The following is a 288358-nucleotide window of genomic DNA, read 5'->3' on the forward strand; positions in this document are numbered from 1 at the left end:
AGGTCACCTCTAGATAAGAAAAAAGAAAACACTCTTTACAAGACCTGAACTCAGGACAAGGCATTCCAAATGTACTTCCACATCTGCTCATGTGGTTGCTGCACACACCAAGAACAGGTGGGTCTCCTGGGCAGCTCAGGACAAGGCAGGTGCAGCCAAGTCCATGCATATGCACTCCATGCATATGCCCACCCCAAAGGGTAGAGGCAGGTAGGTTGGCACAGTAAGTGCCTTTTGAAGAAGGTGCTATAAAAGACAAGCCCTGCCTAGGAAGAAACAATGCCTACTATCCTGGCATCTACCAGCATAAGTAGGCTTCAGAGGCACAGCCGTCCAAACTCAGAAGACATGGGTTCCAGTCATGGTCTAGTGGGGCCCAAGGTAGATCCTGTCCCTCTGCTGACACGAGATGCAACTGAGATTGACTACTCTGTGAGTACCAAGCTCATCAGACTGCTGCTACTGCTACCCTCAGAAATAGTTGACCAGGGCTGCTTAACACTCCGTAAATCTTACCCTTAAACTAAGGAAGAACCGGAAGTTTATAGCCACCTTCCTCCACAGATGACCTTAGGGCAATAACCCTGAAGAACCAGGAGAGGAAGCAGGGAAGATACGCACCAGCTGTTGGAGACATCATAAGCTGGAGCTTTGGGTCAAAACCATGCATTTGATTTGGTTGCAAGCAGCAGTGCATGTGGTTGTACCCCTGCACTGCAAACCCACTGAAAAGAGAAATGCCCCCTTTCAATGTGCTTAAGCACATTAACTAAAATATTCTCTGTAACAGACATAATTCCAAGACGTTAGGAGGGTTGAGCAAATTACAATCTGTGCATGTGATATAATAATATGCTTTAGCCCGGGCACGGTGGCTCGTGCCTGTAATCCCAGCACTTTGGAAGGCCAAGGGGAGTGGATCACCTGAGGTCAGGAGTTCGAGACTAGCCTGACCAACATGGAGAAACCCCGTCTCTACTAAAAATACAAAATTAGCTGGGTATGGTAGTGCATGCCTGTAATCCCAGCTACTAGGGAGGCTGAGGCAGGAGAATCGCTTGAACCTGGGAGGCAGAGGTCACAGTGAGCCGAGATCATGCCACTGCACTCCAGCCTGGAGAACAAGAGCGAAACTCCGTCTCAAAAAAAAAAAAAAAAGCCGGGCGCGGTGGCTCAAGCCTGTAATCCCAGCACTTTGGGAGGCCGAGACGGGCGGATCATGAGGTCAGGAGATCGAGACCATCCTGGCTAACCTGGTGAAACCCCGTCTCTACTAAAAAATACAAAAAACTAGCCGGGCGAGGTGGCGGGCACCTGTAGTCCCAGCTACTTGGGAGGCTGAGGCAGGAGAATGGCGTGAACCCGGGAGGCGGAGCTTGCAGTGAGCTGAGATCCGGTCACTGCACTCCAGCCTGGGCGGCAGAGCGAGACTCTGTCTCAAAAAAAAAAAAAAAAAGGGGGGGAGGGCTTAAAACAGTTTTGAAGGCTGCAGTATCATGAGAAAACAATAGCATGTCTAAGTTTAAAATAAGGATTTTCCCCTCTTTTAACACTTCCTTTAACACAAGGATATTAAAAGAGTTACTAAACCTCTCTGACCCTTAGTTTTCCTCATCACAGTGCCAATTCCTGTGCCTCAGGACTGTGACCACAACCTGAGCTCTAAGTGCTCAGCACAGTGCCTAGCAGGCAGTGACTGCTCTAATTGCTACTCACCCTGCCAAAGATTTGGCAGGCCACAACCTGACCTGACCTCAAGAACACTGCTGCAGCCGGGCGCGGTGGCTCACGCCTGTAATCCCAGCACTTTGGGAGGCCGAGGCGGGTGGATCACGAGGTCAGGAGATCGAGACCATCCTGGCTAACACGGTGAAACCCCGTCTCTACTAAAAATGCAAAAAATTAGCCGGGCGAGGCGGCGGGCGCCTGTAGTCCCAGCTACTTGGGAGGCTGAGGCAGGAGAATGGCGTGAACCCGGGAGGCGGAGCTTGCAGTGAGCCGAGATTGCGCCACTGCACTCCAGCCTGGGCGACTAAGCGAGACTCTGTCTCAAAAAAAAAACAAAAAAAAACACTGCTGCAGTGGGCAGAATAACCCTGGTGAGAAACAGGCGGGACCAATCTTTTTGCAAAGATGGGCCCCAGTCTGTCCTGAAGCCCCCTGTCTTTCTCACTGCCTAGATAACTGATCCAGCAAGTAGGAGAGAGGTCTCTCACGAAGCCCTGCATCTTCCTGGAAATGTTCACTATCATCATAACCTGTGTACTATACCTCTTTTATAGGGGTCCTATTCTGTCCTCTAGTGTCCAACCCCAGTGTTAGGGAGCACAGTTGGAAGCTAGGGAACCCAAACATCAAATGAGCATTTCAAACCATGTGTCGCAACACTTTGGGATTCAAAAGCAGGAGCATTACTTGAGGCCAGGAAGTCAGACCAGCTTGGGTAACACAGCAAGACCCTGCGTCTCTACAAAAAAATTTTTTTAAATATTAGCTAGTAGTCCTAGCTACTCCAGAGGCTGAGGCAAGAAGATTGCTTGGGCCCAAGAGTTCAGGGATGCAATGAGCTATGATCACACCACTACACTCCAGCCTGGGCAACAGAGCGAGACCCTGTCTCTGCCCCCCAAAAAAGCATTCCAGTGGGCTTAGAAAAATCAAGTCCATGGGGGGAAAAGATTTCAATGCTTCTCTCCACCCAGGAGAAAGTATCAAGGGAAACGATAAATTTGCCTTTCTCTTGACTGATGATTAACCAAAATAAAGAAGCCTAGGGCCAAAGATGCCCTAGATGCTGCTTCTTTTGCTCTGGAATGCATGTGCAAATTGACCCAATGCCTGAGCAGTCATAAGATCCCAAGCCTACAAGTGTCAGTCACCTGGCAAACGTCTGCCTAAGTCAGAGTAGGACCTGTGGAGAATGAACAAGTCCTGTAATAAAATACAATCACAGGGATTAACCTTGGACTTCACACATCTAAGGCCACTATCTCTCCTTTTTCCAGTGATATCATTACACACAAATATGCTCAATTAACTTTTAGGGAACACACATGCCAATTTCTTTAATTGATTTTATTTTTTTACATAAAAAGTTCAGTAAAAATTGGATAAAGTAAAGTGATTTTAAGCAGTAAATCATTCTTATCAACATAGCACAAGGCTGGCCAAAACCACAAGGCAGCCTGCTTTGGAATATTTACATGATAACAAATTAAACCTTGCAGGAGAACTTAAACTGTCCTTACAAAGTCTTCCTGTGATCCTAGCATGTAGAGGCTAAAAGCAAAACGAAAACCAAACAAAAACCAGGAAAAAACAAATTATTTTCAATATATTCACATATACATTAAAATATAATACAGATCATCAGGGTAAAGGGTTGTGGGTGGGGATGCGCATGGGTCTGTGCGCTGACAGCACCGCCAAGGAGGAGACCCAGGTTTAAGAGTGGAGTCAGGTCTGGCCAGGGTCTTTTCTAAGCCCTTGCACCTCTGATGGCTTCTAACCACATGCCAACAGCTCACAACTAGGTAATCACTTGTAGATGGAGTTCATTTTTGTGGCCTTCAGTTGACATCTTCAGGGTTGAATTCCCCAGGGTGATGTGTCATCAGTAGCACAGTGCTGACAGGGGTGGGACAGAAAGGCCCACAGGATTTCCTCTCCCTAGAGTCTGTCTTACCTGACCACCCATCCTCCCACCCTGGCCCAACAGTCACTCTAACTCAGTGTCCTCTTTGGGTTTGTAAACAGCCCCAAACTTTTGCATGTACTTCTTAATGTACTCCTTGGTTTTGTGTTTCACATTCTCATTGCACTCCAGGTCCTCAGGATTCTTACAGTACTTCAGCTCCTTATTCATAACACCGTGAGTCAGCTGTCCAGGGCACAGGAAGAGAGACCACAGCCACCAATCAGAGCAGAAACGATTTGAGGGGGAGGACAGGGGTGGTAATCCAGCCTGCTGCTTCAGGGCCCTTCTCACCAAGACAGGAAGTTAATAAGGGGGTAGATGTTGGGGCAGACTGGTGCTAGGATCACCAGAAAGGATAAGCTGAGCTCTGAAAATTTCTTAGAGAACTACTGCTCTCATGTAAGGGTGTGCATCCCTCCCCAAACCTCCCCTCCCCGTTCCTGGGTCCCCAGCCCTGACATCTGACAAGAAAAAAAAAAAAAAACTTTCTATGATGAAAAGGGCTTCTTAGAAAGTACACAGTTTGCCCAGAACGTTGCCTGGTGGGCTACCAAAAGCAAGGGGAGTACCTTGCGAGCCAGATGTTTAAAGTCTTCAGTTGTGGTAATTCTTCCCACTTTACAGTCAGGTTTCCGGTAAGGGTTCAGGCACTGGACGATGAACTGGGACATCTGCAGGCAAAGAAAAAAGAACACATTGCTCAACAGTCCAGAGAGGGCGAGGAGTTGTACTGAGGAAATAACTAGAAAAGGTAGTGAGTAAAGCCAGCCAATCCTTTCTCCCTCAGGTTGGCTGGTTTGGACAGTGGAATACTAGTAAGCCAGTAAGATCTGAAAAAAGGATACGGGCTCAGTCTGAGAGGGAAAGAGCTCCCCTGGATGGACTAAGCAAGGCTTAAAGGAGGCTGGAGGGACTCAACAGCATGACTTCAATGTCGACTCCTTCAGCAGCCCCAGGTTTCAGCCAATGAATTTTGTGTCCTCAGCATAAAGACAGTAGCTAGGTTCTCTGGGCCCTAGAGGCAAGGCAGGGCACAGCAGGTGTTCCAGAGCTTCTGTGAGGCTTAGCAACCCCAGGAACCACAGGAATTTTGTCATTGAAGGGTACTCAGATTCTTTAAGTGGTCATACCACAGCATGTGAAGCAGATCAAGCATGATATGACAGCCAGCAAAGGAAAACCTGGGCAGAATCATTTTCATTCCACCACTTACTATGTCCTCCCTGGGCTGTCTAAGTATGGTCTGTCCTACCCAGGTGCTCCCAAACACTCTAGGAATAGGACCTTCAGAGGTATTTGTGGTGCTAAGATCACAGAGGACAAAGAGAATAAAGAGGCCAGTCACAGCTATTTCATCAGAGAGCACTCTGAACAAGGTCTACCCATGACTAAAATTCAGTGAGCCTTCAGGTGTTCAAAGAACAAGGCTATATATCACAAGGGTAGGCACTAAAGAAACAGCTGCTGGTTGAATGAGCTGAAATACCAATATGTTCACAAAGGGATCTTAAGAAACTGAACTTTATCCCTGGATAAGCCTTTTAACTCAAGGTTTTTCTGGGGTTTCCTGGCCTCCAAACTCTCTTCCTTCAGTCTATCCCCTCAAACACAGACAGGGATTTCATTACCCCCTGCTTAAAATCCAGCAATGGTTCCCGATAACCCACAGACACATAGTTCCTATAGGAAGAAGCACAATACCATTCCACCTCATTTTCAACAGCCCTCCCATACCTTGTGCTATAGCCCATCGGGCCACTTACAACTCCCTGGAAGGGAAGATGCTCTCTTGGCTCTCTACATTCTATTGACATAAGTTAGGTCCCCTGCTGATCCATCTGGCCAATTCCTACCCCTGATTCAAGCGCCCTTCCTGACAGCCTGGATTGTGACTCCCAGCCCTAATATGGCAAAATTTTCACACAGCTGCCGTTACTTATTTACAGGTCTGTTTCTTCCAAAACACTACAAGCCCCTTCAATGAATGAAGATTGGAGTTGAGAATCTAGATGCTATGAGGCAGACAAGTTTAGCGTCTTGAGGCTGGTAAGACACACTTCTGGTAGCATAAAGAGGAGCAGCATTCTCCCAAGCCCTGGAAAATTAGGCAGCTACCAAATGAGATATTACAGAAACAGAAGTGGACTTTGAGACAGAAGGCCTGAGTTCAAATCTTTTGTCTAGAACTTGCCTTCTCTGAACCTTGAGTTCTTTCACCTGAATAAGAGGAAAGGCAATCTGTCTTGCCTACCTCAAGGGCTGTTGTGGGGACAAAATAAGTCAATGGGTAACCAGTTGAAATGAGTCAATGCTTAACCAGTTGAAAAAGGCCACACCTCTTTCACATAACAACTAAGTCAAATCATAGAGGCAAGAGGAATACCCAAAGACAAGGCAGCCTACCACTACATACAGCTTTCTTTTGCCATAGATGCTACAGAAGGCCAACAGTCAAACAAGCAAATGTGGTCTGAGACTTGGCTCCTGTCAAGCCAAGAAAAGATGGCTGAGGAGTTTTCAGTGGGAAAAGCAGCACTTCAGCAAGGCACACACACACAAGGAACACCTTGTGTTCCTGCCTATCTTGGGGCAAGAGAGATATTTGACATACTTAGGACAAGAAAGGAAAGGGTTCAGATTTAAGCCTGAGGTGCTTAGTGCTTACATCCACCAAACCTTACCTCTTTTCTGAATACTTCTTTGCTTTTCTTTGCTAGTTCACTGGAGGTGTCTGCTTCTGCTGTCTTGGGCTTTTTCGAAGTCTAAAAATGGAGGAGAAAACACAGCAGTGCTGGTATGAGAAGTCAGTTTAGTGACGCCCTACTGTCCCAGAACCCTCCTTTCTTTCCCCTAGCAGGGATACCTGATTCTTGGTATTAGAATCCATTTAGAGGCCCTGACTCAGGTACAAGGCCTGGAGTCAACCTGGCTATTATGTTTCAAATCCTGTTATATGGTTTGGTTCTCCTTCTTATAAGTTAAGTTCCAATTCTCTACCCTAAGTCAAAGCTACAACTTTGATATAGCCACACATTTCAGAGTCACTCATGACCCTGTTCTGGGTTCAGCTCCCTGAACTATCAAGCGAGGCCTGCACAAAACAAGCTCCATCTCTCCCACCTCTGACATTCTAGGATTCCAGGATAGAGGCAAAACACTCTGTTCTGAAGACTCTTAAATACTCATCACCTTTCCTCCAAAGGTGAAGTTGGCTAGACTGTAGAAGACAGTCTGAGGATGCAAGAGAGGCTCCTTGCAGGTTGGTACCTTCAGTTTAGGAACAGAAAGATTAAGGAATTATCACAATATTAGGGGGCAGGTGATGAGGGTCATCAAAGCCAGTGAACAGATAAGTAGACAATGACACAGAAGATACTCTGTGTCCCCAGCTGGCAAGATAATGACAAACCCAGGAACATTCCTTCCAGCACTGCTAGAGGGAGGCTTCCAACTTCCCTCTAACTAGGTACTGCACCAGGAGGTGATGAGTTGGAAGCTCTGCTATTCAGAGTACCTGTCATGCAGGCCATCTCCCCAAACCTTTGCCCACCACTAGCCATCAGGCCCCTTCCCAGTAAATGTGCTTTTCCATTGAAAATAATAATTATGAGTATTCCCCTCCAAATATAAGTTACTTCATAATGGATCTAGAAGCTAGAGTTGATATTATAGGTACTTCACGCTTTTTTGTTAGGGGCACAGGGCAGAATAATTTTCCTGCTCCCCACCCATCTCCTGGTTCTGTTTCTTCCATTTCCATAAACAATATGAAGGCTCTGGTTCTAAAGCAGCTGGACTAGCTCCAGAGAAAGGTGGCACTCCCTTGGCTTTAGGTTGTTACAAATCAGCTTTCTCTGCTGTGTCATAAAAGCTTTACGTATTTTCCATTTTTCCAATTTCTTCATGTAGCTGTATGGGGAGATTAGGGGGTAGAGTAAAACGAACATAAAGATCCAATTTGTCTTTTTAAGAAAACAAAATTAAGCAAAAATAATACTATTAATATAAGTTAAGTCTATTTTCAAGTGTTTTGCTTTGGGATTTTATTTTTTTCCCAGTTGTACAGGGTATGAGTATGCTCCACAGTAAGACCTTAGGTAGTAAGGGATCAAGAATTATTTGAAACTTCAACACATCCCCAGCTGTTCTCTTGTAGCTCTCAGAGGTGAGCAGCAACAGAAATGAGTACAGAAAGCCCCTGCAGGTCTGACAGCTATCTCAAAGATCTGGGTCTTATGGAAGAAGCCAGGCTCTAAGTGAGGGTACTATGTAAATAGAAATGTCCTGTTTCACTCTGGATAGGGTATGCATTCACAAAGCTAAATGAACCCAAAGCATTGTTAATAGATTTATAATTTAACCCCTGACTTGGTGAGGTTGGCAGTGGGGTGGCCTTTAAAAACAGTTATAGAATACAATCCACTGAGCTCTGTCTAGGAGCTTTCTTGGTCCTCCTGAGTGCCTAGCAATTGGGATCAAGAAAGGAAATAAAATGAGGGGTCTCCAGACTTACATCATGGAAATCATGAACCAAAATGAAATACTCTTGAGAGTACTGAAATTTACTAAACCCTCTCTTCATGGTCTGTGGTTTGCAAATGGCATGGGAAATAATTTCAGAAACTGACTAACATTTACTCAAATCCAAGGCCAAGCAAAGTAACCAGAGTCAGAGTTGAGGACAGCACTTGTTATTGACATAAACAACCTTAGGACCCCCCACTCCAAAAAAGTCCCATTTAAAAATTTAGCAGGTAAGGCTGGGCGCGGTGGCTCACGCCTGTAATCCTAGCACTTTGGGAGGCCGAGGCAGGTGTATCACGAGGTCAAGAGATCAAGACCATCCTGGCCAAAATGGAGACAGAGCGTTTCTGTCTCCAAAAAAAGAAAAAAAAATTAGCAGGTGGGGCGCAGTGACTCATGCCTGTAATCCCAGCACTTTGGGAGGCCAAGATGGGGAGATCGCTTGAGCCCAGGAATTCAAGACCAGCGTCTCCATAAAAAAATTTAAAAATTAGCTGGGCATGGTGGCTGTGCCCGTGGTCCCAGTTACTTGGGAGGTTGAGGTTGGAGAATTGTGTCAGCCTAGGAGGTTGAGGCTGCAGTGAGCTGTGATCATGCTACTGCACTCCAGCCTGGGCAACAAAGCAAAACGCTGTCTCCAAAAAGAAAAAAAGCACTTTTAAGGAAACCACCAGAGAACAGGGTGGGGGCTTTGATACATAAAAAAGCGAAGTGCTTCCAGATCCTCAGCAATAAACAATAATCAGTTTGCTTTTTCTCTATTTTGGCTTATACAGAGTATCAGGCAAAGTTTCTGGTGGAAATCTATGTGAGGCAGTGGACAGTTACGAGTACACAATGAAATGAGCAGGCAAAGGGCCTGGTAGAAAGCCAGAGCTTACTGCCTTTAGAAGATGACCCTGCTGTCAGCCTTCATCTGTGGCACATCTGGATTCCTAGGAAATCTGTTCTGATTATGACAAGGCAGGCCTGAGTACCTTTATATTACCCAAGGTGAAGCTTGAGCCCTTCTGGATTAGTTGGCAATGGCCTTAAGCTTATTGGGCAGTTCTGGTAACCAACCATACACAGGCTGTGTAACACAATAGAATCATCCTTTATTATAAATATTGACATGACTATGTCACAAAGCCCATGTGACTTGGAACCAAGAGGGTATGGCTTGAGTTGCAGAAATGAGTCCTGACAAAGGCAGAGCAGGACATACTCAGCTAATGCTTCTCTCTCTCTGTATTTAATTACTGTTTAGAGGGCCGGGCGCAGTGGCTCATGCCTGTAATCCTAGCATTTTGGGAGGCTGAGGCGGGTGGATCATGAGGTCAGGAGTTCAAGACCAGCCTGGCCAAGATGATGAAACCCCATCTCTACTAAAAAATACAAAAGTTAGGCCGGGCGCGGTGGCTCAAGCCTGTAATCCCAGCACTTTGGGAGGCCGAGATGGGCGGATCACAAGGTCAGGAGATCGAGACCATCCTGGCTAACACGGCAAAACCCCGTCTCTACTAAAAACACAAAAAATTAGCCGGGCGAGGTGGCGGCGCCTGTGGTCCCAGCTACTCGGGAGGCTGAGGCAGGAGAATGGCGGGAACCCGGGAGGCGGAGCTTGCAGTGAGCTGAGATCTGGCCACTGCACTCCAGCCTGGGCGACAGAGCGAGACTCCATCTCAAAAAAAAGAAAAAAAAAAAATACAAAAGTTAGCCAGGTGCGGTGGTGGGCACCTGTAATCCCAGCTACTCAGGAGGCTGCGGCAGGAGAATCGCTTTAACCTGGGAGGCGGAGTCTGTAGTGAGCCGAGATCAGGCCACTGCACTCCAGCCTGGGTGACAGAGCGATACTCCGTCTCAAAAAAAAAAAAAAAAATCTGTTTAGAACATAAAACGTAAATCATCCACTAAGGAACTACATCTTTTGTGGCAGCATGAATCCAGAAGCAGGAGAAGAAGCTGAGTCATCATAAACACTACACACACAATTCAACCTAAGCTCTGCAGCACATGAACCTGTGCATGTTACTTTTTAAAAGGTTAAGATCTTTGAAAATAGTAAAAACTTAGTACAATTGATGTTCTGCATCCATAGGGCAGCCATGGATAGAAAATATTTTAAAAATACAATAAAAATAATACAAACAAGAACTGATTATAAAAAACCCCAATACAGTATAACCATTATTTACATAGCATTTACATTGTATTGGGTATTATACGCAACACAGAGGTGATTTACAGCATATGGGAGGACGTGTGTAGGTGACATACAAACACTATGCCCTTTTATAAGGGACTTGAGCATCCTTAGACTTTGGCATCCATGATGGGATGTCTTGAAATCAATCCCCTATGGATACAGTGTGACAACTGTAATGTGTCTCAAGGTATTCTTCTTTTGGTTGATTTTACTTGGGATCCTTTAGGCTTCAGGAATCTGGATGCCTATGTCCCTCTCTCAAGATGGGAAATTTTCAACATTATTTATTTCTTAAACAAATTTTATATAGGCTGGATGTGGTGGCTCAGGCCTATAATCCCAGCACTTTGGGAGGCCAAGGCGAGCAGATCACGTGAGATCAGGAGTTCGACATCAGCCTGGCCAAAAAAGCAAAACCCCATCTCTACTAAAAATACAAAAGGGCCAGGCGTGATGACTCACGCCTATAATCCCAGCACTTTGGGAGGCTGAGGTGCACGGATCACGAGGTCAGAAGACCAAGACCAGCCTGGCTAACACGGTGAAACTCTGTCTCTAATAAAAATACGAAAAATTAGCCAGGTATGGTGGCGGGTGCCTGTAATCCCAGCTACTTGGGAGGCTGAGGCAGCAGAATTGCTTGAACCTGGGAGGCAGAGGTTGCAGTGAGCCGAGATTGCGCCATGGCACTCCAGCCTGGGTGACAGAGTGAAACTCCTTCTCAAAACAAACAAACAAACAAATTAGCTGGGCCTGGTGGTGCACGCCTGTAATCCCAGCTAACTGGGAGGCTGAGGCATGCGAAATGCTTGAACCCAGGAGGCAAAGGCTGCATTGAGACGAGATCACACCACTGCACTCCAGCCTGGGCGACAGAGCAAGACCCTGTTTGAAAAATACATTGGCTCTTGATGCCACTTCTCTGCAACTCCCTCAATGCAACAAATACTCTAAAACTACTATTTTAACATAACATAGTTAGAGGAGATCTACTATACCTTATGACTGTTAATTAAAAGCCAGTTTATTTACTGCTGCCTCAATTGTGCAAGTAGTAATAATTCAGGTCAGAGGTGCTCAAAGGGAAGATTTGATTTTACACTTTACACTTACCACCACTTTACACTTATCTTGATGGTGAGTACAAGACAATGAAGGGAACAACAATGGACAGAAAAGAGAAAAGGAACAGTCTCACAATGTTTAGTCTCATTTTGAGATAGAGCGAGACTCCATCTCAAAAATAAAAAAAAAAAAAAAGGATTAGTGCCTGGGCTAGGAAGTAACTGCAAATGGGTATGAGAGGTCTTACTGGGAAGAGGAAAATGTTCTAAAACCAGATTATGGTAATGGCTGCATAATTTGGTAAATTTACTAAAAGCTATTAAATTGTAAATCTAAAGCAACTAGATTTTATACTAGGTTTATTGTGTCAATATTGCTGCTGCTGCTGCTGGTGTGTGTTTTTTTTTTTTTTTTTGAGACAGTATCGCTCTTGTTGCCCAGGCTGGAGTGCAATGGCGTGATCTTGGCTCACTGCAACCTCTGCCTCCCTGGTTCACCTCATTCTCCTGCCTCAGCCTTCCAAGTACCTGGAACTACAGGTGGCCATCGCCACGCCCAGATAATTTTTTTTTTTTTTTTTTTTTTTTTTGAGATGGAGTCTCACTCTGTCGCCCAGGCTAGAGTGCAGTGGCCGGTTCTCAGCTCACTGAAAGCTCCGCCTCCCGGGTTCATGCCATTCTCCTGCCTCAGCCTCCCAAGTAGCTGGGACTACAGGTGCCCGCCACCACGCCCGGCTAGTTTTTTGTATTTTTTTTTAGTAGAGACGGGGTTTCACCGTGTTAGCCAGGATGGTCTCGATCTCCTGACCTCGTGATCCACCCGTCTCGGCCTCCCAAAGTGCTGGGATTACAGGCTTGAGCCACTGCGCCCGGCCTGTATTTTTTTTTTTTTTTTGGTAGAGTCAGGGTTTCACCATGTTAGCCAGGATGCTTTAAAAAAAAAAAAAAAAAAAAAAAAAAAAAAAAAAAAAAGCTTGTCCAGACTTGTGCTTCTGGTCATGACAGATTAACTGTTAAATGAATTAGCCCTCTCAGAGTTAAAAATTGGAAAACTAGACAAAATACATGAAAAAGGCAGTTTGCACACACTGGACATTAAGCAGCACTAAACTATGATCCTAAGACAAGGGACAAAATGAGGTAAGCTAACAATTCGCAGAGCTCACAGAAGGCTGGGAAACATGTGAGCTTCCACCAGCTAAAGTGAAGAGATCTCCATTAGATAACCTGTGGCATTCAATGGAGATCTCAGACAGGCGATGACTTAGGAGATACCCTACAGAAAAAATTACTCTTCACTCAACCCAACAAAGATTAAGAACAGCCTCTAGGCCGGGCGCGGTGGCTCAAGCCTGTAATCCCAGCACTTTGGGAGGCCGAGACGGGTGGATCACGAGGTCAGGAGATCGAGACCATCCTGGCTAACATGGTGAAACCCCGTCTCTACTAAGAAATACAAAAAACTAGCCGGGCGAGGTGGCGGGCGCCTGTAGTCCCAGCTACTCAGGAGGCTGAGGCCGGAGAATGGCGTGAACCCGGGAGGCAGAGCTTGCAGTGAGCTGAGATCCGGCCACTGCACTCCAGCCTGGGCTACAGAGCGAGACTCCGTCTCAAAAAAAAAAAAAAAAAAAAAAAAAAAGAACAGCCTCTAAAAAATCAAGGTGATCCACAAGTAACTTGACTATCAGAACAAATTCAACATTCTTTAATGGAAAGTAACAAAATTTTGAAACTCAACAATGTAACAGTCACAATGTCCAGTGTTCAACTGAAAATAGCAGGCGATTATTTAAAAGTTATTATAAATCTTCACAGTTATGAAAGAAAACATGAACACAGTGAAGAAATTAAAACTACTGGGCCAAAGGGACAGACAAGCACAGGTGGCACCATGTTCCTGACTGCCCTCCCCAACCACAGTACCATTCCTGGTGGCAGTAGATTGGTCATCTGGAGCACCACTACTGGCTGAGCATGCCCTACCTGACCACGGGGCAGGAGTATGGCCACACTGCAGTGCACAGGGCAGAGGACTTTGGGGCCATGAAGACAGCCAACACTTCCAGTTTCCCCTCACATAGATTTGTTGTAGACCAGCTCGACCATCTCAGTGTCACCAAGAAATGGTTCTAACCCTGAGCTATCAAACTCCCCCAAACTTTTATTTGTATTTTTCTTTTGGAGACAATGTCTCACTCTGTCACCAGGCTGGAGTGCAGTGGCATGATCTTGGCTCACTGTAGCCTCAACCTCTGGGGCTTGGGTGATTCTCCCACCTCAGCCCCCCAAACAGCTGGGACTACGCATGTGCACCAAAATGCCTGGCTAATTTTTAAAAAAATTTTTATAATAGTTTTGCTTTGGCATCCCAAGGTGTTAGGATTATGGAGGTGTGAGCCACTGCGTCCAGCTACCCTTCAATCTTGTAGATCACAGGGCTGCCCTGTCTTTATCTGGTCGTGGAACTAAAACTGTAGCTTCTATAAAAATGTAAGCCTTTGGACCAGAAACTTATTAAAACATACAAATATAAAACAAAACAAAATAAAAAATAAAACACAAATATGAGTATAGTGGTCTGCATATAGAATACCTGGGACTCTAACCACTCTAATACTTAAAAATATAATCACTGTCCTATTGTGTTTCTTGTCTCTTTAACCTGACAGGAAGATACCAGGGATTTCCTGGGGGAACACATGGTATAAAATGTATTTTGAAAAAAGCTACAATAAAGCTACAAACTATGATTTGGAGGTACCTGCTTAAGTATGAGATACTTGATAGGGGCTTTATCATGCAAAGTTAGTTTGCTTAAATGCCTACACTTAAATGCAGTTTTTCAGTTAAACATATTCCTAAAAATAACATTTTATTCTGGGACTTGACTACAAAAAGCAGACATTTAAATTAAGTAAAAATGGCCGGGTGCAATGGCACACGCCTGTAATCCCAGCACTTTGGGAAGCCCAGATGGGCAGATCAATTGAGGTCAGGAGATTGAGACTAGCCTGGCCAACAGGGCAAAACCCCATAAAAATACAAAAATTAGCTGGGCTTGGTAGCAGGCGCCTGTAATCCCAGCTACTCGGGAGGCTGAGGCAGGAGAATCGCTTAAACCTGGGAAGCGGAGGTTGCAGTGAGCTGATATCGCACCACCGAACTCCAGCCTGGACAACACAGTGAGACCTGTCTCGAAAAAAGAATAAAATAAAATGAAAAATGAAAAATACAATGAAGTGAGAGCACTGTTTAAAATAAAAAAGTAATTAAAACTATTAAAAATAAGCAAATTAAAATTTGAGAGCAGAAAAATATAACTGAAATTTAAAAATGAATCAATGGATGAGCTTAGCTAATTCAATACAGAAGGTAAATCAGTGAACTTTAAAAAGAGGGCAACAGAAACCATGCAAACTGAAGCATAGGGAGAAAAGAGCTGAAAAAAGTTTGACAGAGATGTGGTGCTCTGTGAGACAGTATCAAGCGGTTTAACAACATGTATATAATTGGAGTCCCAGGAAAAGGGACAATGGTATAAAAAGATATATTTGAAAAAATTTCCATATTTGATGAAAACTACCAATCATGAATCTAAAATGTACAAGAATCAAAGCAGATTAAACACAAAGAAAACAAAACCAAAGTATATAATAAACCACTAAAAACTGTTTATAAAAGACAAAATCAAGATATATGGGGGAAAAAGATAATTATATTTTTATTATAAACTATTATTAAAAAATGGAAACATCTTTTAAGTGTTGAAAGGAAAAAAATATAAATTTAGAATTCCATATCCACTGAAAGTATCTGTCATAATAAACCTGCACATGGATGTTTTTAATAGCTTTATTTATAATTGCCAAAAGTTGGAAGCAACCAAGATGTCCTTCAGTAAGTGAATGATAAATAAACTGCGGTACACTCAGACATTCAGTGCTAAAAGGAAATGAGCTATCAGGCCATGAAAAGACATGGTAGAAGCCTCAATGCATATTGCTAAGTGAATGAAGCCAATCTGAAAAGGCTACCTACTGTAGCTAACTACTGGAAAAAGCAAAACTATGAAGACCGTAAAGAGATCAGTGGTTGCCAGGAACCGGGAAAGAGAGATGAGGAAAGAAGGCATGATGAATAGGAAGCAGTTCAAAAGGTTTTTAGGGCAGTGAAACTATTCTGTATGTTACTATGATGCTATATAGATGACACAATACCTTTGTTAAAACCCACAAATGTACAATACCAAGAATGAATCCTAATGTAAATTATGGACTTTGGGTGGTAATAATGTGTCATAGTAGATTCATCAATTGTAACAAATGTACCACTCTGGTGCTTTGATGTTGACAGAAAGGGAAGCTTGTGCATGTGCAGGGGGTATATGGAAACTCTCCGTACTTCCTGTTCAATTTTGCTATGCCAAAATAGAACTAAAATTGCTTTAAAAATAAAGACTATGGCCGGGCACGGTGGCTCACGCCTGTAATCCCAGCACTGGGAGGCCAAGGCGGGCAGATCACGAGGTCAGGAGATTGAGACCATCCTGGCTAACACACTGAAACCCCGTCTCTACTAAAAAATACAAAAAATTAGCCGGGTATAGTGGTGGGCGCCAGTAGTCCCAGCTACTTGGGAGGCTGAGGCAGGAGAATGGCGTGAACCCGGGAGGCGGAGCTTGCAGTGAGCCGAGATCATGCCACTGCAGTCCAGCCTGGGCAACAGAGCAAGACTCCATCTCAAAAAAAAAAAAACCCACTACTTTTTAAAAAGTGGTAAGATAAATACCTTTCTTCAGACAAAAGCTGACAAAATGCATCAACAGTAGATCTGAAATACTAGAAATGTTAAAGGAAATTCTTTAGGTTAAAGGAAAACGATTCCAGACGGAAATTCAAATCTACACGAGAGAATGAAGTGCTGGAAATGGTAAATATGTGGGTAAATACAGGACTTAATGGTAGATTGTGATAAGATAAATATGCATACTGTAAACCTTACAATACTGTTTTTCAAATGTGTAGGTCTCAAGATCCCTTTATACTTTTAAAACACTGAGGACTGCAAAGAGCTTTTATTCATATGGGTTATAGCTATCAAAATTTTTCATATTAGAAATTAAGTTAAACTGAGAAAAAAATCAAGCATTATTTTAAAATAACATTAGCAAATCTATTATATAACAATAATATAATTTTTTGTGAAAAATAACTGTTTTCCAAAACTAAAGCACTTCAGTTAAGAGTGGCAGTTTTACATTTTGGAAATCACTTTTAACAACTCACTTAGAATATAGCTGAAGTCTCACTGCCTTCTGCATTAAAATATGTCATGTGCTCCCTGGAAAATTCCATGGCATATTTGTGAATGTACCAAATGTGACAGAGGAATGTAATGTTTTCATATTATTATTAAAACAGCTTTGGCCGGGCGCGTTGGCTCAAGCCTGTAATCCCAGCACTTTGGGAGGCCGAGGCAGGTGGATCACGAGGTCAGGAGATCGAGACTATCCTGGCTAACATGGTGAAACCCCGTCTCTACTAAAAATACAAAAAACTAGCCGGGCGTGGTGGCGGGCGCCTGTAGTCTCAGCTACTTGGGAGGCTGAGGCCGGAGAATGGCGTGAACCCGGGAGGCGGAGCTTGCAGTGAGCCGAGATCATGCCACTGCACTCCAGCCTGGGAGACACAGCGAGACTCCGTCTCAAAACAAAAAAAAAACAAAAAAAAAAAACAAAAAAAAAACAGCTTTGACCTTGTGGCTCCCTTGAAAGGGTCTTAGGAACCCTAGGGGTCCCCATACCAAACATTTTGAGAACCACTGTCTTAAAACAACCACCAAGAAGTAAAGCAGGCCAGGTGTGAGCTTGGTAGCTCACACCTGTAATCCCAGCACTTTGGGAGGCCACAACAGGAAAATTGCTTGACACCAGAAGTTTGAGACCAGCCTGGTCACCAACACCACGAGACCCTGTCTCTACAAAAATGTACAAAAATTAGCTACTTGGGTGGCTAAGACGGGAGGATCATGTGGGCCTGGGAGGTGGAGACTACAGTGAGCCCTGATGGTGCCACCGCACTCCAGCCTGGGAAACAGAGTGAGACCATGGCTCAAAAAAATAAAAAATAAAATAAAATAAAGAGGTATGGCTAAGTCAGTAGGAAAAAAACAAAACAAAAAAACACAGAATACTGAAATAAATTCTAAATCAATCCAAAAGAAAGCAAAGACAAATAAAAATTTAAAAACAAATAATAAGGCTGGGCACGGTGGCTCACACCTATAATCCCGGCACTTTGGGAGGCTGAGGCAGGTGGATCGCCTGAGGTCAGGAGTTTGAGACCAGCCTGGGTAACATGAAACCCAGTCTCTACTAAAAATACAAAAATTAGCCGGGCGTGGTGGCGGGTGCCTGTAATCCCAGCTACTCAGGAGGCTGAGGCAGGAAAATTGCTTGAACCCAGGAGGCAGAGATTGCAGTGAGCCAAGATCATGCCACTGCACTCCAGCCCGGGTGACAGAGCAAGAATCTGTCTCCAAAAATAAATAAATAAATAAAAACAAATAACAAGAGGGTAGATCTTAAGTCCAAACCTACTGATATGTTTAACACACCAATTAAAAGGCAGAGGACTGTCAGAGTCATGAGTAGCAAAAAGGTGCTATAAAATAACCATCCTGGCCAGGCAGGGTGGCTCACACCTGTAATCCCAGCACTTTGGGAGGCCAAGACGAGTGGATCACCTGAAGTCAGGAGTTCAAGACCAGCCTGGCCAACATGGTGAAACCCCATCTCTACTTCAAAAACAAAAATCAGCCAGGTGTGGGGGCAGGTGCCTGTAATCCCAGTTACTCAGTAGGCTGAGGCATGAGAATTGTTTGAACCCGGGAGGCAGAGGTTGCAATGAGCCGAGATCGCACCACTGCACTCCAGCCTGGGTGACAGAATGAGACTGTCTCAGAGAGGGGGAGAAAAAAAAAAGCCATCCTTAAAGACTGAATTGCTTTGCACAAGTACTTGTCAATTCCTTTATTTACAGAATCATTTCTGAATTTTAGGGCCTACAGACATAAGCCTCGAGATAAATTTTACTAAAAAAAATTCAAAGGTTTCCTCCCACCATACAAAGGTTCGTATTCTTTTACATTTTCAAATTCCCAAGGTCTATCCCCAACAATGCCCTTCCAACCTCATGCTGGATTACAAGTTTTATGATGCCTATGTTCCTCCTACAAGTAAACAGAGCTATTCCCCAAACATATCCCAAACATTCCCCTCCTCCTTCCCTGCCTTTGCTCCAGCTTTCCTTTTAGCCTATCTTTGCTTACTGAAAAATTCCTCATCCTTTAAAGCTCAAATGCTTTAAAGGACTTTCTCACAAAGTCCTCATAACTTCCTCTGGTTGAGTTACTTCTATGTTCCCAGGATGAAAAAGCAAGACAGAGCTATAAGCAACCACTTGTACCATGCTGAGGAGGCAGGTGGTGCAGGACTGCCAGTGTAGGCAGGGACAGACTTGAAGGAGAAGTAATCTAGAAAGAGGCTGGTCTGAAGTCTAGGGGAATGTGCGTATCTCCTAAGAACTCAGCTCTTGGGTATAGAGAAATTAATCTGATTGATTCTATATGTGAATTTCTGACTGAAAACCAAGACCAAATCTTAACACTTGCACTCAAGTAACTAAAGTTATAAGCCCTGTCGTGGTTTGATCATATTCTCTCTTTTTATTTTTTTTGAGACAGAGTCTTGCTCATGTTGCCCAGGTTGGAGTGCAGTGGTGCAATCTCGGCTCACTGCAACCCCCGTCTCCGGGGTTCAAGCAATTCTCTTGCCTCAGCCTTTCGAGCAGCTGGGATTACTATGTGCTCAGGCATGTGCCACCATGCCCAGCTAATTTTTCTATTTTTAGTAGAGACAGGGTTTCACCATGTGGGCCAGGCTGGTCTCAAACTCCTGACCTCAGGTGATCCACCCGCCTGGGCCTCCCAAAGTGCTGGGAATACAGGCGTGAGCCACAAGGTTTCACCATGTTGGCTAGGCTAGTCTTGAACTCCTGGGCTCAAGTGATCGGGCCACCTTGGCCTCCCAAAGTGAGCTGCCGTGCCTAGCCTGTGATGATTCTTTTTGGGAGAGAAGATCTCTACCTTTATTTGTTCACAACAGGAAATACATTTGGCAGCTTAATTCTTTGTGCACTCTCATTATTATTATTTGAATCCCAGGAGGGATTTATTTATATATACATACAGTGGCAGAAAAGAATAAAAGGGCCTCTCCAATCTTCTCTAACAACTGTGTGAAGCTGACACCTTTGAATCTCCATTAGAAGTACTACTCTATAACCCCCCGAGGCAGTTAAGAGCTAGTATTAGGAGGAATGTTTTCTCTTTATAATCTCCCGTTCCCTTTCATTTTTATACATATACCTCCCCCAACAAACATGAACACATCAATATATCAGAATTAATTGTGAATTAAGTGTTAGATGTAGTTTAGTGCTCTTTTCCTTCCTAGGATAGACTATATTTTCTTTTGCAGGCCTCTAAAGTCCTTGTTTGTTGTCTACAAAAATTTTTAAAAATTAGCCAGGCATGGTGGCACGCATCTATAGTCCTGGCTACTCAGGAGGCTGAGACGAAAGGATTACTTGAGCCGGGGAGTTCGAGGTTACGGTAAGCTATACTTGCACCACTGTACTCCAGCCTGGGCTACAGAGTGAGGGAGACCCTGCCTCTAAAAACAAATCAAAGCAAACCAAACGACAAAATAAATAAATCCCTCAGTTTACCACTTAATCACATAATACTGTACATTTTCAAACCTTACCTTCCTATGACCCCTGGGAGCAATAACCTTGCCTTATACTCCTTTTGTATTCCCAGGTCTAGGCATGGCATTTGTGTGGAATAGGAACTCAAATGTCTGATAAATAACCAAAATGTAAAAGAGTGAGATTAAGTTCAGATCTGTGTGATTTAAAATGTGTATTTAGAGATCCAAAGTTCCAAGCTAGTGGATTGTAATTCAGGCATTGCCTTTTGGATATAATACTTCCAACAGCCTACTCTCCAGGCACACATGCACCTATGGTAACAGAGGAGTAAAGATCAAACATAACCTGACAAATACACTCACTCTGGGTGGTTGGATATAGTAAAGTTTTATGATCATACTTCTCTTACAGTCAATCACAAACAATATTGCCAATTATTTAGACTTGAATGTGTAATTACCTTGGGACCTTGTATCACTTCAGATTCTGATCTAGCAGGTCTGGGAAAGGGAGTGAGAGTCTGCGTTTTTAACAGGTGGTGCCTGGTGCCGTTGGGTGCTGAGTAGACCTAACTATTACAATAAGCTCATTGCAAAGGTGCCAGCTCTATAGTCAACCCCTCCAGTCCATCTCCAGCAGACAGCCTTGTAAAAGGCAAATGTCACTGCTCAAATCACTTTAAAGGTTTCCCTTTCTCACCAGCTAGCCAGAGAATGAAGGTCTAATTATGTAGCATGGCACATAAGCTGCCCTTTTACTTGGCTCCTACTTCTCAGCTCCTACTTTATGCTTGGCTAGTTTGACGACCTGGATTTCCTAATACAGGTCTTCATATAAGAAAGGCAATTCCTTGAGCATTAAATAAGCAGCAGTGAACTTCATGCCCATTCCTCATTTGTTTTGAAAGGCCTAATTTAATATGCATATACTAGACCAAAAGACTGCATCAAGATTAATAGTTACGGTGTCTATGAACTTGGGCTTACAAGAAGGGTAAGGCCTCCAACATGCTTTATAAACTTGGCCCCAGAACTCAGCTATATTGCTGCACCAGATCTTTTCTTAATCCCTTTGTTTATTTTTCAAAAGATGTAACTAACACAGTACAGAAGTCTGGAAATGGGAGTTGTGATTTTTGTTTGTATTTAAGCTTACATATAATTTAAATGGCAAGTGCTTAGCAGGCTTGGGCATATTCCTAAATGATTCAGGAAAACAAGACAGCACAACAGCTAGAGTGAAGTGGCTACGTGATTTATGTGATTCATTTGAAATTTAGCAGACTCCACATGGATTGAACTTAAGTGTGTATCTTTTGCAAATGCCAAACACATGTGAAAAGAGAAAAACATTTCCTCCAGAAGTGAATAAAATATAAACAGAAGAATGAATTCATTTCTACTTTAATCCCTTCTCACTCCAGCTCTTTGTCTTCCCTCTTCCTTCTTCCACCTATTCCCAATAATTTAACCAGTCAAGTACTTAATTATTTTCAAAATTAAAAAAATATTATTCAGGTTTTAGAACATAAAAATATGATATCTGATTTCATTCAAGACACTTCATATAGTCAGCTGTGGTGGCTCATGCCTATAATCCCAACACTTTGGGAGGCTGAAACAGCCAGATTGCTTGAGGTCAGGAGTACAAGGCCAGCCTGGGCAACATGACGAAATCTCATCTCTACTAAAAATACAAACGTTAGCCGGGCATGGAGTGCACATCCATAGTCCCAGCTACTCGGGAGGTTAAGGCAGGAGAATTGCTTGAACCCAGGAGGCAGAGGTTACAGTGAGCTGAGAGTGTGCCACTGCACTCCAGCCTGGGCAACAGAGTGAGACTCCGTCTCATTTAAAAAAAAGAAAAAAAAAGGCAGAGAGAGAGAGGCCCTGAAGCAATCATAGTAAGGGGTGTTCAAAACACCCCTTGGCCATATTTGGCCATATATCTCCCTCAAAAGAGTAAGTAGTTAGCATGCATTTGAGTCTCTGAATGTCTAAAAAAGACCATTCTTTCCCCCTGACTTCATCTCTACACCTTGATACATGCATGGTCACTCACTTATTTTTCAGAATAAGGAAAAAAGAATCCCAAGACCATGTGACTACTGGCCTTATAGAATGACAGAACAAAGACTCCCAAATGATCAGGAAATACATGTGTAAGCCACACTCACCTTCATGGGGTTTTCATCATATGTTGGAGTTCCCAGGTCCATCTCAGCTTCATGCTCAAGGCTGGCATCATCTCCTGGACTTTCCCAAGTAGGAGGATCCCACTGAGTCTGCCTAGAAAGAGAAAAAATAGCCATGCTGTCAGGGCTAGGAAACAGAATCCTGACATAAACATCACTGTTCATACATACATAAAACACAACATACAATAAGACATAGAATAAGTCAGCTCCATGAGTTAGAGACAAACTTTTTCTATCTTCCTAACAGCAATGACTTCAGCACAGAGACGTGCCCCTCCTCATTGTCCCTATTTCTGTGGGCAATGATGTGGCAACACTGACTGGATGTCAAAAAGAGCCGTAAATCCGAACATCCTGTCCCTCACCTGACTCTTAATGTCATGCAAATAAGACTCGGCAAAGCCTAAAATGTACAAGAAATAGGTCCCTGCCTATGTCACCCCTCTGTAGATGAAGAGGTAAACAGTGACTACCTAGCATATAATTGGAGCAAAATAAATCATGTAATACCTCTTGCAATCCTTGACCATGTGAGAAAATTATCCCTTGCTTCAGGAGTTTTCTTTTTAATAGTTCTGCCCCTTTGGTTTAATGACTGACAAGAAAAATACGTACAGGTTAAAAACTTGTACCCTTGGCCAGGCATGGTGGCTCATGCCTGTACTCCCAGCACTTTGGGAGGCTGAGGCAGGTGGATTACCTGAGGTCAGGAGTTTGAGACCAGCCTGGCCAACACGGTGAAACCCCATCTCTACTAAAAATACAAAAAATTAGCCAGTCGTGGTGGCAGGCGCCTGTAATCCCAGCTACTCAGGAGGCTGAGTCAGTAGAATATCTTCAACCTGGGAGGCAGAGGTTGCAGTGAGCCAAGATCGTGCCATTGCACTCCAGCCTGGGCAACAAGAGTGAAACTCCATCTTAAAAAACAAACAAAAACACAAAAACCTGTACTCTCTGCTAAAAATATTCTCAACCAACTGCAAAAAGAAGGTTTCAGCCATGTTAACTCATTAAATGTTTAGTCATTTTGAAAATAAGCAGGCAAAGATTTTTCTTTTTAAAAAAAGATCTGTAGGATAAAAAGTGGAAGTAAGGATATTCACGTTCAGGAGTCTGAAGCCAGCTGTAACAGAGAATGTTATGAGGACAGTGACTTAAAATGTCAAAAGCCTCAAAGGATCTAACAAATCTGGCAGGTCAATCTTGTCACTATAGTCTTCTGCTTTACCACCACATCAATCTTTAGTCAACAACATAACAACATTAAAGACACTTAAGATAAATCTGTGTGTGTGTGTGTGTGTGTGTGTGTGTGTGTATGTATATAGTTGTAAAAATAGGCTTACCTCTGACCTATGGAACTCATTTATTTTAAAAGGCTCAACATTTCTATCACAATAAAAGAACCACAAACAGCTAAGGGTGTTATCATAGAAATTGAACAAATATATGTATATATGTCTGTTCTTAGCTACCAGATAAAACCTAGAAAAGACAGGAAAGGTACACATATAAATAAGAAATACAAACTTTTTTTTTTTTTTTGATTCTGAGATAGAGTCTCACTCTGTCGCCCAGGCTGGAGTGCAATGGCATGATCTCAGCTCACTGCAACCTCTGCCTCCTGGGTTCAAGCGATTCTCCTGCATCAGCCTCCTGAGCAGCTAGGATTACAGGCGCATGCCACCACGCCTGGCTAGTTTTTGTATTTTTAGTAGAGGCAGGGTTTCACCATGTTGGTCAGGCTGATTTCGAACTCCTGACCTCATGATCTGCACGCCTCAGCCTCCCAAAGTGCTGGGATTACAGGCGTGAGCCACCATGTCCGGCCCAAACGATTTTTATTTTTGGAAGATTGATAGAATATTAAGAAGCTTGTTTTGGTGTTAAAAAACAAAGTTCTGGCCAGGCGTGGTGGCTCACACCTGTAATCCCAGCACTTTGGGAGGCTGAGGCGTGCAGATCATGAGGTCAGGAGTTCGAAACCAGCCTGACGAGGCGGGTGGATCACCTGAGGTCAGGAGTTTGAGACCAGCCTGGCCAACATGGTTAAACGCTGTCTCTACTGAAAATACCCAAAAAAAAAAAAAAAAAAAAAAATTAGTTGGGCATGGTGGCAGGCACCTATAATCCCTGCTACTCAGGAAGCTGAGAGGCAGGAGAATTACTTGAACCCTGGAGGCAGAGGTTGCAGCGAGCCTAGATCGTGCCACTGCACTCCAGTGTGGGCAACAAGAGTGAAAACTCTTTCTCAAAAAAAAAAAAAAGTTCTGGTTAAACCACACATAGTTTTAAAAATCATTACACATTCAATTAGCAACATAATGAGGGCTCATTTTATAAAAGCCTTTTTGTTTTTTGAGACAGAGTTTCACTCTGTCACCCAGGCTGGAGTACAGTGGTGCAATCTTGGCTCACTGCAACCTCTGCCTCTAGGGTTCAAGTAATTCTCCTGCCTCTCAGCTTCCCAAGTAGCAGGGATTTACAGGCACCTGCCACCACACCCAACTAATTTTTATATCTGGAGTAGAGACGGGGTTTCACCATGTTGGCCAGGTTGGTCTTGAACTCCTGAAATCAGGTGATCTGCACGTCCTGGCCTCCCAGAGTGCTGGGATTACAGGCGTGAGCCACTGCACCCAGCCTATAGAAGCATTTTAATGCAAATAAGGAAGGCCCTTCTAAGCAGAAAGCATATAGGGAAAATATATGAAAATTTTAAACTTCTTTATGTCACAAGACATCAGAAACAAAAACATCTGCAATACTCTTGATAAAGAAATCTAACACTGGACAGAAAATGGGTAGATGTCCCAAACAAATTAACTCACAAAAGATACAAATGACCAACAATCCAACGAAGACATCCCATCTCAATAGTAAAATAACTGAAAATAAAAATATTTCCCACCTGTAGGCTTGCAAGGTTAAAAGAGAGGACATGATGGAAAAGGATTTTTTTTTTTTTTTTTTGGAGACAAAGTCTTGCTCTGTCACCCAGCCCAGAATGCAGTGGCACAATCATGGCTCACTACAGATCTGACCTCCTGCCTCAAGTGATCCTCTTGCCTCAGTCTCCCAACTAGTTGTGACTACAGGTGCACACCACCATGCCCAGCTAATTTTGTATTTTTTGTAGAGATGGGGTTTCACTATGGTGCCCAAGCTGGTCTCAAACTCTTGGGCTCAAGCGATCCTCCTGCCCCAGCCTCCCAAAGCATCAGGATTACAGGCATGAGCTGCTGTACGTGACTAAAAGGAACTTATACACTTTTTTTTTGTGAGTCCAAATTGATACAAACTATTGTTTAACGGTAAGCTGACAATATTTCTCAATTTAAAACGTGTACCTGTTTTGCCCAACAATTCCACTTCTAGGTACCCTCTTGAAGAAGTAGTAAGATTAGTGTCCCTAAGGATGTCCAGGGTTATAGTTACATATAAAATAGTGAAGACCTATCAATCAGAGTGAGTTAAATACAATTTGATATAGCTATACAATAGAGCAGGGGTTGGCAAACTTTCTCTGTAAATGATTAGATGATAAATATTTTGACCTGTGAGCCATATGGTTTCTATCACAACTACTCTGTCATTGTAGTGTGAAAGCAACCGTAGACAATTTGTAAGCAAATGTGCATGGTTGTGTTCCAATAAAACTTTATTTGCCAAAACAAGTGGCCTGTGGGCATAGTTTGCCAGCCCTGCAACAAAGTATAAACAATTACTAAAACTAACAGTTGTAGCTGGGTGTGGTGCCTCACGCCTGTCATCCCAGCATTTTGGGAGGCTTAGGTGGGAGGATCGCTTGAAGCCACGAGTTCGTGAAGATCAGTCTGGGCAACAAAGCAAGACTCTGTCTCTACAAAAAAAAGAAAAAAAAATTTTTTAAAGAAAAAATTCCATAGTTCTATGTTAACTGATAAAGCTCTATAAAACAGATTAGTAAATAAAGCAGACTACAAAAACATGTATATTAACAATTTACATAAGAGTATAGAGATGAGTGTATATATACACACACACACACACACACAAAGTACATATACCTACATAAAGCTATCTGTCTAAAAGGTATTTTAAAAACATTAGTTATCTCTGAGTAGTGGCAGCTCCAGTAATTATACTTCCTTTTTAGTACTTTTCTACTATATTTGCTTTCTATAACAAGCGTAAATAATATGTGTCAAGGATAAACAATCTAGCTATTTAATCTGGAAATAGAAGAGTGCTGTCAGTAAAAAAAATTCAACAGCAGAGTTGAGTAGCTATGATACAGACTGCTTGGCTGGCAAAACCTAAAATATTTATTTTCTGGCCTTTTACAGAAAAGATGTCTGTGACCCCTGATACTTTACAATATCAGATGAAGAAACATTTAAAAAATCTCCTTAGCTTTCTCCAAGAGTCTTGTGGATTAAAAATACACCAAAACTGGCGGATGCGGTGGCTCAATCCCAACACTTTAGGAGGCCAAGGCAGGTGGATCACCTGAGGTCAGGAGTTCGAGACCAGCCTGACCAACAAGGTGAAATCCCATCTCCGCTAAGAACACAAAAATTAGCCAGGCATGGTGGTATATGCCTGAAATCCCAGCTACTGGGGGAGGCTGAGGTATGAGAATCACTTGACCACGGGAGACAGAGGTTGCAGTGAGTCGAGATCACACCACTGTACTCCAGCCTGCGTGACAAAATAAATAAAATAAAAATACACTAAAACAAATAAAAAAAGAACCAAAGTCTAAGGTCTAAAATACATTTAAGATGTAATTCTGGAAATCCAGCGCCTTCAAGTGCAGTGAACAGCTAATGACAAGAAGTTTACAACTGTAAAACTCCCCTTATAGTGGCAACTTCTTTGATCAAGTAAAAGCAGACATGGGAATGCCCATACAGCTCTTCTTACCTTGTGATCACATGGTAGTAATAAATCTTCCCTTCTGGATCTCGGGCTGTCTTCCAATTGGGAGGTAAGACAATGGTTTTTGGTTTGGGTGGAGAGGGGGGCGGCAGATCCAAGAGATTATTTGTCACAACCATTTCAGACTACAAAGAAAACACACACATTTTTGATCAGTGATATCTCTCTTAATCTGGCTGAATAGGACAAAATAGTCCACTTAAATATGCAAAAATGTACATCTACCTCCTCTTAAAAAAAGGATAAAGGAAAGGTACAATCTAGGAAATAAGGGACAGTATATATAAAGAGTTTTACAGAGTTATCAGAAAATTGACAGTTGGCTCTAAGTTTACCATCCAAAATACCATATTAAAAAACAGCCAGCAGTTTATCATATAGAGCAGCATTTTTCAGCTTTAAAACACCAATTCTAAGGCACATCAACTGCTGGATGCCAATTAACTAAATGGGCTCCAGAAATATCTTTATCTGAAAAAAAAAAAAAAAAAAAAGAAAAACCAAAAAAACCCCTGAGAAGCAAATATGACAGAATGTTAACATTTATCCATTATATTTTTTCTGTACTTGAAACCTCAAAACTATAAAATATTAGTGCCACATTCTGAAAAACATAAAAACCTCAAAATCACTTATGGACTGATTTTTGTTTCCCCAAAACATGTATGTTGAAGCCCTAATCCTGCTGTGACTGTTATTGGGACACAGGGCCTGTAAAGAGCTAATTAAGATTAATGAAGTCATAAGAGTGAGGACTTTATCTAATAGGATGGTGTCCTTATTAGAAGAGAAGTCGGCCGGGCGCGGTGGCTCACGCCTGTAATCCCAGCACTTTGGGAGGCCGAGGCGGGCGGATCACGAGGTCAGGAGATCGAGACCATCCTGGCTAACACGGTGAAACCCCGTCTCTACTAAAAATACAAAAAAAAATTAGCCGGGCGTGGTGGTGGGCGCCTGTAGTCCCAGCTACTCAGGAGGCTGAGGCAGGAGAATGGGGTGAACCCAGGAGGCGGAGCTTGCAGTGAGCAGAGATCGTGCCACTGCACTCCAGCCTGGGTGACAGAGCGAGACTCCATCTTAAAAAAAAAAAAAAAAAAAAGAAGAGAAGTGACACCAGAGGACACTCGCAGAGAAAAGCCATATACAGCAAGAAGGTAGCCATTTACAAGCCAAGGAGATAGGCCTCAGGAGAAACCAACACTGCTGACACCTTGATCTTGGACTTCCAGCCTCAAGAACTGTGAGAAAATTTCTGTTATTTAATCCACTCACTCTGTGGTATTTTGCTACAGCAGCCCTAGCAGACTAGCAATCACAAGAATATATACTCGTTCCTTCTTTCAAGCCTATTAATGAAGAATACTTTTTTCAGCTTCACCTTTACTTGCATAGTTAAAGAGGAACCTGAAGACCCCAGGCTCAGATAAAATGTGTTCACTTTTTTTTTTTTTTTTTTTTTTTTTGAGACGGAGTCTCAGTCTGTCACCCAGGCTGGAGTGCAGTGAACGGATCTCAGCTCACTGCAAGCTCCGCCTCCCGGGTTCACGCCATTCTCCTGCCTCAGCCTCCCGAGTAGCTGGGACTACAGGCGCCCGCCGCCTCGCCCGGCTGGTTTTTTGTATTTTTTAGTAGAGACGGGGTTTCACTGGGTTAGCCAGGATGGTCTCGATCTCCTGACCTCGTGATCCGCCGGTCTCGGCCTCCCAAAGTGCTGGGATTACAGGCTTGAGCCACCGCGCCCGGCCAAAATGTGTTCACTTTTTAAGCAAATATGGGTCTTTGAGCATTCTTGCTTTGTGTATACTCTTCTTTACTCTTATTTCACCTAGCTGGGGTTTTTTGGCCCAGCTTAAGTTTCAATTCCTCCATTACCCCATCCTTTAGCTTATAAAGTGACCTCTTTTCCCCAAGCTTCTGTGTCACTTAATATTCTAAACCATTTATATCTTAATAGTTTAAGGCAAAAAAGAAAAAAATATATATTCCAAACCATTTAGTACTTATTCCCAACACAAAACTCTATTTTTAGTGTAGTCATCATTTTCTCTTGTGACCATCATCTCTCTCTTATTTGAAAGATCAGCTTTAAGAATACAAATGGAAACTTATTTATGTTTGTATTAAAAATGCCTAGTCAGCCGAGCACAGTGGCTCATGCAGTCAGGAGTTTGAGACCATCCTGGCCAACATGGTGAAACCCTGTCTCTACTAAAAATACAAAAATATTAGCCGGGTGTGGTGGTGTGCACTTGTAATTCCAGCTATTCAGGAGGCTGAGGCAGGAGAATTGCCTGAACCTGGGAGGCGGAGGTTGCAGTGAGCTGAGATCAAACCACTGCACTTCCTCCTGGGCAACAAAGCAAGACTCCATCTCAAAAAAAAAAAAAAAAGCCTAGAAGGGCTCAACTCATAACAACTACTCAAACATCTGCTCTAAGTACGCATTATCTTATTGTCCTGTTGTTTCACATACAGTATTTTTAGTCCATCTTCACTAATCCTGTCTAAAGCCACCATCAATTGCTAGATTGCTATGAGAGCTTTCTCCAGAACTGTCAGTGTTCTAAAGTGCTGATTTGACCATGCTATTCTGTTTAGTTTTTCAATTGTTTCCCATGCCAACCTCTTATTTTCCACTTTATCCGAAAACAACACCACTTTGAGATTTCACCATATCCTCCTACATATGTTGCAGAATACCAAAAGCTTATCTTAATATTAAACATTGTATAACATTTTTTTAAAAAACATTGTACAACATGTATAGTGAAGTATATCACACAATTCTACATGCCTAGTCCATGGTGACTAGTACAGTATCATATTCTAGTACAGGTTAAGCAGCCCTAATACAAAAATACAAAACATCTTGAGTGCTGACATGACACTCAAAGGCCATGTTCAAAGGAAATGCTTATTGGAACATTTCAAGTTACAGATTTTCAAATTAGGGATGCTCAAGCGATAATTATAATGCAGATATTCCAGAATCCACAAAATTCTGAAATGTGAAATACTTCTGGTACCCTGAAGCTCAGATAAGGGATACTCAACCTGTAAGTGGTAAATACTAATAGATAGCTGGTCTAGAAAATTATTACTTCGGCCAGGTGCGATGGCTCACGCCTGTGATCCCAACACCTTTTGGGAGGCCTATGCGGGAGGATCATGAGGTCAGGAGTTTGAGACCAGCCCGGCCAACATGGTAAAACCCCGTATCTAAAAATACAAATATTAAGGTCGGGCGCAGTGACTCATGCCTGTAATCCCAGAACTTTGGGAGGCCAAGGTGGGCAGATCATGAGGTCAGGAGATTGAGACCATCCTGGCTAACACAGTGAAACCCCGTCTCTACTAAAAATACAAAAATTAGCCGGGCGTGGTGACAGGCACCTGTAGTCCCAGCTACTCGGGAGGCTGAGGCCGGAGAATGGTGTGAACCCAGGAGGCAGCGCTTGCAGTGAGCCGAGATCGTGCCACTCACTCCAGCCTGGGCGACAGAGCAAGACTCCGTCTATTAAAAAATAAAAATAAAAAATTAGCTGGGCGCAGTGATGCACACCTGTAGTTCCAGCTACTCAGGAGGCTGAGGCAGGAGACTCACTCAAACCCAGGAAGCGGAGGTTGCAGTGAGCCAAGATCGTGTCACTGCACTCCAGCCTAGGTGACAGAGTAAACAACAACAACAAAAAAAGAAAATTATTACTTCAAAAATTCATAGCAAAATATAAAAATACAAGGTCAGGGTAAACAACAAATAAAAAGGATCCTAGGAGCTTTTTTTTTTTTTTTTTTGAGACACAGTCTCTCTCTGTCGCCCAGGCTGGAGTACAGTGGTACGATCTCAGCTCACTGCAAGCTCCACCTCCCACGTTCACGCCATTCTCCTGTCTCAGCCTCCTGAGTAGCTGGGACTACAGGTGCGGAGCAAAATATATATTAACAGAACTATATATTCCACAGAATTAAAAATTTTTTTTTTTTTTTACAAAATGGTTGAGTTCATGCCCTCAGGGTGCTCAGGTGAATTTGGTGGCTATCCAAATTTAAAAACGGGCCAGGTGTGGTGGCTCATGCCTATAATCCCAGCACTTTGGGAAGCCGAGGCGGGTGGATCACCTGAGATCAGGAGTTCAAGACCAGCCTGGTCAACACTGGAAACTCTGTCTCTACCAAAAATACAAAATTAGCCGAGCGTGGTGGCGCGCACCTGTAATCCCAGCTACTCAAGTGGCTGAGGCAGGAGAAACGCTTTAACCCAGGAGGTGGAGGCTGCAGTGAGCCAAGATTGTGCCATTGAACTCCAGCCTGGGTGACAGAGCGAGACTCTGTCTCAAAATAAGTAAATAAACAAACAAAATAAAAAAAAATTTTATTTATAAATAAACAAACAAAGAACATGTGAAAAAGAACCCAAAAATAAAACCCGAAACCAAACCAAACCAAAAAGAAAACCTTCTAAAGACAAAGTAGACAGTCAATGAGTTTTAACAACTGGAAATATTTCTTACTGGCTGCAAGGGCTGAGGCTGTCCTGGTGCAACTATTGTAGTCACTGCTGCGGCTGGCTGTACCACTACTCCTTGTGGATGAGCTGTGAAAATCTGTTGCCCCTGGATATACTGAAGACTTGGCTGGGCATAACTCTAAAAGATAAAATGAAGAAATCAATAATTTAAACTTTTGTCACTTTAATAAACAGACTGACTTCCAAGATGGCACAATCTTAAAGATATACCCATAACATTTTTAAATTTTTTAAATATATATTTGGACATAAATGTGTCAAACAATTTTTTTGTTTCAAACACCAAGGTTTCTGTTTTGACTAATTCCCTATTCATTTACTTAGATTTTACTTTATCATAAGAAAATAAAAAACTTTTTTTTTCTTTTTATTGTTCATAGAAAGTCTCCAATTGTTTAGCTTTCAATGACATTGGAATGACATTGAAAATTAAACAGACATAGGCCGGGCGCGGTGGCTCACGCCTGTAATCCCAGCACTTTGGGAGGCTGAGGCGGGCGGATCACAAGGTCAGGAGATCGAGACCACGGTGAAACCCCGTCTCTACTAAAAATACAAAAAATTAGCCGGGCGCGGTTGTGGGCGCCTGTAGTCCCAGCTACTCGGGAGGCTGAGGCAGGAGAATGGCGTGAACGTGGGAGGTGGAGCTTGCAGTGAGCCGAGATCGCGCCACTGCACTCCAGCCTGGGCGACAGAGCCAGACTCCGTCTCAAAAAAAAAAAAAGAAAATTAAACAGACAGTTTCTATAAGCAAAAAACAATGAAGTGTTGCTCCTGGGACATACAAGAAACAATGCCACACTGCTCTGAAGGAAGTCTTTTGCTACCAACTTGTAATAACAGGTTGTTTGGACCAGAAAAGGTCAAAGGGTGTGAATCATTGTAAATAAGATGATCAAATTTTAAGCTACCTTTTGTGTTAGCTTTTTGTAGTCTTCTATAATAAAACTCCTTGGCAGAAAGACAGCAGAATCAATGCATCTGAAATTCTCACCACACACTAACTTATACAGTGTTCTATAATACAAGAAGCCCCTTAACATACATCATCTCATTTAGTGCTGACCACCATCAAAACCAAGTACTGCCTATACCTGGAGTTTCATAAGAAATAAGTACTATACTAGGGCTTATACCTACTCTGTAATTATTTCTCAAGCATAGAAAATCTGCTTAAAGAAGAAGAGGTGGCTAACCCGGTGAAACTTCATCTCTACTAAAAAATACAAAAAAAACTAGCCGGGTGAGGTGGCGGGCGCCTGTAGTCCCAGCTACTCGGGAGGCTGAGGCCGGAGAATGGCGTAAACCAGGAAGGCGGAGCTTGCAGTGAGCTGAGATCCGGCCACTGCACTCCAGCCTGGGACACAGAGCGAGACTCCATCTCAAAAAAAAAAGAAGAGGTGACAAGAAGACTGAAAAATAGCCTTGCTGTCCTAAGAGGTGGTGACTGCTAAGGAATTGAATAGACATGTATCCTGTACTTAAGGAGAGATTTTGCTCCTATGGACTGAGATTCTAGCAGGTAAAATGATTCTGAAACATTAAATGGTAAGTACTCAAAATATAAAATATAACTCCAAATGATACCAGTAAAAACTCAAGTAGTCTGAACAGGCAATGCAGCTACCTAGCAGGTTTCTGGATGAGTAATTACTGACAGGACACAGGAAAAAGGAAAAGAATACCTAATCTGGTATTCTGGATCAGCTTAATCTACTCAGATAATAAACCAGACTGAAAAACGTTAATTGTTAAGGCAGAATTATCATCAGAATAGTATCACAAAGCCTGAGAGGAAAATGTACAGTCATGTACTGCTTAACAAGGGGGTACTTTCTGAGAAATGCATTGTTAGGAGATTTCATTGTTGTGGTAACATCATAAAATGTACTTTCACAAACCTACTAAGTGTATGAGGTACTTACATATCATACAGTGTACTTCACAAATCTATTAGATACCTGGGCTTATATGGTATAGCCTGTTGTTCCTAGGCTACAAACCTGTACAGCATGTTTCTGTAATAAAGACTTGTAAGCAATTATAACGTAACAGTATCTATGTGTCTAAACACATTTAAACATGGAAAAGGTACAGTAAAAATACAGTATAAAAATTTTTTAGGCCGGGCACAGGGGCTTACGCCTGTAATCCCAGCACTTTGGGAGGCCAAGGTGGGCAGATCACGAGGTCAGGAGATCGAGACCAGCCTGGCTAACACGGTGAAATCCCATCTCTACCAAAAATACAAAAAATTAGCCAGGCATGGTGGCAGGTGCCTGTAGTCCCAGCTCCTCAGGAGGCTGAGGCAGAAGAATCACTTGAACCCGGGGGGCGGAGGTTGCAGTGAACCAAGATGGCGCCATTGCACTCCAGCCTGGATGACAAAGCGAGACTCCATCTCAAAAAAAAAAAAAAAAAAAAAATTTAAATGGTACACCTGTATAGGACACTAACCATAAACAAAGCTTGCAGGACTGGAAGTTGCTTTGAGTAAGTGAGTGGTGAGTGAGGGAATACGAAGGCCTAGGACATTACCGTACACTACTGTAGACTATAAACACTGGGCTATATAAAGTTAGGTTACACTAAGTTTATTTATAAAACGTTTTTCTTTCTTAATAAATTAACTGTAACTTATTATAACTATTTTACTTTATAAACTTAAATTTTTTCAACTTTTTAACTCTTTTGTAACACTTATCTTAAAATACAAACACATTCTACAGCTATATAAACAACCCTCTTCCCTGGTTCATGCAATTCTAGAAGGAATCTTGCTCTGTCACCCAGGCTGGAATGCAGTGGTGCAATCTTGGCTCACTGCAACCTCCACCTCCTGGGTTCAAGCGATTCTCCTGCCTCAGCCTCCCGAGTACCTGGGACTACAGGTGCATGCCACCACGCTCAACTAATTTTTTGTATTTTAATAGAGACGGGGTTTCACCATGTTGGCCAGGATGGTCTGGATCTCCTGACCTTGTGATCCGCCCACCTTGGCCTCCCAAAGTGCTGGGATTACAGGTGTGAGCCGCCACGCCCGGCCTATATATTTTTTTAAATAGAGTCTCGTTCTGTCACCCAGGCTGGAACGCAGTAGTGTGATCATAGCTTACTGTAGCCTTGAACTCCTGGACTGAAGCAATCCTCCCATCTCAGCCTCCCAAGTATGTGCTACCATGCCCAGCTAATTAAAAACAAATTTGTAGAAACAGGGTTTCATTATGTTGTCTAGGCTGGTCTTGAACTCTTGTGTTCGAGTGATTCTCCTGCCTTGGCCTCCCAGACTGTTGGGATTACAGATGTGAGACAACACACTGGGCCAAATATTTTCTTTACTTTTTTTTTTTTTTGAGACAGAGTCTTGCTTTGTCACCCAGGCTGGAGTGCAATGGCGTGATCTCGGCTCACTGCAATGCAAGCTCCACCATTCTCCTGCCTCAGTCTCCGAGTAGCTGGGACTATAGGCACGCACCACTACGCCCGGCTAATTTTTTGTATTTTTAGTAGAGACAGGGTTTCACCGTGTTAGCCAGGATGGTCTCAATCTCCTGACCTCGTGATCCGCCCGCCTCGGCCTCCTAAAGTGCTGGGATTATAGGCGTGAGCCACCACGCCCGGCCCAAATATTTTCTTTGTATCCTTATTTTTATTCTATAAGTTTTTTCTATATATATATATATATATATATATATACTTACATATATAAACTTATAAGTTTATATATTTTTACATCTATTTATAAGCTTTTCTTATATATATAAACTTACTCTATAAGTTTTTCCCATATATATATATGGGAAAAACATACAGTTTGATAGAGGAAACAGGACCAAGTATTTGATAGATCAATAAGGTATCTATACTTTACAATAATCTTTTTTTTTTTTTTGAGACAGAGTTTCGCTCTTTTTGCCCAGGCTGGAGTGCAATGGCGCAATCTCGGCTCACCACAACCTCCGCCTCCCGGGTTCAAGCGATTCTCCTGCCTCAGCCTCCTGAGTAGCTGGGATTACAGGCATGTGCCACCACCCCGGCTAATTTTGTATTTTTAGTAGAGACGGGGTTTCTCCATGTTGGTCAGGCTGGTCTTGAACTCCCGACCTCAGGTGATCCACCTGCCTCGGCCTCCCAAAGTGCTGGGATTACAAGCGTGAGCCACCGCGCCCGGCATATACTTTACAATAATCTTATTGTATATTTCAAAACAGCTAGAAGAGAATAATTGAATGTTTCTAGCATAAAGACAAATATTTATGGTGATGGATATCTCAATACACTGATTTTTACTAATTATATGATTATCACATGTACCCTGAAAATATGCACACCTATTTGTATCAACATAAAAAAACAAAAACTAAGACATAAACACACACATTACCCTACGCTTACACAAAGTCAGGATCATCAAGATGTCACAAGGCCAGAAGAATTTTTCACCTCCATAATAATTTTACGAGGATCACTGTCATAAATGCCATCTGTTGTTGTCCAAAATGCCATTGCCTGGTACATGATTGTATTTATGTACAGGTTGAGCATAGACATTTCTGATTTCCCTAATCAGAAATCCTAAATGCTATAAAATATGAAACTTTTTGAGTGTTCACATGGTGCTCAAAGGAAATACTCACTGGAATACTTTGGATTTTGGCTTAGGGATGCTCAATCACTAAGTATATATAATGTAAGTACTCCCAAATCTGAAAAAATCCAAAATACAAAACACTTCAGGTCCGAAGCATTACAGATAAGGGATACTCAACCTGTACACATTTTCTCTCTCTCTCTCTCTTTTTTTTTTTTTGAGACAGAGTCTCGCTCTGTCACCCAGGCTGAAGTGCAGTGGTGTGATCTCAACTCATTGTAACCTCTGCTGCCTGGGTTCAAGCAATTCTCCTGCCTCAGCCTCCTGAGTAGCTGGGATTACAGGCGTGCACCACCAAGCCCACCTAATTTTTTTGTATTTTTAGTAGAGACAAGGTTTCACCATGTTGGCCAGGCTGGTCTTGAACTCCTGACTTCAAGTGATCCCCACACCTCGGCTTCCCAAACTGCTGGGATTATAGATGTGAGCCACTGTACCTGGCCTATTTTCTTATCCCTCTACTCATACCATGTGCAAGTGACCATATTCTCTTGCCATGACCATTATTTGTCTCCCTACTTTTTTTTTTTTTTCTGTGACAAGGTCTCACTCTGTTACCGAGGCTGGAATGCAGTGTTGCCATCGAGGCTCACAACAGCCTTGACCTCGTGGGCTCAGATGATCCTCCTGCCTCAGCCTCCTGAGTAGCTGGGACTACAGGAGCATGCTACCACATCCAACTAATTTTTCTATTTTTTGTAAAGATGAGGTTTTGCCATGTTACCCAGGCTGATCTCAAACTACTAGGCTCAAGTAATCCTCCCACCTCGGCCTCCCAAAGTGCTTAGATTATAGGCATGAGCCACCATGCCTGGCCAGTCTCCTACTTTTGCCCTTGACTCCTGCAATCTCTTTTACCCAGAGCAGCCAGTAATCCTCTCAAAACATCTCAGATCATGCTTTATTCACTTCTAACTACTTCAGTGGATTTCCACATTACTCAGTCTAACAGCCAAAAATCCTCTTAAAGCTCCTCCTAAGACCCTATTGTAACTTCTTTGACTTCATTTCCTACTACTGGTACCTTCACTTACTTGGAATAGAATAGATTTCATAATTACCTCACATATTCCGAGTGTGAACATTTAATATTCTGATATTCTGATTTTATAAAACAAGAAAAAAGCTAGTTCAAACTCTAATTTTGGGGGAAAAAAAAAATTCACCACGATAAAACATGTTATTTCTAGAGTCACCAGGAAGTCAATCATCCAAATGTACAATAGAAAACTGCTAATATTTTGGAGGACAAAATTTCTTTGGCCATCATTGACAATATATTCATGAATAATTTTTCTGACAAGATCGGATGTTTAAGTAAGGCTCATTATGCAGACACTAGTATTTGATTCATATGGAATAAAGCTGTGGTTTAGAAGACCACTTCCAAATGCTGGCTGGGAGATAACAACAGCAGTATCTACTTATTTTTTAAAAAAAGACTTCTAGGCTTTTAACAGTATGAATTTGGTTTCTATAAACCAAGAAGGGAAGGCGATTTGCAGTATGACTGGAATAATGCAGAAGATATACACGTTTGTGAGACATGTACATATTATCATGTGACTTATCTATTTGCTAAGGAAAAACCTACATGAGATTTTTGTTTTATTTTTTCTGAATCACAGAAAAACATGAATGTTTGTTTTTCTGTACCCAGGCTGGAGTGCAATGGCACAATCTTGGCTTACTGCAGCCTCAACCTCCTGTATTTAAGCAATCTTTCCACCTCAGCCCTCCCAAATAGCTGGGACCACAGGCATGTGCCACCACACTCGGCTAATTTTGTTTACTTTTTGTAGAGACAGGGTCTCACTATGTTACCCAAGCTGGTTTCAAACTCCTGGGTTCAAGTGATCTTCCTGCTGCAGCCTCTCAAAGTGCTGGGATTACAGATGTGAGCCACCACGCCTCATACAGCTGAAAAACCTGTATGAGATTTGAAGAGCGCGCTCATTCAAATGACTTAAAATTACACAAATGAGGCCAGGCATGGTGGTTCAAGCCTGTAATCCCAGCACTTCGGGAGGCCGAGGCAGGAGGATCACCTGAGGTCAGGAATTCGAGACCAGCCTGACCAACATGGCAAAACCCTGTCTCTACTAAAAATACAAAAAATTAGCTGGGAGTGGTAGTGCACACCTGTAATCCCAGCTACCAGTGAGGCTCAGGCAGGAGAATCTCTTGAACCTGGGAGGCAGAGGTTGCAGTGAGCCGAGATTGCGCCACTGCACTCTAGCCTGGGTGATAGAGTCAGACACTATCTCCAAAAAAAAAAAAAAAAAAAGAAGAAGAAGAAAAAATTTTACAAAAATGCTAGTTTCTCAAATATATATCCGCTAGAAGTATCTTTCAACTGTGACTTTTTTGGGGGACGGAGTCTCGCTCTGTCTCCCAGGCTAGAGTTCAATGGTGCAATCTTGGTTCACTGCAACCTCTGCCTCCCAGGTTTCAAATGATTCTCCTGCCTCAGCCTCCCCAGTGGCTGGGATTACAGACACCCACCATCATGCCCAGCTAATTTTTGCAGAGATGGGGTTTCACCACATTGGCCAGGCTGGTCTTGAACTCCTGACCTCAGATGATCCGCCCACCTTGGCCTTCAAAAGTGCTGGGATTACAGAAGTGAGCCACCATGCCGGGCCTAAAATGTGCTTTTTTTTTTTTTTTTTTTGAGACAGAGTCTTGCTCTGTCGCCCAGCCTGGAGTGCAGTGGCGCGATCTCAGCACACACAAGCTCCACTTCCCGGGTTCTTGCCATTCTCCTGCCTCAGCCTCCTGAGTAGGTGGGACTACAGGGGCCCGCCATCACGCCCGGCTAATTTTTTTTGTATTTCTAGTAGAGATGGGGTTTCACCATGTTAGCCAGGATGGTCTCGATCTCCTGACCTCGTGATCCACCCGCTTTGGCCTCCCAAAGTGCTGGGATTACAGGCATGAGCCACTGCGCCCAGCTAAAATGTGATTTCTAATGGGAATTACAGAATAAATCTAAGAAGGTCCAATAGGTTTTAGAGGGAAAAATACAATTTTTCTGTCACCACTTCTAGAAGAATAAAAAATCATTAAATTACTTTATATCTGAATCACTTCACTTTACATTAGGTCAGTACAAAAGTAGTTTTCACCATTTTTCACAGTAAAAGCCATGACTATTTTTGAACCAACCTAAAATGAAAAATTACAGTCTAAGCACTCAAACTCTTGAGATGTAATTTAGAATAACTCTGTGAGAATAAGTCACTTATTAGTGTCACAAGACCACTACAAATTACATGACCTCTGTTAAAATTGAGCTTTTCTGTTTAGTATGCAGTTGTGTAAAAAAAATCAGTCACCTCTGATAACAAAATTGTTCCAAATATTAAAGATACCGAATATGTAGATACACAGACATAAATGTATATTATATCATGTTACATATTACTTCACCACCAAGGTTATCACAGCTTGTGAACTCTGAGTAGCCATGCTGTATGGTTAACACTGGGCTTCAACAACACAGACTTCAAGGCTCCTAGAGGTCAGATTTTTAGGGCCAGACACCAGAAGGATGAACATGACCATATGTTATTTCTTTTTTTTTTTTTTTGAGACGGAGTCTCGCTCTGTAGCCCAGGCTGGAGTGCAGTGGCCGGATCTCAGCTCACTGCAAGCTCCGCCTCCCGGGTTCACGCCATTCTCCTGCCTCAGCCTCCCGAGTAGCTGGGACTACAGGCGCTGCCACCTCGCCCGGCTATTTTTTGTATTTCTTAGTAGAGACGGGGTTTCACCGTGTTAGCCAGGATGGTCTCGATCTCCTGACCTCGTGATCCGCCCATCTCGGCCTCCCAAAGTGCTGGGATTACAGGCTTGAGCCACCGCGCCCGGCCGACCATATGTTATTTCATAGCCCATTACTGTCAATAATTTCCCCTCAATACTATTAAGGTAACTATGTGTATAACTGTAAGTAACCATCAAGGTATACGGTGCTTTGAATCTATCATTATTAATATCCCTTATCTTATGCAAATCAAAACCATCCTGAGGCATTCTGTTCATTTTATAGATGAGAAAACAAGGACTCAAGAATATTAATGCCTGTTTCTAGGATGCACAGTAAACGATAAACCAGGACTCGAAACACACACTAACAATACATTCTATGTTTCTCAATACCCCAAAGCCCAATATCATCTGATCAACTAATCTCACACAGTGAGGAATGGAAAGATAGTTGAACCATCACAGCCCATTTACCTACTACTTAAATACACACAAAGTAGATTAGGGAATCAGTAAGTACTTCTTGATAGGGACAGACTGAAAGACTAGAAGCGAGTAAATTGTGATGCTTGGCTCTTATGACTAACAAATAAACCCAAAATAATTTTTTTTTCTCATTGGGAAGGAATAAATGGATTTAATTTTATAATAAAAACCATATGACCAGTGAGCTCTTTACTGTCTTTAATGGATACCTTTCATTGCTGTTGCTTAGACTCTAGTGCTAAGATAGGACATATTTCAGGAATAGGAATAAGGAGAGACGTAAACCATTTTTACGGTATCCCTGACACATATTTTTAGGGAAAAACTCAAAACTAATGGCTTGGCCAAGAAAGAATATGGCTCATATCCAAGTCAAATTGACAGTAAAACAAAACCAAAACCCAAAACATTCTGTAGGAGGCAGAATTAAACATACCCTCTCCCTACACACACACACCCACAAAATTCATACCTGATGACCAATAATGCCCATATTTTCACTAGCCTTCTATAACAATGTAACAGTCATTTTAAACCAAACAACAAACAAAAAGCAGAAAAAAACTATAAGCATGTTTAATGGAATGCTATTTATAATTATGAAAAATAATTTTCCATTTAAATGACTACCCCCAGTGAAGTGGATGACTATATAATAGGGTATTATACCCATTAAAACATTTATGTATGTGTATATATATGTACACACACATATAGTACAATAGTAAATAATTTGAAAAAGTGGTTACGAATCATTTTAAGGAATTGAGTCAAATCTCTTTCCCCTACTCCAAGATCCCACCACAGTGGTCCCCATTTATCCCCTCTGGCTCCTCTTAAATAAAGTCTGACTTACTATCTTAAAAAAAAAAATCATTTTAAGTAGGAAAACGTGATATAAAAAACCTCAAGTCAAGACAAATATATAAAATATATAAAACGTGCTTTAAAGGATCATAAAAAATGAAAGTAGTTAATACAGTTAGGGTTTTAGTAATTAAAGCAGGATACCTTGTCATGGCCATTTTAACAAATTTTTAAATACAGCTTCATTATGAAAACATGAACAGAAGTAAAAATTATTGTTTAATACTACGTATTATGTGCCGGAAACATTGTTGGGAGTCTTTAACATCCACAATACTTCATTTTTAAGGGGTAACAAGGAGTGCTGGGAGAGAGACAGAAATGCGGTGATGATAATGCTTTGAACATTTTTGTGTCTACAGCTTTAAATGTACTGCTGGCCAGGCGCAGTGGCTCATGCCCGTAATCTCAACACTTTGGGAGGGCCAAGGTAGGAGAACTGCTCTAGGCCAGAAGTTCAAGACCAGCCTGGGCAACACAGTGAGACCCCATCTCTTTAAAAAAAATTAGCAGGGTACAGTGATGCACACGTGTAGTCCCAGCTATTCGGGAGGTGGGAAGATCACTTGAGCCCAGGAGTTTAAGGCTGTAGTCAGCTATGATCACATCACTGTACTCCAGCCTGGGTGGCAGAGCAAGACCTAATCTCTTAAAAAAAAATAAAAAATAAAAAAAAAAGTTCTGCCGGCCAGGCGCAGTGCCTCACGCCTGTAATCCCAACACTTTTGGGAGGCCGAGGTGGGTGGATCACGAGGTCAGGAGATGGAGACCATCCTGGCTAACACGGTGAAACCCCATCTCTACTAAAAATACAAAAAAATTAGCCAGGCATGGTGGCGGGCACCTGTAGTCCCAGCTACTCGGGAGGCTGAGGCAGGAGAATAACATGAACCCAGGAGGTGGAGCTTGCAGTGAGCGGAGATCACGCCACTGCACTCCAGCCTGGGCGACAGAGGAGACTCCATCTCAAAAAAAAAAAAAAAAAAAAAAAAGTTTTGCCTTGTATAATTAAAAAAAAAAAACAAAACTTGATTTTATTTATTTTTTGAGATGGCATCTCGCCCTGTTGTCTAGACTGGAGTACAGTGACACTATCTTGGTTCACTGCAACCTCTGCCTCCCGGGTTCAAGTGATTCTCCTGCCTCAGCCTACCAAGTAGCTGGGATTACAGGCATGAGCCACCATTGCCAGCTAATTTTTTGTATTTTTTAGTAGAGACGGGGTTTCACCATGTTGGCCTGGCTGATCTCAAACTCCTGACTTCAGGTGATCTGTCCACCTCGGCCTCCCAAAGTGCTGAGATTGCAGGTGTAAGCTACCACGGCCTGGCCTGACCATGATTTTAGAAAACACAAAAATATTACCATGATGAAGGGTTCTCCCTTGGCAGAAATAGAGGCCTGCTAACAACGGTGTAAGTTGGAAAGTGAATCCTCTATATCTAGTTCAGCCTTCAGATGATTGCAGCCATGGCTAACGGCTTGACTGTAATTTCATGGAAAACCCTGAGCCAGATCCACCCTGCTAAGCTGCTTCTGAGTTACTGACCCATGGTAACTGTGAGAAAATACTTACCTATTGTCTTAGCTGCCAAGTTTTGGCAATATTTCACACAACAGATAACCAATACATATAAAGTTCATCAACATATGCAAGTAGTCCATGGTAGGACTTCCTCCCCTGTACCAGATTTAACTAACATCCCATGAACAGACCATAAAGCAGAAAAGCGAAGTTTCAGAATTAGTTACCTGTACAATTGGTGGAGTTGTCTGTGAATAAGGTGATGTCACACCATAGACTGCTGGACATGTCTGTCCTTGATAATATATGGTTGCTTGAGACTGTGCAGGAGAGTACTGCTGCTGTACACTGACAGACTGCTGGTTTGAATCCCAGACACTGTAATTCTGTCCCTGAACTGGGCCGGGGGCCGGCACTGGCAAGACAGCAACGCTGGAGTCTTGGTGTACTACACCTTCACTTTGGGCCACATACTGGGAACTGGAAACTTCCACAGAAGCTGCCACATGTGGCACCACTGGTACTGGTGGTGGGGCAGAAAGGGGTTCTGTAGAATGTCCCACCATGGGCTGAGCATGATCATAAGGAGCTGGAGAACACACTGGGTCCATGCTGGGTGTGGGCAGGAGCACCTTTCCAGCATTAGGGTTGCTGGGATCCACATAGGCCTGCATGGGATAACCTGGTGGGTAACCAGCAAAGGGATGATGTGGGGCATTATAACCAAGAGAGTCATAGGGCAGTGGTGATGTCATTCCCAGGTTCTGCATCTGTTGCTGTTGTTTCTGAGCCTCCCGTTGAGCCACCTCTTGCTCAAACAACTTCCGGCGTTCCTCTGTAGAAAGTTTATTGCGGTCTTTAATTCGTACTTTCTTTTTAGAAGTTGGTGTATCATATCTAGAAAGAAAATAAGGACCACAAAAAGTTTCTCCCTAAATCATAGACATAATCAGAGCACTAGTAAGTATTATGTCACTCATAACTAAACCACTAACCACACCAAACCCTATTTGGCAGTAGTTTAAAACTATACTCAAAATTACTCAGCTTGTCTTGCAGACAGAACAGAATCTCAAGGAACTGATAATGAGATGAAAATAATTTCATCTTTTTCCTTAGGTTTCTAGAATTTTAAGATTATAGATAGATATAGCAACCTATTCTTTATAGCTGGGGACACTGCTATAATCACAAATTCTAAAATTAAAAAGCAGAATAAGTGTCATAAATCAAGAAATAATCCAATACTCAATCCAATTTATTGTCCCTAAATTCCACAGTATGGTCAAGCAGGAGATCAGATTTGAAGAGAAATACTTGAAAAGTAACCTTCAAATTCAAAAGTCTAATGAATTCCAACTAGGAAAAGAAAAAGAAATCCTCATAAAAACATACAGTAGAAAGCCATATACAAAGAGAACATCTTAAAAGTAGACCAAGAGAAAAGCCAGATTAGAGAAGGATGAAAATTAGACCAAGTCTCACAAAACCAGTTAAGGGAAGCCAGAAAACTGAAGAATAGAGTCAGAATGTTGAGAGAAACTATTTCCCCCAAAAAACTTTCTTTCAAATATGAGCGAGAGGCCAGGCATGATGAGGCGGACAGATCAACTGAGGTCAGGAGTTCAAGACCAGCCTGGCCAACATGGTGAAACCCTGTCTCTACTAAAAATACAAAAATTAGCTGGGCGTGGTGGCATGTGCCTGTAATCCCAGCTATGCAGGAGGCTGAGGCAGGAGAATCGCTTGAACCCGGGAGGCAGAGGTGGGAGTGATCTGAGATCGCGCCACTGCACTCCAGCCTGGGCAACAGGGCAAGACTCCGTCTCAAAAAGAAAAACGGAGAATATTCACATAAGACTTGTACATAGCAACAATATTCACAACAGTCAAATGTCTCTGAAATGATGAATTTATAAACTATGGTACATGAATACAATGGACTACTCAGCAATAAAAAAAAAAAAACCATTGAGACACATAATAACATAGATGAATGAATCTAAAATGCAATATGACAAGTGAAAGAAGGCAGATTCAAATGCTATATACTATATACCACTTTTTTGACATTATGGAGAAGACAAAACGAGAGGGTCAGAAAGCAGATCAGTGGTTGCCAGCAGTTAGGGATGTGGAAGGGACTGACTACAAAGGGGCACAAGGGAATTTTTTTTTTTTTTTTTTTTTTTTTTGAGACAGACTTGCTCTGTTGCCCAGGCTGGAGTGCAGTAACATGATTTCTGCTCACTGCAAGCTCCACCCCCAGGTTCACGCCATTCTCCTGCCTCAGCCTCCTGAGTAGCTGGGACTACAAGCGCCCACCACCACGCCCAGCAAAAATTTTTTTTTGTGTGTGTATTTTTAGTAGAGACAGGGTTTCACAGTGTTAGCCAGGTTGGTCTCAATCTCCTGACCTCGTGATCTGCCCGCTTGGCCTCCCAAAATTCTGGGATTACAGGCGTAAGCCACTGCGCCTGGCCTTTTTTTTTTTTTTTTTTTTTTCTGAGAAGGAGTCTCGTTCTTGTCACCCAGACTGGTGCACAATGGTGTGATATCGGCTCACTGCAACCTCCACCTCCCAGGTTCAAGTGCTTCACCTGCCTTAATCTCCCCAGTAACTGGGATTACAGGGGCGCATCACCATGCCTGGCTAATTTTTGCATTCTCAGTAGAGACAGGTTTCACCATGGTGGTCAGGCTGGTCTCGAACTCCTGACCTCAAGTTATCCACCTGCCTCAGTCTCTCAAAGTGCTGGGATTGCAGGCGTAAGTCACTGCGGTTGGCCAGGAATTTTTTTTTTTTTTTTTTTTTGAGATGGAGTCTTGCTCTGTCACCCAGGCTGGAGTGCAGCGGCGTAATCTCAGCTCACTGCAGCCTCCGCCTCTCGGGTTCAAATGATTCTCCTGCCTCAGACTCCTGAGTAGCTGGGACTACAGGCACGCGCCACCACACCTGGGTAAGTTTTGTATTTTTGGTAGAGATGGGGTTTCACCATATTGGCCAGGTTGGTCTCAAACTCCTGACCTCATGAGTCACCCACCTTGGCCTCCCAAAGTACTGGGATTAAGGCATGAGCCACCATGCCTGGCCGGGAATTTTTTAAGGTGATGGAAGTGCTCTGTATCATGCTTGTGGTGGTGGTTACAAAACTGTATGCATTTTATTTATTTTTTCAGACAGTCTTGCTCTGTCACCCAGGCTGGAGTGCATGGTGTGTTCTCAGCTCACTGCAACCTCCGCCTCCTGGGTTCAAGCGACTCTCATGCCTCAGCTTCTCAAGTAGCTGGGATTACAGGCGTGAGACACCACGCCCGGCTAATTTTTTGTATTTTTAATAGAGACAGGGTTTCACCATGTTGGCCAGACTGGTCTTGAACTCCTGACCTTAGGTGATCCAACACCTGACCTTAGGTGATCTGACAGCCTCGAGACCCAGTAATTCAAGACCAGCCTGGGCAAAATGGCAAAATTCCGTCTCTACAAAAAAACAAACAAAAAAATCGGGGGTCATGGCGCTTCCTTGTAGTCCCACCTACTGGATGGGGGCTGAAGTGGGAGGATTGCCTGAGCTGGTGCAGGTAAAGCAAGGCTGCAGTGAGCCATGATCATGCCACTGCACTCAAGCCTGGACAACAGAGTAAGACCCTGTCTCAAAAGAGACCTAATTAGACAGAGATAAGCATACCCAAAATTGTATCAATGTTAAGTCGCTACAGAATCATCTCTTTGGTGGGTAGGGTTCTAAGGAAGCAGATTCTAAAGAAGAATAAAAGTCTGAGAAAAGACAAGATTTCCCAGAGGAAAACCAAGAAAGGGGTAGTGTTTTGCTATGAAAACCTAATGGAAGCTACAGTCATCATGAGCCCCAGAAAAAGGTCTTCCCATATATGAAAATTTGTGGGAGAGAGGCAGCACTGCAGACAAGTGAAAAGGATGGGTTTTCAAGTAAATGGTGCTGGGACAACTGGGTATTAGAGAAAAATAAAACTGAATCCCTCCCTTATAATATATACAAAAATTAATTCCATATGGATTAAGGATTTAATTCTCTTAAAATACAAAAAAAATCTCCTCCTCAAGGGTAGGGAAGGATTTCTTAAGACACAATAAGCAAAAACCATAAAGAAAATATACCATATATGATACATTCAGCTAAATCATAAAATTCTATTTATCAAAAGGTACAAAAAGAGTCAAAATACAAGCAGAAAACTGGGAGAAGATATTTGCAACAATTATCACCAAGACAAAACTATATTTAGAATATAAAGGACGTATACAACTAGAAAAGACAAATAATTAAATGAATGAACAACACATATAAGATAGTTCACAGAACAGCCGAGTGCGGTGACTCATGCCTGTAATCCCAGCACTTTGGGAGGATAAGGCGGGCGGATCACAAGGTCAGGAGATTGAGACCATCCTGGTTAAAACAGTGAAACACCGTCTCTACTAAAAATACAACAAATTAGCCGGGCATGGTGGCGGGCGCCTGTAGTCCCAGCTACTCGGGAGGCTGAGGTAGGAGAATGGCGTGAACCCAGGAGGCAGAGCTTGCAGTGAGCCAAGATCGCGCCACTGCACTTCAGCCTGGGCAACAGAGCAAGTCTCCGTCTCATTAAAAAAAAAAAAAAAAAAAAAACTTCACAGAACAGGAAACAGAAATGGCCAATACAAAGTTATAGTAACCAAAACAACATGGTACTGGCATAAAAACAGACACATAGATCAACAGAACAGAACAGAGAATGCAGATATAAATCCATCCATTCCGGGCGCGGTGGCTCAAGCCTGTAATCCCAGCACTTTGGGAGGCCGAGGCAGGCGGATCACGAGGTCAGGAGATCGAGACCATCCTGGCTAACACGGTGAAACCCCGTCTCTACTAAAAAATACAAAAAACTAGCCGGGCGAGGTGGCGGGCGCCTGTAGTCCCAGCTACTCGGGAGGCTGAGGCAGGAGAATGGCGTAAACCCGGGAGGCGGAGCTTGCAGTGTGCTGAGATCTGGCCACTGCACTCCAGCCTGGGCGACAGAGTGAGACTCCGTCTCAAAAAAAAAATAAAAAGAAAAAGAAAAATAAATCCATCCATTTACAAACCAACTGATCTTCAACAAAGGCACCAAGAACTTATAGTGGGGAAAGGACAGACTTTTCAATAAATGGTGCTGAGAAAACTGGTTAACTACATGCAAAAGAAAGAAATGGACAATAAATATATGACAAGATGTTCAATCTATTTAGTAATCAGGGGAATGCAAATAAAAATCACATTACATACCCAGATAGTTTAAAACTAAAAAATTCTGCCAACTGCAGTGTATAAATGCTTTATCTCAATTTTTTAAAAAGCAAATTTAATTTAAAAGGAACTTCTCTGGGATAAATGTTTTCTAGCCTCCAGTAAATGATTACATAGTTTGTTTTTCTACCAGCATAACAAGAGAGCTTCTGACTAGATTTATTAAAAATCAGCATTTTAATTAGTATGGCACAAAACTCACAAGAAAACAAAGTTCTGGCCTTTAAAGAATCACCATTATCTCTGAATACTTATCTCCTACCAACCCCCATTGCACTTGAAAGAACAAATCTTTGGCTCCCAAAATGACATTTAAATATTATCAAATAGGAACCATTCAAGAACCAAAACCTATTAATCTTCACAGCTACTACTACTGTCAACAGAGAATCTATCTTAAGATTTACCAGTAAAGTTGTATACTCACTCATCAAAATGTAAATACTAATTCCAAAAGTCCTTGGTGTTCAAAATCAGCAGTATATGACTTGGGTACTTTTTAACTTGCTCAAAACAAAAACAAAAACAAAAAAACTCACACAGGCCATTTACCTGTCATCTGGCCTTTTTGTTCCCCGCTCATAGGCAGAAGGTGGTGGTGAGAGGGAGCCTCTTCGTTTCCTTTTCTCTTTATTTTGAGTTTGCTTCTCTGGGTCTCTCTCTCTTGACCTATTAGGAGTCTTTGGGGCAGGTGTTTGATCTCTGAAGCCAACAGCATCCCTTCCTCGTTCAGCTGCTAAGAGAAAAGGTTGTTTTTGTTGTTGTTTTTAAGTTTATTTGGTGGACTTTTCTCCATCATGACAATATATCAACTGTATAATAAAACTTCTATCCAACAAATGTATCTATGGACTCCTCCCTCATATACCCAGTCCTGAATTTGAATGAGATACAAGGTCTTATGTCTGTGTTTACTCTATTCACTAAAAGTCTCTTTCAGAAATGCCCTTTTTGTCTCTTTCCCACCAAAGACTGAGTCTAAGCTGTTAACATTTCTAAAAGTTCTGTGGGCACATGCATGCAAGATATTCCCATTACATTTAGCAAGGCAGTTTACTTGTCAGTTAAAAAATGTAAAAGCCTTCAACTACCCTATAACTCTTCATATTTATAATCTACAGAAAAGCAGCTCGATGTCCTAAGCATAAGAACCTCAATGAGAAAAGTCTAATTTTTTTTTTTTTTTTTTAAAGGTACGCATGGTGGCTGTAGTCCCAGCTACTTAGGAGACTGAGGTGGGAGGATCGCTTAAGCCCAGGAATTCAAGGCAGCAGTGAGCTATGATTGCACCACTGCAGTCAAGCCTGGGCAAACAAAGCAAGACCCCATTTCTTAAAATTAAAAAAGTGGATTACCAAGCAACATTTTAATGAACTACAGTTATCTCTCGGTATAAATTGGAGACTGGTTCCAGGAACCCCCTTCCCTCCACACCAGAATCTGTGTATACTCATGTCCCACAACCCACCTCACAGAACTCACATATACAAAAAGCTGCCCCTCCTTATAGGCTGGTTTCATATCTTATGAATACTATATTTTCTATGCAGATTTGGTTGACAAAAAAATCCACTGTATATGTGGACTTGTGTTGTTCAAGAGTCAAAGGTATAACTATAAAAGAAAAATATCTCAAACTCAGGTGATAACTTTGGAAGTCATCTAAAGCCAGAGAGCCACATCTTAAAAAAACATAATACCAGGCTGGGCATGGTGGCACACACCTGTAGTCCCAGCTACTTGCAAGAGGCTGAGGCAGGAAGACTGCTTCAGCCCAGGCATTCTAGGATGTAATGAACTCTGTTTACACCATGCACTTCAGCCTGGGCAACAGAGCAAGATCCTGTCTCTTAGAAAAACAAACCAACAAACCAAAAAATCAGATGCCAGCTTCCTATTCAAAGATGGTATTAATAACCTTCTTAATTTACAGTGTCTCTCTTTACCTAGAATGGTTCTTAATCTCACTGTTTTCACTTACCCAATTCCGTTCCGGTGCTCTCCAAAGCTGTCCTAAGTACTACTTTTCACTGATCACACCTCCTAGTTTCTCATCTCCTTAAGAAGTCTAAATCTTGGCCGGGTGCTGTGGCTCACACTTGTAATCCCAGCACTTTGGAAGGCCAAGGCGGGCAGATCATGAGATTAGGAGTTCGAGACCAGCCTGGCCAACACAGTAAAACCCCACCTCTACTAAAAATACAAAAATTAGCTGGGCATGGTGGCAGGTGCCTGTAATCCTAGCTATTTAGGAGGCTGAGCAGGAGAATGGCTTGAACCCAAGAGGCAGAGGTTGCAGTGAGCCAAGATGGTGCCACTGCACTCCAGCCTGGGTAACACAGCTAGACTCCATCTCAGGAGGAAAAAAAACCAACTAAATCTCACCACTAAACATTTCAGTATCAGTTGACTGGCATAATATGCTGTTGCTTTGTGTATGTTAGTATTGCTCTCTTATTGAGAATTTCTCTCATAGGACAAGGAAGAGTCTCAATAAACATTTACTGCTTTTTCTTTTTCTCATCTCATAAAAATGTGCTATGGGTTGTTTTACTCCCTCAGCAACTGAGTTAGGTTTCATAAGCCTTTCTCACAATTCTCCTTTGAGGTGGCCCAAAACCCCAAGTATTTGCAACATGGTTACTAATCTATAGCCAGGTATGAACATCTGTCAATGAGAAGCTAACATAACTCATTTGTACCACATGCTGGTAGAAAATGCAGTATAATTAAATTAACTGCTCCAGCTCACAAGGTATTAGCACTACATCCTTTTATGAGGTACCATTATACAGTTGCATCTGGATCTACCCATGTCTATCTTGTTTTCTCCTGCAAACCCAGGATTCTTACCTAGTATAAATTTCCTTAAAATGTGACTCTTTCCTCACTATACCCTGATAAAACAAAAAAGGAATCATACCAACAGTTCATATTCTGACTCTGCATCTTAGAATATGTGACGCAGACAAGTCATTCCATTTATTCAGGCTGATTTCCTAATATTATAAAAATGAGGGTAAAGTTAGACTACATATTTCCTGAAGTGTTTCACAATCCTTCTGAATTTTTTTTCTTTTTTTTTTTTTTTTTGAGACAGAGTCTCACTCTGTCGCCCAGGCTGGAGTGCAGTGGCGCAATTTCAGCTCACTGCAAGCTCCGCCTTCCCAGGTTCACGCCATTCTCCTGCCTCAGCCTCCCGAGTAGCTGGGACTACAGGCGCCCGCCACCACGCCTAGCTAATTTTTTCTTTTTTTGTATTTTTAGTAGAGACAGCGTTTCACTGTGTTAGCTAGGATGGTCTCGATCTCTTGACCTTGTGATCGATCCGCCTGCCTCGGCCTCCCAAAGTGCTGGGATTACAGGCGTGAGCCACCACGCCTGGCAATCCTTCTGAATTTTAAAGGTTCTAAGCTTTAATTGTTTGACATTAAGAAGTGGAAACCAGGCATGGATATATATATATATAATATATAAAATTATATTATATATTTTATATATATAATTATAAACCTTATATATTATAAGCATTTTCTTATTCTAGAAACCTGAGACTAAGATGGAGGGTTCCACATGTGAAAGAGAGACTAAGGTCGGCAGAAAAGAGGCTACTCTCTGAAAAGATATAATTGTTCATTACAGATCATCCTCTGCATCTCATGGATGCAAAATATTGTGGAGAAATGCCCATAGGTATTTAAGCTTTGCTTGTGCTGCTACTAATAGTTTTAACTCAGTGATCCCAGAAAGCTAGCTTCTGATAATCAATCCTATAGTGGTGCCACTGGTTTTGCCAACCACTATTGCCCAGTCCTGCCTTCTTTTTTATAGGAAGAGTTCTTTGCAGCCTTAAGTAGAATGTGCAGCTATGAAGAGACTAAACCAGAGAGTGGAACTAAAAATACTCGAAAGATAAACAGTGGTGCAAAGGATATCTCACAGGTCTTTAACCAAAAAGACTAAGATTATATAAAAAGTTATGCACACCAAAAATAAAAAGACAAAAAAAAAATTGTCACACTGGCTTCTTCATTCTATTTATAGTGGGTCAGTGGTGGAGGTACTCATGAAATCAATAACCACAATAAGTGATCCCATTCCTTGAATCTCTAAGTAAGTTTGCTGGAGGAAAGGAAAGAAATTCTTAAGGCTGGGCATAGTGGCTTACATCTGTGATCCCAGCACTTTGGGAGGCTAAAACAGGAGGAGCACTTAAGGACAGGAGTTCAAGCCTAGCCTGGGTAACATAGCAAGACTCTGTCTCTACACCAGGCATGGTGGCACACACCTATAGTCTCAGCTACTCAAGAGGCAAGAGGATTGCCTGAGCCCGGGCGTTCGAGGCTGCAGTGAGAACTACGATGGTGTCACCGTGCTTCAGCCTGCATGACAGAGTAAGACACTGTCTCTAAAAAACAAATCAATAAATACGTTTGTTGGAAATGTAACTAAGTGGTAAAGTCCAGAAACCAGACTCCCATGGCCTCCCTGCTATCCATTCTGAAACAATGATTCTAACCTTTTCAGGGGTGACTGAGAATCTGATCAAAGTTTTGAACTTGCCTCAGAAAAGTAAATACACTCAATCCTTGAACAACATGAGTTTGAACTGCATGAAAGTCCACTTATATGTGGATTTTTTTCTGCCTGTGCCACCCAAGACAGCAAGACTAATCCCTCGTCTTCCTCCTCAGTCTGCTCAAGGTGAAGATAAGGATGAAGACCTTTATGATGATCTATTTCCACTTAATGAAGAGTAAATATATTTCCTCTTATGATTTTCTTAATAACATTTTTATCTAGCTTACTTTAACAATATAGTACACAATACACACAACATATAAAATATGGGGAGTTAAAAGTTATGTGGAATTTTGACTGCACAGGGTCAGTATCTGTATCCCGTGTTGTTCAAGGGTCAACTGTGTACATACAGAATTTTACACGTAAACATCTTTTTTCCTTTTGGAGACAGGGCCTCACTTTGTTGCTCAGGCTGGAGTACAGTGGCACGATCATGGCTCACTGCAGCCTCAATTTCCTAGGCTCAGGTGATCCTCTTACCTCAACCTCCTGGTAATTAGGATTACAGGAACATGCCACTATACCTGGCTAATATTTTTGTATTTTTTGTAGAGACAGGGTATCACCATGTTGCCCAGGCTGGTCTCAAACTCTTGGGCTCAAGCAATCCACCTGCTTCAACTTCCCAAAGTGCTAGGATTACAGGTGTGAGCCACCCTGCCCAGCTGCATATAAACATCTTGAGGTAAAGACCCTCCCAAAGACATCTAGAAGTATAGATTTAAGAATGTCTGCTCTATCTGGTGTGAAGGAAAAAAAAAAAATCAAAATCACAATAATAAAAGAAAAAAAGACTAAATAAAAAAATAAAGAATGTCTGCTCTAGAGGACAAACGAATAGAAAAAAAAACTAGTAAATACTGAGTTCAAGGAAGTGACAACAAAACAGTGTAAGAGACAGTTCCTTCGGCAAAACGTCATTAAGAATAAAAGCACAAGTTTCCAAACTTTTACACCAAATATTTCATTTGCCCAGTTATATATTCTCTAGTTTCAAAAACAAAAACACTCAAGTTCTTATCAGTTACCTCTGCACATAACAAAAGAATATTTGTAAAGCCATCAACACAGAGTATCTCTGAATACCTACTTGTGTTCTCCTTTTCAGTTTGACTTTTCTTTGGAATTCGATATACCTCCTGCAAAAAATAAACCAGAGGGAGGGTTATTAGTGAGGGTGGAAATGGTGATTGCTTTGAAACTGATTGTTTTCACATGACAATAAAGAAATGGAAAGGAACAAGCTGGCACTTATTCTCTAAAATTTAACTTATATCTGGGCTTTAAGTAAGAATATATCCTGGCCCCTTAAAAACAAGTAAAAAATATATAGCACAAATATATATATTTACATCTATCCAGCTTGTACGATCTCACTAGCAAAGTAGTGTACTAAGTGACTGGGCAAGAATACGCTTCCTGGCAATCTTTTTTTTTTTTGAGATAGGGTCTCGCTCTGTCACCCAGGCCGAAGGACGCTGCCATGATCTCGGCTCACTGCAACCTCTGCCTCCCAGGCACAAGCAATCCTTCCACCTCAGCCTGCCAAGTAGCTGGGACCACAGGTGGATGCCACCATGCCCAGCTAATTTTTTCTAATTTTGTAGAGATGGGGTTTCATCATATTGCCCAGGCTGGTCTCAAACTCCTGGGCTCAAGCAATCTGCTCAGCCTTCCAAAGTGGTGGGATTACAGGCGTAAGCCACCATCCATGCCTGGCCAAGTATTCATAATTCTAATGTGCACTTGCCATCTCAACTTACAGAAAGAAAAGGTTAGTAACTACCCAGTTATATAAAAACACTTCAGAAAAATTGTGTGTGTAAAGACAACTCCTACTATTCAGTGTATTTTTCTAAAAATGCAAAACCAACATGACTAATGGCCAATGTAACATCTACTTTTACATAGTGATTGTTATAAAAAATATACAGGTTAAGCATTAGTTCACTGCTCCTCTTGATCACTGTACTAAAATTGATCCTGAGAAATGTGAACTGTTTTAAAGGCTTTTAAGTACCTTTTCTTGTTGTGTTATCTAAGGCCTAGAACCTATTTTGTTTTTTAACAGCTCTTCACTATTCCATAGTCCATCGAGTAACTATTGGGCACAATACTTTCTTATCCAGTCATCTTAAGGGGCCAGTAACAAGCCCACACACTCTCAATGGTACATAAGGTGATATCTTCCCTTCAGAGGAATCTCATAATATTAACCACACCTGTGTGGCCTCCTCTCCACAATTGTTGCTTCTAACAATATTTGTGAAAAATAATAAGCCACGTCACACAACTGAGGAAAGGTCATGATGTAATATTCAGTTGCCATTAAAAATTATCAATGTGGACTGCACAGATCCAGGGAAATCTATATAAATGAAAAAAAATTTTAAGCCTCCAATACTATATGCATGCTGACAAAGTAATAAAGATGATGATTATAATTAATTATGCACTTATACTGTGTGCCAGGTATCATGCTGAACATTTCAAATAGACTTTTTTTTTTTTTTTGAGATGGAGTCTTGCTCTGTCATCCAGGCTGGGGTAAAGTGGCACAATCTCAGCTCACTGCAACCTCTGCCTCCTGGGTTCAAGCAATTCTCCTGCCTCAGCCTCCTGAGTAGCAGGGATTACAGGCACACACCACCATGCCCAGCTAATTTTTGTATTTTAGTAGAGACACGGTTTCACCATGTTAGCCAGGCTGGTCTCAAACTCCTGACCTCATGATCTGGCCTCTCAAAGTTCTGGGATTACAGGTGTAAGCCACCGTGCCCAGACTATCTTTTTGTTTTGTTTTTTGAACGGCAGTCTCTGTTGCCCAGGCTGGAGTGCAGTGGTGTGATCTCAGCTCATTGCAACCTCTGCCTCCCAGGTTCAAGTGATTCTTCTTAGCCTCCCCAGTAACCGGGATTACAGGCACGTGCCACCATGCCTGGCTAATTTTTGTACTTTTAGTAGAGATGGGGTTTCATCATGTTGGCCAGACTGGTCTCAAACTCCTGACCTCATGATCTGCCCACCTTGGCCTCCCAAAGTTCTGGGATTACAAATGTGAGCCACTGCACCCGGCCCTTCAAATATATTATCTTATTTGAGCTTCAAAACAACCCTATGAGGTAAGTACTATTACCTCAATTTTCCAAAAAGAAAACTTATTTAAAAAGCTTAGCAACCTGCCCAAGGTTATGATGCTACCAGACAGTCTAACCCCAGAGTACTTTTATCTTCTGTGCTAGATGACACAGGACGTGCCTAACAACATTATTTTGAGAAGGAGTACCATTTTGAGATTTATGTACAAATGTAGGTGACATCCTCCATCCCCTTAACCTCTCCTATGTAGAAGGACTTTCATTAGAGCTGTGATTCTCTACCCTGGTTGTACAATTAAACCACCCAAGAAGCTTTCATGGAAATACCACCCAAGACAAAGTGAATCTAAATCTCTTTGATTTAGTGGGTGCCAGATATGCCCTTTTTTTTTTTTTTTTTTTTTTTTTTTTTTTTTTTGAGGCAGAGTCTTACTCTGTCGCCCAGGCTGGAGTGCAGTGGCGCAATCTCGGCTCACTGCAAGCTCTGCATCCTGGGTTCACGCCATTCTCCTGCCTCAGCCTCCCGAGTAGCTGGGACTACAGGCGCCCGCCACCACGCCAGGCTAATTTTTTGTATTTTTAGTAGAGACAGGGTTTCACCGTGTTAGCCAGGATGGTCTCGATCTCCTGACCTCATGATCCGCCTGCCTCGGCCTCCCAAAGTGCTGGGATTACAGGCGTGAGCCACCGCGCCCGGCAGATATGCATATTTTTTAAAAGCTCCTCAGATGATTCTGATACACAGAGAAGGTTGAGAACTACTGAACTACTGGCTATTCTTAACATCCTCACTCACCCCTTCCCACAAGAGAGAATCTGGGAGAAAAAACTAGGTAGGTCTGCCCTCAGCTAACAGACATCTGGGCTCTCTTTTCTCTTGATCTGCTTTTGCCTCTAGAGAGGGGATACATTCCCATCTGCTACTATGAGGGACATCTGAAGTTACTGAGTTGTCAATTTTAGCTGCGGGTAATACTGAAACAGGAATAAAGAGAGAAAGGAGCAAGCTGGCACTCTTAGTTCTGTGTGTCTTACTCCTCTATCTGCCTCTTAGAGGGGTTACCAGACAGGAAAAAGTAAGAATGCCACCTATTACCATCTACCCACACTATAAGGGAAAAAAGGTATTCTGCTAATCTTAAGAAGCTTGGAAACAATATTTGCATTAGGTAATCTGTAAACCTAGGCACTCCAAAAGACAGCAGGTTCATTCACAAAAGGTACTTAGAACTGATGTATTGAGGGTCCAACTAAGAATAACACAATTTTGACCTAGTTTATTTTGCATAGTATCTTGGCATCATAAGCATTCATTACAAACATTTAAAGTAATTTATTACATAGGCCTCAAGCTGGGGACCCACTCTGTAGTGGCAGTTAATGTACCACCAGAAACGCTTCTCAAAGATAAATTCTTAGTTACATTCAAAAGTTTAGATCCACTACTAAGTTGAAAATGTATTCTGATGTTCACAAAATGATTACTACTGACTAATGACCAGGAGCTACTATTTACTGTGTGCCTAATCATATGAGAAACAATTTCTATCAATACGTACCCAAGCACTTGGAGTCCCTAACTTGATCCTCCCTCTTTATAGTCAAGGCTACATACAAAATTTAAGCTGGCAACTCAGATTACTCAACTAACACACACTCTCTCCTCCTTATTTTATATATTAAGAGTGGGATCCTGGCCGGGCGCGGTGGCTCACGCCTGTAATCCCAGCACTTTGGGAGGCCGAGACGGGCGGATCACGAGGTCAGGAGATTGAGACCACCCTGGCTAACACGGTGAAACCCCGCTCTACTAAAAATACAAAAATTAGCCAGGCGCGGTAGCAGGCGCCTGCAGTCCCGGCTACTCGGGAGGCTGAGGCAGGAGAATGGCGTGAACCCGGGAGGCGGAGCTTGCAGTGAGTGGAGATCGCGCCACTGCACTCCAGCCTGGGCGACAGAGTGAGATTCTGTCTCAAAAAAAAAAAAAAAAAGAGTGGGATCCCGAAAATACAACTGAAGTTTTCCGAAGTCCCACAATATTGAAAGCTGAGAAGGAAGCAGCCACTTGAGGATAACTTTGACATTTCTTAAGATCATTCTGTCTTGTGAATAAATAGTATTAGTCTCAGTGATACTTGAGTCTGTCTGGAATAATGTCACTTCCACAGGCCACAGAGTCTGTTACAGAAACTGTTTGTCTAAATTGGCTTCATTCATGTTAACCCTTAATGTAAAATCACCTTTTTTTTTTTTTTTTTTTTGAGACGGAGTCTCGCTCTGTAGCCCAGGCTGGAGTGCAGTGGCCGGATCTCAGCTCACTGCAAGCTCCGCCTCCCGGGTTCACGCCATTCTCCAGCCTCAGCCTCCCGAGTAGCTGGGACTACAGGCGCTGCCACCTCGCCCGGCTATTTTTTGTATTTCTTAGTAGAGACGGGGTTTCACCGTGTTAGCCAGGATGGTCTCGATCTCCTGACCTCGTGATCCGCCCATCTCGGCCTCCCAAAGTGCTGGGATTACAGGCTTGAGCCACCGCGCCCGGCCAAAATCACCTTACTTTGTTAATATTCCACTCAAGAGACTCACATACTGTAAGAGAACATTTCAAATGATAATTATATTATCTGCCAAACAAAGGAGAATAGGATAAGGACATTTTTCAGATCTATAAGGTCTCAAAATTTCATTTACCGTTAAAGAATACTGAAGACAATGACTGTGGATGTTCTAAGATTTAATATTGTGTGTGTATGTGTGTGTATAGAGATGGGGTCTTGCTGTGTTGCCCAGGCTGGTCTCAAACTCCTGGCCTCAAGTGATCCTCCTGTCTTAGCATCCCAAAGTGCTGGAAGCCATCATGTCCAGTACAGTGGTGTGATCATAGCCCACTGCACCCTCAAACTCCCATGCTCAAGGGATGCTTCGATCTCAGCTTCCCAAGTAGCTGGCCTACAGGTACGTGCCACTATGCCTGGTATGTCTGATATTCTGTAAGTTAGGAAACTATGGTTCTAGGACTGATCTTGCCCTCAGATAGTCCTAAAAGAATCTGCTTCCACACTCCATCTGATATTCCTTACATATTATCCTCTTATTTCTTTAGTGTCTAGGTGCAAATCTCAACACACACAATTCACACACACTCAAGCTATAATTATTATGGGCCCTTACTGTCTTATTATTTGCTATATCTCTAGCACCAAGAACAGTGTATGGAACATAATCAGCACTCAATTCCTTTCTGAATGGACCAACAAGTGAAATTCTACTTCTAATTTATAGAAATCGTCTACACAGTGCTACATAAACTCAAAGTACTGCATATACCCTATGCTTTTTATCACTATACCATCAATCACTTTTATCCCTGGAAAGAACTACTGTTCAAAGGCCTCACCTACAGCCCAAAACATTTTGTATTTCCAGCGTCAGAGTGATAAATATACATCTGAAATTCGGGAAACAGGCTAAAGCAAAAGATCACAATTTGGGGAAATTTAAGAAACAATTAAGAAACAATAACATATAGTGATACTGCTGGAGATTGCCAAGACAGAAAACATACATAAAAAAATAAGCAAATAAAAGTAAAAGGTAGAGTCTTTAACTTGAAATAGTCATGTTCCATATAGTATGTTTTCTATTAATAAACACTTGAACAAGTTACCTACTACTACCAGGTCACATGGCTTATTTTACAATGTTTTCTTACAAAAGGCTCAAAAAGTACTCATTGGAAGCAATGCAGCACTTCATTAATACATCCCAAATAAACTCTAAAAATATACTATAGAAACAGGATTAAAATTATTAAATAATTTATAAGAAATCTTTTTCTGACAAGAAAAAAAAAGTTACCACTGGTTTAGACTGTTCCTGAGCTAAACAACACTTACAAGAACAAAATAATTCGCCAGGCACGGTGGCTCACGCCTGTAATCCCAGTACTTTGGGAGGCCAAGGCAGGCGGATCACGATGTCAGGAGATCAAGACCATCCTGGCTAACATGGTGAAACCTCCTCTCTACTAAAAATACAAAAAATTAGCCAGGCATGGTGGCAGGTGCCTGTAGTCCCAGCTACTTGGAAGGCTGAGTCAGGAGAATGGTGTGAATCTGGGAGGCGGAGCTTGCAATGAGCTGAGATCACGCCGCTGCACTTCAGCCAGGGCGACAGAGCGAGACTCCGTCTTAAAAAAAAAAAAAAAAAAAAAACACCAAAATAATTTACAAGAGTAAGATTTCCACCTTTTGTCATATAGATCAGATTATCTGTTCTGTAATAACAGATTTATTTTTGAAAACTAAGACTAGATTTACTTATTCCTTGTTAACAAGTACAGATCAAATCTCGTATAGGCCAACCAAACCTTTTTTCCTAAACATTTTCCCAAATGACAGCAATACTGAGAAAGAGAAAAAAAGACTATGAACAAGGCTGGGTGCAGAGGCTCACACCTGTAATCCCAACACTTTGGGAGGCCAAGGCAGGCAGATCGCTTGAGCCCAGGAGCCTGTGCAATATAGCAAGACCTCGTCTACAGAAAAATGAAAACATGAGGGCCGGGCACGGTGGCTCACGCCTGTAATCCCAGCACTTCGGGAGGCTGAGGCGGGCGTATCACGAGGTCAGGAGATAGAGACCATCCTGGCTAACACGGTGAAACCCTGTCTCTACTAAAAAATACAAGAAATCAGCAGGGCATGGTAGCGGGTGTCTAAGCAGTCCCAGCTACTTGGGAGGCTGAGGCAGGAGAATGGCGTGAACCCGGAAGGCGGAGCTTGCAGTGAGCCGAGATCTTGCCACTGCACTCCAGCCTGGGCAACAGAGCAAGACTCTGTCTCAAAAAAAAAAAAAAAAGAAAAATGAAAAAATTAACTGGGCATGGCAGCCCATGCCTATAGTCCCAGCCACTCAGGAGGCTGACGCAGGAGGAGCTCTTGAGCCCAGGAGTTTGAGGTTCCAGTAAGCTAAGATAGCACCACTGCACTCTAGCCTGGGTAACAGACTGACATTCCATCTCAAAAACAAAACAAAACAAAAACAAAAACAAAAAAACCACAAATACTGTGAGTAAACTGCCACTTTCACAGCTAAAAGAACAGACAAAACGCAGCAGGAATGGATAAAAAGAAAATAGAAAAGCAAAGCTATGGAGCCCAGAAGTTCAGGTGCCAACTTCAGGTAAAAGGCATTCTAGGAAAGAAGAAAATATTTTACAAAATTAAGCAGATAAATTTTCCAGAATTAAAGAAATATGAAATACTACTGAGAGATAAGGCTAAGAGGGCCAAAGGGAAAACAGAAGGATTATGACCTAGCAAGTATGCACCTGAGTAGAGGGGGAGCTCAAGTAGGTCAAAGAGATTTGATTGGAAAAACCGGAAAGAAAATTTAGAAGATACTAGACATGTCTGGAGGGTTTCATAAAATCACATACATGAGTGGGAAAGAGGAAGAAAGAGTGAGAGGGAAAGAAGAAAAGGGGAATGAAATAATTTTGTTTATTCTTTTAAACCCCTGAAGAAACACTCTAACGTTTAATAGCAGGGCTCCCAAGAAATGAAAGGTAACAAGATCTGTTCAGTTTTCAGCCACTAAGAAAAATGAGTGAATATGAACAAAGTTCTTAAAGTAGGAAATACAAACAGAAAGATGTTCAATACCTAATACGTTAACAGAAAAATTAAATCAAAACTGCAATATTCCATTTTTGCCTATCAGTCTGACCAAGATAAAACTTGACAGTACTTGTGCTGCCCAGGGGTAGTGAAATTCTCATTCTTACGCATATACACTGCCAATGAGAGTTGAATGGATATAATAACTATGAAAAGCAATTTGGCCATACTTATCAAAATTACAAGTAACACAGACTATAGCTCAACAATACTAATTTTTAGTAACATAGCCAACATGCATATTCCTACGTGTCAATGTGTGAAATGACTTCGGTAAAAATTACTTGCTGCTAAGGCAAAGCAAGCAATCAACCTAAATGGCTATAATAGGAGAATGATTTAAAAAATTATGGTGTATCTATACAATAAAATAATATGTAGTTCTGAAAAATAAATTCTTTATAAACTGATATCAAGTAATCTTCACATTATATTAAAAAGGAGCTGAATAATGCTGCCAATTTTATTTTAAAAAGTAAAATATATGCATAATATGCATAACTTATCTCTGGAAAGCTACACAAGAAACTGATTGCCTCCAGGAAATCAGATGGAAGCCAAGGGTAGGGAGGAAACATTTCATCGTATGTCTTTCATACTTTGCCTCATGTGCAGAAATGGCCTGTTTTTAAAACTAAAAAAGAAGAAAAAAAAGATAAAATGCCTCTGAAAAAGTCCTAAGCATAGTACCAAAGACTCTTGTGCATTATGGGTGTATTCTTGGTGAAGACCATAGCTATTCACGAGGCAACTTCTAAATGTTGTTCTTCAGTAAGTGCCATACCTAAAATGTCCCCCCAGTTCACTGCCTCTTTTTAAATTTGGTCCCCCAACCACCCTCTTTTCTAGCCTTACCCATCCTTCACTACCAAGCTAAGAGTAGGAGCCCTCCTGATATTCAAATCATCTAGAAAACACTTTTTGAACCACAGTTCATTCCTTTCTCAACCCACATATATATATATGCCTGTTAGAGAAACTGCTCATATTTATGGACCCTTACCCCAGAAATGCTATAGTCTCACATGTAATTTTAGAGGTTCTAAAAATCTCCTGAAGTTCAATTATGTATCACAGATTAAAAATCTCTGCAGTAGGCTGGGCGCGGTGGCTCACGCCTGTAATCCCAGCACTTTGGGAGGCTGAGGCGGGCGGATCACGAGGTGAGGAGATCGAGACCATCCTGGCTAACACAGTGAAATCCCGTCTCTACTAAAAATACAAAAATTAGCTGGGCATGGTGGTGGGTGCCTGTAGTCCCAGCTATTCAGGAGGCTGAGGCAGGAGAATGGTGTGAACCCAGGAGGCGGACCTTGCAATGAGCCAAGATTGCGCCACTGCACTCCAGCCTGGGCGACAGAGCGAGACTCCATCTCTTTTAACAACAACAAAAAAAAAATTCTCTGCAGTATTAAAGGAAAAAAGATACTTGAACAAAACACTAAAATGGTTTTTATGATATTAGAATGAATTCAGTATTATAGTTTCTAAATCAGAAGCAGATTAAGAATAAAAAGTATTTGCCAAAGATATACAATTGCATGAACTGCCTAGAAAAGACAGAGAAATAGTTATTTTTTGGACCAGAAAAGGGAGTGGAAGAAGAATGCAGCATTTAAATCAGAAGACATGAGTCAATTGTCAGCTGTCATTTAAAAGCTAAGTTACAACCTCATGGGCCTGATTCCATTTTACAGCTGATAAAAACCCCATCACTTAACTTCACAGGGTTGAAAAGATTACAATGTGCTCATGAAAATATTTTCTGACCATCTATCAAATAAAAAATATGTTCCAAGGATTCGAGAAGCAGTATGAAAGAAAGCGTGAAGATACCACAGAGAAAGATTGACTTTCTTCATATTTTCATTCACATATTTATGAAATGTCAAACTACATTACCAAGCTCTTCACAGGACACTGGGAAGACCCAAGTGACCAAGACATAAGCAGTCTCTTCCTTCATTCAATGTACCACTATAAAATATTATCTGCCTTTGACTGGAAAAGATGTTGTGAGAGCCTATACAAAGGGCAAAACAAACACTCTATCTTGGAGAAACAGGAAAGACTTTCCGGGGGGAAAAGGAAGAAATTTAAATGAGAAGAGATATCCAAAACAAAAGAGTTTTCAGGAATGAGTGTATGTGTGTGAATATTAGCAGCAGAGGTCTACTGCCTGACTAGAATGGCTTGAGAGGAGACCGCAGAAATAAATGCAGACCACACCATGCCAGGCATGCGAGCCAAGTTAAGAAAAATGAACTTAATTTTAACAGTGTAATGGTAAACTATTTGCAAATTTTAATAGGAAACTGAGATGAAGGGATTTGTATTTCCAAAAGATCGCTCTAGCTACTGAATGTAGCACAGATTATAGGGGGCACACAGTAGTCACTCACTATTAGTAAGAAGTAATTTATAATAACCATTATTCCCAAGATGCCATAACAAAAGTAACTCTTACTACAAAGATTAAAAAATTGCGCATGCCTTTGAAGAAAGCAATTCCATGGTCTAGTGAGAGGAAACAAGCATCTACACAGGACATTTCAGTAATCAGTTAAGATTATTACAGTTGTATAGAAGTACAGAAAAGGACAAAGCATGAACTGCAACTCATTCAGAAAAACAAAACAAAACAAAACAAAACAAAACGGTATTCAAGCAAGGAGAACAGTATGTTCAAGGACATGAAGAGGTGAATATGTATGAGAAGACTGATGTGCCTCATGCACTGAGTATGTAAAGAGAAACTGCCTGCTAGGCAAGAAGTTGAGACAGACATGGAATTACTTTCTCTATCATACACTAAAGGCTTTATTCTTGGAGTAATGGAGTCTCTGAGATGTTACTAGAGGTTCCTGTTAATCACATCTGCGTTTTTAAAATACTGTAGCATAATGAAGGATAACATGAAAGGCGAAAAGAATGACAGCAAGAAGGATAAATGTTGTAAAAGTGTAAGAAATAGCAGGAGACTGAATTAAAAGTAGCAAAGAAGAGATGTTGTGCCTTATTTATTTTTTAGAGACAGAATCTCACTGTGTCACCCAGGCTGGAGTGCAATGGTGCGATCTCAGCTCACTGCAACCCCTACCTCCGGGGTTCAAGCAATTTCCCCTCCTCAGCCTCCCCAATAGCTGGGATTACAGGCACTGCCATCATGACCAGCTAATTTTTGTATTTTTGTAGAGACAGGGTTTTACCATGTTGGCCAGGCTGGTCTTGAACTGTTGACCTCAGGTGATCCACCTGCCTCGGCCTCCCAAAGTGCTGGGATTACAAGTGTGAGCCACCACGCCCGGCCTGCTGTGCCCTATTTAACATGGAGAACAAAATAAATCTCAGGTGCCCCAAGAAATACAACTTTTTAAGGGATAGGCAAAAGAAAAATGAACAATGAGAATTACAGAATGAATCTCAAAAGATTCAAAGGAGGGTATGGTGTCACATTAACAGATGGAAACAAATGATAGATTAGAGTGGTGAAGTACATTGTGTGTACATACATGTTAATTGATACACACACACAGAGGCATATTTTATACAATCTGCTGACGGGTCCTAGAAACAATGTCCCAGTATCGACAACTTCATCTAGAATCCAGATATTGGTTTTAAAAACATTTCCCAACACGAGGAACAGGAGCTTCTTGATAAAATGACCAATTCTAGGGCTAGAGAAGGGATAGTACAAGATGAGCCTGGAACAGCATATTGTAGCCAAAAGGTAAGAGAAAATAATGGAGATATGTCAGAATGACACAAAAGCCAACATGAAAGGGCTTCTACTGGCCAAATATGGGACAATGAAGGCATCAAGTAAATAATGAAGTTAATAGATCATAATCAATTGGGTAAAATAAGAATCTATGAGTAAAACAGTATATATCAATGAATGAACAAATAGGAGAATAAGTAAACTTGCTTACAAAAGAATGTCCAATAAACAAAGTAAAAAGAATAACGAATTAGAAAATCACCATTTGGCAACCACCATAGTAGTAAGTAATTCAAGCAAATCACTGGATGCTAAATCTAATGGATACATTTTATGAAAAACAGGATATTTACATATTTCCAAAGTTGCTCATATGTGATGCTTTTTAATTATAAAGGGAAAGATCGTAACTTTGCCCTGGAGAAGTCTGGCAGACTACGGCTTAATCGGCTTAATCGAGTGATCAAAGTTGACAATGCTAGTAATGGGAAAATTCAGTACCATGTGAAGAACACTACTGTAATATTCCTGACAAAAAAAAAATGTATACCTGAATCCAAACAAAGGAAAGTTTCAGACAAACCCAACTGAGGGATATTCTACAAAAATTCAAAAATACTTTAAAATGTGAACTTTATAAAAAATAAAGGCAGACTGAAGAACTATTTCAGAGTAAAGGGTACTAAGGAGACATACAACTCAATGTAATGCTTGCTCCCATATTAGATTCTCAGCCTTTTATTTATTTATTTATTTATTTTGCTGTAAAGGCCATTATGTGATATGTGAACAACTGGCAAAATCTGAAAGAGGTCTGATGATTAGATCATAGTATTTTATCACTGTAATTTGCTGACTTTGATAAGTACACTAAAGTTACACAGAAGAATACCCTTGGTTTTAGGAAATACACAATATCCAGGGGCATCATATCTATAACTTAGTTGTTGTTGTTTTGTTGTTTTCTTTTACTTTTTTTTCCGACAAAGTCTCACTCTGTCATCCAGGCCGGACTGCAGTGGCACCATCATGGATTACTGCAGCCTCAACCTCCTGGGCTCAAGCAGTCCTCCCACCTCAGCCTCCCAAGTGGCTGGGACTACAGGCACGTGCCACCACGCCTGGTTAATTTTTTAGTTTTTGTAGAGATGGGGTTTTGCTATGTTGCCCAGGCTGGTCTTGAATTCCTGGGCTCAAACAATCTGACCGCCTCTGCTGTAACTTACTTTTTTAAAGTTCAGAAACAGAAAACAATAAAAAAAAAAATTATGGTAAAATGTTAACACTGGGGAATCTCAGTGAAAAGTTTAGAGGAATTTTTCAATGAATTTTCTCTAGACTTGTCACTAGAATATGTACAGAATATTATTCTTGCAGTTTTTCATTAAGCCTGAAATTATATCATAATTAAAAGTTTAAAATATCAAGAAGGAAAATGTATGTTTTCATTATGGTTACTATAAGACTTATACTACCTACATCTATACTAAATCAGTCTCAAGTTTCTGACTGACTTGGTCACAGTCCTAAGGGAATAACAATATTCCTTAATGATCACTTCTAGCTTGGAAATTCTATAACATATATACCCTCCCACCTCTCAAGATAGTTGTACATCCAAATCACTTCCTAAACAGCATCAAGACTTCTTTTAAAAAACTAATTTCATGGGCAGCAATAGAAACATGATCATTATGTCTTTAGGGAAACAGAATTAAGAGCTCACCCAAAAGAGTAAAGTGAAAATGACTTCATTCAAAACCAGAATGTTTAGAGCAGCCAGATTCTGCACTTTATCTTTTAGATCAGGTGTTGGCAAACTTTTTCTGTAAAGGACAAGATAGTAAATATTTTAGGGTTTGTGGGCCATCCAGTCTCTGTCACAACTACTCAACTCTACCACTGTAGTACAAAAGCAGCCATAGATGATAATACATAAACGAATGAACATGGCTGTGTTTCAAAGAAAATTTTATTTACAAAAACAAACAGTGGGGCAGATTTGGCCAACCCTTGATTTAGATGAAAGTATTTGTTTAAAAAATGGACCACTAATAAATTTTTGCCTTTTACCAAACAAGACATTTATTTAAAAATTTTAATGTAGATGTAGCTAAAACAGTATTCTTTAGGGGCAATTGTAATTTTGTTAAAGGATAAGTAATATTAATCTTTATGGATACAGAATAACCTTACTTTAGTAAGAATTCAAAAGTTATCACAGAAATCCAGGACACATAATTTCATGTTCAAATGTTGCACAGCAGATTTCACATAAAATATTAGTGATGGAGTGAAAATCCAAGCAGTGACTCAAAACTTCTCAGTTTAGGCAACTCTATGTTTTATTTTAACTTTTCATAGAGAGTTTTAATATGTAGCTTTCTAGGGAAATACTTGATTTGCTAAATTAAAGATAATGTCTTGAGATAAAGATGAAATAAGAGAAGAATAAGAGTAGTCATTAGAAAGAGTTCAACTTATCACATGTAGGTAATTTTGTCCCTAAATCATCTAAATCCAGATGCAAATGGAAATACCCAGACTTCATTTTAAGGAGAGATGCACATCCTATCATCTAAGTGTTTATAAGAGAGGCTCTGGAATCACTAACCATCACAATCTCTTGGTGTTTAATGGCAACTGAAATTGCCAAGTTCACAGGAACCTTACCTCCTCTTCTTATGATCCAAATGAATGAAGACATTCCAGTCAAGTTACACTTAGTCACCACTGGTAACCAGCTGTTTTGCCCTATGAAGTCTAGGGTATATTTTCAGCATGAGGGGTGATATGCAACAATTTCTTTTGCAAACAGAAATATATGCACATATCCCTGCTGAAAATGTAGCCTAGTAAATTTTCACATGAAAACAAATACATGCTCTCAAGTGGCAATGTGCTAGGTGATGTTTCTGGTTGAGGTCTACTTTAGGAGTCAAAATGTGTAAGCCTTGTGGAGTCAAGGCAGTGGTCCTGTGTATATAGGTATAGAAAAAGTAGCTCACTTAATCCTTTCTCGCCAGTAGGGATTTTCCCGGAACGACATCCATTGTCGGCAATGGACGCACCAAAATAACGCCGGCGCCAGTGAGTTAACCACCTCTGTCCTCTTTTCACCTATTATATTTTTCATGCATCATCCAACTTCCCAACCATCTTCCTGTTTCTTCACAGAATGCACGCTAGGTTCTCGTTTTTCTTCAGCACGAAGTTGGAAATGGAGTTGAGAAAAGGAGACACATGGTCAGCTGGTGATGTTAACAAGCTCCTTGCTGCCCTGAGAAGCTAGATGGAAATGGTTCAAGTTACAAGGGGGATCATCATCAGATCTGGGAGGACAAAGAGTAATTCACGAAGCTTCATTCCCTTCCCTCCCACCCTCTTTCATTTACTGATGATTCCTATAGTCTGCCATCACAGCAAAACCAAGATTAAGGAATCTGAAGCAATCCCTTTCTGTTCTTCACTCCATCCAGTGTGTAGAAAAGCCAAGCGAAACACATGTCCGCCAATGTTATGGTGGCTCCCAGTTGGTCGGGGAGACTTGAAATGGCCATAACCACATAACCACAATCTTACACCAATGCTTTTTAGTATGATCTTGGAATTAAAGATCAGCAACTAACACAGTGTTTGACAATAGGTGCCTTTATTAATAAAGGTAGGTTGAATAAGACATTTTCTTTTCAGTTAATGTCTACTCGAACACATAGGTGGAAGTCAGACAGAAGTAGTTAACTCTTTCAATGCCGGGATCGTATAGATATATAGTAATCACATCAAGTCAATGTGTTTCTCTAAAACATGTTCAAATTATGGATTCCTGATTTCAGACTTCTGGTTAAATGCTATCTATGTTTGTCTGGTTTTTCTAAGAACCACCATAATCAGAGTTTTGAAATCAGAGCCATAGTAAATGTTAATTAGAATGATGGATGAATTAAGAACCCCAGCACCAATGTGTAACAAAACATCACAGTTCACAGTCAAGTAAAAACATTTCTCAGTAATACAATTCTAGATGGGTAATGATTCCAGAGCAAACTAAAGTTTGAAGAAGAGAGAAGAATTTTACTTAATGGCTCCCTTGACACTAAGAATCAGGAAAAATCCAAAGTATGAAGGATAAGAAGTATATATTTTAAGTACAAATAAAGTTTTAAACCTCAAATCAAGAGGATCATCAAGCTACATAGTATTATAAAATTGCTTTGATGTTTCAGATAGCAGTGGGGAAGATAAGAAAAAGGGGAAGAAATAATTTTGTAGGACTCAAATGTGTGTCCAGAGTGTGAGTTTAAATTACCACGGTTACATCTAATTGGGTTAAGTATATCCTAGAGAGTAATTCATACCATTACAATTACAGAAACCAACTATCATACAGAGAAACAAGAATATTTACTTTTTCCAGATTTTAAGACAGCTTTACAATGATTACATCTTAGCAGTTTTAAAAAATAACGTCAACCAGAGACTTCTCCAGCAAAAGTAAACTACTGGTCTATAACCCTACTTATTCTCCTTCCATAAAACTACAGCTGTAAAGGCCTTTTTTGTGTCCATCTGTGTACTTGTCTTCATCTCCACCTTCTTAATTGAGCTTCTTTATAGGCTCCAACTAGCAGCCTCCAAACACAAGAGGGACTCCTTTTAGGGACTCCTGTGCTGTCACAAAGCAGGCCTTAAATAAAATCCATCAAGTGACTATCCCAACACTTCTTTCAATTAACTGCAATTCTGATTCCTGCAGTTCACATACTGACTTCATAAGTAGATTTACTATGAACCCTTCCTTTTATATTTAGAAAAAGGCCTGTAAGGCTGAGTTTATACTGAATTGTAAGTGATGAAAGTAACATGAGTAAGAGCTCAAATGGGTAAACAAGAGCTGAAACCACAACATACTTAAAGAAGGGTCTCAACACAGCAAATGAGGAAGCACAGTACACAACCACCAACTACTCATTTTGCTCAGTGTTTAAGGCCAGTTTCATTGGGTCAAAATACAGGATTTAATGGAGGGAGCTTTGTCATCATAATTAGGGGCAGGGAGGATTCAGGTGTTCATCTTGCTGCAAATAAGTCAAGATTGTTGGTTTATTTGGTTGCTTCATCTCTGGCAGAAGAAAGGAGGAACAGAAAAATAGAAGCTAGTAAGTAACCTGTTCCCACAGGGTCCTCAAGACATGGATCCCAAGTCCAGATCACTTACAAATGAAATGTACCATACCTCTCCTACGTTTATCCTGTTATTCATTCTAGTGTTTATCCAAGACTCAGTCTGGGTTTTCTGCAAAGCAAACCCTGCACACATCTTGCTACACTCTTCAACAAGAGATTATGTGTATAATAGGCATAAGAATTCCAGATCTATTTTTCCTCTTTTGTCCAAAGAAATAGGCATTTAAAAGCAGGCCCATTTCAGAAACAATATTAGAAGTGAATACCAACTAGTTCCATAAAGTTGTTTTTTTTTTTTTGAGACGGAGTCTCGCTCTGCCGCCCAGGTTGGAGTACAGTGGCCGGATCTCAGCTCACTGCAAGCTCCGCCTCCCAGGTTTACGCCATTCTCCTGCCTCAGTCTCCCGAGTAGCTGGGACTACAGGCGCCCGCCACCTCGCCCGGCTAGTTTTTTTTTTTTTGTATTTTTAGTAGAGACGGGGTTTCACCGTGTTAGCCAGGATGGTCTCGATCTCCTGACCTCGTGATCCACCCGTCTCGGCCTCCCAAAGTGCTGGGATTACAGGCTTGAGCCACCGCGCCCGGCCCATAAAGTTGTTTTTCTAAAATACAAATTTACATTCAATCATTTTTAATAAGCTGCTAAGTTACCTTAGTTTTCCAATTTATTTTTAATTTTCCATTAATACAACTGATTTCCAATAAATTTAAACACTAATTTTTTCTCATTACAAATAGAATCCTAAGTTTGCTACTCAAATGATTTTTGTTTTTAATGTGAAGAGCACTTAAATGACTGAACTCACTATTATGATATACTTTTCTAAGTGAGAGAAAAGAAGACATTTGTATATTAGTTTGGCTAATACGACTCTTGCCACGGTTTAGAGGATGTTTGAAACACACAGTAAGAGAGACATTATTCCATTTTTCAGAAATATGCATGGCTAAAAAAGTAGTTAATTTTGCTTAGTTTTGTAGAACTCTAAACCTGAGTAATTCAAGTTGAAATGAACAAAAGATGCTTCCTTACCTTTAGATCTTTCCAACTGTCCAGGAGTTTGGTGGCCAAATCACTTATATCCACTGTTTTATCTGGCTGTTCTTGGCTCCTTTCACTCTCCACATCAGACACACCCTCTTCTTCATCTTGGGATGGTGTTTCTTCATTAATAGGTTCTTCTAGTTTTGTGCCATTGCTCTCTTTGGGCTCTATTTCAGTGTCAGCTTCTGGTTCAGACGTAGGTAGCTTACTAGCTTCTATGTTGGTTTCACTCTCAACTTTGCATTCAGGCAGCTGTTGTGGTAGTAGCTGTTGTGACTGCAACTCTTCCTCTTCCTCTACAGGAACATTTTCTAATTGATCAAGATCCTCTTTGCCATCCTTGCCTTCTAGCTCACTGGTTGCATCAGAGATTGCACTGTCCATGCTATTTTCACTTATAATTTTCAGTCTGCGAAACATTAGTTTCTTGGGAGTGTCTGTGTCAGCTTCTGTGCTCAGCTTGGTGGAAGGATCAGGTGTGTTGAGTGGTGTGTGAGCACGCGATGTATTCTCACTAGAATACCCATCTCCTTCACTCAACGGAGGGACAGCAGTCTTAGTCTGAGACCAGCGTTGAATAATTGGAAGTACTTTGCTTTCCTCCAACATATTTTTAGTAGGAATGGGCAAGTGTTCCAAAGTCTTTATAATCTGATTAAACATAAAAAAAAAATTACATCACTTTGTACAGTTGACTTTTTTTTTTTTTTGCAGACAGAGTCTCACTCTGTCGCCCAGGCTGGAATGCAATGGCATGATCTTGGCTCACTGCAACCTCCGACTCCTGGGTTCAAGCAATTCTCCTGTCTCAGCCTACCAAGTAGCTGGGAGTACAGGTGCTCGCCGCTACACCTGGCTAATCTTTTGTATTTTTAGTAGAGACAGGGTTTCACCATGTTGGCCAGGCTGGTCTCAAACTCCTGACCTCAAGTGATCCACCCACCTTGGCCTATCAAAATGCTGGGATTACCAGCATGAGCCACTGCACCTGGCTACAGCTGACTTTGCTTTTGTTTTTGTTTTTTTTTGAGACAGAGTTTCGCTCTTGTTGCCCAAGCTGGGGTGCAATGATGTGATCTTGACTCACTGCAATCTCTGGCTCCCTGGTTCAAGCGATTCTCCTGTCTCAGCCTCCCAAGGAGCTGGGATTACAGGGATGCACCAACATGCACAGCTAATTTTTTTTGCTTTTTTTTTTTTTTTTTTTTAGTAGAGTCGGTGTTTCTCCATGTTGGTCAGGCTGGTCTTGAATTCCTGACCTTAGATGATCTGCCCCCCTCAGCTTCCCAAAGTGCTGGGATTACAGGCGTGAGCCACAGCGCCCGGCCTACAGTTGACTTTTTCAATCTCTAGATGGGACTCAGATTATTTCTGCAAGGGTAGTGCAGTTTTGCTACTGCTTTACTAAGACCTACATCTCTGTAAACACAAGCATACTTAAAAATCATAATATTGCTTTCTTTAAGAAAGAAAAACTTTTAATAAGACTGATCAGCAAGAATAAAATGTGGAGCAACATCACAACATCAAATAGGACTGATCAATATCCTCTACCAGTAGTTCTTAAACCTGGGTAGCTTTTTAAACATATACACTACTGGACCAATCCTGGGTATTTTTTCTTAAAAAGTTCACCAAGTGCCTGCGATATAGACTTGGGCGCTATGTAATAACATATTTAAATGATGTCTGTCATACACACAAAAATGCAGACATCTCTTTAGCTTTTGATAAATAGCTATCTAGCAAAGAGAGACCCTCTCCTCATTCTTAGACAACCTCACCCCTTCTGAAATCCAAGAATTTTTTCTGAAGTATTCTTCAATGTAGTTCCACAGAAACCCCAAGGCTTCCTCAATTTCCTCAAGTCAAATCTCCTGGGAGAAGGATGGAGGCAAGAACAAGTACTTATCTGCCCATTCCTTTTTGTTTGTTTTTAAAAGTCTTTTATTAAATAAAAGACTTTGGGATTATATTACAAATTAGAAAGTTAGAAAATATTATCAATTTCATAGAAAGGTAAAGATATCATTACTCCACTAACAATGCTGTCAATGAACCTTTACTTAGATCTTTTAAAACACTTATTTAAAAGATTCCTCAAAATGTTCATACTCTTGTTATGCAGAATTCAGATCTTTACCAATTCTTTAGGCCCCACAGTTCAAATTTTATATAACTTCCCATCTTTTTAAAACTCTGGTTTTAACAACAAACTGGATCTTTCACTTAACTATGTTGTTGTTGTGATTATATCTTGCTCTTGTAGTTCCCTGTTATGTAGTACCAACCTTAAAAAGATACTATAGGAAAACCATGGGACAAACTACTAACAAGGTGAATGTACGGTTAGATAGTTAAAGGAATGACACTGAGATGAAAAAATTATTTGATTATTTAATACCACTGATACAGTGCTAAATTCATAATTACTGATATTATCACATACCCACAACCTAGGCAATCAATATAGTGGTTTTAAGAAACAAGCAAGCTAAATGTGAACTGACCTCTTCCTGAAGCTTCTGGTTACTTTCCCGGCCGTCACCTAGCTCTGCCATCCAGATCCACAACAAAGACAGCCCATGACGTTCCAGAAAGGACTTCAGGCAGGACTGTGAGTGTGTGTTCTTTCATGGGGGAAGGGAGACAGGATGTAGAGTATTGGGAGGCAATACCAGAATATTACAAAGAGCCCGAGGAGAGTTCATGTATATATTACACACTATAGAGTTCACTTACATTCACAAAAACAACCTAGAAACTCTGTTTTCATTAGCCTAAATGGAACTCTACAACAAATGCTTTAAACAGATTATAATCTTCTCTGATACACAAAATATAGCCAGTCAACTGGGATTTTACTAACGTAGAAAATTACATAAATATTAATAAGTCATTTATAATGAAAATTCTGAACTAAGAAAAAATTGCATGTACCTTTTTAAATAAAACAAAACCATAAATATTAATCATTAAATAATTCTTTCTTCTCTCCCTTTCAGATGATTGTTGAAAAGACCTCTTTTTCCTGTTTTGTTTTTTAATCATCATGGTTTTTTTAAACCGTGGCTTATGACTATAATCCCAGCAATTTGGAAGGTGGAAGAGGGAGGGACTGGTTGAGGCCAGGAGTTCAAGACCAGCCTGGGCAAAATAGCAAGACCCTTATCTCTACAAAAATATAAAAATAAAAATTAGCTAGATGTGGTGGTGTGTGCCTGTAGTCCTAGCTACCAGGCAACTGAGGCAGGAGGATCACTTGAGCCCAGGAGTTCCAAGGCTGCAGTGAGCTATGATTGCGCAACTGTGTTCCAGCCTGGGCAACAAAGCAAGACCCTAAAAAAAAAAATCATTTTGTGTTATCTAACATCTTGTGGCATACTTAATAAACTGGTGTAAAAAAGAGTACTGTTAAAATTTCATGCTTTGAGATCATGTAGTACAAATGGCTTTGGCATGCTAATAATTGGAGGGTAAAAGGCTATGACAAGTGTGATGAATTATTACATTTAAAAAAAAAACAAAAAACGCCACCACATTCTTTGAATATAGACAGAAAGCAAACCAGGTCTACTAATGCCATGGTCCCCAACCTTTTTGGAACCAGGAACCAGTTTCATGGAAGATAATTTTTCAACGAACTGGGTGGGGGATGGATTCAGGATGAAACTGTTCCACCTCAAATCATCAGGCATTAGATTCTCATAAGGAGTGTACAACCTAGATCTCTCGCATGTGCAGTTGACAACAGGGTTCATGCTCCTATAAGAATCGAATGCCGCTGCTAATCTGACAACAGGTGGAGTTCAGGCAGTAATGCTCAGTCAACTCCTACTGTGTGGCCCCGTTCCTAACCAGCCCATGGCCTGGGGATTAGGAATCCTTGTACTAATAGATAAAATGATACTGAACCCTTTAGTCATTTTAAATAATATGGTACAAGCTTTGAAAGTCATACACAACTCACACATCCATTTAAAAAATAAGACTGGCCGGCCAAGGTGGCTCACGCCTGTAATCCCAGCATTTTGGGAGGACGAGACAGGTGGATCATCTGAGGTCAGGATTTCGACACCAGCCTGGCCAACACAGTGAAATCCCATCTCTAATAAGAAAATACAAAAATTAGCTGGACGTGGTGGCTAGTGCCTGTAATCCCATCTACTTAGGACGCTGGGGCAGGAGAATTGCTTGCACCCAGGAGACACAGGTTGCAGTGAACTGAAACTGCACCACTGTACTCCAGCCTGGATGACATAACAAGACTCCATCTAAACAAACAAACAAACAAACAAATAAATAAGACTAACTCTTATCAGAATTATTCCTTCTTCATTTATCTTCATTCATTCATTCCCACTCCAAAACCAGAAATAAAAAATAAACATTAAAGTGTTCACCTGTATGAGTTCCAGACAGGTAAGTTTCTGCTCCAAAGTTTCAATTCTAACCATTAGCCGGCATAAGCTGAGCACCTGGTTTTTATCAGAGAGACCCTCACCATTTTCCATCAGAGCTTCTAGCTCTCCATCCACCTACCACAGCAAATAAAAATACCTTTTTATAAAACAACAACAACAAAAAACTAAAAAACCCAAAAAGTTGCTCAACCTTATCAATTATCAGGAAAACACAAATTAAGACCAAACTGGGAAACCATGGTATTAGACTGAGGGAAAAAATTAAGAAGGCTGATAATATTAAGTCTACTGTTGATGAAAGTATAAAGTGGTATAATATATTTGAAATGCATTTCATTCACTCATCAAATACGTATCAAGAACTTATTATGAGTCAAGTATAATTCTAGGTGGAGATGTGCAATGAGCCAAAACAGAAAAACCTGCCCTTATGGGAGACCATAAACAAATTATATTAAACTAAAAGGACTTCAGAGATCCTTTATGGTTCATAAATATGATGGTTGGGTTTTCACACTGCTGTGTGAGATATATCTCCCTCAAACTTAAATAAGTTATACATTTTAATATATAATGACCCTTTTATGATGTCAGCATATGAATGACCCAGCTGATGGGGCAGAGTGCTTCAGAAAAAAATAAAGCATTAGCCTGAAAAATAGTTGTATCCCCATGCACAGAAATTCTACCTATCAGAACAAACTGTAGAGAAATTCTGCACATGTGTACCTGAAGATTCCTAAGAATGTTCATTGAAGCAACACTTATACTAGCAAAAAATTGCCAACAACCCAAATATCTGTACAAGTTTGATAACCGGCCATGTTCATGCCATGAAATATAATACCACAGTGAAAGGAATCAAGTACAGCCAAATGCAACAACATCCATCAATCTTAAAAATATGTCATTAAGAAAAAGCAAGTTCCAAAGAATTACATGCTATATGAATCCATTTTTATGTACCTCAAAGCTGAACTTTTTAGGGATACATATGTGAAAAACTGCTTTTAAACAGGCAAGGATGACCAGGCATGATGGCTCACACTTGTAATCCCAGCACTTTGAAAGGCTGAGGCAGGAGGATCACTTGAGCTCAGGAGTTTAAGACCAGCCTGGGCAACACAGCCAGACTTCATCTCTACTAAAAATCAAAAAAAATTAGCCAGGTATGGTAGCATGTGCATATACTCTTAGCTATTCAGGAGGCTGGGGCAGAAGGATCACATGAACCTGGGAGACTGAGGTTACAGTGAGTTATAATTTTGCCACTGCACTCCAGCCTGGGTGACACAGTGAAATCCTGTCTCAAAAAAAAAGGCAAGGAAGTAAGACCCACAATGTACAACAGTGGTAACCTCCAGGTAGGGAGAAGGAAGTAGAGAAGCACTAACAAGGATTTTATAATTATGCTTTGTAACATATATATTCTTTGAGTGTTTTAAATATTAAATGTAAATAATGGGGGGTTGAGAATCAACCTACCAAAGGTTATTTCCAGTCCTGCATTATGGCAGTTACAGGATATAAAGATGCCTTCAAAGAATTTATTATGGGGGAGATTAAATTAATTCATATGAAACCAAACAAGGAAGCATTAACTGTAAATGTTACGTAGACCTAAGAGGTCTACGTAAGGGAGTAATTAGAATGAGTCACTAAAATAAGATTAGAAATAGATAAGATAAAGACAAGAGGAAAAGGTAAGCAAAGTAGTGAGGAAAGTGTGAACAAAGGAAAATAAGAAATCATAACAGTGCATAGGTCAACAAAGCTCAAACAGGTAAGGCATGGTGAGGGACTGAGAAAAACCATACCAAATAAAAGATTGGGCCAGATGCAGTAGCTCATGTCTGCAATCCTAGAACTTTGAAAGGCTGAGGCGGGTGGATCACCTGAGGTCAGGAGTTCAAGACCAGCCTGGCCAACATAGTGAAACCCCGTTCCTAATAAAAATACAAAAATTAGCTGGGTGGCGTGGCGGGAGCCTGTAGTACCAGCTACCCGGGAGGCTGAGGCAGGAGAATAGCTTGAGGTTGCAGTGAACCGAGATTGTGCCACTGTACTCTAGCCTGGGTGACAGAGTGAGGCTCCTTCTCAAAAACAAACAAACAAACAAACAAAAAAAGACCGGTGTTAGATTAGAAGATCTCAATGTAACATAAAATAACTTGAATTTGATAAAACCTGAACAGAATCCTGAACAAGGGAATAATATGATCAAAGTGGATTTTTTTTTTTTTTTTTTTAAGATGGAGTTTCGCTCTGTCACCCAGACTGGAGTGCAGTGGCGCAATCTCAGCTCACTGCAACCTCCACCTCCCAGATTCAAGTGATTCTCCTGCCTCAGCCTCCTGAGAAGCTGGGACTACAGGCATGTGCCACCACACCCGGCTAATTTTTTGTATTTTTAGTAGAGACAGGGTTTCACCGTGTTAGCCAGGATGGTCTCGATCTCCTGACCTTGTGATCTGCACGCCTCAGCTTCCCAAAGTGCTAGGATTATAGGCGTGAGCCACCGTGCCCAGCCCAAAGTGGAATTTGAGAATAATTTGTGCGGCAATAACAGAATCAAATTTAGACAAGCTAGAGACTAAGGAGAAGACATACAGATAGCATTAAAACTTAGGAGGAAATGATGAAAGTCTACAATGAAATGATTCAGAGAAAAGCAAAACTAAAAGGAAAGAATCTTAAGAAAATTTTCTATTACTTTTTCTTTTACTTAACTAGCTATTTATACCTTACTGTAATTTCAGGCAAGGCACGGAACATTTTTATTTCATACTGTACTCGAAAATTCTGGTAAAGAATAAGAATGAGAAAATATAAAGTGCTACCTGAGAGAGGCTGTGGAAACTCAAAACCATTTTTCTTTCTAAAATGTACATTTAAGGCTCATTCTTTTTCATTTCCAATACCATTTAAGTTTCTGAGTAAATACATGAACAGAAAAACCAATTTAAAGTTGTCCTAATCCAAGAAAGACAATTTCATTAAAGATATCTTTTCCTTGCATATCCTAAAAGTAAGCTTTCCTGGGTCCCAAATTCTATGGTATTAGAAGAGTTCAAGGGATTTAAAATTCTACTTTCCCCCTCAACTGTAACAGCCACAACACAGATTTTGACAGAGTTTTGAGATGTAAATAAAACAGGACTAAAAAACGAGGTATTTTTAGCCAGGCACAGTGGCTCACACCTCTAATCCCAGCATTTGGGAGGTCAGGGCAGGCAGATCATCTGAGGCCAGGAGTTTGGGACCAGCATGGCAAACATGGTAAAACCCCATCTCTACTAAAAATGCAAAAATTAGGCCAGGCACGGTGGCTCATGCCTGTAATCCCAGCACTTTGGGAGGCCGAGGTGGGTGGATCACCTGAGGTCAGGAGTTCAAGACCAGCCTGGCCAACATGGTGAAACCCAGTCTCTACTAAAAATACAAAAATTAGCCAGGCATGATGGCAGGTGCCTATAATCACAGCTACTTGGGAGGCTGTGGCAGGAGAATCACTTGAACGCGGAAGGTAGAGGTTGCAGTAAGCCAAGATCATGCCACCACACTCTAGCCTGGGCAACAGAGCAAGACTTGTCATCATAAATAAATAAAATAAAATAAAATAAAAATTAGCCAGGTGTGGTGATGCACACCTGTAATCCCAGCTGTTCAGATGGCTGAGACAAGAGAATCACTTGAACTTGGGAGGCGGATGTTGCAATGAGCTAAGATCATGCCACAGCACTCCAGCCTGGGCAACAGAACAAAATACTCTGTCTTTAGGAAAAAAAAAAAAAAAAAAAGATGTATTTTCTTTTTAAAATTAGGTATGTTATGACTGTTTAAAACTCTGAGATAAAGCTAAATTATGTTACTTACATTCATTCAATAACATTTATTGAATAGATATTGTAATAAGGCATTTCCAGGATATAAAGAAAATAACGTTCTAACTAAAGAAAAAGAAACAGTAAAAATGCAGAAACTGCAGTATAAATTAATTTTTGCAAACAAAATAAAGACGAATAACCCTTGAACAGCCATCAGTGGTTGTACTATACCACACATACATATAAATGCATGCCAATTCCAGTGGTGATAATACAGCTCCCCTAATTTTGGGTGCTCAAGCATAGCAATCAATTGTGCAGTAACTTTTAGGGTACCTGGGAGAGACAGGTGGGAAGACTGAGTTTGTCTCCCTTCCTTTCAATTAAATTACATTTGCTAAAAGTACTAGATTTTATGTATGGGTCAACATCATCCAAGAATATGAGGTAAGTAACTAAAAGTAAACATAAATGTTAGAATGATTAGGGTATATTTTTAAAATATTGATAATTGGAAAATTATATCTTAAATATATTTATATGTTTAAATATAATTAATTTATATAGAGTAAATATGTATTTACTCTATATAGTGCATATATATGCACAATTCTACAGTACTTGAAAATTTATTGAGTACCTAATCATTGCAAAATATTATTTTTTACTACTTGAATATTTTTGGCACTAAGAGGTCTAAGTAGCATTTTAAATACTTCTTGATGGAATACAACATACAGTATGCAGTATACATATATATACAGAAAAATATATAAACAATTAGTAAACAGGTTTAATAAACAGGTGAGCAACACCCATATAGCCACCATCCAGGTAAATTTAAAAACAGAATACTGCCAACATTCCTGCAGTGCCCCATGTACCTACCCCTTCCTAGTTATAACAGCAACTCTTCCTGTGCTTTAGAGATAACTTATCCTAATATTTTAAGAAACGGGCCTTCAATTTTCTTGATAGGTTTACTATCCACATGCAAATTCCTAAATATTAAAATTTCTTTTTTTTTTTTTTTTAGTGATGGAAGCTAACTTTATTTGAAATGAAAGGTTCACTCTTGTCCTTGCTCCCTTATTACTTTAATTTTACTTTAAGTTCTGGGATACATGTGCAAGAACACACAGGTTTGTTACATAGGTATATAAAATTGTATCTATTTTTCATCTTTATAGAAATGAAATCATACTGGACAAAATATTTTGTCATGCTTCTTTCACTCAAACTTACATTTTAAGAGTTATCCATGTTATTGTATGCAGCCAGTTTATTTTCATGACTATTTCTTTTATAATTTATCCTTTTTTTTTTTTTTTGAGACTGAGCCTCACTCTGTTGCCCAGGCTGGGGTGCAGTGGCATCATGTCGGCTCACTGCAACCTCCGTCTCCTGGGTTCAAGCAATTCTCCTGCCTCAGCCTCCCGAGTAGCTGGAATTACAGGCACCCACCACCACACATGGTTAATTTTTATATTTGTAGTAGAGACGGGGTTTCATCATGTTGGCCAGGCTGGTCTCAAACTCCTGACCTCAGATGACCCGCCTGCCTTGGCCTCCCAAAGTGCTGGGATTACAGGCATGAGCCATCGCCCCTGGCTCATTCTTATGTTAATAGATATCTGAGTAATTTCTACTTTTTGATATTATAAGCAATGCTGTTGTGACTTCTAATATACATTATAGCTAGGCTCTCTGCTTATACACCCAGGAACTGCTGGCTCATATGGCATATGTTCTTTCAACTTCAGTAAATAATGTTAAAGCATTTTCAAAAGTGGTTGTCCCCCATTTACACTCCCCACTGACAGTGTATGAGATCTGTTGTTCTTATGTATCATGGAACTTAATTTTTATCAATCTGGTGAGAGTAATTTTAATTTGCACTCCCAGATTACTAATAAGGTTGAACAGCTTTCCATGTTTATTGGCTATTTGAATTAGTAAAGTGTCTCTGGAAGTTGTCTATTTTTCTTTTGTGCTGGCTGTTCTTTTCTTATTAATAGGATACTGGTTACACTCATTATGCATATTCTGGATAGTAGTATTCATTTGTTATGAGTTGAAAGTAAGTATTTCCTCTCACTCAGGTGGCTTTTCACCCTCTTTATTACATAAATCATTATTAATTTATTTCAAAAACTCAAACAATAGAGACTAAGGGAAGTTTCAGACTATTTTCTGTTCGTACCATAAACTACAAATAACATCAGGTCATAGTAGGGACTCATTATACTTCCATCAAGTAAGTAAGTACCAAGTGTGTGACATAGCCAAAGAAGATAATCACCTGTCCTGGAAGAGCTTATAGTTTCGTTAAGGAAATAAGCTATATTCAGATGCAATCATAAGAACAAGGATAAAAAATGTTTAGCAATCAAGGGGTAGCATGAGGGATGTGGATTACAGTGCAATCATTATTAACATCTTCTTGTCAACAGTTTATACATGCAAAACTGCATTCTGAACTGCTAGCTACCTTGTCCTTTCCATGGCATCCTTTACCCAAAGAAATTCCCAAGGCTCAATCTTGTGAGTTCAAACAGTTGAATTCTGTGATTCTGCTTCTGTGATTCTGCTCAACTGTAACTGACCAAAACTCAGAATCTAGGCATGCAAAAAAGGAATTTCCGCAGGAGATAACCCAAGTGAAATTAAAAGTAGAGTTAACCTCTGCATTAGAGTCAAGGGCAAATGATCTTTCACATCATTCTAGGAACCTAGGTTCATTCTGGGTCATTCTGGGTTTATCTGGGCAAAGTTTCATGTAAAACATCATTGTTCCAGAATAACTTCAAATTTGTATCTGGAGCAACCAATGACTGTAGCCTACGGAATGACTTGATACAAGTTACCTCTAATTCAGTCCGTAGGCACCAAGACCTATCCTGAAATTGACACACTATTACCTGAATACAAACAATCAACCAATGACAGAAATATCTAGTCCTTAGCTCCTCGGAGTTATCCTTAAATCTTCTCAGAAAGGTAAAAAGTCACCTAACGGAAGTATGATACAGATATAATACCACCTCTTAATCTATAATAAGGTCACTTCTCATCAATAAATTAATTTTAAAATGTGTTTATTCTATAAGTTTTGAAAATAGGAAATAGCCATTGGAAAGTTTTTTTTTTTTTTTAGATGGAGTTTTGCTCTGTAGCCTAGGCTGGAGTGCAGTGGTGTGATCTTGGCTCACTGCAACCTCTGCCTCCTAGGTTCAAGCAATTCTCCTGCCTCAGCCTCCAGAGTAGCTGGGACTACAGGTACCCACCACCACGCCCAGCAAATTTTTTATTTTTAGTAGAGACAGGGTTTCACCATGTTGGCCAGGCTGGTCTTGAACTCTTGACCTTGTGATCCTCCTGGCTCAGCCTCCCAAATCCCACGCCTGTTGGGATTACAGGCGTGAGCCACCACGCCTGGCCTGGAAAGTTTTTATGGAGATACTAGTTTAGGTCAACATGTTTAATAACTATTTTGTGGTTGCTCTGGTAAACCACCAATTATATGAAACAAGAGTTAACAACAAAAGCAATTTAATGGAGTTTAAAGAAAAATGTCCTGTAGTCAAGTAAAGAAAGCTAACAGACTAGGTATGACCCAGTGACTACACTTCCATAGATAAATCTTAAAGAAACATGTGCAAAAGAGACATGTACAAAGATATTAACTTTGAAATTAAGAGCAAAGGCCGGGTGGCTCACACCTGTAATCCCAGCACTTTGGGAGGCCGGGCTGATCATGAGGTCAGGAGATCGAGACCATCCTGGCTAACATGGTGAAACCCTGTCTCTACTAAAAAACACAAAAAAATTAGCCGGGCATGGTGGCAGTTGCCTGTAGTCCCAGCTACTCGAGAGGCTGAGGCAGGAGGATGGCGTGAACCCGGGAGGTGGAGCTTGCAGTGAGCCAAGATCATGCCACTGCACTCTAGCCTGGGCTACAGAGCGAGACTCCGTCTCAAAAAAAAAAAAAAAAAAAAAGATATTAAGAGCAAAAATTGGAAACATATAAGTATTCATATTCATCAGTAGGAAAATATGTCAATAAACTGCTATATGATGAAAAAATTTCAAATGACCATCATGCAGAAGTTGAGGAAAAAAAAGAAAAACATTACAGCAGTTAGAAACAAATGTTCATCTACATATATGAATTCAGATCAAATTAAAAAATAAGAGTAAAAAAATGCACACAAATACATATATACTATATTGTTTCTTCTTCTTTCTTTTTTTCTTAATAGAGATGAGGTCTTGCTATATTGCCTAGGCTGGTCTCGCACTCCTGGGCTCAAGGTATCCTGCTGCCTCGGCCTCCCAAAGTGCTGGGATTATAAGCAAGAGCCACCACGCCCAGACATATTTTACCATTTATAAAAACTTTTAAAACGTTACACAAAACAATTCAATATGTTCCAAAACACAGAAGCATTTATTGTTATGGCCATAGTTGCCTCAGAGGTAGGAGGGGACTGCACTCTACAGTTTGACTGTAGTTTAACACAATGGTTAAGAGCAGAGACAAGATGCTGGATTGGAGTTCATTTCCATCACCTAGTTGGGTGACACTATAATCTCTCTGTGCCTTAGTGTGTTCTTATCTGTAACAAAGGAAAAATCATTACCTAATTTATAAGCTTATTGTGAGAATACATCTCACTTAAGCTTATATGTGATGTGAGCTAATACATCAAGTGCTTAGAAAAGTGCTTGGCATAAAGTTACACTATATATGCTAAATAAAAAGAGGGGTGAAGGCTGGGTGTGGTAGCTCATGTCTGTAATCCCAGCACTTTGGGAGGCCAAGGCGAGAGGATCACTTGAGCCCAGGAGTTTGAAGCTGCAGTGAGCTATGAATGCATCACTGAATTCCAGCCTAAGCAACAGAGTGAGACTTTGCCTCAAAAAAAAGAAAGGAAAAAAAAGGGCTGGCACTGTGGCTCATGCCTGTAATCCCAGCACTTTGGGAGACCAAGGTGGGAGGATCACTTGAGCCAGGAGTTCGAGGCTGCAGTAAGCTGTGATCACTCTACTGTACTCTGGCCTGTGGAACAGTGCGAGACCTTGTCTCAAAAAAACCAAAGCCAAACCATTTGAAAATGTATACAGTTTTTAAAAGAGAGAGAAAGAGAGAAAGAAAGAGCTAAAGAACACATGACATTCTAATGCATTTGTTCATGATGGGTGGTGCAAATATAGGTGTTTGTTATATAAACTGTCCTTTTCTGCTTTTTCTAAATGGACCTTTCCAATGCTTTTTATTATCTGTATCTTCTTACAGTTTCAGATTCTTAATACTTAATTCCCTCAAATTAATTTGTGCTTAACTGATGTTACCTTTTAACCATTATACTCTTATCACCTCCCTCATGTCTTCTTCTATCTCCCCATCTAAACAGAAAAATTGCTGTCATCTATAGTTCTCATGAGTACTAAGTTCCTGAAAAGTCCAGGAATAAGCTAACTGCAAAAGAATCACAAGGGGATTTTCTCAGCCCTTCCACTAAGATTCACAGGTCTAGGGTCTGGCCCAAAAATGTGCATTTTTACTATGGATCCAGCCAAGTGGTTCTAAAGAAAGTGATCCGAGGATCACACTTTTGAAAAACAGTGCTCTAGCAAAGGGATCCTCAAAAAAGGGAGGAGAATATTTTTTTAAACACAAAGTCCTTTTCGCAGTTGATAGTCCCCTTAGTAACAGGATACTCCCCACCAAGAACCCCATCCCCATCCCAGGAGTAACTCAGGCAAGACGGGGTACAAAATAAAGCTATCAACTGCTGTTTCATTAAATAAAAAGAGCATCTGTGACTACTCCTGTTTCAGCCTTAGGTTACCTATTTCCTCTCAAAACTTTTCTCACACTCAAAAGAGGGTTTTCAGAGATTTGAAGAACACTCAAAGTTTAGAGTACCAAACAAAGACAAACCAATAACAAGGGATTAGAAATGTACAGCAGACATAGTGAGCTATCAGGGAGAAAAGATATGTTTTACTTGTACTTAGGAGTTTTAAAGAATCTGAAAAACTATTAGTCCAGGTGTTTTCAATAATACTTTAATAGTTCTCAGTACCCAATTCCAATCTCTATGAATCTGAAATAAAAATAGCAACTGCATCTCTTCTGGTAACAACTCATCTGATCTTGGATTTCTCTGGTGGCTGGTGGCAGTAGTATGACTTTATAACCTTCAATCAGAAAAGCCACCTCGCTTTTTAAATTTTTTAATGTGAAAATTGAAAGAAGAATGCAAACTTACTGAATCCTTCTTACGGGATCTTTCCTTCTTCATTTTCCCTCCTGCTGCTCTGATGCTGACTCTGTTTTCTCCTCCCAGGTAACCCCGGCAATTGGCTGATCCACAGAAACATTTCTGGGCTTCTTTTCTGTTCAAAGAGCATAGGAAAGAAGTCAGCTATGTGGAAGTAAACCATACAAAACTATTGGCAATAAAACAATTACACACAAAAGTCATACCAGTCTAAAGGAAATCAAAACAAAACAAAAACCATAACTTGAAGAGATTCCAACAAGTCTGCTATTACTAATAGAAATGTCTGAAAACTCCTTTTTAAAAATATTCATTATTTTTCCAATCATCTTTCTTTGGGAGGACAAAACTAGCCAAGAAATAAACAATCTTTCCATTTTATGAGAATACCTACTAATATGAAAATAAGAGATCATATACATACATGGATTAAGAACAAAATTGCTTCAATAGTTCAGAGAACTATTACTTATATGTAAATGTTTAATTGGCACATAGAACAAACATGCATTAGTATAAGCAGATATAAAATGATTAATATAGGATACTTAAAAGGAAACATTTGATTATTAAAAGATGGCTAGGCACAGTGGCTCACAACTGTAATCCCAGTACTTTGGGAGGCAGGAGTTTGAGACCAGCCTGGTCAACATGGTGAAATCTCATCTCTACTAGAAATTAAAAAATTAGCCAGGCATTGTGGCACATGGCTGTAATCCCAGCAACTCAGGAGGCTGAGGCAAGAAAATCGCTTGAACCTGGGAGGCAAAGGTTGCAGCAAGCCCAAATCATGCCACCACACTCCAGCCTGGGCAACACGGCAAGACCCTGTCTCAAAAAAAAAAAAAAAGTAATCATCACGTAAGGATGAGGCACTATAATAACAAATACAGAAAAAAATAAATGTAGCCATGGAGGTAAGGAAGAATGGTGGGAAAGAATACAGGCCTAAGTTTACAGGGGCCTGGAAGAAACCACGTCTGGCATTTATCAGTGATCAGAGCTACCTGAGGAAAACATTGAGTATTCTAGGCCAAGCACAGTGGCTCATGTCTGTAATCCCAGCACTTTAGGAGGCCAAGGCGGGTAGATCACTTGAGGCCAGGAGTTTGAGACCAGCCTGGCCAACATGGTGAAACCCCATTTCTATTAAAAACACAAAAATTAGTTGGGCGTGGTGGCGCACACCTGTAATCCCAGCTACTCAAGAGGCTGAGGCACGAGAATTGTTTGAATCCAGGAGGCAGAGGTTGCAGTGAGCGGAGATTGCACCACCATACTCCAGCCTGGGCGACAGAGTGAGACGCTGTCTCAAAAAAAAAAAAAAAAAAAAAAAAAATTGAGTATTCTAATAGTAAACTGATAGATTTAGGATGTGATAGTAGCAATTAGAGGGATAAAAATGAATTGTTCAATAAGTAGAGCAGGAATTCCCAAACAGCACTTGATTTCCACTTTTCTTTCCCTCAGAGAGAATACAAGCACAGAGGCAAAAACATGGAGCCCAACACAGAACCTGGTCTGCATTCATGCCCTGAATATCTGACAAGAGAAGCAGACAGAATCGGAAACAACCATCTGGCATTTGTCCTAGATTATAATCAGATCATCAGTTTCAGAGTTCACTATGTTTAAGACATGAAGCATGTATGAAACAATGTGAAGGAGTATGTAAAAGACCTTCATTGCCAGAAGTCTGGTAACTGTCACCAGACTGAACAGTGTACAGCAATTAAAACCTCATTATATGGTAGCATTAAAAGAATTAAAATATTCAGGGAACTCTGCAGCTGTGTGCTTTTCTAGCATAAACACCAAAAGCTACTAATTGATATAGGTATAATCTGAAAAAAATAAAATAAAAACTTTTAGGGTTTTGTGCCTTACTTACATTTTCCAATATTTTAACTGTACTGGTTTCTTAATAATCAGAAAGTATCTTGTATAGGTCACTGGTCCTCAAGACCCAAAGAAGATAGATTGTTTCAAAGGTAATGTTGTGTTCTTTCATTATGAGGCACGCATTAGTTGTCTTTTTCTGATATTAGTGGCCACTAATGACCACTGTTTAAGACCCATACCTTACTAAGTGTTGCAAAATGGTGATATTTTTACTACTTAATTTAGTTTTATGTTTTTGTTTTTTGAGACAGGGTCTTGAGCTATGGCCCAGGCTGGAGTGTAGTAGCAAGGTCATGCCTCCCTGCAGCCTCCATGTCCTAGGCTCAAGTGATCCTCCCACCTCACCCTCCTGAGTAGCTGGGACTATAAGTGTGCACCACCACAGCTCACCCTACTACTACATTTATTAACTGGAATACCTGTACAAAGAAGAACTTCCTCTCATCAACTATTTGGTTTAACCTAAAGCGGAAGTCACTTGAGAAAAGCAGAATACATGTTTAAATGCTTAATTTTTTTTCCTTTTCTAAACTAGTCTTCAAAGTCATGAATTGGTTGACTAATATAGCTTTTTTTGTTGTTTTGTTTTTTGTTTTTTTTTTTTTTTTTTTTTTGAGACGGAGTCTCGCTCTGTCGCCCAGCCTGGAGTGCAGTGGCCGGATCTCAGCTCACTGCAAGCTCCGCCTCCCGGGTTTACGCCATTCTCCTGCCTCAGCCTCCCGAGTAGCTGGGACTACAGACGCCGGCTATTTTTTTGTATTTTTTTACTAGAGACGGGGTTTCACCGGGTTAGCCAGGATGGTCTCGATCTCCTGACCTCGTGATCCGCCCGTCTCGGCCTCCCAAAGTGCTGGGATTACAGGCTTGAGCCACCGCGCCCGGCCCTGTTTTGTTTTTTTCAAAACAGAGTCTTGCTCTGTTGCCCAGGCTGGAGTGCAGTGGCACGATCTCAAGCAATTCTCTTGCCTCAGCCTCCGGAGTAGCTAGGATTACAGGCATGTACCACCACACCCAGCTACTTTTTATATTCTTAGTAGAGACGGGTTTCACCATGTGGCTAGGCTGGTCTCGAACTCCCGACCTCATGATCTGCTCGCCTCGGCCTCTCAAAGTGCTGGGATTACAGGCGTGAGCCACTACACCCGGCCCTAATGTAATTTTTGGGGTTTTGTTTGTTTGTTTTTCTTTTTTTAAGACGGAATCACTCTGTCACCCAGGCTGGAGTGCAACAGTGCGATTTCGGCTCATTGCAACCTCCACCTCCCAGGTTCAAACTATCCCAGAGTAGCTGGGATTATAAGTGTGCGCCCAGCTAAATTTTGTATTTTCAGTACAGATGGAATTTCACCACGTTGGCCAGGCTCAAACTCCTGACCTCGTGATCTGCCCGCCTCAGCCTACCAAAGTGCTGAGATTACAGGCATAACCCACCGCAACCAGCCTGTAGTTTTATTTTTAAATAGTCATTGGAACACATGGATTTTACATAATATACTTCAAACCTCCTCAGTATCTTTATTAATGCTTCAGTGTTAATAAGAACTCCCACACTTTTTGTTTAGGCAGTCTTTGCTATTGCATCAGTTACTGTTTTTAGGAAACAGAACTAGGTAACCAATTATATTTAAGAGTACAAAATGGTACAGATGAAATAGACTGGTTATGAGTTGATAACTTTTAATGCTGACTAATGGATACAGAGTAATTTATAATACTGTACTATTCTCTTCAGACACACAGAGTTGGCATGTCTATAATAAAGTTTTTCAGAATTACATAAGAAATATAATTATACAAGTAGATAGTATGAGGCTGAGGAGAAAATTATATAGTTCCTGTACAACATCCCTTAAGGGTCAGAAGTGTCATACATTAGAAAAACACACAAAACCAAAACAATATCTTATAGATAAGAGTTGAGAGTAAATATAACTTTTAAGTAATTCATATTAAAGTTTTATATCCTTATATCTGAACAGCCTATTTCCCCAACAGAAGCAGCAAAACTAGTAGAAACAATACTTACCCATATCTCTGGAACTGATAGTCAAATGTTAACTCTGAGCCTGAAGGAACCAGTTTGGTGGTAAAAAACCCAACCCTCAGTTGTCCGTTCACAGTCCACTGAGATGATGTTTGAAAACAAAAGAAATTAGTAACTTATTAGTGTGTGTGTGTGCATGTATATAAAGATCATCATCATCTGCCTTAATTATGCAAATGGGTCTTTAGGCAATGAAGGTTTTCCCAAATAGCACGCGGAGAATTTTTTCTTTAAAAGAACTAAAATATTTAAGTGTAACTCTCATTTAATGGACTACCAGATTGGATATATCTCTAACGTGTCTCTAATAAAAAAGAAAAAACGTAATTGCTATTTTATCTTAACATTTCCATACAGTAAAGATTCACTTGTACTAAAAACTGGCAAATAGAGGATGCTTGTGTCACTGAGTATCAAAGCCAAGTCTATATTAACATATGTTAAAAGTAACCATGTTGTAAGATAAGATGAGATATAGAAACTAGGAAACACTGATCCCAAACGTTGAAGCGGTGGTCATCTGGCTGAGTATAGTGAAAGGGACATCAGAACAGATGTCCCATAAGACTCAAGAATTAAAATGGGGGCAGATACACAGGAGGCAGATCTTTTAGTTCCAAAACATGTAAGCAAGTCAAGGACTGTGGAGTGCTGATCCAGACAATTTGCACATGTTATTAATGAAAACTCCAGACTTGCAGAGATTAAGGGACACTGTACAGTGGGATTCTCACAGCTAGACATGAGCTCTGGCAGAACTATAACCAAAACCTAGGTTGAATGATTCCACAGTAGGTTCCCCTTTTTGTTATACAACTTGGCTCTTAGAAGAGCCATGCATAAAATCTATTAGTGTATACATCAAAGGGCAAAAAATACCCAAGACTCAAAAGCACTATTTCAACATGAGAGGAAATCAATGACATACATTTGCAGAGCGGGTTCATAGCTTTAACCTAAAAAAGTTACAATCCCAGCTGGGCGCGGAGGCTCATGCCTGTAATCTCAGCACTTTGGGAGGCCGACAGGGGTGGATCGCTTGAGGCCAGGAGTTCGAGACCAGCCTGGCCAACATGGCAAAACCCCATCTCTACTAAAAAATACTAAAAAAATTAGCCGACGTGATGGCACGCACGTGTAAATCCCAGCTACTTGGGAGGCTGAGACAGAAGAATCACGTGAATCCAGGAGGCGGAGGTTGCAGTGAGCCGAGATCATGTCACTGCGCTCCAGCCTGGGCGAAAAAAAAAAACAAAGATACAATCCCTCTCAATGTCAGTTGTTCAGTCCCTCATGAGTGTTACTAAAAGTCAAATATTGCACCTAGATAAGACCTGATAAAGAATCCAAATACACACTGAACTTTCAAAATTAAAATTTAGTTTTGTATTTTGGCACCATTAAAATAATATCTAAAATAATTACGGGCAAGGAGAGGTTACAACTAAATGCAATGCGAGTTCTTGGATTGGATCTTGGACCAGAAAAACAACAGCTGTCAAAATTTGAATAAGGTCTTTATGTTACTTAATAGTATTCCCTGGATCTGATCCTTTTATTATGGTTACATATGATGTTAACATTGGGAAAGCTAGGTGAAGACTGATATGGGTGTAGTCAATACTATTTTTCCAACATTCCTAGAAATCTAAACTTATTTCAAAATAAAATCTTAAATAATAAAACAGAATAGGAAAAAGGTACTAAAAAATTCATGAGTACCTTAGATATGAGATCTAAAATTAATGGTCAGAACAATAATCGTGAACAAATACCTCAAACTCTAAATCCACCTCAACTTACTTTTTGGGTTTCACAGTTTGGTTCACAGCTGTGATTCATGAAACGAGAGCAATTTCCTTTTTGAGTGGCATCTATTATCTGGGAGAAGAGGATCATTTAAGAATTAAAAAAATTACCTTAAATATTCATGCAATTACCCCCAAAACTACATACATGTCTTATGCATCAATTAAAAAAAAAGATTGGGCTGCAAAACCTAACCAGTTAAGGCAGGGCAGTGAGGCCTCCTGACTACTAGCTTCATAGTCTTTCCATGTAAACAGCTCAGTTTCCATTATTTCTAACTGAAGACAGATGACACTGTAAATTAAATTAACCCATTGAATCAAAAAAAATTTACACATTTTACAAAGGAAAAGCATTAAGACAAATGTAAGATGCATGCAATGCACACGCACACACACATACACACTCCCTTACCCCCACTTTGCCCTTGCTTCAGAGAATTGTCACACTACTTCACATTTCAAAGCGACAAATACCTAACTAATGCTTTTGGAAGATCTGCTAATTATAAACTTTGGCCCATAGGCAAAATTATCTTTATCAATGTCTCTCCCATTTATCCTTAGCCATTTCTCATATTCTATTACATCCCAATCTCACTGCATGGTATAATACTTCACTTTAAAGTGTGGGCTTGTCACAATGCCCTAGGTCTCAACCTTGAGTGTGTATCCAAATCCCATGGAGAGTTTGTTAAAACTTGCTGAACCCACCCCTAGGGTTAAACTAAATAGCTCTAGGGTTAGATCCCTAGAATTTACATTTCCACACTGAATATAGAGGCAGATATATGAGAATCAAACTGAATTCTATTAAGCCAGACATTAAAAAGATTTATAAAAATGTAAAGCGATGCAACTCTTTTCACTAAAAAAAAAAAAAAAAAAAAAAAAAAAAAAATTTAAATAATTATTTTCCAAGGCCAGGCACAGTGGTTTATGCCTGTAATCCCAGCGCTTTGGGAAGTTGAGGCAGGAGGACTGCTTCAGGTCAGAAGTTTGAGACCAGCCTGGGCAACACAGCAAGACCCTGTCTCTAAAAAAATTTAAAAATAAGCCAGGCATAGTGGCATGCGCCTGTAGTTCCAGCACCTCAGAAGACTGAGTTGGGGGGACTGCTTGAGCCCAGCAGTTCAAGGCTGCAGTGAGCTATCATCATGCCACCAATCCCCAGGCTGGGCTGTAACAGAGCAAGACCCTGACTTTAAAAAAAAAAAAAAAAGGCCGGGCACGGTGGCTCAAGCCTGTAATCCCAGCACTTTGGGAGGCCGAGACGGGCGGATCACGAGGTCAGGAGATCGAGACCATCCCAACATGGGCTAACATGGTGAAACCCCGTCTCCACTAAAAAATACAAAAAACTAGCCAGGCGAGGTGGCGGGCGCCTGTAGTCCCAGCTACTCGGGAGGCTGAGGCAGGAGAATGGCGTGAACCCGGGAGGTGGAGCTTGCAGTGAGCTGAGATCCAGCCACTGCACTCCAGCCTGGGCAACAGAGCGAGACTCCGTCTCAAAAAAAAAAAAAAAAAAGTTATTTTTTTATAATACCATGTTATTTGTATCGATAAGTAATGGGCTTACTATTATTACAGTTAAGTTCCCACTTAAAGTCATCAACAGGTTCTTTGAAACTGCAACTTACAAAAGCAAAACAACATACAAGAAAACCAATTTTACCATAGGCTAATTGATATTAAACAATAGTTAAGTTCCTATGGCATATTTCTGGCCACAAAACATCAATAAACTTCTCAATAAAGACCAAAATGGGCTGGGTTTAGTGGCTCACGCCTGTAATCTCAACGCTCTGGGAGGCCAATCTGGGCCAACACTCAAGTGATCCTGTTTCGGCCTTCGGTCTGAGCCTTTGGAGCAGCTGGAACTAGATGCATGCAAAACCATGCCTGGTTAATTTTTTTTTAGTTTTTGTAGAGATGAGGTCTCACTATGTTGCCCAGGTTGGCCTCTTTTGGCCTCAAATGATTCTCTCACTTGGCCCTAATGTAGTTTTAAATAGACATTCTAAATTTCTCAGTTGTAATTTGTAATATGATTAAATATAAGTAATTATAACCCACATAACCTATATAAGCAAAAGCACTTTGGGGCCAGGCATGGTGGCTCACACCTATAATACCAGTACTTTGGGAGGCTGAGGCACGTGGATTGCTTGAGTCCAGGAGTTCAAGACCAGCCTGGCCAACATGGCAAAACCCCGTCTCTACTAAAAATACAAAAATTAGCTGGGCATGATGGTGTATGCCTGTAGTCCCAGCTACTTAGAAGACTGAGGCACAAGAATCTCTTGAACCCACGAGGTAGAGGTTGCAATGAGCCAAGATGGCACCACCACACTCCAGCCCGGGTAATTCAGCAAGACACGGTCTCCCAAACAAAAAAGAAAGAAAAAGCACTCTGGGGGTCATCAATAATTTCTAAGAGTTGTAATCCAAAACACACTACGTTTATCTTTACATATATATGTAAATTCCTCTCTCTTCCATGTTTTTATTTTCTACCTTGTGATGCAACAGTAACTTCCATGCTTTTTGTAAACAAATAGAAGCTAACTATTTATACTGCTCTGCCCCTCATTTTTGTCACTTAATATATTTTAGAAATCAGTCAGCAGGACACGGTGGCTCACAACTGTAATCTCAACACTTTGGTGAGGTCAGGAGTTCAAGACCAGCCTGGCCAACGTGGTGAAACCCCGGCTCTACTAAAAATACAAAAATTAGCAAGGCGTGGTGGCGGGCGCCTGTAATCCCAGCTACTCAGGAAGCTGAGGCAGGAGAATCGCTTGAACCCAGGAGGCATGAGTTGCAGTGAGCCGAGACCTCGCCACTGCACTCCAGCCTGGGTGACAAAGCGAGACTCCGTCTCAAAAAAAAAAAAAAAAAAAAAATCAAATCAGTCAGTATCAATGGCTCCTTCAAACCTAACAGATCTGTTTCAAGGCAAACATATCCATGCTGCTTACCTCATCATTCTTCAGGGCCATGAAATAGTAATGGATGTTTTTGTTTCGTGCATACTCCTTTACTCGAGCTTTAAACTCTTTATGATCGAGTACCTCTCCACAATATTCTAGGACAAAGGTGTTCCTGCAAACCAAAAGGAAAAAAATAGCACTTCCTGCCTAGGAGCAGTATGGAAAACATATATGCTCAGGCAAAAATAAGGAATTTAAATAAATATTGCAATGTGGATAATTTAGTTATTACATAAAATAAATTAGAAACATATGTAAAGTATCTAGCTTCTAACCAAGGTTACTTTTCTCCTTCATAGTACTTTTCAAAGAATGTTCATTCTAAGATGCTTTTATAATTTATACCTACTACCAAAATATATATCCTTTAACTAGATACTAAAACATTCAAGTCTGGCTTACGATATCAAAAAACCAGTTATTAACAGCTGGAAAACAGGTCTGAAGAAATCAAGAGACACTGAAAAGTTAGAGGATTTTTGTTCTTTAAAAAAAAAAAAAAAAAAAAGGGGGGGGCAGTCGGGCACGGGGGCTCATGCCTGTAATCCCAGCACTTTGGGAGGTAGAGGCGGGTAGATCACCTGAGGTCAGAAGTTGGAGACCAGCCTGACCAATATGGTGAAACCCCAACTCTACCAAAAATACAAAAATTAGCCAGGTGTGGCATGCACCTGTAGTCCCAGCTACTCGGGAGGCTGAGACAGGAGAATTGCTTGAACCTGGGAGGCAGAGGTTGCAGTGAGCCAAGATCGTGCCACTGCACTCCAGCCTGGGCAACAGAGTGAGACTCCGTCTCCAAAAAAAAAAAAAAGCAACTTAAATATAGCAGGTCTTCTGCTGTCTTTACTCTCAAAGGTCTCTAAAAACGTTAAAGATCAAATCTAACCCCCTTTATGTAATGACATTCTCTGTGAGTTCTCTTCAGAATGTTATCAGTAATTATGATTTATCTTCTTCTTTGGCATCTTTCAGTTACCCTATATCCTTGAATGTTCTTTTCTTGATTATTTACCTATTTATTCTGTATTGAAGATATTAAATTCTCAGTCTTTTCCCCTTCGCTTTATTCTCTAAAAGCTCATTCTAACCAATGACTTCAACTATTAGTTCTATGTAGACAAATGTCATACTATATTTTGCTCCTAAGTTCCGACATGAAATGGCCTGCCTGAAGGTCTTTTCTTATCCCCTCAAAATAAACATGCCCTAACTCTAACCAAAGAGATTTTTTTAATGTAAATCTTTTGTATTTGTTTACAACATACTGGCATAATCAATGTACTTATTAAAGGAGTTAACTTTGCCAACTGAAAAAAATTAAATCCTTTTACTTTAAAAAATAAAGCAATTAAAAACAAATGAGAAAAGAATACATATATTAAAAAGCAGAGCTCAAAAACAGGATTGGAGAAGTTTATAGTAGATGTATATATATATTTATATAGTAGTCCATCACAAACACATTTAGGTCTCAATAATAAAAATCTGATTATTCATGAGTAAACCTAGAAAATCAAATTATTACCTTTATAACCAATATTTGAAATGTCCTTTCTAACCCCAGAAGCTTATCATCTTGTAAATAATTTAAAATGATGACAATATTTGAGGTCCTACAATGTTGGACTCTCCACTTCTAGGATTAGTGCCCTCCCTCAAGAAAAAGAAAAGTCACTCTGGGTGGCCGAGGTGGGAAGACTGCTTTGGCTCAGGAGTTCAAGACCAGCCTGGGAAACACAGGAAGACCTCATCTTGACAAACAATAAAAAATTTAAAAATTAGCCGGCCATGGTATTACGTGCCTATAGTCCCAGTCAGTTGAAAGGCTGGCGCAGGAGAATTACTTGAGCCCTGAGTTTGAATCTACAGTGAGCTATGATCACATTACTGCACTCCAAGCTAGGTGACAGAGCAAGACCCCGTTGCATTAAAAGAAGAAAAAAAGGCTGGGCACAGTGGCTCAAGTCGGTAATCCCAGCACTTTGGGAGGCCAAGGTGGTTAGATCGCTTAAGCCTGGGAGTTTGAGACCAGCTGGGCAACGTGGCGAAACCCCGTCTCTATCAAAATTAATATTTTAAAAATGTTTAAAAACATTTTTTAAAAACTTAAAAAAGAGAGAAAAAGAAAAATGACATCATAGACTGCCTTGTGAATTAAATGTGGTGACTACAAAACATAGAAAACATATATTATCCAGGATCTGGAACTGCATACATAAAAAATATTTCCAATCCCTCTCCTGCCAAAAATCTATCTTCCCTGAACTTACTCATTTAAGGCTTGATTACCTGTTTTTGAAAGGTAGTATGAAAAATAAAAATAAAGCAAACTGATGTCATCTGGCATCAATATTATGCCCATTTGACAAATAAGACAGAGTTTGGATAACGTAGGTGATCTATCCAACTTCACAAAGCTCAATCACAGCCTGGGATTCAAACTCCACCTGAATAACTATTTACCTCATTATATCATAAAGATGCTTTCTTGAATTATACTAAAATATTCAATTCTAATGATATTACTCTCAAATCACCTTATTTAGAAAAAGTTCTTAAATATCAGAGCCTGACCGGCCACTAAAATCACTCAGAGTAGAGACCCCACATCAGGAAATCTGATATACCAACACACATGGACCTGACAGTTTGAGCTTGAGGAAGCAGCTGAGAGAAGCATCTCAAAGTCCTCAGGAATTTGGAGAATGTAGGAAGAGTGGCTAGACCCTTCAGCTGCCTAACCTCCAAAAAACTAAATGAGGCTGATGTAAAAATCTATCATGCAGTCCTTAAAACTCTAAGATTTAGGTTTCTTAGAGAAGCTACATGTCTCAATTAAAAACCAAAATAAAAACAAAAACAAAGCAGAAAAACATCAAATTGCCTGGCATGCAGTGACTAGATCCCATGAAGGCAAAGGCAATGAGAAGTGTGATTCTTATGATTCTTATTAATCTTTTTCTAAGTCTGAAATTTGCTCTGGCTGAATAAAGTCACTTCATTGAACTCCTTCTCCTTAAAGCCTTTTCAGGGCAACAGGGCTCTACTATGGCAGGTGGATGAGGACAGAAACTGTCACTGTCACTGCAAAGCTATGGAAGGTTTAGGGGTTAAGGGTAATGTCTGCAACTCTCTTTAAGCTTCATCAAAAAAAAAGACTATAGATAAAAAGAGACGGGCAGACAGAGAATGTAAAATAAAGAAAACAGAACAAAATGTTAATAACTATAAAATCTAAGTGGTGCTTATATGGATGATAACTGTTCCACTCTTTCAACTTTTCTGTAAGTTTGAAACTTTTTATTAATAAAACGGCTCAGGTGTGGTGGCTCACGCCTGTAATACCAGTACTTTGGAAAGTCAAGGTGAGAGGATCACCGGAGCTCAGGAGTTCGAGACCAACCTGGGCAACACAGCAAAACCCTGTCTCTACTAAAAATACAAAAAAAATTAGCTGAGTATGGTAGTGTATACCTGTAGTCCCAGCTACTGAGGAGGTTGAGGTGAGAGGATCACCTGAGCCCAGGAGGTTGAGGTGGCAGTAAGCTGTGATCGCACCACTGCATTTGAGCCTGGGCAGCAGAGTGAGACCCTGTGTCGAAAAACAACAACAAAAAAAAGTGGAAGGGAAAGATGGCTTCTAAAAAAACATCATTTCAGCCAGGCACAGTGGCTCACCCCTGTAATTCCAGCACTTGGGAAGCCAAGCCAGGCAGATCACCTGTAGTCAGGAGTTCCAGACCAGTTGGGCCAACACAGTAAAACTTCATCTCTACTAAAAATATAAAAATTAGCTGGGCATGATGGCACACACCTGTAATCCCAGCTACTCAGGAGGCTGAGGCAGAAGAATCCCTTGAACCCAGGAAGCAGAGGTTGCAGTGAGCCATGATCGTGCCACTGCACTCCAGCCTGGGTGACAGAGCAAGACTCCATCTAAAAAAAAGCCTCATTTGCCCAAATGTCCATCAACTAACAAAAGGATATACAAATATCGTATATCCATATAAGAGACTATTATTCAGCCATAAATAGGAATTAAGTGCTGACACATGCTCCAATACAGATGAAACCTCAAAAACATAATGCTAAGCGAAAGAAGCCACACACAAAAGGCCACATACTGTATAATTTCATTTATATGAAATACCGAGAATAGATCCAACCCTCAGACACAGAAAGCAAATTAGTGGCTGCCAGGCCTGGGAGGAGGCGGGTATGAGAAGATTCTGCTTAACAGGTACAGAGTTCCCTTTTCAGATGATGAAAATGTTCTGGACATAGACAAAGGTGATGGTTGCACAAGATTATGAATGCACTAAATGGTACTGAATTGTAAACTTTAAAATGGTCAATATTATATTATGTGAATTTTACCTCAAAACCCTATCTGGTATCCAATTACATTAAGTCAACCTGGACAGCCCTGCCTTCTCTTCCTACAACTGGGATATTTCCTAAAACTACAGGGGTTTTGATAGTAATCTGCTTTTTTGGTGAGGTCTGCCATGGCACTTTAACACTAACTAGCAACTTGGCTCCAAATAATTTCTCATCCTGTGTAGATCTGACAATTTGTGCTTATTAAATGGTAATATTCTAACAGTAAACAACTCAAGAGTTGTGACTACTTTATGAAATTCATAACTACTGGTATTACCAACATCATGTGGAAATTATAGGAGTAGGAAGGTATGGGAAACACGGAGACATTAAGTCCTAGTATCTTTTACCAAAGCAGGGTTCTCTGTGAATAGCTGAAGAAAATGAAAGAGCTTTAGGAAGTTTTAACCCGGCATATAAACTGGAGCCACACATCCTTTCCTCCCTTCCCCAATCTCCTTTCCCCTTAATATAAGAAGAGCACTGAGCTATCAAAGAGTGTCTGTTGCAAGTAACAGAATTTAGATCAGGTTTGAAGCTGTGTGTTTTACTGCAGATACCACAAAGGACCAGTGTCCAGACAGCTCATCCACTATTGTCCCTGTTAAGAGAGGCTTGTGTCCAAACTGTGGTTACTTTAAAAAAAAAAAAAAAAAAAAAAAAAAAAAAAAAAAAAAAAACTCTCAAGAAGGCCTGGCTGGCTAGGGCAGAATGAAAGAAGGCATCTTTGAAAATGTGCGTCTGGACTAGAACTAGTGATTTTGGAAATTCAATGGGCTGCTTTGAGAGGTATTGATTTCTGTATCATTAACAGTGTTCAAAGGAAGTATAATCAATTATTTGTTTAAAATACTATAAAGAATCCAATAAATTGGATATGGGGCATATGACAATTCTGTGGGATATTTGTTTCAAATAAACAATTAAAAACCAGTTATGAGGAGCCTAGGCAACATAGTGAGGACCCCATCTCTACAAAAAATAGAAAAAAAAAGTAGCTGGGCATAGTGGCTCACACCTATAGTCTCAGCTACTCAGAAGGCTAAGGTAGGAGGATAAATTGAGCTTGGGAGGTCGAGACTGCAGTGAGCTATGACTGCGCCAGGACACTCCAGTGAGGGTGACAGGGCAAGACACTGTCTCAAAAAAATAAAAAATAATAAAAATCAGTTATGAGCCAGGATGTGTTTTTACAACACTTTAAGGAGAAGGGAAATCTATGAGGTTCCTACCAGCCCCCTTTTTGTGTAACAAAACGTGTTTTTTTTTATTGGTTCTCAAAAGGATAGATTAATATAAACATCATTTCTTATCTTCAAAAGAAAAAAAATAAAGAACAATTTGCTTATTAAAAGATATATGAGGATTCCTGTCATAAAACTAAATTATTGCCAAGGGGAAAACAGTGAGAAAAAAAAATTACTGTCTTTATTACCTGTGTTTTGAATTCCCACAATAAACAGACTAAACCCCACCAAGTCCTGCCCCAACTCCAACTCCCATCCAAGTGTGGCCATATGCTCAGAGCGTTCTTAAAGAATAGTTATGTCTAAGCTACTAGAATCCAGCAAATGTTTTATTTCCATTTTTTAAATATATTTTTAAAATATTTCAACCATAAACACATGTAATTTGTTTATATTTTATATTTAACTTCAAAGAGGCACTTGACTTTCATTAAGAATACTTTTTTTCTTTTTTGGAGACAGTTTTGCTCTGTCGCCCAGGCTGGAATGCAGCGGCGTGATCTCGATTCACTGCAACCTCCTCCTAGTGGGTTGAAGCAAATTCTTCTGCCTCAGCCTCCCGAGTAGCTGGGATTACAGGTGTGCGCCATCATGCCTGGCTAATTTTTGGTTTGTTTTGTTTTTTGAGACAGAGTTTCATTCTTGTCGCCCAGGCTGGAGTACAATGGCGAAAACTTGGCTCACTGCAATCTTCCCTTCCCCGATTCAAGAGATTCTCCTGCCTCAGCCCCCCAAGTAGCCAGAATTATTGGCACCTGCCACCACATCCAGCTAATCTTTGTATTTTTAGTAGAGACAGAGTTTCACCACATTGGCCAGGCTGGTCTTGAACTCCTGACCTCAGGTAATCTGCTCACGACGGCCTCCCAAACTGCTGGGATTACAGGCGTGAACCACTACGCCCAGCCTAATTTTGGTTTTTTTGTTTGTTTGTTTCTGAGATGGAGTCTTGCTCTGTCTCCCAGGCTAGAGTGCAGTGGCATGATATCGCCTCACTGCAACCTCCACCTCCCGAGTTCAAGCTATTCTCCTACCTCAGCCTCCTGGGTAGCTGGCATTATAGGCGTGCGCCACCACACGCATCTAATTTTTGTATTTTTAGTAGAGACGGGGTTTTGCCATGTTGGCCAAGTTGGTCTCAAACTCCCGACTTCAGGTGATCCACTCACCTTGGCTTCCCAAAGTGCTAGGATTACAAGCATGAGTCACCATGCCCAGCCAAGAATACTTTAAATATGCTCTATATAAGAAACTTAAACATTTCCAGGAAATACTGAATATGGTAGAAAATAAAGTGAACCTTTTGCTGTATTAAATTAAAAAGTTACATGAGTTAGATGGAAGGCAACATTTATTCATTCATTCATACTTGATAATCATTAATCTATCAAGTATGTTTTAATTCTTAACCTTGATATGCTCAGGTACTCTCTTCTACTCTTTTTTTTTTTTCTTTAAGAGACAAGAGATCATTGCCATCCCGACTGGAATGCAGTGGCATGATCACAGCTCACTGTACCCTTGAACTCCTGGGCCCAAGCAGTTCTCCCACTCAGCTTCCCATAGCACTGAGATTACAGGCATGAGCCACTGCACCTGGCCTTGTCTTCTACTCTTACTCCAACTCAATTTTATGTATACTAATGGATTCTGTCCCAACTCCTTTTTATATACCTTCATAGAGATTCTGGGGGTCCACAGTATACACTTGGTAGTTGCTTGGAATTAAAGAAAACATAATTACTAAAAAAGAAAAAAAAATTTTTTTAACAACAAACCAGCTACCAAGTGGTCATTCTACATAATGATCATCATTAAACCTCAGTGTAATACAGAAATTGTTTTCCTACAAAAACATCTAAGTTCAACAAGACAAAAATGAAGCGAAGGCCGGGCGCGACGGCTCACGCCTGTAATCTCAGCGCTTTGGGAGGCCAAGGTGGGCGGATAACTTGCGGTCAGAGTTTGAAACCAGCCTGGCCAATATGGTGAAACAATGTCTCTACCAAAAAAATACAAAAAAAATGAGCCGGGCATGGTGGCACGCACCTGTAGTCCCAGCTACTTGAGAGGCTGAGGCAGGAGAATCACTTGAATCCGGGAGGTAGAGGTTCCAGTGAGCCAAGATTGTGCCACTGCACTCCAGCCTTGGTGACAGAGTGAGACCTCGTCTCAAAAAAAAAAAAAAAAAAAAAAAGTGAAGTGAAACAAAATTAAAACAGAACTTACGAAGGAAGGTCTTTGGCAGCTCTCAAGCCCCAGCCTTTCTTTTCTGTGAGTATGACTTCCACATCTGCATGCTGTTTTCTCTGAAACCGTCTATTGGAACAATAATCCCCATTTGGACACCGAGAAGAACTGAAATGAGAAAAGGAGGAAACTTAATTCTTTAAAGCAGCAAAAGAACCAAAGTAACTTTGAAAAAATGTGTTAGTATAACTACACGTATACATACTTTTATGATATAATTAGCATATGTATGACTAACCCCCAACTAAGCCTTCCTTTCCTTCCATCACAAAGGGATTCCTTAGAACTGAGTATCTACATTGTTATTTAAACAGATCATACCCACAATACAGCCTAGACATCTGGTCATCACAGGAAATGTCTACCACTCTCTAGGTGTCTATAATACATTTTCAGGCTGCATGTAAGCTTTCCGTACATTGACAACTCTGCAGAACTTATTTTCTGTAAGTGCACCTTCCCTTCCTTCTACTCTAATCACTTTTCATTTTTTGAACACAGCTAACTACTTGATCTACAATTGAGAAAATCTAAAGTCATTATTAAACATATCCTTGTTCAGAGTAAACAGAATGACATGGCAAGGCTCTTCTCCCATGGATCCTAGAGTAAAAATGATAAAATCAAACACTGATTTACTTCTTAATATGTGATAGATATAAAGGTTTTTAACAATGATTAAAACTACACTAGAGGGGGCCAAGTTCGGTGGCTCGTGCCTGTAATCCCAGCACTTTGGGAGGCTGAGGCAGGTGGATCACTTGAGGGAATTCAAGACCACCCTCGCCAACATAGTGAAACGCTGTCTCTCCTAAAGTTACAAAAATTAGCCAATCATGATAGTGCATGCCTGCAATCCCAGCTACTTGGGAGGCTGAGGCAGGAGAATTGCTTGAACTCAGGAGGCAGAGGTTGTAGTGAGTCAAGATCGCGCCACTACACTCTAGCCTGGGCGACAGGGGAGACTGTCTCAAAAAGAAAAAAAAAAAAGACTACTAGAAATTAACCATTTTTAATACATTATTATTTATTGCCAACCCAGCAGCAAATAACATTTTTAGCAACGGTCAAAGGATGAAGGATTTGCTCCAGAGTGAGGCAGTATAAAGGAAAGCTTTCAGGAGGGAAGAGAATTTAAGGCAGAATCTCTAATAATACATAGGATATGCATAAAGAAAGCTGGAGATACAACTGTCCCTGCCTGTGTGCAGAAATAAGAAAACAATCCCTGTTTGGACAAAGGGAAATGAAACAACTAAAGATAACTGATAAGAAAGGTGAGTTGCTGGAGGATGAAAAGACAGGCTGATGATATGCTACGAAGGGCTCTGGATACAAGGCGAAGTTTGAACCTAATCATGAGAACAACAGAGAACTACTACAGTGTGTGAATAATATGAAGAAATTTTTTTCTTCATGTATGCTTCACAAGGTTGGCAGGAAAACCCAGAAGAATGACTAGGGCAACAATATGAAGTTAGAATAATGCTAACCCTATGTCTTCTCTTCTTACATCTGTACTGTCATCTCTCTCTCTAGTTTGGATAAAGAATACCAAAAATGCTTTCTCTTTATTTTTTCAAGGTATATATATTTTATTTTCACAACACTATAACATGAGCAAAACCAAAAACTGAGCTTTGAGAAGAAAACACTTCATTAATATTAAAAATAAGGTATACTTTTTCCATGTTAAAGACAAGAATATATTTTTCATCAATCAGATTGGTCAAAACAATTTTTTTGAGACAAGGTCTTGCTCTGACACCCTGGCTAGAGTACAGTGGAGTGATAGCTCACTGCAACCTCCACCTCCTGGGTTCAAGTGCTTCTCCTGCCTCAGCCTCCCGAGTAGCTGGGATTACAGGTGTGTGTCATCATGCCTGGCTAATTTTTGTATTTTTTAGTAGAGATGGGGTTTCACCGTGTTGGCCAGGCTGATCTTGAACTCCTGACCTCAAGTGATCTGCCCGCCTTGGCCTCCCAAATAGCTGGGATTACAGGCATGAGCCACTACACCTGGCCAAGATTAAATTTTTTAATGTAAAGATATTTACTATTTATAAGAACAATATAGAAGCAAATATATGTCAACAGAATAATTACCAGCTATGAATACATAATGCAGTCAAGAGAAAGATTTAGTCGGGTCTGTACACAGAGCTCTGGTTAGGTCTGATTAGCAAATCCAGGCAAGTATATAGAATGAGATTTTATCTGTATACATAAAAAGAGGAAAACATCTACCTATTCTAAAAAGGCATTAAAAGTTTTCTGGAAAAACGACAAAACAATGGAATCGATGTTTGGGAGAAGAAGACATTCACTTTATGCATTTCTGAAATGTTAACGGTTTTATTTCACTTTATAGTGAAAGCTTAAAAATACCAATATTTACCTCCTAGGACATTAATATTATAAGATTAAAAAAGTACTCAATAGAAATTAATACTATAGGACTACTTTACACAGCACTTAAAACATGGTGGGTACTGTAATCTAATGCACAATGCAAGGGAAATTTGTTTCCCTATTAATATCTGTTTTCTACTACACATCAAAGTGTCTACTATACTTCTTTGCTTATAGTCATCCATAGGTAGGAGAAAGGTTAAATTTTTTTCTTCATTGATAATTCAATATTTAGAGACATTTAATAGAAGTGTTGAGCAAAAGCAGAGTATTCTAATTTACTTACCATTCAATCATGAGAAGACGATTAAGACAATCTTCTCCACATGCTATTTCACCTTGAGCTCTTTCATCTTTAGAAAGAGGTGTACACTCACACTGCATTCGCTTAATATCTCGATGAGATTTATTCTTCTTTCTATTGGGTAAAATGTCATAAAAACTGATTAAATAAATTTCCTGGTAAAGATATAACATATGTAATCAAATATGTGCTAAATCTCATTAGATTCTTTCGAGTTTTTTTAAACAGGGTCTTGTTCCATCATCCAGGCCAGGGTGCAGTGATGTGATCATGGCTCACTGCAGCCTCAACCTCCTGGATTCAAATGACCCTCCCACTTCCACCTCCTGAATAGCTGGGACCACAGCTCATGCCACCACACTTGGCTAATTTCTGTTTTTGTTTTAATATTCTGTAGAGACAGGGTCTCTTTATGTTACTCAGGCTGGTCGTGAACTCCCAGGCTCAAGAAATCCCCCTGCGTCCACTTCCCAAAGTGCTGCAATCGCAGGCAGGACCCACCACGCCTGGCTAGATTCACATTTAATGATTCCTGTAAGTCAAGCATTCAAAATAAAACATCTAATCATTAGTACTTGTGAGACTGAAAATCCTAAGACCTACGTTACCAAAAAAAAAAACAAAAACAAAAACAAAACAAAACAAAAAAACATGAGAAGGGCAAACTTAACCTTGGCAAATGGGGGAAGATGAGATGAGTTCAAAACCAATCATTCTGGAACTCAGTCCTTATTTCCTAGTCCAGGTCAGCTAAGCCTTGGATTCTGAACAGTTTCAAGTGTTAAAGTCATACTAGGTTCTGGGAAAAATACGAAAACGCATGCATTTCAAATAGTGACATAGCTGGTTAAAGTTAAGTTTAAGAATCAGACCTCACGGATGAGCAAATAATAGTTGAGATATAAGATTAAGGGAGAAAAGTGGTTTCTAAAAAAATGAGTGAGTTCTAAATCCAATATTTTAGAGTATCTTTCGGTAACATCACATTTGCATAAATTTTGTTTAAAAGCAGATTGAATTTTTTAAATGAAGTGTAATTACAGAACAATCAGGTAAAAGTTTAAGAGGGCTAAACTTTCTCCATGCAGACAGATTTATTTTGGAGGAGAACATAAACTGCTAAAATTTGATTGGGTTCATAATAACCCACACCAGAGTTGCAAAGCAAAAGTGAAAATGTGATTATTTACTGGCATTTTTGCTGATGAACTAGTCTGTTACCCTGGTCTAAACAAAAACAAAAACAAAAAAATAAAGATGGTCAAAAAAGATCTGTTAAGATGTTTTTAAGATTAGGGAACTACAAGAACTATAAATCACTCTTTGACTATCAAACAGGAAACAGCATAGCTGCTCTAAATGGCTATCTCTAATCTGCTTTAATCTTCAACATATGTTCTATTCTAGTGCCAATTTTATAAAGTGCCTAAAGAGTGTTATGATAGTTTTAACTAAGTTTAGGTGAAAAGAATGATTCCTCTTGATTAAAGACATAATTCGTTAATGAGTATATGAATATGCTTAGCCTGAAGATGACTAAACAAAATTATCTATTTAGAAGTACTTAGCTACAATTTTGGAGAATCAGCAGCAGCTTTATTTTGTATTGCTCTAGAAGGCTGGAATAGGACTAATGGGCATAGATTTTGGCAGGTAAGCCCTGCTCCATTAAACATAAGAAAAATTTTTTCATTATATTCATATTATTTCTTATAAGAGTTTGCCTTCTTAGTGGCTCCTAAATGACTAGCATATAACAGGCACTTCAAGATTCTGAATATATAGGCCGGGCGTAGTAGCTCACACCTGTAATCCCAGTACTTCGGGAGGCCAAGATGGGCGGATCACTTGAGGTCAGGAGTTCGAGACCAGCCTGGCCAACATGGTGAAACCCATTTCTACTAAAAATACAAAAATTAGCTGGGCATGGTGGCGCCCAGCAGAGGTTGCAGTGAGCCAAGATTACGACACTGCGCTCCACCCTGGCCAACAAAGTGAGACTCTGTCTCAAAAAAAAAAAAATTGAATATATATAAATCCTTCCCACTGCAAAGTGGTGGAAGCCCTCTTATGCCTCTCCTAACCAAATCTATGTGCACAGTTTTATATATATGAGATTCTCAATGCTAAAGAAAAGTCAGAATTGGACTGATTAGTTTTATTTATATTCTTTTACAAAGATCTTGTAAGTTCCATTAGTCAACTCACACAATTCCTAAGGGGTACTTACTTAAAATATTGAATATTTTAAATGTAAACCTAATTTATAACTAGATATAAATGAAAGTAACTGGCCGGGCGCGGTGGCTCAAGCCTGTAATCCCAGCACTTTGGGAGGCCGAGACGGGCGGATCACGAGGTCAGGAGATCGAGACCATCCTGGCTAACACGGTGAAACCCCGTCTCTACTAAAAAATACAAAAAACTAGCCGGGCGAGGTGGCGGGCGCCTGTAGTCCCAGCTACTCGGGAGGCTGAGGCAGGAGAATGGCGTAAACCTGGGAGGTGGAGCTTGCAGTGAGCCGAGATCGCGCCACTGCACTCCAGCCTGGGTGACAGAGCCAGACTCCGTCTCAAAAAAAAAAAAAAAAAAAAAAAAAAAAGAAAGTAACTATAAAAGGCTCTCTGTTAAAAGGTTAGTTTTTAATAGAAAAAAAAATTTCTGGTAGGACCTACCTTTAAAATTAAGTTTTTACCTTATACACAGTGGAAAACTTGATTTAATAACATTTTGATGCTTAAAGGTACAATGGTTAGGTTGATTCCCAACTAGCAGGAAAACTTCCAAAAAAGGAGAGTAAGTGGGTAGAATACTTTTTGTTTTGTTTTTTTAAGCACAAGAGGCATACATTTACATCAGGAAAAAGGAAATTATCAAGGACAGGTTAAAGTTAAAACAGACTGAGAAGCCCTGCTCTAGAGGACTATGTTTTCATTACTCGTATTCTCATTATAATTTGTTTCATGTTAGGGATTTTTCGATAAACCACTTTATCATTTCTAAAATATTTATTACACTATTGCCAGATTTAATCTAGTAACAATAATCTAAAAAAAATGAGAGAAGAAAATTATGTTCTAGTCTAGTTCTAACTTTATAAGTATCTGATACGATTTGGCTATTTCCCCACCCAAACTCAACTTGAATTGTATCTCCCAGAATTCCCACGTGTTGTGGGAAGGTCCCAGGAGGAGGTAATTGAATCATGGGGGCCGGCCTATCCTGTGTTATTCTTGTGATGGTGAATATGTCACACAAGATCTGATGGGTTTATCAGGGGTTTTCACTTTTGCTTCTTCCTCCTTTTCTCTTGCCACCACCATGTAAGAAGTCCCTTTTGCCCAAGTTTCTTTTGCCTCCTGCCACAATTCTGAGGCCTCCCCAGCCATGTGGAACTGCAAGTCCAATTAAACCTCTTTTTCTTCCCAGTCTCGGGTATGTCTTTATCAGCAGCATGAAAACGGACTAACACAGTACCCAAAGATACTTCATTCTGCACACTTTTGAAAATAAAATCCAATGTAACCACTTTTTTCTTCTCTAAGTACAGATTATTTTGCTGGGGTTTTATTCTATTTTTTTGGTCAACCTTTCACATGTAAAAGGAATTACAGAAAAACTGGGCTAGCCTAAATTATACCTTGAAAACCAAGTAAGTAATAAAAGAAAAAAAAATAGACATCTTTCCTGGGGAGGGGGAAAATGGGGAAAGGAATCTATACTATCAAATCTAAATAGGTAAAAACACTTTTTTAGGCTTTTAAATTTACTTTATCCCACAACTCTTTCATGTGTTTAATCTCATACACACTGAATTGTTTAAAAGCTTTTTCTTTTTTTTAACAACAAAAAAGTAAGAAAATAAATGCCAATGTAACCACTTTTCTTCTCTAAGAACAGATTATTTTGCTGGGGGTTTTATTCTTTTTTTTTTTTTGGTCACACTTTCACATGTAAAAGGAATTACAGAAAAATTGGGCTAGCCTAAATTATACCTTGAAAATCAAATAAGTAATAAGAGAAAAAAACTAGACACCTCCTTTCCCTTTCCTGGAGTGGAAAAATGGGGAAAGCAATCTATACTATCAAATCTAAATAGGTAAAAACACTTTTTTAGGCTTTTAAATTTATTTTATCCCACAACTCTTTCATGTGTTTTATCTCATACAGTCTGAATTGTTTAAAGGCTTTTTCTTACAACAACAACAAAAAAGAGTTAAAATTTGTCAAGCAAGCATTAATTAGACTTACCTTTCTGTTAAATAAACATTTTCTTCAATAAGATCAAAGTAACAAGGCATTTTCCCTTGCTTGGCACATTCCTTCCATCGCTGTGGGTCCCTGAAGTCATCCATGACACAGGAGGGCCCAACCAGTGCTGAGCCTGGGGGCACTGATGTCTCTCCCTGCTCTACCTCCACTCTAACTTTCTTTCTGTCCTGAAACTCACCATCACTTTCAGAATCACTCTCTATTTCCTGCCTCCTTTTTTTAAGAGGCCCTCTATCTTTGATATCATTTTTTTCTAAGTTTTTTGAAAACTCTTTCTTTTCATTCACAGCTAAAGTGTCCTTAATGGAATTGCTGCTTATTTCAGGTGCTTGCACTGACCCCTTGTCTTTCTGAAGGGATAGAAGATACTTATTGGACTGGTCTGAAAAATGGGATCCATCCTGTTGATCCCAATTCTCCTCTTCTTCACGATCATCTGTTAGGGAATCTGGTACTTGTCCTTGAGTTCGATCATACACAACCCCAGTTCCAGGAGGTCTACCTGATCTCGGATCCCAGTAACCATTGCCTTGCCAGTAATCACGTGTCCCACCATACTGTTCTGCATTTTGCTGATACTTGTGTCCACCACAAGTTCCATAGCTACTGTCAGGTTGCTGATACGTGGTAGAAGGCTTTTCTTGAGAGAAGTCCCAACCTAAGTTTCTGAGCTCTTCTGATGAGTGCAAGCCATCCACACATGATATCTCACAAGAGGAAGAAAAACTCAATTCTGTTTTTCCCAGTCTACTATCTGGCCTGTTTTGGAAAGTGGACTGTTGCCAAGACTTATTTGGGACATCTTCAAAATCAGAAGAATAAACTGGCAGCTCCTCTTGCTGCCTAGAAGATATTTTGGCTTTCACAGTTTCTTCTGAATTTGGGTGACCCAGAGAGTCAGATTTCACATCTGTATGACTTGTACTATCAACCCCATCACTCTGAGGATGAGAAAGTTCAGGCAGGTGGTTATCTATTTGTTTTCTATTGGACTGTGTAAAAGAAATTTCTGGATTCTTCTCTGTTCCTTTATGAAGGAAAAACTTATCAGTTTGAGGACAGGCTTTATTTGCTATACTTTCAAATTTTTCCTCATATGAATGTCTCCTTGACTCCAATCTTTCATCTTCCCAATGGTCAGAATAGTGTCTATAACTTTGACTGCTCCGAGAAGAACAAGGACTTGTTTCTTCCACGGGCAAAGTAGAATTCTTTGGCACAACCACAACAGACTGGAGACGGTTTCTTGGAATACTGCTATCATCTGAATCTGTATCTTCTGAATCACTTTCATCACTTGAACTTTCAGAAGAGTCAGAATAATCTTCACGGACAGTAGACACAATTTCTGGGGCATGACCACTACTGTCACACTTTAATGCGTAAGTTACACCATCACTGTCTTCCATGGTTAAATTCAAATCACAAGAAGAAAATACAACTTCTGAGTCATCAGAAGTATGCACACGTCCTCCTTCTCCTCTTTCATGTAAAGAGATTTCTGGTCTTCCTCTTCTATCAGGCAATATGGAATTCCCTTCTTCTTGAGCCTCTTGCAAACATTTCCCAGATAACCCATTATTACGCCTGTTCTCCCTGGAAGCAAATCCCTTTCCTGAATCAGGAAGGTCACTACCTACTTCTACTACTGTTTCTTTCCCTGCATGCTTTAAAAACTCCGAACTTTTTCTACTCTTTAGCACTGCATCCAGAACTGGAGATGTGTTCTCTCCACATTTCAAGAGAGTTAGACTGTCCACCTTTATTCCTGGTGGAAGACTCTGAAGAGATGAAGCAATATCTGAACTCCCAATAGGCTGATATAAATCATCAAAATGATTAACAGAAGCTGAACTAGTGCTACCGATGCTCTGCTTATATTCTTCACATGCAAATTTTGAGTGATCTGTCAAATTTCTACTATCACATATAACTGGTTTTGATTCCAAATGCACATTCATAAAGCTATTTGAAGAAATCTTCATAACTGAAGGCTCTATATTTTCAGCTTCAGAGTTACACAAAGAAGGGTTGTTGCTATCATTTGAAGTACAGTATATGTCTGAATCTTTGGTTTTGCAGCAAGAAACCCTCGTATCAACTGGTTCTTTAACTACAGTTTTGGAATAATCTATAGTCATAACTGGCAAAGACATGAGTTTATCTTGGTGTGGTGACACCAGAGGTTCTGTTTCTCTAAATGGGCTTTCTGACTTCTTATGCAGCATGCGTGTATCATCCAAGTCTTTTCCTTTGCATCTACTAATATTCTGAAATCCATTTGATGAAAGCATGCATGCTTTGACCAAAGGGGATACTTCCGATCCAGTCACACTATCATCAGAAGTCATTAAAACAGCATCAGTTTTAGAAGTGCAAAATGTTGCTAAATCAGATTCTGCCCCAGGAGATCCATTTATATTTAATTCTATGGGACAAAAACTTCTTAATTGATCATTCCTCACTTTAGATAAAGAGTCTAATTCCTTAATACTATCATGGCTATCATGTGTTATAAATTCAGACTTAAAAATAGGAAATTCATCTAGCTTTTTTAAAGTAGGTGAATCATTTAATCGATTTGATGGAGCTGGAGACCCAGCCTTTTCTCTTTCAGGGTTTTTATTAATCATTCTTAATTCACTACCTTTTGAACAAGGTGTCTGTAAACTAAAAGAATGAGACTGTTTGATTTCTTCATTTAATTCTGTACAACAGAAAGAATTTTTAAATTTATCAGACTTGGGTATAGGTTTTGAAAGGGTAGATTTATAACGGGAAGCACTACTGTCGTGCTTAGAATATGATGACCCTCGTCGGAATCCCAGTTCATTAGGGGGAGAACAACATCTTTTAACTGCTTCATTTTCTGAAGTCCTTTTAGATTCTCTTTCTAGTTTTGAAGAATACTTGCCTCTTCTTTCCATCTCTAAGTAAGAGGTCTCAGTTTTACAGTCCCGATCAGATTTAGAATAGGATGATGTCCTTAGGTCTCTGTAAGAAGAGGAATGAGATGAGGTACGCCTTGAGTATGTCTTCTTATACTCTTCTTCTGAGTCAGAACTCTCTCGTGCTCTGTTATCTGTGTATGGCCGAGAATAGCGTGTCCTCTCTCGATAAGGGGAGCTCCTATGGTAGCGACGATCAGAGTCATAATAATGAGATCGTTCTGACCTGGAATAGGATAAATTAGTTCTAGGGCCTCTCTCAGACCTAGAATGAGATCTGCTCCGCCGTCGCTCTCTTTCTGATCTACATCGGGAAGATACATACCGAGTATCTCTTTCAAGTTTTGAATAGCTAAAATATTTATCATCTCTCTCTGTTTTAGATCGTGAAGATTTCCCTAGATCCTCACTTTTTAAAGGTGCTGAGCTCTTTTTAAAATCTCTTTCCCTTTCAATGCTTGCTGAAAATTTTAAATCATGTGATCTTTGACTTGAAGAAGTCCGTACAGAATCTTCATCAGATTCTGAACCAAGAAAGGTGCCTTCAGATTGTGAGGATTTCTTCTTAGAACCTGTTTTTTTACAGCTCAGACTAATCTTAGAACTATCTGGAATTTCTTCATCCTTCCCAATATGGGAATCTTCTTTTTTTGAGGAAATATCTGCTTGCTCATTCAATATTTGAGTTATGTGTTCTTCTGAACTATTAGATACAGTGTCCTGCTTAGTATCTGCTTCTAAAGATTCTGGTACAATTATAATTGGTGGTTCTTTCAGAGATCTAACTGCTACATCTACTGGTAAGGGTACTGGTGCTGCCATTAGAACTGTTACTGGTGTATGTGGCAAGGCCACTGGCTCTGTTATTGGTGCTGGTGATGAGGGTGTTGTGGCTTGGGCAGGTGGAGGCGGGGGAGGTGGAGATGAGGGTGGTGAGTCTACAGTTGTTGATTCTGCTATCACTGCTGGTAGTGGTGCTGCATGAGTAGGTGGAGATGCTACTGCTGTGGTAGTAGCCAGCAATGGCCTGGATGTTACATGAAGCAGGTGTTTCTTAAAATGAATTTTGCCCAATTCCACCCTTGACTTTGGTGGGGAAGATTCTTCTGCAGTAGATAAGGTATCACCAATGTCCATTTTCATTTTAGGAGTCGAGTCTACCTGAAGAGGTACAGCTGGGGGGTTTGGAGTATCACTTTGCTTTTCATTGCCAAGTGCAGTGAGAAACCTATTCTGCAAAGTTTTCTTTGTAAGGCTGAAGCTGAATGACACCTTCTGTCGTCCCTGTTCTTCCAAATTAACTTTTGTCTTGGTGCCTTTGGGCAAAAATCGACTAGAAGCAACACCTTTGAACATTGGTCCTTTGATGAAACCTGTTTTCTGCACATTTTCAATCTTTGCCTACAAATGAACAAAATAAGCAATTACTACTACAATAAATAGTTACTTTCAAATGGACTGCACAGTTTAAAATGTGTACAGGAGAAATGAAAAGCCCTTTTTAATAACAAATAGTATGAATTTCACTAAGCTATATATATCTTTATTACGAAAATTTTCAAACACAGTCAAAGGTATAGAAAATGGTACAATAAATCCCTAAGTATCCACTCCTAGCTTCAACAATTACCTAATTTTCCCATTCTTTCTCTTACATAAATTTTTTTCAGTTTTATAACTATTTTCCAGGTAGCATTTTTTAAAAAGAATTTTTTAAAAACCTGACACATGTTCAAAGGACATTTGTATAAAGGGCAATATCTAACATCTCAGTACTCAATATGGTTTGTTCTTGTGTTCTATCAGAGATGAAAAGTTGGAGGTCATCAAGACCAGTGGTCTCCTGGCATCACATTGAGTGCACAGTAAAAATACTCATCTGAGTCGAGCACGGTGGCTCACCCCTATAATCCCGGCACCTTGGGAGGCCGAGGCAGGAGGATCACTTGAGGTCAGGAGTTAGAGACCAGCCTGGCCAACATAATGAAACTCCATTTCAACTAAAAATACAAAAATTAGCAGGGTGTGGCAGCATGCGCCTGTAACCCCAACTACTTGAGAGGCTGAGGTGGGAGAATCACTGGAACCCGGGAGGCAGAGGTTGCAGTGAGCCAAGATGGCACCACAGAACTCCAACCTGGGCAATAGAGCAAGACTCTGTCTCAAAAAAATAAAAAACTTTAAAAGTAAAAAAATAATATTCATCTGTGACCCACACTCTAGGAAATATCAAATATCAACTGGAGCTACTGAGCTCTAAGATGAGGCAAGGGTTTGTTTTTTGGCGTGTTCTGAAGTTTTTGTTTTTTTTTTAAAAAAAACAAGCAGTACAGGCAATTCTTATCAATGTCCCAGGTTTGGGAAACCACTGATATAGAGGAATTTCCCAACTTACTTGTTTTACAGATGAGGCAACCAAATGAGGACCAGGCCTTCTGCCTTCCTGGAGAGTTCTCTGCCTTGGCACACATCACTGTCTCTGCCTGGGTTTCCCCACCCTCAGGTAATAATACTGCTCTATGAGCAACAATTACAAGGTACAAACCTAAGAAGACTACTTCCTCCATGTTTTTTTTGCCAAATCACCAAAGGAAATGGTGAGCTTTGGAAGTTCAAGACATAACATAGGTTGTAGAAAGAGCATCAGAAAAATCTACAGCAACAAACTCAATGCTAAATTAAAGATGGTGGTATACTTTCCATATGCAAAATTCTTCTAATTCATGTTCTTCAATCCACTTCGGCTATTTAAGAGAATAATTTCCCTTTCAACACAGTAAAATCTGAAATCAGTTTTCAAAATTACATAGTAGTCATTCAAGTTGGAAAGTAAATACTGTCACATGTATTATCATGGAGCAGTGAATTACAAATACTTTATTTTTTTGAGACAAGAGTCTTGCTCTGTTGCCCAGGCTGAAGCGCAGGGGCACCATCTTGGCTCACTGCAACCTCTTCCTCCCCAGTTCAAGCAATTCTCCTGCCTCAGCCTCCTGAGTAGCTGGGACTAAGCCACCACGTCTGGCTAATTTTCTTATTTTTAGTAGAGATGGGGTTTCACCATGTTGGCCAGGCTGGTCTCAAACTCCTGACCTCAAGTGATCCACCTGCCTCAGCTTCCCAGTGTTGGGCATGAGCCAAATACTTTTAAGAAACAGAATCCACTTTTCAAGTTAAATCTTAAATGGAAGCTCAATACATAAAAAACAAGTAAAAGATATTTTTAGAACTTCCAACTTTCTCTACCTTTCCTAAATCTCTTGAAGCTCTAAAGTTTAAAAACCATTTTTTTGAGATACACAACATCCCTCACTGGGATAAGTTACCATGGCTCTAAAACAAAATTAAAAATTATTACTTCATTTGACATTCAAAATGATAGCTACATTTTGAGTATTTTCAGCTTTTACCCAATTTCTAAAATGTGTTTAGTGGTCAGTGTCATAATCATTGAATGACTAGTTAAATTATACTTACCTCATTTTCTTCTTCTCTATTTCCATTCAGCCAAGAAAACATGCAAAAGAATAAAAAGAAATCATAAATACTTAAAAACAATTGAAATAATAGTTATTTGTATTAAAACTTAGGATACTTACTACCTACAGGTATATTCTATATGGATTGTCCATTCCTTCAGACTCAGTTACATTTAGTTTAACACATATTTACTCAAGATAGTGCCACATACTATGCTAAGTCCTAGAGACCAAATTTGAATAAAGCAGCATCCCTGCCCTCAAAAAGTTCAGCTTCCTGTAAGTTACAAAAAAGAAACTTGTAACAAAAGTAATTCCAACATAATGGAGTAAATATAAGAATAGAAATATGTATAGTGAGGCAGCAAAGAGGATGATATGCAACTCAGTTTAGTGGGAAAATAGGAATGCAAAGAATTTTTCCTGCCCAGGTGTGGTGGCTCACATCTGTAATCCCAGCACTTCAGGAGGCTGAGGCCAGCTGATGGCTTGAGCCCAGGCGATTGAGACCAGACTGGGCAATATGGTGAAACCCTGTCTCTATAAAAAATACAAAAAAATAGCCAGGCATGGTGGCGTGCACTTGTAGTCCTAGCTACCTGGGAGGCTGAGGTGGGAGGATCACCTGACCCCAGGAAGTCGAGGCTGCAGGTAGCCATGATCACACCACTGCACTCCAGCTGTGGTGATGGCTGTCTTTAAAAAAAAAAAAAAAAATTCCTGAAGAGAGGATTCGTTTTTGAAGAATACATTTGTGGGAAGATCCCAGGCAGAGTCAGAGATTAACACATAAAATAAGGCTGGGCATAGTGGCCCACGCTTGTAATCCCAACACTTTAAGAGGCTAAGTTGCGAGGATCACTTGAGTTCAGGAGTTCGAGACCATCCTGGGTAACATAGCAAAACCTCATCTCTCTTAAAAATAATTTTTAGGCCAGGTGCGGTGGCTCATGCCTGTAATCCCAGCACTTTGGGAGGCCGAGGCCAGCGGATCACCTGAGGTCAGGAGCTCAAGACCAGCCTAGCTAACATGGTGAAACCCCATCTCTACTAAAAATACAAAACTAGCCAAGCATGGTGGTGCGTGCCTGTAATCCTAGCTACTTGGGAGGCTGAGATAGGAGAATCACTTGAACCCGGGAAGTGGAGGTTGCAGTAAGCCAAGGTCGTGCCATTGTATTCCAGTCTGGGCAACAAGACCAAAACTCTTTCTCAAAAAAAATAAAAATAAAAAATAATTTTTAAAAGGAAGGCTAAGTTGGGAGGATTGCTTGAACCTGGGAGACAGAAATTGCATTGAGCCAAGATCATGCCACTGCACTCCAGTCTGAGCAACTGAGTGAAAACCCGTCACACAAACACACAAAATAACACAGAATAATATGTGTAAAGAATCTATAAACAGTTCAGTATTACCTGAATATAAGGTGTAAGGCAGAAAGAAGCCAACAATAAGATGGAGTAGGAGGCAGTGGTCAGGTTTCTCATGAGAAGAATCATATTTCATCTTATGGATCAATGCTTCTCAATCTCTTTTGGTATCTGTTCAACAGTCCCAAAGGCAAGACTATTCCACAGTACAATGCATCTGCTCCATAACACAGTGTGCAGCTCTCTGGGTTATGTTCTAACAAAGGTAACCACACTGACTAAGAGAAATCAAAAGCCACAAGTCTGATGTACACTAGCACATCAAGGCATACTAAGGGACTGTCTACTTGGAGAAAAGGAAGCTACAAAAGGACATGACAGCGAGATTTGTATTTTCAGCTAGTCACTCATTGGGCTATGTGGCAAGACTGGAATACAACAATCTGTTTTCAATGTTCCTGAAAGGAAACATGCAAAGCCCTTTTCCCCAAATGTAGGCCTAACTTCATCATAATTCATTCCATTCACCAGTGTCTGTGGTAGCCATACAAAACCAAGTAATGATCGGGGGGTGGGGGCAGTAAGCTGATAATACATGAATGAGATCTGAAGCAGTGCCAAAATTAACCATTTTTTCCTACTCCAAAACCACTAAAAACCTCATAAATGTGATGTTAGCACTACTGTACTTCATCAATTCTATGATATACATTTTGCCCACAGGATGCATGCTATCAATGGTCTCACAGTTTTAACTGAAAAATTTTTTCACTTCTCAACGTTCATAAAATAATCATTTTCTTACAATCGATGGCATATTAGAACCTATGGTATCTTAGATTTAAATTAGTACCATTTGAAATTTTTTCAAGAAGACAGAAGGTACCAGGAGATGTCCAACCACAGGCTTTATCTGCATAGTAGGCACACATATGAAATGCTGGAAATACAAAGGTGACCAGAACACTTTCTTAAACTTCAGCAGTTCTATTTTGGACAGGCAGATGAAAAGAATAATCCTGACAAAATATGACAAAAATAGGCTCAGGTTATATTGTAAATTTTTGTGGAGTTGGGAGGGAAGGGAGAATAATGAAGGTCCATTTTAGAAATCAAAGAATTGTTTGACAGAAATGACAAGACGGGAGGGGGAGGTGTTTAAAAAAAAAGAAATGAAATGACATTTCCCAGAACTTGATAAAATAAAATGTTTATAATAAAAGAATATAAGCACAATCAGAAATTTGGAGGGAAATTTTCTCATCATTAAAAGCATTTAATGTTAATAGATAAAAATCAAATTACAAACACGCAAAAGGAAAAGTCCACAATCCAACTTTCCAGAGACAACTACTCTTAACACTTCGATCTAGAGAGCTTTCTGCACTCATTTGTGCATGCACTTGGGTGTGGTTTTTAAACAGAGATCATTGTTTTTCTTTTTAAAAACATATAAGCCATTCTGTATCTTGCTACCCTCCCTCATCATAGAGTTGGTGAGCAGACAAGTTGTTTAGATGACAGAAAAATTATGGAATCACTAAATTAGATTGAGGAAGTGATCTCAAGAGAAGGAGACACAGGCTGGGTGCAGTGGCTCAAGCCTGTAATGCCAGCACTTTGGGAGGCTGAGGCGGGCGGATCACCTGAGGTTAGGAGTTCAAGACCAGCCTGTCCAACATGGTAAAACCCCATCTCTACAAAAATACAAAAATTAGCCAGGCATGATGGCAGGTGCCTGTAATCCCAGTTACTTGGGAGGCTGAGGCAGGAGAATCGCTTGAACCTGGGAGGTTGCAGTGAGATCACGCCACTGCACTCCAGCCTGGGCGACAGAGTGAGACTCCGCCTCAATAAAAAAAAAAAAAAAAAAGGCCGGGCACGGTGGCTCAGGCCTGTAATCCCAGCACTTTGGGAGGCCGAGGCAGGCGGATCACAAGGTCAGGAGATCGAGACCATGGTGAAACCCCGTCTCTACTAAAAATGCAAAAAATTAGCCGGGCGCGGTGGTGGGCGCCTGTAGTCCCAGCTACTCAGGAGGCTGAGGCAGGAGAATGGCATGAACCCGGGAGGCAAAGCTTGCAGTGAGCGGAGATTGCGCCACTGCACTCCAGCCTGGGGCACACAGTGAGACTCCGTCTCAAAAAAAAAAAAAAAGAAAGAAAGAAAAGAAAAGAAAAATAGAGAAGGAGCTATAGATAAGTGAAGATATATTAGTTTCAAAATAAAGCAAGCATACTCTTGGTCTCTACTTTTCTGACATAATTAGTTCCCCCAGAACTAGTTTCTTTCCCCCGAAAGCTAGGAGAAGAGACAGGGTAAAAGACAAAGAAAATTCAAGTGTAGGTAACAGAAACGGAAGTAGACTGTAATCCTCAATGTTGCTGCCCAAAGTTGGACATTACTAATTTATAATTGAGCTTATTAGCATACTTATTCTATTTTTGTTGAAGGGATTAAGCCATCAGAGGCAACAACTAGTGAATTAATCCAGCAAGATGGGCGGGACAAGAGGGGTAGAAGGCAAGAAGTTGAGAGAACTGATTTCTCAAAAATATTAAAATGACTGACCTAAAAATCCCTAAATAATAGACAGGGAGTAAAAGCTGATAAACTCAACAGGGTAGGGACAAGATACTGAGGGCTTCAAAGAGTGGATTTGGTAGAAACTAGGAAGAGAGGCAGAAGGGTCAATAAGGTGGAAGAACTGGAAATTATGGTCAGAGTATTATTTTAGAGTTGAAGTACACCATTTCCAGGAGAGTCTTCCTAGGTAGGAGACCTAGCCATGGCCAGGAAGAGTAGACTGCTGCAGCAATAAGAGGGCAGGACCTTTTTGAAGAAATTAATACAACTGTGAGACCACAATTAACAGCAAGAACTGGCTACAAATGTTTTTAACATAAGAACACTTGTTTTTGTGCTCGCTTCGGCAGCACATATACTCAAACCTGCACGTTATACACATGTACCCTACAACTTAAAGTATAATAATAATAAATAAATTAAAATAAAATAAAATAAAATAAAAAAAAGAAAAAAGAAAAAGAAATTAAGATGAGGTTATTAGGGTAGACACTAATTTAACATAACTTGTGTTCTCATAAAAAGGAAAAATTTTGACACAGAGATAAGGACAGAGGAAAGACGATGTGAAGACGGGTGGAAGTCAGCCATCTACAAGCCAAAGGGAGAGACGTGGAACAGATTTACCCTCACAGCCTTCAGATGGAACCAACCCAGCTGACACTTTGCTCTTGGACTTCTAGCCTCCAGAACTGAGAGATAATGTATTTCTGTTGCTTAAGTCATCCAATCTGTGATACTGTGTTTATGGTAGCCCTAGCAAACTAATACAGTCCCACAAAGATTTGGTTGTTGCTTTGCAAGAGAATATATACTTCCTGGTTATTCCTAGAAATAAGGACATTGACTTTATAAAGCTACAAGTATACCCCAGTAAAAAAAAAAAAAAGAACACTTGTTTTGGTAAATAATATCAAGAGCAAAGAAGAGAGTTTTTGAAGGAAAGGTTGATGAAACAAAGGTATGGAAACAAGAAGTTAAGAGTATTAAACCTCCTGTACTCCCTACCATAAAAAATAAGGAAGCATATGAAAACGAGTATTTAACTCCACAGGATGAGATCATGCTAGAATAGCCTATTTCTTCTTCTGAAAAACTACTACAGAGGAAAAAAAAAAAAGGATGTTAGCCAGTTATCTGTCACAAACATAGTAAAGTGGGCAAATCTGCAGCTTGCTGATGGAATTATATTTAAAGAATTCATATCAACATGAAGATAAATCTCTATTAGGTCACATGGTATATATGGAAAAAGACTTAGTTAAGAGTTTTAGTCATGGCAAGCTCAAGGAACCAAAGAATGACATGACTTAAAAAAAAAAAAACAACCAACCAATCTCTAGGCTAGGACATTAGAAGTAAGACTTACAAAGGGAAGCCCGATAAATAAGAGCAGTTTGGCCCTATCAAGCGTATTAATAAATACAAACAAGTTGGATAGTAAAGAAATCTATTCTGGATATCATGTCACACAAGAAATGGTTAAAGTTAAATAGAAGTATTTTTATCTACCTTAGAAGAAAAAAGATTTACAGGACCATAGTGGTTTATTTCAAACTATCAGAAAGCTTAGAAGATAAAATAATCTTATTTTGTGCAATTCTGAAAGTCAGAACTGGGATCAACAAATAGAAGTTACAGAATGACAGCTTTTAACTCATTTTTAGTACATTTTATTTATTTATTTATTTATTTTTTTGAGACATGGTCTCATTCTATCTTCCAGGCTGGAGTCCAGTGGCGCAATCTTGGCTCACTGATGCATCCACCTTCCAAACTCAAGTGATCTTTCTGCCTCAGCCTCCTGAGTAGCTGGGACTACAGGTGTGAGCCAGCACAATGGGCTAATTTTTTTTCTGAGACAAAGTCTACTACAAAACTACAAAAACTAGCCAGGTGTGGTGGTATATGCCTATAGTCTCAGCTACTTGGGAGGCTGAAGCAGGAGGATCCCCTGAGCCCAGGATGTGGAAGTTACACAGTGAGCAGAGATTGTGCCACGGCACTCCAGCCTAGAAGATAGAGGGAGACTCTGTCTCAAACAAAAACAAAACTACATGTGTCAATGTACAGGATACTTAAGTTTCCTTGTCATCAAAAATATTTAAGAATCTGGATAAGAACTTAACTAAGACAAGACAGAGAGTATTCCTGTCCTCAAGGTGGACAGCCAAAAGTGAGATCCTAGGTCTTACTCCAGACCTTCCACTGAATTTCCTAACTACAAATCAGAAATAGCTTTTTACTTTACCTTGATTTTAATAAGCAAAGACTTCAAAAACTCACTCCTACCTAAAGATTTCTTACGAAAACTAAAATACAGTGTTTCTTACACTTGAGTGAAGTATAGGCCTCATTTAAAGAAAAACACTGTCAGATATAAGAATAGATCACAGTTCAAGAATTCTGACAGAAAACAAAAATTAGCCTATTAAAATTTATTTCATTTGAAAACTGTCATTGCAGAGAATTTTAAACTTAAAACTTGTCAAAATAATTTTTAAGGTCTGTAGGTTAGAAAATAATATTGTATCAATGTTAATTTCCTGAATTTGATCACTGTAATGTTTTTAGGAAATATACATTTGAGATATAGGAGTAAAGAGGCATCGTGTCTGCAAATTTCCAGCATTCCAGGAAAAAAGTAATGATGTGTATATATATGTATACAAAGAGAGAATGACAAAACAAATGCGGTAAATGTTCTTATCTAGGGAATCTGGGTGAAGGGTATACAGGAAATCTCTGTGTTTTAAAAAATATATTTTAATATATATTTTTTGTAGACACAGGGGTCTATGTGGTCCAGGTTGGTCTCAAACTCCTGAGCTCAAGCGATCCTCCTGCCTTAGCCTCCAAAAGTGCTGGGATTACAGGCATGAGCAACTGAACCCAGTGGAAATCTCTATTTTTTAAACCATTCTGTAATTATTTTTTAAACTTAAAGATAATCAAATATGAAAAGCTGTTAAAAATTCTCACAGAGGCTGGGCGCGGTGGCTCAAGCCTGTAATCCCAGCACCTTGGGAGGCCGAGATGGGGGGATCACGAGGTCAGGAGATCAAGACCATCCTGGCTGACATGGTGAAACCCCGTCTCTACTAAAAATACAAAAAAACTAGCCAGGTGCGGCGGAGTCGCCTGTAGTCCCAGCTACTCAGGAGGCTGAGGCAGGAGAATGGCATGAGCCCGGGAGGCGGAGGTTGCAGTGAGCCTAGATCCGGCCACTGCACTCCAGCCTGGGCGACAAAGCAAGGCTCCATCTCAAAAAAAAAAAAAAATTCTCACAGAATCCCCAACCCTTAAGAATATGGGGGCCAGGCGTTGTGGTTCACGCCTATAATCCTAGCACTTTGGGAGGTCGAGGCAGGCAGATCACATGAGTCCAGGAGTTGAGAGACCAGCCTGGCCACCATGGTGAAACCCCATCTCTACTAAAAATACAAAAATTAGCCAGGCGTGGTGGCACATGCCTATAATCCCAGCTACTCAGGAGGCTGAGGCATGAGAATCGCTTGAACCCGGGAGGCAGAGGTTGCAGTGAGCCAACATTACACCACTGCACTCCAGTCTGGGCAACAGAGAGAGACCCTGTCTCAAAAAAAAGAATATGTGGACCCTTGGAAATCCTAGAGCCTCAGATGGAAAAACATTTCTTCAAATCTTCCTAAATTTATATTCTGGTAAGCACTGACAAAAATAAGCTACATAAAAACTAGACTCTGGAGTATGAGATTACAGGGGTAACGATATTGTGAAGAGAAAACTTAAAAGACAGGAAAACTGGTAACAAAAGAAAGGAAGCCACCAATTACACACCAAAGAGTATTTCCTAACATTGCTTTTAACATATCCTAGCCCAGAGGCAGGAGAGTAGTACCCTTAACTCCCTAGAAGGAAGGTGCTTGTTGTCCCCCACCCAAAGCAAGATAGAAACAGAAATATTGGCAGGGAACTCTTCTCAATTACTAAGTGATTATCTTCACCATTAGGAAACAAGAGGAATTTCACTGCTCCTGCTGCCCCATCCTACACTGTACCTCAAGTCTTGTTTTAATTTTAGGTTTCTAAATCCTTGATCTGCTTCCCAGCAAGTACAGGTGGAAGCATCTGTTGTGGGGGAAAAAAAAGTTTGGAATGAATGAGTTAAAGTCATGCATGCTTTGACATTTACACATTTAAGCACCTATGGTGTTATATATTCAAGAGTTAAACTTCCTCCAATCTTCAGTGATCTAGAAATATGCATCAGGCAGAAATCTACAAAATTAAAACTTTTTTTTTTTAATTATACTTTAGGGAGTCTCCCTCTGTCGCCCAGGCTGGAGTGCAGTGATACGATCTCGGCTGACTGCAAGCTCTGCCTCCTGGGTTCACGCCGTTCTCCTGCCTCAGCTTCCAGAGTAGCTGGGACTACAGGCGCCAGCCACAACGCCCGGCTAATTTTTTGTATTTTTAGTAGAGACGGGGTTTCACCATGTTTGCCAGGATGGTCTTGATCTCCTGACCTTGTGATCCACCTGCCTCGGCCTCCCAAAGTGCTGGGATTACAGGCGTGAGACACCGCGCCCGGCCAGAAAATTAACTTTTATCACAAAAGGTCACATCTACCTAGCTTTCTGCTCAGACTATGGTCACACACATTTGCAAACCTCTTCTAAACACACTGAGCCACATCCTGAGCCACACTATGCCAGAGTTTTGGTAGGGAATGGACGTCCTAGCTAACTACCAACAGTGAGCAGGGCTTATGGCAAATGTGAAAACTGCATCAAAACATATCTCAGTAGCACACAACCATGCTGATGGACTGCTCAATGACTTTTTTTTTTTTTTTTTTTTGAGACAGAGTCTCACTCTGGTACCCGGACTGGAGTTCAGTGGTGCGATCTTGGCTCACTACAATCTCCGCCTGCGGAGTTCAAGCGATTCTCCTTGCTTAGCCACTGGAGTAACTGGGATTACAGGCATGTGCCACCATGCATAGCTGATTTTTGTATTTTTAGTAGAGACAGGGTTTCACCATGTTGATAAGGCTGGTCTCAAATTCCTGACCTCTAGTGATCAACCCACCTTGATCTCCCAAAGTGCTAGGATTATAGGTGTGAGCCACCGCACCCTGCCTGAATGACATTTTAGAAAGGCAACACTTAACTATAAATATCACTTCTCATATCAATCAGAGGCTATTTGTTCAATAATCATTTAAGGATCCACCTTGTAAAAGCAGTGCTAGGTCTGTAAAGGCAAAATGTTAGTTCACGGTCTCTACCCCACCAGGAATTTTATACTTACTTGAAGTAACATACCACAGAGGTACATCAAATAACTATAATACAAGGTAACAAATAATAATTGCCATGAGTAGAAAAGCTAGTAAGGTGCTTTCTTTTAAGCTTCACTTTTGGGCTCACCTGGTCGCAATTTTTCTGATTCTCTATGAAAACACACCTTTAGTATTTACTACTTTGCTTGTTAGGGTGGCTTTCTAAATTTGAGACAGGACCTGCCTGTCACCCAGGCTGGAGGCAATGGCACAATCTTGCCTCACTGCAACCTCTGCCTCCCGGGCTCAAGCTATCCTCCCACCTCAGCCTCCTGAGTAGCTGGGACTAGAGGCACATGCCACTTACGTCCAGCTAATTTTTATATTTTTTGTAGACACAGGGTTTCACCATGTTGCCCAGGCTGGTCTCAGAACTCCTAAGCTCAAACAATCTGTCCGCCTTGGCCTCCCAAGTGTTGAGATTACAGGCATGAGCCACCACGCCTGGCCTAGGGTGGCAATTTAATACAGAAAAAAAATCAAACTTTGATACCTAGGTCAGAATCCTGTCCCTGCCATTTACTAACTCTATGGCTTGTGCCACTCTGTTCCCTTACTCTCCCAGATGCCTATTTCACACATTCCCCTACCCCAAATCTCTATCACCATAATCTCCATGACCACTCTCAATTGATGATCCCACCACTTTGCTCAGTGTCCTATCCTCTTGCCTCAAGGACTTCCATTTTCTATTTATTTCCTCTCCTCTATCATCAGTCTCTCTCTCTCTTCTCTATTCATTCTCATTAGCCAAACAGCTTTAAATAAGTTACTAGACCGGCATCTTAAAGCTAGTGATCAATTTCTTTTTTTTTTTTTTTTTTGAGACGGAGTCTCGCTCTGCCGCCCAGGCTGGAGTGCAGTGGCCGGATCTCAGCTCACTGCAAGCTCCGCCTCCCGGGTTCCCGCCATTCTCCTGCCTCAGCCTCCCCAGTAGCTGGGACTACAGGCACCCGCCACCTCGCCCAGCTAGTTTTTTGTATTTTTTTAGTAGAGACGGGGTTTCACCATATTAGCCAGGATGGTCTCGATCTCCCGACCTCGTGATCCGCCCGTCTCGGCCTCCCAAAGTGCTGGGATTACAGGCTTGAGCCACCGCGCCCGGCCTCAATTTCTTTCCTAGGCTTTCACAGACCACATTCTTCAGTTTTTCCTCCTCCCCTCACTGCTACTCCTCCTTAATTTCATTTGTTGGCTCTTCCCACCCATCCAGCTAATAGGGACTTCCTTTTTGGGTACTACTTGGATACCTCCTATTTATCTCAAATATAGCATTGTCAAAATTGAACTGATGACGATTATCCCATATACCTAATTCAGTCCTTCCCCAAGTCATTCCTATGACAGCAACACTACCATCTACCCAACTGCTCAGATCAAAACCTCATTTGTCCTTAATTTTTCCCTCTCCGCTCACAGCCCACTCCACATATCTGCTTACCCTCTTTCTGACCTTACCTCTTTCCATAGTCCCTCCTCCTCATTCTCTAGGTTTCAGTCACATTAGCCTTCTCTCTGTCCCTCAAACGTTCCTAGATAATTTCTGGCTCACAGCCTTTTCACCTGCTGTTCCTTCTTGGAATACCATTCCCTCCAGATCTTCACCAGACTGCTGCTTCTCGATAATAAAATGACACCTCACACAGCCATAAAAATGAATAAAATCACGTCCTTTGCAGCAACATGCATGGAGCTGGAGGCCAGTGTCCTTAGTGAACTAACTCAGAAACAGAAGACCAAATACTACATGTTCTCACTTGTAAGTGGGAGCTAAACCATGGGTACACATGGACATAAAGATGGAAATAATTAACACTTGGGGCTCCAAAAGATGGGGCAGTGGGTTGAAAAATTACCTAATGGCCGGGTGCCATGGCTCATGCTTATAATGCCAGCACTTTGGGAGGCCAAGATAGGTGGATCACCTGAGGTCAGGAGTTCGAGACCAGCCTGGCCAACATGCCAAAACCCCGTCTCTACCAAAAATACAAAAATTAGCTAGGCACGATGGCGGATGCCTGTAATCCCACCTATTGGGAGGCTGAGGCAGAAGAATCATTTGAACCCAGGAGGCAGAGGTTGCAGTGAGCCAAAATGACACCACTGCACTCCAGCCTGGGCAACAGAGTGAGAATCCATCTAAAAAAAAAAAAAAGATTACCTAATGAGTACAATGTTCACTACTATTTGGGTAATGGGCACACTAGAAGCCCAATCCCTACCAACATGCAACATACCCATGTAACAAACATGCACATGTACCCCATGAATCTAAAATAACTTTTTTAAAAAGATGACACCTCAAATATTATTTCCTTTGAGATTCTCCCATCATTCTATATTGTAGTACCTTATTTTATTCCTAGCCTTTATTATTATTTTTTGAGATGGAGTCTCGCTCCGTCACCAGGCTGGAGTGCAGTGGTGTGATCTCGGTTCACTGCAAACTCTGCTTCCCGGGTTCAAGCAATTCTCCTGCCTCAGCCTCACAGGTAGCTGGGACTGCAGGCACCCGCCACCACACCCAGCTAATTTTTGCATTTTTTAGTAGAGACAGGGTTTCACCATGTTGGCCAGGATGGTCTCGATCTCTTGACCTTGTGATCCACCCGCCTGAGCCACCCACAGTGCTGGAATTACAGGTGTGAGCCACTGTGCCCAGTCTTCCTAGTGTAAGACTAAGATCCCTAATATGAGGGTTGACTGTTTATTTTTTATTTATAAATATTTTATGCAATGTCCATTTCCTCCCATTAGAATACAGTTTCTTTAGGACAGAGATTTGGTTTTATCTTGTTTACAGCTGCATTTAACTGCCAAAAACACTACTTAGAAGATAGGAAGCACTCAATAAATATTTGACATTATTATCACTTTTTTTTTTTTCTGAGACAAGAGTCTTGCTGTCGCCCAGGCTGGAGTGCAATAGTGCGATCTTGGCTCACTGCAACCTCTGCCTTCCAGGTTCAAGCAATTCTCCTGCCTCAGCCTCCCAAGTAGTTGAGATTACAGGCACCCGCCACCACACCCGGCTAATTTTTTTTATTTTATTTTTTAGTAGAGATGGGGTTTTGCCATGTTGGCCAGGCTGGTCTCAAACTCCTGACCTCAGGTGATCCACCTGCCTCGGTCTCCCAAAGTACTGGGATTACAGTATCATCACTTTCTTTTTTTGAAACTAAGTCTCACTCTGTCGCCCAGGCTGGAGTACAATGGCACGATCTCAGCTCACTGCAACCTCCACCTACTGGGTTCAAGCGAATCTCCTGCCTCAGCCTCCCATGTAGCTGGGATTACAGGTGTTAGCCACCATGCCTGGCTAATTATTATTATTATTATTATTATTATTTTGAGACAAAGTTTTGCTCTTGTTGCCCAGGCTGGAGTGCAATGGCGCGATCTCGGCTCACCACAACCTCCACCTCCCGGGTTCAAGTGATTCTCCTGCCTCAGCCTCCTGAGTAGCTGGGATTACAGGCATGTACCATCAAGCCTGGATAATTTTGTATTTTTAGGAGAGATGGGGTTTCTCCATGTTGTTCAGGCTGGTCTTGAACTCCCAAACTCGGGTGATTTGCCCACCTTGGCCTCCCAAAGTGCTGGGATTACAGGCGTGAGCCACCGCGCCCGGGCAAGCCTGGCTAATTTTTGTATTTTTAGTAGAGACAGGGTTTCACCATGTTGGCCAAGCTGTTCTCAAGTGATCTGCCCACCTCGGCCTCCCAAAGTGCTGGGATTATCATTTTCCTACCTAGTTAAGCTACTTTTACAGTACTCCCCAGAAGGAATCTCAATAGCGATGGTGGTCTCTTTTAAGTTCAAATCTAGATAGTCTTGTTCAAAATCTTTCTTTCTTTCTTTTCTTTTTTTGACAGGGTCTTGCTCTGTTACCCACTGCCACCCAGAGTCTGGGCTGGAGTGCAGTAGCACGATCATAGCTCACTGCAGCCTCGAACTCCTGGGTTCAAGAGATCCTCCCACCCAAGTCTCCTCAGTTGGCTACTTTTTTTAGCTTTTTATGGAGACCGGGACTCCCTTATCTTGCCAAAGCTATCAAATTATTTTTCGTATTGCTGTTGTTTCACCACCTTCCTCCCTCTCAGCCTCCACACCATACACATACCACATCACCCCCATATCTATCTTAATTCACTCAGGGACCACTAATGCCTTTCCTTCCTTCGACAATTATCTGAATGTCTACTAGGTACTCAGCATTATTATGCCTTTTCCTATCCTTTTCTTACCTTTCCAGATATTACTACTAAACTCCTCAACTCCTACAGCATATACTTTACAATCTAACAATCACATACAGCCTTGACCTGCATTTATTGTTCTTGTCTCCCCATATAGTTTAAATTTCAAAGAAACAAAGGCAACATCTTGTCCTTATTATATAATGTCCCCTGGGCCTAACATTCCCGTTCCTATCATATGTTCTCATTACTTTTTGAATCAAAGAAACTCCTTGGCCGGGCGCGGTGGCTCAAGCCTGTAATCCCAGCACTTTGGGAGGCCGAGACGGGCGGATCATGAGGTCAGGAGATCGAGACCATCCTGGCTAACACGGTGAAACCCCGTCTCTACTAAAAAATACGAAAAACTAGCCGGGCGAGGTGGCGGGCGCCTGTAGTCCCAGATACTCGGGAGGCTGAGGCAGGAGAATGGCGTGAACCCGGGATGTGGAGCTTGCAGTGAGCCGAGATCTGGCCACTGCACTCCAGCCTGGGTGGCAGAGCGAGACTCCGTCTCAAAAAAAAAAAAAAAAAAAAAGAAACTCCTTAACAACAGTACTAGTTTTCAGCTTTCTTACTTCAAGCAATTCTTTTTTTTTTTTTTTGAGACAGAGTCTCGCTCTGTCACCCAGGCTGGAGTCCAGTGGCGCAATCTTGGCTCACTGCAAGCTCCACCTCCCAGGTCCACGCAATTCTGCCTCAGTCTCCCAAGTAGCTGGGACTACAGGTGCCTGCCACCACGCCCGGCTAATTTTTTGTATTTTTAGTAGAGATGGGGTTTCACCATGTTAGCCAGATGGTCCGATCTCCTGACCTCGTGATCTGCCCGCCTTGGCCTCCCAAAGTGCTGGGATTATAGGCGTGAGCCACCGCACCTGGCCTTTTCAAGCAATTCTTAAAGGAAAAGAGGTAAACATCTCAAAACTGACATGTAGAAAAAGCAAAATACATAGGCCATAAAAATTTACGAAATTTGCTGCATTCTCATCTAAGAACAAGGACACATGAAGACAAGTGAATTATAAAAAAACACTGATGATAAATATATGTTATTTATGTGGTCAATAAAGCTATCAGCGATACACTGCTTTACCAAAGACACTGAAAATTCAGGTAAAGCACTTTAGGAAAAGTATGCTAACCTGAACTAGCATGAGTAGACTTGATATACAAGCACTCCTTCTCACTTGTTTAAGTCCACATCTTCAACTAGTATCTCAAACATACAGAGAATCCTACTGATCGATGTATACCAACTAAATCTAGAAAAAAATAACCTGACCATACTTATCAACTATTCTTACACCCCCAAAATAGCTGAAACTTCATTTTAACGTGGAATTACTACACAAGTGAGTAAAGCTAACTTATTTTCTTTAAATAAAGTCACTTCTAACAAGAAGTGACTGTTAACAAAGCTAATCTCAAATGTGTCACCACAGAATTCCAATCAGTGAGGAAAGGTTAAGACAATAATCCCAAATGTTAACAATTGTATTTATGCCTGAAATGTTTCTCTACTTGTCTGCCAAATAGATACACTACATAAAGTGTATTATATTCACCTGTTAAAGCAATCTGCTTTTTCCAAAACCCATAAATTGGAACTACGACAGGTGACCTAACCTGAACATTTTAGAGCCCAGTGTTGAAGACTACTGTATTCAATTGAATTCGTAATTTTATTCATTACTCTGAGTTAATCTTTTAAATTATCCACTTGTTTTCCTCATTAGCAAAAAGTGAGAGAGGAAAACTCCCAATACCAAATAAGCCTCAAAAAACAAATATGAATAAAAGCTGAAATTCATCTTTAATACAAGCCAATGAATCACACAGAAAGAGTTAACTGGCTGGGTGCAGTGGTTCACACCTGTAATCCCAGCACTTTGGGAGGCCGAGGCGGGTGGATCACTTGAGGTCAGGAGTTCAAGACCAGCCTGGCCAACATGGTGAAACCCTGTCTCTATTAAAAATACAAAAATTAGCTAGGTGTGGTGGCAGTCACCTGCAATCCCGGTTACTTGGGAGGCTGAGGCATGAGAATTACTTGAACACCAGTGGGGTGGAGGTTGCAGTGAGCTGAGATCATGCCATTGCACTCCAGCCTGGGTGACAGAGTGAGACTCTGTCTCAAATAAAAATAAATAAATAAAAATTAAAAATTCTAAGTATCGAATACAAAGAAAGATATGAGATAGGTTTCTGAGGGAGATGGCTTATTTTAATTAGACTGTAGACTGTAACTATAAACTCACTTGGTTAATATTGTTTTTTGTGAGACAGGGTCTCACTGCCCTCGCCCAGGTTGGAGTGCAGTGGCGTGATCTTGGTTCACTGCAACCTCACACCCCCAACCCCTGCCCCATTCAAGTGATCCTCCCACTTCAGCCTCCCGAGTGGCTAGGATTATAGGCACACACCACCATGCCTGGCTAATTTTTGAATTTTTAGTAGTAACAGGGTTTCACCATGTTGCCCAGGATGGTCTCAAACTCCTGGGCTCAAGCGATCTGCCTGCCTCAGCCTCCCAAAGTGCTGGGATTACAAGCGTGAGCCACCACACTAGGCTGGTTAATGTTTAAACGGTACCTATTCTGTATTTTACCAGACTAAGTACTTATGTCAGCCTTCCTGTACTACTCTTGCTTAACCACATTAAATGAGAATACAAAAACAGCTCTTTCAAGTTACAGCCTTTCATGCAAATCAGCTCTGAAAAACCTACCTTCTAAATAAAAACACGAAAATAAAACCTGCGATGTGATTAAATGGAAAGACAGCATAAAGACAAGATCTCTTTTTACACATATTTCAGATTTCTTTCCATCATAAATAACTGCTTACTTTCATGTTAATATTAAAAATGCTTCTGAAAATAATTTTATTATTTCATGTTTCACAAGTAAGTTTTCTTTAGTTATAAAGAAAAAAGAAAAAATATACATGGGCCGCTTTCTATTTTAGTAACATAGCAAGTACAACAATACAAAAAGTTTCTAGCGTAAGTTACCACCCGACCAAAATCAAAACACATTAAAAAACAATTCAGTACTCTCATGGAACAAAAGTTTAAATGCAATAAAAATAGCCATCTTTTATTTTTTGGTTTTGGTAAAGAGTTTAAGCATTTTTTTTTAATTGCAATTAATGTCTGAGGTATAGAAGGAAAAGGTTTCAAGTCAACTAACACAACTACAAGTAGGGTAAAGGCTATCCATACCTTAAAAAAAAACACTTGAAACACATATTCTTACAAGGCAAAGCCAAATGATAATGTAGGATGATTGTGAATTACAATGCACTGAATGCACCACTATCCATTTCATATAGAAAAAGGTTAAAATAAACTGCAGAAGGCTATCTGTGTGCTAGTAAAAGGTTTCAACAGTGACTGAAGAACCCTGGTACATCCATTCAATGTGGTAGGTAGTATGCAGCTTCAAAAAGTTCTAATTACAAACTTTGATCTAAAAGATCATAATAATGGGCTGGACGTGGTAGCTCCCCTGTCTGTAATCCCAGCACTTTGGGAGGCTGAGGCAGTAGGGTTGTTTGAGGCTAGGAGTTCAAGACCATCCTGAGCAACATAGTGAGACCTCGCGTCTACAAAAAATAAGCAAAATTAGCCAGGTGTGATGGTGTGCACCTGTAGTCGCAGCTACTTGGGAGGCTGAGGTGAGAGGACTGCTTGAGCCCCAGAGGCCAAGGGTGCAGTGAGATGACATGGTGCCACTGCACTCCAGCCTGGGTGACAGAGTAAGAATCTAAGTTAATTAATTAATTAAAATAAAAGGTCATAGTGAAGATCTCTGTATACTGCTCCAGAATGTACTGTTAAGGAAAAACAGCAAATTTAGTATGCTACTTTGTGGCGGGGGGGAGGGGAATACTATATATATATTGCCTTTTTTTTTTTTTTTTTTGAGACAGAGTTTTGCTCTTGTTGGCCAGGCTGGAGTGCAATGGTGCAAACTTACTCTCTGTAACCTCCGCCACTGGGGTTCAAGCAATTCTCCTGCCTCAGCCTTCTGAGTAACTGGGATTACAGGCGCCCATCACCACCACACCCAGCTGATTTTTTGTATTTTTAGCAGAGACGGGGTTTCACCATGTTGGCCAGGCTGGTCTTGAACTCCTGACCTCAGCTGATCTGCCCCACCTCAGTCTCCCAAAGTGCTGGGATTACATGCGTGAGTCACTGCGCCTGGCTCATTGGCTTATATTTTCAAAATGGAAAAATAAAAGTTGGGGCTGGGCATGGTGGGTCACACCTGTAATCCCAGCACTTTGGGAGGCTGATGCAGGAGGATCACTTGAGCCCAGGAGCTCAAGACTAGTCCGGGCAACATAGTGAGGGCAGATTTCTACAAAAAATTTAAAAATTAGCCAGGTTTGGTGGTGCAATCCTATAGTCCCAGGTACTCAGCAGGATAAGGTAGGACCACTGCTTGAGCCCAGGACGTCAAGAATGCAGTGAGCTAAGATCTCACCACTGCATTCCACCCTGAGCAACAGAGCAAGACCTTGTCTCAAAAAACAAATAAAAAAACTTTATCGGGGAAAAAAACCTTAACAAAAGTAGATATAAAATTGTTCTGTGTTCAAGGAGACAAATACTAATATTCCGAATACTTAAATCCACTTTCCACCTATCTGTAATCTTTTAGGATAAGGCACTACAGTGCTAAATTTTCATTTCCTGCAAAAAGTATCTTTTGTGCTCTTAAGGTAAACGGAAAAATAAGAGCATTTTTTAACATCATTTTGCAGATTAGAATTGCTATCTGGTCTACTGATCTTTTTAATTTCTGTAAATTGCTCATTATTAAATACTAACAGTATATAACTGTATATTCATATAATAAAGCTAGTTGATCTATAAAACAAACTTTTATCAGAACTTTATCTATTTGTTTTATATCTCAAATGTCAAGTTACATTACACCAAAACTTTTTTTTTTTTTTTTTGAGACAGAGTCTCTCTGTCGCCCAGGCTGGATGCAGTCACGCGATCTCGGCTTACTGCAAAGCTCTGCCTCCCAGGTTCACGCCATTCTCCTGCCTCAGTCTCCCGAGTAGCTGGGACTACAGGTACCCGCCACCACACCCGGCTAATTTTTTGTACTTTTAGTAGAGACGGGGTTTCACCATGTTAGCCAGGATGGTCTCAATCTCCTGACCTCGTGAGCCACCGCTTCGACCTCCCAAAGTGCTGGGATTACAGGCATGAGCCACTGAGCCCAGCCACATTACACCAGAACTTAAGAAAATGCAGTTGTCCCACAGCTCTAGCTGTCAAATTTCTAGCCACTTAATCAGAGACAAAAGTTAAGTGCTATAAACAGCTCACTTGAGAAAACCAAATCTTATGCTCTATGACAAAGAACTACTCCAAGCTGACGAAGCAAATGTACACCTCACAGAAACAACATGACAAAATATCAGAAGCCAGGTGCAGTGACTCACACCTGTAATCCCAACATTTTGGGAGGCCAAGGCGGGAGGATCACTTGAGCCCAGGAGTTCGAGACCAGCCTGGGCAACACTGTGAGACCCTGTCTCTAAAAAAATTGTAAAAATAAGTAAGTCCGGCTGGGCACGGTGGCTCACGCCTGTAATCCTAGAGGATCCTCCCTCCTCTGGGAGGCCGAGGCAGGCGAATCACGAGGTCAAGAGATAGAGACCATCCTGGCCAACATGGTGAAACCCCAACTCTACTAAAAATACAAAAATTAGCTAGGCTTGGTAGCGCATGCCTATAGTCCCAGTCTCAGCTACTCAGGAGACTGAGGCAGGAGAATGGCTTGAACCAGGGAGTCAGAGGTTGCAGTGAGACAAAATCACACCACTGCACTCCAGCCTGGTGACAGAGCGAGACCCCATCTCAAAAAAATAAATAAAAAATAAATAAGTACAGAAAAAGAAGTAAGGCCAGGCACAGTGGCTCACTCCTGTAATCCCAGCACCTTGGGAGGTCAGGGCGGGTGGACCACTTGAGGCCAGTATTTCATGCCAACATGGTTAAAACCCCGTCTCTACTAAAAATACTAAAATTAGCTGGGCACACACCTGTAATCCCAGCTACTCGGGAGGCTGAGGTACAAGAATCACTTGAACCCAGGAGGCAGAAGCTGCAGTGAGCTGAGATCACACCACTGCACTCCAGCCTGGGCGACAAGTGAGACTCTGTCTCAAAAAAATCAATCAATCAATCAAACAATAAATAAATATTTTAAAAATAACAGAATATGGCTTGGAATTAAATAGTAGACACTATCATATCCAAAAGTCAAAGTAGTCAGCTGGTTTTCATGCCTACATCTACAGAGGTGAGAACACTGAAATATCAAAACTGACAATGTGCAAACATCTTAACTAGAATGATGAAAAAAAAAACTACAGGTTGAGTAACCCTTATTGAAAACAGGTGGGACAGTAAGTATGTCAAACTTTTTCAGATTCTGGAATATCTGCATATACATAAGATAACTTGGGGCCAGATATCTTGGACCCAAGTCTACACACCGAATTTGTTTATGTTTCATATACCCCTTACATACATGGCCTGAAGGTAATTTTATACAATATTTTAAAATAATTTTTGGACATGGAATAAACTGTGTTGTATGCCTGTGTTTTGTTTTTGTTTTCAAGAGACGGGGTCTTACTTTGTTGTCCAGGTTGGAGCAAGTACAGTAGTATAATCCCAGCTCACTGCAGCCTTGAACTCCTGGACTCAAATGATCCTCCTACCTCAGGCTCCTGAAGACCTGGGACTACAGGTGCATGCCACCATACCTGGCTTGGCTGTGTTTTGACTGCAGCCCCTCACATGAGTTCATGTGTAAAATTTCCCACTGTGGCATCATGTCAGCATTAAAAAGGTTTCAACTTTTGGAGCATTTCAGATTTCACGTTTTGGAATCAGCTGGGGTCTGTATACAGTTTAAGAACTATATAACCTAAGGCCGGGCGCGGTGGCTCAAGCCTGTAATCCCAGCACTTTGGGAGGCCGAGACGGGCGGATCATGAGGTCAGGAGATCGAGACCATCCTGGCTAACAAGGTGAAACCCTGTCTCCACTAAAAATACAAAAAATTAGCCGGGCGTGGTGGCAGGCGCCTGTAGTCCCAGCTACTCGGGAGGCTGAGGCAGGAGAATGGCGTGAACCCGGGAGCTGGAGCTTGCAGTGAGCTGAGATCGCGCCACTGCACTCCAGCCTGGGCCACAGAGCCAGACTCGGTCTCAAAAAAAAAAAAAAAGAACTATATAACCTAAAAGGAACTATGCAGCTGAACAAGTGTGGTGGCTTATGCCTGTAGTCTCAGCACTTTGGGAAGCCCTAACAGGAGGACCGCTTAAGACCAAGAATTTGAGACTGGCCTGGACAACACAGCGAGGCTCTGTCTCTACAAAAAATAAAAAATTAGCTGGGTACAGTGGCTCACATCTATAGTCCCAGATACTCAAGAGGCTGAGGCAGGAGGATCAGTTGAGCCCAGGAGTCCAAGGCTGCAGTGAGCTATGATGGTGTCACTGCACTTTAGCCTGGGTAACAGAGCGAGACCCTGCCTCAAAAAAAAAAAAAAAAGTTATACAGCCTAAATTGTCTGCTATGGTCTTTCTAGTACCTCTGTCCAGAAGGCATGTGCCACTTGCTCTTATCTCCCATCCTGTACTCTCAAAATATCAGCTGGAGAGGTACCACAGTACAATGTATAAGAGCAAAAGCTCCTACATTCAGTCAACCTGAATTTGAATACTGACTCCAAAATTTTTAAACTTAAGTTACTAAAAGAAATGGAGGCCAAAGAAGCTAGCTATAAAACTGAAATAGTACTATATTTACTTTAAAAAGAGAATGAATGTCTACTTAAAATCTTTCATATAGGGTATGGTGGCTCATGCCTGTAATCCCCACACTTTGGGAGGCCGAGGCAGGTGGATCACCTGAGGTCAGGAGTTCGAGACCAGCCTGGCCAACATGGCGAAACCCCGTCTCTACTAAAAATACAAAAATTAACCAGAATGGTGGCAGGCGCCTCTAATACCAGCTACTCGGGTGGCTGAGGCAGGAGAATCGCTTGAACCCAGAGGTGGAGGTTGCAGTAAGCCGAGGTCATGCCACTACTCTCCAGCCTGGGCAACACAGCAAAACTCCATCTAATTTAAAAAAAAAAAAAAAAAAATCCTTCATATAGCCCAGGCATGATGGCGCATGCCTGTAATCCCTGCACTCTGGGAGGCCAAGGCGAGATGATCGCTTGAAGCCAGGAGTTCAAAACCAGCCTCGGCAACATGGAGAGACCCTGTCTCTACAGAAAAATTTTAAAATTATCCAGGTATACTGGCATGTGCCTGTGGTCCCAGCTGCTTGGAAGGGTGAGGCAGGAGAATCACTTGAGAGTCCAGGAAGTCAAAACTGCAATGAACCAGGTTCGTATCACTAGTCCAGTCTAGGTGACAGAGTGAGACCCTGTCTTTAAAAAAAAAAAAAAAAAAAAAATTCCTTCATATAGTGCCTGGCAGAGAGTTTATACTCAATAAATGTAAGCTGTAACATATCTGTTCTTGTTTGTTTGAGACAGGGTCTCACTCTGTTGCCCAGGCTAAAGTGCAATGGTGCATTCTCTGCTCACTGCAACCCCCACCTCTCAAGTGATTCTCCTGCCTCAGCCTCCCAAGTAGCTGGGATTACAGGCACTCGCCACCACACCCGCTAATTTGTTTTATATTTTTAGTAGAGACGGAGTTTCACCATGTTGGCTAGGCTGGTCTCGAACTCCTGGCCTCAGGTGATCTGCCCTCCTCAGCCTCCCAAAGTGCTGGGATTACAGGCATTAGCCACCGAGTCTAGCCACTGCATGTCTTTTTTTTTTTTTTTTTGAGACACAGTCTCACCCTGTCACCCAGGATGGAGTGCAGTGACGTGATCTCGGCTCACTACAACCTCTTCGGCTCACTACAACCTCTGCCTCTTCGGTTCAAACGATTCTCCTGCCTCAGCCTCCCAACTAGCTGGGACTACAGGCATGCGCCACCAAGCCCGTCTAATTGTTGTATTTTTAGTAGAGACAGGGTTTCACCAGGGCTGGTCTCAAACTCCTGACATCAGGTGATCCACCTGCCTCAGCCTCCCAAAATGCTGAGATTACAGGTGTGAGCCACTGTGCCCCGCCAGCATGTCATTTTTTAAGACTTTTTTTCTTTCAGCTCCTACACTTTCTGCACTCTTGTTCATAAAGGTATGCTTAGAACCCTCTTACAAAATTAAAGTATTATACTCACTGGTGGGCTAAAAGTATATTTTAGTAAACCTAGGCTTCAACTATAACATAACCAACCTGAAACTTGTTTTTTTGGTTGTGTTTTTTGTTGTTGTTGTTTTTGATAAAGCATCTCGCTCTGTCACCCAGGCTGGACTGCAGTGGCGCCATCTAGGCTCATTGCAACCTCTGCCTCCTGGGTTCAAACAATTCTCCTGTTTCAGCCTCCCAAGTAGCTGGGATTACAGACACCCACAGCCACGCCTGGCTAATTTTTGTATTTCGCCAGGTTGCCCAGGCTGGTCCCAAACTCCTGACCTCAGGTGATCCGCCCACCTCAGCCTTCCAAAGTGCTGGAATTACAGGCATGAGCCACCGTGCCTGGCCCTGAAACTTTATTGAAACAGAACAATGTTACTCCCCTCAAACTTTCTTGTAATGAAGACAAAAGATACAAAAACTAACAGGGAAATTTCAAAGTACAATCTGTGTTCACGTGTTCTCCAATTTTTTATACCTTCTACCTCTATACTATTCTAAAATGAGCACTGGTTTTTAAATGAACTTCAAATAAATGCACATTTCTGAATCAGACGATCATTAATTAGGGTCTTAAATTAATGATGTTTGACTTAGAACTGAGGTTAGAATAATAAAAATCCCATTTTCCAGTAGGAAAAACTTTATAGACATCCAATCAACTTACATACAAATTTCTTTTTTAAAAGTGGCCATGGGCCAGGCACGGTGGCTCACACCTGTAATCCCAGCACTTTGGGAGGCCGAGGCGGGCGATCACCTGCAGGAGCTCAAGACCAGGCTGGCCAAAATGGTGAAACCTCATCTCTACTAAAAATACAAAAAAATTAGCTGGGCATGGTGGTGGGGGCCTGTAATGCCAGCTACTCGGGAGGCTGAGGCAGGAAAATTGCTTGAACCCAGGAGGCAGAGGTTGCAGTGAGCCAAGATCATACCATCGCACTCCAGCCTGGACAACAAGAATGAAACTCTGTCTCAAAAAATAAAAATAAAAATAATAAAAGTGGCCATGATTGTATATTCTCTCCTGTTAATCCATGTCTACTTTAATTTCTCTAATATTAGCTAAGAGGAAGAATATCCTTTTATGCTCCCACAAATATGTTCATTATTGCTACCTATGAACTCTGTTCCTCTGTCCAAAAACCATGAGTTAAAGTCCTAAGAGTACCCCTGAACTTAGACTTTCCCATCACCTGGACACAGTATGCAGTGATAAAAGAAAACAAAAGTGGCATAAGCAGTAATGCTTTCTCGTGTATGCATGACATGAGGAAAGCATTTTAAAAAAAAAAAATCCCTCTTAACAAAAGGCAAGTTACCTACGTATATGTTTCTCTTTCTGTCCCTTAATATAGGGAATAATGGTGAATGAAAGCTTGAGTTTCATATGGGATTAAGCTCATTTCCAATGAAGATTTCAGACTACTTAAGGTACCTGGACAGACAATCAGGCAGATCTGAATGGTCCCCGTATCCAGCTTACCTTCTGCTGAATGATACTCACACCAGTAATCCTCCAGCATATACATTTGCAAAATCAGAGGAAAGAACCAACTCAAATACAGAATCACCTGCACCCTCCAAATTGAACAATTATAAGCACATCAAGGTCAATTCTGAAGACCTTTAGAAAACAAGTAACTCAATACAGAAATCCAGTTGTTTATGAACAGCAGCTATTCTAAATATTATTCTTTAACATCATTAAAAAGTTAGTTTTGGACAAATTGGTAAACGAATATTACCCAAGTTCTGATATGCCACTAAACTAGCTAGTAAGCACTATCTGTACTTCTTTGCACTTCCTTTTCTTCCCTTTATAAAATTAGAGGCACTAGCTCCCCTGCCCTTTTAAAATCACAGCCATGAGAAGTCACAATGAGCAAGCTAAAAGGGAAAAAAAAAGTTGCGAGCCACAAAGATGAGGAATTATTAGATATAGTAAAAGGACTCCCTACACTAGACACCTCTTATAGCACTCAGCAATTTACACTGGGTAAAAACTGAAGGGGAAATCGGCATAGGGTTAATCCTCTCTCTGTATCCTCCCCCATAATGTGGCCCTAGAACATCCTCTACCATCTGCCTACTCCATTTTTGCCTAAGTCCTACTCTTCAAGGCTAAGTTCAGGTATTCTTCTGGGCTGCCCTTCCTGATTGCCCGCCTGATCCCCATCCCAGTCTAAGTCAGGCATCCCTGCCATAGCACATTGTGCTTATTTCTGTATCTTTATCACAAGTCTAGCATTCAACAAATGTTAGCTGAATAAACTGTCAAGAGTTCAAGAGTTCTATCTCAGCTAGTTGTTCTAAACATTAGGTTAAAAGGCTCGATATAATGAAAAGAGTTTAAATATAACATTTTTAATTGCCTCATACAGTTAGAAACTGACAGACTTAGAAAACTGAATTTTTTTGTATGCTAGGTATAAAAAGTATCAGCTGCCCTAGAGAAGAACAAAACCCTCTATTTTTAGAGTACCAAATTTTCTATCATTTTTCAGAGTCTTTTGGTATATCCAAAAATATCTTTTTTTTTTTTTTTCCTTTGAGACGGAGTCTCGCTCCGTCGCCAGGCTGGAGTACAGTGGCGCAATCTTGACTCACTGCAACCTCCGCCTCCTGGGTTCAAGCAATTCCCCTGCCTCAGTCTCCTGAGTAGCTGGGACTCCAGGCACCCACCACCATGCCCAGCTAATTTTAATTTTTGTATTTTAGTAAAGACGGGGTTTCACCATGTTGGCCAGGATGGTCTCGATCTCCTGACCTCATGGTTCACCAACCTTGGGCTTCCAAAGTGCTGGGATTACAGGAATGAGCCACTGTGCCCAACCTCAAAAATATCCTTTGATTTACCACTGCATCTGAGGTTCCTCACTTCCTTTTTGCCCGTAATATTTATAAAGAGAGAAATGAGATTACTGATCTGAGAAATTTGGAGAGAAAATCAACAGAACAAGGGTAAAGTGCAGTTTACCCTCAGTTTAAGGATTACCCATCCTGGAAAATACACAAGTACAAAACAACTGAAAAGGTTGGGAGAAAAATGTGGTCTAGCATACCAACAGAAGAAGCATAAAAAGTGCTATAAGCACCAAGTCACTGCCATTAGCCCAACACATGCCACTCAATTCCCTGACCTCTGTCCTAATCTTCTAGTTATTTAAGAATGTCTGGTAATAGGCTGGGCATGATGTCTCACGCCTGTAATCCCAGCACTTTGGGAGGCTGAGATAGGGAGATCGCTTGAGCCCAGGAGTTTGAGACCCTGTTGCTACAAAAAACAAATAATTAGGCATAGTGGGAGGATTTCTTGAGCCTGGGAGGTTGAGGCTGCAGTAAGCCATGATCATGCCACTCCACTTCAGCCTGGGTGACAGAGAAAGACCCTATCTTTAAAAAAAAAGAAAAAGAAAAAAGAAAAGAATGTCTTATAATAGAGGTCAGCAATTACTAACAATACTGCTGGTAATCAAGTTAGAATAATGATCGTTATAAAGAATCAGGCCAATTCAAACATTTACTAAGCATATACTACCATATACCCAACTACTAGTTACTAGGATTCCTCCATTAAAAGAAGAACACATTCTATAATATATTCATCATGGTCCTTGAATTTTCTGATACATGAATCTACAAAATCCCTTAGGTCTTAGCAACAAAACCAAACAGGTCTAATGAGAATAGATGAATGCTAAGATAGCCAGGCTTCAATGAAATGTTAGCCTTTCTTGATACTTTGTATTAATAATCAACCAAAGCATCTTAAAAATTACAGAATTATGGTGGCAGGCGCCTGTAGTCCCAGCTACTCAGGAGGCTGAGGCAGGAGAATGGCATGAACCCGGGAAGTGGAGCAGCTTGCAGTGAGCTAAGATTTCGCCACTGCACTCCAGCCTGGGCGACAGAGCAAGACTCCGTCTCTAAAAAAAAAAAAAAAATTACAGAATTATAAAAATACATATATAAAAACATATCTTTTAAAAACTTACATGTAAGAATAGCATTGATGAAAATAAAAATGCTTAAGCAATCAGTACATTTCAAAAAAGCACACAGCTAACAAAAAAAATTGTGCAGCACACATATGCACAACCGGAAAAAAAGTCCTATCACAGATTCTAACTTCTGCTCCCAATTTCCTATCCTGACACCATCACGATCTTCTCTAGTAAGAGTATGCTGCGCACAGTGGCTCCTGTCTATAATCGCAGCATTTGGGGAGGCCAAGGCGGGTGGATCACCTGAGATCAGGAGTTCGAGACCAGCCTGGCCAACATAGTGAAACTCCATCTCTACTAAAATACAAAAATTAGCCAGGCGTGGTGGCAGCCGCCTGTAATTCCAGCTACTCGGGAGGCTGAGGCAGGAAAATTGCTTGAACCCAGGAGACGGAGGTTGCAGAGAGCCAAGATCGCACCACTGCACTCCAGCCTGGGAGGCAGAGCAAGACTCTGTCTCAAAAAACTGAAAAAAAAAAAAAAAAAAAAAGTTTCGGGCGGATCACGAGGTCAGGAGATCGACACCATCCTGGCTAACACTGTGAAACCCCGTCTCTACTAAGAAATACAAAAAACTAGCCGGGCGAGGTGGCAGGCGCCTGTAGTCCCAGCTACTCGGGAGGCTGAGGCAGGAGAATGGCGTAAACCCAGGAGGCGGAGCTTGCAGTGAGCTGAGATCCGGCCACTGCACTCCAGCCTGGGCGACAGAGCAAGACTCCGCCTCAAAAAAAAAAAAAAAAAAGAAAATAGGTAGTCAAAGAAAGAAGAGCACCAAGTATTTCTTGGGAATCTCATTATCTCCCTAATTTGTATGAGCAATACTATAATTGGGGGAACACTCTTTTTATATTCAATTACTACTGTTTCAATGTGTTCAAGGTGCTTGTATCAGCTAGTAACACTACTTCCTTACACAAACTGCTAGGTTAATCTGCCAAAAAAGTATACTATACTTTTCATAATTGTGACAACTGGTTTCCTGAATAATTGTACGACAACTAAAGTTGTTTTGTTTTTGTTCTTTAATAGAAATGGTAAGCTTAAGCTTGAAAATATACCTCTTATGGTTACCTTAAGGCAAACCTGAAGAGATTTTCACTGATTTCTAAAATGTTGTATTGTACCTCAAAGAAATTTGCCTTTACTATAGATAATTCTTAACTACATTTTCAGCACAGAAGCAGTACCATAAAATGTGTAGCTTATGTTTTAGACTTGATATTCCAATGAAGTATTGATAAATTAATGGAAGAGTTGTATTTTTAACCAGGCAATTTTTAACCAGTCGTATTTTTAACCAGGTCTGTGTGTGCTCAAGGCCAGCATAAATGGATTTCTATAGAAAGGGTTTTTACAGTCATTTGATATAATTTATGAAAAACAGTATTTGCTCCACTTTACATTCACACAAAATTCATAAAAAATTTAAACCTTAAATTTTTAAAAATTAAACCAAGCATCTTCTGCTTCCTCAAATAGAGTATGTAATTAACTATTCATCATGAGGCGAAATATCAGACAAAAAGGCTCAAAACACAAGTTAGACCACAGATTCACAAAGAGCCTAACCATGAAGCAAATATTGTTGATTACTATAGAGTCCTCCCCAAAGAGAGGGTCCAACCACACTTGGCAGGGAAGTGGGCCACAGGAAGAACTACAATTGGAAACCACCACTTGCTCTAGGTTCTTGCAAGCCCAGAGCAGTGCTCCCAGTAAGCAGACCTCCCAGAAGCCTGCCAACACAATTGCAGTCTTATCAACACCCACATCATCCCAAGGATATTTTCACTTGCAAGATGTTAGCATTTGACAGAAAAAGCATTCTAAAATAAAAAGCAACTATGGGAATTCAGACCAATCTTAAACCTCAATTGAAATGACAATATGTTTGCTCAGCTGGAAAAGAGACTAAAGTAACCATTAGCTTGACCAAAAACACAAAAAACAGGCATGGGAGCTCATGCCTGTAATCCCAGCACTTTGGAAAACTGAGGCAGGAGGATCACTTGAGACCAACAGTTCAAGACCAGCCTGGGCAGTGAAGTGAGAGCCAGTGAAGTGAGTATCTAATTTTTAAAATTAAAAAATTAAAAAACAAAAAGACTACCAAATTAAACAAAGTAAATTTACACAAATTCCAAAGCTAAGAGACTCAAATACAACATTACACAATTTTTATTAACCAAAAATTACACAATTAACCAAAAATTATACAAGGTAATTGCCTCTCATTTGAATGAGTAGACTTCCAAATACTGTATAAGTCCAACTATGGAAAACAACAACAACAAACGTATCAAATTTTGTCTTAGCTCTGTTGGCCAGCCTCAAACCAACCATTTTCAAGAAACTCCCCACTTAAGGCCAGGCACGGGGTGCCCAGCACTATAATTCCAGGGCTTTGGGAGGCCAAAGTGGGAGGATTCCTTGAGGCCAGGAGTTTGAGACCAGCTTGGGCAACATAGTGAGACCCCTATCTCTACAAAAAAAATTTAAAAATTAGCTAAGTGTGGTGGTACATGCCTGTTGTCCCAGCTACTTGGGAGGCTGAGGCAGGAGGATTGCTTGAGCCCAAGAGTTCAAGGCTACAGTGAGCTGTGATCATACCACTGTACTCCAGCCTAGGTGACAAGGGAGGCCCTGATCCAAAAAAGAAAAAAGAAAAAGAGATCCCACTTAAATGCCTTCAGTTTTCTTTTTAAAAGAAACAAGTAACTAATCAAAATAAGGCAGGAATAAAAATGATCTGTTCAATCCATCAGTACCATATACAAATAGAAATAAGTGGCCGGGCGCGGTGGCTCAAGCCTGTAATCCCAGCACTTTGGGAGGCCGAGACGGGCGGATCACGAGGTCAGGAGATCGAGACCATCCTGGCTAACCCGGTGAAACCCCATCTCTACTAAAAAATACAAAAAAAACTAGCTGGGCGAGGTGGCGGGCGCCTGTAGTCCCAGCTACTCGGGAGGCTGAGGTAGGAGAATAGCGTAAACCTGGGAGGCGGAGCTTGCAGTGAGCTGAGATCCGGCCACTGCACTCCAGCCTGGGCCACAGAGCGAGACTCTGCCTCAAAAAAAAAAAAAAAAAAAAAAAAAAAAAATAGAAATAAGTATGAGATTTTTTTAAAAACTCTAAACAAAATCCCCCAAACACCATCATAACCAGAAAAACTCACTCTGTGGAGAAATACATTTGGAAAGAGACACCTTCCACATAGCTCAATATGTCCTAACATAATAACCAGACATCTTAAGAAAATCAAGCAACTTAGCATGGTACATCCACACTACAGAATATTGTTCAGCTGTTTAAAAAGGTAAGCACATCTTGGCCAGGTGCGGTGGCTCACACCTGTTATCCCAGGCCAAGGAGGGCAGATCACGAGGTCAAAAGATTGAGACCATCCTGGCCAACATGGTGAAACCCTGTCTCTACTAAAAATATAAAAATTAGCTGGGCATGGTGCTGCACACCTGTAGTCCCAGCTACTCAGGAGGCTGAGGCAGGAGAATCGCTTGAACCAGGGAGGCAAAGGTTGCAGTGGGCCGAGACTGCACCACTGCACTCCAGCCTGGGCGACAGAGCGAGACTCTGTCTCAAAAAAAAGAAAGAATGATAGATAAGCACATTTTATATGTAAATGGAAACAAATACAGAATGTAGGAAAAAGGCAGAAAAATACAAACAGTAATATGACTCCACTTTTGTAAAAAAATAAAAACCAAACAAAAGGAAAAGATCTCAAAAAATACATTAAGTTCTTGGATGTGGTATTTGGAGATGTGGAGCAGAGAAGAGATGCTCAGGGAGGATTTTTATTTTTCTTCTATAAACATCTGTACTGTCTGACTCTTTTGCAATAAGTATTTATTGTTGTAGTAATTAAAAAACAAAACATTTTAAAACATACTATCAGACTCTGTTATTGTTTTTTAAAATATCACATTCATGGTTAGTACACAGTAATAGTAAAGTACTTCCAAACTTAAATTTAAAGTTATCCTCAGAGATTGAAAAAGACTGAGACATGACAATTAAATGCAATGTGTAATACTAGATTGAAAAAAGAACACAACTTTGGGACAACTGGCAAAATGTATAAATTATGTATCAGGTAATAGCAGGGTTACAAATGTTAAAATGTCTGAATTTGATTATTGTATATTAAGAGAATGCTTGTTCTTAGGTAATACTATGAGATATTTAGGAAAGAAAGATCATGATGCCTGCAATTTACTCTCAAGATGTTCTGCCAAAAGTAAATAAAACTTTTTTTTTAATATAGAAAGGTAATACAAACGTGGCAAAATTCCAATTACTGGTTAATCTAGTTTAAAAGTACATTATGGGAATTCACTGTGCTATTCTTACAACTTTCCTGAAAGTTTAAAATTTTTTCAAAATAAAAAGTCTTTTTTGCCAGGCGCAGTGGCTCACACCTGTAATCCCAGCACTTTGGGAGATTGAGGTGGGTGGATCACTGGAGGTCAGGAAACCAGCTTGGGCAGCATGACAAACCCCATCTCTAAAAAAAATACAAAAATTAGCCAGGTGTGGTAGTGTGCGCCTGTAGTCCTAGCTACTCAGGACACCGAGGTGGGAGGATCACTTGAGCCTCAGAGGCAGAGGTCGCAGAGAGCCAAGATTGTGCCACTGCACTCCAGCCTGGGTGACAGAGTGAGCCCTGTCTCTCACACACACACACTGTTTTTTTTTCTGTCAGAAAAACATTCTAACCTGATTTCAGTGACTTAGGTGTATGTAAATGGCTTAGTTTCCAATATAAACTATCTTTCAGGGTTTTACAATAATAGTTCTTAGTGTATTACAAAATCAAGTACTCTACGGTTCTCTTGGAAGAATTAACATAAATGAAGCTAGTCAACTTTTTTAAGAAACTGAGCAAAGAACGATTAGCAAATTGAGCAGCCTCTTAATCAGGATAGGTTCAGAGAGGCTCTGGCAGAGCCATGTAGTAGATTTATGGACAGAAAAGCTTTTGATTCTCAAACCCAGGCTGGCCATCCTGCCTCCCTCCAAAACCTGACAATGCTCATAGAACAACAATGAATATTAGGGTTGAGAAAATTTATTACAAATGTCTATTACAGAATAAATTGTAATGTATTAAAAAAAATTTTAATGAATAAATTAAATCAATGAGTCACTACAGTGAAAAAGGGCTGAGAAGATCTGGAAACACCAAAGTCCTGCTAAGGAAACTAGGAAAGTATGACTGATAGATAATCTTGTATGTATAAAATATGGCTTGGCAACTGGAGACAATTCTTAGGAAAACACAATTGTATCAACAGTTGCTTGATACTTTTCTAAAGACATAATGTGTCAATAAAAGGAGAATGGTATGCCTAAAATGTAGCAAAAGCAAATAGCAAAAAGGGACATGAATATTAAACAGGTACACCCTAGCCTAAGCACTAGGATAGTTCAACAGGCTCTCCATACTTACCAGCAAACCCTCCAAGGGCTATATTGGCCTCCTGTGTACCGCAGCAGCCCAAAGAAGGTAACCTGGCCTGTAGGACCATACATCCATCACTACAAACCTATCTCTCTCTTATCAGAAAAATTGATTCAACTGGCTATAAAGCTACTAAGGGTCCAGATCATATATGAAATCTGGTAACCACATGATACTTTCTCTCAGTTGGCTTCCTAAGGTACCTCTATCCTCTCCATTCTAACATGAATTATAAGAATTTGACTTGCTGGGCACGGTGGCTCACACCTGTAATTCCAGCACTTTGGGAGGCTGAGGTCAGGAGTTTGAGACCAGCCTGGGCAACACAGCAAAACCCTGTCTCTACAAAAAATAAAAAATTAGCCAGGGCCAAGTGCGGTGACTCACGACTATAATCCCAGCACTTTTGGGAAGCCGAAGCAGGCAGATCACTTGAGCTCAGGAGTTTCAGACCAGCCTGGGCAACATGGTGAAATCCCCTCTCTACAAACAAAATAAGCTGGGCATGGTGGTATGTGCCCATAGTCCCTGCTACTCAGAAGGCTGAAGTGAGAAAATCACCTGAGCCTGGGAAGTTGAAGCTGCAGTGAGCCATCATCGTGCCACTGCACTCCAGCCTGGGCAAAAGCAAAACCCTGTCTCAAAATAAAAAAATTAGCCAGGAGTGGTGGTGTGCATTTGCAGTCCTAGATATGTGGGAGAATCACTTGAGCCCAGGGGTTCAGTTACAGTGAGCTACAATCTTGTCACTGCACTCTAACCTGGACAACGAAGTCCCTAAAAAAATAAAAAATTAATAGAGAATCTGAGTATCCTGACTGCTTTATATATCATTTGAACATGCTGAAATATTCTTTCCCAGTTAAACTTTCTTTTGGCCAAATTCGCCATACTTTCGTATCATGGTGCCTTGTAAGTACCGTTCTTTCTAACCGACTCATTCCATTCAATACTAACAATAAAAGAACTGGCCGGGGACGTGGTGGCTCACGCCTGTAATCCCAGCACTCTGGGAGGCCGAGGCGGGTGGATCACCTTAAGTCAGGAGTTCGAGACCAGCCTGACCCATATGGAGAAACTCCGTCTCTACTAAAAATACAAAATTAGACACACATGGTAGCACATGCCTGTAATCCCAGCTACTCGGGAGGTTGAGGCAAGAGAACTGCTTGAATCCAGGAGGCAGAGGTTGTAGTGAGCCCAGATTGTGCCACTGCACCCCAGCCTGAGCAACAATAGCAAAACTCCGTCTCAAATTAAAAAAAAAAAAAAAAGAAAAAAAAGAAATGAACACTGTCCTAATTCTTAAATTCTCATAAAACCCTCTGCAGATGATACTACCATGATCCCCACTTTATAGGTAAGGAGTAATTAAGAAACTTACCTAGGTTCACAGAGCAATTAAGTAAAAGAGATGAGATTCTAAACCAGGAGTTCTGTCTCCAGAGCCCAGGGATTTAACTTTTTTTGTGCCCTGTACCATTTAGGAAATCTAATGAAGCTTGTGGATTCCTTCTCAGTCTAATATTTTTTAATGCATAAGATAAAGTACATATGATTGCAAAGGAAGCCAATTACATTGAGGGAAAAAAACCAATGTGTCATATTGTTTAGTATGTGCTTCTCAATCTAGTGGATTTTGACATAATGATAAACATATTTCAAGATTCTACAAAAACCACAATACAGTTTGCCTTTGAATAACATGGGCTGGAACTGCGTAGGTCCACTTATACACAGATTTTTTTCAATAAAAGTTACACACCTTGTGCCTGCCTCCAGTTCTACCTCCTCCACCTCTGTCACCCAAGACAGCAAGACTAAAACCACCTCCTCTTCTTCCTCCTCAGCCTATTCAATGTGAAGACTACAAGGATGAAGACCTTTATGATGATCCACTTCCACTTAATGAATAATATATTTTCACTTCCTTATGATTTTCTTAACATTTTTTCTCTACCTTACTTTCTTGTAAGAATACAGTATATAATACAAACAACATAAAATAAAATATGTGTTAGTAGACTATGTTCTCAGTAAAGTCAACAGAATCCTAGTAGCAGTTAAGTTTTGAGGCAGACAAAAGTTATATGCACATTTTTTACTGTGTTGCAGATTGGGATTGGTACCTCTAACTCCTGTGTTGATCAAGAATCAACTGCATATTTTATTATAAAAATATCTGACTTATACACAAATCACAATTAATACTACTGTAGTTTGTTATTCACATTAGTAATTGAAAGAAATGCTAACTTCTAGTCAGAGGTTACTGAAGAGGTAATTTTCCCAAGTTCATAGATGCCATCCATGTTAAAACCCTAAACTCCACACTAAAACAGTCCTCTCTTAACACAGGCATTTAAAAAACCAATCAATCCAAGTGTGGTGGTACACATCTATAGTCCCAGCTACTCAGGAGGCTGAAGTGGGAGAACTGCTTGAGCCCAGGAGCTGAAGACCAGCCCAGGGAAAATAGTAAGATTCCATCTTTAAAAAAACAAAAATAAAAAGACCAATCTTTGGCCCTTCTCTCTATCTACCAAGAATTCCCTGGTAATCTCATCCAGCTTCATGACTTGAATACTACCTAAACCGGTGACAACAAAATTTATCTCCATTTCAGACCTTTCCCCTGAACTTCAGACTTGGTTATCAACTCAATTCAAACGTCTAACAGGCAATCTCAAACTTACCATGCCTAAAATTGAACTCCTCCTAATCTAGTACTCAAACTTGCTTCTTTTTTTTTTTTTTTTGAGACGGAGTCTCGCTCTGTCGCCCAGGCTGGAGTGCAGTGGCGCGATCTCGGCTCACTGCAAGCTCCGCCTCCCGGGTTCACGCCATTCTCCTGCCTCAGCCTCCCGAGTAGCTGGGACTACAGGCGCCCACAACCGCGCCCGGCTAATTTTTTGTATTTTTAGTAGAGACGGGGTTTCACCGTGGTCTCGATCTCCTTACCTTGTGATCCGCCCGCCTCGGCCTCCCAAAGTGCTGGGATTACAGGCGTGAGCCACCGCGCCCGGCCTAAACTTGCTTCTTTTAGTCATCACTGTCTTTGTTGACAGCAACTTTCTAACTGCTGAGACCAGAAACCCTGGAATCATCCTTGGTTCCTCTCTCACATATCACACCAACAAATCATATTAGTTCCATCTTCAAAATATATCCAGTATCCATCCATTTCTCACTACTCTTATGTTACCATCTTGGTACCGGCATCTCTTTTCTGGATTACTAGCTTCCTTACTAGTCTCCAGGCTTACCACTGTTGTTCCCTTTGCAATTCAAATGATCCTATGAAATTGAAAGCAGACTTTGTCACTCTTCTGTTCAAAACTCCTGGCAAAGTCCTCAGAATGGCTCTACAAGACTGTATAAAAGCTAAATCCTGGCCGAGAGCAGTAGCTCACACCTATAATCCCAGCCCTTTGGGAGGCCAAGGCAGGTGGATCACAAGGTCAGGAGTTCAAGACCAGCGTGGCCAAGAAAGTGAAACCCCACCTCTACTAAAAACACAAAAATTAGCCGGGTGCAGTGGCAGACACCTATAATCCCAGCTACTCAGGAGTCTGAGGCAGAAGAATCACTTAAATCCAAGAGGCAGAGACTGCAGTGAGCCAAGATCATGCCACTGCACTCCAGCCTGGGGGACAGAGTGAGACTCCATTTCAAAAAAAAAAAAAAAAAAAAAGCTAAACCCCATCTCACCCTAACCCAATTTACTATTACACTTTCTTGCTCATTCCATTCTAGTCATAATGGGCAAAACTCACAGGTCTGCCTCAACACCTTGAAACTCACTATTCCCTCTTATTGAAATGCCTTCACCCATTATTAACATGGCTACTTCTCCTTAAATCTTTGCCTAAATATCACTCCCTCGAGGATACTCACCCAGTATACCTCACTTTAAATTGCAACCTCTTCCTCAACAATTCTGAATCCCCCTTACTCTTCCACTTTCCAAAGCACTTACCTTTGAACATTCTATATTATTCAATTTTATTTATTTTTTTTTGAGATGGAACCTCCTTCTGTCCCCCAGGCTGGAGTGCAGTGGCACAGTCTCAGCTCACTGCAACCTCCACCTCCCAGGTTCAAGCGATTCTCCTGCCTCAGCCTCCCAAGTAGCTGGAATTACAGGTGCCTGCCACCATACCCGACTAATTTTTTTTTTTTTAATTTGTATTTTTAGTAGAGACGAGGTTTCACCATCTTGGCCAGGCTGGTCTCCAACTACTGACCTCAGGTGATCCACCCACCTCGGCCTCCAAAAGTGCTGGGACTACCGATGCAAGTCACTCCACTTGGCCAGAACATTCTGTATCATTTATTATCACCCCCATTAGGATATAAACTCCACAAGGGCAAAATTTTGTTTTGTACACCAATTACCCCTAGTGTGCCTACGTTTGGCATACAACAGACATGCATATGTTCAAAGAACTGCACCTCTATCACTGTAAGGTACTTGCCTATCTCCCTCATTAAAAGAGTTCCTTAAAGACTAACTGGATCTACTTTGCTGTGTCCTCAACACCTGTCCCCGGGCCTGCCCCATAATGGACACCTACTGCACAGATACTCAAGTGATTACAGCCATTTTCACCTGAAACACAATGTCCTATATGCTGCTGAAAAAAAAAAGTCATCTTGCAGCTGTGTCTGATTAAAAGCATGGGTACAAGACAAACCCAGAACATCAGATGCTGTTACTTCAGTCAAACTGAAATTACATTTTTGCCTCAGTTTCTTCATATGTCTAAGTACCATTTCAAACCATCCAAAGTCTAAAAAGGGCACTTGGCCATTCCTCCCCTGAGCCATGTTGCCCACCTAATCTTTTCATCCTCAACTTAAATCCTATCTTTTAACTTTTCCCTGATGACCCCAGCTAGAAGCACTTACACGTGCCACATTCTGCGCCAAGTGCTCTTCATGCATTATCTCATTCAATCCTCCCAAAAAGCCCTAGTAAGTTGTTAACCATTATGATACCTATATAAAAGATGAAAAAAACCCAAGTTCGGAGAGATGAAGTCATCTGTGCAAGGTTAAAATAGTGTTCAGATCCAGGTCTGACTCTGAAATCCAGGTTTTTAAAATCCTATACTGCCTTTCTCTCTCCTCTGGCATTATAAACATTAACTAGCTTACTATCTCAAGGGTTTGCTGTCACTTCACTTCTCTAGGCTTCATTTTTTTCATATGCCAAACAGGTGATATTGCTCAGGATACCTACCATGATCCCCTCCAGTCTTTATAGTATTATGAAAAAAGGAAAAACACAACAAAACAACAACAACAAAAACATGTTACAATTCTTTACTCCATACAGGTTAATACACAAGAAGAGGCCTGGCACAAAGGCTCATGCCTGCAGTCCCAGCACTTTGGGAGGCCAAGGCAGGAGGCTCACTTGCGGCCAGGGATTCAAAACCAGTCTGAGTAACGTAATTTTTTTTTTTTTTCAATTAGCCGGGTGCGGTGACACATGCCTATAGTCCCAACCCAGGAGGCTGAGGCAGGAGAACTGCTTATGCCCAGAGGTTTAAGGATGCAATGAGCTATGATGACACCACTGCACTCCAGCCTGGGTGACAGAGTGGGACCCTGCCTCTAAAAAAAAAAAAAAAAAGGAAAAAATACACAAGAATTTAAAAACATATAATCACTGTTAGAAATCCAAAGCAGTGCATTTCTACTACATTAAAGCAATAAAAACTCCAAAACATGTAAAACCATAAAACATTCTTGATTCCTTCCCCACTCGTGTCTACCAAAGATGCACTTCTGAGTCAATTTTCCCACATATTATGAAAAATTTTTCCCCAAGAAGTGTAAGGATGTGATCCTTAAAGCTTCTGGACTTCACCAAACAACCTGGTAAAAGGAAGTAAAAGCAGGCACTTAGCCTATTCAAAGGTTAGCATGTTGCTTTGTACAGAGCAAGTGCTAAATAAGCATTTATTGAATCGTGATACAAAATTTTTTTTGAGGTTTTTTAAACTAAAAACCTATAACGTGAGCTTTGTAATTGGACTGATTGTGCAGTAAATCAAAACAATCTTACCTAACTGATCCTGCCAGTAGCAAAACAAAAAGACCAATCTAATTAAGGTAGTGTTAACCAACGGCCAAGAACCCATGAAAGGAAAAAGTCATGTTAACTTACTATTGCAAGTAAGAGTTGAGTTTTTGGAAAAGCAAAATAATGATTTATCTTGTTGTGCAGAAATGACCAACACCTCAACAGAATCCGCTGTGTTGCAATCAAAACTAAGAACTATCAATTAAGATCCAGACATTTCTGGACCAACGTGAGATGTGGCAAGGGATTCAAAAACGAGCCACAGCCAACCTAAGGTAAAATGTGTCAAAACAGCAAAGCTCTTGGAATCATCCTGGTCATAAAAGTTTGACAGTTTCATGTGAAACCCCTATCAACCGATAAGTTTAAAATGAATACTATATTCCTAGGTCTAACACCAGCAAATGGAGTTTCAAGAATGGCTTTTCAAAACAATGGTCTCGTGAGGGTTCAGGGAAAGAAGTGACTTCAGGCTTTCTGAGGTAGCAGATACAGCAGCAGATTCAGACCTCAAGAGAAATGTAAAGGTGTCCTAGACTGAAAAATTACTATTGGGCAAAACTGTGTTTCGGTTTTCCAGAACACTGTCTTCTTTAGAGAATCCTCAAACGATTCTTAGTTTTTAACCAAGTCTTCACAAGAAATAGAAAGTCATCCGTTTAGGGTAAGAGGTTCCTGTTACCAAGAAAATCGTGTCCGAAAGTGCGAAAATCTCACAATCTGCAAGAAAATGTATGCCCCTCAGGTGGCTTTCATTTTCAGGCGGAAAAACAAACTCGGTGTCACCTCAACAACGGGACCACACAAACCTCGCCATTACAAAACCCAAGTGCCAAAGGTGCAGAATGTGAAGCCGGAAGCACTGCGAGGCCAGGATCGAGTTCCCAGGAGGAAAAAATCAAACTCAGGAGTGCAGCGCGGGCCCCTCCACGGCCCGGGGGACAGGCAACCCGCGCTAGGCCCTTCCGGTCGAGCCGCTGCCGTCGCGGGGAGGTCGGGCGACGGGTCGAGCTTCCACCCGAGCCCGGGGATTCGCGGCCTACCCTCACCGGCGCCCTCTTGCCGGGCCAGGCACCGGCAGCTCCTCCGACTATGCCCCTTGGCTAGCAGCGGGGCCCGGACGAACCGCGAGGAGCCCGCCAGGACTGCCGAGCCCCGGGCTGGCCGGGTCGGAGCGGACACGGGTAGGGACCGTGGCCGCCCCTCCCCCACCGGCCCGGCCCAACCGCCGCCGCGACGCGAGCAGCGGCGCCAACGCCGGGCCCAACCGCGGGCCTGCAGCGGCCCCAGCCAGGCAGCTCGAAGTGGCGGCGCGGGCCTGCTCCCGACACCGACCGCGCGAAGCCACCGCGGGCCGGTTACTCCTCGCGCCGGCCCGCGCCGCCACCCGTCAGGACGCACCGCCCTCGGCTGGGGCTGAGGCGGCCGACAGCAGCAGGGGGCCGCGGAGCTGATACTTACTCAGGGGTCGGGTGCTCCGGGTCGTAGAAATCCCCCATCTTCGGAGGCGGCTGCGGCTGCAGCTGCTTCATCGGGAGCGGCTGGAGGCGGCGACGAGAGCCCCCTCCCCGCGGCAGGGCGACGCGGGGGAGGGGAGGGGAGGAGGCCGCAGGTCCGACCGCGGCGGCGGCGGCGGCGGCAGGGGCAGCCCGCGTCGCTACCTCGCTCGTCGCTCCCTCCCTCCCTCGGACGCCCGCCAGCCGCTCTCTCCCTCTCACCCTCACACCGGGAGCGACGCACACCCCACCCGCCCCTCAGCTTCGCAGGCCCGGCCCCTTAAAGAGACACACACGGGCCCCCAATACGCCGCCAGTCGGCGTGCCTGCAGCTGCTGGCTTGACCCCAGGCCGGGACGGGCGGAGCGAAACACTGCCCGGCGGGCCCAGGCCGACAGTGCCTGTGGCTCTCCGGAACAATAAACCCCCGGCTCCGGTGATGTGGGCCAGACCGGACCTAGAGAGGCGGCACCGCGACCCCTCACTCAACCCGCCTGGCGGCCGGGAGCAGCGTGACCCGGCCCGCTACCGTGTTACAGCTGGCGACTGACAAACAGCAGGCGACGTCGGGAGAACTCCCCGAGACGGCCGAGACATCAGCCTTCTTGCTCCACGGCCCTGTAGGACCCGCCCGCCGGGAGCCCCGGAGTCCGCGGCAGCGCCGAGGGCCCCTCCCCCAGGTCTCTGGGCTCTGAGGTAAAGCGGCCGCGGCTGCTCCCGGCCACTCGTCCCACTCGCCCCTCTCTCTCCCCCTAGCCTCTTCATCTCGACCCCTTAGCAAGCATGGAAGCGTAGCGAGGCGGGGGATTGCTGGGAGGCCGAGCTTCCGGCAGCCTCCGCCCTCCTGGCCGCTGTGCCCTCGGGGCTCCTACCTCCACCTCGGCGCGGCGTTCTGCCCGCACCCGAAGTCTCTAAGGCGGCAGCTCGGGTCTCTTGTTTGGTTCTTGGGGCCTTAGAGGCAGTGTCATGAAAAAGGTGTATTAATCACTTTCCTCCAGAAATGATAAGATGAGATTAAGTGGAATAACTTGAAAGAGTTACGAGTTGTTATTTTTGGAAGGAGGGATAGGAACGCGTAAATCCAATATCTAAACTTTCTAGACGCTGAAGAGTTTTTTGTGATAGATCATTTTGACATTGGGGGTTCATAGGGTTAGCTTTTTTTGTGGTGTTGTTGCTGTTGTTTTTCCACTAGAATTTTGAATCGGATTTTACCAGCAATTGGTTAAGGAAAGGAAAGGATGTCTCTTCCAGTTAAGAAACAGTGGTTAAAAACTGAAATGTGGGCCAGGCGCGGTGGTTCACACCTGTAATCCCAGCACTTTGGGAGGCTGAGGCGGGCAGATCACCTGAGGTCAGGAGTTCGAGACCAGACTGGCCAACATGGCGAAACCCCATTTGTACTAAAAATACAAAAATTAGCTGGGCGTAGTGGCGCACGCCTGTAATCCCAGCTACTCGGGAGGCTGAGATAGGAGACTCGCTTGAACCCAGGAGGCGGAAGTTGCAGTGAGCCGAGATTGTGCCACTGTACTCCAGCCCGGCGACAGAGCAAGCGGAGGTTGTAGTGAGCCCAGATCACGCCACTGCACTCTAGCCTGCGCGATATAGCGAGACTCCATCTCAAAAAAAGAAAACAACAACAAAAATCTTAAATGTGATATGAGAGAATAAACATCCTTCAGTGGCTAACTTTTTAAAATAGCCTTTGTATGTATGTAGGCTAGTGTCTTTTAGTGTTTTATAATCATTGTTTTTCACTTAGGAATTATTTTGGCTTTTTTTTTTTTCCTGGTACCTTTAGGGTTAGCATGGAGGTCCAGGGTCCATCTGACTCCCTAGGTTCGAATCTCCCAAGGCCATTTCTTTACACACCATTATTGTTACTAATTTCCCTGTGGTTTTTCTCATTTTTAAATGAGAATATTGCTGCCAACTGGCCTTCTCACTATTGTGAGGATTAAATAAGCTGTTTGTTAAAGCTTTAAACTTTCAGTACACGTCAGCATTCTTTAGCCATGATAGTGCAGAGGTTAAGAGCTAGCTCTACCTGGCATTGTGTACCAGGCACTTTCTAGCCTTGTGACATTGGGATGCTTGCTTCTCATGCTTCCCGTGCCTCACCTGTAAATGGGGTATTAGCCACTGCGCAGAGAATGTTGTGAACATGCTTGCACAGTGCCTCTCATTAAGTGCCCAGTAAGTGTTGTCTTTTGGGCTTTGAAAGAATAGATTGAGGCCCTGTGCCTTAGATGCCACATAGGCAGTTGGGAGTCACTTGACCTTGGACAGGCAGGATAGGGCAATTTTAGATGGAGGTGGTTAAACAATGTAAGTGTGAGGTGGTAAGGACCTAAGCTGAGGTGAATGAGAAAAAAGCAGTCAGGTGCAGGTTTCGTATTTCCTTAATAAGAAAGTAAGCAATTCTCTTGCAGGAGGTACAGCTGGGCACTGGTCTCATGATAGCATTGGTTTGGTCAGAACCCAATGCAATAAGCTTGTCAAGCCATGGGAATCAGTGAGAATTCTAAGCCCCAAACAGAAACAAATGAACTGGGTTTTTACAGGCAGTGCCTTCATCTATAATTGCTCTCAGAGTTACTTGGACTTATATTTTTAAGTCAAAGAGAATGCATGCTTGGAGCACATACTTGGGCCTGGCCACCTGATCAAAGCTGTGGAATAATTTGGTTTTTAGTGTTATTAAATACTGACTGTCCCCTGCTTTCTGCACATGTTTAAAGGAAAAATGTCTAAAAAGCCCTAGCATGAAATATACGAGGCGTTCACTCCCAGAGTGCTAAAATCGTAAAAGCCTTTATAATTTCAGCCAGACGTGGTGGCTCAGGCCTGTAATCCCATCACTTTGGGAGGCCGAGGCAGGCAGATCACCTGAGGCCGGGAGTTCGAGACCAGCCTGACCAACATGGAGAAACCCCATCTCTACTAAAAATACAAAAATTAGCCGGGCGTGGCGGCGCATGTCTGTAATCCCAGCTACTAGGGAGGCTGAGACAGGAGAATCACTTGAACCTGGGAGGCAGAGGTTGCGGTGAGCTGAGATCGTGCCATTGCACACCAGCCTGGGCAACAAGAGCGAAACTCCATCTCAAAAAAAAAAAAAACCCTTTTTACTCTCTGCTACTTTACTGTCTCCTGTGGGTCAAGACCAACCCCATCCCAGGGGATCCCAGGGTTGCCAGTAGTGACCCTGAAACAAAATCATCTCTTGCCTTAGGGAAGACAGAAGGCCAAAGGTCAATCACTCTCCACAGGTAGGCTCCAGGTACCTGGTAAGGGGTAGTAGAAAGAAGAAATGTAGGCCGGGTGTGGTGGTTCATGCCTGTAATCCCAGCACTTTGAGAGGCCAAGGCAGGTGAATCACCTGAAGTCAGGAGTTCAAGACCAACCTGACCAACGTGGAGAAACCCTGTCTCTACTAAAAATACAAAATTAGCTGGACGTGGTGGTGCATGCCTGTAATCCCAGTTACTCTGGAGGATGAGGCAGAAGAATCACTTGAACCTGGGGGGCAGAGGTTGCGGTGAGCCGAGATCACGCCCCTGCACTCCAGCCTGGGCAACGAGAGCAAAACTCCATCTCAAAAAAAAAAAAGAAATGTAGGTCGGGCACAGTGACTCATGCCTGTAATCCCAGCACTTTGGGAGGCTGAGGTAGGCAGATCACTTGAGATCAGGAGTTCAAGACCAGCCTGGCCAACACGGTGAAACCCCATCTCTACTAAAAATACAAAAATTGGCTAGGCATGGTGGTGCACACCTATAATCCCAGCTACTCGGGAGGCTGAAGTGGGAGAATCGCTTGAGCCCAGGAGGTGGAGGTTGCAGTGAACAGAGATCGCATCACTGCACTCCAGCCTGGGCAACAAGAGTGAGACTCCGTCTCAAACAAAAAAAATGAATAAAATAAATAAATATGTATTTTCTCCTCTGTAGCATAGAAACATTTACTATCAACATCTTAGCATTTTGGGGAGCGGAAAATGAGATAATGTCTGAAAAAGTACCTACTGCCTCTAAACTAATAGCCATACAACAAAAAATTGGCTACCTTATAAATTTAGGTAGATATATGAGGCTCAATACAATTGAAGATTTAGATTTACTCAGTATACAGAATAAAGGCAGCATAATTTAGAATAAATTACTCATTCACCTAAGTTTTGTTATACTATATTGTTATAATTGTTCTATTAGGCCGGGCGTGGTGGCTCAAGCCTGTAATCCCAGCACTTTGGGAGGCCGAGACGGGCAGATCACGAGGTCAGGAGATCGACACCATCCTGGCTAACAAGGTGAAACCCCGTCTCTACTAAAAAATACAAAAAAATAACTAGCCGGGCGAGGTGGCGGGCGTCTGTAGTCCCAGCTACTCAGGAGGCTGAGGCAGGAGAATGGCGTACACCCGGGAGGCGGAGCTTGCAGTGAGCTGAGATCCGGCCACTGCACTCCAGCCTGGGCGACAGAGCAAGACTCCGTCTCAAAAAAAAAAAAAAAAAAAATTTCTATTAACTACTGTTAGTCTCTTAGTGTGCCTAATTTATAAATTAAACATCATAAGTATGTATGTATGTACAGGAAAAAACAAAGTATATTTAGGGTTCCAGGCATCCACCAGGGGTCTTGGGACCTATCCCTTGTGGATAAGGTGGGGACTGCTGTAATTACAACTTTTTTTTTTTTTTTTTTGAGATGGAGTCTCGCTCTGTCGCCCATGCTGGAGGGCAGTGGCGCAATCTCAGCTCATTGCAAGCTCCGCCTCCCAGATTCATGCCATTCTCCTGCCTCAGCCTCCTGAGGAGCTGGGACCACAGGCGCCCGCCACCAGGCCCGGCTAATTTTTTGTATATTTAGTAGAGACGGGGGTCACCTTGTTAGCAAGGATGGTCTCGATCTCCTGACCTTGTGATCCACCCACCTCAGCTTCCCAAAGTACTGGGATTACAGGCATGAGTCACTGTGCCCAGCCTAATTACAACTTATTTTTATTCCTGTTCATTCTGCACATCCCAACGCAAGGCAAGAGGAATCTAGAAAACAATGGACAACCTACATTGAGCTCCACCTCCTATAATTCCTATTACATGTTATTTGTTTCAAGTCAGCACCCTCCTACATAATATTACTATATTCTGTAGTTGTTTTTCCTATACAGATAAGCTTTTTGTTACATATTGCTTTGTTAACAGATTTTAATTACATAATATGTCTATCTTACCAACTTTATAAGTTTGTTGTAGGCAGAAGCAATCTGTCTTTCATATTTTATAGTGTTTGAGGCTGTAGGTACCAAGTGTTGAATGAATAACTACTTTGTTACTTCTGAAAACCTTACTTTTTGATTAATACTTTTCCTTTTTACCAATTCCTTTTTCTTTTTTTTCAGGCTCATCCATGGAATACCAATCCTTTTTCTTAGTGTTCACATTGGATTTTTCTGTTAAAAATAGATTGTTGGAGTTGGCTAACAAGTTGACGACTTCCAGTCAAGCACTCTCTTCTGTAAAGTCTCTTTTGTAAGCTCCTACAAGCAGCTATTTCACTGGACTTGAAAGAACTGATTAAAAAGAACCACACACTGTAACTCTCAAGCATACAGGAATATTGTTATTAGGTTTTTTTTTTTTTTTTCTCCTCCAGTATGTTAACCTTGTCTTCCCTACAATTTTCTTTTTTTTTTTTTTTTTTTTTGAGATGGAGTCTCACTCTTGCCCAGGCTGGAGTGCAGTGGCATGATCTCGGCTCACTGCAACCTCTGCTGCCAGGGTTCAAGTGATTCTCCTGCCTCAGCCTCCTGAGTAGCTGGGATTACAGGTGTGTGCCACCATACCCAGCTAATTTTTTGTGTCTTTAGTAGAGACGGGGTTTCGCCATCTTGGCCAGGCTGGTCTTGAACTCCTGACCTTGTGATCCACCCTCCTCAGCCTCCCAAAGTGCTAGGATTACAGGAGTGAGCCACGGCACCCGACCTCCCTACAATTTTCAAACATTCAGAGAGGTGATTATGGTGTATGTTTTATTTTGTTTTGCTTTGGATCTTGGCGTTCTTCTAGAGAACTCATCTGCTCAGGAGCTTCTCCGTGCGTCTTCCCTCCCAAACTTGTCTTACCCAGTAGAGAATGAATGTACTCAAGATTACCAGTTTTGCAGATGAATAAACCAATGATTCCAGAGGTTATGGTACATATCTAGAGTCATATGACTAAGAAATGGTAAAACCAGGATTTCAGCCAGGTTATGTGATTCAAGACATTTTCAGACAAAAAAATCTGGAGTTTACCACCAACAAGAAATGATCCCAGCCTCAGCATCTAAGCCCACACTGGGAGCATTGAGTGCTGAAAAAAAATTTTTTTAATTTTAAATAGTAAATAATTTTATAAAAAAGAAATGATCCCTTATAGACTCTTGAATTACATTTTTCAATGTGTGTATTTGGTCAACAACAGGTTGCAGTGAACCGAGATCATGCCACTCCACTCAAGCCTGGGTGACAAAGCAAGACTCCATTTCAAAAAAAAAAAACTGAAAATACCAAATATTGACAAGGATTTGGAGCAAGTGGAACCCTCATGCATTGTGGATGGAAATGCAAAATTATACAGCCAATTTGGAAAAAATAACTGGGTGTGGCGGTGTACACCTATTTTTCCAACAATTTGGGAGACTAAGGTAGGAGGATCCCTTGAGCCCAGGAGTTTGAGGTTACAGTGAGCTGATGACTCCATGGCTCTCCAGCCTGGGTGACAAAACTGTCTCAAAAAAAAAGAAAAAATTGATGCTATAAGAAAAAAACTATATACCAATGTCCTTCATTAACATAGATACAAAATGTTTAATCAAAATTTTAGCAAATTGAATCCAACTCTCTCCCCCACCCCCACATCTATCTATGTATCTATGTTTGTTTGTGTTTGTTTGTTTGTTTTGAGACAGAGTTTCACATTGCCCAGGCTGGACTGCAGTGCTGTGGTCTCGCTCACTGCAACCTCTGCCTCCCAGGATCAAGTGATTCTCCTGCCTCAGCCTCCCGAGTAGCAGGGATTACAGGCATGCCCCACCACACCCGGCTAATTTTGTATTTTTAGTAGAAAGGGGGTTTCACCATGTCGGACAAGCTGGTCTCAAACTTCTGACTTCAAGTAATCCACCCACCCCAGCCTCCCAAAGTGTTGGGATTATAGGCGTGAGCCACTGCACCCAGCCTTGGGTTTTTTTTGTTTGTTTGTTTTGTTTTTGTTTTGTTTTTGAGTCAGGGTCTTGGTCTGTCACCCAGGCTCACTGTAACCTCCGCCTCCCAGGCGGGACTATAGCTGGGACTATAGGCATAAGCCACCATGCCTAGCTAGTTTTTGTTTTGTTTGATTTGGCTGGTTGTTTTTTTTTGTTTTTGTAGAGATGGCATTTTGCCATGTTGCCCAGACTAGTATCAAACTTCTAGGCTCAAGTGATCCACCCACCTCGGCTTCCCAAAAGGCTAGGATTATTATCACATCTGTAGGCATGAGCCACCACACCTGATAAATCTAACAATACATTAAACGGAAAATACCACACTGCGTGCAGAGGCTCACATCTGTAATCCCAGCATTTTGGGAGGCCAAGGCTGGCAGATCACCTGAGGTCAGGAGTTCAAGGCCAGCCTGACCAACATGGTGAAACCCCGTCTCTACTAAAAATACAAAAATTAGCCGGCCGTGGTGGCACATGCCTGTAGTCCCAGATACTCGGGAGACTGAGGTGGGAGAAGGGACTAGCCTTGTCTCAGATGAGTCTCTGGACTTCTGAGTTAATGCTGGAATAAGTTAAGACTCTGAGGGACTATTGGGAACACATAATTGTATTTTACAATGTGAGAGAGACATGAGATTTAGAGGGGCCAAAGGTGGAGTGATATGATTTGGGTCTGTGTCCCCACTAAATCTCATGTTGAATTGTAATCCCCAGTGTTAGAAGTGGGGCCTGGTGGGAGGTGATTAAATTATGGGGATGGTTTCTCATGAATGGCTTAGCACCATGCCCCCTTGTGAGTTCTCACAAGATCTGGTTGTTTAAAAGTGTGTAGCACCTCCCCACCCTCTCTCGGTCTAGCTCCTGCCATATAAAATGCTGGCTCTTGCTTTGCCTTTCACCATGAGTAAAAGCCTCCTGAGACCTTCTCAGAAGCAGATACTGCCATGCTTCCTGTACAGCCTGAAGAACTATGAGCAAATTAAGCCTCTTGTCTATAAATTACCCAGTCTCAGGTATTTGTTTATACCAATGTAAGAAAGAACTAATAGAAGTGGTTTCACTTCTTATAGCCTAAAACTACATAGCATACCTTTGAAATTGCACCTGCTTTCTACTGCTTCTAATTCAGACTTGTCTTTTCATTTGTGACCAATTCCTGTTATTTCCAAACCAAAGAGTGCATGAGGGTGAATTATATTACCCTGAAGAGATGAGACAATGACTTTGACTGACCCATTCAGCTGGTCTAGGTGACTAGAGACTGTGCAGAGATGTCAGGACTGTTGCCCAGGACACAAAGCAGACTTACAGGGCATTCCTCACTAAAAGAACATTTTACGGACACTTGCTTATCCGGAAAGGCATAAATAAGGGACTGGTAACCCTGATAACTTGAGAACCCTAATGCTACCTGGTGGTTAGAGGCAGTCTGAGACACATAAGAGAGTGATTCAGGCTGGGAGTGGTGGTTCACACCTGTAATCCCAGCACTTTGGGAGGCCAAGGTGGGCGGATTGCTTGAGGTCAGGAGTTTGAGACCAGCTGGCCAGCATGGTGAAACCCCCCTCTACTAAAAATACCAAAGTTAGCCGGGTATTGTGGCACATGCCTGTGATCCCAGCTATTTGGGAGGCTGAGACACAAGAATCACTTGAACCCAGGAGGTGGAGTTTGCAGTGAGCCAAGATTATGCCACTTCTCTCCAGCCTGAGCAACACAGTGACACTCTGTCTCAAAAAAAAAAAAATGAAAAAGATTTTGGGACCTGGACAGGTGGCCATGGTGAGACCTTTGAAGACATATGTATGTCCATAGCAGCTAGACCACCAGGGGCAGGTCAGGGCCAAACGTAGTATGTCCTCCCTGGCCCAGCTGTGTTTCCTGGCCATGCCTAGAAGGGTTGTACTTTATAGCCATCCTGGGTGCCACATGGGTACTTGGGACCCAGAATGACTGGGAAAAACATTAGAGGAGGGTAACTGTGTATATCGAAGTAATGTTATGTTAAATTATGTAATAGATAATCATAAAATGTCTGAGTCATTTCTAAGTTAAAATGCTGAGATATCAATCAATTTAATCTTAGTTTTTTGTTGTTGACTTTAGACATCTAGAAATACAAAGCATAATCAACTTAAGAATAAAAAATACGGGCTGGGTCCAGTGGCTCATGCCTATAATCCCAGCACTTTGGGAGGCCAATGCCGGCAGATCACTTGAGTCTAGGAGGCCAGCTTGGCAACATAAAGAAACCCTGTCTCTACAAAAAAATTTTAAAAATTAGCCAGGTGTAATGGTAGGTGGGTGTGGTGGTGTGCGCCTATAGCCCCAGCTATTAGGGAAGCTGAGGTTAGATGATCACTTGAGCTTGGGAGGGGTAGGTTGCAGTGAGCCAAGATTGTGTCACTGCCCTCCAGCCTGTGCAACAAAGTAAGACCCGTCTCAAAAAACAATATGCAAATAAGGACAATTATTAACAAAACAAAGTGAAATCCATATCTGAAAAGTGTTTCTGGCCAGGCGTGGTGGCTCACGCCTGTAATCCCAACATTTTGGGAGGCTGAGGTGAGTGGATCACTTGACACCAGTTCAAGACCAGCCTGGCCAACATGGTGAAACCTTGTCTCTATTCAAAATACAAAAATTAGCCCGGTCTGGTAGTGCATGCCTGTAATCTCAGCTACTTCTTGGGAGGCTAAGGCAGGAAAATCACTTGAACCCAGGAGGCAGAGGCTGTAGTGAGCCGAGACTGTGCCACTGCACTCCAGCCTGGGTGACAGAGCAAGACCCTGTCTCAAAAAAAAAAAAAAAAGAAAAGGTGTTTCTAAAGGTAACCAGGCCAGGCACAGTGGCTTGCCTAGGCTACCAGCTACAGGGCAGGTTACAGCTAGTGGCCCAAGCTCTGGGATAAAATATTAATATTAATTAAACTTAGTCCTTTAAGTTTAAGCTTATATACTTTGGTATCTTACATGGTTTAACAAAGCTAAATATATTTCAATCTGTTAATAAAAGTGGAGGAAACATCTTTCTAAAAACTTATGAAGTGATTTTCATCTACAAATACTGATAAAAAATGTTCAAAATTACTTTCTAGGTTTTTCACTAGAAATTAGGTTACTAAGAGTTAAAATTGTAGTAAATATATATAATTAAAACTACCAGGCTGGGCCTGGTGGCTCATGCCTGTAATCCCAGCACTTTGGGAGGCCGAGGCACGTGGAACACCCAAGGTCAGGAGTTCGAGACCAGCCTGGCCAACATGGTGAAACCCCGTCTCTACTAAAATACAAAAATTAGCTGGGAGTGGTAGCAGGTGCCTGTAATCCCGTAATCCCAGCTACTTGTGAGGCTGAGGCAGGAAAATCTCTTGAACCTAGGAGGTGGAGGCTGCAGTGAACAGAGATTGTGCCACTGCACTCCAGCCTGGGTGATAGAGCAGACTCTGTCTCAAAAACAAAAACAAAAATTCTAGATATAAGGGAAACAATTCTGTGTACACAGCATTTAAAAATCAAATGTGTCGGCCGGGCGCAGTGGCTCACATCTGTAATCCCAGCAGTTTGGGAGGCCGAGGTGGGCGGATCACGAGGTCAGGAGTTCGAGACCATTCTGGCTAACATGGTGAAACCCCATCTCTACTAAAAATACAAAAAATTAGCCGGGTGTGGCAGCGTGCACCTATAGTCCCAGCTACTCGGGAGGCTGAGGCAGAGAATGGCGGGAACCTGGGAGGCGGAGCTTGCAGTGAGCCGAGATTGTGCCACTGTACTCCAGCCTGGGAGACAGAGCGAGACTCCGTCTCAAATTTAAAAAAAAAAAAAAAAAATCAAATGTGTCTTTGGTAAAGAAGATTATAAAGAAGGCATGGGAATGTAGTTTTTGTTAAAGGAAAAGTACTTTTGTCTAGAGATTCTTAAAGATTCTTTTAAGTCGAAAGGATAAGAAAGAAGGCCGGGCGCGGTGGCTCAAGCCTGTAATCCCAGCACTTTGGGAGGCCGAGGCGGGCGGATCACAAGGTCAGGAGATCAAGACCACAGTGAAACCCCATCTCTACTAAAAATACAAAAAATTAGCCAGGCGCGGTGGCGGGCGCCTGTAGTCCTAGCTACTCAGGAGGCTGAGGCAGGAGAATGGCGTGAACCCAGGAGGCGGAGCTTGCAGTGAGCCGAGATCGCACCACTGCACTCCAGCCTGGGCAACAGCGTGAGACTCCGTCTCAAAAAAAAAAAAAAAAAAAAAAAAAGAAAGGATAAGAAAGAATGATAGATAAAACTAAATGGAAGCTGGGCGCGGTGGCTTACACTTGTAATCCCAGCACTTTGGGAGGCCAAGGCGGGCAGATCACCTGAGTTTGGGAGTTCAAGACCAGCCTGATCAACATGGAGAAACCCTGTCTCTGCTAAAAATACAAAATTAGCTGGGCGTGGTGGTGCATACCTGTAATCCCAGCTACTCAGGAGGCTGAGGCAGGAGAATCGCTTGAACCTGGGAGACGGAGGTTGCGGTGAGCCCAGATCGTGCCATTGCACTCCAGCCTGGGCAACAAGAGCGAAACTCCATCTCAAAAAAAAAAAGAAAAAAAACTGAATGGATATAGAAAGTTGAGGAAATAAAGAGATTGGAAAAAATTGTAGGAAATTATAAAAGTCTTCTAGAAAGCTTACCTTGTGCCGTCAAAGCTGATTGAAATTGGATGGATCAGCTGGGCGCGGTGGCTCATGCCTGTAATTCCAGCACCCTGGGGAGCCAAGGTGGGCAGATCACGAGGTCAGGAGTTCAAGAGCAGCCTGGCCAACATGGTGAAACCCTGTCTCTACTAAAAATACCAAACTTAGCCGGGCATGGTGGCGGGCGCCTGTAATCCCAGCTACTCAGGAGGCTGAAGCAGGAGAATCACTTGAAGCTGGAAGGCAGGGGATGCAGTAAGCTGAGATGGTGCCACTGCACTCCAGCCTGGGTGAAAGAGCGAAACTCCATCTCAAATAAATAAATAAATAGGATCCGCATTCCCATTGTACATATCACCCTTAGTCTTCCAGAGTGGTGGAAAACACAAATCGGATAATAAAAGAATCAACTGGCAAAGCTTATGTAAACTTTTAACTTTCCCTAGCTTAAGGCTCTTCCATTTGCTGGACTTACATTCTACCCGGTTTGGAAAATACCAGGTTTGTTTCTCCCTTTGAAATAGTAATGGGAAGGTCCATGTGCCTGGATGAAGGAGCCTATGAACCAGCTCCCCTTAAAGGTGATATTCTTTGTTTTTACTAAGGGCTTGTAAGCTTCTCACTAAAACTAAGGATTAATTAAGGATTTTTTTTTTTTTCAGATGGAGTGTCGCTCTGTCACCCAGGCTGGAATGTAGTAGTGTGATCTTGGCTCACTGCAACCTGCGCCTCCCAGGTTCAAGCGATTCACCTGCCTCAGCCTCCTGAATAGCTGGGATTACAGGTGCGCACCACCACACCCAGCTAATTTTTTGTATTTTTAGTAGAGACGGAGTTTCACCATGTTGGCCAGGCTGGTCTCAAACTCCTGACCTCAGGTAATCCACCTGCCTCGGTCTCCCAAAATCCTGGGATTACAGGTGCGAGCCACAAACCCAGCCTGAGGATTATTTTAACAGTGAGCTCCCAGAATATAAGACCATCAAAGATCACAGTCTCCAACCTGGAGATTTTTTAAATAGAAAAACATCAAATAGGGGACTCTTTCCAACATGTTAGCAGGAACCATATCAGGCAGTCCTGCCTCAATGGGCATCTTCAACAGCAGAGATCTTCAACACCTTATTTTTCAGAGTAGGATGAGGAACAGATAAAATATTTGTTTGGTTACATTTATTTATTTTTAAAAAATTTTTTTAGAGATAGAGACTGGCTCTGTTGCCCAGGCTGGAATGCATAGTCATGATTATAGCTCACTGTAGCCTTAAATTCCTGAGCTTGAGTGATCCTCCTGCCTCAGCCCTATGAGTAGCTGGGACTACAGGTGGATGCCACTTCACCTGGCTAATTTTTTATTTTTTTTTATTATTTTTATTTATTTATTTATTTATTTATTTATTTTGAGACAGAGTCTCGCTCTGTCACCCATGCTGGAGTGCAGTGGTGCTATCTTGGCTCACTGCGAGCTCCGCCTCCTGAGTTCACAACATTCTCTGGCCTCAGCCTCCCAAGTAGCTGGGACTACAGGCGCCTGCTACCACGCCTGGCTAATTTTGTTTTTGTATTTTTAGTAGAGATGGGGTTTCATCGTGTTAGCCAGGCTGGTCTTGATCTCCTGACCTCGTGATCCACCCGCCTCGGCCTCCCAAAGTTCTGGGATTACAGGAGTGAGCCACTGCACCTGGCCTATTTTTACTTTATAGAGATAAGATCTTTCTATGTGCCCAGGCTGTTCTCAAACTCCTGACCTCAAGTGATCCTCCTGCCTTGGCCTCCCAAAGTTCTGGCATTATAGGCATAAGCCACTGCACCTGGCCTGGTACCTTTAGAAATAAGAACACTTCAGACCTGGATTTCAAATTGTTGTGTCAATAATGGTCCATATTTGCGTCATATTTTTTATTCTTAAGCTGATTATGCTTTGTATTTTTAGATATCTAAGGTCAACAACAGAAAATGAATTATGATAGCTAGATGTTTAGAAAGAATACAATATTCTGCAGCTTCCTTGTAAGTGGATGGCCTGACCAAGGTCCCATTGCTCTGTCTCTTTTTGTTGTCAATCAATTCAGCCTTAAGACCTCACTAAATTCATAAGCCATAATACCTCTCCTCTCTTCCTCTGACATGGAACAAGGTTACAACCTGGGAATGAGCCTTCCCAGCTACGTGGGAGAAGCATACATCTAAAATGTTGAACATCAATGCTTTCAGAAGAGAAAATTTTCAATCAAAAGAGGGAAATGAGAGAAAAAAAAAACAACAACAGAGCAGTCTGAACTACATGAGATATGCAAAATTTATCAGGCACAAACAGACATGAGTGGCTGGGCGCCACGGCTCACACCTGGAATCCTAGCACTTTGGAATGCTGAGGTGGGCAGATCACTTGAGCTCAGGAGTTCAAGACCAGCCTGGGCAACATGGCAAAACTCCATCTCTACAAAAAACACAAAAAAATTAGCAAGTCATGGTGGCACACACCTGTAGTCCCAGCTACTTAGGAGGCCGAGGTGGGAGGATTACTTGAGCTGGAGAGGCAAAGGTTGCAATGAGCCAACATCACGCCACTGCACTCCAGCCTGGGCAACAGACAGATCCTGTCTCAAAAAAAAACAAAAAAAGACATGAATATGGGACTTCAGCCACACACCCCCACACCCATGCCTGGGGACAATTGTTTAAAGGCATTTTGTTCTTTTTTTTTTTTTTTTTTTTGAGACAGAGTCTTGCTCTGTCGCTAGGCTGGAGTGCAGTGGCACGATCTTGGCTCACTGCAGCCTTCACCTCCCAGGTTCAAGCAATTGCCCTGCCTCAGCCTCCTCAGTAGCTGGGACTACAGGTGCGCACTACCACACCCGGCTAATTATTTGTATTTTAGTAGAGACGGGGTTTCACCATGTTAACCAGGATGGTCTTGATCTCCTGACCTCCTGATCCTCCCACCTCAGCCTCCCAAAGTGCCGGAATTACAGGTGTGAGCCACCACGCCTGGCCTGTTATTTCTTTTCTTCCCTGTAGTTTCCTGACTGCCTCACCCATTATCTTTTTTTAATTTTTCTTTTGACAGGGTCTCACTGTGTCACCTAGACTGGAATGCAGTTGTGCAATCGCAGCTCACTGCAGCCTTGACCTCCTGGACTCAAGCAATCCTCCTGCCTCAGCCTCCTGAGTAGCTGAGACTACAGGCATGCACTACTGCACCTGGCTAATTTTCCTTTTGTTTTTCTGAGACGGAGTCTCACTCTGTCACCCAGGCTGGAGTGTAGTGACACCATCTCAGCTAACTGCAGCCTCCACCTCCTAGGTTCAAGCAATTCTCCTGCCTCAGCCTCCTGAGTAGCTGGGACCACAGGTGCATGCCACCACACCTGGCTAATTTTTGTATTTTTGGTAGAGACGGGGTTTCACCATGTTGGCCAGGCTGGTCTCAAACTCCTGACCTCAGGTGCTGGAGTTACAGGTGTGAGCCACCATGCCCGGCCCTAATTTTTGTATTTTGTGTAGAGATGGGGTATCCCCATGTTGCCCAGGCTAGTCTCAACTCCTAGGCTCAAGTAATCTGCCTGCCTTAGCCTCCCAAAGTGCTGAAAATACAGGTGTGAACCACTACGCCCAGCCTAACCCATTATCTTCCTGTTCCTGGAATTTGTGATATAAAGAACAATGTACAGCCAATCAATAGCTTATGTTACTTTAACATAAATTTTTTTTTTTTTTTTTTTGAGACAAGAGTCTCATCCTGTTGCCCAGGTTGGAGTGCCATAGTGCGTTTTTGGCTCAATGCAACCTCCGCCTCCTGGGTTCAAGCAATTATCCTGCCTCAGCCTCCCGAGTAGCTGGGATTACAGGCACATGCTACCATGCCCGGGTTTTTGTATTTTTGGTAGAGATGGGGTTTCACTCTGTTGACCAGGCTGGTCTCAAACTCCTGACCTCAGGTGATCCGTCCACCTTGGCCTCCCAAAGTGCTGAGATTACAGAGGTGAGCCACCATGCCTGGCCCTAACATAAATTCTTGATAAACAACTTAGAAATTGCCTCTTCTATATTCCTTTAAAAACCCACTTATAACTGCTGTTAATCAGAGCATATATTCAGGGCAACTTGAATCTATGCTCCTGGGTTGTAGTCCATTAACTTGGCCCAAACAGACTCTGTACTTATGTTAATTTTTCCTAATTTTTTTCCTTTTGGTTAACAGAAGAAAACAAGGAAACAACAGCAAAGGTCTAGAGGGGAGGGTGGTGGGTGGGAGAGAGTGGGAATAGAGATCAGGACATGGACTTGCTACAATATATTATTATTATTATTATATTTTTTTTTTCCAAGACAGAGTCTTGCTCTGTCACCCAGGCTTAATGCAGTGGCATGATCTCGGCTCATTGCAACCTCCGCCTCCCGGGTTCAAGCAATTCTCCTGCCTCAGCCTCCTCTGTCAGAAACAAAAAAAAAGATTTCTGTTTTTCTTTTTTTTTGATCAAGTCATAATCATGGAACAGGCTGGAACTTGGTTCCCTGACTCACATCAGCTCCAACTCCCACCTCCGTCTGGCTAATTTTTGTATTTTTAGTAGAGACAGGGTTTCACCATGTTGGCCAGGCTGGTCTCAAACTCCTGACCTCGTGATCCACCCGCCTCGGCCTCCCAAAGTGCTGGGATTACAAGCATGAGCCACCATGCCAGGCCTTACAATATATTATTTAAAATGCCCACTTTGTAACACAAAGTTACAAGATGAGCAAAAAACATGAAAGTGTATTCCATACACAGAACAAAAAAAAATAGGTAATAGAAACTGCCTTTGAAGAGCCCAGATGTTGACTTTAGCAGACAAATACTTTTTTTTTTTTTTGAGACGGAGTCTCACTGTCACCTAGGCTAGATTGCAAAGGCGTAATCTCAGCTCACTGCAACCTCCGCCTCCTGGGTTCAAGCAATTCTCTTGGCTCAGCCTCCTGAGTAGCTGGGATTACAGGTGCACACCACCACACCTGGCTAATTTTGGTATTTTTAGTAGAGACGGGTTTCACCATGTTGGTCAGGCTGATCTTAAATCCCTGACCTTGAGATCTGCCCGCCTTGGCCTCCCAAAGTGCTGGGATTACAGGCATGAGTCACCGCGCCTGGCCTTTTTTTTTTTTTTTTTTTTTTTTTTGAGAGAGTCTCACAGTGTTTCCTGGGCTACAGTGCAGTGGCACCATCTCGGCTCACTGCAACCTCCACCTCCTGTGTTCAAATGAATCTCATGCCTCAGCCCCCCGACTAGCTGGGATTACAGGCATGCGCAACCACACCCAGCTAATTTTTGTATTTTTAGTAGAAATGGGGTTTCACCTTATTGGCCAAGCTGGTCTCGAACTCTTGGCCTCTAGTGATCCACCCACCTCGGCCTCCCAAAGTGCAGGGATTATAGGCGTGAGCCCCCACACCTGGCCTAGCAGACAAATACTTCAAAGCAGCTATTATAAATATGTTCACACAACTCTTAGTTGGTTCAGGCTTCTATGACAAATTACCATAGACTGAGTGCCTTAACAGAAATGTATTTCTCATGGCTATGGAGGCTAGGAAGTCTGAGATTCTGGTGCCAGCATGTTCTTGTTCTGGTGAGGGCCCTCTTCTGATTGCAGACTACTATGTTTTCACCATATCTCATATGGCAGAAACAGATGCTCTCTGGGATCCCTTTCTTATTTTTTTATTTTTTTTTTTTTTATTTTTTTTTTTTTTGAGACGGAGTCTCGCTCTGTCGCCCAGGCTGGAGTGCAGTGGCACTATCTTGGCTGACTGCAAACTACACCTCCCCGGTTCAAGCAATCCTTCTGCCTCAGCCTCCCAAGTAGCTGGGATTACAGGTGCAGACCACCACGCCTGGTGGTGTTTTGTTTTGTTTTGTTTTTTGTATTTTTGGTAGAGAGGGGGTTTCACCATGTTGGTCAGGCTGGTCTTGAACTCCTGACCTCAGGTGATCCGCTCACCTCAGCCTCCCAAAGTGCTGTGATTACAGGCGTAAGCCACCAAGCCCAGCCTCCTCTCTTTTTCTTTTCTTTTTTTTTGAGATGGAGTCTCACTCTGTCACCCAGGCTGGAGTGCAGTGGCACGATCTTGGCTCACTGCAAGCTCTGCCTCCCGGGTTCACACCATTCTCCTGCCTCAGCCTCCTGAGTAGTTGGAACTATAGGCACCCACCCACCACCACGATCTCGGCTCACTGCAAGCGCTGCCTCCTGGGTTCACACCATTCTCCGGCCTCAGCCTCCCGAGTAGCTGGGACTACAGGCACACGTTGCCATGCCCGGCTAATTTTTTGTACTTTTAGTAGAGATGGGGTTTCACCGTGTTAGCCAGGATGGTCTCGATCTCCTGACCTTGTGATCTGCCCACCTTGGCCTCCCAAAGTGCTGGGATTATAGGCATGAGCCACCACGCCTGGCCTCTTTTTTTTTTAATAATAGAGACGGGGTCTTACTGTGTTGCCCAGGCTGGTCTTGAACTGCAGCCTCAAGCAGCCCTCCCACTTCAACCTCCCAAAGTGCCAGGATTCTAGTTGTGAGCCACTGCACCTGGCCTGGGGTTCCTTTTTATTTTTTATTTATTTTCTAATTTAAAAAATTATTTCCATAGTTTATTGGGGCACAGGTGGTGTTTGGTTACATGAGTAAGTTCTTTAGTGGTGATTTGTGAGATTTTGGTGCACCCATCACCCAGACTGTATACACTACACCCAATTTGCAGTCTTTTATAAGAGTTCCTTTTTAAAGGAAGGGTACTAATCCCATTCACAAGGGCTCCACCCTCATGACCCAAATACCTCCCAAAGGCCCCACTTCCTAATACTATCACTTTGGGGATTAGGATGTCAACATATGAATTTTGAGGGGACACAAACATTTAGTCCATTGCAATGGGTAAAAGATTTGAACAGTAATTTCACCAAAGATGTGCTGATAGAAAATAAACATATAAAAAGATACTCAACATCATTAGTCATAGAGGAAATGCAAATTTAAATCAGAACAAATACCACTACACATTTATTAGAGTAGCTGAAGTTAAAAAGAGTGAGCATATTGAGTGTTTATGACAATGTCTTGTGCTTTCTTCTTGGTGGTAGAAAGTGCAAGATGCAATAATTTGTTTTTTATTTTGGAGGAAATGTCCCAGATTACTGGGACCCTAAAAATTTTACTGGGCCGGGCCTGGTGGCTCACGCCTGTAATCCCACCACTTTGGGAGGCCAAGGCTGGTGAATCACGAGGTCAGGAGTTCGAGACTAGCCTAACCAAAATGGTGAAACTCCATCTCTACTAAAAATACAAAAATTAGCCAGACGTGGTGGTGCACACCTGTAATCCCAGCTACTCAAAAGGCTGAGGCAGTACAATCACTTGAACCCGGGAGGTGGAGGTTGCAGTGAGCTGAGATCGTGCCACTGTACTTCCAACTTGGGTGACAGAGCGAGACTCCATCTAAAAGAAAAAAAAATGTACTGATGTGGGGGGCCTCTGAATTGCCATAGGGTTTATATCCCACTCATCGTAGCATATGAGTCTTCCAAAGGACTATATCATGCTAACCTCTTATTGCTTATTTGATCCGTTTAGTATAATGTCATCAATATAGTAGACCTATAGTATTCTGAATATAGTATTCTGAAGGATAGCCAGATTATTTATATTTCTTCAGTTTATAGATTGAGAGAGGCAGGAGAGGTAAGATAACTTTGGGCAACACTGAAATGTATACTGTTATCCATTGCAAGTGAATGTGAACTGTTTCTGATTCTCATATCTGGCAGGGGCAGGAAAACAATGCAGTCACCAGAATAATCGCCATATATCATCTTCCTAAGGCTGTGATAATCTGCCTGGGCCAGTATACCACATCTGGCACAGCAGCTGCATTTGGGACTACTACTTGACTGAGTTTGCAGTAGTCCAAATATCTTTCTCCAGGACCCATCTGATGTTTTGTGGGGGTCGTATTGGTTAATTAAATGGGGATATAAGGAGTACGCTATCCCTGATGTCTTTCAGATAGTTGTGTATTTTGGCTGGGCGTGGTGGCTCATTCCTGTAATACCAGCACTTTAGGAGGCCAAGGCAGGTGGATAACTTGAGGCCAGGAGTTCAAGACCAGCCTGGCCAGCATAGCAAAACCCCATCTCTACTAAAAATACAAAAAAATTAGCTGGGCATGTTGGTGCACGCCTGTAATCCCAGATACTGAAGAGGCTGAGGCAGGAGAATTGCTTGAACCTGGGAGGTGGAGGTTTCAGTGAGCCAGGATGGCGTCATTAAACTGGAGCCTGGGCAACAGAGGAAGACTCTGTCTCAAATAAATAAAATAAAATAAAAATTGTCTTTTTAACCATCTGTGCAAGTTCCCTTGGCTACCATGCTGACTTTGCCAGTCATTATGATTATACCCACCTGACTTTTAATGGTTAAGCTATCTGACATCTATGGGGGTGTGTACAATTATTATTATTCACATTGCTATTAGAGAGCCTGGATTAATGGCTTCTTCTAACTTCAATCCTGACCTACAGAGGAAAGCCACTGCTTGACTTAGTGATGCTTGGTGTCCCCTCACCAATTAATTCCTTACAGTTTTAGTAAATGGTATCTCCTTCAAGCCCTCCCATGGACTATTAGGGTATGGATTTCTCTTAGGAAAAGAACCTTTTCTGAATTCACAGATAAAATATATCTGTTTGAAATGTAGATGCCGGGCACGGTGGCTCAAGCCTGTAATCCCAGCACTTTGGGAGGCCAAGACGGGCAAATCATGAGGTCAGAAGATCGAGACCATCCTGGCGAACACGGTGAAACCCCATCTCTACTAAAAAATACAAAAAACTAGCCGGGCGAGGTGGCGGGCACCTGTAGTCCCAGCTACTCGGGAGGCTGAAGCAGGAGAATGGCGTAAACCCGGGAGGCGGAGCTTGCAGTGACCTGAGATCCAGCCACTGCACTCCAGCCTGGGCAACAGAGCGAGACTCCGTCTCAAAAAAAAATAAAAAGAAATGTAGAATTTTCTAGTTATAACTTCTGAAGTCAAGCCCATCAAAATACAGAATATATTGCTAATGTTTTGTATATTTCCTGTGTTGTCAAATACCTGGATCTATTGTGCCTAATTTTAGCTAATACAAGATTATTAGTGTCAAACAGCAAATATAAAATTATTAGTGCTTGAGATACAAAAATGGTATATTATTTTAACTAGAAATTGTCTAATATTTACAAACTCCATCTTTTAACCCCATTGTAACATGCACAGCTTCTGTAAATTTAGTTCATACTATTATATTTAAAACTCTACCCTATGAACATAATTCAGCATAGCCAATTCCCCCACATGTATAGACATTCTTATGTCATTTCATCCCTCTGATACTGTCCCATTTCTGCCTCCTCAGATAGCATTGACAACTATATCTCTCTCAGAAAGAAGACTCATGTATGCTACAAGGAGGTATTATAACACTTCCTATGCCTTTTTTTTTTTTTTTTTTTTGTGATGGAGTCTTGCTCTGTCACCCAGGCTGTAGTGTAGTGGCATGATCCTAGCTCACTGCAACCTCTGCCTCCTGGGTTCAAGCAATTCTCCTGCCTCAACCTCCCAAGTAGCTGAGATTACAGGCACCCACCACCACCCCCAGATAATTTTTGTATTTTTAGTAGAGACGGGGTTTTACCATGTAGGCCAGGCTGGTCTTGAACTCCTGACCTTGTGATCCACCCTCGTGATCATCCAGGCTTTTTTTTTTTTTTTTTTTTCTGAGATGGAGGAGTCTCTCTTTGTCACCCAGGCTGGAGTGTAGTGGCCTGATCTCGGCTCACTGCAACCTCCACCTCCTGGGTTCAAGTGATTCTTTTGCCTCAGCCTCCCAAGTAGCTGGGACTACAGGCATGTGCCACCATACCCGGCTAATTTTTTGTATTTTCAGTGGAGACAGGGTTTCACCATATTGGCCAGGCTAATCTCAAACTCCTGACCTCGTGATCCGCCCGCCTCGGCCTCCCAAAGTGCTGGGATTACAGGCGTGAGCCACTGCGCCCCGCCCATCTCGGGCTTTAAAAAAAAAAAAAAAAAAAAAAAAAAATTGGCTGGGCGCGGTGGCTCACGCCTGTAATCCCAGCACTTTGTGAGGTCGAGACGGGCAGATCACGAGGTCAGGAGATCTAGACCGTCCTGGCTAACATGGTGAAACCCCGTCTCTACTAAAAATACAAAAAAAAATTAGCCGGGCGTGGTGGCGGGTGCCTGTAGTCCCAGCTACTCAAGAGGCTGAGGCAGGAGAATGGCGTGAACTCGGGAGGCGGAGCTTGCAGTGAGCTGAGATCGCACCACTGCACTCCAGCCTGGGCGACAGAGTGAGACTCCGTCTCAAAAAAAAATTGAGAAGATGGCTTCTATCTAGAGAACTGGTGTTCAGATCTTACTGCAAAAGGCTAATCATTACTGACTTATACAAATGTTATATTTTTCTACTGTTTCATTTAACCCAACAACATTTCATCCCCACCATGAGAAACCTAAACAAGTTGAAATAAACCCCAAACTTGGAGTAGTAAATTAGGTTAGTAAAGTAGGTTAAATTAGTAAAGTAGATTTTTGCTTCTCCCCATGAACATCCTTTATTTTTATTTTTTGATTCCCAGTAATAGCAACCGCCAATAGAACTTTTTTGAAAGAAATGTTCCTTCTATAGCAATTTATTGAATGCTTTCTATATGCTAAACTCTATGGGTAGAAATAGAGGATACAGGCCAGGCACGGAGGCTCATGCCTGTAATCCTAGCACTTTGGGAGGCCAAGGTGGGTAGATCACGAGGTCAGAAGTTCAAGACCAGCCTGGCAAACATGGTGAAACCCCATCTCTACTAAAAATACAAAAATTAGCTGGGTGTGGTGGCACGCGCCTGTAATTCCAGCTACTCAGGAGGCTGAGGCAGGAGAATTGCTTGAGTCTGGGAGGCGAAGGTTGCGTTGAGCTGAGATCACTTCACTGCCCTCCAGCCTGGGTGACAGAATGAGACTCTGTCTCAAAAAAAAAAAAAAAAAGGAAAAAAAGAAAAAAATAGAGGATACAGAGATAAATGAGATAATTCCTGCCTTTGGGAAGCTCCCAGACTAACTGGAGAAACACTTCTAAACAGATAAGGAAGGGCTGGGCATGGTGGCTCATGCCTGAAGTCCCAGCACTTTGGGAGGCTGAGGAGGGAAGACTACTTGAGCCCAGGAGTTTGAAACCAGCCTGGGTGACACAGCAAGACACCAGTGCACTCCAGCCTGGGCAGCAGAGCCAGATCCTATCTATAAAAAAATAAAATAAGGCCGGGCGCAGTGGCTCACGCCTGTAATCCCAGCACTTTGGGAGGCCAAGGCGGGCGGATCACAAGGTCGGGAGTTCAAGACCAGCCTGACCAAGATGGTGAAACCCCGTCTCTACTAAAAATACAGAAAGTTAGCCAGGCGTGGTGGCAGGCACCTATAATCCCAGCTACTCGGGAGGTTGAGGCAGGAGAATCGCTTGAACCCAGGAAGTGGAGGTTGCAGTGAGCTGAGACTGTGCCACTGTACTCCAGCCTGGGCAACAGAGACTCCGTCTCAAAATAAATAAATAAATAAATAAATATAAATAAATAAAATGAACAAGTAAGGAACACTACTGTATTGAAAATGCTGTAAAGTACTTTAAAGATGGCAACAGAGTGCTAAAGGAAGAGGAAGTACCTCTCTGCCTGGGAGAGTTGAGAAAGGCAGTGATATATAAGCTGGGCACTAAATAATTAACAGTTATTTGACAAAAAAGGAGGCAGGAATTAAAAAAAGATTTTTAAAGAAGGGGACAGGAAAGGGCCTTTTCAGGCAGTGAACATTATTAGCTCCATTGGTGAGTTTGTTAGTAACTTTGGGGACCATACTAGAAGACAAAAGGGGTGTTCCTTCCTGTACTACAGAGAACCCAAGCAGTAGCCAATCAGCTCTATATGCTAGGTTATAAGCATCTGAATAATTTGGGTTTTTTTTTTTGTTTGTTTTGAGATGGAGTTTTGTTCCTGTTGCCCAGGCTGGAGTACAATGGCGCAATCTTGGCTCACTGCAACCTCCGCCTCCCAGGTTCAAGCAATTCTCCTGCCTCAGCCTCCCAAGTAACTGGGATTACAGCCACCGCGCCCGGCCTGCTCGGCTAATTTTTTGTATTTTTAGTAGAGACGAGGTTTCTCCATGTTGGTCAGGCGGGTTTTGAACTCCAGACCTCAAGTGATCCGCCTGCCTCAGCCTCCCAAAGTGCTGGGATTACAGGCGCAAGCCACCATGCCTGGCAAGCATCCGAATATCTTAATATGGACTTAACAATAACGGAACAGCAGTTAACCAAAGCAGGGTCTAAGATGAAAGACTGCTTGAAATCATTCCTAAACACATGCTCATGTGAGAATGCCTCACTTACCTGCCATTTCTGTGAGTACAAACCTGAAGTTTGTTTGGGGGGTTTTTGTTTGTTTGTTTGTTTTTTGGGACGGAGTCTCACTCTGTCACCCAGGCTGTAGTGCAGTGGCACGATCTCGACTCACTGCAACCTCCAGCTCCCAGGTTCAAGCAATTCTCTCGCCTCAGCCTCCCAAATAGCTGGGATTACAGGCTCCTGCCACCACACCGTGCTAAGTTTTGTATTTTTAGTAGAGACAGGGTTTTGCCATGTTGGCCAGGCTAGTCTCAAACTCCTGACTTCAAGTGATCTCCTGCCTTGGCCTTCCAAAGTGCTGGGATTACAGGCATGAGCCACCATGCCTGGCCTGAGGTTTGTATTATGGTGTAATATCACAGTGATCCTTGGGAAAGAGCTTCTCTCTCCCTTGGAATACATTTTCTTTTCTTTTCTTTTTTTTGAGACGGAGTCTCACTCTGTCACCCAGGCTAGAGTCCAATGGTGCCATCTCAGCTCACTACAACCTCCACCTCCAGGGTTCAAGCCATTCTTCTGCCTCAGCCTCCCAGGTAGCTGGGACTACAGGCATGCACCACCACACCCAGCTAATTTTTGTATTTTTAGTAGTGACGGGGTTTCACCATGTTGGCCAGGCTGGTCTCGAACTCCTGACCTCAAGTGATCTGCCCACCTTGGCCTCCCAAAGTGCTGAGATTATAGATGTGAGCCACCACGCCCGGCCTGGAATACGTTTTCCCAGGTTCTTAAAATTTAGTCCTTTACAAATCCATGCAGAATGAGGAGGAATCCAATGACAATTTAGAGTTGGGCTCCTTGGTGGAGTGAGGACTGCTTTTTTTCACAAAGTACCCTTAACCCTTGGTTAGTTTGGGTCATCACAGTTGAACCTGTCAAGGTATAATTTTCAAAAAGTTGAAAACATGACTCATACAAATATATTATGAACATGTGTCAAATATTTATTAACTTATTATAAGGGAACCAATAAGATGGTAAGTAAAGCTGGTTCAAAGAGCATGTTGAAGAACTAAGTATTCACCGATATTTAAGAAGGAATGGCTGGATGTGATGGCTCACACCTGTAATCCTAGGACTTTGGGAGGCTGAGGCAGGAGGATCACTTGAGCTCAGTTTGAGACTAGCCTGGGTAACATGACGAAATCCCATCTCTACAAAAAATACAAAAAATTTTCTGGGCATGATGGTGGGTGCCTGTAGTCCCAGCTACTCAGGAGTCTGAGGTGGGAGGATTGCTTGAGCCCAAGAGGTCAGGGCTGCAGGGAGCCAAGATGGCACCACTGCACTTCAGCCTAAGCAACAGAGCCAGACTCTATCTCTAAAAAATAAAAGAAGAAGAAGTAATGTTATTAGCAGGGAAGAGGTGTTAAAGTACTAGATTAGATATAAAACTGGTTTATGTCTAAATCAGTTTATATTTAAATATATAGGGCAGTAAAATATTAGCCTTTAGGGCTATCTTTTCTATTGGATAACATGTAGCATACAACTTCAGAACCTAAGTTAATGGATAACAAATAGCAAAGTCGGGTGGGGTGCAGTGGCTCACACCTGTAATCCCAACACTTTGGGAGGCCAGGGCAGGTAGATCACTTCAGGTCAGGAGTTCAAGACCAGCCTGGCCAACATGGTGAAAGCGTGTCTCTTCTAAAAATACAACAATTAGCCAGGTGTGGGGGCGCATGCCTGTAATCCCAGCTTCTTGAGAGGCTGAGGCATGATAATTGCTTGAATCTGGGAGGTGGAGGTTGCAGAGCTGAGATGGCACCACTGCAGTCCAGCATGGGTGACAGAGCAAGACTCTGTCTCAAAAAAAAAAAAAAAAAAAAAAATCATCCTGGATAACTAAATTATTCTTGGATGAGATTATCATGTCTCTCAATCTCCAGTATGACATTGAAAGTACATGCCACCTACCTTTTATCTTGTTCCCATGTTTGAAATAATTTTTCTTTCTTTTTTTTTTTTTTTTCCTGAGACAGAGTTTAGCTCTTGTTGCCTAGGCTGGAGTGCAATGGCACGATCTCGGCTCATCACAGCCTCCACCTCCTGGGTTCAAGCGATTCTCCTGCCTCAGCCTCCTGAGTAGCTGGGATTACAGGCATGCACCACCATGCCCAGCTATTTTGTAGTTTTAGTAGAGACAGGGTTTCTCTATGTTGGTCAGGCTGGTCTTGAACTCCCTACCTCAGGTGATCCACCCGCCTCGGTCTCCCAAAGTGCTGGGATTACAGGCATGAGCCACCGCACCTGGTCTGAAATAATTTTTCTTAACATCTTTATATTTCTTCAACCAAGCATTTGAAGCCTCTGCCCCTCACCACTCATCAGCATGCCTTTATATGTCCCACTGCCTTCTATACTTTCCCTCCATGCATTTCGCACACTTACACCTCAGAATCATTGCCCCCCTGTTCTCCCCTCAACCAAGAACCCTGTGGCTCTTTGCTGAAGTCAAGGTACTACTTTTCCTCAAGGGCAATATGGTTGGCACCTCCCCCATAGAATCAGTGCTGTAACGAATCCAATCACCCTTGATCATTCTTCCAAATTACTTAATACCTATCTTTCTTAACTTGTGTAAACAAAAGGTATCTTGGGATTTCACTATTTTATTTACTTGGAATCTCTCTAGAGACAGCCTGATGAAAAAGAAAGTCTTCAACTATTAAGGCATTTGGCCCTGTTTAATTGGATTTGACTGCTTGGGCACACCTGCACAAAAACTTTCAAATGAAATGTGCATTTTTGTTGCATGGTCCTAATTTAAAACTTGACCAAGGGGACATTTTGTACAATAGCTGAGAAATTTGCAATCTCAGATTGAGACTTAAAATTACTAAATTCAGCTTTCACTGAATTTTTGATGCAAAAAAAATCACGAAACCTTGAAAACTGAACCACCAAAGAAGGATGATATACAATTAACTCTGGCTATTAGCCTGTGTTACTGTCATTACAACACTTAAAAACTGTGCTAGGGTAAATTAAACCTTTTGGGTTTCAGTAATTAAGATACCCTGAGAGGAACGCAACCTGACAGATCTTGGTTTCTTGTGTTGTATAATTAAGTGGCCTTACAGGCTGGTTTGTGATGATGTCAGATAATGGGATGTGGAGCTTAACTGTTCTTGGCACTTTGCTAGGCCCTATGAGGTAGAGGAGACATTTTTCCCAATATAGATTCATGTAGCTTATATGTGGTGTGGAAATAAATGAAGACCAGCCAAATAAGAACAGGCAAAAGCGATTTCATCAGAGCTTGCTATAGCAAAGGAGTCAGACATCATCACATGTTTTGGCAGAGACTCAAAGTCAGGCAAAGGACTGGGAAAGCTTTATGGTGGAAAAAAGGGAAGACTTCAGGTATGACTCAACTGGAACCCATGAGCAGTCTAATCAGAAGTGGGACATCCTATATGGATATTTGGCTTTCTTACATTGGTCCTAAATTGGAAGCAAGGACAAAAATTATGGAAGCTATCTGTTATTATTCAAGTCCTGGCTGTTTGGAGGCTGATTGTTATAGGGTTGTTGTTTGGCTTCCTGGACTGGTTGCTAAAGATAGTGGTCTGACTTCCTACAAGTCTGACTTATAGATAGTAGGCTAGTTACTGTAGATAATGGGTTGGTTTCTTGGGCTGGTGGCTGCAGATTATGTATCAGAGTTCTATTTTTATATTTGGCCTGGCTATTGTCCATTTGCATAGTCAGTCTCTGTGTTAAAACTGCTTGAATCTGGGACTTTTTTTTTTTTTTTTAATAATAGAGTTGGGGTCTTGCTATGTTGGCCAGAGTGGTCGCAAACTCCTGGCCTCAACAGTCCTCTTGCCTCAGCCTCCCAAAATGCTAGTGTGAGCCACCATGCCTGGCCTGAATCCAGGGCTTTTTCTTTCCACTATTGAATGCTATTAGATAATATCAAGGAATTAAATAAAATATAATCAGCTTCAGCCGGGCGCGGTGGCTCAAGCCTGTAATCCCAGCACTTTGGGAGGCCGAGGCGGGTGGATCACGAGGTCAGGAGATCGAGACTATCCTGGCTAACATGGTGAAACCCCGTCTCTACTAAAAATACAAAAAAAAAAAAAACTAGCTGGGCGTGGTGGCGGGTGCCTGTAGTCTCAGCTACTTGGGAGGCTGAGGCGGGAGAATGGCATGAACCCGGGAGGCGGAGCTTGCAGTGAGCCGAGATCACGCCACTGCACTCCAGCCTGGGAGACACAGCGAGACTCCGTCTCAAAAAAAAAAAAAAAAAATATATATATATATATATATATAATCAGCTTCTCCCTTTTCTCCATCAAACACATCAGCCAACAGCTTTTTTCTTTTGTTTTCTTTTCTTTTGAGATGGGAGTCTTGCTCTGTCACCCAGGCTGGAGTACAGTGGCACGATCTCTGCTCACTGCAACCTCCGCCTCCCAGATTCAAGTGATTCTTCTGCCTCAGCCTCCCTAGTAGCTGGGATGACAAGTGTTCACCATCATGCCCAGCTAATTTTTGTATTTTAAGTAGAGACAGGGTTTCACCATGTTAGCCCAGCTGGTCTTTAACTCTTGACCTCAAGTGATCCACCTGCTTTGGGCTCCCATATTGGTGGGATTACAGGCATGAGCCACCATGTCCAGCCAATAAATCGTTTCTAATTTAGTCATAATAGGAGGTTGAATCACATCTGATGTAAGGCTTGTGGACTACAGGTGTTTAACTGCTGAGTGAGCTTAGTTACACATGTAGTATCCTCCTTTTTATGTATTTCTGATGTTCTCTTTTTGCCATATTAGCATTACTTTGGGTTTTATGTGTTTATTTTTTGTTGTTGTAAATAAAATATATACATATATAAAACATAAAGTTTACAATTTTAACCATTTTAAAGTATACAATTTAGTAGTATTAAGTACATTCACATTGCTATGCAGCCATAACCACTATCCAGTTCCAGAACATTTTGCTCATCCCAAACAAGAACTTTGTATTCATTACATGATAACTTCTCATACCCTCCTTTCTCTACCCTTGGCAAACACCATTCTACTTCTGTCTGATTACTCATACAGTATTTGTTCTTTTTGTCTGGCTTATTTCACTTAGCATAATGTTTTCGAGTTTCGTCCATTTGGTAGCATGTATCAGAATTTCGTTCCTTTTTAAAGGTGAACAGTACTCCATTGTATGTATATACTACATTTTGTTTACCTATTTATCTATTGTAGCGTATTTGAGTTCTTAAAATTTTTGGCTATTGTGAATAATGCTGCCATGAACATGGGTGTACAAATATCTGTTAGAATCTCTACTTTTGATTATTTGTGTATATACCTAGGAGAGGAATTACTGGATCATATGGTACTTTTTCTTTTTTCTTACCATGAGTTTGACTTTTTTTTTGAGATGGAGTCTCACTCTGTTGCCCAGACTAGAGTGCAGTGATGCGATCTCGGCTCACTGCAACCTCCGTCTCCTGAGTTCAATCAATTCTCTTGCCTCAGCATCCCGAGTACCTGGGATTACAGGCGCCCACCACCATGCCCAGCTAATTTTTGCATTTTTAGTAGATGGGGTTTCACCATGTTGACCCGGCTGGTCTTGAAATCCTGACCTCAGGTGATCCGCCTGCCTCAGCCTCCCAAAGTGCTGGGATTACAAGCGTGAGCCACCACACCTGGCCTTTTTTTTTTTTTTTCTTTTCCTTTCTCTCTTTAGACAGGGTCTGGCTCTGTCACACAGGTTGGAGTGCAGTGGCACAATCTCAGCTCACTGCAACCTCTGCTTCCTGGGCTCAAGCCAGTCTCCCACCTTAACCTCCTGAGTAGCTGGGACTATAAGCACATGCCACCATACCTGGCTTATTTTTGTATTTTTTTTTTTTTTTTTAGAGACAGGGTCTCACTGTGTTGCCCAGGCTGGTCTTGAACTCCTGAACACAAGCAATCCACCCACCTTGGCCTCCCAAAGTACTAGGATTAGGATTATAGGCATGAGCCACTGCTCCTGGCCAACTTTTTTTTTTTTTTTTTTTTTTTCAGAGTCTTGCTGTGTCTCTCAGGCTGGAGTGCAGTGACACAATCATAGCTCACTGCAGTCTCAAATTCCTGGGCTCAAACAATCCTCCCACCTTAGCCTCCCAAGTAGCTGAGACTACAAGTGTGTGCCACTGTGCCCTGCTAATTTAAAAAAATTTTTTTAGAGAGGGGGCCTCACTATGTTGCCCAGGCTCTTAAACTCCTGGCCTCAAGTCATCCTCCCACCTTGGCCTTCCACAGCAGTAGGATTATAGGATTATAGATATGAGCCACCACACCTAGATTTAAACTTAAAAAAATTAATTAACACATAATAATTGTACATATTATGGAGTACATAGTAATGTTTTGAGATCTCTGTATATAATGTAGAGTGATCAGATCAGGATAATTATCACATCCATCATCTCAAACACTTATCATTTCTTTGTGTTAGGAACATTTAATATCCTCCTTCTAGCTATTTGAAACTATGTATTACTGTTAACTATAGTCATCCTATAGTGCTATCAAACACTACAACTTATTCTTCCTATTTAGCTATCCTTTTGTGTCTTTCAACAAATCTCTCCGTCTCCCCTTTTGCCCTACTCCTCTTTCCAGCCTCTAGTATCCTCTGTTCTACTTTTTACTTCCGAGATCAACTTTTTTTTTTTTTTTTTTTTTTTTTAGACAGAGTCTCGCTCTGTCGCCCAGGCTGGAGTGCAGTGCTGCGATCTCGGCTCACTGCACGCTCCGCCTCCCGGGTTCACGCCATTCTCCTGCTTCAGCCTCCCGAGTACCTGGGACTACAAGCACCCATCACCACACCTGGCTAATTTTTTGTATTTTTAGTAGAGACGGGGTTTCACCATGTTAGCCAGGATGATCTCGATCTCCTGACCTCGTGATCCACCCACCTCGTCCTCCCAAAGTGCTGGGATTACAGGCGTGAGCCACCGCGCCCAGCCAAGATCAACTTTCTTTTAGCTTCTATATATGAGTGAGCGCGTGTAATGTTTAACTTTCTGCTCTTGGCTTATTTCACTTAACATAATATCCTCTAGTTCTATCCATGTCACCACAAATGACAGAATTTCATTCTTTTTAATGGCTAGATAGTATCCTGTTGTGTATCAGTACCATATCTTTATTCCTCTGTTGTTGGACACCTAGGTTATTTCATATCTTGGCTATTATGAATATGAATACTGCTGCAATAAACATGGAAGTGTATATATCTCTTTGCTACTGTCATTAACTTTTTGGTTTTTTTTGAGACAGGGTCTTGCTCTGTCTCCCAAGCTGGAGTGCAGTGGTGTGATTACAGCTCATTGCTGCCTTGATCTCCTGGGCTCAAATGGTCCACCCCATTCAGCTTCCTGAGTAGCAAGGATACTAGAACCACAGGTGCATGCCACCATACCTAGCTAATTTTTTTTTTTTTTTTTTTTTTTTGAAACTAAGTCTGGCTCTGTCGCCCAGGCTGGAGTGCAATGGTGTGATCTCGGCTCACTGCAACCTCTGCCTCCCAGGTTCAAACAATTCTCCTGCTCCAGCCTCCCAAGTAGTTGGGACTACAGGCGTGTGCTACCATGCCCAGCTAATTTTTCGTATTTTTAGTAGAGACGGGGTTTCACCATTTTGGCCAGGATGGTTTGGATCTCTTGACCTCGTGATCCGCCTGCCTTGGCCTCCCAAAATGCTGGGATTACAGGCGTGAGCCAACGTGCCTGGCCACCTAGCTAATTTTAAAATCATTTTTTGGCCAGGCACGTTGGCCCCCCTTGCCAATCCCAGCACTTTGGGAGGCTTAGGCAGGTGGATCACGAAGTAAGGAGTTTGAGACCAGCTTGGCCAACGTGGTGAAACTCCGTCTCTACTAAAAATGCAAAAATCTCACTATGTTGCCCAAGCTGGTCTCAAACTCCTGAGCTCAGGCAATCCACCTGCTTTGGCCTCCTGAAATGCTAGGATTACAGGCATGAGCCACCATGCTCAGTAGATGACGTTTTTGATGTCGTATCTAAGAATTATTTGCCCAACTCAAAGTCACAAGATATTTTCTCCAATGTTTTCTTATATAAGTAGTTTTGTTTTGTTTTGTTTGTTTATTTGTTATGTTTGAGACAGAGTCTCGCTCTGTCGTCCAGGTTAGAGTGTAGTGGCACAATCTCGGCTCACTGCAACCTCCACCTCCTGGGTTCAAGCAATTCTTTGCCTCAGGCCCCTGAGTAGCTGGGATTACAGGCACCCACCATCATGCTCGGCTAATTTTTGTATTTTTAGTAAAGATGGGGTTTCACCATGTTGGCCAGGCTGGTCTTGAACTCCTGACCTCAAGTGATCCGCCCACCTCAGCCTCCCAAAGTGCTGGGATTACAGGCATGAGCCACTGCACCCAGCCGATTTAGCACCTTAACCAAAAATCAACTGATCAGTACTCACATTCCTGATTTCAAAATTTATTACTCCAGTCTGGGTAACCTAGTGAGACCTCATCTCTACAAAAATAAAAAGATAAATTAGCCAAGTGTGGTGGCAAGTGAGTGTAATCCTAGCTATTCAGGAGGCTGTGACAGTGGGATCGCTGAGCCTAGGAAATCAAACCTGCAGGGAGCTATGAACAGTTGTGCTACTGTATTCCAGCCTGGGTGATAGAGCAAGGCCCTGTCTCTAAAAAAAACAAAAACAAACAAATGAAACTACTGATGATCTACAGGTCACATTTGGCAGGCTTCCAAATTAACCTGCCTGGAATAGGTCTTAGGGTTCTTGGCTTACATTCTGTCACTAAATAAAAAGTCTTGGCATGTCTGTAATCCCAGGACTCTGAGAGGCTGAGGCAGGCAGATCACTTAAGCCCAGGAGTTCGAGACCAGCCTGGGCAACGTGGTGAAACCCCATCTTGACACAAAATTTAAAAATTAGCTGGGTTGTGGTGGTGCCGTCTGTAGTCCCAGCTACTTGGTAGGCTGAAGTGGGAGGATTGCTTGAGCTGGGGAGTTCAAGGCTGCAGTGAACCACTGTACTCCTCCAGCCTGGGGCATAACAGAGCGAGACCCCTGTCTCAAAAAAACAAAACAAAACAAAATTATCTTTTTTTTTTTTTTTTTTTTTGAGGCAGAGTTTTGCTCTTGTTGCCCAGGCTGGAGTGCAATGGCGTCATCTCAGCTCACCACAACCTTCACCTCCCGGGTTCAAGCAATTCTCCTGCCTCAGCCTCCCGAGTAGCTGGGATTACAGGCATGTGCCACCACGTCCAGCTAATTTTTTGTATTTTTAGTAGAGATGGGGTTTCTCCATGTTGGTCAGGCTGATCTCTAACTCCTGACCTCAGGTGATCCCCCACCTCGGCCTTCCAAAGTGCTGGGATTAAAGGCTTGAGCCACCATGCCCAGCCAAGAACCTTATCTCTTAACCTGAGTTCCTCAGTCTTAATGTGAGTTCCTCAAACTGTTGACATACTAATTAATATGTAACCTACTGAAACTGAAAAAGACACTAATTTCTTTCTAAATCATGAAATTTTACTGATTATCTTATATGTAAAACATTTTAGCCTATATGTTGTAATCTGTAGCCAATGATTGGCCCTCTATATTATACCCTCTAGTGGAAAAAGACAAAGATAACTCTGCCTGGTGTGGTTGTTCACGCCTGTAATCCCAAGGCTTTGGGATAAGCGTAGAATTTTTAGAGAATAATTAAAAATAATGCTGTGCCTAGGCAACATAGTGAGACCCTGTCTGTACAAAAATAATTAACCAGGCGTGGTGGCATACACCTGTACTCCCACTACTTGGGACTCTGAGGCAGGTGGATCACTTGGTCCCAGAACTGTGAGGTTACAGCAAACTATGATTTTGCCACTGCACTCCAACCTGGGTGACAGAGCAAGACCCTGTCTCTAAAAAAGAAAAAGAAAAAAAAAATGCTGGGCGCGTTGGCTCACGCCTATAATCCCAGCACTTTGGGAGGCCGAAGCAGGTGGATCACCTGAGGTCAGGAGTTCGAGACTAGCCTGGCCAACATGGCAAAACCCCGTATCTACTAATAATATAAAAAAATTGCCAGGAGCAGTGGCTCACGCCTGTAATCCCAGCACTTTGGGAGGCCGAGGCGGGCGGATCACAAGGTCAGGAGATCGACACCATCCTGGCTAACACGGTGAAACCCCGTCTCTACTAAAAATACAAAAAAAATTAGCCGGGTGTGGTGGCAGGCCCCTGTAGTCCCAGCTACTGGGGAAGCTGAAGCAGGAGATGGCGTGAATTGGGGAGGCGGAGCTTGCAGTGAGCCGAGATCGCACCACTGCACTCCAGCCTAGGCATACAGAAAGACTCCGTCTCAAAAAAAAAAAAAAAAAAAAAAAAAAAGTCACTGTGCGTGGTGGTGCATGCCTGTAATCTCAGCTAGTTGGGAGGCTGGGGGAGGAGAATCACTTGAACCAGGGAGGCAGAGGCTGCAGTGAGCCGAGATAGTGCCATTGCACTCTAGTCTGAGTGACAAGAGTGAAACTCCGTCTCAACAAAAAAAAAAAAAAAAAAAGAGAGAAAGAGAGAAAAGACTCTGATGTGAGGAGTCCCCGTCGCTTCTCCTAAACTTTTTTTTTTTTTTTTTTTTTTTGAGACGGAGTCTCGCTCTGTGGCCCAGGCTGGAGTGCAGTGGCCGGATCTCAGCTCACTGCAAGCTCCGCCTCCCGGGTTTACGCCATTCTCCTGCCTCAGCCTCCCGAGTAACTGGGACTACAGGCGCCCCCGCCACCTCGCCCGGCTAGTTTGTTTGTTTGTTTTTTTTTTTTTTAGTAGAGACGGGGTTTCACCGTGTCAGCCAGGATGGTCTCGATCTCCTGACCTCGTGATCCGCCCGTCTCGGCCTCCCAAAGTGCTGGGATTACAGGCTTGAGCCACTGCGCCCGGCCGTAAACTTTCTTATAAAAACATTCCAGGCCAGGCACTTTGGGAGGCCGAGGCGGGCGGATCACGAGGTGAGGAGACCAAGACCAACCTGGCTAACACGGTGAAATCCCGTCTCTACTAAAAATACAAAAAAATTAGCCGGGCGTAGTGGCGGGCGCCTGTAGTCTCAGCTACTCTGGAGGCTGAGGCAAGAGAATGGCATGAACCCGGGAAGCGGAGCTTGCAGTGAGCCGAAATCGAGCCACTGCACTCCAGCCTGGGCGACAGAGGAAGACTCCCTCTCAAAAAAAAAAAAAAAAAAAAAAAAAATCCCAGGCCGGGCGTGGCGACTCATGTCTGTAATCCTAGCATTTTGGGAGGCCAAGGCAGATGGATCACTCGAGGTCAGGAGTTTGAGACTAGCCTGGCCAACATGGTGAAACCCTGTCTGTACTAAAAATACAAAACAATTAGCTTGGCGTGGTCGTGGGAGCCTATAATCCCAGCTACTCAGGAGGCTGAGGCAGAGGAATCAATTGAACCCAGGAGGTGGACGTTGCAGTGAGCCAAGATCGCACCACTGCACTCCAGCCTGGGCGATAGAGTAGAGACTGTTTCAAAACAAAACAAAAAAAAAACCATTCCAATTTATAACAGTTTAGAAAAAATACATCCAACTTCGTTGGTGTATCTTCCTAGGTTTATCCTCACATTTGGCTTCCAATAACCTTTATCAAATTATTTCTGCCTCAGCAACCTTAATTTTGGTTGGCAAAATGGCATAGGTGGCAGAATTTCAGAGTGACCTTCCTAAACCAAAAGCAGCTTCCAGCCTTTGTGCAACAAATCCACTGTGTTCCCGAACTTGGATGTCCTGCTGGGCTACAGATGAGTTTCTACCAAAATCAGGCTGGGCACAGTGGCTCACACCTGTATGTAATTCCAGCACTTTGGGAGGCCGAGGCGGGCAGCTCACTTGACCCCAACAGTTCAAGACCAGCCTGGGCAACATGGTGAAACTCCATCTCTACAAAAAGTACAAAAATTAGCTGAGTGGGGCCGGGCACGGTGGCTCATGCCTGTAATCCCAGCACTTTTGGAGGCCGAGGCGGGCCATGAAGTGAGGAGTTCAAGACCAGCCTGGCCAACATGGTGAAACCCCATCTCTACTAAAAATACAAAAATTATCCGGACATGGTGGCACGTGCCTGTAATCCCAGCTACTTGAGTGGCTGAGGCAAGAGAATCGTTTGAACCCAGGAGGCAGAGGTTGCAGTGAGCCCAGAATGCGCCACTGCACTCCAGCCTGGTGACAGAGCGAGATTCCGTCTCAAAAAAAAAAAAAAAAAAAAGGCTGAGTGTAGTGGCATGGGCCTCTAGTCCCAGCTACTTGGGAGGATCTCTTGAGGCCAGGAGGTCAAGGCTGCCATGAGCTGTGATGGGGCCACTGTATTCCAGCCTGGGCAACAGAGCAAGATCTTGTTTCAAAAAACAAAACAAAACAAAACAAAGAAGCCAATGAATTTCGTGTCTTTGGCAAAGTTCTGTTTGTTTTGTTTTGTTTTCAGACAGGGTTTCACTATGCCGTCCAGGCTGGAGTACAGTGGTGCGATCTCAGTTCACTGCAACCTCTTCCTCCTAGGCTCCAGAGATCCTCCTTCCTTAGCCTCTTGTGTAGCTGGGGACCACAGGTGCATACCACCATGCCTGGCTAATTAGTCGAGGTCCTGGTTTCCTCCTTTGCTAGGAGGTACAATGACTCTCTCAGAATCAGAGTTACTGCTATGAATTCAAGGCAAGAGTTTCTGTTGAATTCTAGGCCAGGATAAAATGGGAGCTCCGTAAATTGTCTCACTGGGGTTTTGGTGTGAGACAATTTTTCCTTAGCGTCCTCCTCTTTCAATTGCGTGAGTGTGCTCTTGCTCCACTACATAGCTTCTTTCACTCAAAACAACCAGGATGGAAAAGGGGTCCTCTAAAACTGAAGATGCACCAGCTAGGTTTTATGAATAATGCTTATGGTCCTTCTACTTACCTAACCCAGGTTGGTTATAAAACATTGAGCAATGGCCAAAATGGGGATCTTTTGAATATGCCTAAAATAAGTTATTTGCATGCATAATTAGAAAAGCTGGTTTTAGAACCAAACAAATAGAATGGGAGACTTAATTCCAGTAACACCTAAAAGCTTTTAAGATACATTCTAAAAAAGAATTTGCCTCCTTTCAAATGGTAAACATATTTAAAATTATTTCTTACAGATGATGAAACTGAGGCAAACAAAAAAGAAAAATAGATAAAGAAAACTATTTCTAAATTGAAAAAGACTTTGGAGGTTTTCTCCCTTTTGCATCCAGCTGCTCTTCCTCCTTTGATCCCTGTGATATGAACTCATCCCTTTCTGCTGTTTCCCTTGGCTCTCATACATCTCTACGCAGACAGTTTTAGAATTTCACAATGTGCATATTTCTTTCTCTCAACAGGGTAAAATATATTTAAATTTGGAACAAAAAGAACAAACAGAACAACTACAAAACGCAAAGCTGATATTCAGATCCAACAAATTTTTCTAAACTGACAAATTAATAAGAAACAAAATGATGCCAGGCGTGGTGGTTCACGTCTATAATCCTACCACTTTGAGAGGGTGAGGCAGGAGGATTGCTTGAGCTCAGGAGTTCAAGACTAACCTGGGTAACATGGTGTTTTTTGTTGTCGTTGTTTCCAAAAAAAAAAAGAAAAAGAAAAATAGCCAGGCATGGTGGCACACACCTGTGGTTTCAGGTACTCGGGAGGCTGAGATGGGAGGATTGCTTGAGCCCCAGGAGGTCGAGGCTGCAGTAAGCAGTGATTTTGACATGTAAGCCTGGATGACAGAGTGAGACCCTGTCTCAAAAAAAAAAAAAAAAAAAAAAACTGTTTCTCTTTAAAACTTATCAGATTTATATCTAAAAAATTCAGCTTCTTAGGCCGGGCTCGGTGGCTCAAGCCTGTAATCCCAGCACTTTGGGAGGCCGAGACGGGCGGATCACGAGGTCAGGAGATCGAGACCACCCTGGCTAACACGGTGAAACCCCGTCTCTACTAAAAACTACAAAAAACTAGCCGGGCGAGGTGGCGGGCACCTGTAGTCCCAGCTACTCGGGAGGCTGAGGCAGGAGAATGGCGTGAACCCGGGAGGCGGAGCTTGCAGTGAGCTGAGATCTGGCCACTGCACTCCAGCCCGGGCGACAGAGCAAGACTCCGTCTCAAAAAAAAAAAAAAAAAAAAAAAAATTCAGCTTCTTCTATGCTTCACTACATATGATTGACAGGTTACATACATCATTGTCTTCTGTTCCTTTTTTTCATAAAAAGGTATATCTTTTTGCTTAGCTGAGTTAACTCTCTCCTTCAACATTTTTGTGAACTTTTTGTGTAACTTTTTCTAACCCTACTGTGATGGCTAATACTAAATTGTTTATCTTGAAGGTCTAAAAAGGCAATGTTTTCCTCCAGAATAACTTGATTCTGTGTTCTAGGCTTTTCTTGATATATCTAAATTGTTCCATATAACCAAAAAACTTCCCGTGCTGTTACTAAGGCCATGTATCCCACTGCTCAAGATACTAGTTTTCTTATTTACATTCCTTTATAATTTAATATACATTTATAACCCTAGACACACTCATCCTAGGTCTGATTAATTTGAGCACCCTTTTTTGGGTTTTTTTTGACAAAGTCTTGCTTTTGTTGCCCAGGCTGGAGTGCAATGGTGCCATCTCGGCTCACCGCAACATCTGCCTCCTGGGATCAAGCAATTCTCCTGCCTCAGCCTCCAGTGTAGCTGGGATCACAGGCACCCACAACCACGCCCGACTAATTTTTGTATTTTTAGTAGAGATGGGTTTCACCATGTTGGCCGGGCTGGTCTCAGACTCCTGAACTTAGGTGACCTGCCAGCCTTGGCCTCCCTAAGAGCTGGGATTATGGGATTACAGGAGTGAGCCACTGTGCCTGGCCCACCCTCTTTTTTTTTTTTTTTTTTTTAATATATTAAGTTTGACTTCCAGGTTATCTAAATGGGCTTCCCATATGGGGAAACAATTGCACTACAAGAGGTTTTTCTTTACCATTTTGGTAACTGGCCTCAAAAGCCAAATATTCTACAATTTATCAAAATAACTTCTAGGCTGGTCGCGGTGGGTCATACCTGTAATCCCAGCACTTTGGGAGACAGAGGTGGGCAGATCACTTGAGGTCAGGAGTTCGAGACCAGCCTGGTCAACATGGTGAAACCCCATCTCTACCAAAAATATAAAAAATTACCAAGTGTTGTGGAGCGCACCTGTAATTCCAGCTACTTGGGAGGCTGAGGCAGGCAAATCACTTGAACCCGGTAGACGGAGATTGTGGTGAGCTGAGATCATGCCACTGCACTCCAGCCTGGGTAACAGAATGAGACTCTGTCTCAAAAAAACAAACAAAAAAACAACAACAAAAATAACTTCTAGGCCAGGCACCGTGGCTCATGCCTGTAATCCCAGAACTTTGGGAGACTGAAGCAGGAGGATCCCTTGAGTCTGGGAATTGGAGACCAGCCTGGGCAGCATAGGGAGACCCTGTCTCTACAAAAAATACAAAAAGTAGCCAAGCATGGTGGTGTGTGCCTGTAGTCCCAGCTACTCAGGAGGCTGAGGTGGGAGGATCCTTTGAGCCCCAGGAGGCAAAGGTTGCAGTAAGCTGAGATCATGCCACTGCACTCCAGCCTGGGCAAGAGAGAGAGAGACTCCGTTTCAAAATAATAATAACAATAATAATAATTTCTGTATTATCTGTATAGGTTTTTTGTGGGTTTTGTTGTTGTTTTTATTTTATTTTATTTTTGAGACAGAGTCTGGCTTGTTACCCAAGCGGGAATGCAATAACATGATCACAGCTTACTGCAGCCTCAAGCTCCTGGGCTCAAGTAATTTTCCCAGCTAAGCCTTCCAAGTAGCTGGGACCACATGTGCATGCCACCATCCCTGAGTAATTTTTGTTTAATTTTTTAAGAGATGGGGATCTCCCTATGTTGCCCAGGCTAGTCTCGAACTCCTGGGCTCAGCAATCCTGGTGCTCTGGACTCCTGAAGTACTGGGATTACAGGTGTGAGCCACCAGGCCCCAGCCACACACTTCTATCTTGATCAAGTGTTTTAAGCCTTTTGATGTCTTTTACAAATTTCTCCAAGATCGAAATCCTGAATTAAGTCTTTTTAGATTAAACAATTCAACTTGTTTTGATAAATAATACTAAATCCTCTTTTAGTTACATTTAATGGGTATGTTATTAATATAAATGTTCTAAAAATTATATAAATTCATAAAAATCTAATGCTATCAGTCATAATTTTAATTATGTTAAATATTTTCTAAAGTTACATAGATACATCATTAATATAAATATTCTAGAGGTTATATAACATTTATAAAGGTCTGAGAGTCCTGATGTGATACTGTCAGTCATAATTCTATTTTTTATGTTAAAATGCTACATATAATAAAAATGTAGCAATCGTCAATTTAAAACTTTCATCATACTCTGACCAGGGCTATTCGAAGTTTTTGTCATCCACAGCCATTATTATTATTGTTGTTATTTTTGAGACAGGGTCTCACTATGTTACCCAGGCACAGCCATTATTTTAAATTCTTCTCTAAAAACATTTACAATCAGCTATAATCCAAAATTGCTTTTCATAAAAGACTCTAACAAGTACTCCTAAACACAGGTTTCTAATAACTTTAAGATTAATAGACTAAAGAAAAATTTCAAAAACTCTAATGAAATCTAATACATTCATAAAGATTGCTAACCCAACACCAAACCAAACAAAAATTACATGAGACTAAACTGATGAAATGCTAGGATGATTTTTACGACTTTTTGACTTTTTAAAAAAATATTAATGGTTTTTTTTGTTGTTGTTGTTGTTGTTGTTTTGAGACAAGAGTCTGGAATGCAATGGTGTAATCACGGCTCACTGCAGCCTCGACCTCCTTAGCTCAAGTGATCCTCCTATCTCAGTCTCCCAAGTAGCTGGGACCACAGGTGAAAACCACCATGCCCAGCAAATTTTTGTATTTTTTTGTAGAGACAGGGTTTTACCATGTTGTCCAGGCTAACATATACTTTTATACATGAAATTAAAACGTTGGCCAGGCATGGTGGCTTGTGCCTATAATCCTAGCACTTTGAGAGGCCAAGGTAAGTGGATCGCTTGAGCCCAGGAGTTTAAGACTAGCCTGGGCAACATAGTGAACCCATGTCTCTACAAAAAATACAGAACTTAGCTGTGCGTGCTGGAGTATGCCTGTAGTCCCAACTACTTGAGAGGCCAAGGTGGGAGAATCACTGAGCCCAGGGAAGTCAAGGCTGCAGTGAGCTGTGATTGTGCCACTGCCCTCCAGCCTGAGCTACAGAGTGAGACCCTGTCTCAAAAAAAAAAAAAAAAATTAAAATATTTACCTTTCTTTCAACCTAAGTTCTGCAAAATTCATAAACAATCAATGGCTAAGGCCAAAATCATAGTCCCCTAGAGACTAGAGATAATTTATTATTCAAAAAATAACATATAGCCTCCCGTCATAATGGACCCCTGAGCCCCTTTTTACTAACAATCTGGCCTGCCTGAAATAACAAAGTGGTTCTTTTTTTTTTTCTACAGGGTCTTGCTCTGTTGCCCAGGCTGGAGTACAGTAGTACGATCTCGGTTCACTGCAGCCTTGATTGCCCAGGCTCAAAGGATCCTACCACCTCAGCCTCCTGGGTAGCTGGGACTACAGGTGCACACCACCACATCCAGCCAATTTTTTCTATTTTTGTAGAGACAGGGTCTCACTATATTGCCCAGGCTAGTCTCGAACTCCTGGGCTCAAGCAATCCTCCCACCTCAGCCTCCTAAAATGCTGGGATTACAGTCATGAGCCATAACATCCAGCCTGCAATAACAAGGTTCTTTCCCCAAATCAAAAGACATGACTTCCTGGAAATGAGCATTCCCAATGCTGAAAGATTAAAAAAAAAAAAAAAAAAAAACTACTACCAGGCATGGTGGTTCATGCCTGTAATTCCAGCACTTTGAGGGGCCGAGGTGGGAGGATCATTTGAGGCCAGGACTTTACTAGCCTGGTCAGCATGGTGAAACCTGTTCTCTACTGAAACTACAAAAAATTAGCCGGGTGTGGTGGTGCATGCCTGCAGCCAGCTATTCTGGAGGCTGAGGCATGAGAATCTCTTGAACCCAGGATGTGGAGGTTGCAGTGAGCTGAGATCATGCCACTGCACTCCAGCCTGGACGACACAGTGAAAATCTGTCTCAAAAAAAAAAAAAAAAAAAAAAAAAAAATCACTCTAACCTTAGCAGAGATTGCTCATCAGTGCTTCCACGAGAAGATTTTTGATTGAATGGGGAAGATGATAACCTACAGGTCACATTTGATAGATTTTCAAATTAACTGTCTGGGGAAGGTCTTATGATTCGTGTCTTACATCCTGTCCTTGTATAAAAAAACCATATAAGAATGAGATCTTGTCATTTGCAACAATATGGATGGAACTAGCGGTCATTCTGTTAAGTGAAATAAGCCAGGCAAACTTTGCATGTTCTCACTTATTTATGGGAGCTAAAAATTAAAATAATTGAACTCATGGAAACAGAGAGTAGATGGATGGTTACCAGACACTGGGATGTACTCTGTTGTACTAGCAAATACTAGGTATTATTCTTTCTATTTTTTTGTACCAATTAACCATTCCCAAGACTATTTTTTTGTACCCATTAACCATTCCTGAAGTGACTATACTCAATAATATATATTTATATATACTTTTTTGGAGATGGAGTCTCACTCTGTCACCCTGGCTGGAATGCAGTGGCACAATCCCAGCTCATTGCAACCTCCACCTCCTGGGTTCAAGTGATTCTCCCGCCTCAGCATCCTGAGTAGCTGGGATTACAGGTGCCCATCACCACACCCGGCTAATGTTTTGTATTTTTAGTAGAGAGGGGTTTCACCATGTTGGTCAGGCTGGTCTTGAACTCCTGACCTCAAGTGATCCACCTGCCTAGGCCCCCCAAAGTGCTGGGATTACAGGCATGAGCTGCTGTGCCCAGCCAGTCAATAATAATTCAATTGTATATTTTCAGATAATAAAAAGAGCATACTTGGATTGTTTGTAACACAAAGGATAAATGCTTGAGGTGATAGATATCCCATTTAGCCTGATGTGATTATGCATTGCATGCCTGTATCAAAATATCTCATGTAACCCACAAATATATACACCTACTATGTATCCACAAAAATAAAAAAAAATCTTATTGTGAACCCCTCAAATCTTATCAGAAGTTCCTCCGACTTCTTTGTTGCTGTTGTTGAGACGAAGTCTCACTCTGTTGCCTAGGTTGGAGTGCAGTGGCAAGATCTTGGCTCACTGCAACCTCCGACTCCCAGATTCAAGTGATCCTCCTGCCTCAGCCCTGCTGGTAGCTGGGATTACAGGCACATGCCAGCATGCCCGGCTAATTTGTGTATTTTTAGTAGTGACAGGGTTTCGCCATGTTGGCCAGGCTAATCTCAAACTCCTGACCTTGGGTGATTCACCTGCCTCATCCTCCTAAAGCGCTGGGATTACAGGCATGAGCCACCGCGCCCAGCCAAGTTCTTCAGACTTTTGATGTACTGATTAGTGTGTAACCTACCAACACTAAAAAAAACACTAATTTATTTCTAAATTATTAATATAAAGTTTTACTGATTTGTTTCTAAATCATAAAGTTTTACTGACTATCTTACATATAAAACAATTCCTGACTTTGGAACTGCAATGTTACCTCATTTAAGAGCAGTAGGCCGGGCGCGGTGGCTCAAGCCTGTAATCCCAGCACTTTGGGAGGCCGAGACGGGCGGATCACGAGGTCAGGAGATCGAGACCATCCTGGCTAACACGGTGAAACCCCGTCTCTACTACAAAATACAAAAAAACTAGCCGGGCGAGGTGGCGGGCGCCTGTAGTCCCAGCTACTCGGGAGGCTGAGGCAGGAGAATGGCGTGAACCCGGGAGGCGGAGCTTGCAGTGAGCTGAGATCCGGCCACTGCACTCCAGCCTGGGCGACAGAGCGAGACTCCGTCTCAAAAAAAAAAAAAAAAAAAAAAAAAAAAAGAGCAGTAAATGTCAGCCCTACAATCCAGTTGGTAATGCTCATCTTCTCTGTCATTCAGTCAAATCAGAATTACTTTGTTAGAACAAAAATATTTATTTTTTACTTCAAATAAATGTGTTATTTTATTTTTTTATTTTATTTATTTATTTATTTATTTTTTTGAGATGGAGCCTCGCTCTGTCACCCAGGCTAGAGTGCAGCGGCGCAATCTTGGATCACTGCAACCTCTGCCTTCCGGGTTCAAGCGATTCTCCTGCCTCAGCCTCCCAAGTAGCTGGGACTACAGGCGCCCACCACCACACTTGGCTAATTTTTGTATTTTTAGTAGAGATGGGGTTTCGCCATATTGGCCAGGCTGGTCTTGAACTCCTGATCTTGTAATCTGCTCGCCTTGGCCTCCCAAAGCACTGGGATTACAGTCATGAGCCACTGCGCCCGGCCGTGTTAGTATTTATTTCAAGGAATGTGATTGTAACCAATAGGAAACAAATAAATCTTATAAATCAGATTACTAAATCAGGATTAAAATTATATAGGTCTAATTAAGTTATCAGTTTTATTTTATTAAAAACAAGGTAAAACATCAATGTACTGTTTCTCACTACTTAATTTTTTGTTTGTTTTCTGAGATGGACCCGGCCAAATTATACATTGTTTTTGAAGCAAGGAGTATATGATAAATGCATGATTTCCCTTGGTAAATTGTGCATGTGTGTATGTGTGTGTGATTCAAATTCTGGTGTGGCCAGGCATGATGGCCCATGCCTGTAATCCCAGCATTTGAGGAGGCCAAGGCAGGCAGATAGCTTGAGCTCAGGAGTTGGAGACCAGCTTGGGCAACATGGCAAAACTCTGTCCTACAAAAAAATTAGCTGGGCATGGTGACGCATGCCTGTAGTCCCAGCTATGTGAGAGACTAAAGTGGTAGGATCACTTGAGCCTGGGGAGGTTGAGGCTGCAGTGATCCATGATCACACCACTGTACTCCGGCCTGGGCAACAGGGTGAGACCTTGTCTCTAAAACAAGCAAACAACAACAACAACAAAAATCCCACCAAATTCTCGTGTTTGGTTTTTGAAAAAAATTAAATAAAAATCAAGTAGAAAAACTACAAACAACTCCATTCTTTTCTTTTCTTTTTTGAGACAGAGTTTTGCTCTTCTTGCCCAGGCTAGCGTGCAATGGCGCAGTCTCCACTCACTGCAACCTCCACCTCCTGGGTTCAAGTGGTTCTTCTGCCTCAGCCTCCCAAGTAGCTGGGATTACAGGCATGTGCCACCACGCCTGGCTAATTTTTGTATTTTTAGTACAGACAGGGTTTCACCATCTTGGCCAGGCTGGTCTTGAACTCTTGACTTTGTGATCCACCTGCCTTGGCCTCCCAAAGTGCTGGGATTACAGGCATGAGCCACTGCACCCAGCCAACTCCATTATTTTCATTAGGTAATATTTTCCTATGTATTTAATAAAAGAGAAAGATATTTACTGCTAAAAAGTAATCAACAGAAGATAGAAAATATTTAACAATTTTTAAAATAAATAAGAATTTACTATAATAATAAATATTTTATGACATGATTTGTTTAGAATGATTTTAACTACCTTGCTGAATAATGAACAACAAACTAAAAGAAATCACGTAAAAGTTTCATCTGGATACTTTACACAATGTACCTGGAAAGATTTAGTAGTCCCATTAAAACATTTCAATTATATTTAAAAGAATCACTGCCAATAACTATACTCCTTTTCATTCCAGGAATGCACATTTAGAGACTTGGCTTATGTTAAACATATATAGAGAGACATTTTTAGCATCTAGAACTGAATTTTCTTACCCATACTGTCTTTGCTGACTCTTGAGTGATTCTCTAATAAGAGGTAAGCATTCTAGGGCAAGTCAAGGGATGGAAGAGGCAAAACTGTTGAACAAAAATTGTCATTTCTCCCACCACTCTGCTCTTATTTATCTGAATTCAGATCTTGGGGGCAGAGTGCTCAGGTTTTAACTTAGTTTCACTCTTTTTTTTTTTTTTTTTTTTTGAGATGGAGTCTCGATCTGTCGCCTAGGCTAGAGTGCAATGGTGCCATCTCGGCTCACTGCAACCTCCACCTCCAGGGTTCAAGCAATTTTTTCCTGACTCAGCCTCCCAAGCAGCTGGGATTACAGGAGGCCACCACCACCTTAGTTTCACTCTTAACAGAAATGAGCCCAAGACAGGGAGAGATGGGAAACCCTTCCCAAGAGTGGAGAGGGGTGAGGTGTATACTTTTTTCTTATAAAGGATCTATGGGCTTTTGGTGACCCAGATCCAGATTCAGGAGACCAATGTTAGAAAAGAGAATTTATAGATGATGAGGACCTGGAAACTTCTATTGATGCCCTCAGAAGGCCTTTTCATGCCCCCAGGGGAATTCCAGACCCTGGCTTAAAGACCACCTATCCGGGTCACAGCAGAGATGGTAAAGTGATATTCCCTCTTTACTCTACCAAATTAAAGAATCAGAAAAGTTCTTTGTACTGTCAAAAAAGACAGCCAGGTGCATGGCTCATGACTGTACTCAATTCCAGCACCATGTGTGAGACGCTGAGGTAGGAAGACTGTTTGAGCCCAGGAGTTTCAGGCTGCAATGAGATATGATTGAGCCATTGCACTCCAGCTTGGACGCAGTGCAAGTCCCTGACTGAAAAAAAAGAAAAGAAAAGGTAGGGCCTATGGCCTTTTAATGAATAATAATAGTAGTACCTTTTCATACACACACACACACACACACACGATTTTCACGAATAAACCATACACAGCTACTTTTATTATTTATGCCTAGTTTGCACATACACTAATTTTCATTAGTGTTGAATGCTGACATTGAAGTTGATGAGAGAGACCTTTTCATTGTATAATAGTTTAATGATTTTTTAGTTTTAATAATTTCTTTAATAGTTTTCATTTTTTTGAATAGTATAAAATCAATATTTGATTTTCCCTTTAGAGCTCTTTTTGTTTAAATATCTGTAGTCACTGGGTACGGTGACTCATGCCTGGTACCCTAGCACTTTGGGAGGCCAAGGCAGGCGGATCACCTGAGATTGGGAGTTCGAGACCAACCTGACCAACATGGAGAAACCCTATCTCTACTAAAAATACAAATTTAGCCGGGCATGGTGGCGCAAGCCTATAATTCCAGCTACTCGGGAGGCTGAGGCAGAAGAATCGCTTGAACCTGGGAGGTGGAGGTTGCGGTGAGCTGAGATCACGCCATTGCACTCCTGATTGGGCAACAAGAGCAAAACTTCGTCTCCAAAAAGAAAAAAAAGATCTGTAGTCACTATGTGGCCTTGTTTAATTTCCTATATTGAGGCCATTGCAGAGCACTTTTTAAAGGATCAAACTGCCTAAACTCTTATACTTGGGAAATGGCTCAAAAGATAATTGTCTGAGTGCAGTGGCTCATACCTATAATCCCAGCACTTTGAGAGGCTGACACAGGAGGACTGCTTGAGCCCAGGAGTTTGAAACTAGCCTGAGCAATATAGCAAGACCATGTCTCTATTTAATTATTTTTCATTTTATAAAAAAAAAAAACAAAAAAAACACTAATTTATCAGTGTGATAGAATACCAGGCAATCTACAGAACTTGCAACGTCAAAGACAAACCATGTGGAGATGTGTATAATAGCATTTTAGGTACAAAAGCTAGAACACTGATTTCAACAAGTCAGAGTCTGTTTTGGTTTCGAGGTAAACTGGAAAAATTTGATGTATTAGGTGGGAGATATACAAGGACTGTGTTTTTCTTAAATTTTCTTCAATGTGATTAAAATATGGATTGTACAATAAGAGTATGCAGTCTGTCAAGAGCAGTGGTCATTGTTAATGAGTAAACTAAAGCACTCTTTGCAAATTAATTAGTAAATAAAAGGTCTTCAAAGGGCAAATAACTTAAATTATAAAAGGGGGGGTTAGTTATAGAAAAACCTATTTGGCAAAATGCTGCCAAAGACACTGGTAAATTTAGGAGGAACAAAGTTATAATTATTCCTGAAGAGTGCGTTCTGAAGGAAAAAGCCCTAAAACATCCCTCTAGGGGGTAACTTCAAGAAAGGCCAAAGTGGCAAGGCACAGTGGCTCATGTTTGGAATCCCAGCACTTTGGGAGGCCAAGGTGGGTGGATCACTTGAGGTCAGGAGTTCGAGACCAGCCTGGCCAACATGGCAAAACCCTGTCTCTACTAAAAATACAAAAATTAGCTGGCTGTGGTGGTGTGCACTTGCAATTCCAGCTATTCAGGAGACTGCGGCAGGAGAACCGCTTGAACCTGGGAGGTGGAGTTTTGTAGTGAGCCAAGATTGTGCCACTGCACTCCAGCTTGGGTGATAGAGGAAGACTCTGTCAAAAAAAAAAAAAAAAAAAAAAAAAGCCAAAGTAACAGGCTCCTGGGGCAGAGAATGAATCTGCAGAATGCAGGTCCAAGGACCTCATGCTGTTGATAAGCTTGAATGTTTTGACATTCCTTCTCATAGTGAGAAAACCAGCCAATGCTAGTGCAATGGGAAATATAGTGGGTATAAATTCAACCACCACAAATCAATTGTGTGCAAAACTCTATTTTTGAACCTGAGTAAGGAAACCTGAACAGGAAGTGTGAATGGTTCTTACTTGTTAATCTGTTCAGACCACTTGGAGTCTACCCCTGTTCTGGCACCTCACTGGGATATGCTAGTCCGTGAGGCTGACCTCAGACTCTGCTGCCTGATAGCCTTCCTTAGGCACAGGCACTCTATGGCTCAGGTCATGTTGGTCCTGATGTCACGCTGAGTCTAGTGCCATGGGGGATAGAGTACAACTGTGGTGGGAACCCCCTGTTGGATATAGCACCATATTAGTGGTGGCACCATGTTGGAGGAACACCCATGTTGGCTAGAGCACCACGTTGGCAGGGGTGACAAGTTGGAAGGGGGATGTTGGTCGGCTATTACTGAGTGCCCCACAGGCTCTCTAATGACAGCTCCAGGGAATCTAGGACGAGCTGCCCACTCTGGCACTTCTTATACTACCGCCAAAACTGTGGACCTTTATTGCATACACCATCCTCTGAAGTTCGACCCTAAAAGAGAGTATGACTAGAGCCTCTGACTTCTTTCCTCCTCCTTCTTCCAAAAAAAAAATCACCCAACATCCCACTCTCCAGAGATAACTACTGATAATATTTGCAGAGTGATATTTTTTATTTGTACGTACATATGTATTTGAGTGAAATTGAACACAATATACATAATGTTTTATTATATATTTTGCTTAATAATATAGCTATCTGATTTTCAATAACTTATTTTCATTTCTACTCTTCCATAGTATAAATGTGCAACTCATTTTGGGTTGTACCCTCCACATTTTGGGTGCTAACAATTGTTCACTCTTATATAAATAATGCTGCATATTGTTGCGGATAAATCTCAGTGCATCATCATGATGTTTTCCTTAGCCAATTCCCAGAATTAGAATTTCTGGGCCAGATATGGTGGCTCATGCCTGTAATCCCAGCACTTTGGGAGGCCAAGGCGGGCGGATCTCTTGAGCCCAGGAATTTGAGACCAACCTGGGCAACATGTTGAAACCCTGTATCTACAAAATATACAAAAATTAGCCAGGTTTTTGAATGTGGCTTTTGTTGTGGAAAAATAAAAGACTGTAATTTTTTTAAAAATTAGCTAGGCATGGTGGTGCCCACCTGTAGTCCCAGCTACTAGGGAGGCTGAGGTGGGAGGATTGCTTGAGCCCAGGAGACTGAGGCAGCAGTGAGCTGTGATTGCATCACTGCACTCCAGCCTGGGTGACAGAGCAAGACCCTATCTTTAAAAACAAAGAAACAAACAAACAAAAAACCCTAGACTAGGTGGCTTATAAACAACAGAAATTTATTTCTTACACAGAGTTTGTGAAATTCAAGATCAAGGCCCTGTCAGGATAGTGCCTGGTAAGGGCTCTCTTTATCATGGATGGCTCCTTCTCATTGTGTTCTCACGTGGTAGAAAGGGTAAACACGCTCCCTCGAGCCTCATTTACAGGGGCACTGATATCATTCATGAGATGGAGCCCTCATGACCCAATGACCCCTCAAAGGCCCTACTTCTTAATACCATCTCAGTGGGGATTATGTTTCAACATATGAATTTGTGGGGGGACACAAACATTCTGACCAGAGCAATATCCTTCCAACCCTTTTTCTCTGTGCACTCACAGATATGTGTATGACACACACATTAATAAAGGATAAAATGGTGTCATACTATGCATATTGTTCCATAGTTTGCTTTTTTATAAAAACTACCATAGTTCATGAACATCTTCCCAGCCTATAGATTATAAATTTACCTTATTTAATTAAATTAATTAATTATTTTTTGATATGGAGTCTCACTCTGTTGCCCAGGCTGGAGTGCAGTGGCATAATCTTGGTTCACTGCAACCTCTGCCTCCTGGGTTCAGGCAATTTTCCTGCTTCAGCCTCCTGAGTAGCTGGGATTACAGGCACCCGCCACCACACTCAGCTAATTTTTGTATTTTTAGTAGAGACGGGGTTTCACCATGTTGGTCAGGCTGGTGTTGAACTCCTGATCTCAAGTGATCCTCCTGCCTCAGCCTCCCAAAGTCCCGGGATTACAGGCATGAGTCACCGTGCCCAGCCTAAATTTACCTCATTAAGTTGCAAAGTATTCCAGGATACAGGTGTAGCATATTTTGTGAACTGTTCCCTTATGGATAGATATTTGTCTCCAATTTTTCTCTCTTATAAATCATGTGGCAGTACACATTCTTTTTTTTTTTTTTTTTGAGACGGAGTCTTGCTCTGTCGCCCAGGCTGGAGTGCAGTGGCTGGATCTCAGCTCACTGCAAGCTCCGCCTCCCAGGTTTACACCATTCTCCTGCCTCAGCCTCCTGAGTAGCTGGGACTACAGACACCAGCCACCTCGCCCGGCTAGTTTTCTTTTTGTTTGTTTTTTTTGTTTTTTTTTTTTTGTATTTTTTAGTAGAGACGGGGTTTCACTGGGTTAGCCAGGATGGTCTCGATCTCCTGATCTCGTGATCCGCCCGTCTCAGCCTCCCAAAGTGCTGGGATTACAGGCTTGAGCCACTGCGCCCGGCTGGCAGTACACATTCTTGTAGTATAACTTTGCAAGTTTGTATGAGTAATTTATTCTGTAGGATAAATTTCTTGAGGTGGATTGCTGGGTCATAGGGTGTTAGGGATGTACTGAATTTCAGTCTCAGCCTTGGTAGTCTACCAAATCTATTATTTGAATTTGACTTCAGCCAAATGGCAAAATAGCTACCTTATAATCACTTCTGGTTTTCCTGACCTTGTCATCAGTGCCCATGTGGTAGCCCAGGACATCAGCAAGTCCATCTAGTCACTTGGTGACTTTGATAGCAGAATAATGTGCCCTTCCCCTCTCATCCCCAAAGATGTCCATGTCCTAACACCTGGGATCTGTAAATATGTTAGATTACAGGGCAAAAGCAAATTAAGTTTGCAGATAGAATCAAAGTTACTAACCAACTGATTTTAAAACAGAGAGATTATCCTGGATTATGCAGATAGGGCCAATATAATCACAAGGATTCTAAAAGGTAGAAGAAGGAGGCTGAAGAGGAGAGAAAGAGAGTCAGAGGGAGACATGACTATGGAAGAATGGTCAGAGGGATGGCTTCAAGGATGAAAGAAATGGCCTATGAGCCAAGGGATGTGGCCAGCCTCTAAAAGCTGGAAAAGGCCAGAAAATGGATTCTCCCTTGTTGCCACCTTGATTTTAGCCCTACGTCAGACTTCTGACCCTAAGATAATAAATTTGTGTTGTTTTAAGCTACTAAGTTTATAATAACTTGTTATATCAACAGTGGAAAACTCATACAGTCATCAGGAGAGTTCTGGGTCTCACACAGCTAACAACAGAATAAATCTGGTTAAGGAAATATTTATAGGATGGAAAATCGGTAAACAAAACAGAACAAATGCTTGCTGAGCATCCTTGACAATGGCACACTCATGGTGAAGACCATGAGGGTTTGGGAATAATAAACATACAGTGTTTTATTTATACCCTTCAGGTGTTGTTCAGACAATTCCTTTAGCACCGCAGGGTAAAACAAAATTACTAGTCAAATTAGAGAGTGAGCTGCTTTCATAATTTATTTTCAGCCAAAGGCATTATGTAACCTGCCAGAGACTTGGGGACTGGCTTGTCATACACTTACACAAGTTGCTCAAGCAAGATAAAATGGCATCCATTAGGTATTCACTACAACAACCACAAGCCTTTATCACTGTAGTTTTCAGTAACTATGCCACCATAGCAGGACTTACTAACGACCAATCTCCTCTTACAACAAAAATAGTTCGCAGAAACCTGACAAATAGAACTGATACCAACATTAATTTCCTTTCCCTGGGTTAGAAAATACTAGGACCAGGAATACTTTCCTGTCCTTACATTAAATAATACTGAGAACAAGCAAAAAGAACTTAGCTATTTGCTTTAAGAAATACTCGTTCCAGGCCGGGCATGGTGGCTCATGCCTGTAATCCTAGCACTTTGGGAGGCCGAGGAAGGCGGATCACCTGAGGTCAGGAGTTCAAGACCAGCCTGGCCAACATGGTGAAACCCTGTCTCAACGAAAAATATAAAAATTAACTGAGCGTGATGGTGGGCTCCTGTAATCCAAGCTACTCTGGAGGCTGAGGCAGGAGAATTGCTTGAACCCAGGAGACGGAGGTTGCAGTCAGCTGACATGGTGCCACTGCACCCCAGCCTGGGCGAAAGAGTGAGACTCTGTCTCAAAAAACAAAAAACGAAAAACAAACAACAACAAAAACTCGTTCCTGGAAGATAAGACTGTGAACTAGCAAAAAGAGCATATTTATAAAAACTAGAAGCTGACTAGGTGTGGTGGCTCATGCCTGTAGTCCCAGCACTTTGGGAGGCTGAGGCAGGCAGCTTGCTTGAGACCAGCCTGAGCAACATGGTGAAATCCCGTCTCTACAAAAAATACAAAAATTAGCCAGGCTTGGTGGGATGCATCTGCAGCCCCAGCTACTTGGGAGGCTGAGGTAGGAGAATCACTCAAACCCAGGATGTTGAGGCTCACACCACTGTACTCCAGCCTGGGCAAGAGTGAGACCCTGTCTCAAAAAAGCAAAAAACTAGAAGTTCAGTCACCAAGACTTGCTTAAAGACTTTTGCTTCACTGTGCCCATCAATCCAAAATTATTATCTCAGTTTCCTGCTTTGCAAGACCCTCCTGAAAATATCCAAGTTAAGGCCCTAAAACCCTAAAAATATCCTGCCAACTCTCCCCTTCTGAGAAACAATTACAACTTTCTCAAGTTGGTGTTCTCCTTGAGTTGAATAAAATTAGCTTTACTTGACAAATATGTTTTTTCAGGGGGCCTTTTGGAGAGTTAATATTCCTTTTTACTTTGTAGAAATGGAGTCTCTCTCTGTTGCTCAGGCTAGGCTCGAATTCCTGGCTCAAGCTATCCTCCCACCTCAGCCTCCTGAGTAGCTAGGATCACAGGTGTGTGCCACCACATCTGGCTAATTTCTTATTTTTAAAATTTCTGGAGAGACAAGGTCTCGCTATGTTTCAGGCTAGTCTTGAACTCCTGACCTCAAACAATCCTTCTGCCTCTGCCTCCCAAAGTGCTAGGTTCTTTTTTTTTTTTTTTTTTGTAGATGGAGTCTCCCTCTGTCACGTAGGCTGGAGTGCAGTGGCATAATCTTGGCTCACTGCAACATCTGCCTCTGGGGTTCAAGCGATTCTCCTGCCTCAGCCTTCCAAGTAACTGGGATTACAGGCACATGCCACCACACCTGGCTAATTTTTTATATTTTTGGTACAGACAGAGTTTCACCATGTTGGCCAGGCTGGTCTTGACCTCCTGACCTCAAATGATCTGCCCACCTTGGCCTCCCAAAGCATTGGGATTACAAGTGTGAGCCACTGCACCCGGCCTGGGTTCTAAATAATATAAAACTATTAAAAATTTACATTTGAACAAAATGTGTTTATGAAACACCACTAGTATAGACAATTAAAAATTTTAAAGGTGGCCGGGCGCGGTGGCTCAAGCCTGTAATCCCAGCACTTTGGGAGGCCGAGACGGGCAGATCACGAGGTCAGGAGATCGAGACCATCCTGGCTAACCCGGTGAAACCCCGTCTCTACTAAAAAATACAAAAAACTAGCCGGGTGAGGTGGCGGGCACCTGTAGTCCCAGCTACTAGGGAGGCTGAGGCAGGACAATGGCGTAAACCCGGGAGGCAGAGCTTGCAGTGAGCTGAGATCCGGCCACTGCACTCCAGCCTGGGTGACAGAGCGAGACTCCGTCTCAAAAAAACAAACAAACAAACAAACAAACAAAAACTTTAAAGGTATCGCCAAATTTTATCCAAAAAGTGTGTACTAAAGTATGTACCAATATATACATTTTTTTGGTTTTTTTTTTTTGAGACGGAGTCTTGCTATGTCACCCAGGCTGGAGTGCAGTGTCGCGATCTTGGCTCACTGCAACCTCTGCCTCCAGGTTCAAGCAATTCTCCTGCCTCAGCCCCCTGAGTAGCTGGGACTATAGACGTGTGCCACCACCCCTGGCTAATTTTTTGTATTTTTAGTAGAGATAGGGTTTCACTGTGTTAGCCAGGATGGTCTTGATCTCCTGACCTCGTGATCTGCCAGGCTCGGCCTCCCAAAGTGCTGGGATTACAGGCGTGAGCCACTGCACCAGGCCCAATATATACGTTTTCAAGCCTCTGGTGATACGCTACTTAATTGTTCTCCAGAAAACATGAACCAATTGATGCTGTCTCCAACAGTGAAAAAGAATGCCTGTGTATCTTTTATTAAAGGATAACTTGTTTCAAACAAGTTATCATCATGACTGGCATACATATGTAAAGTGAATATGTAGCAAATATTTTATTTATTATGATTTATTTATTTATTTATTTTTGAGACGGAGTCTTGCTCTGTTGCCCAGATTGGAGTGCAGTGGTGCAATCTCAGCTCACTGCAAGCTCCATCTCCTGGGTTCAAGTGATTCTCCTGCGTCAGCCTCCAGAGTAGCTGGGATTACAGGCGGCCGCCACCCCACCAGGCTAATTTTTGTATTTTTAGTAGAGATGGAGTTTCACCATGTTGGCCAGACTGGTCTCGAACTCCTGACCTCAAGTAATCCTCCCACTTCGGCCTCCCAAAGCACTGGGATTACAGGCATGAGCCACCAGCACCCAGCCAATAATTTTATTTAATTCATTAATTAGTGAAGGAATCAGTAAGATTTTACAAGTTCAAAGGAGAATTTAAAGTACCACACTTACATGATAGATGTTCGAGGTAATGAATATCCCAATTATCCTGATTGGATCACTATACGTTGTACACATGTATCAAAATATCACATGTATCACACAATACATACAATTACTATATATCAATTTTAAAAATTAAAAAATAATAAAGTACCACACTTATATAGGTCGGGAATGCTGAAATGAATTTATAAATAGGTGTAAAACTGGCTTTTTTAAAAAAGGGGTTGGGTGGGGAAAGAGAATTTGAAGTCTAGGGGCAATTACATTTGCGTTTCTATCCATTATCTACAATTTACTGGACTGAAAATAACTCGAAAGACAATGAAAGGTCAGAGCCCCCTTAGAATCCCATAATTGGGCTGGGCACGGTGGCTCACTCCTGTAATCACAGCACTTTGGGATCCCAGCTGAAGCAGGAGAATCTCTTGAACCTGGGAGGCGGAGGCTGCAGTGAGGAGGCTGGGGGACAGAGTGAGACTCTATCTCAAAAAAAAAAAAAAATTCCCATAATTGGGAAGGGGCTGCTAGATACCACCTTGTCGTCTATTGAAGATACCACATTTCATCTTTCCATTTTAAAGTCTTTCACCGTTTTTCCCTACACTCTGGGCAAACTTATCTTCTATAAATCTTTATATTTACAGAAACCTATATTTTAAAGAAAAGAGGCCAGGCACAGTGGCTCATGCCTGTAATCCCAGCACTTTGAGAGGCCGAGACGGGCAGATCACCTGAGGTTGGGAGTTCGAGACCAGCCTGATCAACATGGAGAAACCCCGTCTCTACTAAAAATACAAAAAAATTAGCCAGGCATGGCAGCGCGTGCCTGTAATCCCAGCTACTCGGAAGGCTGAGGCAGGAGAATCACTTGAACCCAGGAGGTAGAGGTTGCAGTAAGTCAAGATCATGTCATTGCACTCCCCTCTGGGCAACAAGAGCAAAAACTCCATCTCAAAAAAAAACAAAAAACAAAAAAACCCAAGCAACCGGAAAAACAATGACCTGCAAAAAAGTCAGGGAGCTGTTTCTGAACATCAGGCCCAATGGCTAGACAATAGCTGGATTTTACCCAGATAAACTTTTTTTTTCTTACCTAGATAAACTTCTGATCTCATTATTATTATTATTTTACCAGCCAGATGTTTTGACTCTGTTTGGAAATACACATACTTTAATCAGGATCATATCAACAATGATAAATTTGGGAAAATATTTCTTGAGAAGGCTCCACTAAGTCTGTTTAATCCCTTCATACATTTTCTACACATTACTGCTAAAGTGATTTTTTTCAATACAAAAAACTAGCTGGGCAAGGTGGCGGGTGCCTGTAGTCCCAGCTACTCGGGAGGCTGAGGCAGGAGAATGGCGTAAACCAGGGAGGTGGAGCTTGCAGTGAGCTGAGATGCGGCCACTGCACCCCAGCCTGGGCGACAGAGCAAGACTCCGTCTCAAAAAATAAATAAATTTTTTTTAAAAAGTGATTTTTTTCATTTAAAATTTATTTTCAAAAATAATTTGAAAAAACCCAAATACTTAAAAATTATTTTATTGAGGTTATTATTGTACATTTTACTTCAAAATATTTAAACCTTTGACCATTTTTATACTAAATATAGCTTTTGTCAATGTGAATATTATTTTGTGGCATTTATTGCTATCAAATCTAGTTTTCTTGGGTCAAATTTTTATATTTTGATGTTGTGATGAAAATTTTATTTTTTTGTCAATTTTCAGTTAGTAACTTACTATGGTCAGTTTTAGCCATAATTGGTTTTATTTTATCTCAGTTAGGTTTACCAAGTCTGCTTTTTCCTGGGTCAGATTTGACCAAAGGTGACGTCATAGCATGATGTCAAGGTCTGAAATTTTAAATTCAGCCTTCTTCTACCCTTCCAATTATTTTGTATGCCAGACATTTACTCTCCATGCTATGCTATGTTATGGACAAAGAGCAAAGAATGTCCTCAAAGCCAAAACTTTAGGATCAAAGATATTCAGTTAGGTTTATGAGGCCTGATCTTTCTTTTTTTCTTTTTCTTTCTTTCTTTTTTTTTTTTTTTTTTTTTGAGACAGAGTCTTGCTCTGTCACCCAGGCTGGAGTATAATGGTTCTATCTCAGCTCACAGCAACCTCCACCTCCTGGGTTTAAGTGATTCTCCTGCTTTAGCCTCCCAAGTAGCTGGGACTACAGGTACATGCCACCATGACTGGCTACTTTTTGTATTTTTAGTAGAGACAGGGTTTCACCATACTGGCCAGGCTGGTCACGAACTCCTGACCTCAAATGATCTACCCACCTCGGCTTCCCAAAGTGCTAGGATTACAGGAATGAGCCACCCTGCCTGGCTGAGGCCTGATCTTTCATCCATTCACCCTTCCACTCACTCTTCCACTTGCCCACTCGCTCATCCACGTAGCCATTCATCTATTTTTTCACCTACTCATTCATCAACTCAACACTAATCTACCCCATCCAACCACCATTCATCAACCCATCCACCCATATAATCCATCAACTCAGCCATCCATCCATCGATCCTTCTATCCAACCACCTGTCCATCCATTCATCCATTGATCTGTTTACCTATTCATTAATCTATCCAAGTGGTTCTCAATCAGGGCAATTTTGCTCCCTAGGGATCTGGAAATGTGTAGAGATATTTTTGACTGTCATAATGGAGAGTAAGGGGTTTGGAGGATGCTACTGGCATCTAGTGGGTAAAGGCCAGAGATGCTGCTGAACTTCCCATTTAACACATAGAACAGCACCCCTCCCCCAACAACAAATAATTATTTGGCCTAAAATGTCCATAGTACCAAGGTTGAGAACCCCTTCTCTACCTTGTACAATGATCCACCCATCTATTCATCCACAGTCATCCATCTAAATGTTTATTGAGCACCTATCGCAATGTCTCTCAATGTATACATTTAAGAGACGGGGGTCTCACTAGGTTGACCAGGTTGGTCTTGAACTTCTGGCCTCAAGTGATCCTCCTGCCTCAGCCTCTCAAAGTGTTGGGATGATAGGCATGAGCTACTGTGCCCAGCCTGTCTCTCAATATTGATTGCAAATCAGAATCGCCTGTGGAGCATGTATAACATAGCTACCACCCAGATATCATCTTTGACTATTCAGAACTTTATAATCAGAAACTATGGAAGTTTGTCAATTGAAAGTTTATAAGTAGAGAAGTTTCTGTGCTTGTTTCTAAGAGAGTACGTGTTATGAAATAGTTGCTAATTGGCTGGGTGCGGTGTCTCACGCCTATAATCTCAGCACTTTGAGAGAGGCCAAGGCAGGTGGATCACCTAAGGTCGGGAGTTTGAGACCAGCCTGACCAACATGGAGAAACCCTGTCTCTACTGAAAACACAAAATTAGCCGGGCGTGGAGGCTCATGCCTGTAATCCCAGCTACTCAGGAGGCTGAGGCAGGAGAATCACTTGAACCGGGAGGCGGAGGTTGCCGTGAGTCAAGATCATGCCATTGTACTCTAGCCTGGGCAACAAAAGAGAAACTCCATCTCAAAAAAAAAAAAAAGAAAGAAAGAAAGGGAAAGAAAAAAAGAAAGAAAGAAAAAGAAAAGGAATAGTTGCTAATTAAGGTTAACAGCTTATCAACATATCAATCAGGTAAACAGTGCATGCCAAAGGTGAAGAACAAATATATATACAAGTTTCCTTCTATGGAGCAGGGGGCTAAGGGTGTCTCAACTCAGTTTGCACATTAGAATCACTTGGGGAGCTTTTTTTTTTTTTTTTTTTTTTTAAGACGGAGTCTCGCTCTGTCGCCCGGGCTGGAGTGCAGTGGCCGGACCTCAGCTCACTGCAAGCTCCACCTCCCGGGTTCCCGCCATTCTCCTGCCTCAGCCTCCCGAGTAGCTGGGACCACAGGCGCCCGCCACCTCGCCCGGCTAGTTTTTTGTATTTTTAGTAGAGACGGGCTTTCACCGTATTAGCCAGGATGGTCTCGATCTCCTGACCTCGTGATCCGCCCGTCTCGGCCTCCCAAAGTGCTGGGATTACAGGCTTGAGCCACCGCGCCCGGCCAACTTGGGGAGCTTTTAAAACATACCAAGGCTCAGGTCCCAGAGGCTCTGATTTAATTTATCTAGTATGTGGCCCAGGCATCAGTATTTTATAAAAACACTCCAGTTGATCATAATATGCAGCCAGGGTTAAGAACAGCTGTCTCAGAGCTCAAAAATGCACCTCCCTTTTTCTTTGTTGTGTGTGTGTACATAACACGTTTTCTTTTTCACTTTATTCAGAGTCCAGTCTTTTTTTTTTTTTTTGAGACAGAGTCTTGCTCTGTTGCCCAGGCTGGAGTGCAGTGGTGCAATCTTGGCTCGTTGCAACCTCCGCCTCCCAGGTTCAAGTGATTCTCCTGCCTCAGCCTCTGGAGTAGCTGGGACTACAGGCATGAACCACCATGCCTGGCTGGTATCTAACTCCTTACCTCAAGTGATCTGCCCACTTTGACCTCACAAAGTCCTGGGATTACAGGCATGAGCCACCGTGCCCGATCCAGACTCCAATCTTAAAATAAGGTCTGGCATAAGAATTTGCCCTTAGATTATTGGTTTGCCTTTTTTTTTTTTTTTTTTTTTTTTTTAAATTTTTTGAGACAGGGTCTCACTGTTTCACCCAGGCTGGAATGCAATGGTGCAATCACAGCTCACTACTGCCTGGAGCTCCCGGGTTCAGGTGATCCTCCTACCTCTGCCTCCAGAGTAGCTGGGACCACAGGTGAGTACCATCATACCCAGCTAATTTTTTGTAAAGACGGGGTTTTGCTATGTTGCCCAGACTGGTCTTGAACTCCTGGACTCAAGCAATCCTCCCATCTCAGTCTCCCAAAGTGCTGAGATTACAGGTATGAGCCACTGTGCCCAGCCTGCCTTTTTTGTTGCTTTTAAAAAATATAGATATATAGATATAGATATAGATATAGATATTTATCGGCAGCTTCAGACATTGCAAGGTCTCATAGACCATATATTTAACACCCCTGTAATGGGAAGGGCAAGAACAGCTGCTGCCTCTGTTTTACATATGTAGAGACTGGGACTCGGAGAAGTAAGGCCACCCAAGGTCATGGACTCTGAGGGATGGTATCTGGATTTGCATGGTGTTCCCAGATCCTATGTTCCTTCTTTATGTACTTTAGGTTCATTTGTGGCCTCTTTCTCCATGCTCTCAGCATCTCTGGGAGCCTTTGCGACCCTCCTGCAGGAGAAGGCGAGAGAATGGTCCTGTGGCAAAGAAGTTTCCTTTCACCTCTAACAATCTCTGCCCTTGATGCAGTTTCTAAATCTAAGAGTGATGTTTTTCCATGTGGATGATAGTTGTTAAAAAAAAAAAAAAAAAAAAAAAAAAAAGATGTTTGTCTACTCCACATACACTCAATTCCACCCTCCTAATGCTTTTTACAGCTTTTCTGGAAAGAACAGATTCTCCTTCAAGAGACTTATAACAGGAAATTCCCACCTGGGTTCAGAAATCAGTTTCTTACAAGCCATTTAGTCATTGAATCATGCAATCACGGCTGGTCCTTGTGGTGTGCCTCTTCCCCACATGCAGGATTCCTCCTTTTTCCTTCCGGTCTTTGCTAATACATTTCCACAAATTGGATGCCTCTCCCTTTATTGTTGGAAAATCGAACGGATAAAAATGTCTTTCATCTGCTCATAGATTGGTTTTCTTAACAAAAAAGGTCTTCCCAAATTTTTTTGTTAATAAAAGTAATTTATATTTAATAGAGAAAAAAGAAAAACACTTAAAAGAAGGAAAAAAAACACCTCCGGTTTTACCCAGAAGCAACCGCTTTTGACATTTTGGTCTGTTTAATTCATACATATGTGTGTAAATACATATGTATAGAATATAACTTTCAACTATGTTAAATAACGTTTCCACAACTGCTTTTTTTTGAGATGGACTTTTACTCATGTTGCCCAGGCTGAAGTGCAATGGCACGATCTCGGCTCACTACAACCTCTGCCTCCCAGGTTCAAGCGATTCTCCTGCCTCAGCCTCCTGAGTAGCAGGGATTACAGGCTAATTTTTTGTATTTTTAGTAGAGACAGGCTTTCTCCATGTTGGTCAGGCTGATCTCGAACTCCCGACCTCAGGTGATCTACTCGCCTCGGCCTCCCAAAGTGCTGGGATTACAGGCATGAGCCACTGTGCCCAGCCGCACAACTGCTTCAATAGAATCACAGAATTTGGATTCAGAAGGAACCCAGAGGCATCCAAATCCTTTCTTTCTGGTTTGAGGATTTCTCTCACACGTATCTTGATGGGGGCTGCCCAGACACTGCTTGCATCTTCCAGGGACTGGGAGCCCAGTTGGCACCAAGCTCTCATCCTTTTTTCCTCCTGAAATTACAGAACAATCTGCCCTGTTTGGACTTCTCAGATTGAATGTCCATAGTTGCTGTGATTATTCCTTGCTTGACAGAGTTTTCAGAGCCTCTCATGATGCTGGTCACCTTCCTCTGGGGAGTTTGTTAACTTAAACACTACCTTCAGACCCTGATATGAAGTTATAAGTGTGGGCAGGCAGATGTGGGAATATTACTTCCCTTACCAGGACCCCTGCCTTCCATTAACACTGCCCATGATGGCACTGGGTATATTTTTAGTGGCTACCTCTCCTCTGTTAAGTCAACTTTCCTTTTTTTTTTTTTTTTGAGATGGAGTCTCACTCTGTCACCCAGGCTGGAGTGCAGTGGCACAATTTCGGCTTATTGCAACCTCCACTTCCCAGGTTCAAGCAGTTCTCCTGCCTCGGCCTCCCGAGTAGCTGGGACTACAGGCGTGTGCCACCAGGCCTGGCTAATTTTTTGTAGTTTTGATTAGCCAGGTAGGGTGGCATGCGCCTATAACACCCAGCTAATTTTTTTTTTTTTAATTTTTAGTAGAGATGGGGTTTTACCATGTTGGCCAGGCTGGTCTCGAACTCCTGGCGTCAAGTGATCCGCCTGCCTCGGCCTCCCAAAGTGCTGGGATTACAGGTGTGAGCCACTGCGCCCGGCCAGAGATTGGTCTTAAAATGCCATGACAGACAGCATTAATTGGAGAGAGATAATATTGGCCCAAATGCTGCCTCTTCAAATCCAAAATCCATTTTAGGGAGTGGAGAGGGAGCCTAACATTGGTTGTATGTGTGCATGCATGTATATGTATGTGCGTGTGTGTGTGTGTACAAGCTAATCACCTATCAAACATAATGCTGGGTACATTTGCATCTTTATTATTACAGTTATTGTTACTGTCATGGCTGTTTCAATTGGTTGAGGACCTGCTGTGCACTTCACATACATTAATTCCTTCATTCCACAAAGCCCTATGGTGATCATGGTTCTATACACAAGGAAAGAAAAGCAGAGAAATTAGACAACTTACTCAACGTCAAATATCAGTAAGATACAGAATCCCAATCTAAACTCAGGTGTCTCTGGGCCCAACGCCTGTGATCTGTCCCTATTTTGTATTGCTTCATAAAAGTGCAATCCACTGACCAACAATCAAGCCCAGACTCCCTGGGCCCAGCTAGTGTGGACCAGGTGGATTGGAACTTCCTCACAGTGCCAGAGGAAATAGCAGTAGAGGTATCTGAGCCCTTTGGATTAAAGATAATGGAACATAGCGGGGACTCTCCAGAGCTTTTTGTCCTACCTTGAATCTCAGACCTTTAGAAAGAAACTTTGGGTGCTATCCTGATTCAACCGTATCCTTTTCATTATACTTTTGTAATATATATTATTAAAAATATAGGCCAGGTGCAGTAGCTCATGCCTATAATCCCAGCACTTTGGGAGGCCAAGGTGGGAGTATCACTTGAGCCTAGGAGTTCAAGACCAGCCTGGGCAATATAGTGAGAACCTGTTTCTATAGAAAGTTAAAAAAAAAAAAAAAAAATTAGCCAGGATTTTTAGTGGGATGATCACTTGAGCCCAGGGAGGTCAAGGCTGCAGTGAGCTGGGATCATGCCACTGCACTCCAGCCTGGGTGAGCGTGAGAGCCTGTCTCAAAAAATAAATAAATAAATAAAAATTAAAGCTGTTAAAGTAATGTTATATATATCATATATATTCTTTTTTATGCTTTTTTGTTTTCTTACTTTTCTCCTCAAATTCCTCTTACATACACACACACACACACACAGGGTCTCACTCTGTTGTCAGGCTGGAGTGCAACTATGCCCAGCTAATTTTTTATTTTATTTTTATAGACATGGGATTTTGCCATGTTGCCCAGGCTAGTCTCGAACTTCTGAGCTCAAGCAATCCTCCTACCTCAGCCACTCAAAGTGCCAGGATTACAGTCATGAGTCACTGCGCCCAGCCTAAATATTTTAAGATGTTATCACTTCATTGACAAGTCCACAAACAATATATCAACATTTTTTTCTTTGGCTCCATTCGTGTATGTGTGGATTTGGGTGTTTATGCTGGGAAGTCCTGGGAAAGTTCCATTTAGTGGAAAACATGCCCCAAAGGAGTTGTTCTACCCAAAGGGGAGAAAGTTGAGATACTAATCCACTGATTTATTGGTTGAGGGTTGCTCCTAAAGGTGTCCTTAACTCCCTGGCATTTGGAACTACCCTGAAGCAGATGAACACCTATGTAGACAAAGCCTTTATATGGAAAGTTGCAGATGCTTTCACTAGGAAACCATTAGCGGGAATGGCAAGTGCAAGGGACTGTGTCAAGGCATGACAGCATCTGCTACAGAATGTGACATTTAAAGCCGGGCGTGGTGGCTCATGCCTATAATCCCAGCACTTTGGGAGGCTGAGGCAGGCAGACCACTTGAGGTCAGGAGTTTGAGACCAGCCTGGCCAACATGGTGAAAAACCCAGCCTCTACTAAAAAAAAAAAAAAAAAAATTAGCTGGGTGTGGTGGTGCATGCTGTAATCCCAGCTACTCGGAGGCTGACGTGTGAGAATCGCTTGAACCCGGGAGGCAGAGGTTGCAGTGAACTGAGATTGCACCACTGCACTCCAGCCTGGCAAGAGAGTGAAACTCTGTCTCAAAACAGGGCTGGGCGCGGTGACTCACGCCTGTAATCCCAGCACTTTGGGAGGCTGAGGCACGCGGATCACCAGGTCAGGCGTTTGAGACCAGCCTGGCCAAGAGACCAGCCTGGCCAATATGGTGAAACCTCATCTCTACTAAAAATACAAAAATTTGCTGGGTGTGGTGGCAATGTGCCTGTAATTCCAGCTACTCGGAAGGCTGAGGCAGGAGAATTGCTTGAACCGGGGAGACAAAGGTTGCAATGAGCCAAGATTGCGCCATTGCACTGCAGCCTGGGAGACAGAGCAAGATTCAGACTCAAAAAAAAAAAAAAGTGACATTTAAGCAAGGACTCAGGAAAGTGAATCATGTGGACATGTAGGGAAAGAATGTTTTAGGCAGAGGAAACAGCCATTGCAAAGGCCCCGAAGCAGGAGCTGTCTGTCTAGCATGTTGGGAGGAAAAGCAAGGAAGCCCATGTGGCTGGAGTAGAGTGAGCAAGGGGAGAGTAGATGAGACAAGAGTAGAGAAATCATAGAAGTCACAATTATATAGGATCTTGTGGGATGTTTTAAGGAATTGGGTTTCACTCTGAGCAAAATAGGAAACCATTAAAAACTTGAAAAGAAGTGTAATGTGATCTAACATATTTCAGAAGGTCAACCAGAGCCAGACATGGTGGCTCACACTTGTAATCCTACCTACTCTAGAGGCTGACATGGGAGGATTGCTTGAACCCAGGAGTTTGAGGATGCAGTGAGCTAGGATCATGCCACTGCTCTCCAGCCTGAGCAAAGAGTAACACCTTGCCTCTGGGGGGGAAAAAAAAAAAAAAAAAGGTTCAGCCAGGCTGCTGTTCTGGAAATAGCAAAAGGGGAAGTCAGGAGACAGGAAGCTGTTGTCTTGCTGTCTTCTTCCAGGCAAGAAGTGGTAAGAAGTGGTTAGATTTTGAATATAGTAGGAAGGTAAAGCCTACTGAATTTCTGGACAGATTCAGTGTGAGGAGTGAGAGAAAAGAGGAATGAAGTACAAAACTAAGGATTTTAGCCTGAGCAATTAGGCTAAGGAAGGTTATGGGTAAAGTATGTTTAGGGAGACAATTAGACATTTGGCATTCTAGCTCACCTCTTCACCAGTGATGAAGCCTTCAGGGTGCCATTTTTATTTAGGCAGTCCCATTTCCAACTTCCTATATGGCATGAACCAAAGTCTTAATTCTCATACTTATGTGGACATTTAACTCTCAAAAGTAACAATCCACTCACATACCTTCTCCTGGTCCCTAGAAGCCATAGCCAGTTCACATACTGACCACTCAGGTTTTCAGTTCCTCCTTTACCTCCGGCTCCTGACAGTTCTCTTTCTTTCTTGCAAATTTTACTTTGTGCAGTCGTCCCTTGGTATACATGTGGGATTGGCTCCAGGGCCCCTTGCATATGCCAAAATCCACACATAAGTCCTGCACTCAGCCCTGCAGAATCTGCACGTACAAAAAGTTGACTCTCCACATATGCGGATTTTGAAAAAATCCCATGTATAAGTGGACTTGTGCATTTCAAACCCATGGTGTTCAAGGGTCAACTGTATTTCTTTTCTCTTTTTCTTTTTTTGAGACAAAATCTCACTCTGTTCCCCAGGATGGAGTGCAGCGGCGTGATCTCAGCTCATTGCAGCCTCCGCCTCCCAGGTTCAAGCAATTCTTGTGTCTCAGCCTCCCAAGTAGCTGGGATTACAGGCATGCACCACCACACCCGGCTAATTTTTGTATTTTTAGTAGAGACATGTTTTTGCCATGTTTGTCAGGCTGGTCTCAAACTCCTGGCCTCAAGTGATCCACCTACCTCAGCCTTCCAAAGTGCTGGGATTACAGGTGTGGACCACTGCACACAGCCTCAAGGGTCAATTGTATTTAAAAGAATGTTATACTTTAGTCAGCACCTCTATTTGTAGCAGGAATGTTTTCAGGTTATCTCACCTGTCATGTTGTTGCAACTGGAAGTCCCCCCAGGGGTGACTTGGATGGTCAAATTAACTTGGCAGGAATTATTTTCTGGAACGACAGACCCATCTGAATGAACACAACACCCCCTACCTTCCTGCCATGTTGGAAGCATCGACTCCTGGAAGCATTAGTCAGGGGAAGAAAAAGGAGCTGGAGCAGGGAGAGGGCAGAGCCTTCAAGGCAATCCTATCACTTTCTTCAACAAAATCCATGTCCATCTGCTGATGGGCTAAAGAGCAGAATCACAGGGTTTTTGATTGGATAGATGCTATCCAGTTCAACCTTCAACTGGGTGCAACCTCCTTGTCAGACAGCCTATTGCTGCAGGGCCCTCACTAATGACTTCATGCCAGGACTGTTCTCATTTTAAGCCTCTTCTTATTTTGAGATAACAATCTTGGCCAGGCGAGGTGGCTCACACCTGTAATCCCTCGGCACTTTGGGAGGCTGAGGTGGGAGGATCGCTTGAGTCCAGAAGTTTTGAGACCATTCTGGACAACATAGTGAGACTCCATCTCCACAAAAAATTTAAAAACTAGCCAGGCATGGTGGTGCGCACCTGTAGTCCCAGCTACTTAGGAGGCTGGGGTGGGAGGATTGAGCCCAGGAGGTTCAGGCTGCAATGAGGTGTAATGGCACCACTGTACTCCAGCCTGGATGACAGAGTGACACCCTGTCTCAACAACAACAACAACAACAACAACAAAACAAAGCTTTGGGAAAAATGTTTGCTACTCATTCAGCCCACATCCTCTTGCTTTCCCTTCTACCTGGCAGCCCCTCATGGCCTCTTTCACATTTCTCTTCCTCTTCAGGTAAGGAGACCTAGTTCCTTCCATCTTTCCTCATACAAAGTGGTCCCAGAGTTGGATATTACCCACCAGAAGTGATGTATTTTTCTCTCACAGCTTCCCATGACAGGGCTGCCAGGTGAGCAGAACCTCCTCTCCCACTGTTGGAAGAATAACAGCAACCTCAAGGGCCTGATGAGGGTGTCAGATGGGGGAGCACCCACAGAGTGCCAGGCCAAGGCCTTGACCCACAAGAACAGAAGAGGGGGTGAGATAGAATTCCAAGGAAGTGTTGAAACTTTTCACTCAGTGGAGGCTCAGTTTACCAACCTAGGGGCGTATTAGTCAGCCTGGAAGGCCCCAGAGGGCCTGAGTTTGTTCTCTGAGCAAAGTAGTGAACTCTTTCCCTTTGGTGCCACCACCAAGGGCCCAAGCTGCAGCCTGATAACTTGACAGAGAGTGATATCTTCTCTCTTCCCTGCTCAGCTCTGACAGCGATCCCAGTTCCTATTCAGGGTAAATCATCCACTTTCACTTCTGCTCAGCGCAGCCTACACAGAGAGAGAATGAGGGGAGGGGAGGCACCTGGCCGTGCATGCTGTGTAGGGAAGGCTGTGGTGTTCTGGAAACACACAGAGGACATGTCTCCCAGAAGCTGCTCATTTATTCCCTGGTACATGGAGCCAGCTCTGCCTCATCCCTTTCTGGGCTCTGTGGCTAGACCTTATCTTCCCCTGGTTGCCAAATGAAGGAGGGCCTCCTCCTGTCTTCTTCACTGGCTCAGAAACACAGAAAAGATGTGTTGAGAGAACTTAGGGTCTGAGGGAGCTGTGAGAAGCAGAGCTCCTCAGACTGAGCTTCCCACCCCCACCCTAGGATGTCTATCCAGGAAAGGGGCTGACCAGTGGGACAAAGGCCTGCCAGGAGGAGCCTGGCTGAGCTACTTTTCTGCTTTCCTACTTGAGACTCAGTTCTGACCTCACACATACATAGAGAAGATGTCCTTTCAGACAGGAAATAAGACAAAGTTCTCAGATGAGCACTAAAAGTCTAAACTAGAAAGTTATTTTATCCTGTCCCTGCATATAAGACAGTGAATTAAAACCCAAAGTGCTCTGTGAAGAGGAGCAAGGTTGTCCTTGGAGGATACTCCTCCCAGCATGCAGGCCATATGTGTTCTCTGTCTTGGGTCCCAGCCTTGGAGTAGAAGGGCTGCAGCTCTAGGCAGGTGGTTGAGCAGCTCCACTACAGTAGGTTAGAGTTGCTGGTCTTGTCCTTTAAGGTATGGTGATGAGGTTCTATTTTCTATGTGCCTGCTGCAGACCCATCATGGTTTTCAAGTAATTATGCTGGACACAGAGGGAGGAGAAAACAGGAACTTATTATGAGGGATAGACTTAGCAGGGACTCAGACCAGGCCACTCACATTCACCCTATCATTCCTCCTGCAAACATCACAGGTTGTGGACAAGGATTCCTTCTGAGTAGCCCCAATTCTGTGAGAAATAACATTCCATTCAAACTCTTTCATTCTTTTATCCTAAAGAAAGTGTGTAAAACTATTTTAAAACAGTCTGGCAGGCATATTTGAAAGGAGGCATGTAGGTCTCAAGGGCATACTTGAGAGTTTCTGACAGGGAACAGGTTCAGAAAGAAAAGAAGAGGGTTCTATCTCCAGAGGAGTTAGGGGCCAGGTATTCAGAAGGGCCCTCTCTTTGCCACTGCAATCAATCAGATGTTCACAAATTATACCTTTTTAATGCATTGCTAGGCTCTTAGAAAGCAGGTGAAAACTGTGGGCTGAAACAGAAACAGTGGGCTATAAGCCAGCAAATGCTAAAACTAGCTTGGAACATGGAATCTTAGGTTCCCCACAAAGTAGGAGTCTGAACGGAAGCTCCCGTATTAAACTGGAATTCTTGAAGAGGGTTAAAATGGTCCTGGGTTGGTAATGCCCTACAGCTAACTGCAGAAAGCAAGTGCAAACCTTTTCAGTGGGAAAATAATTTCAATTTATGTGTTCAGGTCTCCTTGAGCTTAAGTTCAGTCAAACACAAGCTCATGATTTCAATACACACACATACACACACACACACACACGCCACCGTCAAGCCACCATGAGACTCAGTAAAACAGGAAACAGATTTTGACCATGAAAAATCTGATCTATACATTTCCTATATAAAAATATATATTTAAATAACTATAACATAGAATTGAAAGAACATGGAATGGTTCAAGTATAATATTTGCATAAAAAGTTTGTGCATGGACATATCTTAAACATTAAAAATGGCCAATACAGAGAATTCTAGAGATTGGGGAATGATGAGAGAATAGAGTTTTGACTGTAGAAATACAGGATTCCTCTGCTTAATGATTTAGAATTTGTTTATTTTTTTGAGACACAGTCTCTGTCACCTAGGCTGGAATACAGTGGCACAATCTCGGCTCACTACAACCTCCGCCTCCCAGGTTTAAGTGATTCTCCTGCCTCATCCTCCTGAGTAGCTGGGATTACACATGTGCACCACCATCCCCGGCTAGTTTTTGTGTTTTTAGTAAAGACAAGGTTTCATCATGTTGGCCAGGCTGGTCTTGAACTCCTGACCTTAAGTGATCCGCCCACCTCAGTCTCCCAAAGTGCTGGGATTACAGGCATGAGCCACCAGGCCTGGTGAGTTGCACATTTTAAATGGGCGAATTGTATGGTATGCAAATTCTATCTCAATAAAGCTTTTTAAAAAGCATAAAATAAGGATTTATTTAAAATAACTAGCTGGGCATAGGGGCTTACGCCCATCATCCCAGCACTTTGGGAAGCTGAGGTGAGAGGATTGCTTGAGCCCAGGATATCAAGGCTGCAGTGAGCTATGATCGTGTCACTGCACTCCCTCCAGCTTGGGTGACAGAGCAAGACCTTGTCAAAAAAAAAGAGTAAGTCCTCGTGCAGTGGCTCATGCCTGTAATCCCAGCAATTTGGCAGGCCCAGGCAGCAGGATCCCCCGAGTCTAGGAACTGGAGACCAGCCTGAGCAACAAAGGGAGACCCTATCTCTATTTAAAAAATTGTTTTTAATTAAAAAGAAAACGCCAGGCGCGGTGGCCCACGCCTGTAACCCCAGCACTTTGGGAGGCCGAAGTGGGCAGATCACCTGAGGTTGGAAGTTTGAGACCAGCCTGACCAACAGGAAAAACCCCATCTCTACTAAAAATACAAAATTAGCCAGGAGTGGTGGCGCATGCCTGTAATCCCAGCTACTTGGGAGGCTGAGGCAGGAGAATCGCTTGAACTCAGGAGGCAGAGGTTGCAGTGAGCCAAGACTGTGCCATTGCTCCAGCCTGGGCAACAAGAGCAAAACTCCATCTCAAATAAATAAATAAATAAATAAATAAATAAATAAATAAATAAGAAAAAGAAAAGAGGCCAGGCTGAGGCCAGAGAATGGCGTGAACCCGGGAGGTGGAGCTTGCAGTGAGCCGAGATCGCGCCATAGCACTCCAGCCTGGGGCAACATAGCGAGACTCTATCTCAAAAAAAAAAAAAAAAAGAAAAGAAAAGAAAGAAAAAAATAAGACCAAGCATATTTGAAGGAGAACCAAATACAATGTTTAGATGTAGGAGATGAAACACAACTGAAGAGTGTATTAATAAACTAAAAGAGGAATCTAAGGAAGCTACCAGGCCAGGCGTGGTGGCTCATGCCTGTAATCCCAGCACTTTGGGAGGCCAAAGTGCACGGATCATGTGGTCAGGAGTTCAAGACCAGCCTGGCCAACATGGTGAAACCCTGTTTCTACTAAAAACACTAACATTAGCCAGGTGTGGTGGCGTGCACCTGTAATCCCAGCTACTCAGGAGGCTGAGGCAGGAGAATTGCTTAAACCTGGGAGGCGGAGGTTGCAATGAGCCAAGATCACACCATTGCACTCCAGCCTGGGCGGCAGAGGAAGACTCCATCTTGGGCGGGAAAAAAAGAAATTACCCAGGCTGGGCACGGTGGCTCATGCCTCTAATCCCAGCACTTTGGGAAGTCAAGGCGGGTGGATCATGAGGTCAGGAGTTTGAGACCAGCCTGGCCAACATGGTGAAACCCTGTCTGTATTAAAAATACAAAAATTAGCCAGGTATGGTGGCACACGCCTATAATCCCAGCTACTTGGGAGGCTGAGGCAGGAGAATCCCTTAGAACCCAGCGGGTGGAGGCTGCAGTGAGCTGAGATTGTGGCATTTCACTTCAGCCTGGGTGAAAGAGCAAAACTCCGTCTCAAAAAAAAAGTTACCTAAATTACAGCATAGAGAGATGAGGAGCTGGAAGAAACGTAAGATATTTTAAGAGATACAGAGGACAGAATGAAATAAAATACATCTAATCAGAGTCCTAGGAATGAGAATAGAAAGAAAAGGGAAGCAGTATGCAAAAAGATAACAGTTTCAATATCCCTTTCATGATTGAGAAAAAAAATACACATTCAATGAATAGGAACAGAAAAGAACATCTTCAACCTAATAAAGAGCAGGTTCTAAAGTAAAGCCTGTAAGTGTGCTACCCCAAGTGTGGTCCTGGACTAGCAGCATGGACATCATCTGGGAGTTTATTCAAAATATAGAATCTCAGGCTCCATCAGTATCTGCTTTTTTTTTTTTTTTTTTTAGACAGAGTCTCTCTTCATTGCCCAGGTTGGAGTGCAGTGGTGCAAGTTTGGCTCACTGCAACCTCCACCTCCCTGGTTTAAGAGATTCTCATGCCTCAGCCTCCCAAGAGCTGGGATTACAGGCATGCACCACCACAGCTGGCTAATTTTTGTATTTTTAGTAGAGATGGGGTTTCACCACATTAGCCAGGCTGGTCTTGAACTCCTGGCCTCAAGTGATCTGCCCGCCTCAGCCTCCCAAAGTACTGGGATTATAGCCATAAGCTATTGCTACCGGCCATCTGCATTCTGAAAAGACCTCCGGTGATTTGTGTGCACAGCACAGGATGAGACATGCTGTTCTATGGGACCTTCAGAATCCATGTAAGAAACCCCTATGCTTAAGCCTCTCTGGATGGGCTTCAGCTCCTCACAACCATCAGGTCAGTGAAGATGTCAGTTTAATCCTAAATGTAAAGAGTGAAGTCAACTGGGGGAAATGATGACACAAAATCCAGAAACTAAGAAAAAGAAGACCGATAAACTCGTGCCATGGTCTAAATGTCAGTGTCTCCCCAAAATTCGTATGTTGAAAGCTAACCCCCATGGCAATGCTATGAAGAGGTGAGGCCTTTGAGAAGTGACAGGTCTTGAGGGTTCTACCCTCAGGGATGGGATTAGTGCCCTATAAAAGGGGCCTGAGGGAGCTCGTTAGTTTATTGCACTTCTGCTGTGTAAGGACACAACTAGAAGGCACCACCTCTGAAGTGGAGGGCAAACCCTTACTAGCCCATATCTGCTGATGCCTTGATGTTACACTTGCCAGCTTCCAGAACTGTGAGCAATACATTTCTGCTGGTTTTTTTTTTTTTTTTTGATGGAGTCTCACTCTGTCTCCCAGGCTGGAATGCAGTGGCACGATCTCGGCTCATCGCAAACTCCACCTCCCCGGTTCAAGCAATTCTCCTCCCTCAGCCTCCCAAATAGCTGGAACTACAGGCATGCGCCACCAGGCCCAGCTAATTTTTGTATTTTTAGTAGAGATGGGGTTTCATCATGTTGGCCAGGCTGGTCTCGAACTCCTGACCTCAAGTGATCCACTCACCTCGGTCTCCCAAAGTGCTGGGATTACAGGCATGAGCCACTGCGCCCAGCCCATTTCTGCTGTTTAGAAGTTCCCCAGTCTAAGGTATTTTGTTACAGCAGCCTAAATGGACTAAGCTTGATTTCTTAAAAATAACAAAATACCTACAAAAAACCATAAGGAAAGTCAAAAGACAAATGACAAACAGGAAAAAATAGTTGTAAATCATATCACAAAGAGCTAACTTCTTGGTCAGGTGCAGTGGCTCATATCTGTAATCCCAGCACTTTGGGAGGCCAAGGTGGGTGGATGATCTGAGGTCAGGAGTTCGAGACCAGCCTGGCCAATACGGTGAAACTCCGTCTCTACTTAAAATACAAAAAAATTAGCTGGGTGTGGTTGCGGGTGCCTGTAGTCCCAGTTATTCAGGAGGCTGAGGCAGGAGAATAGTTTGAGCCCAGAGGCAGAAGTTGCAGTGAGCCAAGATTGTGCCACTGCACTCCAGCCTGGGTGACAGAGTGAGACTCTGTCTCAAAAAAAGAAAAAAAAAAAAAAAAATCCTAAAAATTAGTAAGAAAAAACTGGCCAGGTACAATGGCTCATGTCTGTGATCCCAGCACTTTGGGAGGCCAGGGCAGGCAGATCACTTGAGCCCAGGTGCTTGAGACCAGCCTAGGCAACATGGCAAAACCCCATCTCTACCAAAAAAAAATAAATAAATAAAATTTAGCTGGGCATGTGGTGCATGCCTATAGTCCCAGCTATTCGGGAGGCTGAGGTGGGAGGATTGCTTCAATCTGTGAGGTCGAGGCTATAATGAGCCATGATCATGCCAGTGCACTCTAGCCTGGGCAACAGAGTGCAACACTGTCTCAAAAGAAAAAAAAAGGAAAAAAAAAAAAAGGACACAGAAGCACCTATAGGTTGACACGGCATGTTCTTATGATCTTCAGGATGTGTTGCTAAGTAGAAAAAGCAAGATGCAGAAAACTGAGGGGAAGCCAGGCACAGTGGCTCACATCTGTAATCCCAGCACTTTGGGAGGCCGAAGTGGGTGGATCACTTGAGGTCAGGAGTTCAAGACCAGCCTGACCAACATGGTGAACCCCCATCTCTACTAAAAATACAAAAAAGTAGCTGGGCATGATGGCATACCTGTAATCCCAGCTACTCAGGAGGCTGAGGCGGGAGAATCACTTGAACCCGGGAGGCGGAGGTTGCAGTGAGCTAAGATCACACCACTGCACTCCAGCCTGGGTAATAAGAGTGAAATTCTGTACCCCCCAACAAAAAAAAAAAAAGAAAGAGAGAGAGGGAGAGAATGGAAGGAAGGAAGGAAGGAAGGGAGAAAACTGAGGGAAACGCTAGAAACAAGTGATGGGGTGCCCTGTCAGAGGGGTTGCCAGGATCTGAAGCAAGTGACAGGGATGCCCTATCAGAGGGGGTTGCCGGGAGCTGATGGAAGGGGACAGTGTTTGTACTTTCTTTTTTATTTTTGGAGACGGAGTCTCTCACTCTGTCACCCAGGCTGGAGTGTAATGGTGCAATCTCTGCTCACTGCAACCTCCGCCTCCCAGGTTCCAGCAATTGTCCTGCCTCAGCCTCCCCAGTGGCTGGGACTACAGGAGCACGCTGCCACACCCAGCTAAGTTTTTGTATTTTAGTAGAGACAGGGTTTCACCATGTTGCCCAGGCTGGTCTCGAACTCCTGAGCTCAGGCAATACACCTGGTTCAGCTGCCCAAAGTGCTGGAATTACAGGCTTGAGCCACCGTGCCCGGCCAGAGCCACTGTGCCCAGCATTTTTTTTTCTTTTTTTTATATAGAGTTTCGTTTTATTGCACAGGCTGGAGTAAAGGTGGTATGATCTTGGCTCACTGCAACCTCTACCTCCCAAGTTCAAGCGATTCTCCTGCCTCAGCCTCCTGAGTAGCTGGGATTACAAACATGTGCCACCACGCCTGGCTAATTTTTTGTATTTTTAGTAGAGACAGGGTTTCATCATGTTGCCCAGGCTGGTCTTGAACTCCTGACCTCAAGTGATCCACCCACCTCAGCCTCCCAAAGTGCTTGGATTACAGGGGTGAGCCACCGTGCCCAGCCGTGTACTTTCACGCTTTCTTAATGTTTGAAACACCTGAATGTATCACCTATTGAGTATGTTAATAAATAACTACAAAAGTATTTATGAAAGAATGAACTCACTTGGGCATCTGCCCTGTGTGCATCTGCCACTTGCTGTATAAGCACTGCCTCTGCACGAACAGGAGTGTGCAGTGCACAGGGCCCTCTGTGTTCTAGCTCTAGGCCAGGCCTTAGTAGAGTGGAGACCCTCTGCACCAGCCTAACCTGCTCGAGGAGGAGAGTACCCCACCCAATCTATAGCTAACACCATGTCTAGCTATGCCTCAGCTGCATGTGATCCTCTGTCCCCTGCCACCTGTGCAGAGTGGACCCTGTTGGTCCTCCCTGACAGGTGGAAGCCTCAGGGGATCCCTGGGCTTTGTGCTGCAAACCATACATAGGCTAGTCAGTACTGACCAGCCATGTCTTGGCCTGGCCATGGTTGGTGGGACTCCTCTAGGGTCCAGCCCAATCGCAGTCCAGTTGGCAGAAGACACTCACTGACTGAGGGTGACTAATCTCCTTGGAATGGCATCACTCCTCCCTTACTTCTCTAAAGTAGGGAATATGATCCTGGGTTTCCTAGTCATGAGGTCACTGAGGCCCCCAGCCTCCTGGAGACATAGGCCTCTGAGTTACCTTCTGCTCTGTCTTGACTTTGGCATTGTAGAAGGAGATGGAATCAGGGCCCTCAGGAAGCACCCTCTGCTGCAGCTGGCTGAATTTGTCCTGGTCATCTTCTCCCTGGGGGAGGAGAGTCTCTTTAGCATGGTATTGTCAGGATATACCCTAGCAGAGCCTGTGATGGGCATCAGGGCGGTTTGTGCCATACACCCCCATACCAAAAGGGCATCTCACAGCCCTCCAGCCCCCATGTCTGTCAGTGTTCCCACAGACAACCTGTAACTGCTGCCTGAGCAGGATGAACTGCTTTAGAAAGGTGGCAGTAGCAAGAGTGGTATTTTCCCCCATCCCTTGGTAACCGAGGAGAGACCTGTACCTGCCCACCTGCCTGGGCTGGCTATGGAGAGGCTGGGTGCACCACACACACTGCCATGTTTGTGATGAGATCAGAGATCAAGGGGCACTGCCCATTGCCCCATGCTTAACCACTGCCACACTCCTGCCCTTGTGCTGCTCACCAGAGACACAATCCTGTTCACAGGGACCATGCCTGGCCGGATGCTGCCGCCTGGCTTCAATGCCATCTGCATGTCCTCAGGGATGACAAAGGATTCATTGTACCAGATGTCAAATTCTACAAGGAGGTGAGGAGACAGAACCTGAGGAAGCTGGGAAGGGCTGTGTGCTCTCATCTGTCTTATATCTGTTGCAGACTCACCACCTGTTTACTTTCTGCTCCAGGGTCTTACCCTGTCCCCATCTCCATCTCTGGCCCTCACAGTCCTGGGAACCACACATCTGAAGCCCCTGCCCAGCCCCTGGCTCTGCCAGAGAGAAACTCTGAGGGTGCTTCCAGAACTCAGGCTGTGGCCTCTCCCTGAGCCTCCTTGTACCTCAGGTGGCGGCCAACCTTCCCAACTGTCGCACCCATGAGCAGGCGGTGGCGACACTGATCCACTAGGTGCTGGCAATACTGGATCTCAGCCCTGAGGTCACGCAGGTCCTGGTACTCGCTGCGGTACTGCTTCTTGAGGTCTTTGAGCTTCAGGATCAGCAGGAATTCCTCCTCATCGATGATCATCAGCCCCTTGTTTTCATATTCACCTGCAAGGTGATAGAAGAAGTCAGGAAATGAGGTGTCCACCTGAAATTGGGGGAGGAAGGGATTCCAGAAGGCGGGCACAGAGCTGGCAAATCATGAAGACAGGAGACCACAGGCAGGGCTGGGTCATGGCAAGGAGATGGGTAAAGCACAAGAAGGCCAGGCTGCCAGGGCATAATCTCACAGGGAGGGGAGCTCAGCTTAGTGGGGCCACACTGGCATTTTAGGACAAACAGGAGCAGACGGCAGGGGAAGGTGCAGAAGGCCCATGCTCCATGCTTATTTTATTTAAAACTCTATTAGTCAAAGATATTTAGTAAGCACCCCTAGTATACAAATGTCTGTTTTTCTTGTAAATTACATCTACAAACTGCCATCACTGGCTAGTACTACAAGGCACTTGGGCAAGGCTCCTTATTAATAACAGCAGATGTTCAAATTGTCTCTTGCTGATTCCCACATCCACCAGCTACTTTTTTTTTTTCCTTTTTGAGATGGAATCTTGCCTTGTTGCCCAGGCTAGAGTGCAGTGGCACAATCTCAACTCACTGCAACCTCCATCTCCCGGGTTCAAGCGATTCTCCTCCCTCAGCCTCCTGAATAACTGGGATTATAGGCATGTGCCACCACGCCCAGCTAAGTTTTGTAGTTTTAGCAGAGACGGGGTTTCACCATGTTGCCCAGGCTGGTCTTGAATTCCTGACCTCAGGTGATCCGCCCACCTCAGCCTCCCAAAGTGGTGGGATTACAGGCGTGAGCCACCATGCGCAGCTCACTAGCTACCTTCTTGTTAGAGATGATTAGACATCTATATCGTGTTGAGTAGCTGTCAAAGGGCTCCAGGGACAAGGGTTAGTGCTATTCGTCTCTTTGCAAGGATCTTTTAAGGTCTGTCAGTTCAGTGACAGTTGTTGGGTTAACACAAAATAATATGATGTGCAAAGCCATTCACCCTGCTCTCCACTGCTCACAGCACCTGAAAGCTTAGCAAAGGCATCACATCAATCCCCATCCCCAAGTGTAAGGCAAGTGTGTTCTGCACATGACCTGAGGTGTGTGGCTGGGGTGCATGAGGCAGCCCCCAGGGGCTAGAGGAAAGTGTTAGCACTTCCACTGATGTTTATTGAGAAAAAAGTGAGACACATTAAAAGTCACTAATGGAGTCATTAATGGAAAAGCAAGTGTCTTGACTTTGGGATCTGGGATCTGGAGTGGGGAGTGGGAGTCACCCTCACCAGGTGTCTCACCTTCAGTGCGGAGCAATCTGCTGCGGTCTCTATGCTGTGGGAGGTCTCTGATGGGATTATTTGAATAAGCCACAATCCTTTACAGAGTAGAGTCTTTACAGTACTCTGTTGAGATGGGGAGTAACTGTGAACATCTTTTGTTCTACTCAGAGAATCTCTGATTATCTCCAGGAAAAAAAAGAGTTGAATTAAAGATGATTTTACATTTTTACATTTTTCTTTTTTTCTTTTCTTTGTTTCTTTTTCTTGAATTACTGGCCTCAAGTAATCCTCCTGCTTCAGCCTGTCAAATAGCTGGAATTACAAGCATATGCCACCACAACTGGCAATTTTGTATTTTTTTTTTTTTTTTTTTGAGACGGAGTCTGGCTCTGTCCCCCAGGCTGGAGTGCAGTGGCCGGATCTCAGCTCACTGCAAGCTCCGCCTCCCGGGTTTACGCCATTCTCCTGCCTCAGCCTCCCGAGTAGCTGGGACTACAGGCACCTGCCACCTCGCCCGGCTAGTTTTTTGTATTTTTTAGTAGAGACGGGGTTTCACGGTGTTCGCCAGGATGGTCTCGATCTCCTGACCTCGTGATCCGCCCGTCTTGGCCTCCCAAAGTGCTGGGATTACAGGCTTGAGCCACCGCGCCCGGCCCTGTATTTTTCTTTTACAAAAGACTAATGTTCCAAATATGCTGACCTTTCTGGGTCAACAAGTGGCTATCAATCATAAGGTATCTAAGAGATTGATTGATTGATTGATTGGACACGGCCTCACTCTGTCGCCAAAGCTAAAGTTCAGTGACACGATCATGGCTCACTGCAACCTCAACCTTCTTGGCTCAGGTGATCCTTTTACCATGCCTCCCAAGTAACTGAGACTATAGGCATGTGCCACCACGCCCAGCTAATTTTTTATGTTTTTTTTGTAGAGACAGGGTCTCACTCTGTTGCCCAGGCTGGTCTCAAACTCCTGTGCTCAAGCAATCCACCCACCTCGGCCTCCCAAAGTGCTGAGATTACAGGTGTGAGCCACCTTGCCTGGCCTAGGAGATATGACTTTACTTGATCTGTTCAAGTAAATTCAATAAAATAAAGGTATTTTATTAATATTTTAATAATCAGTGGAAAAACACTACTTTTGGAGGAGAGCACAAAAATGAGTTTTTTTTGATACTGATAGATAAAATTTTAAATATTAAAAATTTGTTGGGTCAGGCGCTGTGACTCACACCTGTAATCCCACCACTTTGGGAGGCTGAGAAGGGCAGATCACGAGGTCAGGAGATTGAGACAATCCTGGCTAATATGGTGAAACCCTGTCCCTACTAAAAATACACAAAATTAGCCGGGCATGTTGGCAGGTGCCTGTAGTCCCAGCTACTCAGGAGGCTGAGGCAGGAGAATGGCGTGAACCCAGGAGGTGGAGCTTGCAGTGAGCCAAGATCACGCCACTGCACTTCAGCCTGGGCGACAGAGCGAGACTCTGTCACACACACACAAAAAAATTTTTTTGGCCGGGTGCAGTGGCTCACACCTGTAATCCCAGCACTTTGGGAGGCTGAAGTGGGCAGATCACCTGAGGTCGGGAGTCCAAGACCAGCCTGACCAACATGAAGAAACCCTGTCTCTACTAAAAATAAAAATTAGTTGGGCGTGGTGGCGCATGCCTGTAATCACAGCTACTTGGGAGGCTGAGGCAGCAGAATTGCTTGAACCCGGGAGGCAGAGGTTGCAGTGAGCCAAGATCGTGCCATTGCACTCCAGCCTCGGCAACAAGAGTGAAACTCTGTCTCAAAAAAGAAAAAAAAATAATTTTAATGCCTTCCTCATCTCATCCTTTGAAACTGTCCACTTTCAGGTGTATTTAGGAGTACATGATATGCCAGCATAGCATGCATATGTTTTATCTTAAATATGTAATAAGGAGCTGTATGTTCAAAGAAAGTGTGAGCAGAGAGGACAAAGAAGTGCTTGTTTGTCCCATAAAATCTTCACCACGTCCTCTCCCTGTGGTTCTGGATAGGGGTATGTCTATAGCCACCATCACTGGCCTTCTCCAGCTTCCCAGACCCGTGGAGGGCTTTGCCCTTAGGAATAGCATGTCATAATTGGTCTGTGAGGTATAAGAATGGCCCCAAGAATTAGAACATAAAGTTGCCCTCTGAGAAATAATTGTTTAATTTTTTTTTTTTTTTTTTTTTTCTGAGACAGTCTTGGTCTGTCACCCAGACTGGAGTGCAGTGGCACAATCTTGCCTCACTGCAACCTCTGCCTCCTGGGTTCAAGCAATTTTCATGCCTCAGCCTCCCAAGATGCTGGGATTACAGGTGTGCACCACCATACCCTGCTCCTCTGAGAAATAAATGAGTAAAATGCACCTTCTGTGAGTGAGATGATGCATCTGACTTGCAGGAATAAACCAAGTGACATCTGGAGATCACTTATGAAAGCTGGCCTGGAACAGGGTTGTGATTTAGCAAGGGAAAGCCCAGTAACCTGTGGTGTTTCCTGTCTGGAAGAAGACAATAAGACTGAGCCAGGAGTGTGAAGAACAGGGTGGCCTCTAAACCACCTGTCCCAGAGTTGGAATTGTCACTCATTAAAATGCAGGTCCTGGGCCCTGCTCCATCTCTCCTCAGTCAGAACCACTTGCTGAGGGGCTGGGAATCTGCACTTGAGTAGCCCTCCCAGATAAGTCATCTGAACACGTAAGCTTGATGGGCCTTGGCCCTCAGTGCAGGTGTGGGTGGTGCACACCACCAGGACAAGGATACTGGGTCAGGGTAACCAGGTGAACACCCTCCCCACATTGGGGTCCTTTGCTCTTTGAGCCTGGAGCACCCTCTGCCACCTGCCCTAGGAGACAAGACTTTGACAGACCAGCACCGGTGTCACGGATTCAGCATAGGGAATGGCCTTACTGAAAGTGAGTCCCTTGGCTCTCTGGCATCCATATTCTTGTTCCCTTACTTGGTTTTCCATAGTCCCTACCAGCAGCCCCACCTCAATCTGACCACCTGGAGCAGTGAGGAAACCACACAGAGACCCACGGACCTTGTAGAAGTCACCAGCTACCCATCTCCCAGTGATACCTCTGCAGGACAAAAGGCCTGTTTCACCATGGACAGTAGCACATATGGGGTGGAAGGCCCAGCACCTAGGTCTGAGATAATGCAACAATGAGGGACCCACAGGAAGAGGCTGGCTGACAGGGGAGGACTCTGAGGCTCTCAGGGGCTGACCAGAGCTAAGTGATCTGACCTATGGGTGAAGGCCACACCCCAGTACCCCCACTGGCCCCTCCCATCTCAGTCCTCTAGTGCCAAGGGCTGTTCTGCTTCGATCAGCATGACTCTGAGACCCCAAAGCTCCCTAGCCATCTTTCCATCACATTTACCTTGCTTCTCCCGCAGTGACTTCTGGAAATCCAGGGCCTCCTTGGTCACATCAATCTCCCGCTTGATGGCATTGATGCGCTGCGTGGTCTCGCTGGCCCTTTTCCTCCGTTCGTTCAAGATGGATTTGTTTTCTTTGAAAATTCGGTTGATCTCACTACCTCGCTCGTTCTTAAACTCCTCAAAGGCCACTGGTTTGGAGGGTGGGGTGTCGGGCCTTGAGATGCAAGGGTGAGACCAAAGAGGATAAATGAGGTGGCTGCCTTGGAGCCACCAGGCACTTCATCTTTCTTCCCTGGGGCTTCTGTGGGCAGGAGGCAGAAGTGCTAGGCACCACCTACCCCAGACAGGAGCTAAACTGTGTGAATCATTCCCTCCTCTTTGTTTTACTCAGCACATGTACAAGGTCACATGCCCATGGCAGAAAGGGAGGAAAGCAAGGAAAAGTATAAGAAAAAAACAACAATAAGAAAAGAAAAGAACAATGGCGTATGGTGGTGTGTCTCCTTCTGGATTTCTTTCCTTTTTTTTTTTGAGACAGAGTTTTGCTCTTGTTGCCCAGGCTGGAGGGCAATGGCGCAATCTTGGCTCACTGCAACCCCCACCTCCTAGGTTCAAGCGATTCTCCTGCCTCAGCCTCCCGAGTAGCTGGGATTACAGGCATACGCCACCACGCCCGGCTAATTTTTTTAATTTTAGTAGAGACTGGGTTTCTCCATGTTGGTCAGGCTGGTCTCAAACTCCCGACCTCAGGTGATCCACCCGCCTCGGCCTTGGCCTCCCAAAGTTCTGGGATTACAGGCATGAGCCACCACGCCTGGCCCTGGATTTCTTTTATGTGTATATATATATATGGTTTTTGGTTTTTTTTTTTTTGAGACAGTATCTTGCTCTGTTGCCCAGGCTGGAGTTCAGTAGCTCAATCATAGCTCACTGCAGCCTTGAGCTCCTGGGCTCAATCAATTCTCGTGCCTCAGCCTCCTGAGTAGCTCGGACTACAGGCATGTGCTCCCATGCTCAGCTACCTTTTAATTTTGTATAGAGACAGACTCCCACTATGTTGCCCAGGCTCTCCAACTCCTGGGTTTAAGCAATCCTTTCACTTTGGCCAACCGATGTGCTGCAAGCATGAGCCACCATGCCTGGCCTCTTTGATATATTTTTGAATGGCTAAGGCCATGCAGCATGTTTAATTTTACATCTTACTTTTTTCAAAAGAGCATTTAATGTTATTAAAAACCCTTTGAGAACTCTAGTTAATGAGTGTAAGATGAAGTGTTGGGGCAAGGGGAAGTGGATTGATGTGGGCAACTTTGAAATGCATCAAAAAAATAACATAGAGGAATAGAAGGATAGAGGCAGAATGAAACAAGAATAGTAACATGTAAATTGTAGAATTGGGAGGATGCTTGGTGTACAGGTGTTCGCTGTACAATTATTTCAACTTCTCTGAATGTTTAGAAATGTTCATAGGCTGAAATTCTTCACGGACAACCCAATGGCAGAGAACAATTCACTTAGTGCCCTTTCCCTAGTGCTGGCTACTGAAGGTATTTCAAATATATATATATATTGCTTTTTAAATAAATGATGAATACATATCTTTTGCATAAATCTTGTTTCACATCTATTTCCTTAGGATAGATCCTTAAAAACTCATCAGGGAGAGAGGCTGAGTGATTCAAGGAAAGGGAAGAGGTTATATTCTTTCATATCTTAAAAATTTTTAATCTTTTGAATGCAGTACTTGTACAAAAGATACATAACTTTAATTATTTAAATAATTGCTATTTGGAGGGTCTAAAATGATTCCATGTTTAATTGTACATCTTGGATGACTCCTGAGGTTGGATCATTTTGCAGGTGCATAGTCATGTTTTCTTCCTTGGGGACTGTGCTCCTAGTCTTTGCCTATTATTCCTTATTTTATTTCTCTTTTATCTGCAGGTACTCTTTACATGTTGAGGATCACATATGGTTTTGTTTGATCTGGTGCAGAAGCTAACATTAGCTGATTACCTAATTGGGCGTAATTCCTCCTTCGGGAAGTCTGAGGGAAGGGGCTCAATGCTGGAAGTTTCCCGGTCCCGCGAAAGCATGTCTTTGACATCCCCATCTTTGGAGGATGGGACCAGCTGGGTCTTGGAGGTGGAAACGTAATCCAAGTCCTTCCCATTCACAGGGCTGCTGGCACCTTCCTTTCTTGCCAAGGAGCTGGAAGAAGGCATGGAAGCCCCAGGGTTCAGTCATGGGCAGTGAGGTATCGCAGATGCCAGGATGAGTGACCTTTCTCAGCACTCACTACACTGGGAGCCCCACCTCACTCAGCTCCCACCTTGTTCATATTCCTAGGTAAAAGCGCAAATAGTGTGATGCTAAGCCAGGCAGATGTGGAGGAAGAAGAGGGCATTTTTCTCCCTTTTATCAGAACAAAGAGCTCTCAGTGGTCTTGGCAGGAGATGCTTGGGAAAAATGGGTACAATCTCCAGGGACTGAAAGTGTATGGACCTGTGGGATGGGCCACAGGTTCTCAGGAACCACCATGGCTGCTGAGGTCTGAGTCATACAGGCTGCCCTGGGAAGGACTGGCAGAGCCCCATACAGGGTGGGTCTGTCTGTGGACCAACGGTAAGGCAGGATGGCTCTGCTCTGCTGTTCTTTTTTTTTTTTTTTTTTTTTTTTTTTGAGACAGAGTCTACCTCTGTTGCCCAGGCTGGAGTGCAGTGGCATGATCTTGGCTCACTGCAAGCTCCACCTCCCAGGTTCACACCATTCTCCTGCCTCAGCCTCCTGAGTAGCTGGGACCACAGGCACCCGCCACCACGCCCGGCTAATTTTTTTGTATTTTTAGTAGAGATGAGGTTTCACCGTGTTAGCCAGGATGGGCTCGATCTCCTGACCTCGTGATCCGCCCGTCTCGGCCTCCCAAAGCGCCGGGATTACAGGCGTGAGCCACCGCGCCCGGCCTGCCCTGCTGTTCTTACTGGTCCACACCCTGTTCTCCACACCAGCTCCCAGAAAAGTAGCTGTCCTCCCTGCCGAAGCAACAGTGCTTGGTGCCTTTCTCCAAGAAGAGGTAGATCTGAGGACCGAACTGGCAGGAGGATGCCCATGGCTCTTCCCAAAGGTCTGAGGATAGAAAATCTGTTTCTTCCTCTTTCATCCTCCTTGCAACAAGTATGGCTCAGGGGACTGAGCCTCAACCAATCAACTACTGCACTGGTTATCCGGAAGCAGAACAGAGAGGGTTGGGGTGTGACTGCACTCATGAAGAGGCAGGAGGAGGCCAGGGACACTGGCATCCTCTGCCGCCTGACTCTTGTCCTGCGTGTAACAGTTTTCTACAATCAGCTCTGGCCCGTGGCCTGCGCTCACTCACTTATCCTCACAACAACCTCAACAACAACCTCAATGACTTGGATGCTATTATTATTTTTCCCATTTTGGAGATGCAGAAACAGGCACAGAGTGGTTCTCATGTCTCACATGGGGTGACCCCTTGGGTGTGAGAAGTGCAGAGCAGGGAGGGGAGCCCGGGCGTCAGCTCCAGAGCCTGTGCTCTTACCCACCACTACACAGCACCCCGGGAGAGTGGGCTCACTAAGTGAACCTAAATGCTCTTCCCACCTTGCACATACAAACGGATCTTGCCTGAAAGGTGAACTGGAGTTTTAGGTGACCTGAGTGCCAGTCGGCAGGAAGACCCTAGTGAAGTGAGGGGAGGCAGTACAACATAAAGTACCAGAGGGCATGGGCTCTGGGGAGCTGGTCCAGCTTCTCGCTGCCATTCCACTAGTCATTGGTGGTGTGGCCTTGGGGAGTGACTTCCCCTCTCTAAGCCTCTGTTTCTTCATCAGTATAATGAAGACATTAACTCCCACCTCACCAGGTTGCTGTGAAGATGAGAGGTGATTCTTGTGGGGTTCCAAACCAACCCCAGCCCGGACCCCACAGACTTGCTAGTATTGGCAGCAGTGACGTCCATTGCGCCAACCCAGTAGCTGAGACACCGGGGGAAGGCGGGAACAGTGCACATCCTCCCATTCACCCACCGAGGAGGGCCAGCTGCTGAGGAGGCAGAGCGGCAAGGTCACTCACCTAAGGGGCTCTTTGAATGTCTTCTTGGACTTGGCTTTCTTCCCAGGTTTGGTAGAGAAAGGGGCAACTCCGAGTCCAAAGTTTTGTCCTTCAGGCTCACCCACTAGGTGGCCATCAACATCCACAAGCCCCGCCTACATAGAGAGGCCAGCCAAAGGTCTGTGAGTTAGATTAAGGGTTTGGGCCCCTTAGGGACCCACGTGTATATGGCCCAAGGCTCAGGGTGGACATGTTCACCGTACACACCAAGGTTTGGCAGCTGCTAATGCCAGCCTCAGGCTGTCCCCAGTAGAGCGGTCCCTGATCACTCTGCCAAATGTTCACTTTCCACATGCACCCCCTCACCAGTATGGCACCTCATTCCATACTCTGGGGATTTAAAAGCTTATTTCCAACCTAATTCCAGGAATTTGTCTTTAATATTATTATCCATGTTTCTACCTTATGGAAATTATTTTTAATTCAAAAGTGGTTTACTCTTACACAGGTCGCCTATGTTCATTCTGTTGTTACCTTTATCTGTTGCAATCCTAGCTCTGGTTTAATGCATAATACTTGCTGGCTCTGCAAAGGTCTGAGGATGGGAAATCTGAGGTGAGTGCTGTCGGCAAGTGGCAACTATGCTTACCTTCTGGACAGCAGAAATGGCTGCAAAGTCATTCCTGTCAATGAGGGTGTACTTCCTGCGCAAAGTGGACTCCACTTCCTGTTCCTGTTGGCTTGGGAGACAGCACAAGAGAACAGCTTGTACCTGGAGCCATGCTGAATCCACTGGGGTAAGAACCAAGTACTGGGGTTAAAAGTCATATGGGCAAGGTCCCTTGTATGGGGCCACACCTTCATCATGAACCAGACCAGACAAAAGGACAAAGGACTCACTTTCCCCTGCCCCATTGCATATACCCACTGTCCAACCCCCAAACCTGCAGGGGCCACCTTATGCCATGTGTATCTGCTCCAAGATGACACTTGATAAGGACTGTAAGCTTCACTTGGGACCATGTGGGGTTCTGTCTTAGGTTCTGTCTCTAACAGGCCCCTTGGAATCATGTGACCAGCTTTAGTGACACCACCTAGCATAAGCTGCTTAGACTATGGGTATGTTTGCACCCAAGTAAACCACAAATGCTTCCTGAGGTGGGGGTGTGTGGCAATATTCACAAGGTGAATATTCACAACGCCCTGCTCTGGGCACACTCAGAGCTGGCATTTCATAAACACCTCCTGTCCAATTAATGAACTCACTGAATATCTACCAGGGACCCAGGCATGCCCCCAAGGACTCTAATTTGGCTCTTTATCCACAAGCATGAAGAGGATGCTCTTGGAGGCAAGTGCCCAGATCGCAGGAGATGAAAATGGCAGCCTGATGTAGGAGTGAGGCAGCGGTGGGGGTCTCTCACCTTAGAACCACCCGGAACTGGTTGAACACCTCCTTGATCTGTCTAAGGTTGATTATCTGGAGGGAAGAGAGCAAGGCAGAGGTTAGACCAAGGGCACCTAGAGGGACCAGGTTGCGTCTATGTTAGTAGAGAAATCAAGACCCCTTGGCTGACTCCTGGACCATCTGTCTCGAGAAGAGGACATTTGCACACAGCCTCTCAGCAAAGTGGCAGCCAAGCCCTTCTCCAGAGCAGAGAAACACCTGATTAATAATTTTAAAACTAAGTGTTTGCTGAGGCTATAAAAATCACCTTTTCTAAGTGGAGACCTCTATAAAACGAAATGATTCTATACCTTGAAAATACCTTCTAAAGTTTTTTATAAATAAAACGTATTTCCTCAGCTTTCTCTTCCAAAAGGCTCTGCCTGCTGTCTTCAGATGGAGCCCATTTATGGACCTGTCTGCATGGGCACAGACACGTACACATGAGGCCGGAGGAAGGTTACTGGCCTCCCCCCGGGCCTAAAGCCCACAGCATTCCCCTTGACCAAGGGTTAATCTGGGACTGCCCCTCCTATGAAGGCCAGAAGAGTCCATCCCTTAGTTGCCCCAGGCCTGCTTCTTGGAGCTGCCCATAGTAACAGCCAGGGGGGTCTGCCCATGTCTCCAAGAAGAGGGGTTCGATGGACTGCACTGTGAAAACAGGATGCAGCCTCTTCCCCCTGAGGACCCTTCCTTGTGGGGCAGTTTCCCCCTCCTTGGCCCACTCCAACATGGGCCCTGGGGTCTACCTTGTAGACAACCAGCATGACCACCATCCTTTATCAGCTTCATTCTGCGGACACAGTCAAGCCACCCAGGTGCAGCAGTTCAGTTCATCACCACTCCGTTTCCCTCCCCACTAGGCAGGTAAGGCCACTGAAGTACACGCGGTTGAGTATTTTGCCAAGGTCACTCAGCAAAGAAGCAGCTGAGCTAGGATTCAATCCCAGAAAGCCTGGCTCTAGGGCCTGTGCTTGTGCCCCTGAGATGAGCTGAAGGGTCCCTGACATCAAGAGTCCAGCACCACCCTCCACCCACTGCACCCATTCATGTGAGGTTCTGAGGCTAGCAGAGCATGCGTTGGGGTGTGCCCAGGATAGGGAGGTCCAGGCTGGCTCAGCACAGTGGTCACAGAGGGGTTCCTTACATCGATCTCGTCCAGCGTCCCCTCCAGGTACCTCCGCACCTGGGAGTTGATCTCAGCAATCTGGATTTCATCCATGGCTTCATAGGTCACAAAGGTGCGGTTGGTCTTGAAGGAGGATGAAGAACATGTGGATAAGCAACAAGAACCCAAGCCCATGTGGGAGTGGCAGGGGCCATTCTGAGAGGCAAAGTAGGGAGGCTGGGCACAGGCCCTGGCTGACCAAGCTGGCTCATTCCCTTCATCATCGGGTCCTGCCAGAGGGCCTAACACACAGGCCAGGTGCTTGAGTCAGAGATGGGTAATGGGGTCGGGGAGGAAAGGAAAGTCCCTCAGACATGGGGCCTGCTACTCCAGACAGAGGCTCTGCTGCCTGAGTCCCAGCAGACTCTGCAGCATAAGAACCGCGAGGACAGGAGGCATGCGCTGCCTCTGGCTTGAGGCCCCTCAGGACCACCGGAGGACTCTGCCCCCACCCCCTGTCCTCATGGCCCCTTGCTGCTGCCCCTTTCCTGCCACTCAGCCTGCCCCCTGACCCCGCCTACTACCGGCCTTGACCCATTATGCTGTCTGCCCCTAGCCCCAGTCGCCCCTTATCCCAGCACCTCTGCCCTCCTTCCTTGCCTCTAGCCTCTTACCAGGCTGTCATGGATGGCCAGTTCCTGCTTGAGCAGTGCTAGTTCCTTCTCCAGGTTCTTGACCATTCTCTGTCGGGAAACATGGTAGGGTGGGGGCCAACAGGAAGGGTCATCAGAGAAGCTACCCTGTCTCTTCCACAGCAAGAGCACAATTCTTCATTCTGTGCCCAGACATCCCGGCCATTCCTGGATCCACAGGGTATGCTTTCAGCTTCTGTTGATTACCTCCCCACTGGTGACTCTTCCCCAACTGGGGTGAGTTCAGGGTCTGGGAGGACCTGAATAGTACCCTGGCCTTTGCTACTGCCTCAAAAGAGACAGCACAAGCTACAGGGCCACCTCAAACCCCAACTCCCAGGGGCCCCAAGCTTCTTCCAGTCTACCAGGATAATGGCCCTTTCGGTGCAGCCTATAGACTCCAGAATGCCTTCTCTTTTTTTGAGACAGAGTTTTGCTCTTGTTGCCCAGGCTGGAGTGCAATGGTGTGGTCTCAGCTCACTGCAACCTCCACCTCCTGGGTTCAAGTGATTCTCTTGGCTCAGCCTACTGCGTAGCTGGGATTACAGTTGCCCACCACCACACCCAGCTAATTTTTATAATTTTAGTAGAGACATGGTTTCACTATGTTGGCCAGGTTGGTCTCAAACTCCGGACCTCAGGTGATCCGCCCACCTCAGCCTCCCACAGTGCTGGGATTACAGGCATGAGCCACCATACCCAGCACCAGAATGCTTTCTTTTTAGAGACAGGCTCTTGCTCTGTCCTCCAGGCTGGAGTGCAGTGTCACCATCATGGGTCACTGCAGCCTCAACCTCCTGGGCTCAAGCAATCCTCTCACCTCAGTCTCCTGAGTAGGTCATGCTACAGGTACACACTGCCATACCCAGCTAATTTTTGTAGAGACAGGGGTCCCACTATGTTGCCCATGCTGGTTTCAAACTCGTGGGCTCAGGCAATCCTCTCGCCTCGGACTCCCAAAGGCTGGGTTTACAGGTGTGAGCCATCGTGCCCGGCCTCCAGGATGCTTTCTATGCATGGTTATAACCCTCATCCTTTTACCCTCATCCTCACCAACCACTGCATGAACATATCACCACTCCCCAATGATAATCATGTATGTCACCTCTTATTTTTTATTTTTTTTTGAGATGGGGTCTCGCTCTGTTGCCCAGGCTGGAGTACAGTGGCGTGATCTCGGCTCACTGCAACCTCTGCCTCCCAGGTTCATGTGATTCTCCTGCCTCAGCCTCCCGAGTAGCTGGGATTATAGGCATACACCACCACGCCTAGCTAATTTTTGTATTTTTAGTAGAGACGGGGTTTTGCCATGTTGGCCAGGCTAGTCTCGAACTCTTGACGTCAGGTGATCTGCCCTCCTCAGCCTCCCAAAGTGCAGGGATTACAAGTGTGAGTCACTGTGACTGGCCTCACCTCTAATTTTTTGCTGCTTACAAACAATGCTGCAAGAACATTTTTGTACTCATATTTATGTCCTTAGATTTCTGCAGAAAAACACAGCGATCTATGAGGCTTTTGAGATCTGCCCCCATTACCTCTTTTCTGCTTCTCTTCCCTGGTGCACTCCAACCACTTCCACAAATTGGTATGCTTCTGCCTCTGCATTGCCTGTCCACTGCCCTGGAATTTTCTTCTCCTAGGTATTTCCAAGACTCATTCACTTACCTTCTGAAAATCTTTTTTCAAAAGCTTCTAAATTAGGTACACCACAATTACTCTTTAAAATTGTAATTCCAGCCAGGTGCGGTGGCTCAGCCCTGTAATCCTAGTACTTAGGGAGGCCGAGGCAGGTGGATCATCTGAGGTCAGGAGTTCAAGACCATCCTTATGAAATCTCGTCTCTACAAAAATTACAAAAATTGGCTGAGCATGGTGGCATGTGCCTGTAATCCCAACTACTAGAGAGGCTAAGGCAGGAGAATGGCTTGAACCCGGGAGGTGGAGGTTGCAGGGAGGTGGAGGTTGCAGTGAGCTGAGACTATGCCATTGCACTCCAGTCTGAGCAATAGAGCGAGTCTCTGTCTCAAAATAAATAAATAAATAAATAATTGTACTTCCTTCTCCACCCCTGCAACATGCTTTAAAAATCTCTAATTTTTGGTCAGGCGTGGTGGCTCAAGCCTGTAATCCTAGCACTTTGGGAGGCCGAGACGGGCGGATCACAAGGTCAGGAGATCGAGACCATCCTGGCTAACACGGTGAAACCCCGTCTCTACTAAAAAAATACAAAAAACTAGCCGGGTGAGGTGGCGGGTGCCTGTAGTCCCAGCTACTCCGGAGGCTGAGGCAGGAGAATGGCGTGAACCCGGGAGGCGGAGCTTGCAGTGAGCTGAGATCCGGCCACTGCACTCCAGCCTGGGCGACAGAGCGAGACTACATCTCAAAAAAAAAAAAATCTCTAATTTTTTTTTCATAGCACGTTTTGCCTTTTAACATACTCTAGATTAGTGTTGTCCAATAGAACTTTCTGCAATGATTGAAATGTCCATATTTGTGCTGCCCAGTATGGTAATGATGAGACACATACAGCTACTGAACACTTGAAATGTGGCTAGGGTGCCTGAAGAAGTAATTCTAATTTTAATTAATTTAAACAGCCACATTTGAGTAGCAGTTACTATATTAAATAGCGAAGCTTTAGAACCTACCTATTTATTGTGATTATTATTACGCATCTCCCCTACTCCCATCAGACTGCAGGCTCAGAGATTTGTGTTTCTGTTCACGCAATCAGGTATCCCAAGTGCTTTAAAAAGCACCTGGCACATAGTAAGCACTCCATAGATTTTAGGTAAGAAAATAAATGATACATTTCGAGAAGAATCACTAAGTCATTTTATATTTGATATTTACTGGCTGAGTGTCTTCCCTAAAAGAGGCACAAGGAACTGCAAGCTGAGAACCCTTGCTGTGAACAGTAGAACTTCCTTTAGTTGTCATAAAAGGGCCACTGGAGGGAGCTCCTGACACCTGGATCCCGGGACTGGTAACCAAAACTGTGACCAGTCCACCGCCCCACCAAAGGCCTGCTGTACTCTAGCCCTCATCCAACCAGGTCACCTGGGCACTGAGGCCCATCTGCTCTCATATAGCAAGGGTCAACAGAACCCCTGGCATCCTGATGGCTCTGTGGCAATTCAGGTACAAAGCCTGGGACCCAAGGCATGTGACCAGTGTCCAGATGCTGGATCTGCCCCTCTGGGAAGCCCCACGAAGGTCTCCTTCAGGTGTGGACTTCCTGTGGGATCAATGGGAGAGATATGGTGGCCAGTCTCACCTGTCCACATGCCCTCTTTCTCCCAGCTCTAGAAAATATATAATGGCCCAGCTATAGAAAGTTTGACTGAGCCATCAGGGGCCTCCAGCTCGATGACTCTGTTCAGCGAGGCACAGCAGAGCCAAACTTACATGTCTGGGCCAATCAGAAGGCGATATAGGAGGCCGGGTGCAGTGGCACATGCCTGTAATCCCAGCACTTTAGGAGGCCAAGGTGGGCAGATCACTTGAGGTCAGGAGTTCAAGACCAGCCCGGCCAACATGGCGAAACCCCGTCTCTACTAAAAATAAAAAATAAAAAATAGCTGGGCGCGGTGGCACATGACTGTAACCCCAGCTACTCAGAAGGCTGAGGCAGGAGAATTGCTTGAACCTGGGGCATAGGGGTTGCAGTGAGCTGAGATCACGCCACTGCACTCCAGCCTGGGCAACAGAGTGAGACCCTGTCTCAGAAACAACAACAACAACAAACAGGGCTTTTTTTAGATAGAAAAAAAAAAATGCCTTGGAAACAGCACAGACTCATGTAAGTTTCCTAATAGGCATTTTCATTATAAATGTAATGAGGATAATTCAGAGAATTCTGCTGAAGCTGCACATCAGGCTGTGGGGCAGCTCTTGGGTCAGGCTGCTTTCCAATTTTCATCCCACTGCAGCTTGCCGGTGTATCTTCTCTTGGCAGAGTGGGGTATACTAAGTTTCTCTCTGCTGGCTGTTTATGCCTGAGCCTCACAGCCCTTTACATCCCTTCACAGAATCACTGACTGGCAGAGTGGAGGGTCACTGGAGGTTATCAGGCCAACTTCCTTGTTCATAGAAGACGACCTTGAGGTTGAGAGGGTCTGAGCAACTCGCCACAGAGAGCTTGCGGCAGAGGTGGATTAGGAACCCAGTCTTCTGCCTTATAGCCAGCCCCATCAGCCAAAGAAATTCTGAAGACGCGATTCCACCCTCTTGAAAACAGGCGTCAATACAGAAGACAGTGCTGAAAATGACCTGAGAATACTGGCTACGGTCTAGGAAAGGCAGTAACCAAAATAATGTTTCCACGTCTCTGTCAAGAACTCATGTTTGTAAAGAAGAATGCTTATCAGAAAGATTATACCCACATTCACACTGGATGGCACAGAGACTCACTCAGTTGTCCAGGGTCAACAGTGCAGATCTTGGAACAGAAATGACATGAAAAAGCATGATTCTCCAACTTCACCAGACACAGTGGCTCACACCTGTAATCCCAGCACTTTGGGAGGTTAAGAGGATCCCCTGAGCCCAGGAGCTCAAGACCATCCTGGGCAACATAGGGAGACCCCATCACTACAGAAAAAAAAAAAAAAAATTAGGCGTGGTGGTGCAGGCCTGCCGGTCCCAGCTACTTGGGAGGCTGAGGTGGGAGAATTGCTTGAGCCCAGGCAGTTGAGGCTGCAGTGAGCCATGACAGTGCCACTGCACTCCAGCTTGGGTGACAAAGCAAGACCCTATCTAAAAAAAGATAATAAAAAACAGGGGCATGAAAAACCTTCAAGAAAGGTACAACACTCACCCAGCCAAGTTCACTGGTAGCAATGTTGATAATCCTAAGCTAAGGGAACGCCAAATAAGGAAAGATAAGAAGGCCGAGCATGTTGGCTCATGCTTGCAATCCCAGCACTTTGGGAGGCTGAGGCCAGAGGATCACGAGGTCAGGGGTTCAACACCAGCCTAACCAACACAATGAAACCCTGTCTCTACTAAAAATACATAAATTAGCTGGGGGTGGTGGCAGGTGCCTGTAATCCCAGCTACTTAGGAGGCTGAGGCAGGAGAATTGCTTGAACCTGGGAGGTGGAGGTTGCAGTGAGCCGAGATTGTGCCACTGCACTCCAGCCTGGGAGACAGAGCTAGACTCCATCTAAAACAAAACAAAAACAAAAAGCTAAGAAAATCTTCAAGAATACCGAAAAGCAGAAAAGCATACAAAATAATGCCATAAAACCTGGGCAAACTGCCCCAAAATGTGACTTCAATGGCATGCTGTCATATTGGCTTCAAGGGTGGTTTTTTGGTTTGTTTGTTTGTTTAGACAGATTCTCCCTCTATTGCCCAGGCTGGAAATGCAGTGGCATGATCTCCATTCATTGCAACCACTGCCTCCCAGGCACAAGCGATTGTTGTGCCTCAGCCTCCCAAGTAGCTAGGAATACAGGCATGCACCACTACACCCAGCTAATTTTTATATATTTTAGCAGAGATGGGGTTTCTCCATGTTGTCCAGGTTGGTCTTGCACTCCTGGCCTCAAGTGATCCGCCTGCCTCAGCCTCCCAAAGTGCTGGGATTACAGGCACGAGCCATGCTTTTTTAAGAAGTAAAACATTTCAGATAAATGTGAAGCTTCTGTATACCATGCTCCAAATCCACTCCCCTCCCATCCCAAAAGGAACCTCTGGCCTCGGTCTGTTTTTTTCACTCCCATGCATTTTTTCTTTTACTGCACACACATATATCCATTAATGATATCAGCATCTCTCCGCATGTTTTTATATGTGGTGTAAATAATAGAGACTATCATTTGGGCCACTTCAGGCATCTAGGTTTTTTCTCACTTGAGATTTATCCATTCAGGTAGCTCTAGCTCTGGCTCCCTCACCCCACAACTCATTTAGCTACTCCCCTGTTAAAGGATATTGATTATGTTTCTAATTTTTTTGCTATTATAGTTAAGTACTATAAAGAGTCACTATTTAATCATTATTACAATAAGTCTATAAAGAGACTTGTAGACTCTATAGAAGAATGGTGCTCACAGTGCTTGTTTTAATAGTGACTTCTATAGTCTCTCACACATGTGAGAATGTCTCTAGACTATATATACCTAGAAGCAATACTGCTGCTCTGCAGAAGGGAGAGGAGTGCTAGTCAACATTTATTGAATATTTACCCCCTGACAGCACTATGCTAAGAGGTTTCTACACATTATCTCATTCTTCACAAGATCTCTTTGAGCATGGATTGTGTTATGTACCCAACTTACAAATGAAGAAACTGAGCCTTAGAAAGTGCAGCTATTTTGGCCAGGTGTGGTGGCTCACTCCTGTAATCCCGGCACTCTGGGAGGCTGAGGTAGGCAGATCATCTGAGGTCAGGAGTTTGAGACCAGCCTGGCCAACATGGTGAAACCCTGTCTCTACTAAAAATACAAAAATTAGCTCAGTGTGGTGGTATGCGCCTGTAGTCCCAGCTACTCGGGAGGCTGAGGCAAGAGAATGGCTTGAACCTGGGAGGTAGAGGTTGCAGTGAGCCGAGATTGTGCCACTGCACTCCAGCCTGGGTGACATAGGGAGACTGTCTCAAAAAAAAAAAAAAAAAAAGTGTAGGTATTTTGCTGAGGCTATATACAGCTAGTGGAGGAAAGAGCAGGGTGCTAAACCCAGGAGAGCCCAATCCAGTCGCCATGGCCTTAACTAGGATGCCAGTGGTTCTCAAAGTGTGGCCCCAAGAGAGGAGGCATCGGTGTCATAAAAGGGCCTAAAGAACTTACTAGAAATGGAATAGAAGCTGACCTTAAGACGAAAATTTTTTCAAAAGGAAAGAAAAAAAAAGGGAATCTTCAGGCCCCACCCTAGACCCGCAGAATCAGAAACTCTGGGAATGGATCTAGTGACCTGTGGTTCAGCATCAATCAGGTGACTCTGATGCCTTGTCACATTTGAGAACCGCTGCTCTAAGCTCCACTCCCTCCCCAATCTCCAAACCATGGGCTAGTTCTACAGAGCCACAGGGACTGTCATTTTCCTTCAGGATTTAGAATCTGAAACGTTTAACTGGTTTGTTGAGCTTAGGGCTTACAAATGCTCCTTTCTCCATGAGCTATGATTCCATAAGTATCTTAGAGGAAAGCCAGATTAACAATAAATGTGTTTTTACTACACCAGATGTTGCCAGAATGCTCCCCAAAGTGGTTGTATCAATTACACTTTGACCAGAAGTGGACAAGAGTTTCCATTTCTCCACATTCTCATCATCATTTTGTGTTGCCAAAAACATTCTATTTTTTGCTAATTTGAGGGTAGAATTCCACTGAGGTTTTAATTTGTATTTCCCTTGTTAATGGTGATGCTGAGCACTCCCTCTGATTGGCCAGCTCTGTTTTCTGGGAGGAAAGAGATTCTGTAGTGACACAGCCAGGTGATTCTGAAAGATGGTCCGCACCACTTTAGCCCTTAGCTCTAAGGAAATCTCATGTAGAAGCCTAGAGCACCCAGAGTTCCTGAAGCCTCACATGTGAATTGTTGGTGGCCTGACCTAGCCCTTTCACCCCATGACAGCCCCTAAGGGTCTCCAGGGACTCTGAAGACTCTGGCCAGTCCAGGAGTGGAAAGGGGCTGACCCAGGGCTGCATGGTGATCTTTGGTTGAGGCAGGAAGGGAAGCCTCGCCTGTGTGACCCAAGTAGCAAACCCACACACTTTCCCCACAGTGGGACACCTGCCCACAACCCCTGATGTACCTCAGCATCATACTTTTCATTGATGGCAGGCTCAGTGGTGACTAGCTTCATCCTGCTGGCAAATCTCAGCGAAGACAGCTGAAAAACAAAGCAGGTAGACGTCAGATGGCTCGCTACTAAAGTGAGACCCCAAGAGACCGGCCTTCTCAGAGACCTTGCCTGCCCTTTCCTGGCTCCATAGGCTCCCTTGTCAACCCATGTTTGTTCCCTTCCCCCAGAGGACATTGGCCAAAAGGGTCCTTGGGTATGAGGTCCCCATGAGAAGAGCAGGAAGGTGACAGAGGGCACATCCAGCAGCCTGGTCCTCGTCAGGCAAACTATGAGGATGCACACTGGTCTATTTCTTACACAAACCTGACTCTCTTCTACCTGTAGGCCTCTGCTCAGGTGACCCCTGCCTGGAGTACCCTTTTCTGTCCTCCTATGCTGTCTGCCTTCCTACGTTCCACTCTCTCTCCAAGACTCAGCTGAAAACCAGCTTCCTTCCTGAGCCCTCCTGGTTTTCCTTCACACGAAACGTCTCTGCCCCTTCCACAAACCACAGTGTTTCCCCTCCTTCATGCAATTTTCAGGGTCTAGATCAGCCATGTCCAACAGAGATACAAATGCAAACTACAAATGTAAGCCATACATGTAATTTTATATTTTCTAGTACCATATAAGAAAAGTTAAAAAGAAGCAGGTGCAAATAATTTTAATATGTTTTATTTAAATTTTAACCCAAGATATCAAAAATATTATGATTTGTTTGTGGGGTTTTGTTTGTTTTGTTTTGTTCTTTTGAGACAGGGTGTTGCTCTGTCATCCAGGTTGGAGTGCAGTGGCACAATGTTAGCTCACTGCAGCCTCAACCTTCTGGGTTCAGGCAATCCTCCCACCTCAGCCTCCTGAGTAGCTGGGGCTACAGGTGTGAGCCACTGTACCTGGTCCCAAAATGTTATAATTTCAACATGTAATCAACATTTTAAAATTATTGAAATATTTTACCATCTGATATGGTTTGGATCTGTGTCCCCAGCCAAATCTCATGTTGAAATACAATCCCCAATGCTGGAGGTGGAGCCTGGTGGGAGGTGATTGGATCATGGGGGCAGACTTCCCCTTTGGTGGTGTTCTCAGGGTAGTGAGTGAGTTCTTATGAGATCTGGTCATTTCAACGTGTGGCACCTCCCTGCCCCTCACTTTCTTCCTCCTGCTCCTGTCATGCAAGACGTCTTCTCCTGCTTTGCCTTCCGCCATGAGTAAAAGCTCCCCGAGGCCACCCCCAAAGCAGATGCTGCCATGCTTCCTGTACAGCCTGTGGAACCATGAGCCAATTAAACCTCTTTTCTTTATAAAGTACCCAGTCTCAGGTGTGAGAATGGATTGATACACTTCTTTTTTTGTTGCTGGGTCTTTGAAATCTGGTGTGCATTTTACACTTGCATAACATGTCAGTCGGGACTAGCCACATCTGAGTGCTCCATAGCTACATGTGGCCAGTGGCTGCCGTAGTAGCCAGTGCAGGTCTAGCCCCTGAGCAGCATCTGCTCAAACTTTACCCTGTGAAGACTCCCCTGAGCCACTCCCCAGAGGGCAGATGCTCAGGCCCCCTGATGAATGACTCAGCAGTGTGGGTGGGAATGGGTAGTTCTGCTGCATTTGGAGGCAGGGGCCTCCAGCCACACATGCTGAGAAATGCTGCTCTGGGGCATGACCAATCTGTTAATGAAGCCTGGACTCTGCCCACCAGCCTCAGCCAAGTGTCCTCCCCACCATCCACAGGGAGTCTCCACAGGTTTGAGCTGAAAGGCTTCACTGCCGGCACAGGGATAGGCCCCTACCAGCCTCATCCTCTGTATATACTTCCCTCAGGGACCTCTCTGCTGCCGAGCCACGAGGCCATGTCAGGACAGGAGGGGTACTGGGCTCTCTCAGCCTCCCTTCCGCAAGGCTTATGGCTATCATGTCTAACCCTGCATCCAACATTTGGGGCCTGGACTTCCCAGAGTGGCCTCAGCTTGCTCAGCCCTTCATTCTGTGAGAGAAGGGGCAGATAATGAGTAGGTAAGCTCATGCCAAGTTACGATAGGGCCAACCCTCCCACGGCGCTTGCTGTGGCTGGGCTCTGTTCTAAGTGTAGAGGCATGGTTGCTCATTTAATCTTCACAACTTCCTATAAAGTAGATGCATCATCAACCCAGTTTTATAGATGAGGACACTGAAACACAGGGAGGTCAAGTCACCCACTCACGGCCACAGAGCTGGTCTGTGGCCACACAGGAATTCAACTCAGGCACTCCAGCTCCCAAGTCTGTGCTCTTCACGGCTGGGAGCAGGACCGATAGGAAACCCATCCTAAAGACTGGGTGGGGCCTGGGAGGGGTCAGAAGAGTAGTTTGCCAGGTGATGGGGAAGGCATAAGGGCATCCTGATGGAGGAACAGTAGGCCCCAAGTGTGAGGGAGGCGAGAGCCAGGTCAACATCTCAGGTGGACTGAGACAATGACAGGGCGCTCTGGGAGGAGACTCAGTGGTACTGGCAGTGGAACTGAGAAGGGCCTTGAGGAATCATAGGCCTGGGGAATCAGTTTCTCAGGTAAGGCCAGCAAGTGGTAGGTGTGTGGTAAATGTCGAACCTGAAAGGAGGGAGGCATTAGAATGCTCATTAACCTTTGCTATTCAGTAATGAGGCTAAAAATTCAACTCAGCAGAGGTCTAAAATGTGTGTGTGTGCTGACTGGCCTCTATGTCTTTGGCCCATTGCTTGTGAATAGAGATATTTGCAAAATAGGTAAAATGAGACCACTAGGAAAGATAAATATCTGCATAGAAGCATGCTCCAAAATGGACTCTCGGGCCCAAGACACTAAGAGTGAATGATGCCTGCAGGGTCCCAGCAGAGTCTCTCTGGAGGGGTAGCCAGCCAAGGATAATTATGGCTGGAGGCCTTTGGGGCAGCTATGGGAGCAGGTCCAGATCCCATGCCTCACTGCTCGGATGTTAGCTCAGGGATGGAGGGCTCCTCCCTGGCAGTGACAAACAGCCAGGGGCCTCAGGAGGCAGGCCCAGAGATTCTAGCCTCAGGCCATGCTGGGCTATCTCGTATTTCAATGAATGATCCTGAAATGAGGAAGTAGGCTAGGAGTGGCTGACCCCTAAGTGGCCCAGAGGAAAGACTGAAAGGGCTCTTCCTTGGGCATCTACTCTGGTGGCTCAGAGCTCAGCCACTGACCCGCTGCGTGACCACCGACAGATCTCACAACTTCTCTGTAAGGTGAAGGGAGAGCTGCCTCGCTAAGGTGTATAATGCGCTCTGTACAGAGCTGGTTCACAGCAAGCCCTCAGGAAGACGTCTCTGTCATTACAGGTGGTGTTGCTTCTGTGCAGGACCAAGTCAGACTCTCCTGCTCCAAGTATAGCAGCAAGTATGGCCATGTCCCATCCCTGTGGTTACTCACGCACACATGTACAATGTCACTGCGTAAAGCAACACAATCCATGATGAGAACAGTTTTCAAGTTTTAACATATTTGGAAAAGACAATCATTAGCTTTCATATGCCCAATATACCTTTCTCCCAAACCCCTGAGACTCCTCCAACAGCTCCTCTGGGCTCTGGGTTCGGTCCTGGGCAGAGAACCCAAGTGGTATATGGGCACAAGCCCCCGGAGACGGCGGGTACTAGGAGAGTTGTTTCCTGAGCTGTAACCATCACAGGAGGTGGGGATAAAGGGAGACAGGGAGCTTCTACTGTCTTGGAGGGCATCTTTCTTAACAAGGCAGCCAGGAAGCCTATTTCTTATGGCTCTTCTTAGGGTTCAACCATGTATTTTGTTTGTTTGTTTGTTTTTCCTTTTGAGATGGAGTCTTGCTCTGTCACCCACGTTGGAGTTCAGTGGCCCAATCTCTGCTCACTACAACCTCTGCCTCCAGGGTTCAAGCGATTCTCCTGTCTCAGCCTCCCAAGTAACTGGGATTACAGGCGCCCACCACCATGCCCTGCTAATTTTTGTATTTTTAGTAGAGACAGGGTTTCACCATGTTGGCCAGGCTGGTCTCAAACTCCTTACCTCAAGGAGTGATCTGCCCACCTCAGCCTCCCAAAGTGCTGGGATTATAGGCATGAGCCATCATGCCTGGCCTCAACCATGCTTTTTATGCCATGAGACCAAGAAGTTCCAGAAGCCTTCCTCTGGGGATGCTGCCTGCACGTCAGCTGGAGCTCTCCTCCCCTACCTCCCAAGTCCCAGGGTGCTGGATGTACGACAGGAGCATTCTCCTTGGAAGCTGGGACAGTCCCTAATGCACACAGCTGGGAGACCCTGCAGGCATGTCTTGCCCTGAAGCATCTTTGGAAATAACCTGTTTCACCTAAGTAGATTATCCAGGTGACTGAAGTTTGCCTTAAACATCCACACTTGAAAAATAAAATGTCTAATGATAGCTTTTCTAACCTGTCTCTTGTGGGTTTTTTTTTTGTTTGTTTTTTTTGAGACATCTCGCTCTGTCACCAAGGCTGGAGTACAGTGGCACGATCTCGGCTCACTACAACCTCTGCCTCCCAGGTTCAAGCAATTCTCCTGCCTCAGCCTCCCGAGTAGCTAGGACCACAGGCGTGCACCACCATGCCCGGTTAATTTTTGTATTTTTAGTAGAGATAAGGTTTCACCATGTTGGTCAGGCTGGTCTCGAACTCCTGACCTCAGGTGATCCACCTGCTTCAGCCTCCTAAAGTGCTGGGATTACAGGCGTGAGCCACCGTGCCCGGCCCCTAATCTGTCTTATGTATGATGAGTGGCACTTCAGAGGAAGGTTGAGAAAGTCCCAGGCTGGAGGTGCTCAGCTGTGTGGACTCACCTGTGTCACTGAGCTGGACCTTTATTCCTGCCTCTAATTCTCACAGGCTTCTCCCTTCCCCAGGCCACCTGTGTCCTGCCGCTTGGATAATCTCCCTGACTAATCCCACCTCTGGCCACAGCCCTCCCTGTGACAGCTGCAGCCACCTGTAGGAGAATAGCCAAGGCCTCAGCTGGGCCACCAGGGCCCATTCAGCCCCTGTGATTTCTTTTATTCTTCTTGCTGAGAGCCCCCACCCCCGCAGCAGACAGATGTTCCTGGTGTGGGTCACATCTTCAGTCCCACTATTACCTCTGCCAGGAATACCTCCACTTATCCTACCACCAAGCCTTTAACCCCAGCCAGTTCAGTGCCCACCTTTCCCTACTCTAGCTTTAGGAAAAGTTCCCCATCACCCCCATCCTGGCCTCCTCTGAAGGTCTCCTCCTTCTGGGACTCACATTACTTAGGACCATGGCTTCTCTCTCTTTCTGGGTTGAGGATGCTGAGGCCCAAGGCCATTTATGACTAATTTCTACCAGGTTACGCCTCCTTACCATGGTGCACGTGGCAGGTGCTTAATACCATCTGCTCATACTGGCCTTATAACCACAGCCTGGAACCCTGTGGGGTTTTCAAGATGTTTAAACATGCCCGATTATAAAGAACAAGTGATCAATGATCTTTCTTGATCCCAATTCCAGGAGCAGCACCCCAGGAAACATGGTCCTTGTCTTCACAAAGCTGGCTCTCAGTCTCCCTCCTCATGCAGTCCCCCATGCCGAGCCCGCCTGCTGGCTGGCCCTCTTCCTCCACACAGTTTAGTGCTTGGTGTGTGGATTCTGGCTCTGGGCCCCCTCAGCAACTGTGGCTCAGACTCACCCCTGGATCCTTCCACTCTTGACAATGTCTATGGTCACTGTGCCAGCTTAGCCAGCCTGCAGCCTTACCCTGCCCTGGCACCCATGGGGGGGATTCCGACCTGGTTTCATTGACTGTTTACATACCGTTTCTTCTAACTGGGCAGCTTCTCCATAGATGTTTGTCACGAGGACCATATTGCAGTTTCCCCCTGCAGAAAGCAAGCCACAGAAGGGCTGTGAACCATGTGTTTTTTCTGCTCAAAGGAGTTGATGGGGTCTGTTACACACTGAATGTTTTTTGTTTGGTTTTTTGAAACAGGGCCTCACCATGTCACCCAGGCTGTAGTGCAGTGACACGATTACAGCTCACTGCAGCCTCAATCTCCTGGGCTGAAGCAATCCTCTTGCCTCAGCCTCCCAAGCAGCTGGGACCACAGGTGCACACCACCACACCTGGCTAATTTTTTTTGTTTTTTTTTTTGTTTTTTTTTTTTTTTTTTTTTTTTTTTTTGAGACGGAGTCTCGCTCTGCCGCCCAGGCTGGAGTGCAGTGGCCGGATCTCAGCTCACTGCAAGCTCCGCCTCCCAGGTTCACGCCATTCTCCTGCCTCAGCCGCCCAAGTAGCTGGGACTACAGGCGCCCGCCACCTCACCCGGCTAGTTTTTTGTATTTTTTAGTAGAGACGGGGTTTCACTGTGTTAGCCAGGATGGTCTCGATCTCCTGACCTCGTGATCCGCCCGTCTCGGCCTCCCAAAGTGCTGGGATTACAGGCTTGAGCCACCGCGCCCGGCCATTTTTTTTGTTTTTAGAGACAAGGTCTTGCTATGTTGCCCAGGCTGGTCTTGAACTCCTGGCCTCAAGCGATCCTCCTGCCTCAGCCTCCCAAAATGCTGGGATTACAGGTGTGAGCCACTGCACCTGGTCAAGACTGAATGTTTTTGTCCTTACAAAATTCATACGTTGAAGTCATAACCCCTGTGTGATGGTATCTGGATGTGAGGACTTGGGGAGGGGGAGGTAATTTGGTTTAGTTGAAGTCAGAGGGTGGGGCCCCCACGATGGGGTTAGTGTCCTTATAAGGAAAGAGACCAGAGCCCTCTCTTTCTTTCCATGTGAGGATACGCAAGAAGGTGGCCATCTGCAAGCCAGGAGCAGGGCCCTCACTAGGCACTGAATCTGCTGGCACTTGAATCTTGAACCTTCCAGTCTCCAGAACTATGTGAAATAAATGCCTGTTGTTTAAGCCACTTAGCTTATGGTATTTTCTTATAGCAGCCTGAACTGAGACAGGGTCAGAGAGGACACATACATCTGTGAGGCTTGGAGGTAAGGGGAAGAGAGAAAGACAGGCCACCACATGTACCTGAAAGAGGATCCAGGAGAAAACAGCAGAGGAGAGATGATACAGGGCAGGGAGGGGCAGGGACAGCAGAGGGAGGTATGAGTCGGAGCTTTGCTCAGGGTGGCACTCAGTTAACAATCAGACACTAGTGACTGTGTTGTCAGGCTTAACACAAAGGCCTAGGGCCATAAGGATGATGAGACACAGCCCCCGCTGCTCTGTCTAGGAGGCTGCCGGGGAAGGAAGACACCATCGGAGAGAGGCCCTCGCCCCAAGTCTTCAGGCTGTGAAGGATTCTGCCAGCTGTTCCCTCAAGACAAGGGGAAAAGAGAAGGTATTCCTAGTACAGGTAAAAAGCCTAAGGAAGGTTCCGAGGAGTGAATAGCATGGTGTGTTCTGGGCACAGTGCTTGATTCTGCCTTTCCAGGTGTCTGAAGTCACTGTGAATGTGCTGCAGGTGAATCCATGCCACCAGGAGGGAGCAATTCTATTACCGCCACTGGCAGATGTGCCAAACCTGTCCCTCCCCAAAGACACAGACCCTCCTCCCTGGGCAGCAATTGTACCCCCTCACCTAACGAGTCCTTCAGAGCGTGGGTGAGCTTGCACTGCCGAAAGGGGATGTGGTCCCGCTTCTGGTCCCCGAGGGCAATGATGGCCTGCTCCAGGAATGACAGCGATTTGTTGATGTAGGTGGCTTCCTTCAGGACTCGGCCCTCAGACTAGAAAGCAAAGGTCAGTTCCACTTTGGATGGAATCAAGCAGCTGCCCCACTAAGAACAGCAGCCTTCCTGGTCTGGAGAAACGCTGTAAGTCTGTGGTCAGGCCAGCGCCTCCTTCCCAGAACCAGAGTCTTCCCGCAGTGTCATGTGACTGTATTCCATCTTGGGCTAATAATGGTAATACCAAAACTCAGAAATACTCATTTGAACACTCATGTGAATGCTCGTGAGAATGTGAATGCTTACATGAATATTCATATGGACATTCACTCAAAGATTCACATTAGTATGAATATGTACTGAAATACTCGTCTAGATATTTGAGCAAAGAATCCCGTGAATATTCACACAAACACTCATGAATGCACATACAAATGCTCATCTGAATACTCTTGTTAATACTCGTGCTAATACACTCATACAAATATTTATTTGAAATATTCATGCGAATACTCATATTCATTCATAAAGAAGCCAGGTGTGGTGGCTCACACTTGTAATCCCAGCACTTTGGGAGACCAAAGCAGGAGGATCGCTTGAGCCCAGGAGTTTAAGTTCAGCCTTGGCAACATAGCAAGACCCCGTCTCTACAAGAAAATTTAAAAATTATCTGGTCATGGTGGTGCATACCTGTGGTCCCAGATACTTGAGAGACTGAAGTGGGAGGATCATTTGAGCCTGGGAAGTCAAGGCTGCAGTGAGCTGTGTTTGTGCTACTGTACCCCAGCCTGGGAGCCAGAGTGAGACTATGTCTCAAAACAACAACAACAAAAACACACACAGAGAAATGCTATACCAGCAAAGAATATTTACTGAGCACTGAGTGCCAGGCACTTTGCTAAGAATGTAGAGGGCACTATCTCATTTAATGTTTACAAAAATCCTCTGAGATAGGAACCGCCCCCAGGTAATAGCTGTTCCCTCTTTGCCAATCCTGTCCCTCCAGCAAGCCCACACGTCCTACTTCGCCTAGCTCAGGACTGTGTTCACAAATATCCAATGAGTCATGGCCCAGATGTGCGGGCACTATGCCAGAAAGAGGGCTTGTGGCTTATTGAGTAGCAACCTCCAGCCCCCATCACTTACCCCAGACTTCCCCAGCCTCTCTGAGCCTGCCAGATCCACCAAGTTAATTTTGGAAGTGATGTACTTTTCCTCTGATAAGGTCCGGGAATGGGCCTACAAAACATCCAAGCAGAAGTTAGACTGTCACAGGGAGAAGTTTCTGACTGAGCAGGCCCCATGGGAACTGACTGCCCCGCCTGGGCTGATCAAAGAGCTTGCACCTACCTCTAAGTAGATGGTGAAAATGCAGTGTGATCTAGAAGAGTTTTTGTTCATAGTGTGGGAGGCTATAATCCTGTTGGTCTCACCCTGAAGAGGAAGGGAATCATAGGCAACATTTTGAAAAACAAAAACGACAAGGCACTTGTGTCATTTTTCAATTATACCAATAGCTACACAAGTAGTCACACATCACTGCAATCAGCTGGGCCTTCCAGGCAAACGTCTATTATAAACTAATAGAAAGGGAGTCCAATTGGAGTCCACATCTATACTTTCACCCGCTGCTGGGGACGTGTGAATTGGTATAGCTTTCTGAAAAGCAAAGTGACAATAAAAATCAAGAGCCTTAAAAATATCTATGAATATTGAATCAGAATCAACCTGCATGTCCAACAATTTGGGAATGATCTATGTGTATAATGGAATATTGGGCAGCCAGGAAAATGCTAACACATAGTTTTTAATAACAGAGAAATGGGGCTGGGCGCAGTGGCTCATGCCTGTAATCCCAGTACTTTGGGAGGCCGAGGTGGGCGGATCACGAGGTCAGGAGATCGAGACCATCCTGGCTAACATGGTGAAACCCCATCTCTACTAAAAATACAAAAAATTAGCTGGGCATGGTGGCAGGTGCCTGTAGTTCCAGCTACTCTGGAGGCTGAGGTGGGAGAATGGCGTGAACCCAGGAGGCGGAGCTTGCAGTGAGCCGAGATCACGCCACCGCACACAAGCCTGGGCGACAGAGTCTGTCTAAAAAAACAAACAAAAAAAAACAGAAATGTAGAATTCAAAATCATATTATAGCATATTATAGCACGATCTAAGGAATGCAAAAGCATTCATAGAAGAAATAAGCAGAATTCTGCTACTAAGATGTTAATAATAATTGCTTCTGGGTTGGGATTTATAGGTTATTTTTTCTTTTTTATACAGTTTTGTGGTTTTTTTTTAGTAAGCTTGTATTACTTTAAAAAATAATAATTTATGGCCGGGCGCGGTGGCTCAAGCCTGTAATCCCAGCACTTTGGGAGGCCGAGACGGGCGGATCACGAGGTCAGGAGATCGAGACCATCCTGGCTAAAACGGTGAAACCCCATCTCTACTAAAAAAAAATACAAAAAACTAGCCGGGTGAGGTGGCGGGCGCCTGTAGTCCCAGCTACTCGGGAGGCTGAGGCAGGAGAATGGTGTAAACCCAGAAGGCAGAGCTTGCAGTGAGCTGAGATCCGGCCACTGCACTCCAGCCTGGGCGACAGAGCAAGACTCCGTCTCAAAAAAAAAAAATTAAAAAAAAAAAATAATAATAATAATTTATATTTTTATTTATTTATTTTGTGTTCTCCTTTTTATTTATTTATTTATTTTTTTGAGAGAGCGTCTCAGTCTGTCACCCATACTAGAGTGTGGTGGCACGATCTCGGTTCACTACAACCTCTGCCTCCCGGGCCCAAGCCATCCTCCCACCTCGGCTTCCTGAGTAGCTGGGACTACAAGCGTGCACTACCACACCTGGCTAAGTTCTGTATTTTTTGTAGAGACATGGTTTCACCATGTGCCCAGGCTAGTCCGGAACTCATGAGTTCAAGAGATCTGCCCACCTCGGCCTGCTAAAGTGCTGGGATTACAGGCATGAGCCACTGTGCCTGACCTAGTAATTTGTATTTTTAAAGGGACAGTAGGCCCTTACCTCTAATTTACAGGAGGAGGCCTTATGACCAGAATATACTTAAAATGGAATGTGGTGGAAATGGCTGTTCTTGGAGAAAAAGGTCTTTGAGAGATAGACTGATGTCTCCTTAAATGCTGATGAGAAATGCTATGAACAAGCCCCAAAGTGAGGGTGGGGGACAGCCCCCTGGGGAGAGGAGAACACCTGCTGAAGAGGGAAGGCCTGAGGCTGTGGAGCAAGCCTAGCAGACCCCTGTGGCCAGACCTCTATAGCTTATAGCAGTGAGGCTATATAGTCTGTGGTCAGGCCTGTTCTACAAATCCAGTGACACTCACCAAGAATATAAGGGGTCACTTCATCTTTTTTTTTTTTTTTTTTTTGAGATCATTCTCACCCTGTTGCCCAGGCTAAAGTGCAGTGGCATGATGTTGGCTCACTGCAACTTCTGCCTCCCGGGCTCAAGTGATCCTCCTACCTCAGCCTCCCAAGTAGCTAAAACCACAGGTACAGGCCACCATGCCAGGCTAATTTTTTGTATTTTTTTTGTAGAGACAGGGTTTCGCCGTGTTGCCCAGGCTGGTCTCAAACTCCTGAGCTCAAGCAATCCTCCTGCCTCAGTCTCCCAAAGTACTAAGATTACAGGCATGAGCCACCACACCAGGTCATTCACCTTTATGCTTCAGTCCCCCGTCTGAAGTACCCTCTTGCCTTGTCTTTCTTTTTTTTTGTTTTTTCTTTTTTCTTTTTTTTTGTATTTTTAATAGAGAGGGGGTTTCACTATGTTGGCCAGGCTGGTCTTGAACTTCTGACTTCCAGTGATCTGCCTGCCCCGGCCTCCCAAAGTTCTGGGATTACAGGCGTGAAACACCACGCCCAGCCTTGCCCTGCCTTTCTGACCTCCTTTTTTTTTTTTTTTTTTTTCTTTTCTTTGAGACGGGGTCTCACTCTGTCCCCCAGGCTGGAGTGCAGTGGTGTGATCTAGGCTCACTGCAAGCTCCGCCTCCCAGGTTCACGCCATTCTCCTGCCTCAGCCTTCTAAGTAGCTGGAACTACAGGTGCCCACCAACACACCCGGCTAATTTTTTGTATTTTTAGTACAGACGGGGTTTAACCATGTTAGCCAGGATGGTCTCTATCTACTGACCTTGTGATCCACCTGCCTTGGCCTCCCAAAGTGCTGGGATTACAGGCGTGAGACACCGCTCCCAGCCTTTAAAAAAGATCCCGCTATTGACGTTGAGGAAGTAAGTAGCTATGCCGTGAGAAGGCGCTATGATCATGCCTGTGAGTAGCCATTGCACAGGTGCCCATTGCTTGGGCAATATAGCAAGAACTCGCATAAAAAAATAAAGAGTTCCTAGCCTATATGACTTCTAAAAGAATAACATACACTTGACTGATTTCTTGTTTTTGAGACAGAGTGTTGCTCTATTACCCAGGCTGGAGTGCAGTGGCATGATCTCGGTTTACTGAATCCTCTACCTCCTGGGCTCAAGTGATCCTCCCACCTCAGCCTCCCAAGCAGCTGGGACCACAGGCATGCGCCACCATGCCTGACTAATTTTTGTATTTTTGGTAGAGATGGGGTTTCACTGTGTTGCCCAGGCTGGTCTCAAACCCATGAGCTCAAGTGATCCACTCGTCTTGGCCTCCCAAAGTGCTGGAATTACAGGCGTGAGCCACTGTAGCAGTGCATTTGACTGGTTTCTAAAAGCTTTTATTTTATTTTATTTTTTTGAGACTGAGTCTTGCTCTGTTGCCCAGGCTGGAGTGCAATGGTACGATCTTGGCTCACTGCACCTACGTCTCCCGAGTTCAAGTGATTCTCCTGCCTCAGCCTCCCTAGTAGCTGGGATTACAGGCACCCGCCACCACACCCAGCTAATTTTTTGTATTTTTAGTAGAGATGGGGTTTCACTATGTTGGCCAGGCTGGTCTCAAACTCCTGATTGCAGGTGATCCACCCACCTCAGCCTCCCAAAGTGCTAGCATTACAGGAATCAGCCACCACACCCGGCCTTATTTTTTTCCATACAAGAGCTCATAATTTAACATTAACCGAAAAAAGGGACATAAGAATCATTTCAACTATGTAAAGAAAAAACTGCACAGGAAAAAAGACTGGAAGGAAATGAGCTAAAATATACATTACTGTTGCCTTATGTAAAAAACATATTATGCATGAATCATTTTTTTCTTTGTCTTTTTATTTATGTAACAGGAAAGGAAGAGGAAATAAAATTCTTTTTTGTTCCTATATATTTTTTTCAGCACTGTCTGAACATGCTAAATGTGCATATGTTAATTTCCATTCTGATAATCAAAGTAAGTAAAAAACTAGCTGGACACAGTAGCTTGCCTGTAATCCCTGCACTTCAAGAGGCTGAGGCGGGAAGATCGCTTGAGCCCAGGAGTTCAAGACTAGCCTGGGCAACATGGCAAGACCTTGTCTCTACAAAAAAAAAAAAAAAAAAATTAAGTGGGCATGGTAGCATGCGCCTGTGGTCCCAGCTACTTGGGAGGCTCAGGCAGGAGGATCTCTTGAGTCCAGGAGGTCGAGGCTGCAGTGAGCCATGTTCATGCCAGTATACTCCAGACTCGGAGACAAACCAAGATCCTGTCTCAAAAAAGGAAAAAGAAAAAGAACAAAGAAAAAGAAAAGCTGAGGGCCGGGCGCGGTGGCTCAAGCCTGTAATCCCAGCACTTTGGGAGGCCGAGACAGGCGGATCACGAGGTCAGGAGATCGAGACCATCCTGGCTAACACGGTGAAACCCCGTCTCTACTAAAAAATACAAAAAAAAACTAGCCGGGCGAGGTGGCGGGTGCCTGTAGTCCCAGCTACTCGGGAGGCTGAGGCAGGAGAATGGCGTGAACCCGGGAGGCGGAGCTTGCAGTGAGCCGAGATCTGGCCATTGCACTCCAGCCTGGGTGACACAGCAAGACTCCGTCTCAAAAAAAAAAAAAAAAGAAAAAGAAAAGCTGAGAAGGAGTGTGGGAGGGAGGGAGACAAGGAAAGGAACTCTCAGGTTTTATTATCTCACCTCAAAAAGGAGGCTGAATGCATCCTCCTCCTGACTTGTGAGGTGAACTGACAAGCCCTTAATGAAGACTCCTTGAGGGTTTTCTACGATGGTCATTGGTGTGACTGACGGTCCAACATAGGGCAGAGTGGACAGGAGATCAAACAGGCTCTCATTATAGATTTCCAAGTAGGAAACACGCACAGTGATGGCATGTGTGGGGCGTTCTTCGATCATCCTAAAAACCTAGATGACAGACAAGAGTAGAACTCCAACAGTCAACTAGCATAAGGGGTGCTTCTTACCTCAGAAGGGAACATCAAGACATACAGAATTATTCTTGTCCTAAAGGAATTGGGTGATATTTAGTATCATCCTATAGTTTTTTGAGGCTTGACATCAGATTGGCTAACACTTGAACCATCTCAAGAAGTAGAAGCATAATGAGTGGAAAGGACTCTGGAGTGAGGATTTCTTATTTTATAGAGTCTCATCATTTATGTGCCTCTTTCGAATCTATTTAATTCCATCCGCTTATAAATCTCTGTGATTGAGGCAGTGCAGGGGCAATATCTATTTGTGGAAGGCACCATGAAATAAAATTATTTGTCGGCCGGGTGCGGCCTGTAAGCCCAGCACTTTAGGAGGTGGAGGTGGGCAGATCACAAGGTCAGGAGATCAAGACCATCCTGGCCAACATGGTGAAACCCCGTCTCTACCAAAATTATAAAAGTTAGCTGGGCATGGTGGTGTGCGCCTGTAGTCCCCGCTACTCAGGAGGCTGAGGCAGGAGAATCTTTTGAACCTAGGACACGGAGCTTGCAGTGAGCTGAGATCGTGCCACTGCATTCCAGCCTGGGTGACAGAGACTCCATCTCAAAAAAAAAAATAAATAAATAAATAAAATAATTTGTCTATGGTCACTCAGCTAGTAAGGGTAGAAGTAAAGCCAGAACTTAGCCTTCTCAACTCCCAATTCCCTCCCCAGTGCTTATCAAGGAAGGGATAATTCCTGAGGTCCTGCCTTCCTCTAAGAATTTACACCTGTGCTGTTCAAAATGGTAGACATAAGTTACAGATGGCTGCTGAGTACCTAAAATGTGGCTAGTACAAATGAACTGAATTTTAAATTTTATGTCATTTTAATTACATTTAGATTTTTTTTTTTTTTTTTTTTTTTTTTGAGACGGAGTCTCGCTCTGTCGCCCAGGCTGGAGTGCAGTGGCCGGATCTCGGCTCACTGCAAGCTCCGCCTCCCGGGTTCACGCCATTCTCCTGCCTCAGCCTCCCAAGTAGCTGGGACTACAGGCGCCCGCCACCTCGCCCGGCTAGTTTTTTGTATTTTTTAGTAGAGATGGGGTTTCACCGTTTTAGCCAGGATGGTCTCGATCTCCTGACCTCGTGATCCACCCGTCTCGGCCTCCCAAAGTGCTGGGATTACAGGCTTGAGCCACCACGCCCGGCCACATTTAGATTTAAAAACTGATGCAATTCAGTTATTGGTAAACTTTAAGTATGTCTGGAACAACTTGGGTATGTAAATCTACTTTTTCAACATTTTATGAAATCTAAATACAGATCAAGCATTTCTGATCATATTTATGCCTAAACTGAAATGTGCTCCAAGTATAAAATATGTACTGGATTTCAAAGACTTAGTATGAGAAAAAGAATGTAAACTATCTCAATAAGTTTATATTGATTACATGCAGAAATATTTTAAATATATTTAGTTAAATAAAATATATCATTACAATTAATTTAATCTGTTTATTTTTACTTTTTTAAATGTGGTTACTGGAAAACTCAAATTTGCATGTGACTTACAGTATATTTCTATTAGAGGCATTGGGCTAGATTACTAAAGTCTAAGATGCTGAGATACTAAAGCTTTGACAGTGGGATATTAAGGATATTGCTCCAAAAACAGGAACATGGATGGTTCACATACTAGAGGAATGTCTACACTTCTTATAGGACCGGGCTGCAAAAGTGTTATAGGACAGGGCTGTAAAGCCACCAAGATGTTTTCGGGGAAAGTCTTTTGCCTCCTACCTCCAACCAGAGGGTTCTTACAGAACCCAGGCTAGTGGGGCCCAAAGGAAGGCCCTTCTGTCCTATCTTCAGTTATGCTATTGAGACCCCCAGGGCTGACACAGTCCTGAAAGCTCAGGTCATGCCCTGCTTTTTGCTTTTGATCTTTCAGGGTCTGTGGTGGTGAAAAAAAAGCCAGAGTAGGCCAGTAAGGAAGCTCTGCAAGGGTCCATATGCCCCTCATTAAAACCAGGAAGGAGAACGATTAGGACCTCCAAATCCTTAATTACAGGATCACAGACCATTGGAGCAGCAAGAGGCTGATTAGCATGCCTGACTCCCTCCTTCCCAAATGAGGAAACAGGCTCAGTGCGGGTATGGGTCAGAGTCTGACACCCAACCTCCTGGTTTCCTGAGGCCCCTGAGTCTACTGACTCCAGAGCCCTGTGTATGTTTTCTCCAGTACCAGTACCCACTGCAACTCCTTTGAGGCCTGGTCCCCCCTGTCTCTAGTAGCTGGCCTGGGGTCAGTAACATCTATGGCAGAGAGAGGGAACCTGTGTGGCATCCCACCCTTGGGCCCACTCTCTACCTGCTGCAGGGCACGAGGGAGGATCCCCCGGTGCTTGTAATTCTCAGTTGCCCCCGTCATGGTGTATGTCTTGCCAGCTCCCGTCTGCCCATAACACATGATGGTGCCTGCAAACATTTCAAAACACGGTGACATCCAGGAAAATAGCTCCAAGGATACTCTCCCCTCCCCCAGCATGCCTAATGCCAGCCAGGGCCCTTCGCATAAAGATGGCCAGTGGGAGCAGCCAAGAACATCAGGAATTCCACCATGGAAGAGGATGGGTGGGCAGGGGAGCAGGGACAAAAGTGGTCAAAACAAGGACATCTGCCCTGAATCTGTGGTCCCCACAATGCTTTGCTGTTCCCTCCACCAAGAGATGATCCTGCCCTAGGGCTTCTGAGAAGGACAGGGAATCTCAGGGTACAGAGGAACTGGAACTTTTCCTAAAAAGATGAGGAGGGAGATAGGAGCATTAGACTCCAAGCCTTCTCTAGCATAGCTATGAACTGCCAGGGTCTCAGGGTTGGCAGGAGGCATCAACTTCCCACAGAGGCAAAGAGGGGCTTTCAAAATCTCCAGGAAGAGATGGAGTGGAAAGCGCATTTTCTGTCAAGGGTGAGAATTCTTTGTAGACTACAAATTCCCGCAGGATCAAACAGGGCTCCTAGTTGGTTCCATGTCACTTCCAGAAACGTACCGCCATGAGCAGGCCCTGATCTGGACCACTGCCCCCACTGGGAAGACTTTCATTGCACTTCTCAACATCCTTTAGGTCTACCATCACCACCAGGCTCTGGAACGCAAACCATGCAGTCACCCTGAGCTCAAGTTCCTATCTGTTCTTCCCCTTAGCATAGGCAGCCTGAGCCAGACCCCATCCCACAGACTGCCCATGGGCATTTACATGGCAGATCTGCCCAGGCAATGCTGGGCTGTGGAAATTTTTTGCCTTTGTCACACAGACGCTCTAGTTCTTGGGACTGGTAGCAGGTTTTACACAAGGGACCCTGATTCAGCATCTGAGTTGGAGCCAGAAATGGTATCTATTAACCCAGCACAGATGAATGGGAAGGAGGCACTTCAGCTGCAACTCAGAGCCCATCTGTGGTTCCACAGCACCTCTGCTCAAGACTATTCATCTCCCTGGGCCTTAGTTCCTCCGTCTTCACCTCCTCAAGGTCACAATCCCTTCAGAGCATCGTGAAAACCAAAAGAGAACCTCCTTAAGTCTGGGGACCACATCTAAGTATCAGATTCAGTATAAATTACAGCATCTACACTCAACACACTTTTAAATATAAAACCTAAACTTGCAAAACAGGGAACATCCTACTCAGCAGCCACCAGATGGCAAAGTCTACAAACTGTGATATATTCTTTTATATATTCCTAGAATATCAACTGTACATTAATTGTGTTGGTAGAATAAATGAAAATAGCTCCTAGCAGGAAGCTGAGAGACAAATGTTTGGACTCCATCAAATTCATCATAAAGATGCATCTTCAAAACTAATATTTGAGAGATTTGAAACAGGATAATAATTGAACCCCTGTGACCTATAGACAGCTACAATCTTTTAATTTTCCTATGAAGGTAGAATCCCAGGACATTGGATCAAGCCATGCCCACAATGTCAACAAGCAAACAGTAAGTTTTGCAACGTAAGAACATGGAGACAGACAAATAAGCATACAAATGATAGTAAGTGAGGTTTTATTTTATTCACCATAAAATATTTGCATCTCTTACTCTTCAGGTTCTTATATAAGACAACAGTTAATTAATTAAGTTACCATTATAGCCATTGAGGGCCTGAGAAACCACATCCTTTGCAACTGTCTCATAAACCAAGTCCTGGGAGGCATCGTGAAGAACTCCATCCAACTTGAACGACCAGTCTATCTGTTGGTTATTGACAACTCCTCTCCGAATGTCTTTTTTTAAGTGAATATCGATGCTCTAGGAAAAAAGAGTGAGAAAGAAAAAAATGTTATTTGTTCAAAAACAGGTATTAAAAAAATCACTGATAGCTGAGGCCTAATTTGGAGGGAACAGAGGAAGTGAACTGTAGGATGAACAGGGACTCCCACGTAGGGGCTGATATTCCAGATGAATTCTTTGGGATGGGAGAAGAGAGCTCCTGCAGGGAGGTGGAAAGATCAGGAGACTGGAGCACTTCCTAGTTTTAGCACCTCTAACCCTAGTTCATAGGGTGCTGTCTGTCTTGGTTTCTCCACCTATGATATGAAGTCAAATTTATCATGTTCTTATTAAACAAGTTTTACATAGATTCCATAAGCACAGGGAGGCCTTCAATTACGCCAGAGGGAATAGTGAGCCTGGCGACAGAGGCCTGGGCTCCAGCCCCATTGCTCTGGTTGCTGGCAGTGAGGCCTCTCTCAGCTCTGCATTATGGTGAACACCTACTTCCACACACATGCTATGAGCCAAAGTGAGTGATAATGAAATGAAAGCCACAGAGAAGGCTATGGACTTCTCAGACATTGGAATTAAGAGTAAATTGAGGGTGCCATCAGCAGATTTTTAGATGCATGCCCCTTCATAGTAAGCCATTGTGGTAGCAGCTGGGTTAGGGACATACCGGGTAAGGTCAATGGTATGTCTTCTTGATGAGAACTTCTGATGTAAAGACTCTTGCTGAAATCTTACACTGACTGCCCTAACGCAGAAGCTATACCTGGCTACAGAGAGAAAAATTAAGATCAAGAAAGACAGACTTGGCCAGGCGCGGTGGCTCATGCCTGTAATCCCAGCACTTTGGGAGGCCACAGCAGGTGGATCACCTGAGGTCAGGAGTTCAAGACCAGCCTGACCAACATGGTGAAACCCCATCTCTACTAAAAATACAAAAATTAGCTGGGCATGGTGGCACGTGCCTGTAATCCCAGCTACTAGTGGGGCTAAGGCAGAAGGATCACTTGAACCTGGAAGGCAGAGGTTGCAGTGAGCCAAGATTGTGCCACTGCACTCCAGCCTGGGCAACAGAGTAGGATTCTGTCTCAAAAAAAAAAAAAAAAAAAAGAAAGAAAGAAAGACGTGGTCCATTCACACATTAAATGCTCTGTGCTTCTGTGTTCATTGAAAACCATGTCCAGCAGGAAACATTTGAAAGGGCTGCATGTGAGCTCTTTTCTGACCGCTAGGATCTATGAGGCTTGGGCAGTTTGCCCTTTAATTTTTCCTTTGAAGAATGTTTCAATGCTGCCCAGAGTAGGCCCATAATTGTCTGCTGAATGAAAACATCTAACACTCTCACGCTGTCCTAAGCCTTCAGAAGCCTTCTCAGGGTGAGGATATAGGGACAGATATATCTTTCCACTTCTCTTGATAAGTATTTCTCCAGATGTTTTGATAAGCTAAAGAGTAATGAACTCAAGATATTCTTACTGCACCCCTTGGGAGATTATACAATGACAGATCAATCACTAGAAAGCTTTATGAATGTGAAGAAATGTCAATTTTTCTGTGTCAGATATGAGGGTAAAGGTAAACTTATTAATTTATTAAAGGTAAAATTATTAAAAGACAAAGATGGGATTTTATTAATTTCCTCATTAGCAGCGTTGTGAGGGGGTGGTTTGGACTTGATGGACTCTAGAGTCCATTGGACCCTGTCCAATTCTATCTTGGTCCTTCAAAGGTTGTTTGGAAATACGGTTACACTATAGGAAGGTGGGACAGAGAGGCCTAGTCAGGTGAAGGCAAACACATCGCACTTACTCTTTTGTCATCTCCGTATCTGATCATTTCATGAGCAAAGTCATCGGTGGGTTTGACACGGACAAATGCGTGAACTTTTTTCCTAGTACCCATTCTAGCTAAAAAGAAGGGAACAATGAAATTTTGAATAGTCATTATTAAATAACAAGTAGAGAAGAGGGGTCATTCGTTAAGAAGATCAGAGGCCGGGCGCGGTGGCTCATGCCTGTAATCCCAGCACTTTGGGAGGCCGAGGCGGGCGGATCACAAGGTCAGGAGATCGAGACCACGGTGAAACCCCGTCTCTACTAAAAATACAAAAAATTAGCCGGGCGCGGTGGCGGGCGCCTGTAGTCCCAGCTACTCAGGAGGCTGAGGCAGGAGAATGGCGTGAACCCGGGAGGCGGAGCTTGCAGTGAGCCGAGATCGCGCCACTGCACTCCAGCCTGGGCTACAGAGCGAGACTCCGTCTCAAAAAAAAAAAAAAAAAAAAAGAAGATCAGAAAAGAGTGACAAGCAGTCCATTTTTCCCTCTCTCCCTGAAAGCCAGTCTTCCTTTTCACCCCTCAGCATTTCAGTGTTCTACCCACAAGACACTGCCCAACAAATACAGGCACTTTCTGCTTCACAGACTGCTTTGCCATTTTCCACCAATGACCCCAGAGAGACCGAAATACAAAGTAAAAAGAATGCTTCCTTTAGTGTCCTAATCTTAGATGTCATTTCTAGAAATGTTCTGCATCTAAGATGATGAGTCCACTTATACTTTCCTTCTTTTATTATATTTTCTTCTGAAATACTTACTATGAAATACATTAAAACTAATTTTCTTTTCATTAACTTATCTTGCTTCAGATACAGCATCCTCTTCTCCAAGAGGCTAACTAGATCAGAAATAAATGCCCTAGAAGTATATTTGGTCCATAATCAAATATTCTTTCTTCTCTTACTATATTAAGAAAAAATATCACAGACAGTCCCCTACCTCCTCTTGCTCTCCTAAAACCTAACTATATTCTCATCATTTTCTTTCAGTGTGTGTGTATATGCATGTGCACATATATATATAGTAGTATAAATAAAGGAAGACATAGGACATATATACATACTTTTTTCTCTTCTTTTGAGACAAAGTCTCACCCTGTCACCCAGGTTGGAATGCAGTGGTGCTATCATGGCTCAATGCAGCCTTGACATCCTGGGCTCAAGTGATCCTCCTGCCTCAGCCTCCCCAGTAGCTGGGACTACAGGTGTGTACCACTGTGCCTGGCTAGTTCTCTTACCTTCTTTTTGTAAGATGGTGTCTTACTATGTTGCCTAGGCTGGTCTTGAACTCCTAGCCTCAAGTGATCCTCCTATCTTGGACTTCCAAAGTGCTGAAATTACAGGCATACCCAGCTGATGTTCAATTTTTTTTTTTTAATTAACATTTATTTCATTGTTTTATTTTTGGAGATAAGGGTTTCTTTATGTTGCCTAGGCTAGCCTTTAACTTCTGAGTTCAAGTGATTCTCCCATCTCAACCTTCCAAGTAGCTGAGACTATAGGCGCATGGCTTGGCTTTTAAAACACTAACTTTTGGCTGGGCGCAATGGCTCACACCATAATCCTAGCACTTTGGGAGGGCAAGGTGGGCAGATCCCTCGAGGCCAGGAGTTTTGAAACCAGCCTGGGCAACATGGCAAAAACCCATCTCTACAAAGAATACAAAAATTAGCCAGGAGGCCAGGTGCGGTGACTCATGCCTGTAATCCCAGCTCTTTGGGAGGCCGAGCCAGGTGGATTACCTGAGGTCAGGAGTTCAAGACCAGCCTGGCCAACATGGTGAAATGCCATCTCTACTAAAAATACAAAAATTAGCCAGTCGTGGTGGCAGACGCCTGGAATCCCAGCTACTCAGAAGGCGGAGGCAGGAGAATTGCTTGAACCCGGGAGGTGGAGGGTGCAGTGAGCTGAGATCGCACGATTGCACTCCAGCCTCGGCAACAGAGAGGGACTCCATCTCCAAAAAATAAATAAATGAATAAATAAATAAAATAAATAAATTAGCCAGGCATAGGGGTGCATGCCTATAGTCCCAGCTACTCAGGAGGCTGAGGTGGGAGGATCACTTGAGCCTGGGGAAGTTGAGGCTGCAGTTAGCTTTGATCATACCACTGCACTCCAGCCTAGGTGACACAGTGAGACCATGTCTCAAAAAAAAAAACACAAAAAACTAACTTGGGCCAAGCACAGTGGCTCTTGCCTGTAATCCCAGCACTTTGGGAGGCTGAGGATGGCAGATTACCTGAGGTTAGGAGTTCAAGACCAGCCTGGCCAACATGATAAAACTCTGTTTCCACTAAAAAAAAAATAAAAAACAAAAATTAGCCGGATGTGGTGGTGGGCGCCTGTAATCTCAGCTACTCTGGAGGCTGAGACAGGAGAATCGCTTGAATCTGGAGGGTGGAGGTTGCACTGAGCCAATGTCATGCCACTGCATTCCAGCCTGGGTGACAGAGCAAGACTCAGTCTAACTAACTTTTAAGACGTTAACCATAAAAACCCCTCATGTATAACAGGGACTTGTTTTAATTAGATTATCTTGCTTTTTAAAAAAAGTACATTAAATAATGGTAACATTTTATATAAAATTATCTAAGAGAGGTCCATTGGGTGTTACCTGACAAAAGTTATTTCCAATTTTATTTATTTATTATTTTCGAGACATTTATTTCAAACAGTCTCACTCTGTCTGAGACAGTGCACTCAGGCTGGAGTGCACTGATGTGATTTCAGCTCACTGCACCCTGTCTCCCAGGCTCAAGCAATCCTCCCACCTCAACCTCAACCTCCAGAGTAGCTGGGGGGACAGGTGTGCGTCACTACACCCGGCTAATGTTTTGCATTTTTGTAGTGATGGGGTTTCAACATGTTGCCCAGGGCGGTCTCAAACTCCTGGGTTCAAGCAATCCATCCACCTCAGCCTCACACTCAATTTCTAAAGCTTGGGGAACCACTCTTCACATCCAAGGGCCCATTCTCCTGCCCAGAGAAATTCAGATGCCATCCAGGGTATGCTCCGAAAGGGACCATGAAGAAGCAGGGGAGCTCTGGGAGCAGATGCCCGGGCCTCCCTCCCTGAAGTCCCTGCACAAGAGTAGCACAGGCCAGTTCAGAGCATCAACCTCAGCTGGGCATGGTGGCTCACGCCTGTAATCCTAGCACTTTGGGAGGCCAATGTGGGAGGATTGCTTGAGGCCAGGAATTAGAAACCAGCTTGGGCAACACAGCAAGACCTCGTCTCTACAAAAAATTTTAAAAATTTGCTAAGTGTGGTGGTGCATGCGTGTGGTCCCAGTTATTCAGGATGCTGAGGCAGCAGGATCACTTAAGCAGTGATGGCACAACACTGCTCTCCGGCCTGGACAATAGCATGAGACTGTCTCAACAAAACAAAACAAATAAGCAAAAGCATCACTCTCCCTCCAGAGCCTGGCCCTTCTCTGCCCCGATATTTGCCAACATGCACATGCACATGCAGTCACCCCATGTATGCTTCCCTCCCCATGCTGACACCATGGCTCCAAGCAGGCCAGGAGCCATATCCACCTCCAATAAGTCTTCCTTTGCACACCCGTCTTGTAAGCCTGCTACTCAGCAGCCCCTTAACACCCAAACATTTGGAGACCCCACGCCATCTTGCACTTACTGAAATACTGCTTGTTACCATTCTTATGTCGCTTCATTTGAGTGGGTTTCAGTTCCCAAATTAAATTACAAGCTGCTTGAAGGCAAGGATTGTGCTTTTTATCTCTTTGGAATCCCCTCACAATGTCCAGGGCAGAGCCCAGGCCAGAGTAGGTGTTCAGGAAATGGCGGTGGGTGGTGATGGTAATGGCTGGAAGTCAGAGGGCAGCTGAATCTTCATATGTGGATCTATCTTCAATTACTACTGAGAGAGTCCCAAGGGGCATATGATGTCACTCCCCTTCCATGACAACTCCAACCCAAGCCCACAGCCCTTCCAGGAGGACACTTGGTTTCCAGGTGCAAAAATCCACGTCCAGCACCTCACCTCACCCTTTTTTTTTTTTTTTTTGAGACAGGGTCTCACTCTTTCACCTAGGCTGGAGTGCAGTGAAACAATCTCGGCTCACCATAGCCTCCACCTCCTGGGTTCAAGCGATCCTTCCACCTCAGTCCCCCAAGTAGCTAGGACTACAGGCGTGCACCACCACGCCCGAATAATTTTTGTATTTTTCCTAGAGACAGGGTTTCGCCGTGTTGCCCAGGCTGGTCTTGAACTCCTGAGCTCAAGCAAGCCGCTCACTTCAGCCTCCCAAAGTGTTAGGATTACAGGCGTAAGCCACGGCGCCCGGACCCCTCCCTTTTTCCCTCAGGACTTTGTGGGGAATGTCTCTCCTTGGGGAACCACCCTTTGATATTTCTGGTATAACAAAGCAAGTCTCTGAATGGTCACCAAGAGACTTCTGTGTTAAGACGCTCGAGGTTTCCTCATTTGTCTTTAGTGGGAATTAACAGAATTGTCAACAAGCACCCATGAAGACTCGACAAGAGGAAAGGGAGCGTTTGGTGGTTGGGGTGGTAGGCACCAGGTGGGTCCCTGTCTTCCAGTGCTCCTGTCTAGACGAGGGGCTGTCATGGGGGAACCCTCATAGCTACCCGAAGCGGCAGCAGCAACACCCGAATCCAAAACACTGGTCCAACTGCACCTGGCCTTGGCTGAACAAGACTAGGACGCAGGCAAAACTAGCCTTTCTCCTTTTTCTCACCCAATGTGCCGGACCCCCGCGTGGAGCCTGGGCGGCAGTGGGCTTTGAACCCATTCCGGTCCCTCTCTGGAGAGGTTTCCTCATCTGTAACGCGAAGGGCCGCGACTGGTGATCCCAAAGCCCCCTCTAGTACGAAAATCGACTAGTGCAGAAGAGTCCAGACGACCTCTGGCTCCCTGCCTCACGGCCTCTGTGTCCTGGGCGCGACCCCTTTATGGGACCAATGAACATTAGTTCCGAAGACCGTAAGCCGAGGCCAGGCTGAAAGGACTCTCGTGATGTCGCGCCCTCCTTCGCCTGGGTTTCAGAGATGAGCGATCCAGCTGGGAACCCCCAGATAGAGCGGTGTTTGGACCCCAGCCACTATCAGCAGTCCAGGCGCACACCCTTCTCCCGTCTCTCCACTCCCACCGGCGCGCAGCCCCTGCTCACCGTTCACCAGGCAGCGACGCTCCCGGGACGCGACGGCCACAACCGAAGCCACCTGCACTCCCCACGCGGGGCTGTCTAGCAGTGTACACAGTCGCCATGGCAACGGGTCGCTTCCGGGGATTCCGGAAGTGTCGGGGTGGCGGAAATGAAGTCCGAGGTCCTACGTCGAGGATACGGGTGAGGTCATGGCCGAATCGGGAAGACGAGAGATGGGGCCGATTGATCTAGAAAGACTTCGGCCGATGCATGCGCGAAGCCAAGTTCGAGGTAGCGAGACAACGAAGGCCTCACGTGAACCAGGAAGCGGGGCGGCGGGGCTTCCGGCGCCGAGGAGTTTCAACTACGGCGGCCGCAGAGGCCCGTCTAATTGCTGCTCCGCGCTCCGAGCCGCTGTCGGCGTGCTAGATCGCCCCGCCCTGGTTAGTGTCTAGCCGGCCGGCGAGGCCTGCGCAGTTGCGGCGGCCGGGGAAGATGGTGGAGGACGGCGCGGAGGAGCTGGAGGATCTGGTGCACTTCTCGGTGTCCGAGTTGCCTAGTCGCGGCTACGGCGTCATGGAGGAGATACGGCGGCAGGGCAAGCTGTGCGACGTGACCCTCAAGGTATCGCGGACTGGGCGGCAGCGAGCTGAGGGGAAAGGGGTCGAGCGGGGAGTAAAAAGGGGCGGGGGGTCAGAGAAAGAGAGGTCGAGCGGGGAGAGGGTTGGGGAGAAGAGGTTTGAGGGTTGCCGAGTAGTGGGGAGAGAGGTGCCGAGCAGAAGGGGATCGGGGCCGAGTCGGGGAGAGGAAGAGGACAACCTTTCAGCCCCTGAAGGGAAAGGTTGAGAGGTGCGCCGCTTAGGCCCTTGAAGTGGGAGATATTGGGGTGACAGCCTCCCTTTTCTGTCATACAGACGAGAGAAAATGGACTTACCTTCTATGGAGGCAGGGGCGGTGGCCGGCCCTACATGCTGATGGGCACCACTGAATTCAGCACCCTCTCTTGTCACTACAGATATTTCTTTGTGCCTGTCGAACTTGGCTGTGCTGTTGTAGAGAAGGCTTCTCCTTGGGAGTCATTGCCTGCCCTTAATTGTTGAATCACTACTTTGTCTCTTAAGAGCTTTTAAAATCTGATCTGGAAATTTTTTGAGGTGGGAAGCCACCCTGCCCCACACTGGAAGGCATCACCACCACCACCACAAGCTTCCCGGGGCTGGGCCTACTGGCCGCCTGGGGAGAGGGATGCTGACTGACATTAAAAGGGAAAGATATCTTAACCACCTGTTCCCCACCAGCATTCTGGTCGCAAGAGCCAGCCTCCCTCCTGTGCCTGGGTCTTTTCATGTGGAAGGGGCATGCTGTGCTGCTCCCTGGCCAAGCCACCGAACCATGTGGAGACGTCCGGCCCGGGAGATGATGAGTGGGGCTCCCTGTTGGGCTTTGACCGGAAAGTTCTCAGCATCTGTGGGTGATCCCTGTTTAAAAAACAAACAGGGCAGACATGGTGGCTCACACCTGTAATCTCAGCACTTTGAGAGGCGAGAGGATCACTTGAGTGGGGGAGTTGGAGACCAGCCTGGGCTATGTAGGGAGACCCTGTCTCTACAAATAATAAAAAATTGGCTGGGCATGGTGGCCTGTGCCCGTAGTCCCAGCTACTCGGGAGGGTGAGGTGGGAGGATCGCTTGACCCTAGGAGGTCAAGCCTGCAGTGAGTTGTAATCGCACCACTGCACTCCAGCCTGGGCAACAGAGCAAGACCCTATTTCTCCTATTTCTCTCTCTCTCTCACATACACACACACAAAGAAATAAAAGAAAGAAAAAATAAAACTGCAGAGATCCTTTTGCTCTTCTTCTTTTCTTTTTTTGAGACAGAGTCTCGCTCTGTTGCCCAGGCTGGAGTTGCAGCGATCTCGGCTCACTGCAACCTCTCTCCTGGGTTCAAGCGATTCTCCTGCCTCAGCCTCCCCAGCAGCTGGGACTACAAGCACACACCACCACCCCGGCTAATTTTTTCTATTTTTAGTAGAGACGGGGATTCACCATGTTGCCCAGGGTGGTCTCGAACTCCTGAGCTTCAGCAATCTGGCTGCCTCGGCCTCCCAAAGTGCTAGGATTACAGGTGTGAGCCACCACGCCCAGCCTGCTCTTATTTTCTGCGTGGTTAAGGAAACTTTCCTTCTTCAACATAGTTGAGTCAGATCTCTGGAGATGGTAGAGTAGGATGGTTGAGTATGGCTTTGAAGGCAGAAGAATTTGGATTAAAATCCTAGTTGTAACCTTGGGCAAGTTACTTAATCTCTGTAAGCCTCGGTTTTTTTTGTTTTTGGTTTTGTTTTTTTGAGACAGTCTCTCTGTGTCGCACAGGCTGGAGTGCAGTGGCATGATCTTGGCTCACTGCAACCTCCACCTCCTGGCTTCAAGTGAATCTCCTGCCTTAGCCTCCCAAGTAGCAGGACTACAGGTGCCTGCCACCACGCCTGGCTAATTTGTGTGTGTGTGTGTTTTTAGTACACACGGGGTTTCACTATGTTAGCCAGGCTCATCCTGAGCTCCTGACCTCATGATCCGCCCGCCTCAGCCTCCCAAATTGCTGGGATTACAGGTGTGAGCCACTGAGCCCGGCCCTTTTCATCATTCTAAACCCTCCCGAAGGAGGTTATTTTCCAGGAGAGGAGTGAAGTGATCTGAGAAGGCACGAGATCTTCTCAGATGGGAAAGAGGAACTAAGAGAATTCAGAAAAATGAGCTAGACTAAAGGAGGCAGAGGAAGTAAAAGTAAATTAGAAGTTTTTATCCACAGTGATTACATGGTGGAAGATGTTAAGGCCACTAGAAATTTGTAAGCAGAAAAATGATCCGGTTGTGGCAGCAACACTTGGTGTAAATAGAGACTAGTGAAAAACAGTAATAGGTGTGAATTTCTAAATTAAAATTTAGGCTGTAGACTGGGCACCGTGGCTCATGCCTATAATCCCAGCACTTTGGAAGGCCAAGGCGAGTGGATCGCTTGAGACCAGGAGTTTGAGACCAGCCTGGGCAACATGGCAAAACCCCATCTCTGTTGGGGGAAAAAAAAAAGAGTTAGGCTGTAAGGGTGAACCAGGGGAATCTTATAAGACACAGGGAATCAAAAAGGGCATGGCAGCGTGGGATGGTCACATATACTTCTACATAAAGTATTAATAGTACACTTAATGCAGATATTGAATATAGTAATCTTTCAGCAGAACTTTGCTCATTCATTCAGAGGGAAAAGTAAGTTATCAGACGTGGCTGGGTGCAGTGGCTCACGCCTGTAATCCCAGCGCTTTGGGAGGCCGAGGCAGGTGGATTGCTTTGAACTCAGGAGACCAGCTTGGGCAACATGGTGAAACCTCATCTCTACAAAAAATTAGCTGTAGTGGTGTGTACCTTTAGTCTTAGCTACTCAGGAGGCTGAGGTGGAAGGATCACTTGAGGTGGGAGGATCACTTGAGCCTGTTGCCCAGGCTGGAGTGCAGAGGCTGCAGTGAGCTGAGATCGTGCCTCTACACTCCAGCCTGGGCAACAGAGTGAGACCCTGTCTCAAAAAAAAAAAAAAAAAGAAAGAAAGAAAAGAATCAGACATAGTTTCAACTGAGACGGTCAGTCTGAATTGCTGTGTTAGTTTCAAGGATCTAGAACATAAGGACCAGTATATTTATTTTTTTCTCTCTAATAAAAAGCCTCCAGTAGGAAGGACTAGTATAAAGGCATGCACTAGAGCTGGACAGGACTGTAGAGAGCATTTACTTCACTGATTTTGAAAACTGTATTGTAGAGCCCAAGGAGTAGCTCTGTAGCAATATAATGCTGGAACCGGGGAAAGGGCATGCAAATCAGGCTTTGCACATTTCACTACTTGCCACCAGAGCTGTCCTGGGAAATCTGTTTTGTCTCTCTTTCTTGTCAAAGTCTTTCTTCAGTTTTCTGGTGACTCCACAATGTTTTTCAAGTAAACAGACACTGAAAAACTGGTTGGAAGCTTTTTGGTGTGAGATATTTTATTGACTGGTTGGCCTCCCTGTCAGGCAGTGGTTCTTAAACTTCAGTGGACTTCAGAATCACCTGGTAGCCTTGTCAAAACGCTGGTTGTTGGACCTCACCCAGAATTTCTAATTCATTAGGTCTGGCATGGGCCTGAGAACTCATATTTCTGACAGGTTCCCCTATGCTGCTACTCTTAGTCTGGGACCACGTTCTGAGGGCCATGGTTGTAGGGTGATGGACCTGTCGTTTTCTGTGGGATATGTTCAAAGTCCGTAGATCTTCCTCCAGGCTTCTTCCTAGGTGGTATAAGCCTGGCTGTTATTCTGGGAGACTTATGGTAGGAGAGGGCTGGAGGTTCTCCCTTCTGTGTGCAGACTTTCACTCAATCCCACTAAATGGTACCACTTCCTTGTCTTCAGGGGTGCCCTGGTTACCCAGGTCCAGAGGCTCTTGTTCATTCTGTCTGAAGAGTAAACCTCCAGTCTTCTACCTGGGTGGTGATGCAGCAGTTGCTTGCCTCAGGGAGGGGGACCAGTACTTCCTGATTTCAGTCCTCCTTCTTACTCACAACTTCAGAGGAAACTGGTCCCTCCAGTGGTTCCATTTTGGAGGGGATTCTTCAGTGGCTTGCATTCCACAACACTCAGTATCCTCTAAGTCAGTTACTACTCATCTTTTCTTCTTCTAAAATTTTGTTGACCCTTCTAATCTGCTGTCTCTCTCTGCTTCTTTTTCCTTCAGAGCTTTGCTGTTCCTTGATCATCAGTCTGAAAGGCAGTATCACACAGACTCTGCAGCCACACTGCCTACGTTTGAGTTCTGGGTCTGCCACTTATTAGCTGTGAAAATGAGCGGCTTCCTTAAACACTGGTGATTCTCTGTCTCATCTGTAAAATGCAGATCACCACCTACTTGAATGTTGAGGATTCAATTAGTTAATGTACTTCAAATAATCATGTAGTAAATGCTCAGTAACTAGTGTGTGTGTGTGTGTGTGTGTGTGTGTGTGTGAGTATTTTCTTTCTTTCTTTCTTTCTTTGAGACAGAGTCTTGCTCTGTTGCCCAGGCTGAAGTGCAGTGGCGCAATCTTGGCTCACTGCAACCTCCGCCTCCCAGGTTCAAGCGATTTTCCTGCCTCCTCTTGAGTAGCTGGTATTACAGGCGCATACCACCTTGCCTGGCTAATTTTTGAATTTTTGTAGAGACAGGGTTTTACCATGTTGGCCAGGATGGTCTCAAACTTCTGACCTCAAGTGATCTGCCTGCCTCAGCCTCCCAAAGTGTTGGGATTACAGGCGTGAGCCACCACGCCCGGCCAGTAGTACATATTTATTAATAATAATTTAATGAATTTTCTAGAAGGAGTGGAGATAAGTTCATGTGTTCAACCTGCCATTTTGAATTTTTTTTAGCTTCTGATGAATTTTGAATGATTTTATCTGGACAAAATGTTCATTGCCTTAAATGACTTTGCCGGCCGGGTGTGGTGGCTCACGCCTGTAATCCCAGCACTGTGGGAGGCCAAGACAGGTAGATCATGAGGTCAAGAGATCGAGAACATCCATGCCAACTTGGTGAAACCCCATCTCTACTAAAAATACAAAAATTAGCTGGACATGCTGGCATGGGCTAGGCAGGAGAATCGCTTGAACTCGGGAGGCACAGGTTGCCATGAGCCAAGATCGCGCCACTGCACTCCAGCCTGGGGACAGAGCGAGACTCTGTCTCAAAAACAACAAAAAAGACCTCTGCACTAATTCATTAGCCTGCACTTTACAAATGAAGACCCAAGCCCAGAAGGGGAAGAGACTCGTTCAAGGTCACAGGTTGAGTTAAGCAGCATTGGGACTAAACTCTTTGTCTCCATATTCAGGGTCAGGTGTTCTCTCATGCTCTCCTGTTGCCTCTTCTGTCACTGTCGGTAAATGAACTGATTTCAGCTGCTGCCACATGAATTAATCTACCTCAGATCTACTGTATTCATCCTTAAGGGCGTGTCATCTTTTCTCTCTTCCTGAATTATAGGGAGAACGTGAAAGTGAGTATTAGCATTCATGCCACATTCTCAAAATTCACTGCCAACACTTGAACCTAGGCTTAATTTCCTTTTGGGAAATATTTGAAATTTAAATTCATTGGGAGCCTGTCGGATAGTGAAGTAGAGGCATGACAGAAAAGAGTAACATATTCATTAAAAAAAAAAAAAAATCACGTTTGTATCTCCAATGGCTTGAAGCTGTTTTGAGGAAAAGCCCATGGTTCTTTTCCTTGGCAAATCATTTTATCTTAAAAGTTATGAGGATTGTAGTGCAAGACTTCTTGGCATAAGGCTTGGCCTAGGTAGACAGATTTGCATCCATGGAAGCTCTCGTCCCCTCTTCCCTGAGTTGAGTTTCGTGTCCTTTGCTCTGGGCTGCCAGGAGCCCAAGGCTCAGGCAGTGTTGTCTGATTCATCTGGGTCTAGCCATTTGGGCACACTCACTAGATTTAATGAGTTTTTCTTCTTAGTCATAAGATTTGGAGCCAGATTCATATGTTTATTTTTTTCCCTTATGCTTCTGTAAGGCTTTGAAGTTCATATATTTCTGCTTTCCCTTTATCTCACACATTTATTTTCTTTTTGAGTGACAGCAGAGTGAGGTCACCAAACCTGAGTATTATTCACAGGGCCATAAGCTTAAAGGAGAGAGGAGCTCCCTATATAGACACACACCCTTTGTTTTGCAACCGCTGATAAATGGTTCCTGAAAGATCTGCTGGCATTAGCCTTCTCAGCATTTTCCCAAGGCTCCTGCCAAGGTTTTGAACCTGGCTCTGATAATTTAGCCCTCAGAAGGAAATGTTTTTTCCATGGATGAAAGGTACAGTATTAGAATATTTCCTTGTGTGACCAACTAAATGTAGGCACACAATTTTCACGAAATTGGCTTCAAGAGCTACGCATTTGAATCTGGAATCTTGCCTAATTTGTTGTCACCACTGGCTTTGTGATGAAAGAGTAGGTGGAGAAGGATATGAGGAAATGAATTAAGGGCTTGTCGATGCATGCCATTTTTATGTTGTGTATAGTACAGTGAGTTACACAGGGTTAATTATAGATCTAGAATAATCATATTAAAAGGAGCTGTAGGCTGGGCACAGTGTTTCATACCTGTAATCTCAGCACTTTGGGAGGCGAGATGGAAGGATCGCTTGAATCCAGGAGGTCAAGGCTGCAGTGTGAGCCATGGTTGAACCGCTGCACTCCAGCCTGGCAATAGTATGACTCTGTCTCAAAAAAAGGAAAAAGGGAATTGTAGAGGTTCCCTATCAAAGCTATCATTTTACATGTGTATGCATGGACATAGAGTGTGGAATGAATGGAGACTGGAGTGGAGTGAGGGATGAGGAATTACTGGGTACAATGTACATTATTCAGATGATGGTTACGCTAAAATCCCAGCCTTCACCACTATGCAATATATCCATGTATCAAAACTGCACTTGTACCCATAAATTTATACAAATAAAAACATTTTTAAGCCATCATTTTACAGATGTAAAAAACCCTGAGGCTTAGAGCTATTAAGGGATTTGCCCACGGCACAAAGCTATATCAGCTGAGATCTAACACAGCTGTTTATTGGTGGAAGCCATGCTTTTACATCCTGTCAGATTATTCACCTGCCCTGCTGATGGTATGAAACAGAGTAGGGAACAAAGCATCCTTAGTGTCATTCTTGAGTACAGAGGGCAGGGATATGAATGTCCAGATGCCACACCAACATTTTATTTCAGGAGAGAAGATGCAGGCTTTTTCTACTAGTCTCTTAGACATATGAATTCTTGACTCTGATTTTGAAATGACATTGTATTAGAGACTTGTGCTTCTGAATATTGCTCATTACCAGGGTTTTCTACTGACATTTTTCATGTAGTTAGGTTTATCTCTCTCTATGTAGTTAGCTTCATCTTCCTCTTTTTTTTTTTTTCCTTGAGACAGGGTCTCTTCTCTCGCCCCGGCTGGAGTACAGTGGTGGGATCACAGCTCACTGCAGCCTCGAAATCTCTGGCTCAAGCCATCCTCCTACCTCAGCCTCCCAAGTAGCTGGGACCACAGGTGTGTGCCACCACGCCTGGCTAATTTTGTTTATTTTTTGAGAGATGGGGCCTCACCTTATTGCCTAGGCTGGTCTCAAATTCCTGGGCTCAAGTGATCCTCCTGCCTCCACCTCCGGAAGTGCTGGGATTACAGGCATGAACCACCACACCTGGCCCAGCCTTGTCTCTTTCTAGTGAGCTATCAGAACTGAGAGGAAGAACATGCTCCTTGAGGGGCACAGCACTTGTTATATGAATTTCATATCAAAAATTCAGTTTTAATCTCCTTGTTCAAGTTATGTTGTGGATAATGCTATTAAATTTGGACACCAATTAGGTGAATTAGAGAGCTTGATGCTGCCTGACATGTGGGTAGGGAAAGAGAGTTGGAGGTACAGCTTGGACGATCCATTATCAGCCAAGCAACATTCATCATGTTCACCCTAAGGCTTATGGAGCTTGGCCGGCTGACTCACCAGGTACATTTAAGAAGCCTGTGCTTGGGGATGTTTCTTAACTGCAGATAATTCCTTTATTATTCTGTACATGAGACTCCATTGTTTGCCTCTTAGCCCCACTTGGTTTAGCTTGGAGGCTAGTTGATGGAAGATGAGACCACAGTGTTTTTCTAAAGGTGTATCCCTAGCCCTTCCCAAATTACAAGCATGGCAGCTACCTTTCTACTTTGGAACTTGTTGAGTATTGGCACTCTCGTTGCCTCTTTGGCATGGAACCAGCCAGCTGGCCTGTGGTTAGCTTAAGAAGACCTTAGGGGCCGGGCGCGGTGGCTCAAGCCTGTAATCCCAGCACTTTGGGAGGCCGAGGCGGGTGGATCACGAGGTCAGGAGATCGAGACTATCCTGGCTAACATGGTGAAACCCCGTCTCTACTAAAAATACAAAAAACTAGCCGGGCATGGTGGCGGGCGCCTGTAGTCTCAGCTACTTGGGAGGCTGAGGCGGGAGAATGGCGTGAACCCGGGAGGTGGAGCTTGCAGTGAGCCGAGATCACGCCACTGCACTCCAGCCTGGGAGACACAGCGAGACTCCGTCTCAAAAAAAAAAAAAAAAAAGACCTTAGGAAGAACATCTGAACAGTTGATTACATCACTGCTTTTTTCCAATTGGGGACAAAAGTGGGTGAACCAAGGTGCATGAACTAAGAGTTGACAAGCGTTTTCTGGAAAGGGCCAGATAGTAACTATTTAAGGATTCATGGGAAATATAGTTTCCCTTGCAGCTACTTAACTGATGCTATAGTGCAAAAGCAGCTCTACACAGTATTTAAATGAATGGGTGTGGCTGTGTTCCAGTGAAACTACAAAAGAAGCATCAGTTGAATCCGTTGGCTATAGTTTCTGACCTCTGTTATATACTGATAGGGCCTCTAAGGCTTTTGAAGTAGGTTTTATTTTTATTATTTGTTGCCCCAGCATATACTTCTGTAGTTTCAACACAGTATTTAGGAATTGAAGCATTTCTTGTTAAAGAATACAAATGAACTAGAAGCGAAAAAATTTCTCCCAGCTTACTACAGGTGATCATGTTACTATACTGACTAGTGAGTAAGTGACATAGAAGTTACTGTTAAATTTAGCATCTCATTTGTAAAGCCTTCCAGCTCTGCTAGAACTTGAAGCAGAATGTTTCCAAAGTCCTAACTAAAGACACCATGTTCCCATCTGTCTCAGTTGAAGCTGAGGATGCTTAGCTGCTTGCAGAATGGCCGGCCAGAGGA

The 288358-nt window shown here is 43.2% G+C and overlaps 3 protein-coding genes, 1 long non-coding RNA gene and 1 pseudogene across 53 annotated transcripts in view; 3 read left to right on the forward strand and 2 right to left on the reverse strand.

The window, feature by feature from the left end:
• Positions 1-3060: 3060 nt before the first annotated feature.
• Positions 3061-156502, reverse strand: SETD2 (SET domain containing 2, histone lysine methyltransferase). Of its 18 annotated transcripts, none has more exons than XR_010584720.1 (22): positions 156277-156502; positions 116399-116414; positions 109953-114322; positions 105684-105815; positions 102965-103093; positions 95094-95217; positions 92108-92185; positions 90287-90384; positions 86347-86473; positions 76221-76355; positions 74328-74447; positions 71806-72468; positions 68706-68873; positions 54176-54224; positions 49054-49237; positions 43420-44089; positions 31879-32013; positions 27353-27492; positions 22424-22535; positions 6379-6459; positions 4267-4368; positions 3061-3880 (listed from the first exon to the last, which is right to left on the reverse strand). XR_010584720.1 is itself a non-coding variant. In XM_045384952.2 (21 exons), exons 1-21 carry the CDS (start codon positions 156345-156347, stop codon positions 3719-3721), a joined length of 7698 nt encoding a protein of 2565 aa, XP_045240887.2. In that variant the 5' UTR covers positions 156348-156502; the 3' UTR covers positions 3061-3718. The 18 variants fall into 18 exon arrangements, 10 of the variants coding, with proteins under 10 accessions (XP_045240887.2, XP_065395501.1, XP_065395500.1 ...); XR_012431083.1 differs by having other exon boundaries at positions 49054-49234; positions 116399-116436; positions 156275-156502; XR_012431082.1 differs by having other exon boundaries at positions 116399-116436; positions 156275-156502.
• LOC123572114 (small nucleolar RNA U13) lies at positions 76718-76857 on the forward strand (annotated as a pseudogene).
• Positions 156503-156623: 121 nt separating the features above from the next.
• On the forward strand, positions 156624-162504 carry LOC141409677 (uncharacterized). Its single transcript, XR_012431092.1, has 2 exons — positions 156624-157007; positions 161718-162504. It is a non-coding gene; the product is annotated as an uncharacterized lncRNA (long non-coding RNA).
• A 54272-nt stretch (positions 162505-216776) lies between these two features.
• KIF9 (kinesin family member 9) lies at positions 216777-278855 on the reverse strand. Of its 25 annotated transcripts, none has more exons than XM_065539437.2 (22): positions 278551-278665; positions 277035-277274; positions 273365-273462; positions 271417-271582; positions 269641-269747; positions 267036-267260; positions 262329-262412; positions 262125-262217; positions 260891-261038; positions 259118-259182; positions 253294-253371; positions 245514-245582; positions 244879-244983; positions 243709-243764; positions 242934-243024; positions 242306-242439; positions 240227-240421; positions 238210-238424; positions 233406-233582; positions 232997-233112; positions 232494-232598; positions 216777-218574 (listed from the first exon to the last, which is right to left on the reverse strand). In XM_065539437.2, the coding sequence occupies exons 2-22, from the start codon at positions 277069-277071 to the stop codon at positions 218299-218301; spliced, it is 2640 nt and encodes an 879-aa protein (XP_065395509.1). In that variant the 5' UTR covers positions 277072-277274; positions 278551-278665; the 3' UTR covers positions 216777-218298. The 25 variants fall into 25 exon arrangements, 21 of the variants coding, with proteins under 21 accessions (XP_065395509.1, XP_065395507.1, XP_065395510.1 ...); XM_074031932.1 differs by lacking the exons at positions 216777-218574; positions 277035-277274 and adding exons at positions 224660-225362; positions 274627-274719 and having other exon boundaries at positions 278551-278855; XM_065539440.2 differs by lacking the exon at positions 216777-218574 and adding an exon at positions 224660-225362 and having other exon boundaries at positions 277035-277277; positions 278551-278855.
• A 144-nt stretch (positions 278856-278999) lies between these two features.
• Positions 279000-288358, forward strand: part of KLHL18 (kelch like family member 18) — a 60380-nt gene continuing 51021 nt past the window's right edge. For all 9 annotated transcript variants that reach the window (XR_012431090.1, XM_045384951.2, XM_074031953.1 and 6 more), the window contains exon 1: positions 279000-279150. Coding sequence is in view for 2 of the 9 variants with exons in the window: in XM_005546951.4 (XP_005547008.1) it covers positions 279022-279150 (129 nt within the window). In the remaining 7 variants the exon portion in view is untranslated. The remainder of the gene's footprint in view (positions 279151-288358) is intronic.

Source organism: Macaca fascicularis, chromosome 2 (genome assembly GCF_037993035.2).
Source record: "Macaca fascicularis isolate 582-1 chromosome 2, T2T-MFA8v1.1".
NCBI classification, from domain to species: Eukaryota; Metazoa; Chordata; class Mammalia; order Primates; family Cercopithecidae; genus Macaca; species Macaca fascicularis.

What these genes read in the sequence shown, in the direction of transcription:
- SETD2 (XM_065539428.1), bottom strand. Translation starts at nt 156,347, where the DNA reads ATGAAGCAGCTGCAGCCGCAGCCGCCTCCGAAGATGGGGGATTTCTAC. An exon ending in CAAACTGTGAAACCCAAAAA is followed by an intron (nt 90,385 to 92,107) that starts GTAAGTTGAGGT and finishes ACATCATCTCAG; the next exon opens with TGGACTGTGAACGGACAACT. An exon ending in ACAAAAAGGCCAGATGACAG is followed by an intron (nt 44,090 to 49,053) that starts GTAAATGGCCTG and finishes TTTTCTTTCTAG; the next exon opens with ATATGATACACCAACTTCTA.
- KIF9 (XM_065539435.2), bottom strand. Translation starts at nt 278,648, where the DNA reads ATGGCGACTGTGTACACTGCTAGACAGCCCCGCGTGGGGAGTGCAGGT. An exon ending in CGCTCTGAAGGACTCGTTAG is followed by an intron (nt 259,183 to 260,890) that starts GTGAGGGGGTAC and finishes TGCTTTCTGCAG; the next exon opens with GGGGAAACTGCAATATGGTC. An exon ending in AAGTCAAGACAGAGCAGAAG is followed by an intron (nt 218,575 to 232,493) that starts GTAACTCAGAGG and finishes CTGTAATTTCAG; the next exon opens with GAGGAAAAAAGGATGAGAGC.